Raw genomic sequence first — 288,358 nt, forward strand, 5'->3', positions numbered from 1 at the left:
TTGATGCTGTTTAATTTCTAATTTTTGCTCATCAAAGCCAAATGAGGCAGCAGACATTGTTACTTTTCAGTTCAAACTAATACCGATGTCCTGCTCACAGCATGATTTATTTGTGCCATAAAACAAAGAATGCTTTCACTCTTCTATTTGAAAACTTCATTCCAGGTAAAGAGAAGCAAACAATTTGGCAGCTTTGTTTAATTATTATGTGTTTCCATAAAAGGCAATGAGTTTTATGAGCGTAGACCCGGATACGAGTAAAACAAGTGTGAAAGTTCATGGTAAAGTCTGTTGGTACTGGAGAAATTTGAACTTGATATCCAAACACATGGTGAAATGAGAGAGAAGTAAACACAATAGAACAAAAATGACTATTTCAAAAATAATATGCCTCCTGATAATCACAGAACAAACAACAAGGTGTATTACTTGCCTAGTCACTTACTACTTACCTTCAAAGTATTTGCTAATAAGTTAGATCTCACCTAAAATTCCACTCTAAGTAGTTTCTGGAGTGGCACAGATCTACTAATCCAGAATTTTTTTAAAAATGCAATAACTTAGAAGAAAAAGTTAAGAGAGTTTTCTAAATTCACATTTAAAATATCTTGAAGAAACAAATCCTTTAAGGGAAGCAGCTTTTATATATGAGGGAATATGATCATTTCATTTTCAAGTTAAAATACAGACACCTACCTTACATTTCCATAAAAGAATCAAGGAGCCATTTGCTAAGCCACCTACATAAATGCTATACACTGAAATATACCCAGAGGAAAAAGAATTGCAGAAGTTATAAAGTCAGATATTTTTCTTTTCCATCATTTCTGCCATCAGCAATAGCTTAGGGAGAAAGCCTTTAACTAGGATTAAAAATATCAAATGTTCTATTAGGTGACATTAAGTGTAATGGAATCTCAAGGTTGAATTAATTTTGTAGCTTTCCTTATCACTCCAAAGATTACTATCTCAATAACTGGCATCAACAGTCAACACAAGAAGACTTGAATAATTGGTGATCAATCATGACAATTGGGTGACCTCATCCTTCCCAAACCTTAAAACCTTCGAGATCTTGTTTAGGAAAAGGAAATCGAAAAACACAGCTATAGTTAGGTATGAGTTTAATTCGCCTGTTTGAAAGTACAGTCTAACCTTGCATTTCAAATTTTCATTATACTATGCTAATAAGCGCATGAGAATTTTATGGGTTTGGTAGTTACTCATTTAGGAATGTTTCATATCACTGAAAGTAATACATTTAACTACTAGTCAAACAACCTCATAAAATTCTCAGAGATAAGATTTCATAAAACTTGGACAGCAGTAAGGGATGAAAAAAATTTCATCATAATGAAATTCCAAGACAGGCATCATATTTCTACGTGAAATAGTTCCACACAGAAGACACTTTACATCAAAGAATCTAAATTAGGGTGAGTACATCTTGGAGCAGAAGCCCACCATCGAGAGGGGTTTCAACAAATTCTCTTCTCAAGACCAGCCCTCTATGAAAATAAAAATATTTACATATCTATTTAGTCAGTGACAAACAGAGAGGAAACCATCTGGCCATTTGAATCAGTGCAAATTGCCCAACCACTCTTGTGAAAAGAGGAAGCTAGTCAAATTAAATGCTTATTTTGTTTTTGGAGCTAAACAATTGTCCTAAACTGTAATCATAAAATCCACATTTGCAGTATCAAATAAACAAAAGCAAATCAGGGAAGAAAACTTGTTTTTGTGTCGTAATTGGCAGGAGGATTAGCATTTCAGTGGATCCGATTTCCTAAACCTCCTCTTTCCTGATAACAGCTTCAGCGGTGAGGTGACACACCAAAAAGCATAAATTATCTAAAGCTGGAGATAAGCAGAGGCCATTTGGGGGTTCTGAGTGCAATATAAATAGATACAAAACAGTGGGAGAAGCAGCCCATCCAAAACCTCGGAAGGATTAGCCGTGTGAGCTCTGACTCCTTTGCCGTTGTTAGCTGTGATTTATCATCAGACAGTAACGGAGACTCGGCCTTATCTGTGATAATTCGATGGCTTAATGGCAGTACCTTTATCTGGAGGTCATAATTAAGCTTGTTTGATCAGGCTGAGAACAAGCACCTATGCTGTGCTTTCGCCCCAACCATGCTTTTGGTGTCAGGGGTATAGCATAATAAGAACATCATTGGAGATGCCATTAGTAATTTTGTTCGAGTGCTGTGGCAAGTTATTACTTACCAATAAGACGGAATCCCCAAATTGGGAGGAAGGACAGTGCGTTCCAAATTTAGAAACGTCTGTATAATTTAGGGTTTAGGAATACTAAATAAACATTTTTTTTTAAAAGAAGAGAATACTGGCTAGCTTTGGTCTCAGGTGCTTGGACTTAAAACCAATTGGAGTATAAAACTACAAATGAAGAAATACTGTAGCATTATCTTCAGTTAATAAAAGCAATGCTTATTAAAAAGAAAATGAACATTTATCGCATCTGCAACTGAAACATCGTAACAAATTCCCGTATCTCTTCAAAGGTAATGGTAATTATAGGCATTGATTCAACAGACATAATAAAACTTCATTAACCTGAAATTACTGGATGGAAGTTTCATTTGATGTTGAGAAATATCTGAACTATTAAATATTTTAAATGAACTATATTTTATTACTTTAAAGTACTTAACATAATTTCAGCTGTTATATATTTCTAAAAAGAGATCATGTCAGGTCTAAATTTAATAAGATGCACTGAATTTAGCTGTGCCATTTGGACGCAGATAATGAGTATGTTAAAACATACAGTGAGAGTTTAGTCTTTATCTTTGGTACATATCACTGATGGTAATTTTGTAAACAATGGTCTTTTCTGAAAAGCACGCACAGGTAAATTTTAGGTAGCTTAGGTATAATTAATTACAAGTTCTGAATTAAACTATTATAAATCGATGATGTCTTTCAGCATTTGATTTCAGGTTTAGGTGACTGCCAATATATTTTATAAGTATTTTATTAATGAGAATTTTATAAAAATTAAATAAAAACGCCTTTATAAAGTATTTTCACATAAAACTGAATTGGTTTAATGGATACTGGGTCCTGTTTCTATATGTAATGTGGGATTTGTAAAAAGTCCTCTCCTTCCAATATTTAACAAGTTCCTATGGACCAATATGTCCCCGGCAAAGTCAGATGCATCATGTTCAAGTCACAGCTCTGCCACACGCTGTGCGACCTGTGAAAATAATTTAATCCCTTGAAGTTTCATTTCATTCCTCTGTAAAAGGAAGAGTGTGGTAACACCCCAGGGAGACATGAGGCTCCAGTAAAACAATCCCTGTGAAGTATTTTGCACAAAGCCCACCACACCCTAATCACACCTAATGCTAACTCTCCAGTTAGTGCTCCTTATCTTCACCTAGCCACTTGAGGCTCATTTGTTTAAAAAGGAGGATAAGAAATGAGGATACTAGAAAACTTAGGAAATCTAGATATTAAGAGTGATCAAATAGGCAAGAAAGTCAAGACAATAATCTAAGTAACAAATCAACTCAATTTCACTGTCCATTCTACTGATTAATAACCTCTTTCAAAAGCTTGAGGACTTTTCATTTGGTAGTAACAGACACTTTATTTTCTTTCTCCTGCCCATAATTATATTTATAACCTCCTGGAGTAAATTGTCAGAAGGAAATGTGTATGTATAGTGTATTATACATATGGTAATATACATGCATAAATGTGGATTAAGTGTGACCTGGTTTTTTTTTTACCAAATATAAGGAATTTTTCGTCTCCTTAGTAAGAATAAAACACTATTTATATAATAATTGATATGTCAGACAAAGGGGTTGTTTGAATGGTAATATATGATTATTTGCCTTGGAAACTCTATTCTTATCAGACCCCAAGTAAAAGTTTCAGTATATGGGATCGGAGAATTTAGTCACCTTTGTTTTTAGTAAGCAATTGCAGCATAGAAATTGGGGCTTTTTTAGCTCCATATTGCTAAACCTCAGGTTCTGTATAAGGACATGCTCCAATGTTCCAGAGCCTGTGAACGGCGAAGTGATCACCACAAACCTGATCACTGAAGCAACAGCCCTTAAAATCCACAAAGGTGAAGAAAAATCCCCATTCCCTTCCAAGGTGGGAATGCATTTGTTAAATGCCTTGTGAGAGGTGTGAGATTCCTATTCTCCATCTTACTCCCTAATAAGAGAGCCAAAACCAAAAACAGAACCCCTGTAAGAGCAAGAGTTGAGAATATACAGCCATCTTCTGGGTTATGCACCGCCCCCCCCCAACCCCCCCACCAACCCGGGAAAAAAGCTTGAGTCAGGAATTCTTGGAGGCAAAAAAGAAAAAAAAATAAAAGGTGGAAAGACAGATTCAGGTTAGATTATTACCAGCTTTTCTAGTATCACATATTTCCAGGTCATTTTAAGGTCATCTCCTCCATCTACCAACTATCTATGCCAACATGTGCTTGAAGACACCCACTGCTAGACAGCTTTTCTTCTCACAAAGCACATCCTCCTTTCTTTGGAAACTATTGCTGAAAGTTACTTTCATGTTGTTCTGCTACTTCCATTTATTAGTACTTGTTCTTATTAGATTCACATCAGACAACTTTATCTTTGATGGGATATCCTTTAGAATATTTGCAATTATATAGCACATCCCACATGATATTTCTCTATATAAGTCTAAACCATAGGCTTGGTTTTGAAAATCCATATCAAGTAAATCAAAATATCAGACTTAACATCCTGATAGTATTTACTTGTAATACTCTCTAGGTCTAGGACTACTTGAAGAGAATATCTGTTTATTACATTCTTATTTCTATTGGTTATTGATCTATTCATATTTGTCATCTTTTCTCACACCAATTTGGGCATTTTTCTTGTTTCCCAAAAATTTACCTGTATTTTCAAGTTTATTGGCATGTAACTGTACACAACATTCTTTATTTTGTGTATCTATTTTACTTAAGGTTATTTCTCCCTTTTATTCAATATTTGGTCTATTAAGTCTGTTTTATGAGGTGCTTAGCATATTAACTCTGCTTCATGGGGCATTCCATGGGATTTTTAATGTCTTTTTCATGATATTGACCTTCTTTGTGAGGGTGATGATTCTTGGTTATGGGCTAATGTTCTGCAACAGCATTATCTTATCCTGGCCTTTGGCCAACACATAAATGGCATACCCATTTTCTAGGCTCCTAGAGTTCTTAGCTCTGACAGATAGTTTTTAGGAACCCTGAAAAAAGTGCTATTATCTGGTTTCTTACGTGCCTCTAGAGTACCAGGCAGGAACTTGACTTAAGATGCCATTCTGCCCTATCCGGCATGCACTGGGGTGCTGCTTATCAAATAACCTTAGCTTGGAGTCATCAACTTGTAGACACAAGCTGTTATGTTTCCCCTCCCTCCTTTAATGGCTACAAGAGTGAGAAGAAGTTGGGGATGGAAGTCCTTGTATGTCATCAGGGAAAACTTGGGAACAGAATGTCAAAACTGTTAGAAATCAAGAGAACCAGATTATCTGGTATAGGCATATAGCCTCTGGACCACAGTTTCTAGCCCATAAGAATGTAGGCACCGTATTCATTTTTGTCTTTAACCAGAGTTCTGGTACATTTTTTTACCTTTTTTCTCAACAGTGATTTTGTTTCTGATATGCTCAAAATCATCTTAAGTTGGTAAGCTATTCATCCACAGGCACTAACTTGTTACCTATTTTATGAGTCCATTCACTAAGTCTGTAGCACTCAGGTCATATTCCAATACATGGGACAAATTTTCATATTTGCTTTGCTGCAGCATCTCTAAAATGCTTACTAACTCCCAGATATCTCTTTCTTATGGTAAGAGTTTCACTTTCAGAATACAGACTCTATTTCCAAATTATATAGATATGTTTCCAAAAGTTAATCATTTCCATTATAATATTAGCCTATCTGAACCATTAGCTCAGAGGGAAGCCTCAGAGTCTGTGTCCAGACAATAGGGATATTTATGTTTCATAGAACTCTGGCAACATTATCATGTAACACTCCAGAGTTCCAGTATATCTTTTAAGAGGAATTTTAAGGGGTGCCCGGGTGGTTCCGTCAGTTAAGCATCCAACTCTCAATTTTGGCTCAGGTCATAATCTCACAGTTCATGTGATGGAGCCCACGTCAGGCTCTGCACTGACAGTGAGGAGCCTGTTTGGGATTCTCTCTCTCCCTCTCTCTCTGCCCCTCCTTCCTTGTGGACTCTCTCTCTCTCTCTCAAAATAAATAAATACACATTAAGAAAAAAACTTTAATAGGAATTTTGATTCTGAACTATGGGCCTTACATGGCTTTCCATGTCATTCCTTTTTGGCTGTGTTTCAGGAACAAAGAAAGGTTGTTGATAATTATAAAGAGTCTCTATTCAGTCATATACTTACCTCACGGTATATGCTCAAGTGTTTTAAGGCATTTTGTGCCCTTTCATTTCATGTCTATACTCATTAGAATCACTATATTTCTAAAATCTGTAATTAGTTCTGACAATCCACAGTTATCTTGGCCCTGTGAGTCTTAGGACAAGCAGGGCCACTGTCCAGAGATAATAATTGGACATTAGCAAAAATATGCAGTCAAGGAGGATTGTTAGCAAACCCCAAGCAGTTCCAACATATAGCAGGTTGATCCTCAATCCACATTCATAGGTGTGCACTCGAGTGTATGCTCCATCAGGCCAAAGACAGGCCTGTTCTTCCTTCATCTCTGTTCCCAGCCACTAGGACAGTGCTTGAGTGAATACAGTACTTGTTGAGTGAATAAAGCATCACTTTATCTTCTGTGACTCCACCTAAATTCTGATTTCAAATGACATGCCTGAAAATGTAGACTCAGCCATGCTTAGAACTTCCTGTTCCCCGAATTTGTGTCAGAGGGCTGGAATCCAGGCAGATTCAAGGCAGATCTATGCTGAGCCAAGGAATGGTATTTGTTTGTTTGTTTGTTTTGCTGAACAAATATAAGAAAATGATTTAGGCATGCACATGTTCACAATGAAACTCAATTAAAGATGCATACTCGGTGAGCTCAAAACCAGATCTGTCCTTCCTCTCTACTTTTGTGTTCATGGAAAGAGTGCTGCAAACAGATTAAGAACATTGGTGGAGCCTGCATGAATGGGGTGTTGAAAACAGAGAAGTCTTGCTCCCATCCCCATGAAATGGGATACAGAAGCCATCTCCCTGCAGCTCGGCGTGGATGCTACATGGTTATTGTACCAGGAGTTTACTCACCACACAAATAGTTACATATGTTTGTTTGTTCATTTTTAATTTGTCTGTTTCTTTATAATAGGCCAGGCAAAGAACTCTGTGTGGTAGTAACTCTTTCCTGAAGCAAAAGGATACAGTCCCGACCCAGAGAAAGTCAAAGAAGGTGATTTATGACAGCTCTTTTTCTTCATGGCAAAATTTAGAAAGGAATAAGAACAAAGTGCTCTGACACCTCTGAGAGAATAAAACACCCGCAATTTACAAAATAAGTGCTTTAAGTGACCTATGACCAAACTGACAGCCTCTTTAAAAGCAGATATAACTTGCCAAGAGAGACAGAAAAGTTATGACCTGTTCAGAAGGATACAGGTCTCTAGCAGGAGGGGATGACATTTTTGACACCAGCAATATCAAAGGCATTGCCCTACGAAAAGACCAATTAGTTCTCTGGAACATATCTAAATTCAAGTGGGATGATTGATTGGTGTTGGAACTTTTATTTTATACCCAGCAGTCTCTGAAGTTGTATGGGTCAAAATGGAAAAAGGAAAGGTCAGAATATGTGGTTGAGGTACTGCTGGGGACACTGAGCTTGAAGATGGTCTCTCCAAAGATTCCTTGAGAAAGATGTTTAGAAATGGTTTCATTGATGTTGATTCAGTTAATATAGGTAACAGGAAATTCCACTTGTTGTGTTCTGATCTGGCAGCTAAATGAACAAAGAGGTGCCATTTGAAGAAGAAAGGATAGAAAGAGAAACTGGAGGAAGTGGAGGAAGAGAAAGAGACGGAGGAGAAGAAAGGAAACAAGAAAGGAAACAGGAAGTGGAGGAGAAAAACACCATGATCACGATTAGTGTTTGAGCTTGAATCCCTTTTGTGAACATCAAAAGTGGAAAACGAGCTCTTACTCCATTTGGGGGTCAATGTAGACAAATTAATTAAAATGAAAATATAAAATAAAATCTAGTTAATGAAGCTCCCTCTTATGCTGTTGGTTTAGATCTTTTCATGTAATGATTGGAAAAAAGAAAGTATGGTAATTATATTTGCTCTTATTGTTTAAAGAAGACTAATTGCAAATGGTAAAATTGCTTCTTTGTATGGGCAAATTAGACTTCTAACAAAAAATTTAATCATGAGGATATTATTTCATTTTTCTATTTAAACAAATAAATCACAGTTTGGATTTTAGTCCTTAATGTTTCTCTTAGTTACCACTGTGCTCTTTGAGAGCATAGCTTAAAGAATTCTTTTCATGACCAATAATTCTGAATGTTTGTCAATATTTTGCTTGAAATTAAAAAATATGCACGCATGGATTTTGTTTAAAAGACCTGATCAAGGGGTGTCTGGTGAGGTCAGTTGGAGGAACATGTAAATCTTGATCTCAGGGTTGTGAGTTCAAAACCCACATCAGGTATAAAGAGTACTTAAAAATAAAATCTTTTAAAAAAATTTAAAAAATAAGGGCACCTGGATGGTTCAGTCGATTAATCATCCATTTTGGCTGAGGTCATGATCTCACGGTTCATCAGATCAAGTCCCACCTCAGGTTCTGCACTGATGGTGCTGAAGCACACTTGGGATTCTCTCTGTGCCTCTCTCTCTCTTTTTCTCTCTCTCTTTCTCCTCAGAATAAATGAACATTAAAAAAATCAAAAAATAAAAATAAAAGACTTGACCAATGTAGAAGTAACAAGAACAAAATATGAATATTCCATTCACTTTTCCATTTTTCCTGTACTGATTCTCTTTTCCTTCATCAGAGGTAACCACTATCAAAGGCTAAGTATCATCTTTTAGGCCCTATTCCTATTCATTCAAACCACACACACACACACACACACACACACACACACATCCTTTGTCCTTTTACTAGTTATATTATTGGAAATACAGTAACACCTTGGATTGCAAGTAACTTGTTCTGTGAATGTTCCACAAGACAAGCAAACATTTCTAATAAATTTTAACTTGATAAATGAGCGATATCTTGCAATATGAATAGCACGTGACGCTGAATGTCACATGATCATACCTGGGACAATGGTTCTTCTCTCTCTCTCTCTCCTGCTACAGGATTGTGGGTGATCCTCAATGCAATGTCGCATTTCCACAGAATCCTCAAAAGGAGGCAAAAGCAAGTCTCATTGGATAGATTCCTTGTTAAATTTGCACAAAAAGAAAAGGATTCCCATTGAATCCATAGATGGCCTTGATTCCATTAGTGATAATGAAAGTCATCCTACACAATAACCTTCCCCTCTCTTCTCTTCCTCACACCAGCCACAAAAGTTTTCAAAGGTAAGTGGAGGTTGGGGCGCCTGGGTGGCGCAGTCGGTTAAGCGTCCGACTTCAGCCAGGTCACGATCTCGCGGTCCGTGAGTTCGAGCCCCGCGTCAGGCTCTGGGCTGATGGCTCAGAGCTTGGAGCCTGTTTCCGATTCTGTGTCTCCCTCTCTCTCTGCCCCTCCCCCGTTCATGCTCTGTCTCTCTCTGTCCCAAAAATAAACGTTGAAAAAAAAATTTAAAAAAAAAGGTAAGTGGAGGTTATTTTGTTTACTTTTCTTTATATTTGTATTTTCTTTATTATTTTGTATTATATTTATATGAATATTTTGGGGTTGTGGAATGAATCACCTGAATTTCCATTATTTCTTATGAGGAAATTGTCTTTGATATACAAGTGCTTTGGATTACAAACATGTTTCCAGAATGAATTACGCTCACAAACCAAGGTTTTACTGCATAACATGCTGTTCTAAGATTTCATTTTTTCCTTAGTTTTCTTAAGGACTTGCCATGTCATTATTTATAGGTCCACCTCCTTATCATTTACTGTTGCATATAATTCCATTGTATAGTTGTACTATGACTTACATGACCACTCTCCTAAAGGCACAATTTTATTTTTCCAATTTCAAGTAATGCTGCAAAGAGCATGCTTGTACTTTTATCTTTATGAGGCTATCATTCAGCTGTTAACATTCACAGTAAAAACAAACCAAGGACGTATATTATGATGTGAACATGGTTAAGTATGCTTTCCATTTTTGCTTTATGAGAAAATGTAGGTATTTAAAAGGATGAATTTTTATACATTTTAGCTCTTATTAAAAAGCAGAATTAATTATTAAATATTAGTAAGTTATTTAAGTTTATAGCCAACATTTAAATGTAAACACTTGTTTGAATCATAGTATGCACATGTTTTATTTTAGTAATGGTGATATTTAAGCATATCTTCAGAACAGGATGAAAAGTAAATTTTATGTTTTGAGCCAAGGAGCAAGGGGTCAGAGTGATATTTAGAGATCCTATTATGTGGCAACCACATGAAGTCATAATCGTCATATCAGTTTTATGAGGCAGATGTTTTTCTTTCACTTTTTACCTATGCCTATGGTTGACAATTATTCTTTGTATTTTTTAGGTCAAGTCTCTGTTATATTAGAGGAGAGCATATGTATATCGGCTGAAATTTTAAATCTCTTTCCAACTTGGTATCAATCCATTGAATTTAGATTCTCTCAGAGAGTGTTTATTCAGTCAGTCCATACCTTTCTAACCAATCCCCTAAGTGATATAGAGCTGCTATGAAATGTTCTGCTGCAATCAAGTTGCGCTGTGCACGTAGAGCTCTGCCTCACCTGTCTAATAACAATCACAAAGCAAAGCAAGGCTGTTTACATGACTTAGCATAATCGGGCATGTGGTAGTTCCTTTTTCTTGTGTTAGGGATTCAAATCCATGCTGTAATTTTACCCAAGGTTGTCACTGGCATAGAGTTTCTGAATTCTGCTTCTGCCATTTCTTTTGAATATTAAGAAGGAATTAGGCATCCCCTGACATCTGGCAGTTTCCCATTCCCTACGACATTTCAAAGAGTGGAGGTAACACCTTTGCAGTCACAATTACAAATAAAAGCACTCCGAGGACAAGATCTGTATCTGCTTTATTCCCTGCTGTATGAGCATAGACTTAGAACAGTACTGGCACTTGGTAGGCACTCAATAAATATTTACTGAATCAATGAATGAATTGTTACACTGAACTGGGTTTTCATTTGTTTCTGCCTAAAGACGTGAATTTAAAATATTTAAGTGCCATCTTACCATCATGCATAATATTCTCTTTTTCCTGTTCTGAATTTAAATTTACTCTTAACACTGTCTGTTTTACTGTTTCCAGTTTGGTGATTCTCTTTTGTAGAAAAGACTTGACACATATATTAAGACAAAATGAAACCACGCGAAAGCGCTTTCAGGATGACAACCCTGTTTGCCTTCCCTAGTGTTCCTCTCAGGAAAGTTTCTCAGCTCCACAGCCACATGTGATTGCTCATTTGAAGTAGGCTTTTATGCCTTCTAAGGTCAGTGTCAGAGACCAGGTCAGGGCCATTTATTTCATGGACTGTCAGGAAAGTGCAAAGTTAAATTTCCCTTGCTGACTCTTGGCCTTACCTTTAACCCAGAGGACTATGGTGGCCATAAACACAGGTGCACCTTTCCCAGGTAAGCTGATCCTACGGACAAATATTCAGTGGTCCTTCAGGATCCCTGACTTCCTGTCATGCCACACATGGATACTTTCTGTCACTCCAGGACTTCAGTCACCTAAAAATGCCTTCAGAACCACACAGAAGGATTGGAAGTCATCCAATCCAGGAGGAGTCATAAATTTTTTAAAGCTGGAAAAGATCCTAACAATCAGGAAATGAGGAACAGACAGAAATATTATTTGTCTAATTACAAGAGTGATTAATTAAGCCTATTACTTTTCTAAGCTTAAGGTATGTGACAAATACAAAAGAAAAATTAGACGATGTATGTTCATAACCCTTCTTTCACACACAAAGACCCAAACACAGACCACTTTGTCAGGAGATTTCTGCTTTCACCTCTTTTGAAGTCAAGTCTTTTTAATCTATAACGTGGGTAGAGAATTTGAAACAAGACTGGATAGTCTGTATTCATTTAAATTAGAAAGGCAGGTACAAGAAACAATGTAAGTGGGCAGGAAAAAGAGAAACTCCTACGCAGGCTTGGTCTGGGAAGGATTCCTGGGCAGAACTAGTGCTGAACGGCTGGGGTCTGGCTGAGCTGAAGAAGGGGGATTCTGGGAGAATAGAATGAATGGATTTTTGTCTGGTACCTCCCATGACTCTCTGTAGAATGCTCAGAATGGTTTTAAATTGTTTTATAAACACTGGATAATATTTAGGTTTATATTTGTTTGCTTTCTTAATCTAAAACAGATAAATGACACTTCCCCTAAATTGGATAGAGGTGGGTGTTGTATTCTAAATACAAAAGAAAAAGCTAAAGTTTCCACTTCCAACAAAAATGGAACAACAGAGAACAAATTTACATTTCTATTGAAGCAAACAAAATAAATGAAGAAATATATATGAAGCAATAGACTTCAAGACTCTAGACGTCAGGCCATAAAGAACAGTAATTTCTGAGAAATGCGAAGATGGGAAGCCTATCAGGTGAAACTATAATTACTCCAGCTCTCCTCTTTAAAAAGTTTCCAGGTTGCAGTTCAGGAAGGAGGACCCAGACAGAGTATTGTAGACTCTCTGAGTTGAAGAGACAAAGCTGAGAGTCTGGGGAGATCAAGGTGCTAGACTTAGTAGAACAGAGTACTAAATAAATGAATGCTGCACAGGGAGAGAATTCTGACAATCTAAAGAGAGTAGTCTTGATTATTCAGCATAGTGTCGCTTAGCATATCTGAAGATGGAAACTGCCCAATACCAGAGGAAAATAAAAACAATCAAAAAGGTTACAGAGAATTGTAACCAGTTGTTATGCATACAGGAAAAATGTCTGCCCCTATCAATCAGACTGGAAATCTTCATAATTCATAGGGCATTGGGTACAGTGCTCAAAAAAGTTATTCTTCATTAATAGGAAAAATTTAGACCTAGATCAAATGCAGACCCAGTCCCTCTTATCAAAACTTAAAAACAGTGTCTGAAAGAAATGGACTATTTCCAAGTAACTTATTGTGTCCCAGAAGAAAGCTCAAAAATATTTACAAAAATACAAAAATATTAAATTAGAAACAATATCAACAAAATGGTAGAATAGGAGTTTTCTACAACTTCTTGTCAAAAAACATAGATTTTGCTAACACTCACAGACAAGAATATCTTGTTCAGGAGAGCAGAAAAGTAATTCCAACTACTTTGAAAAAATAGGAGATTGGAAGCAATGAAGACAGTAAAAAAGTTTCATTTTACCTACCTCACCTCTTCCCCAAGGCAGCAGCACACCTCAGTACCCAGAGAGACTGTCTCAGCGTGTGATCTCTCCCACAGAGTAGGTGAGATTACATGAGTGAGTGCTTGACTTCCCCAGCTTTGAGAGATGCTGCCAAAGAGGCCCACTTTTATCTCATCTCATCCAGAATATTGAGGCGTGCTGCTGAACTTGGGATATGGAAAGGTTGGGAAAACAGTAGCCAGGGCTGTCAGAAAGCATCAGAGGGACCCAGATTCGACTGTCTGCTCTGTAGACTCCATCAGGAAGCTCACCCTAGAGCCACTTGGGACATCTCACCTGATATCAACCTAAGATAGGTTGTTAGCAATATAAGTTGTTGTATGTAAACCTCATGATAACCAAAGCAAAAACCTATGAAGAGAAAGGAATATAAGTACACTGTGAGAGAAAGTCATGAAATCACAAAGGAAGAGAGCAAGAGAAGAAAGGAACTGAGGGGAAGCACAATAACAGAAAATAATCAACAAAATGGCAATATGCACATACCTATCAAGAATTACTTTAAATGTAAATGGACTAAATTCCCTAATCAAAAGACATAGAGTGGCTGAGTGGATAAAAAACAAACAAACAAAAACAACCCAAGACTCATGTATATGCTGCCCTCAAAAGACTCACTTTAGTTGTAATGAAATACACATGAGTACAGTGAAGATGATGGAAAATGATGTTTCATGCAAATGGAAACCAAAAGAAATTTGGAGATAAAACAGACTTACAATGAAGACTGTAATAAAAGACAAAGAATATTGTTACACAATAATAAAGGAATCAATCCGACAAGAAGATACAACATTTGTAAATATTTATGAACCAAACACAGGATTGTGTAAACAAATATAGCAAGTATTAACAGCCCTGAAGGTAGACATAGATAGCAATATAATAATAGTAGCAGTGGACATCAATGGGTAGGACAGACAGACAGACAGAAAATTAATAAGAAAATATTGTCCTTAAATGACACATTAGACTAATGGACTGAACAGATATTTATAGAACATTTCATTCAAAAGCAACAGAATACACATTCTTCTCAAGTGTGCATGGAATATTTTCCAAGATAGATCATATTTTAGGCTACAAAGCAAGTCAATAAATTTAAGAGGATGGAAATAATATCAAACATGTTTTCTAACCACAATGGAAAACAGAATTTAACACTGGGGCAAGTATAAATGAATCTTAATCAATGGACAAAAGACAAATGCTTAAACACATTTCGTTTAATTCTTTGGTTCTATAAAATGTTATCAAAATATTATAATTGAAACAGAAGGAAGTGTTAGTTTATTTGTGTCCATTTCATCGTAACATCTTCTTTAAACTCAAAGTTGTGTTTTATTTCTATGGCAAGTTTACATCATTGTTTAAAGAAATTATTTTTAAAGTCTCAAGTTGAGAAAAAATTAAAAACCATGATGTGAAGTTACAATAAAATATGTAGATGTATGCTGAACACTGTGCATTTCACAGATTACTTGGCAATCTTCTGGTTGTTAAAGTTTCTTCAGAAATAAATGCAGATGGCCAAATTTTATCAAAGAATTTGTGCATTTCTCTTTTCATGCAGAAGTTTGTAAATATTGTTTTAAATTTCACAATAACACTGTATACATCTGAGGCCTAGGGAAGACCTGAATTCATCTCATTTTACCTGACAATCCTTGTACTTTCCTAACGTTTCATCACATTTGGGAGGAATTACAGATAATCAAGTAATTGATGGAGCACAGAGCCTCCTTTTAACATCTAAATTCATTCTTAAAGTTCTAAGTACAATAAAATGTCAATTTGACATTAGAAACCAATTTTCATGTTCATTGAGGTAAGATAGCATCAATTTTTCAGTATGGCAGACAGGTGGGAGGATATGGACATGAGGTCTATGGAGTGAAAGCTTTGGCTAAAACACCAGAGTGGCAGACTATAGGTTCACAGATGCTCACAACTCCAATGCCTGACCCACATGCACTTCTGCAATGACACTGACATTCCCCATCAAAAACTAGAATTTATTTCTCCACTTCATAGAACTTGGTGGCCCCCCGTGACTGCTTTGGGAAATAGAAATAACTGCAGAAATAATACTGTGCTAGTTCCAGGTGCTGATTTTATCTGGTTTGAGAGCTTGGCTTTCTTCCTCTTGGAAGCCAGATGCTATGTAATAAGTGGCTCTACCAAAGATCACCATGCTATCAAAAGCCCAAGTCAGGTGGTAAGGCCCTGAAGGATGAGAAACCATGTGGAGAGGGAGAAAGAATCCAATGACCATTGAGATGCCAGACATGTGAGTGAAGAAGCCATTTTGGAAGTGCATCTTTAATCCCAGCTGCTCCAGATGATATCACATGGGTCAGAGACAAACCTCTGAACCAAATCCTTCCCAAGTTCCTGACACACAAAATTGTGCAAAGTAACAATGTTGCTATAAGTCACTAAACCTTGTAGCAGTGTTTGTTTGTTTGTTTCCCAACATTAAATAACTGGGAGAGAAATTATATCTTGAGATTAGACCCTGCTGTAACAAAAACCTGAAACAAAAAGCATTTGCTTTGGGGGTAGAAAGAACATGCAAGAGCCTTGGGAAGACCATTAGTGAAGATTGAGGATATTGTTATCAGGGCTAAAAAAATACCTTCTGTTACATTACAAAGGAAAGTTTGTCAACACTGTCACCTGTGATTACATGGAAAAAAGAATGTACCTACCTGGTACATTTCACTATGGAGACTTCCAGATTTCCAGGCAGAATGATGAAAGTGACAACTGTCTTTAGTATGATGGTAAAAAGAGAGAAATAAGTTTAAAATGGAATTATAGAGGGTCTGAGACAATCTTTCCAGCCAGGGAAAAGTTTCTCAAAGTAAGAAATGGTCTCAGGGTAAAGATTAAGTCAAGGATACAATGCTGAGATCCTTTGTTGACAACTCAGAAAGATATAAGGGTATGATCAAAGATTCTCTAAGAAAAAAAGAATAGACTTCCAAGAACCTTGAACTTATGACATTTAGATACTTGGCTACATGAAAGAATTTGTATGGATCCTAAGGGTGTTGTCCCACAGCACCTTGACTCGCAGGGTAGAAAACCTGGACCTAAGAGATGGGCATTTCTAGCTTTTGCCTAATAGAGTGAACCCTGGTGTGATTTATAAGAAACTCACAAAGTTTGTAAGAAAATTTTACTTGCTAGCTTGGATTGAAAAAGACAGAGCTAGTTCAAAATGAAAAAAAAAAGTCCTCTGGGTCCTCAATTTTCGGGGGCTGGAGGCAGGCTGGGAAAGCTCCACAACCATCAGAAGTCAAAGCCCAGAAATCGGAGCCTAGAATCATGGACAATCACTCCCAAGGGAGCAGAACCAGTGCCTGTTTCAAGGAAAAGGCAACATGTGCCTGGCCACATTTCAGAAGTGCTTTAGATCAGTGACTGTTACATATATCCCAATTCACTCTCCCTGCTCCTGGCACTGGACAATTTATTACACTACCCAAGGCTTGCATCAGCATTGTCTGCTGGATGTCTGGGAGACAGACAATTTGTCTCCTTCATTCACAGGTCTCAGATTGAGAGCAACTCTACTTGAGAAACCTCCGCCACACCTGGACCTTGTTTAGATAATGAGCTTCTGGACTTTGAGCTAATGTCATACTGAGATGAGAACAGGCGGGCCTTGCATGGCGATGAGTGTATGTTGCATGAGGGAGAGTTGTCAATTGTAATGGCCAGAGGCAGACTGGCAAATAGTCTTGCTCTCTAAACACATTCAGCTTCTCATACTAAGAAGTGGAATATAATGCTCTTCATTTTGAACATGATAGAGGGATCCCAGTGGCTTAATTGACTCATAGAATATAGTGGAAATGGCAGTCTGGGACTCCTGAGGCTGAATCATAAGAAGCTTCTTCAGTTCTAACTGGAGTCTCTTGGAATACACCCCATGTGACATCACATGGATTAGACACAAACCTCCCAACTGAGTTCTTTCCAGATTCCCCACATACAAAGTTGTGAGCAAAGTAATATGGTTATTTTAACATATTGTATAATATATAAAATATAATAATATAATATATAATGTATTAATAATATATAATTATAATATATGTATACTACATATTTAATTATATTGATGTAATATATTGTGTATCATATATTTTATATATATGACATATAATGGTTATTATGGTCCCTCTCAAAACCTAGAAGCCATGCTATTGAAAGCCCAACAGCCACATCCAAAGTCTACCTGTGTATGTTCTAGTCAACAACCATAGAGGAGATCTCAGCCAACAGCCAGTCATGTGAATGAGTCATCTTGGATATTCAGCCCAATCTGAACTTCACCTGATTCCAGCTTCAGTCACCATCTGCCTCCAACATGAAAGATGTTGAGTGAGAGATGAGAATAAATTATTGTTCTAAATTATTAAGTTTGGGATAGTTTGTTCCACAAAAGTAGATAACCTATACAAAAGACCTGTATTTAGTCAGAAGAAAGTGTTACTTTAGAGATGTTACTTAAGGAGTGCCTGGGTGGTGCAGTTGGTTGGGGGTCTGACTTTGGCTCAGGTCATGATCTCATGGTTCGTGAGTTCAAACCCCACACAGAGCTCTGTGGTGACAGCTCAGAGCCTGGAGACTGCTTTGGAATCTGTGTCTCCTCTCTCTGCCCCTCCCCTGCTCGCTCTCTCTCTCTCTCTCTCAAAATAAATAAATAAATACATAAATAAGTAAATAAATAACAGTAAAAAAACATTAAAAATAATTTAAAGATATTACTTCAGTTGAAACATGTGCATATGTCAAATTGTAACAGACCCTAGAGACCACCCTTCATTCCTCTACTCCCTTTGCTAAACATCGTTGATTAAGGAGCCAATTCCTTTGCAGTGTGGAAGATAACACTCTCTCCAGTAGCCAAAAAAGAAAAAAAAGAAAAATTTTAAATTATTCACATGACTTGTGGTCTGGGTTGTGCAAATATTTGTACACTCAATATTTCTAAAAATAACAATAATATATTTTAAGGTCACCTTCCCTGGCTTTATTTTAAAGTGAGATATGTATGGAAAACACATGGGGGAAACGTTTTTAGTATAATTTTTGGAAGGGCAAATATTTTAATGCACACATTTTAAAAGAAACACTTTCCATTATCTCTTTTTGAAATATGATAGATAAAAGGTTTTAGAATCTGTCCCACTGGATGTTTCCAGCTTATGAAAACTCTCCCACGATGATTGCACTTCTTTAGGAGTGAACCAAACCAGCCTGAGGTAAAGCATTTATTTTTGGTCTTTGGGGTTCTTAGCAATCCTCTTGCTCCTAAAACTCCTGCTATATCAGCAGTGCTCATATGCACCTTGCATCCCATTATCATTCTCTGTATTAGTCTTATAGGCCCAACTACAACGTTCTTCCTGCAGGCCATTGAATGGTGAGGAATCTGCTTTTTTGTATTCCTACCAGAACCTGGCCTGGTGATATGCTGAAAATAGCTGCTCAGAGAGCTGCTGAATGAGAGCATATCTTCAAAGTACAGGGAATGGAAAGCCACACTGCATTTCATTTCTACCTTGGGCAAGGGTTCTTTAGCTGTCCTTACCAGATTCTCTGTTCCTAGAGAAGCATTTCACATTAGCAAGCATCATTACTTTCAAAGAAAATCCCCAGTGTTCATGACATAGTCCCACCTAAAGAGCATAAATGAAGGTTAGTGAAGGAGAGGTGACAGGAAGGTGATTATTTGAAAGATTGGTTTCATCACTGAGCTTTAAAGACACAACTTGTCGTGAAAAGGCCTGGGAGGCTCTGGAAAGTGAAGATAATGGGAACAGAGTTTGGATTGTTGAGGAACAGGCTGGATTGAGAGGTTAGCGAAAGCAAGATGCCAGAGCCCAGAGAGTCAGCCATATCTAGAAGACACATAGATAGTAACAGTGGGTAAACAAGGAGAAACCAGCAGGGAACCAGCCAGGTGGGCCATGAAAGCCAGGTCAGTGGTAAAGAACCTAAGTGGATCCGCAGAAGTTTCTTGGTATGTCTGGAGATAGTTTATCAGGTGGGCAGCACCAATCAAGTAGCCAATCCAAAGAGAAAGTTTTGCTTTCATCCTATCTTTTCATAAAATCAGTACTTAGCAACTGCCTGTGATGAACTCCATGCCAGGGTGCTGGGGACATATTGAGACAGACCCAGTAGTTCCTTTCAGAGCACTTAAATTCTAGAGCAGAAGTACTGAACTAAATGCATATCACCAGCCGTATATGGGTCACACAGATCCTTGAGGGTGAGCACGTTCTTCTGAGTCAGGGATGTATTCCACCCTCCACCCTCCCCAGTTCAAGGGGCCATCCCACCTGCCTTTGTCCTATCCGGAGATGATCACCCAGCAGTTTCCAAATAGGTGGCACTGAAATCCTCACCGTGGCAGGGATAAACTGAGCAGCCAGTGTATTCCAACCAAGGAACGTTGTTCCACGAGAGCTCTCACTGACTAGCATTGGGAAGTCACATATGTCTCAGCACAATAGGGTCCTCAACACCTGGTGGGGAGTGACGGCTGCCCTGGGTTCTGCCAACTAATGAATGCTGAATCGGTTGTAGATGGCTGCTCTTATTAGGGTGTCAAAGCAGAACCTGCCCCAGGAATTTTTGAACATGGAGCAGGAACATGAACATGGCAATGCTGAGTAATTTTGTCAAGAACAAAGAGAGCAAAGCTTGTTGCCCTCTGTGAAAGGTCAACTATGCCCCCACCTGATTCAGAGGCTCATTCTGTGGACCTGGCATGCTTCCTAAATCTCTTTTAAGCTCTCCGCTGTGGTTCCAACCCACCCAGACACTACCATTGCTCTCGGCATGTTACCATGCAGGCAGAGGCTGCTTCTAAATGATTCCCTTGTTTAAAAAAAAAAAAGACAATGAAAGAAAAGAAAGAAAAGCCTATGAGCAACCAGCATTGACTGGCATTTCTCATAAGCTCGGTTTATAATGACAGTCTTGCCTCCTTCATGTGCATTGTTTGGTACTTCCTTTCATTGTCACTGGAATACTAATGAGAAACCTGTTCTCAATATCACAGCAAAAGAGAGTTTTTGAAATATAAATAGGGCATAGAAAGGGTAGCTGCCCATAAGAAGCAAGATCTAAAGTAATGGGGTAGAAAAAATATCACAAAGCAAAGAAAAATAAACATGTATATCCTCACATCTTATATACAGAGCAAAAGTGATACTCTTCTTTCTAATTTTTTAAACAGTGTTTTAATGAACCAGGTAAGTTCTCATTCTGAGAAGTAATTACTGTTTAGAATTTGGAATTTGGAATCAGACCTTGATTTGAATCTCAGCTCTGCCACATTCCAGCTGTGTGATTTTGAGTGAAATATTTAATCACTTATTATGTCTCAATTTTACCATCTGCAAAATAGAGGAAATAACCTTATTACTCTTCAGGCAAAAAAAAAAAAAAAAAAAAAGATAAGTCTCTTGACACATATTAAGCCCTCAAAAAAATGGTAGTTACAGTGCCATATGAAGAGCTACCTGGGCTAGTGTTAAAAGTAGCTATGCAGACTGGACTGTGTGGATTGCCCCTGATTCCAGCACTCAGCAGGTGCAGTAAGCAAAGCCCCTCACAGAATCTTTCTTCCAGAAGACCTGTAGACCTGTTCATGCCCTTATGCATCTCCTGGATGTTCATAGATGTCATGGATGTCATAGATTGTTTTCACTCTCCAAAAGGGCACCAGGAGGAAACAGAATTGCCAGCTGTCTGTGTGTCTTCGTAAATAAGACAAAGATAAAGAAATGAGTTTCCACTAATATCAATAGAGACCTGAACTGGCATCACCACTCCACTAGTTAGTGTGGGACCACCACATGAGATGGAGATTCTTTGAGAAAGGGGTAAGGTGTGATGGGACCCTAACGGTTCCATTACCTTTTAACAATTTGTAGTATTTGCAGTTTACTGTGGCTAAGCGCACAGATCTTTTAATTTAACAAAATCAACACTCACAAAATAGACAGGGGCTCAAAAAAAAAAAAAAGATTTCTACCAAGTGAGTGTGACGATAAAACTAATAATGCCAGCCCAAGAGAACAGGTATAATGAGGATGAAACCTCTAATATTTGTTCCCTAACCAGGCATCCACATTGTGGCTTCTTCTGTGAGAGTGGCAGGCACGGGGTGCCCCTCTCCCATCTCCCTTTGAGGAAAAGCTTGCTGGGGGTGATGCTGACAGCTAGCTGACCGCCTCTGGGCATTCATGCTGCATAAGCTGCCTCTGCTGCACCCCGGCACCCCCAGTAATGACTGAGCCTTGGGGGAGGGGAGAGCCTGGCCATTTTTGCCCAATGTAGGACACCTCCTGGGGCCATGTTTGCTCTACAGCTCCCAGTTGGGATGGTGGAGACATTTTAGGTCAGAGGCTCTCCCTGTCAAGTCCTGCCTCTCCTCACTTCTGCCTTCCTTGCTCTGCCCTCCTTTCATACATGTCAGCCCTGCTGCCTTGCAGTATGAAGGCTTTCTTTGCCGTCTTGCTTCATTCTTATTCTACCCAACAAAACTCTTGGGCTAGCATCTCAGCCTCACTTCCCAGAGAACCTAATCAGAAAATGTTTAATAACTGAAACTTGGGACCTGGGAAGTGGGTTCCCACAGAAAGTGAATTAACATGGTATCATTTCCCTTTACTTTCGCTTATTAAGTCATCCACTTTGTTTCCTTGTACCTTTAATAATCAACATTTCACTCATAGTTTCCAGGATGTTTCTCATTGCTTATATTGGATGTGCTCTCACATCATTGTGCACGTGGAATCTCGGCAGATTTGTTGTGAAAACACATTTGTCCGCTGCATTTTTACAATGCTTCCCTAACTTACCACCAAACTAATTTTTCAAAAGGTAAGTAATTTAAACCTAAATTAATAAAAAGATGTATTGAATTTTTACTCTGTACCAGGCACTGCTGAAGTAGTGAGGTATCTGCAGCTAGTCTGACAGCCAAGGTTTTCTGCATTTGTGGCATTTATATTGTCCTGAGGGAAAGAGACAGGCAACAAAAAATCCAATCTCCTGTCTGCAGCACTGCTCAAATCTACCCAAGGTTTTGTCCCTCACTATTCTGGTCTCTGCTCTAATGAAGCAAAAGAAGACTGTCTATAGAAACTTTCTATGGACATTTCAACTCAAACAGCATTTTCCCTTTATCTTGCTATTTCTTCCTTGCCCTTATTACTTTAGAGACTACATTTATTTGTTCATTGCTTTATCTATATTCCTCCCTAGAAGGTAATCCTCTTGAAGCCAGGGAAACCCCATGAACCCAGGGACTTTGACCCGATCTCCAATTATCAGACCTCCCTTCTCCAACTACACTAAGAGGCAAAAACAATGACAATTCAACTGAAAGTTGTTCCCCCTAAAATGGAATAAACAAGGAAAATTATTTGAATTGTAAAATTATGTTCATTGTAGATATGACAGACCTCTTCAATGCATATTGCTCCTTGAGAAATTAGATAATAGTATGAAGCTATGGCAAAAAGAAAACTTTTTTTTTTTAAGAAAACTTTTAATATATTTCATCTTCAGGTAATTCTTTTTTTTTTTAATTTTTTTTCCAACGTTTTTATTTTTATTTTTGGGACAGAGAGAGACAGAGCATGAACGGGGGAGGGGCAGAGAGAGAGGGAGACACAGAATCAGAAACAGGCTCCAGGCTCTGAGCCATCAGCCCAGAGCCTGACGCGGGGCTCGAACTCCTCGACAGCGAGATCGTGACCTGGCTGAAGTCGGACGCTTAACCGACTGCGCCACCCAGGCGCCCCATCTTCAGGTAATTCTTTAGATTGTCCATATTTGTGTATGTTTAGATGTCCCAATTTATAAATAAAGGTATAAATATTGTGGGTAAACACTAAATATATTTGTAAATAGGATACACACTCAAATATAGTTGATAACCACTGCTCTATGCATGAGTTTTAAATTGTTTAATATGATAGAAAATGTTATAGCTAACTTGTGACCCACCCTCTCAAATTCTTATGCTGAATTCTTGACCCCAATACTTAAGAATGTGACTATATTTGGAGAATATATGCAGTCTTTAAGGAGGCAATTAAGCTGGGGGCACGTACATGGTTCAGTTAGGCATCCGACCTCAACTCAGGTCATGATCTCACCATTCGTGGGTTTGAGCTCCACGCCCTGTGTTGGGCTCTGTGCTGACAGCTCAGAGCATGGAGCCTGCTTCGGATTCTTTGTCTCCCTCTCTCTCTGCCCCTCCCCTGCTTGTACTCTGTTTCTGTCTCTCTGTCACTCTTGCAAAAATAAATGAAAATAAATAAACATTAAAAAATAAAGAGGCAATTAAGTTAATATCAGGTCATTAATGTGGACCCAATCCACTATGACTGGTGCCCTTATAAAAAGAAAGAAACTTGGACACAGAGAAAAAACCATCTGAAGACACAGGATATATGGCCATCGATAAGCCAAAGAGAGAGACTGAAGAAACCAACACTGCCAACACCTCGATCTTGGACTTCTAGCTTCCAGGACTGTGAGGAAATCAATTTCTGTCATGTAAGCCACCACTGTGGTATTGGTTTTAGCAGCCCTAGAAAACTAATACAAGAGATGATACAGATTTCGTAAGTCTACATAAATTTGTCCTTACTCTTTCCAATCAATGATTTCTTTTATATATATATATATATATATATATATATATATATATACTTGTTATAGATATTTAAAGTCTGATATTTTCAAATTTTCATACCATATGAGTGATGCATCCATTTAAATTGCCTGCACCTAAAAATCCCCAGAAATAAATAACAAAGTAACAGAGTTATCATATAGGTTGAGATCACTATACACACACACACACACACACACACACACACACACACATATATATACACATATACATTTATATATATTTAGCTATCTGTTTTAAAATTCTTCTAATTTATGTAATTACAAGTTTGTCTATTCTTACTAATTACTATAAATGGAAAAATAATGCTCAAATGAAGCAGTTTAGGAAAAAAATATTCTTACCCAAATTGCAGGGGATTTGTGTATGTTATTGAAATACATCTGTTTGTACTGAAGCTGAATACATCTGTTTGTACTGTAGATTGCTAGGAACACGTTGATAAAGAGAGCCTACCTCTTCTGGTCTGTCTGATGATACACTGAGCTCAGGATTAGGAACGTGTATTATCAAAAATGCCCCACAATGTCTCAACCTCAGCCATGACCCAACATCAGGCATCTAATAGGTGCTGTTGAAATACTAGCATTGCCAAAGGAAACTGATATCCCAGAAACAAAGAAAAAGATTGAGTTTTGTTCTACTTTCTGTGAGAAACCAGTCACAAAATCTGTAAAACAATACAACTCCAGAACTGATGGAATCTAGCCAGGATTTAATAAGAAATACATATATACATATCCAACTAAATTATTTGCAAATTCTTGGGTAAAAAGCAATTCACTACAGATGTTGAGATGAGCCAAACTGTACTAATACTAAAGAAAAATAAACCAGCTAAGGAATGTTCTTCTTTACCCACTAATATCTCTAGGATCCAGTCCAAGGTTCTGGATGACATTTTGGCTCACAGAATAGAAGGTTATTTAATGGTGTGAATCAAAGAGTAGATTCTCATTCAAAATGATAACATTATTAATAATTTTATTGCATGCCATACATCTCAATCATCACAGTGGACAAAAGGAACAGATGTTTTATTAGATGTTAAGAAGGAATTTATTAAATTAATTGCCATATAAGTTTTACATTTAGTAAAATGTCTAATAGCAAGTAAATCTTTCCACAAGATTAAGATATAAACTCCAAGGGGAAAGCCTAACATCAATACTCTCTATCTTCAATTTCTCTTCTCTCATTCTCCCTTGAAACGACTCCAGTAAATATTTCACCTCACCACTCTGCAAACATGGCTGTTGTAAAGGTCACCCTTGGTCAGTATCCAGTCCTCATTTTATTTGACTCATCTGTGACATTTGACAGAGTTGATCACTCCTTCCTGCATGAAGCCCTCTTACTCCTCTCTCCTAGGATAACACTCTTTTCTGGGTCTTCTTCCTTTCTTCTTCCCCTCCATTGGTGCCTCCTCTTTCCCTCTTTGGCCTCGGGAGTGTCCCAGGTTTGTCCTTGGCCCACTTCTCTATCTATACTCATTCCTGATGATCTCATCCAGTTTCATGGTTTAACTTGCCATCTACATGCTAATGCCTTTTGAAGGTATATCTCAGCTTCAGTGTCTACCCTAAACTCAGACCCACTTGTCACACTAATGCTCGTCACCTCCACTTATTTATTCAATAGCCCCTGTTTCAAATCAGCATCTCTGAAAACACAACAACTTCTACCTAGCTTCACACAGACTTTTCTTCTAGGACCTCCATCTGCTAACAATAGGACCTTTCTCTTTTTCCTTTGTTTAGTCTTTCAAGTCACCCTTCACTGCTCTGCTTCTTTAGCCCACACCCTACCTCCAATCAATTTGCCTCTACCCTCACAATAGATCCACAAGCTAATTTTTCTTACCACCTCCCCCACTGTCACCAGCTCCAAGCTACTGTCATCCCTTTCCAGAATATTGCTTCATTAGGTGGTCAGGCTGTGTCACAGGATAGAATATAACATGGATGAAATCAAGGTCAAAAGGCAGATAAGTATCATACAGGGAGGAGACCAGAGAATAGCTTAAGGTCATAGAGAACAAATAGCATGCACCCCAGGCTCAAGTGGTACAGCAAGAGGAAAGAGAGATAGTACACAAGATCCAGTCACTTGCAATGTGTCAGTCCCCCATGGTCAATGGATCCATTCCCAGCTGGGGTGGGCGTGCTCTCCACTTTAGAGTAGAAGAACCTCAACCCTGAACCAGTGAGGTCTGAAACAGAAATCTGGGGGGCATGTCTGAGGGCCATTGACACAGGAAGAGCCAAACAGTCCCAAGGAAAGTTTATATGTGTCTGATTTGTGGGAATAGGGACGTCCTGACTGTGCTCTGAGCTCTGTGCATACAGAGTAATTGTGAGCTTGCCAGCTTAACCTTGTATGGAGCACAAGGTTCTTCTTGGGAACCCAAGGAAAGCATCAGCTGTGCTGGGATCCTTCCCTCACAATATTCTTGGTGGGCTCCTCCCCCAATCTCATTCTACACAAAGTAACTGGAATAATCCTAAAACTATATCAGAGCATAGCACTTCTCTATTCAACATTAGAGGGCCCCCTCCCCCCCTCCGGCCACCGCAGTGCCTCCTTATGTCCTCAAAATAAAAGCTGAAACTGGTCCAATGGTCCGAAAGTTTCTACATAATCTCTGCCCCCTATTACCTTTCGGATTTGCTATTAGTCTCCCCTTACTTGTTTTTTACTGTTCCTCAAACTTCTCCAACTTGCTCTCAGCCCATAGCTTTGTACTTGCTCTTCTTGGAATTTCTCTGCCTTGAATGTTCTGGCCTCTTCACCCACATTAACAGTTTGCTTAAATAATGCCGTCTTCCTGAGGTCTTACCCAGACATTCTCTTTAAGGTGCATACACAGACCTATGCCTTCAACAGAGCCTATGGCCCTTTGCCCATTTTGAGTATATTTTTCTTCATACCATTATCAACATCTAACAAATAGTATATTTTTCCTCATTTTTTTTGTTATCTTTTTAGAAACTAGAATGTGAAGCATTTAAGTTTCTGTGGACTTTCATTCACTGCTGTGACCCAGCCTAGAATGGTGCTTTCTTGTATAAAGTAGGCTTTCAGAAAGTAGTTTTTGAATAAATGCAAACAGTGACTATAACTATTATTGTAATCAATTCTACAGATGGAAACATGGATTATACCAGAAACATTTTATAATAATCGTTTGAAGGAAAGAATTAAATTTTAGACGTATTGATCACTATATGTGTTCCAAGCACATTCTAAGTTATTTATATAAATTAACTTATTTCATTCTTGCAAAAGCCCATGGAGACAGGTACCATTATTATCCCATTTTAGAAATGAGAAGGAGACAAAGAAACAGATAAATTGAGTGTGCAAAATTTCAGAACTAGTAAATGACATATATAGGATATCCAAATAATCTAGTTTTAGGGTTTATACTCTTAAACACCAGGACATATTACCATTCCACAGTAGGAGATTAAACCTGAGGTTGAAGACTGAGAACTTCACTTTCTAATAACATAAATCTAAGCCAAATTAGTTTATAAATCAAGAAGATTTTCTTGTCATATTTTACCAGAATAGAATTGGTCTCAGTGACTCATGGGACTCGAATTTTATCTTTAGGATTTTCCTTCTCCCAATGTAATCTCTGCTTTTCTGAACATGTTTCCTTTCTTTTTTTTTTCCAGATAGCTTTTCTTCATAAGACAGCAGGTACAAGGAGATTGGCAACAGTTCATGGGTCTTAAAATCCTAGGTTTGCAAATCCTGAGGAAGGAGAAGGTCACCATCTCTCAGCATTAGTGTGCAACATTCTGATTGTCTCTCTTGGTGAGATGTCCATCCTTGGTCCACTCACAGAAGCCAGGTGGTGGTTTGCCCGGATTAATTGGGCTTGGACAACATACCCATCCTGTGGCTAGTTCAGGTCTTTGTACTGGCAGACCACCAGAATCATATGAAGCAGGCCAAGGTAGCTCCCCAAAGAAGGGGTGTGGGCAGCGAGAAAAGAAAAGCTGTTTGTCCACTCTCACCTATATTTTCATATGGTCAGAGTGTAATGCCTATATTTATTTCACCTTTAACAAAATCAGTACAAGTAATAATGATCAATATTATCACAATCTCATAGTTAGACCTTTGAGATGTTGGGCCCATGGGTTCTTGTTATAATGTTAAACTCACTATTTAACTAACTAAATAAATACATAGAAGTGGGCCAGGTTTGGGCCAGTGGAATAAGTGCATCAAAATCCAAGGATCATTAATCTGAACTGAATACCTAAAGTTCAAATAACCAAATTAAATTAAAAAGTTTAATTAAATAGGGCCTTACTCTTGGATACAGAGTTGCAGGAGAATGAAGCAATGAATGATGGGAAGAGAAATGAGGAATACTCACCATGGCAGGATTCCTCACAAGTGAAGGCATTTATGGCCAAAACCTGAAGCGTGTTGATATTGGACATTTGCAGCTCCTTGTTTCAAAGGTGCCTATACTGTGTCACCATGCTTTCACCCTGTGCCATCTCTCTGTGAAAAGCTGTTCAGGAGAAGGCTCTCATACTGAGCCATAATGTGTTGTGCTTATTAACTCAATGTTTTACCTTCCCCAAAGTGCTTAGAATCATAACCTTGTTTAAAGTCATAGATTGAGTGTCTATACTCTCTTACATTAAATGTAAGAATGTTCATGAAAGTATGAGAGGGGGAGTTTTTTAGGTGTGGATTTTTTTCTCAGCACAGTAAAAATTACCAAAAAAAAAAATGTATGTGCACAAACATGTATGTATGTACTCCTTTTCTTTTGATATATATTGTTGACTAAAACATATGGCAATTCTCTAGTCCAGTCTAGACATTAAGAGGAATCTGAAAAAAAGTTTTAAATTAGAAGATTCACTCCATTTACAACTAACGTTTTCTATGACAACCTTTATAGAGGCACCCAGGTGGCTTGGTCGGTTGAACAACCGACTCCCGATTTCAGTTCAGGTGATGATCCCAGGGTCATGGGATGGGGTGTTGCGTTGGGTTCCCCCTGAGGGTGGAGCCTGCTTAAGATTCTCTCTCTCTCTCTCTCTCTCTCTCTCTCTTCCTCTCTTCCTCTGCCTTTCTCCCCCACTCACATGCCTCTCTCTAAAACAATAGATAGTAGACAGATGATAGATAGATAGATAGATGATAGATAGATAGATAGATAGGGAATAGATAAACTACTCTGACAACCTTCAGTGTGCCTTCAGCGTGGAGCCCGTCTCAGGGCTCCATCTCACAAACCGTGAGATCATGACCTGAGCCAAAATCAAGAGTCTGACGCCCAACTGACTGAGTCACTCAGGCACCCCTACAGTGTTTTTAAAAAACAACAACAACAAAAACCTATTGTGCACTGTGCAGATACTTTATAAACCTTAATTTCAATTGTTATCTCTCTCAACAACTTTGTGAAGCAGTTACTATTATTTCATGTTTTAGATGAGAAAACTTTGACTTGGGGTACTAAATAATTTCCCAAAGTCATAGCTGATTCGTGGCAGAGTTGATATTTGAACTGTCCAGCTACAAAAACATCATTTAAATGCTTGTAAGAGAAGAACAAAATGGAACAGGGTATCCACAGGAGGAAGAGGGATGTCCAGCTAAGAGGCAGGAAGCACTTTTGCAGGACCAGAGTGTGTAGGATGTCTGTGACAAACACTGAGGGAAAGGGAGCATTCTAGTCCAAGGACCCTTTGCCAGAAAACATGGTTGGCTAAAGCATGGGCTGTACATAAAAGTGATTATAGAGGTTTTTCATCACAAACGAGTTTATATACCTAATTTGATAATCATGGTAACTTATTGAACATTTGCTCTATGGCAGGCAATTAGTGTTTTTACTCATGTGATGATAATCTAATGGGAGTATAATCTGACGCTCAGCAACATGAGTAGAACCACCATTAGTCTTGGCTCTTTGCTATTTGTGCCTCCATACTCAGATCAGAACCTACTGGTAATTGAGGAATATTTAGAGACCTACATGCCTGCTCTTTCAGACTTTGCCTCAGTGTCTGAAATGACCAGAAATCATACAATTCTTACTTTCATGTTTCATTATTTGTATAGCATTATTATAATCGGGAATTATACCAAATACCCCAGAGCAGACAATTTATGGCAAAGTCCAGATGAAAAACCTCAGATACCAAACAGTCATTACTCAGGAACCAGGATAGAGTTCAGGAATGTCAAGTCCAGTACAAGAGCAACATGAAGACTGGTTGGGTGAACAAAGCTTTCTTACTCTCTGATTTTCTGAGTGGTTGGCACACCTCACCGTTCAGCCCCACTGGCTTGGCCAGCCCAGGGTTCAAGACCAGACCAGTGAAGGTCTCACAGCTACCTCAGGATGTTAGGAGCTGAAAAAAAAAAAAAAAAGACTCTTGCCCTGATAAGTAGGTATCTTAAATTATACCTGTGATTTTCATGTAGAGAAGACATGGTCTAAATCCAGACACCAATCATTTGTGTGGCTTGAGTATAAAAGGGGTGAAAGGCAATGTAGTCGTTTCATATCAGCCTCTATGCATAGAAAAACTAATCTGGATCTGCTGTAAGGAAACTTACCAAAGGATCCTGAGCGCCAGAGCTGTTGTGAGAGAATAACCCCGTTGGTATCTAAGTCTGCCGTGGCATTCTTCCTTGTGCTTTTTTGCAGACAATTATTTGCTAAGTATTGCAGTAAGAGCTGGGTGGCAGGAGAGTGCCTGAGATATCAGGCAACTATATAACCTTGTCCCAGCCTCATGACTGCTAGCGAGCTCCTGTTGAATTTGTCTCTTTGAAAGAAAGGGAAAAAAAGCATTATGGAACTGATATTTATACCCAGAACTCATATCAAAGCTGACACATCAGATACACATTCAAACTACTATGCTTGGCTGTGATAATAATTATTCTGACTGTTGGTATCATTGTGTTCACACTATTACCCAGAAAAATTGCACCTTGAGATTGTTGTGTTGATTCAGATTTGAATCTATTCATGTCTAGAGCATATAGAGATACCAAAATAATTTCAAAATCTTTCTTCAGTGGAAGATACAATATCAGACACATCTCTAAAGTAAGATTGAACCAAAGTATAATTTAGTGACCCAGCAGAAAAAAACCAAACCCAAACCAGACAAAAAACCCCACAAAACTTGAGTTAAAAAACTTGGATATAGGGGCGCCTGGGTGGCTCAGTCGGTTAAGCGGCCGACTTCGGCTCAGGTCATGATCTCACAGTCTGTGAGTTCAAGCCCCGCATCGGGCTCTGTGCTGACAGCTCAGAGCCTGGAGCCTGTTTCAGATTCTGTATCTCCCTCTCTCTGACCCTCCCCCGTTCATGCTCTGTCTCTCTCTGTCTCAAAAATAAATAAACGTTAAAAAAAATTAAAAAAAAAAAAAAAAACTTGGATATATATATGTGTATATATATATATGTATATATATATATGTGTGTGTGTGTGTGTGTGTATATATATACATATATATACATATATATAATATTCAGCACAAGAGCAATATATATATATATATGCGTGTGTGTATATATATATATATATATACACTAGCAAGCTTCTGAGGAAGTTAATCTTTCTGTCCTCATGTCTGTTAATGTTAATAACAAGAACAACAGAAAAGAGACAATTGGTTAGGTAGAGTATAAGCATCCTTCTTCTAAAAAGGTGCCAGAAAATACTGATGCCTGTCTATAAGTGTCCAATATAAGGATATGGTTATTCTATTATTTGTGTAATAAAGATGTGAAAAGGCAGGTATTACTGTATTGTTGGAGGAAAACTTGGGGAAATAATTTGAAACCTTCACATGGAAATATCAGAATGATAGACATAATAGACACCTTAGATGGCATATAATTCAATGGTTCTCAAAGTGTGTTCCTTAGGCCAGCAGCATCAGTATCATTTAGGAACTTGTTAGATATGTAAATTCCCCACCTGACCTCAAAAAGGTCAAAGAATCTGAAACTCTGGTAGATTCCAGTGGTCTGTTTAACAAGCCCTCCTGGTGATTATGATGCCCATTGGAGTTTGAGAGCCACTGATCCAATTCAAAGTCCACTCGACACTGGAGGAAACTAAGGCTCACCAGATTCATTATTTGGAGCAAAGTGAGATTAGAAACCAAGCTTCCTTTGCTGGTGCTATTTATTCTTTTCACACCCAAGTATTTGCTTTAATTTTGAACATGAGTTATGAATTAAGTAATACATTTCTTTAAAGAATATCAGTGAGAACTTAGAGCTATATGTCTGCAGGGTAGAAGCAAAGAGGCAGAACCACAGTTGTAAGATCATATGTTTCTTGAGGATTTCAGTCTTGAATTATTATCAGAGTCCCAACATTCTGCTACAACTTTAGGGCACTAATAAAATTAATTTTAGGTGTTTGTAATTAATGACTATAAAAATTGCTATAGTGTTTGCTGCTGTTTAAAGTTTTAAGTCGCCTGGAATTTTTCTCATATTTTATGCCATTTATGCTCTTTTTTCCCCCCAAATAGCATAAATCATCATGCCTTCCAGCACCTGAGAGACTAGATCTAAGTTTTTACAGCAAGTACCGGGAAGATGGAGTCATTTGTATTGATTATTCACTTTTCAAAATGTTTTCATGTTGCCTATTGAAGTTTATTAAAGTATTGCTTTCAATATTTTAAAATCATACTTCTAATTTGGGAACTGCAAGTTATCAAACTTTATTTAGGTTTCTCATTAGAACTTAGTTGAAAGACTAAAACTGTCACTGACATGCCTGAAATAAAGATCATTCTCAGTGAGAGTACTTCTTAATTTACATTTTTGATCATTTAATGGGGGAATGTAAGATATTCATACTTTATGGTTCTGGAATCTTTTATGACAAAATTCCAGAGATATACACCTGTGTTTCTCCCCTGCTCAGGCAAAAGCCCATTTAGAATCAGGAAAGCAGGCAAAAACAAATAAGTTACTGTGGTACACAGGGAAGAGCATGGTGTTTCAGATCAAATATAGCTATCAAGTCTATAAGATCCTGGGTATGTTAGTTAACTGCTCTAGAACTTGGCTTTCCCACTTGTGGACTGCGAATGATGATAGTATCTGTCTCACAGAATTATGATAGATAAAAAGAGACCAACGTACTGAGTCTAGCAGTGTGCTCCCCTATAGATGGTTAGGATGTAATGATGTCAGCCATAAATATCCATCAACCTTTAATTATTATATTTCCATGCTTCTTTATTGTCTCATAAAAAGACTACATCATCCTACATGTTCCTCATGTTTCTAACATGTCTGAATGTGTGTGTGTGTGTGTGTGTGTGTGTGTGTTTATCTTCAGTGGCCTCAACTATCCCAGAATCTTCTCTGAATTAAGGACATTTTCTATTCTTGTAATTCTGTTATGTTTATCACTACTTCTGATATGGTTTTTCAATCTGTATCCAAAATGTAGTGAATTCCTTTTTAATTTTTTTTTTTTTCAACGTTTATTTATTTTTGGGACAGAGAGAGACAGAGCATGAACGGGGGAGGGGCAGAGAGAGAGAGGGAGACACAGAATCGGAAACAGGCTCCAGGCTCCGAGCCGTCAGCCCAGAGCCCGACGCGGGGCTCGAACTCACGGACCGCGAGATCGTGACCTGGCTGAAGTCGGACGCTTAACCGACTGCGCCACCCAGGCGCCCCTGTGAATTCCTTTTTAAATGTTAACTCTTCTTTTTAGAATTTATAGACAATTAGCTTATTAGACATTCCATCTAAAAAGTATGCCAATTGCTATCTGTAATTATGGAATGATAATAATTTACAAGAGGAATGGTTGAATTCTAGGCATTGTCTTAGTATGTCAGAATACATATCATCTTGTGAATATAGCTACAAGAAAAAACGAATTTGCTTGGGTTTTGTGTTGCAAGTCCTTGAAAGGAACCAGTTATGGGTTAAGCTGTTTGAGTTTGATGTTCTAAAGATCCTGGTCCCTAATGCTCATGTGATTGTCAGCTAACAGAAGGGTAAGGGAGGGATGTGAGGTTTACACTCTAAATGGGCAATAAATATTCTTCTATTTAATATATTAGCTCATATTTCTTAAGAGCCTCACTAAATGCATAAACAGATGGTAATAATTTAAATAGCATTTAAAATATGTGTATGTATTTATTCTGAAAAAAACCTTTTGGATTTTGTTAATGATTATATGTAAAAACAAAAACTGCACATAAGTGCTACCGAATATTTGGTTATGAATGAAATAAAATAAAATCCATACGCATTCATGTTTGTAAATGTCTGAACAACACATCATATTGGCCAATAAATAGTGACTGGCCTTTAAGCTTTCTTTCGGGATGTTTAGATGTTACACATTTAGTTAAGCTCTTGGGTTCATTTTATTATGCTACAGTGAGCATGGATTCAGGAGATCGGTTTTGGTTCACTCTGTGTGTAATTAGGGAAAATCACTTAATCTTCCAATCCTATTTCCACATCTAGGAAATGGGGATAACAAAAATTTTTGCCTTACTGAATTTTAGAAGACATTATTGAAGTAATTCACGTACCATGTTTCTGACAAAATGTAAACTACCATTATTATCAACAGAACTTTAGCCATTATTATTTTTATCATTGAATATTTAAATATATTGAAGTATACTTAGTTAATACTAATTAAGAAAAGAAGGAAAGCAGATGAGTCCTAGAGTTCCTGAGGTAGTCAATGCAGTAAATTCACCAGAGGGAAGGAGAGTGAGGGGTGGGCAAAATGGGTGAAGGGGGAGGCTTCCAGTTCAGGAATGAATAAGACAGGAATAAAAGGCACAGCATAAGGAGTAGTCAATGATGTTATAATAGTGTTGTATGGGGACACATGGTAGTTACACTCATCCTGAGCCTAGAGTAATACAGAGAGATTTTGAATCCCTATATTGTACACCTGAAACTAATGTAACATCGTGCGTCAACTACACTGAGATAAACAAAGAAAATAAAAGTTTCAGAGACTGTGACAAAAAATCTGCACTATATGATTATATACATATATATCTAAGAAGATTTCTAATATTTAAAATATCAGAAATCACAAGCCAATTTCAGTACTATGAAATCTCTGGAAATACCTCTTGTCTCATTTTTAACCCATGTCAAATTGTTTCAAAGGCAATTTACCTCACAAGTGTATAATAAAAATCAAACTTGAGAAGCGTTTCTGCATTTCGTCTCATAAAGATGTTACAAAGCCTTACTGTTGCGTGTCTGAAAATTACCATTTATTTGAAAATCCTACTGAAGAGAGAGTCGAAAATACTTTCGATGACGAGACAAAATCATGGTGACCACTATAGAGTTAACTTGATGTACACATACAGAATCATTTAGAATTCTGAAATAATAACATTGGGAAATCTTTTTTTAAAAAGTCGTAGCCTTTGGTATTCTACATGGTTTAGAGTGACCCACAGGGAAATATAGTGCTATTTCATGAATCTGAAGGATTGTATTCAAATTGCCCCCAAACAGTTTTGTGGCAGTGATAAACATATTTCTGTTGATCCAGAGGGATGATCTCCACTTCCCATTTCTTGGCTAAGGAGGATTAACATAATTAAGATGAATATCCTTCCTGGTACATTCCCCCATTGTAGACACGTCTAAAGCTTTATGAAAAATCATGAGACACAGGCAACTGTTTCATTTTCCCTGAGGTTATGAGGGGTGGGAGTGGAAAGGAAACTTGCAAACAATCATCATTTATAAAACTTCTTTTAAGTGAGGAAAGAGCTGGGAGAACGTTATTCTGGTCCATCCCAAAGCCTGTAAATCCACATTCCACATCAGTGGCTCCCAAACTGCTGCGTAAAAGAGTCACCTGCATTTCAAAAAAAATAAAAGTCTCTACTTGCAGATTGCAAACCCAACACATTATCTCAAAATGCTGCGGGTGGGAGCAAGGCGTCAGTATTTTTAAAAGACCCCCAGTGGACTCATCTGTGTGTCCAAGTTTGGGAATCACTAGTTTCAATATGAGCTTGGAGATCTCAGTCCTAGGCTCTGCTCTGTTTTCTTAAACGTAACATCAGTTCACAAACTAAAGTTTTTCACACTTCAGCAAACCTGTAGGCAAAATTATGTGGGGTCGGTTCCTTTCTATGAATTGTAGCTTTTGTATGAAGTTATATCCCAGCGGGTTTAAAAGAAATTGAGGTATTTCTCTCTGGCAAGATTTCAAACTTCGTGAGCAACAAAATCAGGGCTGCTTGCAGAGGGCATATGCGGTGTTAGCGGTCTTGGCACTGCGCTTAGGCAATCACTTAAGGCATTTAATGTAGAGCTTACTCAGCAGCGGGAACTCTGATTCCTGAAATAAACAAGAAGGCTATTCTCCTTCACTTTTTGGAAGTAAAATTATTATTTGTTTTTTTAATTCCCGGTCCCTCGAGGTTTTTGACAAATGACTCCCAATCTGGTGACGGTGTCAGTAGTGCTAGTTGTCAGAGGAGTTTTGATCAGTTGCGGCCTCTCCTCATTTCTAAAGACAGTTAAGCAATTTGCAAATGATTCCTGATCGTGCTTTGAAAATCACATGAGGTAAACATGGAAACTGTACTTCTGTCAAGATGATCTTGGGTGACCTAATACTATGTAAGGTATTTGCTTATGAGATTATTTTTATTTATCTAAAAATAAGGCCAACTCTTCTTTCTTTTTCTTAAGATTCCTACAAATAAATTCGCATGGCTTTGCTCTTAAAAATAGTTAAGATATTCAAAGTTAAAAAAAAAAAATAAACCCAAGTAAGCCCCAACTACTTCCCTCCGAATGGAACAAAGGAATTAGAAAACATTCAACACTGAAAGCTTGATAAATAAGAGGAAATGCTTCAAAAGACACAGCGGGGGGCACCTGGGTGGCTCAGTCAGTTACGTGTCCAACTTCAGCTCAGGTCATGATCTCACGGTTGGTGACTTTGAGCCCTGCGTGGGGCTCTGAGCTGTCAGCACAGAGCCTGGAGCCTGCTTCAGATTCTGTGTCTCCCTCTCTCTCTACCCCTCCCCCACTTGTGCTCTGTCTCTGTCTCTGTCTCTCTCTCAAAATAAATGAACATTACAAAAAGTTATAAAAACACAAGAACTCACCTTCAGAATTATATAATATAGAAGTCATGACAATACTTTGTTTTATATTTTTTTAGGAAAAGCAGAGATGTCCAACTACTGGAAGCTTTTTTTTTTTAGCTTTTCCCAATAGTTCAAATGTGGATTTTGTGCAGCACAACATTAGCCTGGCCAGAATTTTAAGTCTGATGACCACCCGCTATCCAACCAGAAGTTGACATGCTCCCGTTTTAAAACATTCATAGAAGGGTGAGGTGTAGATACTTTCTTGACTTGCATTTTATTGCTTAGCTGAAGCTCTTTGCATAGTTATTCAAATAGATTACCTTTTCTATGCTGAACTGTGCATGAAGGCAAGATATTATTTTTCCTACCGGTGACACAATATAGAACACATATCAAGATAAAGTAGAGGAAGATTGTGTTTTTCTATAATTTTCATGATTCTGCCTACAGCTATTTAGGAAATAGGAAAGAAATGGGTTTTGTAAACCTATGCAGTTTTAGAAAGGCAGGCTATTGCTATACTTTCTTGAAAATTAACTTTCTATAGGTAATAGTAGTAAAAGGAAAGGGAATTTGAGCAAAAGGGGAAATTAAATTATAAAAATAATAATTAGGCATTTCTCTTTCTTTGCCTTACATTTCATCACTATTAGTATCACCTAGTTCTGGTAGAGAGTTACACTATTATCCACAATACTAGTGGTATTAGACTGAATTATACACACCAGTTTATCGTATGTACTCACAAACACCCCGTTCAATGAGCTTATTTCGTGTGTGTGTGTGTGTGTTTGTGTGTGTGTGTGTGTGCGTGCACACGTACTCCATCAATATACCTCTGCCTCAACAAATAATTGGCTTTTAATCTCTTTCACCTTGACTTCTTTTCCCTTTTTTTCTACTACGATTCTGTGTGTTTGTGATGTCAGCTGAATTTTAGAATATACTAAGTGCTAATTCAGAGTAATTCAAATATTCTTGCTACATCTTTCAAAATTTGGCATTCTGATTATATTTGGATATGGGAGTTACTGGTGCAGACTGGACGTTTCATTTTTGCTTCCCTCCAGAAATACTTTTGCTAATCATAACAAAAACTAGGTGTGGTGATAATAAGGGATTAGGTTGTATCACATCTTGATTGCTCCTTACTAGGAGGATAATTTTGGGTGGAGATAAACCAGAAAAATATGCTTCCTCTGCTTCCTTGGGAAAAAGAGATTAGCCAGGGTAGACTTTTTTTTTTTTTAAGTTTATTTATTTTGAGAGAGAGAGAGAGAGAGAGGAAGAAAGAGAATCCCAAGGAGGCTCCCTACTGTCAGCACTGAGTCTGACTTGAAGCTCAATCTCAAGAACCGTGAGATCATGACCTAAGCTGAAATTAAGAGTCAGAGGCTTGACCAACTGAGCCACCCAGGCACCCCTAGCCAGGGTATATTGAGGATACACGGTCACTGCTACACCTGTTCGGGTACAGCATTTCTATCTCTGTGGACAGAGCCTGATAGACCAGGGAAAAGGCACACGCTACCTCAGTGTGGCCTGTTGAGTCCTTGGTGGAGTCAAGGGGAGAAAAGTAAACATTATATTAGGGTACGGTATGCTATGTTCTCTCTCTCTTTCTCTCTTTCCTGAAAGCCACACTTGAAGCAGATATCTTTAAATTTTTCTTTTAATGCTTTTATTTATCTTTGAGACAGAGAGAGACCGAGCATGAGGAAGGGAAGGGCAGAGAGAGAGGGAGACACAGAATCTGAAACAGGCTCCAGGCTCTGAGCTGGCAGCACAGAGCCCCACGCAGGGCTCGAACTCACGGACTGCGAGATCGTGACCCCAGCTGAAGTCGGACACTTAACCGACTGAGCCACCCAGGCACCCCGAAGCAGATATCTTAGCCTCACTTACTCAGTGATGAAACAGGTTCAAATAATTTGAGAGGATTTCTCAAAATCACAATGAGTGGCCAAGTCTGTGCCATAAACCAACTGTGTCTCGCTCCAATATCGGTGCAATTATCTCATCTGCAGCTGATGAGGAAGGAGTTTCAGAAATCCACAGTTCACATTTGTATCCCAAGGCAGAGCCTAAGCAGGTTTTCTCCCAAAAGTTTATGCTTTACTCCAGAAACCTACACATTCAGGTAAAGATCCTTCTTTCAAAAGTTCTCTGCTGCCATTTTCTGGGATCTCTATGTCTTTTATCATGAATTCTTCCATGATCATAGGGTCTGAGGCCTAACAACAGGCTTGATATTTACGTTGCTTTCAGAGAATCTTTCTAGCTATTTAAAATGAGGCAAACTCTGATGGGTTCCTGTCTCTTAACTTAAAAATACTGAAGGGTCTGTAGCCACGAAGCTTAATCATTAAAATAGTAACAGCCAGGCATGCTTCTAAGATCTTTACCTACATTAACTTCTTTAATTTTAAAAGTAACTTTATGAAACGGGTACTATTTATCATTTTCATTTTAACAAAATAGACAAGGAGCCAAATAGCGGTTATGTAACTCGCCCAAGGTCACATCACTAGTAGTAGATAGACCCTGGGTTTGAAAGAAGGAAGAAAAGAGGTTCTTACCTTCTTCAGCTGCAAACAGCACTACCCTCTTCCTCCAGCCAAATGCATGTATGTGCATATGCCTAACTTGCTCAAACTTGTTAGGTTTGCCTGAGAACAGGAGAGACTTAATCGTCATATCTTGGAATCCCACGGAGGTAACAACTTCACACATCTACTTCTGAAATGAAAACAGGCACTACTGGCACCTTTTGCCATCAGAGTTTGAAAAGTTAACTTGAGAAAAATGCTGCCAAGTTGATCATCAAAGGGGTGAGTTTTGAGAAAGAATTGCAGGTGATTTTTAGGAAACTGCAAAATGCAAATCAAGACATAATATGCCCTATATTGTAAAAAATTATATGGATCTGCACATGATAGTAATTATAATTTTATAGCCAAAGATGGAGAAGCTACCAACTAAATCAGAGTTTATTTCAGTGGCTCTTTGAAATGTACTTCTGTAGCACTTATGGATTAACTTATCTGGTCACAATAGTTTTGAAATGGTGAGCTTGAAAACATTGTTATTTATACATAATGCATACACATTTCTACCTGTCTGCAATATATTAAAAAAACAACAACAAAGAAAACAGTAATGCAGTCTACTTTATTTTAAATGGAACGAGCCATTTGAAAACCCAGAGTAACCAGAAACAGAACACAACAAAAAATGATTCCCCCAAATGCCAGGCAACCTCCTCACCTGAGTTGGAAATCATCTGAAACACGGTGAGAAGGGTCAGAAAAGGCCTGGCATGGTTGAGCCTGATGTGAATATTTACATCCAACTTATAAATCTCTAAAATTATACAGAGCCTGGAAGCGATGTTGACCCAACCTTAGTCATGTTGTTTCAACTTTCGATGTTCTGCGCTGGTCCTGTGACTGACATTTCAAGATGAGCAAACTCTCGATAATAACATTACCTAACATTCTCCACATAGTGCTAAACCAACAAGCATAATTACACATGCGTCCCAACAAGACTAAAATAGAGAACTCAAAATTTACTATACCCCGGAGCACAACCGAACAAGCAAATATCATTTATTCGTGCAGAAGTTACAGTTGTTAAATTTAGGCAGTTTATATGTTTGCTGAGTAACACTCGTCTCCCATAACCTAGGGGCCAATACACAGTATTCACGATGACCAAGAAACTCCAGGTGGGCTGTAAGAACAGATAAATGGTATATAGTTTGGAGAGTAGGGGATGTGATTTAGAGTTTATGGGATTAAGAGACCTTGCAGGTCACAGGCTGCAAGATTGCAGGAAGCTTCAGAAGCTAACCCCTCCCCCCCAAGAAAAAAAAAAATCTCCAAAACCCTTGAATTTGAGCCTTTGCTTGACTGGAAGCCATTGAAATGAAAGCAAAGCAGAGGAATTCTTAGATTATATAACATCCAAATCAGGAAGCTTGAAAAGCCACAATGGAATTAGGAAATACCAACCCAGATCAGAAGAAAATATACCCAAATCATTAATAAATAAGAAACCATCAGTGTCTTTTCCTACACACATACATTTAGAATTTTTCAGGCTAACTGGAAACTACACAAAAGCAATTGGCAAGAAGGTAGCATCTCAGATTCAATTCAGAAAATAAAATCATCGTAATTTTAATTTAAAACTTGCTCCGTGTTATTTAAAGTTCATTTGTCTGCTTTATTTTATATGTTCTTCATAAAATTGCTCTTTAAAAACAAAGGAAGGCAGACACATCCAATCCAATAAAGAAGAAAACTGAGCTTCATAGATATGAATTGTTCTGCCAAGGTCAAGGAATCAGTAAACGGTGAAACCAGGACTAATACTTCTACAACTGAGACTTTCTAAATTTTCCCTCTAACTTGGTTCTTGCTTAACCTCCCTAAGTGTGAAGATTCTCCATTGATATTAAATTTATATGGAGTTACACATGATGGTAGTTAAAACTTAGTAGTCAGGGTGGCATTTGGGGAACTTCTGTGACATTGAAGTAAGACACTCTTTAGTAGGATGAGAGTGATTAAGACGCTCAGTTCTGGAGAATGATCTTCATGCTTTAGGTTGGGACCTACCGCTGAAGTGTCAGAGTCCCTGGCTTGAGGGTCACGTGACTCTCAATCACTCAAAACACACCTCTTAAGAATCTGCAAGGTGTCGGGCACTGTACCAGTCTTTGAAATAGAAATGTGAGCTGGACGCAAGACTTCCACTTCCTGTCTGTGAGGCAACATAATTGACAGATACAGAAACAATATAAAATGCTATATAATATAAGTGGGTAAAGAAAAGTTAGAGAATGTTTTCCCACTTCCTGACAAGACGGTAGAATAAAGCCATGCAGAAATCTCCACACCGCTTCTCCAATAAAAAGCAATCAAACACAAAATTTAAAATATACGTTTAGATGAAAGAAAATGTAAATTAGCATGTACACATAGAGATATAATTCTGTACTATAACTCAGAATGCAATGTTTATTAACCAAATGATGTGTTTTGTCTCTTAATTGCCAAAAGTGTATTCAAGTCGTCGTTGAAGGAGATGCATAAAAAGTGGAAAAAATGACATTGTAATATCAATTATTAATTGAGGGAGATTATGTGTTTTTCCTCAAACTTAATATTTGTCTTAAAGTTAATTACATATTCTTGCTTTGAGGTATAGAAACTATTTCCAACATTTAAATCTGTGTTGGGCTCAATAGGAGTAAAATACATTCCTTTGCCCCCCTCAGGAAACTCATAATGACAAGGGTCTGTGAAAAAATTTTGTATGCCAAAGACACAAATTGTGCAGTCCAGCAGGAGGTGATAATGGTGAAGATCACACGGGCAGCATCCCAATTGATAATGCTATGTTACATAATTGGATGTAATTCTCTGATTAGCGAGGGCCCATTAGAGTTTTTTAAACTGAGGGAAAACACGATCAGTCGGACATGGGTTACAGAAATAACTCTGAAAGTTGTAATTAGAAAGGATGAGAGAAAGAGAAACAGATTGGAGGATGTGACATTCATCTAAGTGAGAGGTGATGAAAACCTAATTCAGGGCAGTGGCACTGAGAATGGTGGTAGATTCCAGAGGCATCAAAGAGGTAAAATCAGTTGGACACAGTGAACGATTGTTCATGGCCGGATGAGTGAAGTTTGACTCTTTGGGTCCTGACTTGAGAGATATGATTAATGTTGATTAAAAAAACAAGAACAAAAACAAAACTGAGAAAAGAATAAGGGCGAAATAGGGACAAAAATAAATTTAGAGTCTAAAATTCATTTGCGTGTTGGGTCAGAATTCACAGCAGTGTGTTTATGAATGTTTGTTAACTAGATAATTAGAAATGTAAACAAAAATATTTCCCAAAGAAATAAGAGCTAGCATGTATCGAGTACTTATTGTTAAAAGTACTTTCCAAGTATCAATTGACAAATTCGACAACTCTTAGAGTGGGTACTATTTATGTTTATTTTTCAGGTAAGATAGGAAGACGGGAACAGAAATTAAGTCATTTGCCCCACGTTACCCATGTAGTGATAGGCATTAGTCTCACATGGTCGGTCTTCAAACCCTCTGCCATGACCCACCACTGTCTCTTCAAATGGAAATAAATGGTAAGTAGACTTACAGTCTGGCCCATGAGAAAGTCAACTTTATTATTGTAAATTTACTTAACTATAGAGTTCCTGACACTGTCTTGAGCTTGAGAGCTGGAGGGAGTGGTGTTTTCATTGTAGAAGAAGAAAACCACTCTTGTCCCTTGTCTAAGCCTGATTTTAAATTAATCACAATCGCATCTCATTTATTTTTGCAGAATACTCTTCCTTAAAAAACATTTTTGGTCTACCTTTGCCTCATCACACCAGATATTGGTAAATAGCCCTTCATTGTCTCTCTCATCAAGTCCAATTTCTTCTGCTTGATTTCAAGTTCCTCTTTCATCTTGCTCTGTTATTTACAACCAGTGATGCCTCCTCCCTTCCAACATCTGCAAGATACTGCATTTGGGGCGTCCTGGTCTTGCTTACTAATCAGCTCTTTCTGCCTCCCTCACTCACACGGTCCACGTCTCTGTGCTCCTCTTCTGGGTCCCTTGGGGTGTCCCTGCTGCCCCAACCTATCACAGGAGCAGCCAACCGTGCTCTGAAATTAGTTTTCTCCCTCAACACCCGGTTCACTACCACCTTCACTGAACCCCGTTCATCCTTCAGAGCACCTGATCCTCACTACCTTTTAAGAAGAAAACAATTTGAATTAATTTGCACTTCAAGGATTCTAAAATATTTATAGAGTGTCTACTGAGTGCCAGAAACTGCTAAGTCCCAAAGGACGTAAAACAAAGATTTCCATTTGGCTTCTGCCCTCCAAGAGTTTTTGATCCAGTGCGAGAGACACACATACAAATAATCTGACACAGCGAAGCAGCTTAAGCAAAGCCCAGGAAAGAAAATTCTGGCTGCGGGGTGGCAGAAAGTGAACACTTGGAGGAGGTAACTTCTGAGATGTGTCTTGAAGAGAGTGATTTCCCCCATTTAGAAAAGTGAGAGGGAATGCGAAAATGGAGAGTGAAGGTATGGAAGCACAGAGTACATTCTATGGCGCTGGTCCAAAAATGAAGAGTAATTAATTCATAATCCAGGCAACATTGCCGGACTGCAGTCCTTGAAACTTCTTTCCCACCACATCCTTTTCCTGGTCAGAATAGCCAATAGCTCTTCATTGCCTCTCTCTTTAAAGTTGGCTTCTCCCTTCCGGCTCTCTAGATTTCCTGTAATTTATCCCTGCCTTTTATATACATTTCAAAATCTGAAAGATGGTATTATTTGGTGTTTTCTGGCTTTGTTGTTTAAGTAGATCAGAGGAGATTTAGTGACTCCTTGTTTTGCTGGCTCTCCACCACACCTGACCTAACAGGTAACACTTCTTTCTTTTTTTTTTTTTTAAATGTTTATTTTTGAGACAGAGACAGAGCATGAGTCGGGGAAGGGCAGAGAGAGAGAGGGAGACACAGAATCGGAAGCAGACTCTAGGCTCTAGCTGTCAGCACAGAGCCCAATGTGGGGCTCAAACACAGGAACCACGAGATCATGACCTGAGCAGAAGTCAGATGCTTAACAGACTGAGCCACCTAGGCGTCCCAGGTAGCTCTTCTTTGTGATGAGTGCAGCCATTGAACTAGCAGCAACAACCCATGCTTTCACTTTCCTCCATTTTTCAGGTCAAGCTAGGCAGGCCTATTTGTGGCATCAGGTTCCTGTTCTTTCCCAATTAAGTTGGGTTCTGGTGAATACAGACGGAGCATGGTGTGCAAATGGGGAAGATCTAGTGAAAACCTAAATTTACCATGATGCATGGCCAATAGATCCCACCCCCTCATCCCGCAGTAGATCCGTGAAAATACTTTGCAAGTGTCAGAGCTGAAGAAATGTGTGGGTCTCTTCCCTCTGGAAAAAGCACATTTTAGCCTCATATTCTGTTCAGTTTTTTTTATGTTAACAGTGTATGTATCTCTAGCAAATTGACAGAGGGATATCAGGTTAAACTTACAAATTTCTCTTTTAATTTGCTGCAGAGTCTATCCTATCAGTCTATCCTAGTGTAGAAAGTGTCTGCAAATTTACATCACTTTTTCAAAGCATTCTTGAGTTGTCTGCCTCATTTGTATGCATTGCAAAATATCTTTAAAAGCATGTGATTTATATGAACACTCGTTCTATATGTATCGTTTCCTTTTCTCTACCTGTTTTACTAGAGTTTGTTGTCCAGTCATTGTCTTTAATTAGTTTTGGTTACACAGCGAAATGGCGAGATTTGAACAGCATATGTTTATTCATTACTAAATTAGACCCAACATTACTTAAAACAAATGTGTTCATGAACATCTTTTATTAAGATCTAAGATTAACCACTCGTTTAAAAATATATGGTGCATTCTTTAATTATGTATAAAATCCACCAGTATACTTAATTAAAGGCTGCGGATTTCCAAAGGAAAACAAGAATAGTTTTCAGCAGTAGCAACCTGGGATATTTGAAATAATGATGTACATATTGCAGGTTATATCTGATTGAGCTCTATTTGCTACTTCTGGAAGTTTGGAATAGACGACACCTCACTTGTTACCATCTCCAAAGCATCAGATGCTGGGAATTTAGAAATCCCTACTATTGTCACGTACTTAAAGAATTCCTAGTGCTGTTGCATACCTACAGAACACTTGAGCTACTTATTGCTACTTACCAAACTTTGTGCAATTGGTCCAATTAAATTAGATCAATTAATTAAATTTATTTTAACCTCAAGGTCAATCAGAAGAGGTCTTTTATTGTTTAATTATAGATTTAATTACATTCAATCATTGAACTTGAAAAAAATATCCCCTTACAGCACTTAACTCTAATGAGGCTCACAGAAGCAGTCCTGTTGAAATATTATATTCTCCTGCCCATATTTTTCAAGCTGAGACGTACTAGACAGAGCAGGATGAGCAGCGAGGTAACGGGTACTGAGGGGACACTGACACTAAGGCAAGAGGATGGTGTTTCCTTCAGAGCAGCTGGACCCTTTGCTAGTCCCCATGCACTGTCTCTTATCATCTGTTAGTATCAGTAGTTACGATCTTTTGCATTCAGGAATTAGATTACCTTTTGGCTTCATGTGTCTTCCTTTTCAGCAGCTTTGCTCAAAATTGATACTGAATTTTCAGTGCAGCTAGTAATGTAAAACAAAAGGTAAAAATAGGAGTTAAAAGTGCTTCAACGGGGGTGCCTGGGTGGCTCGGTCCATTGAGCAACCGATTCTTGATTGGGGTTCAGGTCATGATCTCACAGTTCATGGGATTGAGCCGCACACCCAGCTCTGTGCTGACAGTGCAGAGCCTGCTTGAGATCCGCGATCCCTTTCTCTCTGCCCCTTCCTTCACTTATGCGCATGCTCTCTCTCTCTCTCAAAATAAATAGACATTTAAAAAATAAAAGTGCTTTAATAAAAGTTGTTACTGATGATCACCACGAGTTTAAAAAATCTATCTTTTCCCTAGTGAGAGAACTTGTATATCCTTGATGGTTTTATAATTCTGTAGGGAAATGAGTGCTGGTAGGATAACATATCTTGGTTCTACTTGTGAGTCCAGGCTTTAAGGGATCGTATGACTGCCCATCAGTGTTTCAGGCTGTATAATTATTATTCTGTGAAGTTAATGAGTGCCTTGCCTATAGAATAGTGAGGGATAGCTAAGACTTCAAGATGAAACTCTGCATTTCAGTCCAAACTAGCCTGAGCCTCAGCAGCACAAATGGTAAGCAGTGATAGCACCTCATCGGGTGTTAGTCTATTCTCATTGTTGAAAACATTTTTAGATAGTTGTTATGAATTTGTTAAGCTTAAAGTGGTGATACTGTAGCATAAAGAGTGCTTAGTTTTCTTCATTTCAGGGGCAAGCTGGAATGATCACCGAGTCGGTGTCAATGCTCCATGGGAAACATCCTGGCCAGTCAGCCAGATTTATCACCTTTTCCGTTTGCTCTGGATCCTATGTTTGCATCCTGCAGCATCTTAAATGCAAAAACTCCCCAAGCTGCCATTGCATATCAAATTTCTAAAATATGTGTCAGGATCTAATGACAAAATATTTCCTTTCACAGGCAAATATTCTTGTTAGTCCCATGTAGTTGTAGTTTCGAAAAAAGAAGAAAAAAGGTCTTAACTAAAATGTTTGATAGTATGGTTCTTTGAAGACATAGTCTTAACTTGTTATTCTGTCATAATTAGAGTGGAAGTAAGTCACTGTGAAAAAGAATGAAGGGAAGCAGTGGGTATTAATTTTCTTCCTATTCTTATTGGTCCACTGAAATATTTCAATGAAACCTTTACTCAAGACATCTCCTTTCATGATATCGTGTAAGAAAATAAATGAGTAAGGGACATAAAGGAACCCGCCAATGATTGGAGACAGGATTTTCTTTACATTGTCTAATAGACTCGTTTATTATTTTAAGCTGGTAAAAAGAGACTTATGATTCGTGTTGAAGAAAGAGTTATTTGTGCTTGATACATTAAAGACACTGTTCAAAAGCAGTTTGTCCTTATAAAAGGATGACCCCTGTAGTAATTCTTAGGCAAGGAGGGACAAATTCAACCAACAAAAAGCACATCTCGCCCCAAGTTCCCCATGATTTCTCCACATAGAGCAAAAAAATACACATCAGTAATTTATTTGAACATGCACATCAGTGAGCAGCACCGTTGTGGCTACTCAGGAAACAAAAGGGAGAATATCAGCATTACCTAAATTAAAAAAAAAAAAAAAAAGAGGTGAAATACACCATTTTAATTGTCTTAAAAACACGGATAAGAGGAGCAATTAAAATATAGTCCTAAATAGTACTAGCTAATGTAGATTACATAAGTATACAATGTGATTCAACTAATAGTGCTCTGACAAGCATAAACCACCAGTCCCAGTAAACAAGGCCGATCAATTGCTGAGAAAATGTTAGATTCGGATGTAATAAAAGTTACTTTTATTTCAGTACTGAATGCAAAACACAAGTCGAGTGTGAAGACAGCGTTCTAAAAAAGGTGGCTCTATTAAAGCAAGGAGGCCATTTCCTTTTGCATTTTTATAAGTTTTGAATTCAATTTTTGACGTTTGCTTTCTCTACCTTTCCTCCCCTGAGCACTAATTTATCAAAAAAAAAAAAAAAAAAAGATTTCAAGGTGCAAGTTGTACATTCTTATCGTTATACCATTTCATCTCTTTCTGGAAGAGAGTATTACAATCAGCATTACAATGTTAATTCTTTTTCTCTGAATATTCGTTTCACATACATGTATTTCTAAATCAATGTTGGTCCGGAAAAGAAACCTACGAACGAGAGAGTGATGTATTCATACACTTCCTATTGTGCTGTGTGTCTTTCCCATCCCTTCTCCCCTTTCCCTGTAAAGAGCTGTAAAAAATTTAAGGCAGATGAGGTATATTGCTGAAGAAAAAAGTTATTTTTGAAAAAAAACTCAAAAAAACTTTTATTCTGCCCTTCTACGCAAGAAAGACTACTCAACTATAAATCTAGTGCTAGAAAAAAGCAGGAAAGACACCGTTTGCATGTACCATACTATGTCTTCTATTTCTAGAATGGCTTTTTGTTAATTTAATTTTAATAGAAAAAATAAGCACCTTAAGCTATGAACAGGAAAAGAACTTCATTATTAGTGAGTTTAGAATCCAAACGGAATTAGGAACACTCACTCAACCTCTTTCACTCATTCTCTCAAAGGCCAATGCTACTGATTAGAATTGTAAAGTGCTGTACTCAGTATAAACACTTGTATACACTGCAGACACTGAAAAATAACCCTCAAGCACATTGTGTTATAGTTCCAAAAATATATTTACAGTCTATTACAAAGATTACAAATGGAAGTGTCTAGGTGACTGTATTATGCTAATTAAAATTATTTTACAGATTATTTTGTTCCTTAGGGACAAAAAACATTTTAGTGAAATTAAAATGATTTTTCTCGTCAATTGAAAAATAAATTAAAATACCAAATAACACTGTACAGTGATTTAAAAGAAAAAAAAAAGGGTGGGGAGGGGTTTGGGAAGCAATCCATTTGAGTTTTTCTATAGCCATCTTTGGTCCTAAATGTGGGAAAACACATTATGTAGCACTGAAAATACCTGTTCTTTTGTGATGCTCTGCAAGTAAAATAGAAAAATATAGTGCATTTTCAATGTATTCAGAGCCCACTACAGAGAAATGTGTGTACAAAACAAGACAGTATAAATAAAATTTACAAGTTTTACAAAGGAACATTTACAGGTTTTTGTTTCTGTTATTTGTTTGTTTGTGGATGCCCACATTATCAAACAAGACCAATTATGACCGATCCCTGGGATCTTTCTCTATTAAAATCATTATAAACAGCCCAATTCTCTTTGGAAGTACAACAGTTCAATTCTGGGGTAGTTCATGATTTTCATAACTTTGAAAGCATTACTCACAATATGTATACATTCCTGAAATATCTATAAAGACACATTTAATTATTGCTTATGAAATTCTAACACAGTAATCAAATAATATGGTTTAATAAATAAAGCTTAAAAAAAAAAGCCAGATCCTTCACCTCTTCCTTACACGGTAAAAAGAGTTCTTTCATTTAATAAGTTTCTTACATCAGCGTTCACAAATAAAAGACTTTTTTAAAAACTGCAGTGATGATATTCTGTGCAGCAAATCTGTTTTTAAAAGGTGAAAATGTGAACTGCCCCTTTTCTCATGCTTCCGAGTTCTAATATAAAACTTACTCCTTTCTTTTTGTGTTTGGACTGCATTAAACAGAATAGGATATAAAATATATGTCAACTATTTCTCCTAAATTTCCTAATGTCTCAACATTGAAAAAAATCTCGATGTGCTCAGATTAAATTTTAGATAACACTGGATAGTTCTTGCTCTCAGAGACTTGCCTTCACCCACACTCTTTAGATGAAGCGCCTCGTTTTTTTTTATAGCCATAAACCTACAATTTGAATGTTTTCATTAAATTCTGTCTAGTAAAATCACTCTATAAACAATCTGTTAAAAGTGCCTTATAGTATTTATGGATCATTATTGCTTTTTTCATTGAAAAGATAGTGTGTTGTCTGATCTTTACAAAAAAATTTCTTTTTAAAAAATACCAGAGCTCTTGGCAACTTGCGTTTTCTTGACTACCTGCCAATTAGCAAACGATATCAAAACAGCACTAATTAAACAAAATAAAATGGCACAAAAAAGGATACCAATGTTCTGACGGAGATAGATCTTCAATCATGCTATGGTTTTGTTTTGTTTTTGTTTTTGTTTTTAATTTTGGATTCTTTCAAAGGTACCCAGTGTAGCAATGTGTCATAGATTAACACTAAAAAGGTCCAAAGCTATAAACAACTTTCTAAAACAAAGTCCTTATGAAGAATAAACACAAATGATTTTAAAAAGGAATCGTCTGAAATCACATATTTAAGGAAAATATTTCATTGATTTTAACAATAAGATCATGAATTTATTTGACAAATATATTCTTTCTTAAATTCTTTATGTACATTTTAAAAAGTCTATAAGATAAAAAGGAGGTTAGAGAGCTCAAGGTGTTTGGATGTTTTCAGGTAGTACTTTGTTTATTGTCACTGCTGTTTTCCTGGCCACCAGGGGTGGATCCTAAATTCCCTTTTTATGTGTTCTGGTGGCACTTAGGAGTTCAAGTCTGTAGGTGCTTCTTAAATCTTCTCTTCACTGTAGGAAGGACCCAGGACATCAACTGTCTTCTAGCAGCATTTCTTATGCATATCCCGAAGGCCAGTACTGTTCTCTCGCAGTCCGTGATCTCCCTCGTAAGGGAGAAACGCTAATCACACTTGGATGCCAGTTCCATGTAAATGGAGCATTTGTGCTCTCATAGTCTGAATGCTGCTCATGATTTTCTTTTGATGGCCAACCAGTGTGATCCCTAAACTCATCACATCCCTGAAAAAGACAAATGCATTTTTTTATTAGGTACCTTTCACAGAGTGGATTTGGTACTAAACTGTCATCAGCTCTTTAATTAAAACATCTGTTTATCGTAGGCAAACAGATCTTATCTTAGTGGTCTTGGGTATTATGATCATATCCCCGCAGCGGGTCTGACTGGCAAACTTCATCGGCATGGTCCTTCCTAAGAACTTAACTTCTCCGGCTCTTGATTTGCCACAGGTTGTCTTTAAACTGATTTGAAACTTTGTACCAGAAATTATCACAGTCTTAAAATTATTATTAACTTAAGATTAGGTAATGTTATTTGAAATGTTGTATTCTTGAACCTGAGCGAAGTTCAAAATTTTTAATTGTTACAGTAGGATGGAGGATGAATGTAAACATTTTGGGGTCTAGTAAATCAAGAATCGTCAATGATCACAAAAGATTTATCTTGAGTTTAATTATCACGTGGCGATTCTGTGCATATTATTGATTGTATACTCAACTCCATTTCAGTTTAATCATTTGCCTACATTTTAGAAAAAAAATTATTTTCTAAAATGTGCAATATCTATGTTAAATAGTTTAAATTTGACATATACTGTGTCTGTGTATGTACTTTTACCTTTCCTAATAGCCAGAAGGACTGAGCTTAGTTAGGTATTTGCAAGCAGCTAAAATATAGCAACAGTACAATACTCCAGTATTTCATAGTAGGGGTCCAAGAAAACTTTGAGAAACATCATTTTTCAGGGAAGTAGATTTCTTTGGAGAGAGAAGGTGCAATTATGCCAGCTCTACCCACATGGTGACTAGGAGTAAACCCAACAAGACAGCACGCGCATGCTTAAATTCACGTGGGTGCCACCTCCCGGCACGCCAGAAAAGAGTAGCTGATTGCTGGCCTTCTCATCTGAAAAACGTGAAACCCTTTGCACAGCAGTTCACAAACTGGATCCACTAACAGATCCTTGATAATTGCTTCCCATTTTCAAACACGTTGGCCGAGAGGAACCTCATTGCCCATAAGACTTACGCTGCAGCACATGAAGCTGAAGTTCAGAGACAGTAAGTGGATTTCCTAAGACCACATAATCAGTGTGGGAGCCAGAAAGGAAAATTTGTTCTTTTTACTTTCAGTTCATAGCAATTTTAAAAATTGCTTTATTGTCATTCTTTGGGTTAAAAAAATGGGGGCACCTGGGTGGCTCAGTTGGTTAAGCATCCAACTCTTGGTTTCAGCTCAGGTCATGATCTTATGGTTTCATGAGTTTGAGCTCCATGTCAGGCTCGGCGCTGGCAGTGTGGAGCCTGCTTGGAATTCTCTCTCTCTCCCTCTGCCCCTCTCCCACTCGTGCTCTCTGTCTCTTTCAAAATAAATAAATGAACTTAAAAAAATGAATCAATCACACACCTTCCAAAACATAGGTTAAATTCTTAGTTACAGTTAACTGAATTAAGCCTCCTTTGACCTCTTCAGAAAGTGATCATATTGGATGTCAAAGTGGATGCGGTATTGGGTATGAAGCTTTGAGTTTTTCATGTCATGCAAACATGGTGAAAGAAATCTTTTTTTGCAATGGAGGAAGTTTCCTCAGTGAACAGGCACCTAAATGATACATGGTTAAGGAAAGAGGCTCACTCTGTGGGGCTTAGAATACTGGCTATGGAGACAAATTAGCTACCACTTACTACTTGAGTCAGTTTAGGGACAATATTTAAATTCTCTGAGCCTGCACCTTGCTGTGTATAAAGCTATTGACATAATAAAATTATTGCTGTGAGAGTTTAAGAATACACTGTAAGTTCAAAGGTCTATTTAGCATAATACCTGGCACATAGTGGACACTTATTAAAGAGATGATTTTCTCTCTGATTTTGGGGTTTACAACCTCTGTACTTTATGGACAATGACCTGATGTATAAAGCTTGGAATGTACTTAATAAATGATTAAATAGAATTTTGAGAGTTTCAACTTACTCAATAGTCATCCTGGCCACAGATTCAAGGGAGTTGTAGCCAGCTGCCGTGAAGTTATCTTTATATCTTTCCATCTTAATAGCCTGTAGCCATTCTCCAACTGAACAAAAGGTAGTAAAGTCAGGAGTGTTTTGATCCAAAAGAGGGCTTATTGGCCTAGATAAGAATGAAACAGAAAAGCAAATTTTTTTCATGAACTACTAAAGGAAGAATGTCTTGGCTCATAAAAAAATAAGGGTAAAAGAATAAAATTACATATTCTAATTGATGTTGTAGTAAAAAATAAACAGATATGCTGACGAAAATCTAATGTGTAGGGGCATGTGGGTGGCTCAGTCAGTCGAGTGTGTGACTCCTGGTTTCGGCTTAGGCCACGATCTCATGGCTTGTGGGATCGAGTCCCATCTCAGGTTCTGCACTGACAGCGTGATGCCTGCTTGGGATTCTCTCTCTCTGCCCCTCCCCAGTTCGTTCCCTATCCCTCTCTTTCTCAAAATAAATAAATCAACATTAAAAAAATAAAAAAATCTAATGTGTAAACGTTGCCCAATAACTACAAAATCCACAATTTACATTTTGGTTGGGTTTGACGACCACCATTGCATCTTCCATGTACTTCTAAAAGTACAGCTAACAGTATTTGTAATCAGTACACATTTCTTTATTCATTTGTTTCTCCAAAAGTAACTGGGAGTAAAGGAAGCACATTTGGTTGTGGACTAACTTGTTCAGACCACGTGGTGTTATTGAGAACATTATGTGTTCTCCGTACTAATGGCACCCTTGTAGTGCCTAGTGAGCTCATATACCTCCACAAGGGCTTAATGACCAGTACAGACAAGAGCATCAGCATGACTCAGAAGCTAAAGCTTATTAATTTCTAATACACCTTCAATGGAGTAAGCCAAGCACAAAGAATGCATGGAGTGCTGCGGACTCTTTTTAATGAGTACACCTCTTTAATCATGTATTGAATTACTTTCATAAACCTTAACTTCATAGAATCATTTTACTAAATAGCTTAAAGCAAAACAAGAAAATATATTATGCAAAAAAGTAAAGCACTAGTAATAAAATCCCACATAATACTAATGATGATTTGAAAATGTGGAACACCACCTGATCATAAAATTCCAGTTTAGAAAGTCTTCTAAAATGATGGCCAACGATATCTACCATAACTTTTAAGAAAAACAAAAGGCAATAACAATAGGTCCCTTTAAACACTAGTTAATTAAGGTAAGCCAGATATCTGAAAAGAAAAAACAAAGACTTTGGTAAACACAATAAATTTAACATGGATATATAGTTTAACACAAGTGTCAATTTGCCATGGGGTTAGGACTGAGGAGACAGAAGGTTTAAGTGAGTATTTGAATGTCTCCCAGAGTCCATTCCCTTAGGTATTTCTTACCTACTACAAGTTCCCAGGGGTGTTTTCAGACTATTTGGGTTTCGAATCATTTTATCTAGAATTCCAACTATCTGTTCAAATTTTGGCCTTTCAGCACGTTCCTTTTGCCAACAATCCAGCATCAACTGGTGAAGGCCAGCTGGGCAGTCCATGGGTGCTGGTAAACGATAACCTTCTTCTATTGCTTTTATAACCTAATAGCCAAAGGAACATTAAAAATATTACTAATTGAGGCTCAATGATAATAAAATGAATTGTTCAGTAGGCAAAGCGATTTATCCAAATAAGATTGAAGCACATCTTGAAGCATTGCAAAAGACATATTTTTCCCCAAACATCTATGAACCTTAAATATGTTATCAAGGGGTGCATGAAGAGCACGATATCATGACACTACCTAGTTAATTCTGCAATAGGGAGCAATAATTAAAGTCACTCAGGGTGCAATAGATGGAAAACTACTAATGTCATCCCAGAGGTTTTGAAAGCGGAATATGTTATGAAACCATTTTACTTGTATATAGCTGTACATGTACATATTTGTCTATTAATCTATGAATTCTTCAAGTTGTAAGAGGAAGGTCTCAGTTACCCCGAATTTAACCCCCAAAAGTGTCACTTTTTGCAGAGTTCAAATGACACTTTCAAACAAGATATCAAAATGCAGAATGTACTATGATAGAAAATATTACCAAGCACACTATCACTTTAAATATCATGGAGCCTATATACTTATGAAATATATAGTGTTATATAGTGGTGTGCTGGAGCGAATAGCATACAGTGGTTCATAAAGGTGACTGCATCACTTTCAAACTCCAAGTTTAGTGACCTCACACTGGAAGACTGAAATCAGCTTTGGGGAAGAGGATGGGAGAAGGGTTACACCAGGAAATCGGGGAAGGCTACAAGTTAGTGCTTTCCCAGAGTGCTGGTTGTTAAACTTTTACTAGCACATCACTGTATGTGATAGTGCTAATACACTAATAACAGCCTAAACACTATAACAAGCTTTGAATGTTCATGAAAAATAAGTCTCCATAAACATTGGTACATGGCAATCAAAAAGTCTAAAAGTTTATTATTCAGACTTATTGTTTGTTTATATGGAAAGCAAGATTTGACGCTAAAAGCCAGAAACTGTTACAAATCTCAGTAGCACAAGAAAATAATTACCAAGGTAAACAACACAAGTAAGAGGGCCTTGTAAAACATTAGAATAATATCAAGGGGAATTAACAAATCATTTTTCATACTGACTGATATAATAGCAGTAGAAATGTAAGAAAAAAGTGACTCTGGAAAAAACAAAGAGGAAACCTTGGGTTTCTGAAGAAACTAAAGGCAAAAGTAGGCAGACAAAAGCTGGCTTTAAGAAATGTTGATTAACATGGGTGCCTGAGGGGCTCAGTCGGTTAGGCTTCCGACTCTTGGTTTCAGCTCAGGTCATGATCCAGCGGTTGGTGGGTTCGAGCCCTGCATAGGGCTCTGCGATGACACTGTAGAGCCTGCTTGAGATTCTCTGTCTACCTCTCTCTGCCCCTCCCATGCTCGCACTCTCTCTCTCTCTCTCTCTCTCAAAATAAGTAAATAAACTTAAAAAAAAAGAAATATTGATTAACAATATTTGTAGGGAAACATATCCCTAAGATGCTTGTTGACATTCCAGAATAACACATTAAAATGTAAAAGGTTGCAGATGGAATGAATAAAGTAGCTGGCATCAACAAGTTCTACAGAAAATCCTTTGTATAGGAAAAAAAAAGTACACTTTAAGAAAAATCTCTATGTGCAAATTGATCAAATTTAAAAGGTAAATAGATTAACCTAATAATAGCAATTTTTGAAAAATATCATAAGGTACAATTCTTAGTTGAAATTCTCCCCTGAATACTATGTTATATATCCTATACATCAGTTTACTAGATGTCTTCAACTGAATTTTCTATAAGCATCTCATACTCTATTTATAATTGAATTTCTCGCCTTCCCTAAAACCTTTTACTAATCAATTAATGGCCTTTCCAGTCATCACACCCAGAAAGCTGACATGAGAACAGTTGTAGATTCCTTCTATGTACAGCAAATTAGTCACCACTTTCTGATGATGCTCCTTCTTAAATGCATACATGTTCAAATAAGAGAAGTACTTTAGTTTGAATAACAATGATGGAGAAAAAATCCTTATACTTAAATGACCTTAATCAGTGTTGGTATTGAATGCCAATGAAGGACAAAGGACAGAATTTTAAGTGTCCTTGTTTATGATCCCATTGCTACAAAGATTGTGTATCTTGTAAGCAGTCCTCTAAAATACCCCAAACTTCAGAAAGCTTTACATCACACAAACAAACACAATCGTAACTCTGTAAAGATCACAAATATATAATTATAGGAGAAATTAAATTAAAAAAAAACTGTATTAAATGCAAAGAATTTTCCATGGCTTTGTATAATATTCCAGCGACAGCCCTATACTTGGATTCAATGGGGCTCTATGTTACAAAACTTAAATGCAAGTAAAAATAATGTACTTTGGAAAGCTCCGTTAAGTTATTTAAATAGTGACTTAAATTGTGAATAAATAAATAAACAACTTCTAATATTTAATGTATTCAAAATGACTAAATAATACAATTGAGAGGCATTTTTTAATTGGGAAAAGAGTGGCTTTACTTATATTTGAGGTTGCTTATATTTGAACAGAAGCAGTATCTTTCTGATTTGGCAGGACAAGTTCCCATGCTCATAACATTAGTGCAATCCTTATTATTTTCCATCACCTTCTAACAATATCCCTGCTTGTAATTTGTCTTCAGATGTCTAGAAAGTAACAATGCACATAGAGTGATCTTTCCTTTGTTCTTTCCCTCTAAATACTCTTTTAAGATGCAAATCTAGGGGCACCTGGCTGGCTCAGCCATGGAGCATGCAACTCTTGATCTTGGGGTTGTAAGTTCGAGCCCCAGATTGGATGTAGAGGTTACTTAAAAATAAAATTAAAACATAAAATAAAGTATAAATCTAAATCTGGTCACAATCCTCCTGATGTTAATATTCCTCAGCAGCTCTCCAAGCCTTCATAAAAACATTTAGAATTCTTCATCTCTGAGCACAATATGTATTTAAGTCTTTGTGCCAATGAACATAATACCATTAAATGACTCTTACAGGAATGAGTTAATGAACCTCTACAGTTGTCCTTTTGCATTATACTCTATTATTATGGCAGGAAAACATTTATTTCAGCATAAAATGAAACATCTGGCTTTCAAAGATAGATACAGTGGTGGATACATTTTTAAAGGAATAGCAGCTAAGGATAGAATTTAAAATAAGAGATGTTCTCGATTGGGAATGGACTTTGGGAACCTAATGTTCCCATTAACATTCATGCACCTACCTATGGGAGCACTAATGATAATTGCTGGGAACCTTCTACAGAGCATAGGCTGGCATAATCCAAGCATACATACCCTTTGAGGGTAAACCTGCTGATGAGGGGTGATTCAGGCACACACTGAATCTAGAAATTCTGCAGTTTGTATTTGGTTAGCTGCATTTTACTTCCAATTGGGAAAGCAAGAAGTACTTTCTGCAAATAGTTATTCATTTTTGGAAACAACAAGGCACATGGGTAAAATGGTTAAACTTACACTTCTTAGAGCATTATGTTATTATTCACGGAATTCATTTAGAAGATCTTTTTGTGAAATTTCTAGAAACCCGTTGGACAGGGATTTACCTGTCCAGATCTAGCCTTAATATTCTAATAAAAGAAAAAAGAAAAACATTAAGCAATTTCTAATTCTAGATAGGCCCTGGATTCATAGGAAGTGATGGGTATAAAAGACCACTGGGATATAATAGGAAGCATGGCTTTAGTATATACTGTAAAGAAATACTTGGAAATAAAGACAAAAGTTGCTTGCTGCGAAGTGTTTCAGTATTATCAGGGTATGACCATTGTAATTAGAGGAAAAAGAACACAGAATGACCCCATGATAATGGGCTGGTAATAACTCAAAATGGGATCTAACATGAAGGACTTCTGCTCTTTGCTCATGCTCATCTCCATTCCATTAACCTCACAATAATGTATGACCCACAGTTCATGCAATTAAATATTTTGGACCCCAAGTATGGGATTATGGCAAAGTTTTACCAAAACAATCACAATTTTGTTTCTATTGTAACACAAAAAATACAAAGTCATAAATTAGTATTGACTTTCAAAAGGGAAAGTTGAAGGCTCACAATTTAACTGAGAGCAAATTTAGTTAAAGTGTATTATTATATTTTTGAAGCTCTTAAATGTCTTTCAATGACCCACTTTAAGAATTTATCTTTATGTCCAATATCTTTATGGAAACTTAATTTTTCTTTACCATCTTTATGAATACCTACTAGTTAAACTAACAATGCATTAGCTTAGCTTAAAGTGAAAAGAAATGACTTTGTTTAGTACTATAAACAGAAAAAATGTAATCTACCTAAAGAACGTCAAAATATGAGGGTAACTATTTGAACTAATTAAGACATACATTTAATTAAAACACAGCTGTTGTGAATGCCAAAGAAGAATATTTTCAATTTCTGTAATATTTATTATGTTTGACTGAATGTATATATATAAAGAACTTTCTTTGAAAAGCCATTATGGAAAGGGCTAAACATCTGCAGATTTTTAAGAATGAAAATTAGAAATTTCTTTGGGACATTCACTCTCAATTGTAATAGCAAATAACTAAATTCTAACTGCTTCCATTGCAGTGAAAATTCAAGAAAGCTGTAAGTATGTCAAAATACAGTAAGAATCCATTCAAGTGTTAATCAAGTGATACCCTGTTTGGATATGGGTATCATCATACACATACATACTATCTTTTCCCAAGTTTTTCTTGCTCATTGCCCTGTCTAGGATGCAGATAAAGCCTTCTGGAAACTATCTACCTCACTGACTTCTATAATACCCTTGTCTGTTCAGAGTGATCATAGACACTTCCCTTTATTCAGCATTCAGCCTGGAATTTGGGGGATTTGTTTATAAATGTAACCATCAATTTACATTTTGTTCTTGCGATGTCTTATGAAAAGTCTTCTAAAATCCAAGGCATTTGAAATTCGAAGGTTTTCTAAAATCCCTGACAAATTACTAGGAACTAAGTTTGAACAATGTAAAGTTAATTAATTCACTTAATACATGAATCTAAACTAATTAAAAAATTAATATCTAGGAAGATCTGTTGAAAGCAAACTTCCCACTATCTATTCACACATTTACAGGATTTTCATACGTGTCAGGGGATTGTCAGAACTCCTCAGTCTTTCCATGAACTCCTACCAGAGATTTCAAGTAAAAAAGCTTTTATCTAGGGAATTTTTTGCTAGAATGAAATTCATTATTTTGAATTATTCATTTTTTTCAACATTTGCATTTTGAAATGTATACATATAATTGCTCAAATAGCACTTTAACAACATTAAGTATAAAATAACGAATATTATCCTATAAGAAGAATAGTAACATAAATTTCACTATAAAACTGAGATGTATAGGTAATCCCTTACTATTATACAAACTGGTGTATGATTTATAATTCAGACCTTCAAAATTACAAAAAAGAAGAAACTTGGTGTTAAATGTTCTAGGTTGGAAGTAAATGTCACTGTAGACATAATAATTTAATTTGATCAGTACAAATATTTATTATTTCTTGTTCTACTAATTATATATTTTCACATTTCATTTTCAGGAAAGACAAACAATATTTAAGGAATTCTAAAAATTAACATTGAAGATTTTCTTTTCTTCTTCACCCTTTCTATTACTTGTTTTCAGAAGTTAAGTGAACTTTGAATTTAAGTCATCTTATATTCCTGTCATTCCCTTTATGTTTGAATCTAGTACAGAAGGAAGGTGTCAAAAGAAATGAAACTCCACTGAGTGTCTGGGGAATGTAAATATTTCTCTTTCTCTGCCCCAAGGATTTGTTTGCCCACATTTTGACAGTCCATGAAATCTTTGACACTGAGTCCTGTCAAATATTAACAACTTTGCCTCTGCCAAACAGGCTCATCATTTAGACTTTTATCTTTGGAAAACCAAAACCAAAACCAAAAAAACAAAAAAGTTTCATGACATCCCTCAGTTCAAAACACCAAAAGATTTAAATGACTTAAAAATGTCACCTCGTCAGGCTGTGAACTTTGAAGTTCATTCAGAAATTTTGGGGAAGATTTACTGAAAACAACCTCACCAACAAACAATCTGATTTCAGGTGTCAAAAAATAACTATCTACAAGTTTTAAGACCATAGGAGTTTGATATGGTAAATTCTAAAATCTAAACCCAAAATGCTGATTTTATGTGACAATGTTCATGACCTATTTTTGAAAAATAACTCGATTTTAATTTTAGTCACCTTCTATTGCTGTCCATGTTTACAGTACTTCGAGAACTGACTATTCCAGTTTGCTGGTCACATCCGTCTTTTAATGGCGATACAGACTTTCCTCAAGCACCACGTATTTCTTTACTCTTCATGAACATGCATTTGTACCATTTCTAAACTCCTTCATAAAAGCCTTTCATCAATTTGCCCCAACTTAATCTGCGTATCAAATCACTACCAGTGTGCACGGCTCTGTTCTAGGACCGGGAATCTATTTGGTTGGTCTCCACACACTTGGCTAAGTTTTAGCTTCTGGACCATCCAATATGCCTCTTTGGAAAATTCTCTCACTAGCTATGGCCAAAGTCTTCTCCAGATTGCTAGCTCAAATCCAGGGTACCTTCCTAGATTTTATACTTGCTCTACTTTCATCTAGATTTCACTTACATTTTCAGTAGGTTGGACCATATGAATCTGCCGGTATTTAAAAGTTTCTGACATGTAAAAATGCCTGTTTCATCAAATTCAACCTAATAGAAGCCAATATTCACTTGCATTTATGCTGTATTGTTTTGTAAGTGGTCTCTTGGTGTGACATGTATACCCCCAAGAACTGCTATCTCCTTTTTACTCAATGCATCACAGCATGTTTTATGCCTTAGTATGCAACAGGATACATATTTAACAAGTACGAAGTTTTTAGCAATTTCCAAAAGTACTCCCATTGTGATTAGATTCTAAAATATCACCATGGAACACCTACCAGCGTTGAGCATAAGATTTAGTTTGTCTCATGAAATTAAAATTTAATCAAATCAACCAACAGTAGACATGTTAAACAGATTTTCTGAGAACATTAAAAGAAAAAGAAAGCCAAGCTTCAAAGACAAAATAAAACACAGGCTTCCTTCCTCCCCTCTGGAAATGACTCCTTTACTCAGGTGACTTTCCCACTACAGTTCTACAAGTACAGCATCATTATCATTATTCAGGAAAAAGATAGTGGACATATCCTTTGTATCTACTGAGAGGATATTTTCAAAAAAAGGAAAGACGATCTTCAAAGTGAAGTTAATTGAACCACTAATTTATGGTAATTTTTGTGGGAATAATTGTGAAAACTCAGCAGTCATATTTTTATAATTCTATAAAACTTTCTTCTTATGAGCCATTCGTTACCAACATGTTCCAATAACAATGGATATTAATGTATGAAATCCTTTTGGTTTAAATAGTGTAACACCTACATCTTGATTTGACATGTCCCAATAAGGTCTCTCTCCATAAGACATAACTTCCCACATAACTATTCCATAGCTCCATACATCACTGGCTGATGTGAATTTCCGGTACTGGATGGCTTCAGGTGCTGTCCACCTTACTGGAATTTTTCCACCCTGTTATAAAAGAAATTGAAATTTTAAATATGCATAATAACTTATAAATCATTTATAGCAGAGCTATAAAGCTACAGTTAAACATTTGTATATTTGGTTAGCAATTCAGCAGTATCACATCTATCCTTCTTGAATCTCTCTAAGTGTATTTAAAGTTACTAATCTGTTTTTAAAATGTCATCACAAGTTTTCATTTTTAAGGCGACTCAATTTAATGGGCCCTTAGGTGGTCTTAGGCCATGAGTCTAGTCAAAAGACAATGACAAATTAGGCAACATAACTATTAAAATGGAATGAAATATGGGGACTTCAACTAAATACTCATGTATTTTCCTTTCTGCTAATTTCACAAAAGTTGTAAGAATTAGCATAGTTAATATTCTGTTAAAATCTATTTATTTAAAATGGGACTATATTTCTCGCTACAATTATGAGAGCTAGCAACTAGATGTTATTGTATAAAAGCGAATGTTATGTATATGAACATCCTGCTATAAGAGAAGCATGTTGCCATTCTTATCTCACTTCTTCTCAGTCTGTATGTAGAGTGGAAACATAACGACAGTTCCTCCAAAAGGAAAAAAGAAAACCAGCAACAACAAAAAGCTGAGATCTATTTGCGTCTTTTCCACTGTGTAGCTTTGTATTATTAAGTCCTGCTTTCTTGGTAGGAAAATCTCGGGAATATGAAGAGGTGCAGTAAGGGACTTTTCCTTACAGTCGTTGTATAGACAGCTTCTGGATCATCCTCTATAACCCGGGACAGGCCGAAATCTGACACTTTGCAAACAAGATTGCTGTTGACAAGAATATTGCGAGCTGCAAGGTCTCTGTGAACATATCCCATATCGGCCAAATATCTCATTCCAGCAGCAATTCCTCTCAGCATTCCTACTAACTGAATGACTGTAAATTGCCCGTCGTGTTTCTACAGGAAGACAAGAATGAGCATCCTTTAACTCTACTTTCAAAGGGAAAAATTACCATTAAAAATGTCTGCACGCTGGTAATTTACTATAGTATAAGAATTATTATATTATCTATAGAATATAGACATGTGTGAAATATAGACATTTGTAAAAAAAAAAAAAACAAGTGTTGATTCAACAGACAGCCAAATAATACAAAATAGACTTTTGATAATTGTTTAGTTATTTACATTGATATGTTATTTTTATTGCTTGAAAATAGCATCAGGTTACGCAGATCCAAAAGTATGCACTGATTTTTCAAGCGAAGGTAGAGAATGGAATATCCAAAAATACTATCTTTGATAACTAAGTGTTTTTCCACTTGCTAAAATATTATATAAGTAATCTAGAAATGTATAAGGGGATGAACATATGTATTAAGATTTATTTTCTCCAAGTGATAAAAAAGAGAAAGGAGATATTTTTTGATTAAAGGTGAAGAGAAACTAAGAAGTAGGAAATGATGATGCTGGCTGACTTTGTTTGCTTTTTATATTTTTCCCTGTTTTGTTATCGGTAGGAATATTACTTGCAACAAAGATTCTCTAAAACAGATGTGCCAGCAAATGGGATCGAGAGCTCTTTGCAACCAGACTGGCAACCATATATTTCTAACCCATTTTTAACTCACAGATTTCTCCAACTGAATTATAAATACAGTGCATGAGGATATTGATTTGAGTTGATAACCTTTCCAGGTGATGCTTTATTCCCAAGAGTTGATAGTTATACATAAATAAAAATTTCTCTAAATCTTCTGATTTCTTATAAATTTGAGTTGAGTGTATCACTGCAGATTATGTATGATCACATTCCATGTCCTCTTATTCTTTAGATTACTTTCTCCTTGTCATTTCGAAAACTGTTAACGTGTTTATATCCTTAGGTGAAAAGTCTCAGAGCAAAAAATATGTATGCTTATGTATTTAAAATTATCACAAAAATAGTCACACATTATTAATTTTAAAAATGTTAGTAATTCTATTTTACACTCAGTGTTCACACAGCGATATAACAGAAATGGTTCCACAGGGCAGAATTGGGATCATCATGCCAATTACTGAACGGTTATCTCACTTTTTAGTCTTCTCTGTATTACTTTTGTATTTAATTTATAATTGTACTGAAAAGTAAAATGTTACTCTACACCATGTATTCAGAGTAAAGGGTTTCGGGTTCAAACTACACTTTATCACTTATGTGCTCAAAAAGTTCTAGTTCAATCCAGACCAGGATTCTGATCTTTAATTTAATCTGCTTTTTTAAAGGCAATTTTCTGATCTGTTAAAGTTTACAATGTTTATGGTTTATGCTGTGCACAATAGTCAACATGATAGTTGTAACATGGATAATGCATTTAATGGTAGGATAATTTTTTTGTTACTTACCCTGAGAAATGCATCTAGGGCTCCATTTTCCATGAATTCTATTACTATCATGACTGGTTTCCCTAAAATAAAAAAAAAAATATATATATATATATGTATCAAAAAAAGTGTATCTTAAGGAGCCATAACCTAAACTTCAGGCTTATTCCCATTCTCACCCTCAATAAAATACACGGTGCTCTTCTGAAAGGCTGAATGGGTGAGCTGTGAGTGTTTCTAATGTCCCAGTGCTGCTGCTAAGCTCAGTTATTAAATATCTGTTTGGAAGATGGTTATGATTAACGAAATTAAAGAACAAAGTCAGTATGTTCTTCTGACTCCTACTTTGTGAACAAAACTCAGAGAAAATGACACTTTATATAAAATGTACAAACTTAGAGTGCATCACTTTTATGGCCATTGAAGCTAAATGAAAATATCAGTCAATCTGTCTGTTTATCAGATTTATTCTTTAACTCTAATCCTGCCTTCACTTATCCTGATTTCTTCAGAGGTAGTAACATAAATGAAAAATTTAGTCCATTATATACCAAGAAAAAAAACCCTTCATTTAGAATATGCAACAGGTTCATAATTTGAGTTTTTAATTAGGTACAAAATAACACTAATTTCTGACAGTCCACTTGATAAATGAAAGGTATCAATATCTACCTCGTGTAACCACCCCTTCCAAATGGACGACATTTGGGTGGTCAAACTGCCCCATGATGCTTGCTTCACATAAAAAGTCTCTCCTTTGTTTTTCTGTGTAACCAACTTTGAGGGTTTTTATGGCTACTGCAACATCTCTTTTCCCTGGAAGTTTCAGACGACCACTGCAGACTTCTCCAAATTCTCCTGAAGTAATAGAACAGGCAGGTGTATGTTAATCTCAAAAATATTTCTTCGTTCATAATAAATGCATAATACTAAAAACACTTCTAAGCTTTGCTAAACTATCTGTTACACAAACTACAATTTTTTAACTGGATTAACAAAAACGTTTTTAGAAACAACCTTTAGATTTGAATACAGGATACAATGTACACTGGCGGCTAAAGCCTAAGGATGCATTTGCAAATTCTAAGCATTGCTATTGCTTTTACGGTTTGAAAAGCAAGTATTTTTTAGATTTCAAAGTCTGAAATTTGTATGCACTAGGACTGCTAAATCTAAGAGAGTTGAATCCAAAGTGTATAATTACTATGAAAATATATTGTATACAGGGGTCCCTGGGTGGCTCAGTTGGTTAAGCATCCGACTCTTGATCTCGGCCCAGGTCATGATTTCACGGTTTATGAGTTCAAGCCCAGTATAGGGCTCTGAGCTGAAAGTATGGAGCCTGTTTGGGATTCTCTCTCTCCCTCCCTCTCTGCCCCTCCCCCACTCATGCTCTGTCTCTCTCAAAAAATAAATAAATTCACATGTAAAAAATATATATTGTATATGTAGAAAATAATATTCTTTTTATATAAGTCACACATCTTAATTTTCTGCATGGAATTAAATGGCTGACTAATACCTACAAATGCATGAAAAAAAAAAAGGTTAAAAAAAAAAGGATCAAAAAAGGTGAAAGCCTGGCAGGAAGATGGCAAATCAAGTAAGAGGAAATGTAGATTCCAACAAAATTCAGGAACATTCTCATTTAAAAAAAAAAAAATACTAAGTCATTTCTTAAACAGCAGGCCAGAACTATTGTGAAGTAGCTTATTGTAGAGCAATATCTTAAAAATCCAACAGAAGACAAAAGATATACAGATTTTCTGTGCCACATGCTTCTTTTTCATTTTTTTTTCTTGAGATCTCATAAACAAGTACAGCCTCATTGCTTCCAACAGTTCAGGTGAATGCAAAAGTTCTATACTTGAGGTATAATTATTTGCCTGTCATTATGATGTATGACTTTCGATCCTGGCTAAATGGAACAGCTGAACAAGGAAGCTACAACAGCCTTACCTGCACCAATCACACGCTCAATTTTAATACAGGAGGCATCTAGCTCCTTGGCGAATTGATGGACAGCTCTATTTGGGTCCTCATAGGTTTCAGGGTCAATGTAGGTTTTGGTGCCTGGAAATTTAACTGTAATGATGTAAGAAAGCATGACTGTGATGAAGCAAAGCACTTATTGTGCAGTCAGCCCAGGAATTTCATTATGCAGAGTGCTCCTTGGAACAGTGAACTTGCTTCCACATCACCTGATTCACAGCAGTTTTAACAGACTACTTCGGTCTGTTGGCGTATAGGTATTATCTGCAAGCTTCTATAGGTAACATAGGATCCAGCTCATAGGTTACTAACTGAATTGCTTTTCCAGTAAATCAACAAAAGACATCACCAAAATTCTCTGACATGACTCTTATCAGACTGGAGGTTTAATTAAATTCGCTGCTATCATGGCATAGTTCAAGCCATATTGAGGTTTGTAATGGACTTGGAAACACATTTGTAAATCTATCAGTCAGTCAATCAATCAAATTAATACACTGGGAAAAGAAGACATTTCATTTACAGGTAGCCTACTACACTGACAGCAATATTAAAAAACATTTAGACATCTTACTTATTCTTTTGATTTATTTTTGTAAAGACCAACCACCGTTGACATATACATAAAATTAGTACAAGATGTGAGGGACCACTATCACAGAATCAGAGAGAAATCTACTAAAGACACAGTTTCATCTTCACCTTGAAGGGCAATAGAGGCCAGATGTACAAAATGCAGAGTAAAGTTAGAAAATTTACAATATTCCTGGGATCTGCTAACCGTGGATGACAGCAATTTGAAAGAGGAATGGTTTCTATGAACTTTCAAATATAAGGCTCTGGAAGGAGGTAGCCAATATGCCTCAGAAAAGGTAGTCAAAATTCAAACAACATAGAATCATCTTAAAAGTTAAAATCTTCTTAAAATGCACCCAGAAGCATGCAGGTAACAGATAATGCTATGTCAACTTTAAATCAAATTCAGTTACAATAATGTATTCCAAATCTAATCATTTGGTTAAAGACAAAGATAAGATAGATAGGCATATATTTGGTTATATTAATGCAATAAAAAGAATTACACTATATCCTCAAAAAAACTTTATTGTTTTAACAAAGCCACTGAACAATCTTTTCATTAAATCTTACTATTTTGAGAACAATATATTTATGTATTACACTGCAGCCTAACTGTGCTTATGTCATCACATTATATTAAAACTATATTTAAAAAATAAACACATAACAAACAAAAAGAAGCAGAATGTATAAAGGAAAATGGGATTTAAAAATCTTGATTTATTCTGCTGTAGTTGATTGTTTATCCAAAATTGATTGTCTTAAACAATTATTGTTGCAGTTTATAAAACTGACAGATGCTCATTTGTTACTAAAGCTGAACATGAAAAAAAAAAACACAAGAAGAAAAGAGAGAGGGGATAGAAAGAGAAAAGAGAGAAGAAGGAGTACAGGGAAGAGGGGGGGAAGAGAAAAAGAGAGAAGGGAAGAAAACAATAGGTTAACCTCCTAGATTGGCAGGCAGATGGAGAATGAGCCATCTTCTCCCTTTCCATTCTTTCTTTCTTTTTTCTTTCTTTCTTTGTTTTGTTTTGTTTTGTTTTGTTTTTGTTTTGTGATAAGGGAGCTAGATTGGAGGTAACCTTCTGCATCTCAAATGGGTCTCTGATGGTTCTTTATTCAAGCTGTCATAAAACATTTTGACAGGCCAGAGCAATTTTGGCATAAAAACATGAAATACTGCCCAGCTTGGATTCAAAGACATTGTTAGAAGAAATGGTAGGAGGAAACAAAATGTAAATTGGAATTGCTTCACTAAACTTCTCCATTGTGTTTATATCTTTAAATGTAGCACTCGGGGCCATGGAGAGTCGAGGGCGCCTGATACAAATGACTGGACATTCTATTAAATTCAGTGCTCTAAAAGCTAGTTAAATGGTTGCTTTCATGTTTCTGTAAAAATTCAATCTGGTGTCTTAGCACCTAAGAAAATTGTCTGTATACTAAAGAAATAAAAGGACACCAACTTGTAAACAGCTGGTGACCATAGAGTCGTACTTTACGTATTTTAGATACAGCTATAAAATCAAATCAAGTGCCTGGTCATCAGATGACAAGAAAAGATACCTTTGTAAAGAAGGTGATTCAAAAATATCAAGGATTTACTAGGGTAGGATATTGCTAAGTGCACTTTAATTTTTCATTATTCATCTAAAACGGATGTTTTAAAATAAGGAAAACGTTGACATATTTCTGAATATTCTGGTTTCTTGTTTCTCTCAATTTAAGAGAATGAGCTTTTTTGTGTGTTAATATCTCATTGACATTTCTCATGAGTGTTAAATAACTTAAAACCACCATTGATATTTTGCTCTAGAGGTGAAAACGGTTTGTTTATATATATATATATATATATATATATATATATATATATATATCAGGCTTATCTTGTCTATGTCAGCAAGTAAACATGCAGCTCTATTTTTTCTAATTACAAACTCGATGTCAAATGTAAAAAAAGCAAATGGCATCAAAATATTAAAACTGAGTGATGACAATTTAGCATACGGCTATACAACATGTTTCAGGTAAGTCACATTTCAGTTTACCTTCTGCATAACCTAAAAGTTAAAGGCAAAGAAACTAAAACGTATTTGATAATTTGGGGATGTCTCAGATGTATGCAGTAAAGGAAAGAAAAGTGACAAACTGTTGAAGGTAAAATTAAATGATTCTGTCATCAAATTGTTCACAAATGGGTAGAATAGGGGATTTTAGGAACTATATGTTACTCTTCTACATACATTTAAAACTAGTTGTAAAAGTTTAGGCATTCAAGTTTCAACTCGCTCTTTTCTGTTGGGGAAGTGTTAAAGATATTGTCTCCTGTTGTAAAAGAGAAAAAAATGTACCCTCCGTTTTTTTCTGTGTATCTCTATAAACTGCCTGTGGCACTCTCATCACTGAGAATCACAGTAACGATAATAATAGTGCTCCCAATTTGTGTCTTTAAACCATGCATTTTCTTGATTGATGTTTATACATTTTTTGTGATGTTAGGATGGGTACATGACAATATCTTCTTAGATACTAGCATAATAATTTGATAAATAACATAATAATAGATGTAACTCATGGGCAAATTAGAACATTTTTTTCTCCAAGAGCAATCTTAGTAAAGATTATGCTACCAAGAAAAATAATAAGTGAAATTGTTTTTTAATATTTCCAAGGATTAAAAATAAAAATGATGCACTTGGATATGAACATCATTAATCATTAGAACTAAAACCATATGATTGTGAGGTTTTTTCCTTGGCTAGAGGAAGGAATAACATTTATTTGCATAGCTCTCATTTTTTCACTTGCCATCCACATTGCAATAGGAATAAAATTAATGCAGACGGGCATCTATTTTCTTTGGTTTCCCAAGGTCTCTTCTGAATGTGATTTCCAAAATGAATGTTTAAGAATCAGGGAACCAAAATCCACAGAAAAAACTGGAGGAGCAATCCTATTATTCAATTTATATCTGGGGAAACATCTATCAGACAATGTATAGATAGTGGCTGAAGAGAAGAAGGCTCCTTAGCTTAGGCTGTCATGGTAGCATCACTCATTGGGTGGGACAAAGGGTCTATCCTTCTAAATGAATTCCTTCACTAGAATATGGGCCATGCAACATTTAATGGATTGTTGTTAGAATGGTATGAAACGCTTGGGCAAAGTTTGCAAAAGGAAAAACTGTGACATAAAAGCAGCTAAATATCCTGCAGTTATACTAAAATTTCTTACGAGAGATTAAATTTCTGAATATATTTTGTTTTTAAAATTCACATCATATGATTTTCATTCTAAATATCTCGTTCAAATGCTTTAAAGCAACATTTTGAGTTCATTAGGTACTTTCAAGCATGATACATTAGGGATTTATTCATGCCAATACTAACAACCAGGTCTCTGTATTAACTGGGGTACAAATAATAAAAAAAAAAAAGCCAAACACTTACAATGAAAGTAAAGTTCTTCATCCCCTTCTTGGTCAGCTTTGCTATAACCACAGTGCCTAGGAAAAAAAATCAAATTTGTGATGATCTCAAACAATGATCTTACTTTATATATTTAAAATTCAGTACAATATACCTTAATTCCTTAACTACTTGCTAGTTAGAGCAATAAACAACATGCAGAAACTTCTTGCCCATAGTTATGAACTCATTAATAATATAGTAACTAATATGATTAAAAAACATACAGAATATAAAGTCTTGGTGTGAGACAATGTAGAAGGAACATACTTCACAGATTTAGATTTATCAATGAGTGAATAATTGTACTTTCTTCTGAAAAACAACGACAACAGCAGATTTTAAATGGTTTCCACAAACCATTAACTAAAAGAGTGAATTTCTCCCTAGGTATCTACTGTATTTATAATGAAAACCTAGCTGAATATAACCAATAAAAATACACCCAATAGCACTTACAGTACTCATTGCTCTTAAACTAAAGGCAATGAATGATTAAGCTCACACTGTATTTGACCTTGAGAGAATGGAAATTTATTAACCTTTAGTATCTCATCCCAAAGAATGTTTGCATTTAGTATCTAACATTCTAATGCACTAAATAGTAAGTAATAGGCTGACATAATTCTAAAAAATCAATACATTCTGTGTTAAAGATTAGAACAAATCTGTGTTCTACCTTCTCCCAATAATGAAGCCAAAGACCATGAACACCAGAATGATGGTCCCTGCCACTGCAACCACAGCAATGATAATAACGGGATTCTGTTCACTGGAGACCGCTGTTGCTGTAAACGGAGAAAAAGAGGCTCAGAAACACTCAATACCATGTAAGAACTTGAGAGGGTAAACAAAATCTTATGAATAAGAGGTATCTATGCTATTTAATTTACCTCTAATCTTAAATAAATGCATTACATTGTAATGATATAGATTTCAATAAATGTTTATTTTTTGCATTTTAAGGGCATGGTAAGGACAAACTTCCATCTGTTTTATATTCCTCAGTTATAAAAGACACCCACAAAATGCCTTATTGAATGGCTATCCCCTGTTTAGTTGTTGAAAACTTAGTTATAACTCAACAGAGAGAGATCTTTGATGTACAGTTGTATTAAATCTCCATTTTTTCCCCAGCAAAGTATTTGATCTCTGTGTGTCTTTTTCTCATATGTAAAAAGGAAACAAAACATATACTCTGCATTTTCCAAAGCAGAAAAGTGCTTTATCTCTCATATCATCAATATAAAATAAAAATCATCATGGAATCATAGTAAATCATCATGGATTTATAATCTATCATAATTTAGGAAAAAGATGAGCAGAATCATTTGTTCTAATTTGACAAAGTATGCAATATACACATTTGAGAATTTAAGATTACAGAGGAGGTAGGCTATTTATGAAAGAGCAAACATTGCACGAGTACTTTAAAAAAACAGTTTAGTATTATCTAATTGCAAAAACCTCCTGTGCAATGCTGTGATTCTTGTATGCCTCTTAAGGCAAGCCCAGCCGGACCTTTCTGAGAGTCTCTTTGGGGACAGTGTGTGTTTCCATGTCCTTCAAAACAGACTGATTCCGATTCTTCAAGTCACAAGGCCTTCTCACTTCCATTTTTCCAAATTAGTAAAGTTTTACTTATATGAGAATTCGTAATTGTCATATTTTCCCCAGAGTATTATATTTCTAATACTATTACAGACTTGATAAAACAAAGGAATACAAAAACAACAAAATGTATATTCCAATGAATGATCCAGTTGCAAAATGCCATTTAACATATAATGTCAGGATAATATAGTTTGCTTATTGCTGAAACAGTCAACAGCTGCAATCTTTAATATGAGGTAGGACGGAAAATACTCCTCTTTCTTGGTGGTGGCAAGGGACTGAGTCTCCAGAGCGGTAAATCATACGTAGGCAGAGTAGGTTTTGCCACAATAGGCTGCGTAAAGTTTTTTCTGATTGGCTTTTCTCTGTTTTATCTATATTTTCCCTTTGACAACTCATTTCTTAATTTTGTATACCTATGCTAACTGTACATAGATATTAGATTGAAAAACAGCGAGGTAGCTCTGGTGTAATGGTTTCCAAACAAAGGTGTATACAGACTTCCTAACTCAGCACCTGCTGATTTACTCCCTGAGGGAATTAAACAAAGTGGGGGCGGGAGGAAGAAGAAAAAGAAAACAACTTTTAGACTTTGATTTCTGAATTGCAGCCTATTATTATTCAACAAAGAAAAGATTTGAAGTATTGTTTTTCATTTGGGTTTTAAAAAAAACAATTTTATCTTTCTCTCTCCTCTCTCTCTCTCTCTCTCTCTCTCTCTCTCTCTCTCTATATATATATATATATATAGTAGTTCTGTTCATGAGGGAGGAAAAAATTATACACGTATGTGTAGAAATTGTTTCCATCCAATCCATGTGCCCCTGGGTCTAATTCTTTGCTTGTCTTAGGCTCAGCTCTGCCTTAGCTTCAGAAAGAAAACTCCAATGAGAAAACTGAATGATGATTAGAATTTGTGAATATTTATACGTTTTTCTAGATAGTCAGGGTCACACTTTAATCTTTCCACAGTCAACATTTATGGTTAATATTTTCATCTATTTCATGGGTAATAAAAATTTAAAGTAATTTGTAAGTGTCACAATCACCACACCATGGTTTCAAAATTGTAAAAACATCAGTATTGACTCTGAATAGACAGGGATTTTAGGATATATATGCAATAGAATAATCTCTTTAATTTCTCTATTCAAACACTGCTCCAGTGACCTCTTTGACGGCATCTCTTTTGCCCTCCTTCCAAGCATAGTGAATCACTGTTTCCTAGCACTCTGATAGGATTGAGCCATGCATTCCACCAGTGCTGAACTGTATGGCAGTATTTGCATATAAGTTTCTGTCTTTCACTAAACTTTAAACAGAGCATTACTGTGTCATATATCTCTGTGCATCCTTAATTCATACCTCAGCACCTTGTGCCAAATCAGCAGTTCTCAAAGGATGGTCTGTACACCTAAGAGTGCCTCAAGAGTTTGATTTGCAGGGTCAAAACTATTTAATGTGATACGATGTTATTTGCCTTTTTCACTCTCATGTGCTCACAGGTGCACAGCTGAGTTTTGCAGAAGTTACATGACATGTGACAAAAACATTACTCTGATGGCTAATGAAATGTGTGTTTGTGTGTTTTATTAAAAATTTCTGTTTTAATTTCTAATGGTGAATATCGATAGATATAATCCAAATAATCAAAATGTCTTTGGAGATCCTCAATATATATCTGTGTGTGTGTGTGTGTGTGTGTGTGTGTATTTTTTTTTTTAAGTAGGCTTCATGCCCAGAGTGGAGGGAGCCCAACGCAGGGCTTGAACTCACGAACCTGAGATCAAGACCTGAGCCAAGATCGAGTTGGATGCTTACCTATCTGAGCCATCCATGCACCCTTCAATATGTTTTTTAATAGAACAAAAGCTGGAGAATGGCTGTGCTAAATAAATAAAAACTGACTTGAGACTTTCTGTGTGTACTCTGTATACATTAACTTGGGTAATATTCATAAAACCCTATGAGTTAGGTGCTACTATCCCAGAATTAGGGTCTGGGAAGGTGCTCATGCAAAGTCTTACAACTGGCCATGGAAGAACTAAGATGAGAAACCAGGCATGTGTCTACGAGCACTGACGGATAGTGATAATCTGTTCTATGCTGATGACCACAAGGTATTCATTCCTTGCTTATTTGCTGAGTGCCTTCTATGTGTCAAGCACTAATGATAGACACTGGCAAGACAATAGTAAGGAAAAGAGATATGGATAACTCTTTCATCAACTTTACATTCTAGTGGGAGAAAATATTCTGATGATAAAAATTGCAAATTCTCTCAAACACAAAAATCCAGTTTTAACATTCATTTCATATGATCATTCAGGTTCTACTACTTCATCGTATTTACTTCATTTTTTAAATAATGAAAATAATATCTATGAACCTCAGCACTCAATATAAAATAGTTTGTCCCAAGATTTTCCTATTATGAAGTCAGCACAATGCACGTATTCATTTTGAGCTTTCAAAATGAGAGGTTTAACTGATAAAGAATGATTAGGTGGATGTGAGATAACAAATTAATATTTCTAATTTAAGATTAAACTATTCATAAATAGTGTTTTATTATATTAGAAATTACAAAGTGGGGCGCCTGGGTGGCTCAGTCGGTTAAGCGGCCGACTTCAGCTCAGGTCATGATATCGCGGTCCGTGAGTTCGAGCCCCGCGTCGGGCTCTGTGCTGACCGCTCAGAGCCTGGAGCCTGTTTCTGATTCTGTGTCTCCCTCTCTGACCCTCCCCCATTCATGCTCTGTCTCTCTCTGTCTCAAAAATAAATAAACGTTAAAAAAAATTTAAAAAAAATTAAAAAAAAAGAAATTACAAAGTAATATCATGAAATCAGTCTAAGTTGAAAACTACTAGAACATTTAGTACAAGACCACTTATATGTTTAAATGTTGAAATCTTAAAATGCTTTGAGGTTTTGTGGCCGTTGAATTTAGATATTCTCATTTTTAATCTTAGATACTCCATTTTAAAAAGGTAATAAAGAATAATGGCATTAAGCTTGTCACACAAAATTATATGACATTTTCCCAACTGATACTTTTGTATCTATAATTCTATATAAATGATTTGTATTTCAAATTTATTATAATGTATGTTTCATTATTTGAGGTTCTGAGAGTTACTGGTTAATTTAAAAATATAACAAAATATTTTGGAAAAAGAATACTGTTAGCAAACCTAACAAACATTCATTAATCAAAGAATATTTGTCAATTTGCCTTTTAAAAGCTGTTTAAAAATATTTTCCTGAAGTCAAAATAATTGATCGAAATTGTACTGATTTAATTTACTTAAAAACTTTTTATTAGAAATTGAGGAAAGAAAAATCACATAATGTTTTTTAGCTCATCGTTGTTTAGAATATTGTGAGAGGGGCACCTGGGCAGCTCATCCAGTCAAGCATCTGACTCTTGATTTTGGCTCAGGTCATGACCTCACGGTTGATTCGTGCCCTGTGTTGGGCTCTGTGCTGACAGTGCGGAGCCTGTTTGGGATTCTTTCCCTCTCTCTCTGGCCCTCCTACAAGTGCACGTGCATTCTCTCTGTCTCTCTCTCAAAATAAATAAGTAGACTTTTAAAAAATAGAGAGAGAGAGATCCTTGTGGGAACACTACACCGGCAAGGAGATGAGAAGGTAACAGTTGGGGGAACCCTGTGCCTGAACAGTAACATCGGGAGAAATCAAGAACTCCAAAAGACAGAAACACACTCCAAGATCTCAGCTAAGTGAGAAACAACCAGACCAGTACTCGAGCTGTTCTGAACTTGCACTCTGGACATGCATTTCAACATACATCTGCCTACACATGCATTTTTGTTATCTTCTGCTGAATTATAAAGCAAAACAATGATAATTCAAGATACTGGTGATGTTGTGTTTTTAAGATCAGTGGTTGATACAGAGATATTCATTTTAATTATTAATATTTCGCATATAGTTTGAATATATTCTTTAGTATGCTTGAAGCATTTATAAGAGATGAAAAGAGATGATAAAAATAATAATAAATACAGTTTCTAAGATCTTCTTTCTCAACTGCAATTTTTGAAATCATTGCTAACAGGCAAGGAGCTTAAATTAACACGGATTTTTATAGATGCATCTTTCTCTGGCCCATCCTGTGTATATCCTGGCTTCATTTGGGGGTTTCTGTGAAGGAGCACCTTTGACTGACACAACCAGAATAATACTGCTTTGGATTCTACAAAAACAGCTTGTGTCAATACCCAATTGAACAAGTGCTGTTTCTATTTCTAACGTCATCTTTTCCAAATAAACCCAGTATGTATTAAAGAGACTAATATAAATTACAAAATTCTAACACTGAGAAACAAAACATTGAATTTTCAATCATTATTCTGTCTAACCTTTACAAAGGACATATTTATGCACATATATTCACCTTTAAATATAAAAATAATCTTGAACCAAATCATCACCCTCAATATTGGAAAAAATATGACAGAGGTATAGAGAGTAAGAATCCAAACCAAAGGTGGTAATTACCTTCAAACATTTTACCTGTAGCTTCCTCTAGTGTAGCAACATCAAGTCTGGGGCTGTAATTTCCATAACCAGCAGCAGTAAAAGCCCGAATCTGGAAAACATACACTGTTCCTGGCTTCAGGTTATTAATGGAAGCTGAAGTGGACTTGGTTTTTACTGTCGAATAGGTCCGTTCCCTTTGATCCTAGAAACAATATATTCAGGGAATATTTAATTGTAATTGCAACCAGGCAATTTGACAGGCAATTCTTGCAATTTATTTCAATTTACTGCATTGTTTTTATAAAGGCTACATTGTGCCCTGTGGAATATTGTAACATTGAGTTGTTTCTGAGATAATATAAAATGTAAATGTGAACACATGCCTTTGTTCTATAAGTTTCAAAGAGAAATAATTTTGTTAGACCATTTATATGTTTTTGAGCTTTTACTTTGTTGGTAGAGGGCACAGTGGCAAGAACTATTTAGCCATAAATATAATCAAAAGTCCTATTGACCAAAACCTGGGTACACTTATAAAATCTATGGGTTAGTAGAGGTCTTCCCTTCATAATGTAGTTCTTTTAATATTTTTCCTGAATGTTATTTAGCAAGCAAAAGGCCATGTGTGAAAAATGAAGAAAGCTATTAACTCAAGAAATTTAATGCATACCACCACCATACTGACATATCAATTGCTTTCATTAAAAACTACATTTCTCACTGAATAAAACTTTTACAAAATAGTACTTAATGGAATATTTTAAATTAAAACTATCAGTATAAAAGTTAAAGTATTATAAAATTTATGGTTTGATAATATTTTAAACATCTCTCAGTTCAAGTTCCTCATTTTCCAGATATGAAAACTGAGGCTTGCAGAGTTTAAAAATGTCTTTACATACTATATATGATAAGTTAAGAATGAAAGGAGTATAAAAATTCAAGAATATAAAAAACTCCATCAAAACTTTCATCAAATGAAAAAAAATTAAAGCTTAATTGATATGACTCTAATGGGCTTTTTATTTAAAAAGCTATAAAAACTAGCCATCAAAATATACAATTTTAGACAGTTTCTTATTTGTTCTATAATAAATAGTTGTTTACAATAAAACTATTCATTGAAATCTGAAAATGTCAGTCTGGTTGTTTGATTTGCCTTTACACTGATATTTGCAAAAGTATAAATAAATGTACACTATATTCAGTGAGGCTGATTTGTGATTGTCTTAATTATAATCATTTATAAAAATGACTGTTGGTATTATAAATATATATTTATATCAAATAGAAGAACTAGGCATAACTGATATTAGATGACACAATGACATATAGAGATCACATGCTTACATACGTTACAATGCAATACTATTATTCTGTTGTAATAATTGCCTAATATGTAAGTTCAGCAAATGTAGATACAGTCCGTTTTTGTCATGAAAAATAGAAGAGAAACTATTTGAACAAATTTGCCCCCAAGGAAGGATTTGCAAAATATTTTGTCGCATTGTGAGAAACTTTACTTTCATTTACCACCTAACATATTTTTAAAATGTACTTTACTGCTTTTGAAATCTGATGAAATTTCAGGAGAGAATACAACTGTTAGTGTTTACTGGAAAACAGATATAACAAAACGAACGTTAAAAACAATGATTCCTTCAGAAACACATTTGATGGGGTAAAAAATGTATTCCCTGGTACAAAAATAAGGTATTTAAAATGTCAGTTTGGCCATGGAAGTCATGAATGCATAATGAAAATAATAAGCAAAAATACTGTAAACTTAATCTGAACATTGAAACTAATCTTAAGCTATATTTTCTTCAAAGGGAAAAATATATCTATTGCCAATGCACTGTATGCATTTAAATTATTCAATAAAGTCAGTTCAGCCCCCAAGTTTTTCCAAAGCCTTTAGGATCCTATTTTGGAATTCTGTCTAAATGGCTAAAACGGTTATGCGTACCATGGCATTTTAGCCAACTTATTTAAGTCAGTAAGTAACACTGAATTAATAGTATATTGATATTACTAATAATTGCTAATATTAATAATTATTAATTACTAATAGTAATATTAGTAACAATAATAGTTTCTGTGCTTCAAACCTTGAACCAGGTCTTTCTATGAGGTGGAGCCTAGGTAATAATTTGTGAAAAGGGTGCCCAGCCCCCTTCAGATGGGTCAGAAATAGATCCACTCATACCACTCAGTTAGATCGCTACTAAAACTCAGCCATTTTGGAGAGATTAAAGGGCAGTGCTTGGGTTTCAGCCATCCTATTTTTCATGGAGAAGGGAGTGCGAAGAAGTGGTTGACATGATTAGTATAACACATGTGGAATAAATTCCAGGAGGAATTAAAGGGAGTGGAATATCATCATTTGGTTCTGCAGTTTGGAGAAACTACATTATTTATTACAGAAAATATTTGTATGTTTTCAAATTACTAAATTACTTGAGGCCACCATCATTATCACTGAAACCATGTACTTAAGAAATCCATAGACATAAGAAATCATTAAGGGCCTAGAGATCCTAAAAGAACTGTTTTTTGAAAAAAAAAATGCATTGGGCTGTGTGGTTTCTGTGGTACTAAAACATCCTGCAGCTAATTATGTATCAAAAATTGAACAAATATACTGCCAGTGGAATATTTTCCTTTGTGTAACACAGGTACTTAATACACAGAAATCGTCATTATAATGATGAACCCTAGATGCAGGAAGATGGTCATTAAAAATGGCTAAAATTCACTACAAATTTCCAAATAGCTCCAAACAGTTGGCATAATGACCAAGTTTAGTCTACACTGCAGTAGGACGACACGAGACACATTGGCTGCACATTTCAGCTGCTCTTAGCACTTACTTTCTCGTAATACTTGATTTCATATTCTGTGATGACTCCATTGGGATGCTCGGGCTCTTGCCAGGAAAGTTCCACACTCCGCTGCAGCACCCTTTCCTTCATCACTCCGCTCACTTGCGAGGGAGCTGTTTGGACAAGACATGTCAATAAACAATGAGAAAATTCACTGGATGCCTCAAATCAAATGTCACAACCGATCAGTCCCATGCTGTGCCAGTTTCATTAAGGTAAAAGAAAGCACCTTTTCATAGCTCACAATTCAGAAGCTAATGAATATTCAAATAGGACCTTATTACTGTTCATAAACCTTAATAGAAATTTAAATTAAAGTGCAAACAGCAGAAGATAGCATTGTTCAAGTTAGTGAAAAATGGAAATGATGGGGCTGAGAATGACAATTAAGCAAATGAATGCTAATTAAGGCTACAAAATATGATTTCAGATTAATCTCCAGTGATAAACTAAGTCCAAATATTTACTTCACATGCAATGGCAATACACTTTTTAAAAGAAAAAAGTACTTTAATATTGTGGAATACAAATGGCTACTTCAGTGTTCAATTAAAGGGACAGCAGCTTTTAGAAATGTTTTTATGTTTTAACTGTGTGTGTGTGTGTGTGTGTGTGCGTGTGTGTGTGTGTGTGTGTATTCCCAAAGAATTCCAATTAACCTTGGGAAAAATTTTTTACACTTCATTAGGTCAAGATGCAGGAGAACGCTAAAGCTGCCGCCACTTCAATACGTGGGTGAACATACACACACGCAGACGCTTGCACATGTAATTTCTACGTACGTAACCTAGGTTTCAAGCTTTGATAGAAGTAATTCAAACCATGGTTTTGCTCTCTCTTTCTATATAGATAATAATATGCTTAGAGCCCTTTCATTCTAATTAGTGGCATATACTCTTTTTGGTAGCTAACACTGTGGAATGTAGCAAACTAATTTGCTCTGTCTAATTTGCTCGGTGATGATTAACTAGTTGTCTCCTCTGTCTAAATGAGTAGCTGCACTGGCTTGGCTGAATTTCAGTGGGGTCATTATGTTTCATGTATCATGCTCTATCTCATTCTGTAAAATATTTTCAGGCTGTTAATTTAATTTTCAGATGTCTAAAATTGTTAATAATCTTGCTGACAGAAAAGCAATTATACGGGGCCAGGGCTGTTTAAGCAGGCTTCTGATGTTTATCCCTTTGACTTCATTTTGTTTCTTCTACTTCTTAATATTTTCTTGTATCAATGTCTAGGAAACACATTTTTCACTTCTTTCCGGCTTGGCGATTTTGAGGGAAGCACATGGATGATGCATGATTCCCATTTCCTCTCAGATTACTAACAGAAGCATAACTAGGGCAGATTAAGTGGAACAACTCTCCCTTTAGGGCGATGCAGCTGAAGTACTCAACAGACTGTGTTTACAGACTAAATGCGTTTCTGATATGTTTCCAATGAAACAAATTTCTAATAAGAACTCTTATTTTTGCCATGACTTTTAAAACCTGAATATATGCAGTAAAGAAGAATTTGTTTCTAAAGTGATTTGTCTATCTATCCAGAACATGCTTAGCATATTTTCAGCCGCCTGGGATGTTCGAGAGGCTGCTTCCGCAAGCTATAGCCCGGGGAAACACAAACCCCAACGAATATTGAGGTGCAAATCTACTTAGCAAAAAATTTCCAATAACCTAATTTACTTAAGATCATTCCGAAAAATCTGTATGTAAACTTTAGTATAAAATAGAATGGAGCACAGGTAAGAATACTACAATAGTCAGTAACACGGAATTAGTCAGTAAGGCTGCCAGCCTCTGATCAGGGTTTAGGATATGACGTGTGCCATTTGGAAATACATGTAGTGGAAAACAGGTACAGAGCTAGGAGATGCCATCTAGGTCCTTTTCAAACAACACAGATAGCTGAATGTGATTTTCAATGTCAAGCAAACTGTAGCACATTTTGCTTAGTTTGTATCCTAAATAGTAAGGCGAAGAGACACCGAATTCCTCAAGGAATGGAGGAGACATGGGGGATATAGATGTGCCTCATTTAGTTTCTGACATGTCACAGCAATATCTAAGTATAGAATGAGATTTGATTTCTGCAGGTTACACATTAAAATTATATTCATTATTTCATCCTGGAAAAGAACTTTTACCAATAAATTTATGGTAACTGAGGATGGGGGGGAGATGTCAAAAATACATTTGTAATATATAGTATTTTTATCACAGCATTAAAAGCAACTGTACTACAATGTATTTTCCGTCTTTTGTGCATGGAGTCATCTGTGAATGACTATACTCCTGATTTTCTGTACATTTCCTTTTTAAAAATGTGTCCCTTGCTGATACTATATCGAGTCACACATTTAAGAGGGTCAGAGCTAGAAGTATTAGCACATGGCCCTTGAGAATAGATAAATTGCATGATAGGAAATATCTTTGTCTGTCTTACGTCCTTCAAGTACAACATTTTGGTACAGGAGAATTGATAATATTTTCCCTTGAGTTTCAATATTTTAGGCATAAAGATTTACAGCTCATAAACAAAACCATCTCTAAGCTAGTCAGATTCTAACAGGATCACTATTTTCAGACAAAGTTATATGTAAAAGTAAAATTGAAATGACATCAGGCTCTTTAATCTTAAGACACAATGATTACTAGGATTACTATGTTTGATCTAAATTAATCACATTGTAACAATTTCACTAATACACTCACTCTTACACCAAAATATCCAATTAACTACAGTCTGAAGTTCATTTTGGAAAGAAATGTATGCAACTAAATTATATACATACTTAAGACCCAATTAGGTGTGATGACATTTAAATTATATTTTTGTAATTAGCAAAGTGAAACAAAATCTATTGTAATTGGAATTGATGAGAAGCTAATAAATAGTAACCAACAATAGTAAATTTATTAAATTGGAAAATATGGGCAAACAAATACTACAAAGAAGGGAGCTTCTACATATGAATTGTTAATAGGGTTTCTAACAAATGATTAACAGATTCATATCTCACCTAAGTTTCTAGCAATTCTAAAATATAAAAATTAATTTCAACTGAAGAAACTTTTCTTTGCCCCTAAAAAGTCTCAGGACTTACGGGGGACACATATGGAGTCCGTACAATTGACAGTGAAAGACAATCTTAGGAAATTCAGAAAATGCTTTCTGAGGTTCAAATGGAAAATCTCAACAACAGAAGAACAAAGTTGATAAAGATGCAAAAGGAAATCAAAAGTCTAATAACAGGCCAAAAGGCAAAATCTGTGGGCTGCAGTTATTAGTGTAAGGCTTTGAATTTATTATTTATTTATTTATTTTTTTTTTAATGTTTATTTATTTTTGAGGAAGAGAGAGAGAGAGACAGAGACACAGAGTGAATGAGAGAGGGGCAGAGAGAGAGGGAGACACCAAATCTGAAGCAGGCTCCAGGCTCTGAGCTGTCAGCATAGAGCCCGATGCAGGGCTTGAAATCACAAACTGTGAGATCATGACCTGAGCCGAAGTTGGACGTCCAGCCGACTGAGTCACCCAGGTGCCCAAAGGCTTTGAATTTAAAAATAATCAGTAAGAATGGTAGGTTTATGTACAGACGTGAACCAATCAACATTTTACAGATTTTGAGCTTCATGCCCTTGTGCATGATTTTTGATCTTAATCAATGCCTAATTAAAATTCAAGTACAACAAACATAGTTAAATTACAAGGGGAAAAATATTCATAAGGGCTCCATTTTTTCCACTAAAATATTAAATTTACCTATATGCATGGAAAATTTTTCCAGCATGAAAGGGGGGAAAAGACAATTTAAAAACATTGTATAATAGGCAAATGGCACTCTAAAGATGTCCATATTCTAATTTCTGGAACATGTGAATATGCAATTACATGGCAAAAGGGACACTGCAGATGTAATTAAGGTTACAGACCTCACGATAAAGATATTATTCTGGATCCTTGCCAGGGGGCCTAATCTAATCACATCAGCCCTTAGGAGCAGAGGAATTTCTCCAGCCAGGGTCAGAGAGATGCCGCAGAAGGAGGAGTCAGAGAGATTTGAAACATGAAAGAAAATCAACTTCCCATTGCTGGAGGAGCCACAGGAGAAATATGAGAAAATATGGAGGCAGACTTATGGATCAAAGACTGACCCTGGTTCACATAGGAAGGGAAATGGAGGCCACAATTCCACCAGTTCAAAAGCTCTGAATTCTGATAACAACATGGATGAACTTGGAAGTGGATCTTCCCTGGAACTCCAGATAAGAGTACAGCCCAGCTAATGACCTGATTTCAGCCAGGGAAGCTGGCAATCGAGAACCCAGCTGAGCCCCATTGCACCCAGACTTCTGACCCACAGAACTAGAAAATAATGAATGGGTGTTGCTTGAAGGTTTTTTGTGGTAGTTTTTATAGTAGCCATAGAAAACTAATACACATATTAAAAATATATAAATAGACTTACTAGAATTTTAATGAAGTCTATGAATAAAGGTTAGTGGTAGGATAGTTTAATAATGTGATCTATCAGACTTTATGTTGAAATAGCATAGAGTCAAGGAATTTTTATCTTAATTAGGACTCAAAATGCAATGTCTTATAGAAAAAAAAAACTCCAATATACATTTGGAAGAAACGTGTGTGTGTGTGTGTGTGTGTGTGTGTGTGTGGTAGGACTTCAATGAAGCTAGTGAATTTGATTTTGAATTTAAAAAGTAATTTATTTGTACTAAAAATTATTTTTACTATAGTTAAATGTTCTCAATGAATTTCAATAAAGAAGGGTGGGTGAAATTGGGGCGCCTGGGTGGCTCAGTCAGTTGAGTATCTGACATCAGCTCAGGTCATGATCCTGCAGTTTGTGGGTTCGATCCCTGTATCGGGCTCTGTGCTGACAGTTCAGAGTCTGGAGTCTGCTTCGGATTCTGTGTCTCCCTCTTTCTCTGCCCCTCTCCCACTCACGCTCTCAATCTCTCTCTCAGAAATAAATAAACATCAAAAAAAAGAAAAAGAAAAACTTTAAGAAGGGTGGGTGAAAAAATAATATTTGTATTTCTAAACAATACAATGAGGTAGGATGGGTCAATAAGCATGAAATGACCTTTTACCATTCATCTCAAGTTGTTAAATCTACTTACTTTTGTTAGATTTCCATTAGGTAAATACAAAAAGTGAAAATGAAGATATTTTTAGAACACAGTCAAATGCATATCTGACAATAGAATAATAGTCTTTACTTAATGCTTTGTTGCTATCCAGTATGGAATTCATTCTTAACAATCCCTTGAAATAACAAATATGTGTATTATTAGGAGCTTAGTATTTTATAACACAACTTTTAGCTTTTTCACTCTTCCTCACAGATGTTTCATTTTTACACTGTAGGACAAACATATAAAAATATAGAGAAATTTATTTCAATAACAAACACTAGGCCACAAGTATATATGATTCTGTGGAGTATCATGTAACGTATCAATTCCACTTTTAGGGTATGTTAGAATACATAAAAAATTCTAACATGTGATTTCACTAAACTTCAATTTCTTCCTGGCTCAGAAAAAAAATAGAGTCACTAATAATATTGTGAGCAGTAAATATAAAATTTTATGTGAAAGAAAAAGCACAGGGACTAGGGGCAATTGAGTCTGCAGCAATTACAAACAATCCATTTGCAATAGATGTCTGTCAAATTACTTTTGGTTGGATAGAAGCATGATCTATGACTAAAACAAACATAAAGTCTGTAAGTAGTTGAAAAAAATAAGCTAATCTTTTTCAAAATTAAATTACATAAATTGCATTGCTATCTTATTCAACACACCAATTAGGATGGTGATGTTTTATTTGAAATGTAAAATATACAATATCACAAATAAAAGATACATCATAGAATGGATTTCTAAACATATTTCAAAACAATTATTAAAAAGACAACTTGACTAAGAGCTAAAAATAAGATCTAAAAGTTCTGCGAATAAGTGAATTTGATGTTGAATTGACAGCACAGGAAAAGAAAGCATCTGGATTGGTATCCAAGTCAAGTAGATCTGTAAGTCAAGTCAATACATTTTTAGTAGGATGATAAAGCGCATAACAGGAACAACAAAAGTCACTACTCCACTATTTGAACAACTAAAAATGGCCTTGTTTTTTGAAGCAAGAGTCACAGCATCTTTGTAAAAATGATCTGACAAAAAATCTTGCTGAGAATAAAATTTTTTCTCTGTTATCATCAGATGATTAACAACCAATTGTTTGCATGTTTAATTAATTACCATGGGAATTAGCACTTCTTGGCAAAATCTCTATGTAAAATGCTTTAAGGGAAACGGCTGTGTAGAAAGCTACTGTGGCTATTGGTCCTAAACACATATTGGGACTCCTGCAAACCTCTAAAATGTTAACTGATGAAGGGTTAATTTGTAATTCCTGGTGCATTTGAATTTTCATATAATTACAGTGGAATTGTAATTCTTCATATAAATAAAATAAAATATTATATAAACAGTAGGTATATATTAGGCAGCTTCCCAGAACTAGCTGTATCATTCAGACCAGTCACACCTACAAAGGAGTAAGTAAATGATGACCTAATATAACAATTCAGAAAGGTTAAAGAGTCCTTGATATTGAGTCAGACATTTTATCCATCTAACTTGAAAATATTGTAAGTTGAAAATGCACTAAATACACGTAACCTACCAAACATCATAGCTTAGCTCACCCTACCTTAAATGTGCTCAGAACACTTGTACTAGCCTACACTTGAGCAAAATCATCTAACACAAAGCCTAGCCTATAATCAACTACTGAGTATCTCATATAATTTAGTTAACACTATACTGAAAGTGAAAAACAGAATGGTTGTAAGCATAGCAGTTGTTCACCCTTGTGGTCGCATGACTGAATGGGAGCTTCAGCGGGGGGCCGCTGACCAGTATCACAAGAGAGGAAAAGATCAAAATTCAAAAATTGGAGTACAGTTTCTAGTAAGTATGTCTCACTTTTGTACCTCTGTAAAGTTAAAAAAAAGGGAAGTCAAAACATTGTAAGTCAAACCATTGTAAATAGGGACCGCCTGTAGTTCAGTTCTATTCAACACATATTTGTTTGCCATTTACTATCTGCAGGGCATTGTGGCATTTCTACAAATCCTTACAGTTTGCAGTGGTCACATAAATAATCTTCCTTATATAATAATATATGTGTATAACCTTCTTTCTTCCCTACCAAAACTCTGTGAACTAGGTAGGTTCTATTTCATTCGTGAAGAAGCTGGGTTTCAGAAATTAAATAGAATGCAATCAGGAAGGGGCAGATTTTAGATTGAATCTCATGCTTTTAAGTTGTAATTCTCATCTGTTTTCAACTACAGAACAATCATTCCAGGTGGGAGTGAGTAGATGCTAGAAGGAGGAAAGCTGAGCATTCATTCATTTAAATTTGCTAAGATTCCACGATGTGACATAATGATGAAGAGGCCCTTAGGGACCTGCTCCACAGGCAATAGTCCTAGAACCTGCAGATACCAGAAGTGATCAAACTGAGTAGAGGTTTGTTTAATTACTATTTTTGTAAAAAAGAGCGAATTCATGTATATCCTACAAAATTCAAAAAGTATAATAGTGTATAGCAAAAAGAAAGACTCCCTCCCAGTCTGATCCCATGACACAGTTACCCTCCCCTAAAGCAACCATGTTTAGCAGTCTTTGACACCCTTCCAGAAGCAGCCTAGGTATGTACAAGTATATGCATTTTTTACATGAATGGCATTCTAATGGCACAGTTCAAAACCTTGATGTTTTCATTTATACTTCATTTTAAAAATTGTATTATTGAACACATGCAGCTCTGCACAGCTCTTTCAATTGTGTCGTGTTCCATTATACAGATGTACTAGGATGTATCTGACCAGACCCTTGTCAATAAGCATGGGTCTTTCCCATCTGTTTCTCTTATAAATTATGCTGCAATGAAACTGCTGGTAAGCCAGTATTTAATATGAATCCTCTAAGGAGAATAAAATATTTCAGAGCAGACTAGTGCCTGCAGGTGAAAAACAGGTAGATGAGGTTACATGGGCTGAATTGGCTAAATGTCTTCATTGTTAAAACTCACTTGGAGTCATTGCTTCATAAAAGGAAATGAGTACTAAATAAATTTATTATAACTTAAATATTTAAGATAGTGACATGCGAAGTGCAGACTGGCTATTGCAAGGCCAAGTGCAGCCACAAGTCAGTGGCCTATGAGGAGCGTAGGAGTTTGTGTCAGATGTACAACTACGACAGCCGGGACATTTTTGTTGTTGTTGCTCAGCTGACATCTTTTTTTCTGAGCAAAACTTTCTTGATGAAAGAAGCATTTCTTTTTCTTTGCAGTCTCCTTGATGGTTTTCTTTCTGGGACAAGCTACTTATCATATATTAGCATTCTGAGTAGCAATGTCTTTTAAAAGTATTCTAGGATTAGTCTTAAGTACCCTTCACTATTATACTAAAATGTCCAATAGGTAAGATCACTCTAACAACATTGTCATTGATTTCTGATGAGAGTTTCATTCATTTATAAATTCAACATAAAAATTTTCATGACTGAATAGAGTATAAACAAAGAATTGTTCAGATTGCAAAGATTATGAGGCTCAAGTTCTCACTTTCAAGGAGATTTTAATATAGAAAATGAGTTAAAATGTGAATATGCACATTCTGAATACACAAGTAAGTACAATAGCCTACATAAGATATGAAGCATGTGCTAGTAAGTTCTTGGGAGGCAGTAAAGAGTAAACCATACAAAAACTATCACTGCTTAAAAAAAAATCAGTTCTAATTCAGTGTTTGACTGGTATAACTACATATTTAAACTAATTATCAGGAATATTGTCATCAAGTCTATAATCTGCAAGAGAGAACTTTATATCAACTAAATAACAACAGAGCCAGGTTCAAGACTGGGCCGATGACTTCTCTCTAATGGCCTCCACCAGTAAGTGACAACTTACTGAATCATTCTTCCTCTGTTTCAGCTAATACAGAATTATTACTTTTTTTCCCTAAAATACTAGTTCCCTTGTTGACAGTACTACACGACATAACATTTAGTTATTTTATAGTTTTTTAAACGTCTCCTCTGGTACTCTGATGCTCCTTGAAGGCAGGAAATTTAGAGAAGTGGCAGTGTAGGAGTGAAGGGCACAGTCCCAGTGAACTCGTCTACTGGATTTGCTCATGAGTTTCATTGTTTATTTGAAAACTGTGCAACCTTGAGCAAGGAACTGAACTTCCCTGTGCCTCAGCTTTCTCAACTTTAAAATAACTATAATCTTGGGGCACCTGGGTGGCTCAGTCTGTTGAGCATCTGACTACGGCTCAGGCCATGATCTCACAGTTTGTGAGTTTGAGCCCTGCATCGGGCTTGCTGCTGTCAGCACAGAGCCCACTTCAGATTCTCTGTCCCTCTCTCTCTCTCTCTCTCTCTCTCTCTCTCTCTCTCTCAAAAATAAATAAACATTAAAATATAAAACAAAATAGCTATAATCAGATTGGATACTTTATAAATAGAATTGTTCTAGAAATTTTATATATAAATACATATTAAATACTGAAAACCATTCCTGGTACATGGTAAGATCTCAAAACAATATATTATGTATTATTATCCTATAATTTTTTGTCTGTATTAGATTTACTGATGCCTGGGACTCACTTAAGAATACTCTAACGTCGGAGTCAGGCATCAGTATGTTTCAAATGCTTCTCAGATGAAGCTAACATACAGCTGAGTTTGAGAACAATTTCTTTGCAGCTTTGGGGGGAACATAAATTGCCATTTCAAGGTGAAATTCCAGTGCTCTCCATAATAAATGCTGATATATATTATATTGAGAGTTTTTATTCAATTTCTATAATTTAGAAATGACCAATTTCTATAATTTATATTATTTTATATGTACCAGCTAGACAGAAAGACATTAATTTAAGCCATTTAGAAGAAACATACTACTGTAAAAACTGAAAAAAAAACCTATCCAAATGGGAAGGGGACCAACAATACATTTCTTTTTCAAAATATCATAATATATATTGAATTGAGAGCAAAATACAGATGAAGCAATGTCTCTATTTTGGGTGGTAAAAAACCAAATATTTTGAATGATATTTTTTAAAGCCATCATCACACATGGTCTATCAGGTAATCTGGTTCTATCACTAATTTTTCATGAATCCATAGCAAAAGACTAGCTTATTTACAAGGCCAACAATGTGACTATGGCCCACAACTAGATCTTTTTAAGAATGAAAATGAACCTTTAAATAGAATACATACAGAATACCTACATTTCCATATTTATATACACACATTGGCTAATGACAAAAACCTCCCATACATGTCATCAAAGCAACATTTCAGTTGTGTATATTTTCTTTGGTATTGGAATATGTTTTATTATAAATAGAGAATTGTGTTGTATTTCAATCAGAACAATACTGTAATACCAGCTGACAATTTTTGAAATGTTAACTTAGTCCAAATGCTTATGTTATAAATATGTTTAATTATAATTTTCATAGCTATCTAACTTCTTTACAACATGAATACTATTTCTATTAATTTATTTTAAACAAAGACTGTCTAAATTATTTTGTTTGATATTTATGTTTGATTACTGTAACTATATTTTCTTACAATATGTGTATGAGTATAATCTCTTGTTTAGATAAATAAGTTTAGTTTATATACTATTGCATAATATCATGACATCATGTGACTGTTCTTAAATTATATAATAAAATATACTAATATTTATATAAATTCACATATATGATTATGTGCAAAGCAAGCTCATTAGTTCCTCTCCTAAATATCTACACAATATTTAAATTATTCAGTATATTATAATAATATTCTGGAAGTCCACACTTGGTTTACTCTTCAGGAGCAGTAGAGCATGTATTTAAACATGTTGGTTGTTTACTAAGAGGAACATTGTCGATAAGAAGCATATTAAAGAAAGAAGTGACATCAGTTTTGCCTGATAGCAGTGTGTTAGTTATACACATTCAAAAGAAACCCTATTTTCCATTAGAATAAAACTTGCATTACTGACTGCCGCTGTGTGCTTACTGTGAGACCTCACTGCATTTAGAGCTTCCAAATCTTTTTCCAGTATACTGCCATTTTTCATCATTGTAAAATCAATATAATGTATTGCTACCAAAGTTTCTTAAAATTAATGAAAGAGAATAAAAATTGAGTGTTCTTTGTATGTGATGATACAGTTTCATAAAATGTTTCACATGTGAGTGTTCGTGTATGAATGTACCAAAGTAAACATATACAATATGCTTCTGTGGATTAGTATTAATAAATTGAAATTTTTTTGAAAGCCACTTCATTATACGATATATAATTGAGGGTATATCCATTTATAGAATGATATATACATATGCTTAAAGTCATACAACGCAAAACCCAATGCAGCAAACATAAGATTGATAATTTCATAGGGCACCATTCTTTTATTCTATCTCAAAGTTCTCGATAATGATTGAAGAGAATAGCCAAGTCCATTATATCTGACTGCTATCAACTTCATGCTTTCCTACTTTACAACTTCTTTTTATTCTCTCTCCTCTTTGTATCTTTTTAAAAGAATTTTTTAAAAATCATTATTTATTTTTGAGAGAGAGAGCATGAGCAGGGGTGGAACAGAGAGAGGAGATACAGAATCCAAAGCAGGCTCCAGGCTCTGAGCTGTCAGCACAGAGCCCGACATGGGGCTCAAACCCATGAGCTGTGAGATCATGACCTGAGCTGAAGTTGGATGCTTAACCGACTGAACCACCCAGGAGCCCCCTCCCTCCTCTTTGCATCTTCTACTCTGGTATGAATTGTTTTTGACTCTATTTTTCTCCAGGCCTAAGCTCTCATGTATTCAAACCATCCTACTTTCTAAAATGTTATCTAAAATTATTATTTTTTCCAAAAAGTGTTCCCCATTTGTGGTTTTGTCCATTTTATTTTTTACTTTTTTTCCCCAAATCATCATTCCGGTAGTGTTCCTCACAATTAATTTTGATTTTAATCCCATTCTATTATAAGTTGAACTATTCCAGAAGGGAAAAAAGAAAGAAGGGAAGGGGAAGGAAGGAAGAATGGGATAAAGAAGTGGAGAAGAAAAATAAGACCTGAAGTATCTCACTAAATTTATTCATTTAAAATGTTTAAGTGTTAAATGTACCTCACTGTGGAGAAAATATATCTGCTCCAGGTATTCTGAATATATTTTCTCTCACAGTGCATAAACTTAACAAATTTGTATTGCTTAATAATAAGTTCTCAATATCAGTCATCAGTTATTAGTTTACTTCAATCAAGATCTTACTACAAACTAAGCACTTAGTTTAATACAATCTGCTAAATAATTTCAGCTAACATTGCAGCTTGTATTTTAAAGTTGCTGCTTCACAATGTATAAGCTACTGCCTAGGAAGTTAGGCACAAATGAAAACTACATTGAATTCCCTAAACCTGTGTGATGCCAATGGTGCAATGTGGCATTAATTCACCAAATAATATTTTAGTTCCAAGAGAAAATTAATGCAGTTTACTATGGTGGCCAATTAATACCCAAGGAGTCACTTTTATGCACTGGGAAAATCTAGCTTAGAATGAATAGTTATATGCAGGGAGAGTTATCAATTCATGAATATTTGGTTCCAAAAGTTAATTTGAGGTTTAGTTGTTTGTAATTTGGGCTTCATTTCTCATAGAAACAATATCACAAATAGCACTGTGATTGCCAGGTTAGCACACAAACATGTAATTGACCCAAAATATTGTACATGGGTACAGAGAAGGAGTTAAATAATCCTGTTTTAATACTAGCAACTAGGCAAAACAGAAAAACCAACACAATGCGTACAATGTATTTGTAATTACTACTGAATATGGTGCTCAATGAAAAATTTAAGATCTTCCCAAATACTCCTAAAATTCTGTTGTCTCCTAGCCAGAGACGGAAACTGATCAGCTTTTGCTTGCCTTCTGCTTCTCCCCTCCTCTTGCCATATATGAAGTTTTTACTTTATTTCATAGTATCCAGCCACCTAGAAATAACCATGTCAGTAACTAACTAGAACATAAATACAATTAGGATAACATTTTACCTTTTATCAGTTAGAGTAGGGGTCAATGGTCATGGGCCAAATCTGGCTAGTCAACTGTTTTCATGAATAAAGTTTAAATAGAACATAGCTGCATCTGATTACAGATGGTCTATGGCTGCTATTGTGCTAAATATCAAAGGTGAGGAATTGCAACAGAGAAAATATGGCCTGTAATGTGTGAAATACTTATTGTCTAGTACTTTTCAGAAAAAGTTTGTGTCCCCCTGAGTTGGAGTCTGTTTGGCTGCAAGTAGGAAAAAAAAACAAAAAACAAATAAACAGTGGTTTAAGGTTTTTGTTTTTGCTTTCCTCATGCAAAAAAAAAAAAAAAAGAATAAGAAAAGAAAAAAGAAAAAAAAAGTACTCTGCAGATGGGCAGTTGCTATACTTTGTTCATTGGCTCCAGGATTTACAGATGATGCCCCCGGCCTTTCCCTCGTGGTTGCAAGATGCTGCTGTTGCTGCTACTACAGCCCTCACATCCACGTTGCTGGCATGCAACAAAAAGGCAATGTGGAATGCTCACGATCTAAATAAGGAAAGCCAACTCTTACAGCAAGCTCTAGCAATCTTCTGTTTACATCTCATTCATCTCATTCCCTACACTGGAAATGGAGTTTTAAATTTTAAGCGGGGTGTACCGCTGTCCTAAAAAATGATAATAAAAAAAAGAAGAAGGAACTTGTTATTAAAGAGGAAACCAGCACTGTCTGCCACCCTCATCTTCCCAACAGCAGTGGAGACGGCGACCATTCACTTAACTTGATTCCCACCCCATCCCCAACCTGCTCAATTTCTTTTCTGAATATAGAAGAGTAAGGACCAAGGGAAGTGATTCAGATTCCTAAATGAAGGCACTAGATCATGAACAAAAGTACTTTTATGTAAGTTAGGACTTGAAGAGATATTAATGGCACCACTAAGTCCTTTTCTGTCACTTTCAAGAGTAAGGTGGGAAAAAACGTTTTCCTTGTTTGGCTATATCGGGGAGTTATTTCAGATAAGGCTTTTCCCTGTAGGACCAGAAAGCTGTAGGACACGAGCAGAGCAACAGCAGGCCTGAAAAGGTTAGAGCAAGTGATTTAAACATATTTTTGGTTAAAGAAGACATTTACTAGACAGCATGAACAATATGTCAACCAACATAAATACAGAACTTTTTATAAGAACACTTTTCATTGACATTATTTCATTTAATCATTTTATACTCAAGAAATTCCTATGTGAAAAAGAGGGTCTCAAATTGATTCACAGTTCTAACAAGAAATATTCCACTATGCATATTTTAGGCATCTCATATGTGCTAAATAAATGGATAAATTCATTATACTACAAATTACCCATTTCTTTCTCTTTTTAGGTTCATTTATTTATTTTTGAGAGAAAGAGAGGGGATGAGAGCGGGGCAGAGCCTGACATGGGGCTTGAACTCACAAACCATGAGATTATGACCTGAGCTGAAATCAAGAGTCAGATGCTTAACCAACTGAGCACCCCATGCATTCTTTTTTATATAACCAGTGTCTTCCTCTCTATTAGATTTTTCCTAACAGATTTTAAATAACTCAACTTTCTCCCATGAAAATAAAATTATATGTCAAGCCTATATTCTTTTCCACCTGGTGAGGAATCTCTCTTCTTCCCATTGTCAATGGGAAGAATATGTCAAATATTTGACAAATATGTCAAAACAAAGTTGTCTAGATTCTTTTAATCCATTTCCTCAACTTCCACTCATGCTCCAACCTTCCCCAGTCTGGTTTCAGTCCACCTCATTCTATCCAGTAAGTTATGGATACAGCCACCAATGCCCTCACCTAGACACATGAAGGTACTGTTCGCAGTCCTCATCTTTCTTGGATTCTCGGTAACATTGTTAATCTTTCTCTCCTTTTCTCCTTAGCTTCCATGACACACTCTCCTGGCTTTCTGTGTGGCTAATTCTTTTAATTGTCCTTTGCAAGCCCCTTCTCCTCAACAAAAAGTCAAATTTCCTCAAGGTTGCATAAAAGGATGTTCATTTTCATTAGTCATTAAGGAAATACAAATTAAAGCCACATTATGATAACACTTGACACCTGTCAGAATGGCTATAATCAAAAAGACAGGTGATATCAAGTGTTGACAAGGATGTGGAAAAATGAACTCTTATACATTGTTGGTAGAGATGTAAAATGGAATAGCTACTTTGGAAAAGCAGTTTGGCAATTTTTAACGAGTTAAATATAAAGTTACCACATGACCCAATAGCTCCACTCTTAGTTGTCTCACCAGGAGAAAACATAGGTCTACATGAATTCTCAAACCTGGATGTTCAGAATAGCATTATTCATGCAGAAAAAAAAAAAAAAGAAACACCTAAAGGTCCATCAACTGATGAACACATAAAATGGAATACTTACAAGGGGACAGTATTAACCTGTAAAAATGGATGGGCCAACAAGTATGAACCTCAAAAAACCTTATGATAGGGGCACATGGGTGGCTCAGTCAGTTGACTTTGGCTCAGGTCATGATCTCATGGTTTATGAGTTTGAGCCCCACATAAGGCCTGCTGCTGTCAGCACAGAGCCCACTTGGAATCCTCTGCCCACCCCCGCCTCAGCCCCTCCACCGCTCACACTCTCTCAGACATAAACATTAAAAAAAAAAAAAACCAAAACATTATGCTAAGTGAAAAATTCCAGATGCATAGGACCCACATTGTATGAATCTATTTATATAAAATATTTAGAAAGACAATCCTATATGATCCTATATAGACACAAAATAGCTTAGTATTTGGCTAGGTGTAGGGGTAGGAATGGAGAGTGACTGTAACTGGACATGGCGGATCTCATTGGGGTAAGAAAATGTTTTAATACTGAATTATGGTGATGGTTACAAAACTCTGTAAACTTACTAAAAATCACTGAATTATACACTTGAAATATGTGAATTTTATTGTATGCAAATTATATCTAATGAAAGCTGTTAAAAATAGGCTTTTGATGACTCTTAGAATAAGAACCAAAATTCTTAACATGACTTACTGTCTGACCTCCATCTATCTTTCCAGTCTCACCACATTCAATCTCCATTACTCTGTGTATCTGGTACTCCATTTTATTCCTCAGCTGTGTTAAACTCCTTTCACACTGAGTTAAAACATCATTGTGACTGTTTCTCTTAGTGTATCTTTTCCAACTTCTCTTCTCCTCTCTGATACAATCCAACCTATTAAGTGTTCTCCTGGATTTAGGAAATCCCTCTTGACAGCACTTCAGAGCTGGAAATTGACATGTGTTTATAAAATTATTTGATGAATGCCTATTTCCCCCACTAGACTGTAAGTTCTATAAGGTTGGGAGGTCATGTTTGGTTTTGCTAACCAATATGTCCCCACTATTTTTCCCAGTCTCTAGGTATCCATTAAATTCTGGATTAATGAACAAATATAACAACCCTCAATTATCTAAAATTTTCCTCTAGGAAGCAACTTTGCTTCTTTACTTCTAGTTTAGTTCTCTCAAATTACAGTGCTAAAATATCTCATAGAACTTTGTAATGTAGTTTATATACCTTAAGATGACACTTCATTTTTTTTACTACTGCTTGCAATGTATATTGCAGTTCTTCGAGGGAGAAATCATAAATCTCCAAATGATTTAAAATAAGAAACAACTTAGGGATACCAATCTGTTAATTAGGATAACGCAAAAGTCAGCAATGAATTTTTGGTAATTTTCAGTCATCACTTAGATAAATTTTGATACCAATGAATTCAAACTATTAATTCAAATCGTTTTTAAACTAACAGCTTTTTTTTTAAACTAACAGCTTTTAAAAGTACCTAGAATAATATTGGTTATAGTATTCTGGGGCTTTATTTTATTAAAAAATTTTTTCCACACACAAATTCTTTCATCTTATATTATTCTATGTGCCTGCACAGGACTTTGGAGATCAAGTAGAACATGTAAAATCATTGGTTATATACACTTGTTAGTAAAATAAAGCCTATCAAAATGAAACTAATGCGACATTGTATTTTAACTATGGCAATTAAAAAAATTACTAATAAGGAAAAAAAGTTGGTTTCAATTCCCTGAATTTGTATTTAAATGGTTATTATAATGGTGGATTTTAGTTTATACCTATTTTCTTATTATTTGTCTGAAATGATGTATATACTTACAGTGGTAAAAGTTACCTTTTAAATATTTATTCTAAGTAACTATCCATGTAATAAAATACTTACAGTCTTTTATTTATAGCATCTAAAATGTAAAGTCACAAAAATGACTTTTAAACATGTCATATATAAGACTACGTACATATATATATATACACATACACATATGATATTTATATAAAAACATCTTCATATTTGTAACTAGCAATTTATGATCAACATATTTTGCTAATTCTATGGCTAGTAATTTCCCTCATGTGGTAACTACAGAAAGGTATTGTGAAATAAAATATTTATATATTCTCAAAGATATTTCTCATTTGTGGAAGGCAGTCTCAGAAATTTTATTGGCTGATATCTTCTAAAAATAAATTCAGTATTTAATAAAGGTATGGGATTGATAACACTTCGACACCCTGTTCAAACAACAATCCATACATGAGAAATAGCATTAGATGTTTGCTCAACTCTGTGGGTCAACTTGCCAGGTTTAATTTTAAGGGACTATTGTCACTATAGTTCGTTTTTGTTACAAAATTCTGATTGAAAATTTTCCTCTGGAATAGAAAGGATTTCTTTCCCCCTCCTCCTCTTCTTCGTCTTCTTCTCCTTCTTCTCCTTCTCTCTCTCTCTCTCCTCTCTTAGTTTTTTTTTTTTTTAGTTTTACATTACTTATTCAGTGTAGAGGTCTTTCACCTTAAATCAGCAAACTCTCCACAAACTACTACCAAGACTCAGCAACTTTTGTTTCTTGAGAAGTGAAGAGATGAGGGGTTATGCGCACCTTCCATTATATAACAATTTTAGCTCAGTGATCCCCAAGCTCCTCAGGATCCCCACTGTCCAGGAATTTTAAGATTAGAGTCCTGGCAGAAAGTCACACGAATGATTCATTAAAGGCAATTCTACTTCCTGGTTAATACAAATATCATTCATCATCACCATAAAACAAAACAATACAAAATATGCAACTACAGGTAACCAACACAACAATGAAACATATCCCAATTGTCTGTGTTGCAAACAGTACCCTGCTGATGTTCACTTAATATTTCTCTGGAATACTTCTCTGGAAAACTTCTCTGGAATTTCTTCTGGAAAGAAGAGCTTCTCTGGAAAACTCCATCATATTTCTAGACACATTACTTATTTTTGTTCTAAATTGCTTGGGATAGTAAACAGAAAGGATTGTGTAACATATTTTGTGCTACATATCAATGAAAAGTGGAAGGCATATTCTACATGGTTTGTACTTACGAAGAATTTACTTTGAATAGAAGTTTTCTTCCAAAGTATTTTAAAATAAGAACTTTTGGTTGACTCTCTCTTTAAGAAACAGACTCCTAAGAACAAACTGATGGTTACCAGAGGAGAGGTGGGTGGAAGAATGGGAGAGACACTGCTGTGATGATCACTGGTGTTGTATGAAGTGTTGAAACACTATATTGTAAATGTGAAACTAACATTACACTGTATACTGACTAATTGGATTTTAAGTAAAACTTAAAAAAAATACAAATAAAATAAGAATTTGTGAATTTAACAGAAGTCCAGTGTTTTTATGGTTTTGAGATTTTTTAGTCAAATACAAAAGAAAGAATTATCATTAAGCATCTAGCCATACAAACCGAATAAAATATTTGATAAAGGTTGCAAAATAGATTAATATTCTATCATTAAATAACAGACAAGGGATAATTTTCTGGTAGTAGATTACCGGGATTACATGTTCAAGAAACAAGAACCATTAGTTAGCGGCTGCCCTCTATCCATTTGGAAAACTGTACATTATTCCTTCGATAAGGTGCAAAAGGTCATTTGACTGTGAGACACTTGGTGTGAGAACACACACACACACACACACACACACACACACACGTGCCCATGCATGCAAAAACTGTAACTCCATTATGGCCCAGAGTTAGAAGAAAAACTACTTACAATTCTAGGTTAAATGCTTGAAATTAACTACCACCACCACAACATATGATTGGTTATCATTTTATATGCATATATGGGTAATTATAGTAAACAGAAAGATAGTGCATTGCCAAGGACGCCACCCCCAACTTCACAAGCTTTGAAGTCACAGAAAAGCTTCCATCCCAGCTCTGCCACTGATTAGTTTTGTCATCTTGCTCAAGTTGCTAAACTGCTCTGAGTCATCTGCAAAATGGGAATAAAATGAGAATAAAATGGGAATAAAATGGGAATAAAAGGAGTGTTGCAAGGATTTAGAAAGACAATGAATGTAAATCACTTAGCACAATACTTAGCAATTAGCAATCTTTCAATACATGTTAGCATTATTAAGAAAGAAATTAAAGAAGTAAACGTGCCAAATGACTTTACAAAGCAATACATCAAGAAATATTTCTATTCAGTTCATTTACATTTATTTGCATTTTTTAATGTAAACTGGCATTTTAAAATTTAACAAATATTTTAAATATGATATATTTGGAGTCCATGGGGATATCCTATACTTAGGCACTTGCTGAGGTGCAGAGAGGAACTGTCTTATTCAATTATTATGTCCTACATAATTTATTTTTATTTTGAACATTACTTGGTAAATGCTGTACAAAATTTGAAATCATCCATACAAATTCTAATGTAAGGATGACATTTACTATATAAAGCATTATATGTTAAACCTCCTGATATTAATTATAAACTGTAATATTTTCTGATTATAGGGAATTTTCTTTGCTAATATGTTGGTTTGTTAACTTAATTGATTTATGACCTTAACACTTCTTTATAATGCTATTGTAAAATTTTATTTACTTACTATTATTATTTTTTAATCCTTTTTTAAATCTATTTTTGAGAGAGAGGGTGTGTGTGTGCAAGCAGGAAAGGGAAAGAGAGAGATGGGGGGGGTGGGAACAGAGGATCCAAAGTAGGCTCTGTGCTGGTAACAGTGAGCCTGATCCAATGCTCAAACTCATGAACCATGAGATCATGACCTGAGCCAAAGTCTGACACTTATCCGACTGAGCTACCCAGGCACCCCAACAATGTTATTATAACCTTTCAAAACACATTTTAATCATGTTATTCTGATACTTTAAAGTGTTTTTAATAAACCCAATTTGAAGTCAGGTACCCAATTAAGAGTCAGAGTGTTGGGTACCTTAAGAGGTGTTACTGCGGACATACTTCCTTTCATTCTGCCTCAGTTTTCTCACCTCTCAAATGAAGATAATATCGAGTTTTAAGATAATACTGAGCTGTTGAAAGTATAAAATGAGAAAAGACAGGAAGTTCTTAGCATACTAAGTACAGAATGGAGAGGAAGTGTCATGATATTAGCACAGCATACAAGGTCTGTTGTGACTGGCCTCTGTTTACTCCTCCAGTACCAATTACCCATCATTTCCTTCTCATATCTTTATGTCAGGGTTGCAAAATGCCGTCAAGATTCTTTAACAGGAAAATCTCTCTTTTTTTGAACAGTTCATGCTATTTCATTACTCCATGGTTATGGCTGCTCGATTTCCTCTATTTGGAAATCCTTATACCCCAGCCTGCTGGCAACCTGCTCATAACTTCAAGACAACCAAAAGCTCAGCTTGTCCTTACTTGGTGTATACTTCATGCAGAGTTCCTCCCTAACAGAATATGATGAGCTCCACTGGGGTAAGGACTATATATTTCCTCATGGTTATATCCAGATACTGTACTGTACCAGACACAAAGGGAGCACTCCATACATGGTTGTGGGACAAACTGAAAGGTTTTTTGACATTTGGACAAAAAATGCATCTGCTTACAGAAGCTTTAAAACAATTTGTCATGTGAATACAATATTCACATGTCTACTTTCCATGCTGGCTGATATTGCTCATATCACCTGAGTATTCTAAATATATGTGTCCAGACTGATGATACTCCTTAGATAACAAGAGCCGATATATTTGTTATTAAAAACTGCTGATTTAAGCAAAAGCAGGTAAAAATGTAACACTCTTACTTGTATTGAAAGATTTTTCTTTGTTCTTCAGTTAAGTTGCCAGATGACAAAGCTGACCTTGATAAAGGGTTATGGAATACCACCATATTATGCTATAAATGCCTATTGCTTTAGATCAATATCCAAGAAATTCCCTGCTGTGTTTACAAGCCCAGCATACTAAAGTGGGCATAAATAAATCATTTGTTTTACGCTAACAATAACCTACAGAGGAGCAAGTTAACTTCCTTGGACAAACTTTCATTTTGTAGCATAAAAATAACAGAATGCTTACAACTTCTGTAAATGCTACGTAGGTAGGCAAACAACCCGTGGAATCCCAGGTGACAGGCATATAGAGGTATTTAAGTTAAATCTACGCTCTTGCCAAAGCTCCATTTCTAATAGTCTGCTCCCATTCTAATTTGCTTCATAATTTGCTCATCTGTGGGAGCAAAGAGAGTGTTGAAGGTGTTAACCTATTGGTTAGAACTATTTGTAAGTCATATGGATGAAAGAAATAATTCTCGATCTTGCAAAATTGAAAAGGAATGCTAAGTTCTTATTTCCTAATAAGTCGAAGATGATTAAAATATTGATAAAAGTTATGCACTTGAGAATTAAATTATCAAAAAAACAAGTAATATGAAGAAAACACTATTCAAAGCCATACATGATGCATACACAATGATTTTTGTTATTCATAATTTAGCTTGTAAAGAATTTGTTCTGTCATTTGAATTTATTTGCACATATGGTTATATTTTGTATTTAAAACAATGAAAATTTTGGAGATATTTTAAGAATGATTTTTTTTTAGAATTCTCAGGCATTTCAGTATCAAGAGATTATTAAATTCTGAAACATTTTTCTTGTTTTAAAGTACGCATGTCTCACAATGTGAGATAAGCTTCAGAAAGAAATATAAAATTAAATGAGTCATTTAGGGAAATTAGATATGAAGGTTTATCTGTCATGTGTTTATGGTTAGTGCTTGCTCCCAAGATCATCTTTATGAAATCCCTTGTTCCTTTCTTTGACATTTGAAAGAAAACATCGTCATTCTTATGTCTTTTTAAAACCAATCTGTCGACACTGGTATTAAACAACTTTGAACTGATGTTGAGTTGTGTAACAAGTGACAATATCAACTCCCAAGACAGCCAAAATGCTTGCTTCATGAATGCATTTGACAGGTCAGACACCAACCTGATACTTACAAATGTGCAGCAGCAATAAGAAAGCTTCAAAAATAGCAAAGTAAAGCTTCTATTTCTTTGGAAGACATGTTTATATTCTCCAGAAAATATTATACATTAATTATCACTAGATTGTCTGGTGTTTGTTGTGATTCAACTCAGGCACTGTATTTTTCAATAGCAAAATGTTTGCCACCTGCTTGTGGATAAAAACTCTGGCCCTAGGTACTGCTGTTTGTAAATGACTCCCAAAGGCAACAAGACATCATTTTCCCAGGTGGGCTGCTCATTTACTTTCTGTTTTCTTTCTCCCCCTATTCATCTATGGTGACAAGTGTCAATTATGGACAGGAGATTTATGGGATGGGAAAGATAAAGCCCAATTTACAAATCATTTCCTCCGCAAGCAGACAGGTGCAATGACAGAGCCGGCTTGCTGTAATTGAATTTCTTGCTGCTATCTACTCAGTCACAAGAAGATGTCAACCTCAAGGATGTTAGCTGTGGAAAAAGTCTTAATACACTATGATTTTGAATGTGGAGATGACAACATAGCCTAGGTTCTAACCCTGGACTCTGAATAGAATATACCAAAGCACTTTTTTCCCCTGTAATAATAAGGATTTTCCTTACCCTTTAAACAAGCAGTGCATTGGGGACAATGTGTCAAGGTAGTCTAACCTTAAATAAAGTCAATGGCAAACATGCTTACGAACATAAATTCCATTCTGATGTATCAAAAGTTGATTTATATGTAACTACTAACATACTAAAATGGAAGAATATGTGTTGGAGAAATGCACATTTTTTGATGGGTGACGAGTTTGACCCTTGTTAATGTGAATATTCCCCAATATACACAAAAATAAGATTACAGCGTTACAAATTCATTAAGCATTGTTTTAACGTGTGTTAAAAAAACATTTGTCAAGTGTTGTTTTGTATCAAAGAACATATAAATATATCATCATAGGAAACTATAGTTACATTAATTGCAGTTTACCAGCTCTCAAAAACTTCTATACCTCTCTTAATTATTATTTTTTCATGATGAATTTAAATCCAACTTTTTCAATGCATCTGTTAATAGGTAAGGATTCACATAGGGCAGTGACAATAAGTCATAGTCTTGGAAGTCTACAGAGGGTAGAATTAATTTTGTTTTGTTTACACACATTTTACCGAGTTCACCTGAAACATGTGACATTTCTATTTTAAAATAGATTGACTTGTTTGGTAGTCATCTTCTCAAAGCTTCATATGTAACAGTTTTGAATTAATTTTTTTCTGAAAAGATCTTCCAAATCCTCCAAAGTGATTACTTTTTGAAATCGAAAGACAGGGAGAGCGAGAGAAGAAGAGAAAAAGGAGAAGTGAGGCTACGGAGGGAACTTTGGACAGAATTAGGTGAAGAATTTTTTTTAAATCCTACATATTATATAAATAGAAAGATAATTGTTATCCAGCATTGTCTTAATAGACATTTAAGTTAATGTCTATTTTTATTTGTAAGTAAGTGATTACAGAAAATACAGTGAACCACTGTGACTGTGTGTCTACTACGATTTCATTAGTAATATTCTTTTCAGTTTAATAGATATTGCTACATTACTCTAAGCAGTTTTATAAGTTTTTAGTTGATTAGAAATTTATGAAATTTTCCATTTTTATGCATTCTAGACAACACTTGATATTCTGTTATATTTTTAATTAACATTTTACTTTCATATATTAAGTGGTTTTTCATTGCTGTTCATTTTTGAATTTCCCTGTTTATTGATTTATTACCCATTCATTCCCGTTTCTTTAGTTTCATATATCAGGTTTTCTTTTTCTTAGTATTTTGTATGTTTTTAGTATAAATACTGGATTCTATTCATTTCTCATCTATATAACATAATATGTATATATTACATATGTTATACTCATATGTACATATATACATATTATACATGCAGATTAACATTTTACATATATGTTATATAAAACATATAACATTATATATATGTTATATAAAACACATATATATGTTATATATATGTTATATATATATGTTATATATATGTTATATATATGTTATATAAATATATATATATATGTTATATAAAACATATAACATTTCCTGCTCATCGTGTAGCTTATATTTTCACTTCTGCGTCAATTTTATCAATCTTTTCTTTACAGACTGTGTTTCCAGGAAATTTCTTCTCTTATAAAATGCCATAAAGAAAGCCTTCTATATTTTCTTTAAAATTGTTGAAGTTATGTTTCTCTCCTCACAATGTCTCATTCTATGGATAGTGATTTATTATGTGCAGTACAGTAAATAGTATTGTATTACTATTTATTTAATTATGCCACTTCCATCATAGATCCTATTTCCAAATATGATTGAGATATTTGTCTTTTTGCATTAGGGTACTTACTGTCTTTTGCTATTATGGTATTCTTAATTGCATAGCTTTATACTACATTTCCTGCCTTTTTCTTCAAAATTGTTGTACCATCCCTAGCCATTTCCCCGTTTCAGTCAATTTAGGAATGAAGTTTTACACATATGCAAACACTGTATTAGAAATCTGATTTTAATCACATTGAATATATAAACCCATTTAAAAATTTTGATATATTTAGGGTATGAAGATTTCCAAGCAATAAATATTGTCGAGCTTTCTATTATTTTGAGGTCTTTATGTCATCTGAGAATGTTTGTAGTTTTCTATATAAAACCATGTGTATAACATTGCCCCTTATAGACTTTTGTCTGTTTACTTTTACAATTGTCAATAGCATTAAAAAAAATTATCTCTTCTCTATGGACACCATTCATTTTGCAACACTGTGGAAGATGCCCTATATAAGCACCTAATTTAATCATCAAAATAGTTTTGGAGGAGACATTTTCATAATTTTACTGACAGGAAACAGATTACAAGAACTATAATTTTCCCAAGGTCACTAAACCTATAGCACCAAGTGGTGACAACCACAAGGTAGATTCTGTAGTAGGCCCAGTTTACTTTTGAGGAAAATAAGTTTAATTATTTGCAAGTTATTGCATATGAATCTTAAGAAAAACTTTTTTTTTTTTTTAACCAAAGTTCTCTTTGTTCAATGTGTCCATAAAGGCCCCAGACCACATTTCGTAAGAATAAATTTTGGTGCTGTCTCTACTCAAAGTCCCCTTTTCTTTGTCTTCCATTTAGTCCTGTGTTAATAACTGGTTTAGGATGACTATTCCAGGGGTGGCTGCAATTCTGTGTAGCCATTCTGAACTAAAGAAGGATTTCGAGAAATGCAAGGTTCTTTATAAGTGCAAGTTGCCACTAGTTATTAAAATAAAAGCTTTCTCATATACAACCTTGTCAGCAATAGCACTTAGTGACCTACAGGGCAGCTATTTACTCAAAACAGGAACTCGGTAATTGAGGTTCCTATATACTGTATCTGCAAGCTTGCACCAAAACATACTACAAAGGCTTGAGCTAAATGCATTTTAAGCCACTGAAGTTTCTACTTCAGCATATGTCTCTGCCCAAAATACCCAGGTCACCACTATTTCTATTATGATATTTCATATGTAATTCTCCATTGATTAGAGTTGGAATTATCCTTAGCTTGGATGGGAACAAAATTAGCCTTCAGCTAAACAAGGTCTACCTTAAATACATGACATTTCAGAGATTACCTTTCCAGGAGGTGTTTGGGAGATCCTGTTCAACAGAGAAGCTCCTTCTTATCCCTCCTCTATTTTTGACCTGTTGTGATCTTTAGGTTGACCTCAGCCTAATGTAATTTATGAGTGAAGAAAAGTTCCAATTTTAGGAATATATCACAGGGGATGTTGAACAGGGATAAAATTAACATTTATTGAGCACAGTCTTTTTTAAGAGATTATATTATTATAGTCTTTGTACACATGAGCATTTTGAAGTTCAGAAAGGGAAAGGAAAAGAAGCATGTCCACAGACATGCAGACACTGGCCAAACTGAATACTACATGATACTTTAATCTGAGCTTTTGATTTTGGTCACAGTCACCAATTTACTGTGTTTGGATTCCAGTGACTTTAATAACTTTCTTGATTATAACTTAAGGTTTAGTTCTCCCCCACACTTCATCACAATTTGCAATAGACACAGAGAATGTTAGAACCAGAATAGTTCTTGGTGCACTGGAATCTGATTCCCATGACGACAGGGACTTTGCCTTATTCACTGCCATATATTAGGAACGCAGGGAGAACACAGTGAATAAACTAAAATATCTTTCCAATTCAGTATCTTGAATTTTAGAGCTAGGACACTGAGACTCCAAAAAGTGAAGTGAGGTAAATGTTTAGTTAGTAGGAGACTGGATTAGAATTCAGTTTTACTTGTTTTATGGTCAGTGGGTTTTCTGGTATTTCAAATTGCCCCTAACTGGACAGCTACATGGCAATACTTTTCTGATCCATACAGTAGAAGTACAAAGACCAGAAACAAAAAACATTTCCATTTATAAATGTCTTTTTGTTACAGAGTTTAAAGGGTTGGACCACGGAGCATGGTGTGAAGCACTTTCAAGAAATTCTCAGTTGAGTAAACTGGCTGAGAAAGAGTACGTGATCAATTATTTATAGTGTACTATTTTATGGCCTTTAAAATATAGCACATATTTGTAAATTTTATGAATTGAAAAGGTTTTCTTACTATATAGACTTACAGCTCTGCAAGTCAACAGCTATTTTATTTTCCTTAGATGTAAAAACTCTTTAAGAATGATCACCTAGGAATAAACCTAAGAAATCAACAGGACTTCTATAAAAAAAATAATAATTTTATTCAGCTACAGAGAGACATATGTATTTAAAAAGGGTATAGAATGTTTTCTGAGATAGGAAGACTCAATGCTGGACAGATAACTACTGTATTCAAATATTATATAAATTAAAAAATATTACAATTCAATGAGAACTTCAAGAGACTTTTTTAAATCAAAAAGATACTATAATTTAGCTGGAGAAGTAAATAGAAGAATTAATAAAATTAAGAATAATTACAATTAAGTGGTGCAAATTATAAAATATAAAATATAAACCTATAATAAGTTGAACATATCATATTAGGCAAAAAATAAAGAATGAATAATTAAGATTAAAAAGTTCAGAAACAGTCTCCAGTCTCTATATGGCCTTGGTAGACAATTTAAGCATTTTAAAATAGTGTGAGAAGGATAGCTTTACAGTAAGTAATACCAAAGCAACTGAAAAGATTAGTGAAAAGCAGAAACACCTTCACACTGTATATGAAATATATTCCTGATAATTCAAAAATTTAACATAAGATCTAATCCATTTAATAGAAGAACATATGAATAGGTATTTTTATAACTTTGTTATGGATAACGTTTTTTTCAAATCATGATACTATTCTCATAAACCATTAAGCAAATGATAGGAAAAAAATTTAAAGTTCTCTGGGTCATGGGGTAGCATATATACAATTAAAACACAACAAACTAGAAACATCTGTGTATATATATATATATATATATATATGAAATATATCATGTTTGTTTCCTTCATTTGATTAACAAATATTTATTTAGGGCCTAACATATCATTATTTTAAGTTCTGAGTACTGAATAATGTATAATATAGATTTAAAAATATACATCTGATTCTTAGGAACCTTCATCTAAATAGGGGTAGGAAAGAGATACCTAGGAAGTAACATGAATAAGTAGAATATATACTATGCTAACAGTGAGAAGCACTAACGAGGAAAAACGGCAGAAGAGAGAGATGGGAAATATTGTTGATGGCTGCAATTTTAGATAGACCGCACAGATTACTTTCAGTAGTACAACATTACCATATATTCCTTTCTGAGACATAAAATGGAAATAAATGGAGACAAAAGCAATGCACATGATCAGCATAGTAGCTACTCTGCATTTTTAAATTAAATTAAATAGGCTTTTACAGGAGATTTTTAATTTTGTAATTTCATCAGTAGACAGGTGATTTACGATTCTGTAAAAATGGAGGTGCAGTTGTGTTTCTGAAGTATAAAAAGCAAGGCAAAGGACCACTCTTTGTATTCTAAATGTCCACAGGAACTTCACCTCTCTTCTCTCAGTCCCCGTTTTCCATGAAGTGTTCCTCCTGATTTTCTTTGATTGAATTGTCGAGCATTATCTGTGGAAACCTTTCTACTATTACCTAACTGCCTCTTAATATGCTTCTCACATGCTGCAAGACATAAATGTCTGAGAAATGAATAGGAGAGAGATGATTTTACATCTGTTAAAGACAGCCGTCACTGCACTCTAACGGAGAGAACATTGGAAAATTTCCTGGTTAAAGTATAAAGGACCTAGGCATTCTAGGACACAGGGAACTTTAATGTTTAAGTTCTAAAGTTTGGATACTTGCTCAAACTACATGTTTTGGAAGGCAATAAAAAGGCATCCTGAGGGTTTGTGATTTATTCGTGGTTCTAGATTGAAAACAGAAAAGCAGTTTCCATTGGCCTGCTTGTATTTACAAGGTAAACTAATGAATCTGTGTAGAAAAGATTTCTGGGATTGCTAATGCTGGTAGCAATGCTTACTTTATCTGTTCAGCTCCAGCCTCCCAAACCAAATCAATGATTATTTACTGAATGCCACTACACCACCTACTTTATTTTCGATGCTCCAGGGATATAAAATGATTGATTATACCTTATGTCTTGACTTAAAGGAGGATGTAATCAGGTTAAGAAAGTAAGATCCAAGTGCAGAAAATAAGACATATGCTTTAAAGAATGCTGTGGATTTCGATTTACAGGAGGAGTCTTTAAAACCCTGAGTCAGATTATGTTGCTCTTCTGCTGAAATTCTCCACTGCCTTCCCAAGTACCTCAGTTAAAAAGCCCAAGCCCTCAGGGTGACTACCTTACTTCATTTTAGTGAAAGTCTTGCCTTCTTACCACAATTCACCAGGCAGTCCAACCTAATGGCTTCACATACAGTATTTCATCTGTCTGGAACATTCTTCCCTTAGATATGCACATGGTTACTCTCTTCATGATACTAATGTCACCCTTTTACTCTTATTTAAAATTGCCAATCAGTCCCTACCTTGCTACTCCATTCCTACTACCAATTTCTGTTTATTGCCTTCTAAAATAACCCATAGTTTATTAATTTATCTTGTTGCTTATCTCCTTTATCTCTCTAAAGTTTATTTTAAAAATAAACTCTAAAATTTCATCTTAAAATTTATTTTAAAATTTATTTATTTATTTGTTTATTTTTTTAACGTTTATTCATTTTTGAGAGACAGAGAGAGACAGACCATGAGCAGTAGAGGGACAGAGGGAGGGAGACACAGAATCCAAAGCAGGCTCCGGCCTCTGAGCTGTCAGCACAGAGCCTGACGCAGGGCTCAAACTGACAAACTGTGAGATCATGACCTGAGCTGAAGTCAGATGCTTAACTGACTGAGCCACCCAGGCACCCATAAAATTTATTTAAAAGAATAAGTTGCATCTCTAATGAGGGTTGCATTTTTTGATGTGTGTGTGTGTGTGTGTGTGTGTGTGTGTGTGTGTGTGTTTCCTCACAAAACTTTTGATGGCTTCTCTATTACCTCCTGGTACAAAATACATGTATATAGAATCAATGAACAACTCAGCGAGTTCACAGAAGAAAAACATGAGTTGAACCTGAAATAAGGGGGGAAATTTTGGTTAAACAGGGAAAAGGCAAAGTACAAGGTGATGATAGTGAAAAGCAATTAGGCAAATAAAAGCTTGCAGAATCATATGAAAGGCTGAAGCAGTTCTGCTATACAGAATGCAGTGGATTAAAATTTCCAAATAATCCCTAGATGCCCTATACTGTTGACAAATTCAGTTTTTTTTAAGGAATCTTTCCTCCTACATTTTCATTATAACCTTTAAAATCCACATGGGCAATTCCAACCTAAAATGACCACATAAGAGCGAAATACTTCTCTGGTAACAAAAAAAAACCACAATACATATATAATTAAACAATTCAGTGACCAATAAATAGTGATTCTGAAAGTGGCTGTCCTGCTAAATCTTTATACATATTAATGCTAATTTATACTTGTTAGACATATTTAGGTTACTGTGAAAAATAATGTAGGCTGTATACGGTCAAGCACATGAAAATCACAGTCATTAATGTATTCAATAACCTATGGAAACAGACACGAGGGACTGTTTTTCTGCTGTCAATCCCTCCCTTAGTGCCACATTTGCAAACTTGTGGAAAGATTTAAAAAAAAAATTTGTTCCAATATACTCTGAACGCTCACACAGATATAATGGTATTTAATACAGTCATCAGTACTTATTTACAGATATTCAGTTACTACCCAGACCTTTTTTCTTTGAAACAAATCAATCTGCATAATGCGCGCCACAATAAAATATCAGAATAAACTCTATTTTAGTCTAAGAAGTGGAAGTACTTGCTAATACTTTTACATTAAAGAAAAACTAGTGTGAAAGTCACTATTTATGCTAGAATCATACTTACTTGAAATAAATAACTCCAACCATGTCTCTAACTTTAAAAGAACTGTTTTAAAAATATGATTTGACTGGAGAATTGGGGAAGCAGCCTACAATTTCTTCTGACTTCTCTCATAAAGCTTCCCAGTAATCCCAGTTGATTGACTCTTTATTTGGCTGATGTGCCAGAGATTATATTGAGAACTTTCCACTTTATCTCATTTAATGGGATAAGAGAACCATAATGTTAGCTTCTGTGGGAATGAAAATATAAAGAACACCCTCAGGGAGTTTGCCAAGTACCGGGTTCCTACAAAGTACCAAAAAGTTTTAGGAATTTATTTCTCAACTACTTAAATGGGTTTGATTAAATAGTAATTTCTACTGATATAACCAACCCCCTAAATGCACCCATGACACAGTACTATGGACTTGAACATTCTAAAATTTGGGGGCTCCTGGGTGGCTCAGTTAAGCATCCAACTTCGGCTCAGGTCATGATCTTGTGGTTCGCAGGTTCGAGCCCAGCATCGGGCTCTGTGCTGACAGCTCGGAGCCTCTAGCCTGCTTCGGATGCTGTGTCTCCCTCTCTCTCTGCTCCTCACCTGTTCACACTCTGTCTCTCTCTCAAAAATAAATAAACATTAAAATTAAAAAAAATCTAAAATCTGAAGAATTAAGGGAAAGTAAAGACCTAAAGCCAGATAGTATTTCACGTGGCCTGTTACACTGAACTAAATACAGGCTTTTTTAGAAATGTGAAATGAGCTCCCATGTTGAACAAAACTCATGTTAATAGGTTGTTTTTTCTTTCCCTAACCTCGAAGCGAAATTCCATATGCAACACAAATTAATTTATGTATTTATAAAATATGTAAATAATATAGACCCTTAACAGATAACCCATCTCAATTTTCTAAGGCACGACACCACCAGTCCTCAGTTTATTTCCAACTAGGCTACAATTTGAACTGAATCCTGTAACCCACGGTGGAAACACTAGCTTTTGGTTTATCAGGTGAGAGAAATCAACTACTTCTTGAAAGAAAGAAATCTCTCTATGAAGATAAACCAAGTAACATAGTTGTTTAGTGGAAATTATTTATTTTAACAGAAAATATCATAGGGCTAGACACACTTAGAATTATTCATATCTCAATTTAATCTTAATAGAATACTATTGTATAAAAGAAGTATGATTATGAATATTCTAGTCTACGGCCATACCACCCTGAACGCGCCCGATCTCGTCTGATTATGAATATTCTATTTGAAGACATCACTGCAAATAAAATGAAATCAGACTGTAAATTATCAAGCTTATCTAAATTGCATCTGTTTACAAAGGAAATGCTTAATGTTGTCATCACTGTATCAATATTGTATCAATGTTTGGTTGGTTTCCTGACACAGAAAAGACAGAGAACCTGTGTGACAGTATGTGGCACAAATAATTTCACTATGATGACAAGCATAAAATTCTAATTGAGAAGATATTATATATACCATATAGCAGAAATAAATCAAAGATAGCAAACCTTTAAATTTTTTCAGCCCATGAACTGAGTTGTTTTGACTCTGATAACACAATTTGAATGACTTTTTTTGCTATAATATTCAGATTTCTCTGGATTAAATTACACCCACAATACCTCAGCAATAGGTATCATGGAAAGAAGATTATTTAACTTCACCCCTTTTTTCCTCCTAACAGAAAACTTCCAGAGAGCTGAATGTATTTCATTAAAGCTATACATTCAATTCAGTATCTATTCAATAAAATACATTTTTATCGTATTTTAAATTTTATACTATAGAGTATACAATTTTCAAGGCAAGTTTATATTCCCCTTAGTCTGAATTTCATGGCATTCAGATGAAGCCATTAGCAGACAGCGGATAAATAACAACAATTCTGTTAAAATATGTACACGCTTATGATATATAGTAATATAGATCAATTGTCATGACTGTGTTCTTTATCCCCTGACAACTGTGTGATCATATCCTGTCCTTTTTATTCTGGGGAATCCACTCATCCATGCTTTGAACCTGGATGAAACCAGGAAGATTTACTAATAACAAAAGTACCTTGTATGGTTACCTGAAACTAGTGTTAGTAGTAAACAGTCTTTACTTAGTTCTCATCTATCAATACTTTACAATGAATATGAATGTAGGCATTTTTGTTCAGATGTCACCACTGTCAGCATAAAGGAAGAATGTTATCCTGACTTCTGTTTGCAGCGTTCCTGGTGAAAGGTGCAGCGTGGGAGAGATGTGGGTGAACAGACGAAGCCAGCAGTAGCAGACTAACAGTATCAGAGTCACAGAAATCTGACACTATCCAAACAGAAAGCATATTCTTTGTTATCTCATTAAATGCTGGCTGTTTTTAATCTTTTGAGGTTTAATCACTATTGAGTGATATGCTATACGATAACTTAAACTCTGTCTCAGGCTCTAACCATCTCCTTTCCTCCTTGCTCAGGATACTAGAACCTTTTCTCTGTGGCTCACTGAGCTGAGCACACAGGCCCTTAAACACCTGCTCTGGCTGCCATGCAACAGATTACTACACAAAAGGAAAGAATATTCTATTATTGTAGCTGTTATAATTAGTAGAATCAATGCACTATGAATTCTGATAATAGCTAAAATTTTATGGTTGAATATTTGTACGTAGATTTAGTATGACAACTTTTATAAGTAATTCAAATACCTTTCAATAAATAAATTGCAGAGATCTTTTCCCCTTGAAAGGGTATATACAAAATAACCTTGCTTTTTTTTTGAAATTCTTCATGACATGATAGCTATTTTAAAAATGTTCTGTATTAAATACTTCACCACATAAAATGCTGATAGTAAAAAATCATTATAGTTACCAAAGTTCTACATTTTTTTCAAGTCACAACTTTTTTCCAACATTTTCAGCATCTCTCACAATAATACTTCAATTGAAAAGCCAATCTTGATCTCAATGGCTTATAAAGAAGTTATCACCTGTATTTAAACAATGCAAAAAATCCTTGGTGCCCAATATAGCTAATCAAAGATATCAAAATGAAATCTATTTTGCAAATTTCATAAATTTCATAGATTTCTAATAATTTTCATAAATTTCATAATTTTCATAAATTTCATAAATCCTAATCTCATATAAGTTATATAATTGAACATAAGTATATTAAAAATAAATACATACCTACACAAATATTATAAAATTACTAAAATATTTTATCATAAGACACTTTATTCTTCAGTCCAATGTCAGTAATGAACAAAATAAATGTTCATGTGGAGACTAGCAATTAACATAGCTTCTCATATTAGTGGATGTGAGTACTTGCCCAATTAAATGAACAATGTAGATAAATGCTCTGTTAACTTATGTAAAAAAATAACACTTTCCTGTTTTTACTTTTTAAAAGGCAAACCAGAAAAGTGAGATCAGAGGTGTGGAGAACAAATCTTTAAGAGGTGGACTATAACCACTTCAGTCACTTTCTGTTTGGCTCACAGTCCTGAATTCCTTGACAGCTTTATTACTGTATCAGGCATCTAACAAGTGCATTTAAAAAGACTAAAAGGGGGTATGTTTCAATAAAGATGAATTATAATTCATTTACATTTTCATGGTGCTGAGTTTTGGAATAGATTACTTGGCCTATGACATGAGTCAAGTTCATATAAATTTTGGTTACAGCCTCAGTGGAGAAAGTTGTAACCCTCAACCCCCACGTAATTTTTCAGTTTCATCATGGGGAGACATTGAAAACTGAATGAAAATCAGCAACGGAAAATACCCTAAATAGATGACATCAATTTTTTTCAGTATTTCACTTTATAGTATTCTAAAAGTTCAAAACACAACAAAACTCCAGCAAGTTTTCTCCTAAAGTGTTAGATACAGCATACCCTGAAATAATCCCTTTGTAAAGCAATTTAACGATAAGCACCAAGTCTCTGGGTAATTCTATTTCTGTAAATGTATCCCAAATAGATTCAACAAGATGTATCATTAGAGGAATAGGAAGGGATTAGCAATAATGGCAGAGAGTTGAAAACAATCCAAATATATAAAACCACTGAAAGTGATGTCAGTAACATTCTCAAGAAATACATCACTCATAAGAAAATGATACTACATGATATTGAGGAAAAGGTAGAATCAAATATATGTTATTAATAAAAATTTGGGAAGATTTTAACAGCTATCTTCTTTCTTATTCTGTACATTGTGCATATCTGCATTTCCTATTTTCTCTAGCATGTTATTTATTTTATAGCTAAAAACAATAAATGTTGTAAAAGGCCCTCACACAGTAAAATATTCTTATTTCATGTTCTCACTCCCATCATCTCTTTTGTCTCTTTTCAATTCTTCTGCTTCTGTCTTATGGTTTATACTTTGTTCCCTATTATTTTTCTGTTGCTTCAACTGCCTTATCCCTCTATTTATCCACTTATTCCACTGTCTGGTTTCTATAAGATGCTAGTTCCATTTAGCAATGGTGGTCTCAGCATGCATGGTACCAGCTATTTAGAATGGTTTGAAAAATAGTCATATTGAAACAATCATATTGTGTTCACATTTTTCCCCTTGTGGCTAAACAAGCAAATTCCATAGGAAATATTTCTTTTCATTCAGGAAAATATCTAAAGTAATTTGTTTTATAAAATACAGTATGTCAAAATAAATTACATCAGAAAATAAATTCTGAGCAGTTTCATTTTGGCTAAATTGCTCTTTTCAAAAGAAGTGTTACATGAAAAGAAAAGAAAAAAACAAACAACAAACCCTACGTAATATACCCATTACCACCACTCACATTTTCTAATATTAATTACCTATTTAACTGGCACAGTAATCATCCTAATAACTATTATTGTGATTCCAACTTCGTAGATAAAGAATTTTAGACTTGGATAAGCATTTAACAATGTAGCAGAAGGATATTCTCAGACTTGCTCAAGTCCCCACATATCTCCTAACCTGCCTCACCACCATTAATCAGAATATTCATCTACTGAGTATTGGCAGAGACCTTAGTTCCACCAACAGAGTAGCAAGTCTACCTTATGCCTTATGTACGTGACCCCAAACCATGACAACCATCAGAGACACAGCCTGAAAACCGTGTTAATGGGCACTGTTCTGAAGAACACACATGCCAATCTTCGAACTCTAACATAAACACCTCTGCTATCTGTTGACCTTTCCTCGTGTAGGTTCTTACTTATGGTGTACCATGCTTTTGCCTTACCAATATCATGGTCTGTGAAGCTGTTTAAGCTTTTCACAATTTGTTCGTTTACTTATGATTCCAGTGCTAATAATCTAATCTCAGTTATTGATCCTCTCCTTAGAGAAACAGTTTATGTTTTATAAGAAACATACCGCAGGACTAGGCCTCCTGCAATGGGTACCCTAAAATATATCTTTAGTGGTTTATGAAAAAGTCGATTTCCTCGGTGCTGTGGTAGAACTTAAAGTTTGTCAGAGTCGAAGAAGAAATGGCTAAACCAAGTTCCTATCTTCTTTGAAAATGGTTAGAGGGCACAATGAGAGCACAAGATTTAAAAGGAAGCATGTGGTTTATTTATGCTCTCATAGGAAGGTTCTGCACTGCCATAGTTATGGTAATACTAGAGTAAAGCCAACAGATAATTAGATGGGTCTACTTGCTCTCTCAAACCACAACTGGTAAGGCAGGCAGGAATTGATTTCTAAAATTGTGTTCTATTTAACAATGAATAGGTAGCAGATTATCTATGTTTAAGAATGAGAGCATAACATTCCCTTTCCACCTTCTAAATAATTGAATGTTTGAAAACTGAATCCTTAAAAAGTGTTTCATTTGCCAAACTGAACATATCAAGCAGCCTATAACATTAAGATTTACTCTTACAGAATCAACCTGAAAATACTTAAGGTTTCTTCCTCTGGAGCTACAGATATGTTTTGAGACCTTGAAAGCTATTGTTTGGATATAGTTCATATTTGATTACATACCACACTTATAAAATTTCTAGGTTGTGTACAATACAACTTCATTGAAAACATCTACACACAGTTTTTAAGCAATTTCTGTCCTTTTAAATTACTACCTACCAGGTATCACGTTGCTTATTTGATATGCAATTAATCATTTACACATAAATATCAATGGAATAAAGTATTTACTTTCTATACCAGTTGGTAAAAACGACTAAGTAAACCTATCGCATACATTTTTATTATATCTGATTAGATTAGAGAAGAATGATATATTTTCAAGAAGTTCCTGTTGATTATTGAGTTGCTATATTACATAAATTAATGGTGTCCATTTCAAGATTCTCTGGATGTATTTCCCATATGTATGGCTCCTAAATGTATAAGTGATGGAGCTATAAAAACAAATATTAAAAACACTTAGAAGTTGGATGGAAAATAACAATTAGCCTTGACAAGAGAAAACTGAACCAAAGCCTGAAGATGGAATGTAGTAATTTCATATTGCACATTTAGTAAAGCTACCTGCTGTGTTTACCAGGGTCATTCCTCCCCAGCTGCTCTTTGCCAGACAAATAATAACACACTGGACACTTTGGATTTCCTCCCTCCTCTCCGCTAGGATGAAAGCAAGCTTAAGGGCAGATGCTCTTGAGGGCTTTACTCTGTGCGTGTTGTATGTTTGCCTGGGTAGATATAAAACAGTGTTGCAGAAAACCCTGTAACCTTCCGGCTTCAGAATTTATCAGAGGAATTTTAAAGATTTACTATTTTAATTATGTTTCAAATAAACTAATGTGAAAATTAATTCACATGTTCCTGCATGATAGGTGGAGTTGTGTCCTAGGAATGCACAGTATGAACCACAATAGAAGCTAGGGCTGGAAACAAAGTTCAGAGAGGAAAGGTACTAATTTGGGAGACACATTTATAGAAGACCCAGTTTTGTGCTGCTTTTGATCCTTTATATGTGAATTATGGGCCATGATTGATTCTCAGACATTTTTCAGGGTATTCCATTTTAATACTAGCAAAGTCATTTATCCAACTATGAACTTTCTTTTAATAAGGCCTTGCCAAATGAAGATTTAGTCTTAAGCAGCATTTATACTTGACCCCAGAGTTATACATAATGACAAGTTTAAATATTAACTGCTTGGGCAGAACCAATTTTACCAGAATAAAAACCTAGCTCAGTTGTGTACTCCCCCCACATAAATCCTACCCATCCCCAATCCCATCAGCTGTTATAAAAGCAGAAATCCTTGACCTCGTCTAGCACCTACAATATGTGAAACTGGTTCCTGCTGCCATCACAGCTGGCTTAAGAATCCCTTGGAGAGTCATTAGCTACCGAGAGAGGTGAAACAGCTTATCTAATGAGGTTACAATAGGAGTTGGAACTCTTCAGCTCTCTTCAAGTCAGCCATCCAATAATCAGAGCATTCATTCCCACCTCCATACCTTCCTAATAATCATTTTCTGTATCTGGAAGGCTCTATCATTTCTTTGTGATCAAAACACTACACTGCATGAAGCTTGAAGAGCTAATCCAACTATGGCATTATCCTCAGAAGAAAAATGTTGTACTTGCGAGACATACTGTATTCCTATGTGTTAACATCTCTCTCTGGCTAATTCATGGGTTTCTTAAATGAAATAATATATACAAAAACACTAACACAGTGCTTGGTATATAATATGGCTCTCAAAAGTGTGAGTTTCTTTCTCTTGCTTTTATTTTGCCTACAAATTCTAGCACAGTTTTCAGTGCATGGCAGAATAAATTGGCCTGCATGCCTCCATAGCTTGCCACGATGCTGCCATCTGCTTGGTGAGAAAGTAAAAGAAATGCATGGAAAGAAACTACTTGGAATCCGGCATTTTGAAGCCAATGAGTTCACTAATTCATGGTATCTAAGTTCAGGTTTGTGGATTGGTGCGATTCCTTACTGCAGTTTTCACTAGAGAAGAGAAAAAGATAATGCTATAAATTAGGGCATATTTAATAAAAGAAAATGTATTTAATTTGGTAGATATCCTTAATCATGCAATTTTATTTTCTGCTCATACAGGTTTCAAACAATTGCTCTTATGAAACAGTGGAGATAAAAGTTTGCCATAATTTTGGGGTATTTTTGATTTTTTGCTTTGCTGGCAACATTAATACCCTTTTGGGGATATCATAATGGGATTAGTTGTTAAAACTTCATGTAGTTTTCCTCATTTTTTAGGCTTTCTTTCTTTTTTTGAATTTTAATTTAAAATTGCCTAATATTCTAGAACCAGAAAACTATTGCTGTGGAAATAAATGGTGGTCTTTTCTGATAAATATAACCAATTTTTCAGGTGTTTCAACTTTCCAATCTTTGTTGTTATTTAAATTTAATTTAAATTCTTAATTATACATAGTATGTATATAATAGTTAATTTTCCTAATATCACCATTCAACTCAATTTTACTAGTATTTCTTAAGGGTTTATTATGTTCACATTTCTCTTCTAGAATAAAATCAAAGTTCTAGAATAAAATCAAGGAATAGAAAGATCTCTATTCTAATGAAGCTTACATTCTCTGGAAGGAAGATAGACAATAAACCTAACAACTAAGAAAACTGTAGGTACGAAAAGTAAAAAGTGCTCTGGAAAAAAAGAAACAGTAGAGCAGGGTCAGGGTGTCAAAATGTTGAGAAGTTACAAGCTGCCATATTAAGTAGGCTGTCAGGAAGAGACCTAATTGAGAACAGTGGTTCTGAATGATGATTTGAAGGAGACGGGTTAGCCAAAGAGATATCTAGATGAAGACAATTCTAAGGTAGCAACATTAGCCAGAGCAAAAGCCCAAAGATAAGCACACTTCCAGTGTGTTTCAGGACCAGGGAAGAGACTGATGTGGTTAGAATAAATGAGTGCAGGGGGCAATGGCAGGAGAGGAGGCCAGAGGGGTTAAGAAGGTGAGGCAAGAAACAGAGCACTTAAGGCCTAGTGGACTTTTCCTCTGCTCTGAATGACAAGGGGGAGCCATTGCAGCTTTCTGAGTAAAGGAATAAAATGGTCTATACTTTAAAAAGGATCTAATTGCTGTGATGAGAACAGACTGTAACGGCCCAAGTGTAGGACAACAGAGACCTACACAAAAGTTTCACAGTCTTCCAGGTAAAAATATGCTGGTAGCCTGGAACAGTCAGACAGCCATGGAAGTGGAGTCAGATTCTCTCCATATATATTTTATAAATATATAAATATGTTGAAGGTGGAGTCAACAGAATTTCCTGAGAGACTGCGTATATTAACAATCAAGTATTATAGTAATCTTTATTTAGTAACCAACAACTGATAATTATAAACTCACATGGAAAATAATATCTGGAAATCAATGACAAAGTTAATTTTATAAGTGATTTTTTTCATTTCTGTGGAAAGCTGTAAAATAAATTTTCTATGCTGAAGATCCCTCTTACTAGGATATATTTACTAGATATATAGGCTGTATATTAAGTTGGGTAAAATGTTGCTATAAGAAAGTATGGTAGATAATGAAGGCTGTGACTCAGTGGCAAAATGTGTAGCAATTATCGTGTACTAGTATTAATGGGTTACTCCTTTAAGGAAAGAAATCACTGATCCATTTCATTGATTAATTAACCTCCTTCGGAAACTGTAGACATTTTACCCAATATTATATTTTCATGCCTGGTTTTATTTTACTCAGAAGTGCTTTAATAAATGCCGTATTTTAATACTAAGAAGCTTCAGCACGTTGGAATATTCTGCAGGTTTAACAAAAGCTTAGCAAAGCATTTTGATATATAAGTAAAATTCAAATAAAGATTCAGTATATTAGTTCTTTCATGCCAAAGAGAATTCTTTAAAATTAACATTATATTCCAGTGATAGGCAGAGTGATTAGACACTGAATATGCTTGGCTATTTTAAAAGAATACAATCATTAGCACAAAATGATTTGCAGTGCAATTTTACTTCACTTGAGAGGAAAACAATTCCCTTTCATATTTAGTAAATATATTTAAGAATGTAACTCTAAAAACAAGAAAAAGAATGTAGCTAGAAAAAACAGGTTCTGTAGAAGTTGAATGCTTACATCTCTCTTCCATTTTAAAAAGATGCCATTAGACACAGGTCAGATGTACAATTAAAACTGAGGAAAATAGATATAGTTTATAATAGAGAAATGTACTGGAGTTTTGACAATATATGAAATTTCATACTCATTAGTCAGAAAATATAATTTGGAAAATTATATTTAAAGCTTACACAGCTTTACAAGTATTTAATGCTTTAGAGACAAGATGGCCCAACACAATTAGCCAAATCCTGAGGCAGCATTAAAATGCTGAAATATGAGATTGTAGGAGCTTCTCAAGTCAGAAGTTTTCTATAATCATTTTGATTAGTTAAAATATAATTTCACTTATATAAGATGTCCCATGGTTTACTCAAGATTTTGTGTACTTTTATATATTTTGTTCTCATATACAACAGCTAAAAAAAAAATAGCAGTGGGTTTTACTTATTATAAGTACTATGAGGAAGGTTTAAAAAAAAAACTCTGCAATACACAATCCATAAGCTGAAGAAGATACGAAATTGTATTTTTATGTATCTCTTTTAAAACAGTATATTTCAAACTGATCCATAAACACCTGGAATTTTAAAATCATAAGAATCACCTGCATATATATAAGCAATGCACAGGACTAGACTCCACCCCAGTTACATACAGACTCAGGACTTCCTGAATGTGGGTCCTGCATTTGTATCTTCATTTGTAACATGCATCTAACATGTATTCTGGGGACATAAAATTTTGAGAATCAAAGAATAGGCAACAGTAATACATTATTAATTGGTGGCGTATATATCAATCACAGTGGCTAAGAGTACAGTATATAAGGATCAGTAGAAAAGGGGATACCGAAGCAGATATTTAAGGATGGACAGAATTTGAATGCACAGAGGTAGGAAGAAGGCGTTTCTGATGAGGGGACTGGATTATTAAAGAAGTTTTAGAAAACAGTTAGTAGGTAGTATGACTTAGGTGGTAAAAGCGATTTGGGCTAAAGTGTGGATAGCAGGCCACTGTACCACCCAAATCTCCTAGCACCTCTTTGGTATTAAGTTTTTTGGAGGTTGACAGCTTATGGTTGAATATTCCTTTGACAACTGTTCTAGGCTGATAAGAACAACCTGGCCCAAGTTCACACCCTCAGGTAGTGGCACAGCCAAGGACTACTTAATGGCAGAAGTTGGGATGGCATAAAGTCCTGGCTCCTTACCCCAATCAGGACAACTGTAGAGTGCCCTTCCAGCTCCAAAGCACTCGGTGGGATTGACTCAGGCCATTGTTGTGGATGCATCTTAGCTCCATGATTTCCTCTGCTCAAACCTGCTCCTTTTGCACCTGTGAGCAGTCCCTCATAAACTTCCTGTATACATCTGTCCCAGGGTCTGTTTAACCTTGGAATTCAACACACAGTCTGGTTATAGCTGAGCTTACAAATTAAGGCTCTTCTAGTTCCTTTCTATATATCTGTTTTGTTTGACACAATGAGGGTATTGTTTGCTTTAAAATTGAATTATTAGACAAAAATTGGATAATCTGAAGATTTTACTGAAAAATCTAGATTTCTGGCTTGCCTTCTGGAACTGACATGTCTGGCCCCACTGTATATGCATGCATGCATCCTCAGCAAAAACTAGACCACTGTTCCCTTGGGAAGAGTCATTCACACTCCATGTCCCCTTAGTCCACACAACTCCACCTTGACTCCAACATGAATAGGTCAACTGCTTAGGAATTTATTTAAATGAATTGGTCAGTTACTCAGGTACATATCTAAACTGCACCCTTTAAGACTTAAGCTTAGCTTTTAAAAGCACTAGAGAATTAGGAAAAGTCATTAGGCATAGTGATTAAGAGCATGATTTTGGGTTTGATTTCTGCCTCTGAACAGCCTTGGGCTACTCAAACTCTCTACACCATTATTTCATCTGTAAAATGGGGAAATTAACATCACTTACATTAGAGAGTATTGTGAGGATTCACTAAAATAATGAATGCAAAGAACCTGATACAGAACTCAGTATAAAGTAAATTAAGCAGTTTTTTACACCACACAGATGAATATACTCACACGTTTATATATATATATATATATATATATATGACATATATACACACATATATGTATATAATTTACACATCATGTAATTTATATATCTATGATACACTGGATATAATTTTATACTATAGGGAGGTGAAATAAGTAAATTTAGATGGATATTTGAAGAAAGAAAATATTTATTAGCATTGTTTTTAAAATTGAGGAAAAACATTTTAATAAAAAATTACATGGATACCAAAAGCAAGTATTATTTATAGTCTTTTCATAACAATTATTTTTTGCATTGTTTTATAAAACATGAAGCTCTATGGAGAAGGAAAATGATTTTTATTTCATAGAGGTATGCTTTTCCGATAAATGGAGTTTTGTAGATAGACCCTCTTCCTTACACAGTTTCTAAATTTGAACTCACTAGTTCATGCTCACTAAGAAACATGCTTTTTCCAGCCCAAATTTTTGGTAAAGGGATAAATCAGTGCAGTTAGTTCTGATTATACCAATGGCTAAATCAGGGAGGCATATTAGTGACTATCTTATCCTAACTTTATACCTGTAAACGTTAGGTCCCAAATTCATGAGGTCATTGGCTCAAATCAGAATAAAAAAATTATCTTTGGTTTCAGTGATTCACATAAATCTCTAAGACAAGTCTTCCTAAAGTCACCTAAAGATACTTTTTACTCACTATAATAAACAATTGCAAATACTTGGAGAATATTCCATCCTCCACGGTGTGTGTGTGTGTGTGTGTGTGTGTGTGTGTGTGTGTGTGTGTAGAGAGAGAGAGAGAGAGAGAGAGAGAGGGAGAGTGAGGGGGGGGGCATTTTAACAGCTACATGAATAAATATATCAATTAATTCTCTTTGGGGTTCATATAAAACATTGGTAAAATTGGTTATTTTCAGTGAAATGAATTTATGATTTTGAATTCAGGCTTTACGAACACAGTATCTAAAGGGGAAGCCAAACAAAAAACTATAATGTGAAAAATTTTATGAACTGCAATCATAGGTTTTGCTCATTGCTGTCAATCCAAACAATTCAAATAAATGTGTAATACAGAACTTTTTGAATATATGTATTTAGTATTTTGACAGTTTATTTCTGAATATCCATCTCTTTAGTAAAGAAATGAGTGAGTGAGCAGACTATATTAATCGTCAAATTTATGTACTTTAAAACGTGGAGCTAAACATATTATTCTTTCTTCCTAAGTGGGCCTTTTACCCACCACGGTGTGGGCTTTAAATACTAGCATCCAATAAGCTAAAATGTCTTCACATATATTTGGGACTCCTGTCATTCTTCCCCAAAAAGCACTCCTTTCTCTCACAATTCCACTCATTATCCCCTGCCATTTCTTACACTTCAGCTCATGAAACCAAACTAATGATTTAAAGTATACAGAGTATAAAGTTCTGGGAAATGTGCATGATTTTGTGGCCTTAGAGATATACACTATTCATCAGGTACTAGATTCAATACACAAAGTAGCAGTTGTTTCCTGGTCTACTGTAATCAAGATTTTGGAAAGGCAGCTGTTTGACAATTTTATTTATATTTTCTAAGATTTTATTTTTGAAATTGAAAATTCCGTCTGGATTAAAATATATTCCTACAAGGTTAGAAAATCAGAAATGCAAGAACGCTACCCCTAACTGATCCTACTGGCTTTCACACAGTGCTGCTCCTTAACGTCTTTCAGCTTGATATCATTTTTGGATGTAGCTAAATGCCAGATACCCCGACAAACATACACTCTACCAGCTGGATCTCCATCTGCTCAACTAAACATTTTCACACCAAATCTGTATAAAAAGCTATGTTTTCAAAGACAGTTATCTACAACTGAAATATTAAAATCTTAACTCCAGGAGTCCTTCCACTTACATATTTCACATGCATTTAAGCACGAATACAAACTACTTTCAAGTATTATCAGTGGTGTGCTTGCTCTCTGTTGTCAAAAGTTGTCTTAACCTATCCACGAAGGGGCAGACAGACTTTTTTTGAGCAAATGAAATTTTTTTCAAAAAGTATTTGCTAGCATCTTTTGATGTGTTTGCTTAGAAAAAAAAAACCTGCTAAATTAATGTCAATGAACAGGATGATTTCATAGACATATGCATTAAGTTTGCCTTAAGATAATTTTCTTGGCCTACATGTGAATTTGTTACCAATAAATATGTTTATAATTAATTCCTTATAATGGTTCTCAGTGTCTTTTTAATTATACCCAGTGGCCAATAAAATCGCAATTATACAAAGTGGCCAATAAAATCTCAGGTAATTTTTAAAAGTTTCTACCTGAAAATCACCAAACTAGATCAAGATGGTTCTAAACAATACTCCATAAATCCCAGTAGCAATTCGATTTTCTAGCTTGGGGAGGAATCATCTATAAAGCATTATTAGATTTCAGGAACCCCAAGAGCAGATGAAAAGCATGAAGTACAAAAATACAGCAATATTGCCATTGAGGCAAAAATGGGGTCACAGAACTCATACAACATATTACTGAATAATAGGAAAAGTTTGGAAACAGGAAACTATATACTTTCAGAACTGTATATATTGTCTTTAGATAATGATGGTCATGCTTTAAAAAATATGTGTGCAAGTATGTTGGGACAACTAAGAGAAGTCCATTGTTTCAGATTAAAAGAACATAGTCAAGAAAACAAAGTATTAATGATGATTTCAAGATTTACATAGAGAAACACAAATCTGCATTTCTTAGCACCTTGGCAAAGAAACATGAAGCATTCGGAACTTTGCAATTTATTACAAATCAAGTCCTTGTCCAGGAAGCAGAGGAAAATGTTTGTGTGTTCGTATCAAGAGCAGAAGAAGGAAAGGTTCGTTTTCTAAGAGGGAGAAGGGGTGTGTGCAAGCTCTCAGAGGGAGAAAGGGTGTGTGCATGTCCCTTATCCACAGGTTTTCCATTCACTATACTATTCTCTACTTTTTTTAAAAGTCTATTTATTTATTTTTGGAAGAGACATAGAGCACAAGTGGGGGAGGATCAAAGAAAGAGAAGGAGAGACAGAATCCCAAGCAGACGCCAGGCCCTGAGTTGTCAGCACAGAGACATATGTGGGCTCAACCTCACGAACCACAAGATCAATGACCCAAGCTGAAGTTGGACACTTAACCAACTGAGCCATCCAGGCACCCCTATTCTCTACTTTTTAATAACAATCCAGAAAAAAAGCATTATTTCAGGTAAAAATACCTTTTCCAGGATGAAGGTTATATAGGATAAAAATGGGTGTGGATGGGAGAAGAGTGGTTTGAGAGGAAGCGAATACATGTAGAGAGAGGTTTTGTTCACGTCAGTATCTTACAAGAAAAAAACTTTTAGCCTCCAATTCTGTACTTACCCTAGGGAGACAAAGAAAAGATCCAAATCACAATGCACAAAAACACCTATGGTGGAGACCAAAATTTCTTTTAAGAGTCTACCAGCAGAAAAAATTATAAATGCCAATAATAACATATGTACATAGGGAAATACTTGCAAAAATATAGCTCAATTCTAGTGCTAAATTCAAAGCAAGAGACCAATGGAATTTAGATTTAGTTCTAAATGGTTTTCATTTCATGGAAATCTCAACATTACCTCACTTCTATATTCTTTTAATAATCAAAACTCTTGAAAAACACTTTTCACCTTACCCTTCTGAAAAAGATAAATGGCCCTTTATCAAAACAAATGTCAGGCCTTTTTAGCTGCATCAGAACACAGGTCAAAACAGAGATGGGTAACTGACTCAAAACAAATGTCTGCTAGGATCAATTGTCTAAAATTTCCCATAATTGCAGGCTTTGTTTAAAATGGTAAAAGTTAGGATATATCACACCTTACTATACTATACTGCTTCCCACCCTCCACATCTACTCCTGATCTTGCCAAAATATATCTACCTCGGGCACCTAGGTAAAAAATAAGAGATAAAATAAGAAAGAGGATTTAAAAACTATTCCAACAAAATAACTACCACTTTTCTTAATATTGAAAACAGGTGTACACTTAACCAACAGTGATTGCAGTAAAAAAAAATTGTTCTGAACACAGTGGTATGCTTAATATTTTATATTTACTCAGACACGCTATGCAGAAACTGAATATATTTAATTGGCTGAAAAAAAAGGACTTTGAATCATAGAAATATCAATGAAGAAAACTTGCTTAATTCAAGCATTTGCCAAGAAAAAATGGTTATCATCAAACACGAGATTAAATAATTATCTGTTTTCTTTGCTGGCTCAAGATAGATGTAGTGCTGATGCCTATGCTTACTGAAAAAAAAAATGACATAACATCCTGTCTTTGCCATCAATGAGATCCATCAAAGATTCAAGAACAATAATTACATATTTATATACTGTCTGATGTCTTCAACAAACATTAGCCATATAACAGATGATGTCATCCATAGGCTAATGTTCTTTCATGAAAATCTCATAAGAATGCTCAAGAATTAAGACCATAGTGATAGTGGAAGCAAAAAGAAAAGAGATTGACACTGATGTTCCCCGATAATCTAGGTTCCATGAGGCACTATGACCATTTCACCACTGAATCCCTCAGCCCTCAGCAAAATTATGAGTGTTAAATATCTACTGAATAGTATAACTAGAACTTACTTAGAAGAAAGGCTGGCATGCCTATAATTTAAAATCCTTTCTATGTGATGATTTCCAATAATTCACTGAAAATTAGAAGCAGAAAAAAGCATAGAAAGCAATTTTTAAAACAGAAATTATTTGTCCCTCGAATTTTTAAGGTAAAATTATACTCCTTCTTTCCTCTTCATCACTTATAGCGAGTGAGTTTCCTGCTAATGTGGGAATATCCAGATACCTGGGATCTCATCATGGCATATCACGGTTTTGGACTAAAATTCTTCAGACAATGTACTCCATAAACAGAAATCTTGTCTTCCTTGCATACTACTTGATCTCCAGTGGCTAGCAGAGTGTTTGACAAATCCTAGGCACTTAATATTTATTGAATAAATGAGTGAATGGGCAGAAACAACTTAGAAAAATCGTAAATAAAGGTAACAAAGAACTTTCTAAGACATAAAGCTTCATAGTTTTTTGAAGATTACTGTCATATCTTCCCCAGTTTTCCCCAAGTTAGCCAAAACCATTCTTTGAACTGGGACTTATATTACATGATTGTGAGTCACTTCATAATTGGACACAATACTCCCAGTTGGAGGTGACAAGTGTACAGGAGAGTGGAATGTCAGCCACCCTTGGTCTGCAGATTAGTGCAATCTAAGACATGTAAGATGTTCTGATGGCCATTAGACTCATACGGAGTTGTTTCATCTAAAGTTCACTTTTTACTCCTTACTTTGCAGGGCTATTAACATTTGACACAGATCACTGCCTCCTCCTTGAAATACGTTCTTTGCACTTCAGGGCATTCAACTCTGCATTTACCTCCTATCTCACGGGCCATTCATTCTCTGTCACTTTTTTCTAGTTGTTCTTTATCATCCACTGCCCTGGCATGCAGATCTGAGCTGTCTTTTTTAAAATGTTATTGATATGCACTGTCTAGATTATCATGTTTAGTTTCATTACTTTAAATTCCATATCTATGCTGATTAACTCCACATTTATATCACACACCAAAACCCCATACATAAACTCCAGATTTGTATATCCAACTAGAAGTCAACTATAGGTATCTTAAATTTGGCATGTCCAAAACTTCAAAGTTGTCCCTTTCATAATCTCCTGCATCTGAGATACTAGCAGCAGCATCTATTCAGTTACTCTAAAATATGCAGTCACCCTTGTTCTCTTTCACTCTCTCATACCCCACATTCTAATGGCCAGTTAATCTTGTTGACTCTATGTTCAAAATGTATCCAGACTGACTACCACTCTTTACCATTCCATTGCTAAATGTCTAGGCCAAGCCAACTTCATTTTTCTTCTAGATTATTGCAACAGCCTCCCAAACTAATCTCCTGCTTCTACCCTTGAGCCCCTCTTGTCTATTTTTAACAGAGCAGCCAAATAAAATTGTTAAGATGGACGTAAGTTGATGTCTCTCTTCTGTTCAAACCCCTCAATGGTTTTCTATTTCCATCTAAAGCCAGTGGTTACACAGCAGTCCGTCTTATCTGTGGGGGTAACACTGTAAGACTCCCAGTGGATGTCTGAAACTTCAAACAGTACCAAACTCTATATATACTATATTTTTTATATTCATATCTGTAATAAAGGTTAATTTATAAATTAAATACAGTAAGAGGTTAACAATAATAATAATAAAATAGAAAAATATACTGTAATAAGAGTTATATGAATGTGATCTCTCTCTCAAAATATCTTGATGTACTGTATTCACCATTCTTCTTATGATGATATGAGATGATACAATGCCTGTGTGATGAGAGGATGTGAGGTGAATGACATAGGCACTGTGATGGAGCATTAGGCTACTATTGACCTTCTGGTGATATGTCAAAGGAAAATCACCTACTTTCAGACCACAGCTGAACTGAAACCATGGATAAGGGGGGTGGGGGAACTGTTTATGACCTGCAAGGACCAACACAATATCCTCCAACCCCATTAATGTTCTGACATTCACTCCTGCTCTCCTCTATCTTTCCACACCAGCTACACCCACATCCATGTTGAACATGCCAAGCATGCTTTTGCTCAGGACTGTGCACAGACTGTTCTCTCGGACTGGAACATTTTTCTTTCTTTTGGGTTTGCTTTCCTACCTCACTCAGGCTCTTATTCAAATGTCCTCTTCTCTATGAAGTCTTTCCTGACAGCCTTTTAAAATCCCCAACCCTTCTGCAACTCTGTTCATGCCTTTCTATTTACATGGACATCATCTAACGTTTAAATATCTCCCACATTTAATATGCTTTCGTCTGTTGCACCCCACACCTCACTCCTACTAGAAGGTTCTTAAGGGTAGATTTGTTTGTGGGTGTCTACTGTTTTTTCCAGTATCTAGAACAATGTGTGAAAGTTACCATACGCTGAATAAAGATTTTTGAATGATAAAAGAATGAATGGTAGTTTCAAGGAAAAACATTTCACTAGTGAATTTTCAAGTATCAGCCTGCTAGGAAGGGTTTTGGTGTGATGGAACCAGGAAGTGCACCATATGTCACACTATTGAATTTTCTTTCCCACTCAAAATAGAGGTAAGCTGGTCTTATACCACTTTATTATCCTTGGATACCAAGGTTTCTCTTAGGACATTGGTTCCTGATTACAGCAATTTTGAAGAATAATATGATTACTATTCACTCTGGGAAATTATACATTCTCATTAAAGAATTCCCATGGAAGCTCTACATAATCAACATGACCCTTCAAAGAACACAACTTAAATAACAGGAGAAAGATTTAATGGGGAAAACATAGGGGAAGAATGGCACAGTCTCCTTAAGCAAACTCCATACAACCATGGTCAAAATAATACTTTGACCGAAGAATAAAATAAACAAAATAGGCAAAGTACTAAGTTCCTAATTTCAAGGTAACAAACTTAAGAAAGAAAGAAAAGAAAGGGCACAATTTGTAGAATAAATTAACCAAAACTGTATTATAAAAATCCATGGCCGTCTTTCATGATCAAAACCAACTTGCGATGATGACACTATAATTGTGAAAGTCTCATCATTTTAACAGACACAATTAACTAACTCCTCGTGGAACTTCCATTAATGAAGTAATGCAGTTTTTTTTTTTATTACCATTAACTTTTAACTATTGTCTCCTTTAGAAATTTTATATTTTAGCATCAGTTAGACTGAATGAATCTTTTTTCTTCAGATCTGTATTGTAATGATATAAGTAAATAGGCCTAACATAAATGACTTCAGAGCATGGCCCTCAAGCTCTGAATGAGATACTGGCCACCAAACATTCATCTATCTTTTAAGCAGAAATAACTAAAATTTTAATTGCTGATCATCTGCAGTTCTTATGGTAAACATAAAAGTTTGAAAGCTTTGGTCAATTAATATCTAAGCCAGACCAATATCTAAGCAATATTAATACAAATATGGAAATAAAATTGTAAATTTTAGACATACAACATAGCAACAGTATGTGGTCCAAGAGCTCTTCTAAGAATTTTGCCCCACATTAATAAAAAATGTAAGTGCATTACCATGAACTATTAATCCTGATATATTTGATTTTTTAAGTATGTTTCCAACACAGCTGTTCTTTGTATACTTTTGAAAATAAGGGGACACCCATTAGAAAGTATGGTCGAGATCAATAAATTTAAGACATCCTGAATCTTCTCAAATATTCTTTCCATATTCTAGAATATTTTTGATAATGTTATGTACAAAATAATGTTTTTCTATGCATAGTCTACTTCAAACAATAATAATGCAGCAGAAGTAGGAAGTAAAACCACATCTTTCTTGCTCAAGGGCGCATCGTCTTTCCACTATACTAAACAGTTAAAGTGAAACCAGAAACAAAGAAAGACCCAGGCTTGAACGGAAGATACTGAACAAGGATATTGACAATGAAATTGTTAGCAATGTAAACTCTCACCTAAAGTATAACCAGATCTATTATTTTACGCTGGTTAAGATAAACTACATTTTTGGGGGAATGAAGAAAACAATAATAGTCGGTGGGGTGAGGGGAGAACATGGCTACAGGAAATTGGAATAATCCTTATTATACAATGTTAAACATAGTAACTAAATTCTTTTTCAAACATTGCATAAAGTGGTAGCCATAGGCTGAAGGTGACTCTGAAGAAATCGACAGCATTTTCTCTGAGAACAAAAAATGCGTTGTTCTCTCTCTTCATTGCCAGCCAAGAAGACATCTCAAAAAGTGCTAAGCATTTGTCTGAACCCTTACTCTGGAACTGAGCTTAGGACTTTGTTTCCTAAAGAACACACACGGTTAACAACAATCTTGAATCTTAACATTTCTTAAGTGGCTTTACATCAGAAGATCTTCTGATCAAGTTCACATTTGAGAGTGGGCATATAGATCAAACATTTTAATAAAGCAATGGCTATTTGAAGGAAAGGTATTGCAAATGTTGGAATATAAATTAGCAACACAGAAATGCAATAAAACTATGAGTTTAGGTATAACTTTTGGCAAAGAATATATGTCAGAATACTACAAATAAGGTGTATCATTGTACTTTAGGAAAAGGAGTAAAGAAGATATGGCTACTAGTTTTTCTCTAGTTTTATTATATTGCACATAATATGGCCACATTACTATAATGAAACCATTTTCCAAAGTCTCCATTTGTATTCTTCTAGCTAATTCCAAATGTATTCTCTCATTTTCTTCACCCATAACCCCTTTCCAAACCTCTAATTTTTTAATACACACATGCCTTCCTGAAATATGCAGATTACATCTTTAGCAGAAAACAAATATAAAAAGCATGTTCTGGAGCTCCCTCAAATCAAACATAGACATAGTTTTTTTTTTCCTTTTACAACCCAGAAAAAGAGATTCCTTCTAGGATGTATACTAGATTTATTTGTGAAAACACATAACATTTTTCAAAGACATTATCATGGAGAGTTGAAGAAATAATCTGCATAACTGAGGACAAAAATTTTTTTCACTTGAAATACGCAAGCAATTGACATAATGATGCTTTCTCACCCAATGAGTCTCTAGTGCAATCTGTGTGTATGGTAAACAGCAACAACTACATTATATGTTGTTTGATTTAGCAATGATTTCTTTAAAGGTATGTATTTTTCACTTTTCAGCTGCTAGTGTAAATCATTATGTCATTTTATCTGTTCTATAGTATCCACAAGTCAATTTTTAATGAATAGGCTTTCATTGTATCAACTCTGCCCTAAGGGGAACACAGACAGACATCTATAAGTCACATTTAATCACATATTCATTTCAGTGGAAATAATGTATTAACCTATTTTCTCAAAAATATGTATTATGCACCTGCTATGTACCTGACATTTTGAGGTGTTTTGCTTTAGAAAACCTGTTTAATAAAAGCACTTATTTAAGAATATTCTCAGAGAACTGGATTCAAAGTATGTTTACAGTAGAGCTCAGCAAACCTAGTGGGAGTTGAGAAGTGGGACTGAATCAAGCAAAAAATTAAAATAAATAAATAGTCTTCTTGGAAAATTAATAAATGAATAATAATATTAATAAAATAAAATCAATACACGAACGGAAATTATAACTCCTCTTACCTTCATTTTGGCAAGTTACACTTCTGCTATCTATGACTCTAAAGAGAATACACTATAAACAACAAATAGTTACTTACAGAATGTGGGCTTTGTATATTTGGCATCTTTGATCTGATGCAAACTTTTATAAAAATTACAAATTCCATTTCTCTCTGCTAAGTGACTTATAATATTTTTACGTGCAGTTGCTACATAGGAACTCAATCATAATTTAATAAAGTTTAATTTTTGTGCTACACTGTAATATATTTGTCCATGGCAAAAGTAAGTTTGTATGAACATTAGTATTGATTTTGGGCACAGCTTATTAGTACACCTTAAATTCTGAAGGCAAAAGCAAGAGATGTGTTAGAAAAATGCCTTAAATTTTCTACAAAATTAAGCAAAAAATATTTAGAATATTTTTGAATTTAAAATTTTCAAATAAACTAATATGATCAACAATGTGATCTGGCAAGATTTAAAGCAATTAAACTGTGCAAAGTGTTAATTTAAATGTGAAAAATCCTGGTTCAAAATCATCAAAATAATAGAAACTAATTTTATATTTCTAGAGATAGCTTTTTAACCTGCATATACAATGCCTGCAATTTGAAATACTTTCCAATTACTAGAGAGAAAATTTAACCTATAATGTTAAAAAAAATGTCCAAAGAAGCATGTTAGATGTTACCATGGCTGCTACTCTGGAAATCTACGTCCTTATGGGTTTTTCCATGCATTTATAACTAGGATGTATTCTGAATCAAATCCACAAATATCAAGGTTAAATGTGTGATGCAAGTCCATTTAATTCCCTGATAACCGTGAATATATTTGCATATTTCACTTTTACACTTAATCCAAAAGTAGTATAGGTTGTGATGTGTAAACTGTATTTAGAAATTTTCCAGTATGAGTATGAGTTTGCATCACATGTTTATTAGAATTGACATTTTCTCCAGAAATAGGACAACACAACTAAAAACTCAAGAGCAGAAAGAGATAATATAACCTAGGGAATAAGACCATTGGTCACAGGGCCTGTCTGACGTCACTGGTCATTTCACTCAGCCACTTTACAGCCTTATCACCTTGGGCAATTTGTGAACTTCTTCCTGCATTCTGAATAATAACACATTCTTCATAAAATGGTTGAGAATTTGATACCTAGGGAGGCAATAAAGTGTTAACAGACAGGACTGAATCCCTAAATATCTTTTATGTAACTTCAGTCTTACTTTTTCTGCTTCCAAATAGTATGGCGGGGGAGGGGGGAAGCTCAAGAAATATTATGAAAATTCTCCAGACTTCTGTTTTTAGTATTAGAATGAAATGAGACTTTTCATCCAATGTAAGGCATAATCATCTACATATGTGTTATATTATCTGTCTAGGGTTGTAATATAAGCTTTTTGCCCTGATGAAACCTGGGACATGAATTCTATTTAAAATTTTACAACTTCATTGGTATTTACATTATAATTCCAAAGGATTAGTTAAAGTTCTGGGTGTCATTACAGACATAAGGAATTACTTTAAAAAAAAAGCAGTGAAATAATTATATTTTAAAAAAGCACCTGCATTTTGTGAGTAAGACCACCAAAAAAGATGTAGAGTGTAAAAAAAAAAACGAAAGAGACAAGAGGGAAAAACCAATCAGACCCTAAGTTAACCTGTAATTTGGTAACACTGCAATAATAATCTATAGTTTTGTTTTTAGTTTATAAATCCCATTCTATCTATACCAATTAAAATGGAGACCTGGAATCTAGGTATAGTTTCTGAATTCTCTTGACAATAATTTCTTACTAGCCTATGAATAACTGTAAATTGCATCATTTTCCTTTGCATTTGGTAAAAACTTAAACAGAGAGATAGGAACAATTTAGCAATATAATAATGAAAAAAGGATTATTAAGATTCAAATCATGGTGCGCCTGGGTGGCTCAGTTGGCGAACTCAGGATTTCAGCTCGGGTCATAATCTCACGGTTCATGAAATCGAGCCCCATGTTGGACTCCGCACTGACAGTATGGAGCCTGCTTGGGATTTTCTCTTTCCCTCTCTGTCTGCCCCACCCCTCCCCCACTCACATTCTCCCTCTCCCTCTCTCTCTCTCTCCCAAAATAAATAAATAAACATTTAAAAACAAGATTCAAATCACTCATGGGGAAACTCTTCTCCTGATACTCAGCAGAAACAGTGGGATAGAGATCTGAAGACCTATCCAGGATATGAGAGATGGATAATGCAACTTTCTCTCTATAACCTAGAAAAGAGGCACAGATATTATTATCCTTGTTACCCAATACAAATTGGATAATGTTTAACTATAATTTATAAATTTTAAAAAGCGCATGTAAAGTGGTATCATAAAACGGAAAAAGTTAAATAGTTCATGTAGTATATTGAGTACTAAAGACTTTCGAGCCTTTCAACTACTATGGATTTTTGATACAAAAGAGAAAAATAATATACAAGCATTGCATAACTTTATCTATAACATTGCTATTGATTTTTAAGATTACCCAGAGGGATATCTTTGCACTCTCTTAAATGAGTTTACCATCATAAAACCATGCAAATGCATGGCATACATGAAAGTGAATTTCAGATTCTATTCATATGTTGTCATATGTTACAGACTACTTTGATACAGTGTGCCCATCACTTTGAAAGGCTAGTGGGCAGTCACACGTGCCACTGTACATAGCCTTTTATACAACTTTCAAGAACAGAAACAGTTCTTCCCCAACACCAACTCCAATCGCAGCTAGTACTCAAGCAGCCAAGAGTAACCTCTTTGCTTCCAATGGCATCTTCCTTCCAATTTAACAATTATGCCATACATTGGAAGAATGTTTGGAGTGATATAAATTGGATACCCTTCATAAAGCACTACAGAAGAGAGAGAAAGAAAACACAAAGAGGCTTATAGCAGCCAACTTGTTCCTTTGTTTGGCATCTATAGGAATGGGGGTTGGGAGTCGTTAGGAAAAAAGGCAAAGTGAAGTATAAACGGGTAATTAAAAGTGATTGATGGTGTTTTAGGGTATTTGGCAAAGGCACATTCACTACAGTGAGAATCTTTACAGAAAGTACGTTAAACAACAGAAGAGTGTATTGCTGCTTTGTTTTCATATCCACAATTCAAAAGCTCACTTTTCTCCCATGGGAGACTGACCCAGAACACTAGAGAGAGATCCTTATGGATAAGGTTGCTCAATAATGTCAAAGATTACCAGTGATCAAAAGCAAGGTTCCAGTGACCGCACAACACTTCCAAAAGGTCAGAATCACAAGATCTTGTAGTAAGTGAACGTATTTACACACTGGTCGAGTAAGACTGTAACAAAAAACTCCATTTTTATTCTTTGGAATACAGATTAGAAGTGAGACCTACTTTTCTGTGGGAAGTTCTTTGACAAATTCTACCCTTTAGAAAAAGCTGCTCTTACAAATATAAAATCAGTTTGTTCATAATGCTGCTTTTTATTTAGTTGAGTTTTTAAGTATCTGAGGGAAAGAAAATCTGTTTCAAAGGGCCTCAAACAACTACTTAAAAAAAAAAACTCATTCTGATTTGTATAAATGTATTCAGTAGAAATTGAGAGATTTATCTCATAGAAAGCTAGCAGAAAAAGAAAATATTCCAATATTTTTCCATATCAAACAGTACACTATCACAGACAAGTCTGTTGTTACTCTCACTACTGATCTCAAACCTGCAGCTCTCAAGTTCAACGTACCTCAGAAAGAGAAGTAAATATTACAGGATGTAAAAAGCAGCAGCATCCTGGCGGCAAAGAAATGAATTCTTAGAGAACAACTTGTTCTTTGTTTGCCACTTATATGACTCTTGTGACATTGGAACAGTGGTTTCATATCTTTGCATGCTTTTTCCTGTACCTAGGTGCTCACCACCAAAACAAATAGGAGAGAAAGTAAGGCAGGAAGAAGAGAAAAACAGAGATGAAGGAGTGAGAGGAGCAGGGAACAAATCTGAAAAAAAAAAAAAGAAAAAATGGAAGGAAGGAAGGAAGGAAGGAAGGAGGGAAGGAAGGAAGGAAAGGAGCAGGACTGGGGGGAAGAAGAAAGAAAGAAGAAAGAGAAAAAGAAAGAGCTAGAGATGACATATCAAACAGTATAAAGGTCTAGAAAAGGAAATCCAATATTGTCATGTTTCCAATAATGCCCATCGACAGTCCCTGGGGATAGAAATGTAAAGGCGAAGAAAACAACTCTGTGAGGTAACGGTCGGTATGGAACTGTTGCCAATATTATTCCATCCAAAATTAGAATGAAAGTGCAAAATCACGTTCTCCCCTCTTGCTCTTATTTTTAAGGTCTCCTTCACATCTTTTGGCTCTTAATTCTTGGGCACCCCCCTCCTCCCTGCCCCACCAACAGTTTGAAGTAATCTATATGGGATATGTGTGCAAGAATGTGTATTCAAGGGCTCATTTTCTAGCCAACAGAGAAAGAACCAACGGAAAAGTAGAAAGCAATCAAACATATTAAACGAGAGAACACTTGTCAGGTATCAGTAAGCCCTTACAGAGTTACAAAAGAGTGACCCTATACCACATCTGAAACATAAAAACTCAACTTTCTCTCTCCATTGGTATTTCAATAAATCACATTTCTCCTGCTCTCAGTTTGCCAAAAGTAGGCTTATGTTTCAAATATAGATGTTCCCAAACATTTAAGATTTCATCAAAGTTATACATCTGAATATTAAATAATAATCAAAAGAAAGTCATTTAAAAGTTTTTCTTATGAGGTAACAGAGACAGATAGCAAATTATCTTTTAAAAATTTAACTGAAAATTATTGATCTTCAGAATTTTTTCAATTTGTTGCTATAAAATCATTTTCTTCTAACTTTATTCTAATTTACCCTTCAAAATATAATATAAATCAAGTCCAATAGAAGAGGTTCTGTATTCTGATAGATCAGTAAAGAAAAATATATATAGTTATGAGATCTATCTATATGCCTAGAGAATTTATGTTAAATTAAAATTAAGTAAATATTAGTCTTTATATAATACATATACTTACACACATAGTACCACAAGGTGCCAAATATCTGACAACACTAAATTTAAAAAATAGGGATAAAATATAACATTAATACTTAGCATCATTTTCTAAAAGTATAACAATATGAAAACTGGCAATAGAAATAGTTTCTAAATTTCGTGTGACTTTCTTAAGAATTCAAGGTTCATTTAAAAAAATTGATTATACCTAATACACCTCTTATGACTTCCTGGAATTCTCTGAATTATGATGATTTTTCCCAGAAATGTTTTTAGAAATGTGTTCACTTTTGTAGTCTTGTCTATTGAGAGGGCTACATATTGTGAGAATGAAGTCAACATTAATTTGTATTATCATCAGCAGGATTTTGTTAATTTTGCCAAGACTGTGCTTTGCCACAGCTAAATTTATAGCACAGCTGTTCAAAATTGCATTCTAGTATATCAACACCACCAACAGTCAACCACAAAGTGTTTTTATTTTATAAAACGCTTTTTTGTGTATTGCCTCATGTGATACTAAGATTAACTAGTAAGATATAAAGACTGTATTAATTGCCCAAGGTCAAAAAGCAAGTTGTTTCAACTTAGACTCAAACATTCTTATTATAAATCCAGTGTTCTAGGTCCAACTTGTCTGATATATTTAAGTCTATCTTTCTACACATGCATTATTATATAGACACTGATTTCATTTTGATATAGGTAAATAATCTGCTCAGCTCAGTATGTTTATTGATTATGCAAAGAGCTTAAGCAATACATATTTTTGGCAAGTCAATACACTGAATAAAATCTACATCTAAGAATATATCAGAGAAAAGCAAAATAACTCAAATGGAATGTTTCTGGTTAGCAAACCAGTTGCCCCTATTGGTTCACTACATGATGCTAAACAAATAGTCTCTTTTGTTTAAGTTTCAATTTCTTGATCTGTAAACATTAAATTAATTATATTTCTTATACTCATAATTCAAAATGATGTTACAGGAAACAATAACAATTACTGAAAAATATAAACTCTCATGATTCAGAAATGCCAAAAAGAAACTAAATGTAGAAATAGATATTAAAAAGCCATAAACTGTTTGGCTATTAATATTTAAGAGGAAATATATCTATGTAAGAAATAAATATACCTAATTATTACAGACAGTATATGTTAATAATATAGTCACAAATCAAATAACTCCTTTAAAAATGTCTGATTTGAATTTATTCATACAACATAATATATACATATCTGGGTGTGCATGCACCCATACATATGTGTTAGCACGCACAATTTACTGAGGAATTCACAACAGTAAACCATTTAGTAATGAATATTTATGGACAATTTAAATTCTGAGTGAAGCTATATGATAGCTTATAAGCAATTATTATGAACATATTTAATCAAAAAGTATTAGATTAAATTATTGCATCTTCATTTGAGAAATATTATGGATGGTAAATTATTTTTTAAGTAGGCTTCATCCCAGTGTGGAGCCCATTCTGGGGCTTGAACTCATGGCCCTGAGATCAAGACCTGAGCTGAGATGAAGAGTCAGACCCTTAACTGATTGAGCCACCCAAACATCCCTGGATGGTAAAACATTTCTGTATATCTTGCAATTAAACTACTGTGGGAAAAAAAAAATATGAAAAGAGAAACCAATACTCAGATAAAGAAATACAAGGCGATTTTTACAAAGTGATGTCAAACGTATTAGGGATCCATTTTTCATACATATTACATTAATATGTGTTCAATTATTTGCCTTAAAACAAAGAGTCAAATTAAAGTTACATGTTGAGAAATTTTGTTAAAGTAAAGCTAGATTTTATTTGTGTAGAGTTTAGTTGATAATGAAATACTTATAAAATCAATCATAGCCTATAATCTTGTAAAAATACAAGGCAGGAATTTGGGAGTGAGGTCAGGGCTAATTTGGGAGTGAGGTCAAGGCTAGCAGAGACTTATGGAGTTAACTGTATAGAGGTGATAGCAGAAGCTGGAGAAGTATCCTCAGTGTCATCAGTCCAAATTTTCCAAAATATCTTACCTTGTAAATGTTTTAACCTATTCAGACTACTAAAGATTGGACACCTTCTCTTCTGTTACTCAGGCAATCTCTGGTTTAAAATATTGTCAGATATTTAGATCACTTTCAAACAGACAGCTAATCGATTTACACTGTATTTCAACTTGATTTTCAAGGAGCTGCCAGAGTTTTTTTAAATGCCTTCAGAGTAGAGAAATAAAACTACATATACATACATATATAGTAGTAGTTTTATAATTAGTTATAAATATATAGTTATATTATAATACATTATAAATATATAGCTATAATTATATATAGTTAATTGTATGTATAGTATATATAATTAACATATTTTCCAAATTAGAAAATCATAAAACACTTAATGTGTTTTTGCACTAGATTATTAAACAAGACTGTAACAAAAGGACAAATTATGTATTTCAGGATAATTGGATGTGTATGTGTATAAACTAAGTTGGTAAGATCATTGAACTTTGGCATTAATCGGTATAATGAAGGAATGAGAATCATCAAAATCAAAACACAGGTAAAACATAAAAGGCAAGCTGTCTATTAACTCAGAATAAATAAAATTGTAGAAAATAGAGTATATGATTGAATATAAAGCAGGATAATTTTGATTCTAATTTTGTAACCATCTTTTAACCCAAATATTCTCCTAAATTGATACAAATCCTTCAAATCCTTTATTGTTTATTTTTATTTATTTATTTATTTATTTATTTATTTATTTATTTATTGCTTAAGTTTAGGTTATAACTGTGTCAAATTTATATTAGCAGATTGATACAGATGTTAGCTACAGTTAACAATTTAATACATACATCCCACAAACAAAATGACAGGCAGATTGGCTATACCTCAAAGGGAAGGCTTTCATTATTACAATAATCTATAGGCTTCATTGACTATGGAAGTGTACTTGTGATGCCAAATATAATTTAATCACAGTATCTAAGAAAAAAGCTTCTGAGACACGGTTCTAGGATTTGGAAGGCCCCAGACCTTTTTCAGGGTCTGCCTGGTTAAAAAGACCCAAGACCCATTCAAGCACACATAATTCAGGAGGCCTGCCTGCCAGCAATAAAGGCCGAAATTGGATACTTGGTGAGATTAATTACCTAGATAGGGCTTGATAATGCAAGTCAAATGGGAATGTAATTAAAGTGCACCTTCCATGAAAATTATTCATTGCTGATGGATCAGGTGACAGATAAATCAAAAGGCATTTTAAAAAAGACTACAGGTTAACTTGAAGCAGGTCTTTCCTCTTTATGAAACTCTGCAATTGCAGGTGTGGAATTCACTCTTGCTGTCTTATCCTCACCATGATACCATAAGACAAAAAAGCAGATTGTAATGCAACCTATTAGAAACAGAAGCCAATAGAAAAACCATTAGGATCGCAGTTACAAACAAAAGGTCAGCTAGACTGGAACCAGTTGGCTGGCAGATTTCAGAAGAGAGTATCACTCTATGTTCATACTATAATGGGGATTGCAACCATAAAAGAACAAGTGATGAATTAATAAGTTGACTAGTCCCCAGGGCGCAATTCTTACAGATGAAAGGCATGCTGGGGTAATCAAACAGAGCTATAAATTAGATAAATCGAATGGCATAAGAAGTATTTTACATCATCATTATTAAATAAAGTCTTCCTGGATGTGTTGTTAATTCTTTACTGTCAATACATTTATTTACAGTCTAAGAACAATAAAAAACAGTGTTTTATAACAACGGCAGGGTAATTTCAGTTACCCAGAGGGATACTAAATCTAATTTCTCTGTTGAGTTCTTTTAGATGTGTTTATTATTATACACCTAAGAGAAGATAGGTGAAACAAAATGTCCAATTAAATGTTAGTTATTGGAAAATATGGCTTTATATGTTACTCATTTGCTTGCTGAAACTAATGAACATACCTTGCTTTTATTGACCTGTTTAAAGAAACTGCGCAAAAGTGTTCTTGTATGCAAGAATAAACTTAATGCTGAACAGGAATACTATGTCATCTAGTAGATGGCTTACGAAATTCACAAAAAAAAGACAATCAATGTCAGAAAAAAATAACATCAAAAAACTTGAACAACCTTTGCCTATGGAAATCTTTAATAATAATGTAGATATTGATCTATTACTACACACCTTCAAATAACTATGTAACTTTTCCAAAAATTCCCACTTTATATGTTTTTTTAACTTGCAAAAAGACAAAATTTGAGTTGAAATTCCCCTCAATAATCTATCCATCTCAATAGCACATAAATATCCTTCAAATTAAAAGACAACCAAAAATAATGAAAAACTATTGTGCACTATTACCTATAGGCAATTAAGAGGCTCATCACAAATACTCTAACCTAATTATAATAAAGTAGTTATTTCTAAACTTGTTTTCAATAAAAATAAATTTTATATAGCAGGTCTCTCCACATGGTGAAAACTCAGAAGTAAGAAAATTCATGGGCAAACACACAATAAAATTTTAGGTATGTAAATTTGATACACAGGACCTGTTTGTGTTTGAAGTGCCATAGGTTAATGTATAAAAACATACATCTGTCAAAGAATTATCTGTTTATAGTCCTCCATTCCTAAAGGTTACTGATTAAAATTGAAAATAGGCATGGCAAATACCCAAACATTTTATCAGAAGACACTGCTTTTTACGTTTCCTGCAGATGCCAGTAAGTAACTTAATCCCAACCCAACTATAAAGTAAACTGTTCATGATTTGTCAGATTATCTGATGCTTGTCCAGAAAAATAGCCTGAAAAAAGAGTCACCAGGACACTATAATTAAGATCCATTCATCCATTTCATCCTGGAATTGAAGAAAATAACAAAACATCAAAGTCATCAGACAGCAATCTAAAGAAGGTCAGTTAATATCTTTTCAAACATAACACCAGGATTTAATGCACCAGGTGCACTAGAAGTAACTTGCAAATCATAATAATATCCAAGGTTGGCTGAAGTAGCATTATGGCTTCCTGGTCTTTGTTTACGTCATTCTTAAATATAAAGGATGTATGATTAAAAAAGTCTTAGTATTAATATACTGAAGATAGCAAGAATAATGTTTCCAAACTTTTAGGTGGATCTTCTACTTTTCTATAGCTGACTCCATGATAGGGGGCATAATTTAAAATGTCTGGGAGGAGGAAACTAGGAAGAGAAAGAAATGTGAAAACAAAAGCATAACATAAAATATAACTATATATATATACTATATATACTATATATACTATATATATATGCTATATATATAACTATATATATAACTATATATATACTATATATATATACTATATATACATAAATATAACTATATATATATATACATATATATACACATATATAAAACTATATATACTATATACATACAACATGTACACAGTAAGCGACACAGTCTTTATGAGATGTGTGTAGTCATTTGACTTTATAACAATATTTCATATTAAGAATGACAATAAAGATATTACAAGAGGCAGTGTTATAAACGCATAGTTTACGGAATTAACATCTTTCCTTTAATGACCTCTACTGAGATTATCAGGTTCTCAACAATGACATTTATGTGAGGCTAAATTTGGGTTCTTAGTGATGTCAGAGATGTGCGAAAATAGGATGAGATGTCAGAACAAGGAGAAAACAAGGTTATGATAATGTATTAGAACAGAACAAAGGCAGTAATTTTTTTTCCAAACAAAATCCAGGCTCATAATCTATCTTAGACTCTTTACCAGTCTGATAAATGTTGTATGAAATCAGCATAAAAAGTATCTATTACAATTCAATTCAGCCAACATTGAGCACTTACAGCACATATGCCATAGTGTTACGCTTTGTTTTGAACCATGACAAATATGATTATGAAATTTTCTACTCCAAGTTGTCTATCAAAATTGTTTCTCATGGCTCAAAATTGTCAAATCCAATGGACTTTCTTCTGTCTTCATTGTATTGACCTCCTGTGACATTTGATTCTATGATTAACTGACTTGGAAAATATCCCTTCCTTTGGTTACTGTGACAGCCCTCCTATCCAACTGGCCTGGGTAAAAAGGTTTTTGGTCTTCATCCCATTGTTTTGATATTCTGCCAGCTCCTGTTGATATTCTCAAAACTTCTCTCTCAAACTGTTTATATTATAGCTTTACCTCCTCTGCCCTGAAATAGGCCATTCATTAACTTGCCCTCTATAGGTTTATGATTGCCAAATCTATAACATTTAGGCTCCCCTACCATTTCAACACTCTTAGGAATATATATATGTTCATAAAATGTACAAAGTTAACAAGTATATACAGTTAAAACCGTCTATATACATGTCTATACCCATAAATACGTCACATTACGTGATACAGCTTGATGTAACAGGAGCTAAAGGTGTTAGGTTTAAGTGTATTAGTAACATTTGAATAAACTCGTCATTAGTGATATGGTTTAACCAGTATCTCTGAATTTTATTACTATATATGATTGCCATTATGAATGCTATGCTCAGACAATGTTCCACATCTTTCTATATGCTGAAGTTAATGATCAAATATTATTTAAAATTGGTACACTAATTATCTGATGTCAACATGCTATGGATAATTAAGAACTGTGTGCATTTAAGCTATGATAATTGTTTTTCACAGCTCTTTTCTAGCCCCTGTGTTTTAAACAAGCCAAGCAGCTACAGGAATGCAAGTACATCTCCTGCCCGTACTTTGTCATAGGACAGACATCATCTACTCTGCCTTCTCCCTGATTAATTTTGTGGAGTTGTGGCAATTATCTCTCCTGTGTGACAGACCTCTTTGTAAATGAAATGTAAGAAATTTGGATAATTTTTTCCTGGTTTTTACCCCTTGATTGATCCTTGTTTCTTGCTTACAATGTATAAAGGGAACTGAAGTCATAAAGCAGTTGGAACGAAAACAAGTACCAAATGGGCTTCTGCAGTGGTAATCAACACATCTGAAAACAAGACCTTGGTGGTGTTCTTTCTTTTACCCTATTACTTAGATCACTTGGTTAAAACTGTTAATGATCCTCTTGGATCAATGTCTTTTGCTTGTAGCTCTAATTTACTGCATCGGATGATTAGTACAGATGTTTTTGTGGATGGCTCTGCATCATTCCACCAGATTGCTTGTCTGAATCAAATTTGCTTCAATTCATCACCAATGAAGCAAGGAATAAAATAATCAACATTTACTTTCTCTTAACACTGGTACCAAAAATAGAACAACTAAACGCTTGTCAATTTAAAGACTATCTCTTACCTTTTACAAAGCTATGTCCCTTAGCTTATCCAGGGCATAAAATGGTATATATGGTTGGGGGTGGCAGAGTGTAGGAAATGGAAGTGCAGGGAACCAAAACCTGTACTTCAAATTAATGAGCCCAGGTTTATTTTTTTAATTGAGGTCAATTGACATACAACATTATATTAGTTTGATCACCAAATTTTTATCATCATCATCATAATCCTCTTCCTCATCATCACCAATGCACATTATGTGTATTCACCTATATATGAATAATGTATAAAATTACCAGCCACTGGCTTTTCATTCTCTGAAATGCAGCTTATTGATTTCTTGCTCATATATATATATATATATATATATATATATGTATATATTTTTTTTTTGAAACTGTCTTCACAGTGCTATTCCTTTAATAACACTTCGGGGAAATGATTGAGATAGTATGCTCCATAAGAACTAAGCAAACAACTCGCAGATCAAAACCTTTTTGTACGGTGGAACAATACCAGGTAAATAAGGTAACCAGTTCTGAGAATTAATTAAAAATCACTTCCTGATTCAATACATGTAAAAAATCCTTTACAAATGTGTTGATTTGTGTTCTTAGCATAGTAATCCTCCTATATACATATATTTTGCTGTTTTATTATTTATAATTATATAATACCTCCAGAAAAAGAGATTGAATTCAATATATATTGACCTGGGGTTGTACTTTGTAAAAAATTTTGCATGTTTTACTTCAGTCTCTTGTGTTAACTTGTTTTTTGTATTTTTTTCCTGCTAAAATTAAAGAGTAGGTGGTCTGGTTAGTCACATTTCAGTCAAAACAGATTTTCTATATCTCACTTGAACAAACTTCTTGACTTTAAAAGTAAAGTACTATTTCTCTATAAATATAGTCTAGTGAATGCATTTTCAATTCACTACAATCTCCACTCAATAAACTAACAGTAGCAAAATAAAGGACCTCCTTTTAAGGGCAAGACATATAATAAGAATTACTTTACATAATTCCATCATTATCTACTATTCCAGGACAATGATCCTAATGGGAAGTCATATATTTTGTTGAAGAGTCTATTTAGAGAAGCTTAAATTTAACAAGTTACAAATTTTAATCTCTAAAATATGGTGATAAAAACCTTTTCACTAGAAAATCTTGAAACAGCACTCACTTCTTAATCATGTAGAAATTGCTAGTTTAAAATTGCCAAGAATTTGGCAAACTTGTTCAAGCTTGAAAATCCAGGGACAAACCACATGACTTACTTTATATAGAATGTTCTGCTACCATGAAAGTAGCACCTTCTATAATTTATAAAATAATGAATTGGCTCTGTTTAAAAAAAAAAAAAAAACTGTCCAAGATGTCAGGAGCAAAATATTACTATTGGTCTTTCTGGCACTTACCAATGCACTGCACTAAATAAGTTTTAGTGCCTATTTGAGGGGGGCGGGGAATCACAGAAATGAATAAAATTCCTACAACTCCCATTCCTTGCCCCAACCACAAAAGTATGCATGCCCGTCCTCATGCACATGGAAAATAAATACTTTCCTTCAACATAATAGGATAGAACTAAATTATGTCAGGGATGGATATTTGTGTTAGCCTGTTCAGACTGCTGTAACACCAAAGACTGGGTGTCTTAAAACAAAACAAAACAAAACAAAACAAAAACAAAAACAAATTTATAAAACAAACAAAACAAAAATAAATTTATTATCTCATAATTCTGGAGGTGGAGAGCCCCAGATCAAAGTCCAGCAAGATTCAGATTCTGATGAGACCTCTCCTCCTCACTTGCAGATGGCCACCTTCTCACTAGGTCCTCACGTGGTCTTTCCTCAGTGAATGTCAATGGGGAGAGAGCAAGCTCACTGGTGTCTCTTCTTATAAGGACACTAACCCTATCAGGATCAGGGCCCCAACCATAGGACTTCATGTACCCTTAATTAACTCCCTATAGTCCCTGTCTTCAAATACAGTTATACTAGGGGTCAGAGCTTCCACACATGCATTTAGAGGTGGACACAATTCAATCCATAACAGTGTTATAACCAGTTATCACACAAATTAACTCGTTCTTCTCAGATGCTTAAATATCATTATCCACAACAGCAAAACTGAGATCAAAGAATTTAAGAAACGATTAAGCTATATTAAATTGAAAATATGAAAGGCTACTTAACAATTAAGCTATATTAAATTGACAATATGAAAGGCTACTTAAACTTTGTATTAGGTTTCTTTCATATGTTTACAAAGAATCCTTCCATTCAAGAGCCTGCAGATCAAACTTGTTAACCTCAACCTAACATCAACGTAAGCAAAACAGTTCATTACAAATATTTATAAAATCAGAAAAGGGTGGATTTGATAACTCCTACAGACACTGGGACAGAAAGCATGGAGGTGGTGAGAAGGTGAAGATGTGGGATTGAGAACACAGGTTGTTTAGGGACATTTCCTTACATATATTTTAACTGAGAAAATTCATAGAATAGCTATGTCACATAGTCTCAAAATGTCACAAAACTACAAAAAGGAGAAGATATTAACATAAGTTCTGAAAGCTTGTGTTGTGTACTAAGCAGTCCTAAGCACTAACAAAAAAGATCTCAAATCTTGGTCTCTGCCTGTGCTTCAAGGTTATGTTGAAAGAAAAAAAAATAATTATATTTTCAGGAGATTTTCTAAACATGAAGAATTACAAAAGTTTTCAAATATAAAGGTTAATTATAGCTTAATATTTTAAAATAAGACTACTTTAAGCTTTTGTTCTAAATCTCTACTTAAATATCAAGTTTGTGGCTGTGAAGTCATTTTAAGATTTTATTTTATTTTTAAAAATGCTTAATGTTTATTTATTTAAAAAAAATTTTTTTTAATGTCTATTTATTTTTGAGACAGAATAAGACAGAGCATGAACGGGGGAGGGTCAGAGAGAGAGGGAGACACAGAATCTGAAGCAGGCTTCAGGCTCTAGGCTGTCAGCACAGAGCCTGATGTGGGGCTCGAACTCATGGACTGTGATATCATGACCTGAGCTTAAGTCGGACGCTTAACCGACTGAGCCACCTAGGCGCCCCAATGTTTATTTATTTTTGAGAGAGAGAGAAAGATGGAGTGAGAGCAGGAAAGGGGCAGAGAGAGAGGGAGACATAGAATCTGAAGCAGTCTCCAGGCTCTGAGCTGTCAGCACAGAGCCTGACTCAGGGCTTGAACCCATGAACTGCAAGATCATGACCCAAGCTGAAGTCAGACGTTTAGCCAGCTAAGCCACCCTTATTTTAAGATTTTAAATAAATCTAGAGTTTTTTTAAAAAAAATTTTTTTTTCAACGTTTATTTATTTTTGGGACAGAGAGAGACAGAGCATGAACGGGGCAGGGGCAGAGAGAGAGGGAGACACAGAATCAGAAACAGGCTCCAGGCTCCAGGCTCTGAGCCATCAGTCCAGAGCCTGACGCGGGGCTCGAACTCACGGACCGCGAGATCGTGACCTGGCTGAAGTCGGACGCTTAACCGACTGTGCCACCCAGGCGCCCCAAATAAATCTAGAGTTTTAAGACCAAATCACAAAAATTTTGTATTTGAAATCATGACCTTATATATTCAGTGGATAATTTAAATAAAATTACATTGAATTTCAATTTAACTCTTTAGATATTTATCTTGATAATCTTAGAAAGTATCTTCTCACATTATGATATGCAAAGAATTTAAGTATTTAATTCAACATATTTACTAAGCATGTATCCTGGGCCCAACTGGTTACAGGAGCTACAGAATAAGACCAAAGATGTTACTATTTCCTTACACTGTGAAGTCTAACGGGAAAGACAAACATTTCATGGATAATATGTGAAAAATATGATGAAAAAAATGCATGAAATAGTCACTGTAAGACCATATCACAGAAAGATGTAATTCTCACCTAAATTTTCAATGTAAGTTTGGGATGTGAAGATCCTGTATAGGCATATGAGTCTTTACATGTAAAGTGGTCACCACATACTAAGTACTCAAGAAGTCCTAGTTCAGTATCAATGCCAATGTGGTTGCCAATTTTATTAAAATAGTATCCAAAAAAATATCTCTTTATTTATATGTTTTAATTATTGATAGCCACTAAGAAAGACTGTAAATGTATCTACATGTATATTTTTAAGTTAATGGTGTCAAAAATATTTAAACTTTAAAGAATTAAATTTCAATATAGTCTAAGATTCCTACCTGCATGATTCTAAAATATCATGGCCTAAGGCATGAATTAGCATGACTGAATTGTTTTCTGGTTTTTGGACACATCAAGTTTATAAAATAACTAGAAACAAGGGTCCCTGGGTGGCTCAGTTGGTTAAGTCAAGGATCCCTGGGTGGCTCAGTTTGGCTCAGGTCACGATCTCATGGTTTATGAGTTCAAGCCCCATATTGATCTCCGTGCTGACTGCTCAGAGTTTGCTTCTGATTCTGTGTCCCTCTGTGTCTGCCCCTCCCTAACTCACTCTCTCTCTCTCTCTCTCTCAGAAATAAATAAAAAAAACTTAAAAAAATTTGTTTAAATAACTGGAAACATTATAGAAATGTGTATTTTGAGTGATTTACTATTAAATCTTATTCAGTTGATTTTTCTCCTACAGTGTACATAAGCATGTGTGTGTATGTTTTAACAAAATTAACACTATTTCTACAAAATGTTTTGTGGGTAGTGGCAGTGTTTTTTTGTCTGTGTTTTATCTCATCTCACTGGATGGAGACTGCTGCATTTCATATTACTCAATATTATAATCAGTATATTCTCTCAAACAATGAAATATATTCTCTTAACATCTTTTTCCCTTAAAATACAAACTTAGCTTATGAATTTCAAAGAAATATCAGAGTGTATAAACTTAATAGGAGTAATTTATTTTTACTTAAAGGACACATAACTTGATGGCTTACCATTTTAAATCATTGAGAATAGATGATCTGAGTTAATTTATGAGGAAAATAGTCATAGTTGAGTCACATTAATAAATGTAAGTGAAGATATTTCTGACAAATACAGGAAATGACTTTTGATACTGTCTCTTTTTTGTATAATTTTGCTTATTATAATGTTATATCATATAACTCTATGGTTATATTTCATTTTGGACATTATATAAACATTACAAATCTAAATAAAGAGAATACCAAAGCCAATGTTAATTTTGACAGAGATAAAAGATCTGGGCATTTGAAAACATAAGAGAAATTAGTCACATTAAGATATGCAGGGATATTTTTTAAGTTTCTTAAAGAAGGGAAATAAAATCATAGCCAGAAGGCAAGTGTTACAGTAACCAATGTTGTATTTGTTACTAAGAGACTATATTTGTTAATAATATCCTCAGGAAATAACACTTCTTAGTAGGTTCCTTTTTCATTGAAGAGTAATTTATCACCACACCGTTAAAATAATTTGCAAATTCCCAGGTAAAGGATTGTAGTAGTCCATGATAAGATTACATAACACTTAATAATTCTCGGTAAGCAGTGTATTTGACTGCAATAATCTGGGATGCTCTGATGGGCTGCCTACATCCTCCTCAGTGAAGGACTGAAGAATTTATTTGCTCAGATGCTGAGATGGCTGCTAAAAACCAGACCTCAGTTCCCTGCTCTACTTTACAATTGCCTTGTCTGAAAAATGACACCTTGCTCCTTTGTAGGCTCCTTCCCATAGTCATGTTGGGACGACAACGAGGTATAAAGGCCTGCCACTCTTTCTTCAGCTCTGGACAATATGAAGGTCCCTTATGGGTGGAGAGCTCCCCATGGAGTTGGCTGAGGAGTTCCACTGAGACTGCATCAAAGCTCAGCTTCCCCTCTGCTCCAGTCTTGCTCCCTTCCTGTCTCTTCCTAAGGCAGTGATCCCAATTGCATGCCCTCATACATACAATTCCTGCACAGTAGTCCCTGTCTAAGTGTCTGCTTCCTGGTGAGCCCAACATGGGAAATTATATCCTCTTTCAAGAGGTGACAATTTGCATCTTTAATTCCTACCCAGTGTTTTCTACAGCATTCTAACAATTATCAATCCCGTTAAAATTACAGTACCTGTATACGTAATACTCAGCTATGAATTACTCCATAATTTCAATCAACAACGTACTGCACAATGTATAGTATGTATTGAATTTAGACAGTCCATTTAGTGATGGGCATAAGATGGGCTGTTAGAGGCCTTATGTCCCAAACCTCTCTTTACTTAGTACAATTCCATGAGTTCAAAGAAGTGATTCAGTTTTAACACTCTTTTCATGTGCATTTTATATGTGAAAAGTGCCATAAACATAATAAGTGTTCAGTAATGAGTCACTCTTAATATTAGTTCTATGATTATAATCGTTATAGTACCATAACACACGTTTTTATTTTAAAAATATAACTGATAATAAGCTAAAGGCTCAATTTTTATCACATGAGGAGTCAAATAGCATGATACTGTTTCAGGAGAAAATTCAATTTCAAAGAGCTGAAATAACTCATCTAAAATTCAGTAATTATGTCATTGAATATCAAATCCTATTCCTTTTCCATTCATGTCTCGATGCTTTCATTCTTGTAAAATCATTTAACTTTTCTTATGTACGACTGGTTTCCTCATCAGAATTAAGTGCACAACATCCATTGTACAGCTGGCATACAGAAAGAATTGTGTTACATGGTAAAGGTACAGATGAACACAGCATAATCACTTGCTTGAAGAATAATTGCAGAGTTCCTTAAATCTCTTTGGGGGGTAAGATCACATATATTATAATTTTGTATTGCTTTGAAAATGGTCTAATTGTTTAAGTGCTCCCACAGTGAACTGAGGTATTATAAAAAGAGAAAATAATTTTAGGGTGACCTATTTTTATGAACTTTCATACTTTTGCAGACCATTTTTGTATTAATGTACTTGGTCTGTAGAAGAAATGTAGTGGCACTGATTATGTTTTAATCGGGGAGGTCCTCTTGAGGGCTTAGAAAATGATTCACTTGTCCTCCTGGTAAAATCATATCTGCCCCAAGTTCTAGACTGACTAACTTATTTTCTGTGAGGACTCCCCCTCTCTGCAGATAGAATGGATTATTCCTTCATTGAGGTTTCAGTGTTTTGTTCCTAATATTCTACAGCAGGCATCACATTATATTCAAGTGTTCTGTCATATTAGATATGTAACTAAACATATCTGCTACAATATGGGCTCCTCATAAGGACAGGACCAATCTTTACCTACACTGTTTGATACACACTACTTAGTAGAGTTGGCTGAGTTAATATTTAAAAAGTAGCATTTAAATAGTCAGCTCTTAAGAACACTGATGTAATTATTAAGACCATTTTTGTTTAAGAGAACCTTCCAATGTAAGGAAGAATAAGGATCATAAGACCATAGATGAAATGCATGTGCTTTCCCCCTCACTTAGAGATTTTTAACATATCTCTGACATACATAAGTCTGACATGTGAGACTTCACCCTTAATAAGTAATACCATTCCTAACAAAATAAAACAACAATGAAAAGCTCCTGGAGGGTGGCTCAATCGGTTAAGTGTCCTATTCTTGATTTTGGCTCAGGTCATCATCTCAAGATTCATGAGTTGGATCCCGCCATTGGGCTCCAGACTGACAGCACAGAGCTTGCTTGGGATTCTCTCTCTCCCTCTGTCTCTGCTCCTCCCCTGCTCACCCATGCTCTTGCTCGCTCTCTCTCTCTCTCTCTCTCTCTCTCTCTCTCTCTCTCATTCTCTCCCTCTTTCTCTCTTAAAATAAATGTAAAACAAAAAAAGAAAAATATATATATCAGCCAGTTTCTGGAGGTCATTATGTTCCTGATAAATACAAAAATGATCTATATATAAATATCATATATTATTCTCTATGCATTTCTCATCTTAAAGCTAATTATCGGTTTAAAGTAGAATCTCAGTCTTAAGATAACTTATGACTAGATAATAGTCACATATTACACAGACAAAACAAAATTAATCTCTTCTTCCTCCAATGTTATAAAACATAAATGCCAATTCTGAGCCTCCAATAATTCCCCCCATACTGCAATAGATACAGAGTTTACTGTGCTTTGCCTTGACAGGTTCACAAAGATTTGTATAAAAAGAGGGTCAATTCAGCATCCATTTTGCTACAATATATTACGCTACAATAAAAAGTACTACAAAAAAAACCCCTACTACAATGCGCTAAAGTAATATTTTTATGACACTGAAGAGTTTTTAAGTTTTCTCTAATATTATCTAACAGGATAAGACAGGGGGGTAGGTATTCTTTTATCCCCATTTCAGTCATGTGGAACTTTAGTGATCTACCCAAGAGCATGTAACTCCTAAGTGGCAGGGGAGGGGCTGGAGCACAGATCTTTTAACACCAAACCTCCGACTCCTACCCTGAACAAAGCATAAGGGGACTTCAATGTACTCTCATTTCCACAAACACTGATAGGGGGTGTGGGGGAAACTTATGCTCCAGACTCCAAACTTAACAGAAAAGAAACTACAAAGTATACACACTACCTTTCACACACTGGCTAATAATTTTCCATTTTCACTCTATTCTTACCCAGACACAAGCAGATTCTCCTACTACATCTTTTTATACTTGGTAGCAGTGGGTTGCTGATGAGGGGGATGACTGACCAGAGATCTAGATTTAAATTCATTATTGAAATGACTGCAGCATAAACCAGGTGGGAGGTGGTGCTGTTTAGTTAATAGAGAATGAGAATTTCAAGGATCACTGCAGGTTTCCATGTGTAGTAATGAACAGGGGAAAAATTTCAAATCATTCTCCCCTTAGAAAGAACAAAAATATTAGCGATGGGGAACAGCGGGAAGTGGGTGTGCAAATTCAGTAGAGCAACAGTCACTAATATATTCTAAATTTCCTCTGTTAAAAAATACAGGAAACCTTCTACAATTACCATAGATTGTCTTGTTTAGATGCATTTCTTTTTGAAAAAAAATAGCTTTTTAATAAAAAAAAATAGCATAGCTTTTTAAAAAAAAGCTAACTTTAAATTCATGAGGTTTTAGCATTTCAGATGTAGGAGAGACTAGGTAATTATGAATGAATATGTTAATATAAAAGTATGAACATAGTTTGCTTTTTAACTTTTTATATTTATTTCTTTAAAAAAAATTAAATAGCTTTATTGAGATATAATTTACGTACCAGAAGGTTTACTCATTTTAAGTGTACAATTCAGTATTTTTTTAGCATTTGTACAGAGCTCTGCAATTATTACTATCTAAATTTTGCAATCTAATCTAATCTAAATTACCTTCCCCCATCACACAAACAAACAAACCTAGTTTGCCCTTAGCCAGAAGAGAATCAACACCCAAAGCCATTTTACCTAACAACTGTGAGATATTTGATTCAAGAATTTATGGGAAAATCTATGACCGATTTAGCCCATGCAGTATTAACCTGAAAAATTAAACAGTAGGTATTTAAAGAGCAAAAATACAGACCCCAAAAGCAGACTATTTGGCGAACTTTATTTGTGGGATAAGCTCGACAACTTTGGGTAATATTCAAAAATAAATAAAAATGTCCCTTCTATACTTGATATCAGCAGGAATAAAAGAACTATTCTAGTTCAGCAGGCCTAAGAGTTGCTCTTAGTGGTTCCAAAGATAGCTCTAGTGTCACAATCATGAACCTAAAATGTTTCAAACCCACTCACTGTAAAGCTATGATGACAAATTTCAATATAAAGCAACACAAGCAAAAATATCTGACAAAAGGATTTTGAAAGAATAGCAAATAGAGTCAGGGTAAATAAAAATGAATCAAAGAAAATCAGTTAAATTAGTTATTTCTTTTGTCTAGTTTTTGGAAATTTCAAATTTTCTAGGTCGTCTTTCTTCCAGATTGCTGCTTTTACACAGGAGATCAGATTTGCAATAGCCTTTTAAATAAACATCAAAATGAAACTTTTAGAATAAGAACTCATTAATCTGTTCAAAATGGTAAGCATAAAACCAGATGCCTAGTTTTCATTCTGCAGATATAATTTAAATAGGTAACATTTTGTTAAATTTGGCATAGAAGTGAAGAATAGATTAATCTATGTCCAGGAATTTGGGATAATACTGGTTTTGAAAGCCAGCCAAAGATCAGGAAGACTCCGTTATAAGCTTATTATGATGCTCTCACAACTCAGTACTCCAGTGCAGGTCCCATTTTATTAATAACAATGACATAGTACTTGGCTACATCTACCACATAGGATCTTCTTTCACCAGCAAGAATTTTTAAAAGGTTGAGAAAGCCCTCAATTTCTGAAACTTCTTTCAGTAATAAGATTTTCCTGAAGGTTTAGAAAGTCTCCAATTTCTGAAACTTCCTCTCCAACTTATATTTTCCAAAACATACCACGACAAAGCATGACTGAGTAGGGCACCTCAAATGCCATGAAGAAAAGTGAAAATTGCTCCTAGGCTAAGCTACAAGTTCATGGTCTTCATGGTCATTACTTCCTAATTCACTTCTTTTGAAATTCTCACGAGATCTCCCAAGTACGTGCTTTAATATGACAAACGGTAATATGATCACAAACCTACTGATGAACTTAAAATTCCCTCATGCCCATTTTAACGCAGACTTGCCATATATGACAAATGTCACATCGTATATGGTAAAACACTGGCTAATACTTTGTGAGACAGTGCACTCCACTGTTTCATCACCCTGATTATCATGCAGACTTTGATCATGCACATATGCCACACAAAAGAGTACAACTGCAAGAAGTAGCCACCATCTCATTTTGTCCAATGTTTTCACTCTCTTCTAGATCTTTCAGTGGAGCTTCTTGTCTTAGAACAGTCTTAACTGGTTGACAATTTATCCCTTTTTAGTTCTCCTGCCAGAATCTCTGGAGGAGATGTTAATGAGTCTAGCAATGGTTAATAGTCAACAGGAGGAATAACAAAGAAAAGTTAGAGGTGTGAATCATCAAGGAGCTGGAATAATCTAGTTCTGTGTAGCCAAGTTAACTAAATATTCATGCGAGAGAGACACCTCCCTTATGTAGTCGCATTATTCACTCAGTGAAGACAAACAGAAAAACATACCTGCTTGACCAGTGGTGATACTGACAGCCGCAAAGAGCCTCTGGGATCTGCTTAAGTCAGAAACTCCATTTACAGCTTCAACTTCAAAAGTATAATTAGCGTGGGCTAGCAGGTCCATGACAGTGACATAGTTATCCTCTAATCCGGTCTGCTGGGGCATGTAGCCAATGTTACTCCCACAGGGAACGCACTCGCCCTGCTCCCAACTGCACCGCTTACACAATACTCTGTAGGTCACATCATTTCTTCCCCCATTGTCGGCTGGAGGACTCCATTCCAAACTTACTGTGGTTTGGTTGATGTTGAAAATGAGGTTCTGTGGTGCAGATGGAGGCCCTTTGGAAACCAAAAATAAATAAACAAATAAACAAAAAAAGAAAAAAAACAACCCCAAAAAAACAAAAAATGAAGGAAAGGATCTGTGTGGGCCACTAAGCTAGTGGCTCAATTACCATACAGAAAACTAGTTGAAATGCTTTCTTTTACATAAACATTTCATTACCTTTCCTAAAGAAGCTGTATAAAAGCCTCCTTGAATTCACTTGGCAAGAGGCTCTATTTATTTTCCATTTAATATGTCAAAATGAAAACAGGATAACAACTGTCTTTGTGCTTTTGCCACAGTCTTTAGCTATTTTTCTTCTAAGCAATTACAAAGAACAGTTAATGCACCTAAAAAAAACAGTTGTGCAGTTGTTTAAAAATAGTTTTCCTTTTAACCATATAACAGAGAATACATCTATTCATTCCTAATGTGCTCAAGAATGATTTACAGTAAGTCTGGGATTGGCTTTGGATTTGGGTCTCTCGAACATTCATTAATTGAAGCACCAAGATGTGAGATTTGCTCTATTTAGTGATGGAATTTTAAGTCAGAAACCATTACTTTTTAATCACATTTCATAACCATGTAAGACTCAAATAACTTTTGCATTTTATTTATGATTTTTATTAGATACATGAGAAAAATATTCTTAAAATGCATCTTATCAGTTCATGGAAAATTGGGGCATCTGGGTGGCTCAAATGGTTAAGCATCCAAATTCCGCTCAGGTCGTGATCTCAAGGCGTTATGAGCCCAAGCCCCATGTCGGGCTCTGTGCCGACAGTTCAGAGCTTGGAGCCTGCTTCGGACTCTGTGTCTCCCTCCCTCTCTGCCCCATTCACATTCACACTCTGTCTCCCTCTTTCTCACTGTCTCTGTTTCTCTCTCTTTCAAAAATAAATAAACAGTAAAATTAAAAAAAAAAAGAAAGAAAAATGGCCTTATCAGTTCATGAAAAAAAAATTCAATACTTAATAACAATTAAGAATTCATTCACAAATCCAAAGCCCATCTCAATGATGTCACAATAGTACAACCAACCAGTGTAAGGAATCTGAAAGTCCTTTCCTACGTTACGATTCTGAACTTACTTGTGCAGGCCACATACGGTGGATCAGATGGAGCCCTGTAATACCCATCCTCACATTCACATCTGGAGGAGCCTTCTTTATCGGAAAAACTGTGAGTGGGACAACGAGAGCACTGGAGATCTTGAGAGGAAGATTTGTAGAACCCACGGCCACAGGCTGGGGATGCAAAAGAAAGTGAAAATAGAAACGTGAGAGCAGATAGATTTTTTTTTAATTTTAGTAATAGCAAAGAATAAAATATGAAATTTAATTTGTGAAAAACAAGCTCTTTATGATAAAATAAAGTGTATTCAGTGTAAACCAATTTGTAGAATGTAGAATGTAGAATACTACATTTTAAAGTAAAACAATAAAAACCAAATAATACAGTAAACTTGCGCCAATAGGTGGCATTGGTCTGAACCTAGAGCCCAAAACTGCACAAAAGCATAATTTAATACGACAAAATCTTAGGATATTTAATTCAGGGTAACTTCACTTACAATATAATTAACTTGTTGAAACATACGAAAATACTTCAAAGCTATGTTTTCTTAATATAAAATAGCTGTAAATTAACTTTTTATGTGTTAATTTGGTTGATACTGAAAAATACTAAAATAATTTTAATTACCTGATGAGGAAGAATAATGATATAAAAAATTTCATCTGAAAATGATAGAAATGTATTCCCTCAAGTTTTCAGAAAACTTCAAGATACTATTTCAACCAATTTAAGTTATAAGGCAGGGTACCTTGCACTAAGTGAACTTTCTTGTTACTAAAAATAACAAAAGCCTATAAATAGGAGAAACCTATTCCACCACAAATAAGGAGAAAACCTTCAACTGTAAACAGATGATGACTGTTTATCCTCTCCTGAGAGAAGTTAACAATACCGTCACACTAACACAGCAACTGCTCTCAGCAATGAATAGACAAGTACAAAGAAGGTCCCTAGCACCTCTCAGTAAAGTTGCTCTTACTCACTTAGACCCTATTTGCTATTAAGTCAGGAAACCTTGAACCGTTTTCTATCACTGATTATTTTATACATTTGTCTTTAAAATTTAGCAAATTAAATTTACATTATTTCAAATTTTTTATTAATTAATGGCATGATACATTGACTATATTAAGTAAGTTTAATTTACCCTTCATATTTATCAAATGAATATATGTTTAAGTTTTAGTGACCTTCAAATTGAATAAAAATTAATCATATCTATAAAGAAAGATTAGTGAATATTTAACATAAATTCAAGTATAGCTTTTAACTTATTATATTCACATTTATTTAATGTCCTTAACTTGAGCATCCCTCAGGAACATAATCTACATTTTCACTCTTAGGTAAGTTAAACAATCCTATCTTATCAAGATGGTATACTGAGTCATTCTCTATTTTTGCTCACATGCTCAATACTTAATGCATAATTCTGAAACAATGGAGAGCTCAAAATCATCTTTTGAGCTTCAAGAAAATAAGGCTATATTACACAAGCAAGATAGGTATTCCAGATAACTTAGAAACTTAATTTAAATATGTGTTATATTGCAATCGATAAGTGATAGATGTATACACAGAACTACAAGCATCTCCTTACAAATAGATGATGCACTACTGCCCTCAGAAGCCAATCTGCTTTTGGTTGGTTTCCTTAATTCATACAAAAGGAAAGCATTCACAAACATCTTAGGCAAAGACACTTCTTCACATGTTCTCAGTAGCAATTATACAAGTCTAAGGCACAGAGAGAGCAATGAGATTGACTATAAAACAATACAACTAAAATATAACACCTTGAAATGTTTCTGAAAACATGATCCTGCCACATAAAAAATGGTTAACTGGTAGGATGAAGGATTTGGCCTGCGTTTCTCAAGATAGAAATTCCTCTCTTTAAGTATTCACCCTATCTTGCTTTATGTTCCATCTATAATTCAGTGATCACATATGACATCCATAAAATAGAGAAGACAATGCTTTACTTACAACCTGCAGCTTGATAGCATCAAGGTCCAGAGAATTAAAACCAGAAAAAGAAGGAGAAAGAAGAGGTATGTGCTGACAGTCTTTAAGGACATGTGTGTATTAGTTATTACAAGGAGGAGAGGTTAGGGAACCCGGAGATGGATAACACAATGGCAACATAATTTACCATCCATTAGGAAAGGCTTCCAGAATTAGAAGGCAGCACACTGCCTGGTGGAATCCAGGAGAATCCTCATGCTCCCATTGCAAATAAAAGCTTGTAATAAAGGCTTATTCCTATTTTTCTTATGAATAAGGAGGGACATTTCTTGCTCAACTCGCATAGTTTGTAGAATATATATGGTACCTAATGTAGAGAAATGCAAAACCCTTATCACTCAACTTTCAAATTACATTAAATTCTGTTACCACTTTAACAGATGGGAAAGCAGATTTGAAGCAAAAGTAACCTGAGTTCTTCAAATAATTCTGTTTGTCTAGGTTAAAACTGGATTTAGAACACAGGACTACTGATACTCAACCATATGCTATTCCACCAGCCTTGACTGCTCAATGAGCCAAAGTCTGGCACTCATTCAATGGGTCCCCAGGGCTAATTTTAGGGTTGCTAAAGCAACCCTAAAAATTAATTTTCTCTGGGTCCCTGTTGTCTTTTAAGATATCATTTCACTAATTTAAAGCTATTATTTTAATTCAGAAAACTATGAAATAATAGTCTAGCACACCTTCCAGAAGAGATACTAAATAGGTATTCTCAATTTCACTGTGAATTTTGGCACCAAAGATGCCAGCAAAATTGAGGAGTACATGGATGGCTATCATTAAATAGATAATGATAGAGGCAATGCCGGAAAAATGTGGTCATCAAAGTCTTAACATTTTTTCTTTGAAGTAATATTCTGTTTCAGTTCAGTTAATATTGAAAATAATAAGTGGTAACAAGACAGTTTTCACTTAATCTCTAGGAAGACTATTAATTTAGAGTTATTAAAAATAAGTACAAAATCTTTGGAGCTATGGTGTTAAGAGTAAAGCCAAGAACATGCAGAGACATAAGCTGCATCTCTCAGGATAATAGTGAGCAACTGGGTGGTAAAAAGTTTGGGTAGGAAGTAGCAGATGCTCGTAAAATTAAAAATTTAGATGAGATATCTATAAGAAATAACCTGAGTAAAATACTCAGGGAAAGAAACTGGGGCGAAGTAGCATATCTGAGAGCCACATAAGATCTACATGGGCTCTCCAATTGCCCCCAAAAAGGCTATCTGGAAACAAGGCCATTTCTCCCCTACAGGAATGCAACTGGTTTTCTAAAAGGTACCAGTAAGAAAGTTTTTAGAGGTAAATGCCTTCTGAAACCTCAAAGATAAATTCCTTTATACATAACTGTAAAGTATCTAGGAATAACTTTCTAGGAATTGTGCAAACGCAGCTTTAAAACTTTTCTTTCTTTGCTTTAGTTCTCAAATTGCTCAATAGTATTTGAACTCAAAGCAAACTTTAATTAATATAGTATGTGTAGGGTGCCTGGGTGGCTCAGGTGGTTAAGTGTCTGACTTCGGCTCAGGTCATGATCTCAAAGTTCATGAGTTCGAGCCCCGTGTCGGGCTCTGTGCTGACGACTCAGAGTCTGGAGCCTGCTTCGGATTCTGTGTTTCCCTCTCTCTCTGCCCCTCACCCCTTCACGCTCTCTCTCTCTCTCTCTCTCTCAAAATTAACATTAATTTTTTTTTAAATATAGTATGTACACTATGGTAAAGTTAGTTACAAAAAGAAACATACAATTTTAATTTCTTACATTTTGATGTTTTTGCTTTTTTAATTGAACATTATTTGAAGGTAATATTCACTATATTGATGAAGATTGGGAATATGTACAAAATTTGTTTTCAATATTTAATTAATTTTGTAAAAATAATCTATCCTATTATTTTACTAACAGTTTATTTTTTCAGTGTTATCACAAAGGCCTGGGATTGATTCTTTCGACTGTTTTATCAAGTCCTTTGGGGCCCTAATGAATAAAATAACATAAGTTCATTATCCTAGCGCCGAGAACCACAATCTTGTCAGATTTCATACACCAAGCAAGTTTCCACTTAGTCCGTTCTTCAATGAAAAACCGTCAAAGAAAAACGGAATCTAGGAAGCACATGAAACTTCTGTTTCCCAGGCAGTAACAATATACTATAATACATCCACTAAACCATGATACAATATAGTATATTACAAGATCTGTTATAATATCTACTGTGATGAAATAAATGAAATTTATTATGTTTAACTTCAACTATCTTTAAATAAGAATAGTGTCCCTATGAAACTAAAGTGGCTTAAATAATATTTGAGATTTTAATTCTTTTAAAAAAGAACAAAAAAGGAAATAGGGTTTCCTATTTATAAATGACTTACTTAAAAGTACTAATACTGCAACAAATCCTGAACACGAAGACATTTAAATATATGAGAATGGATACTAAAGCCTTGTATTCTGATTTCTCAGTTAAACTCTAACAATCAGATTCCATAGTTGTCTTCAATGGATGTCGACAGGGTGCCAGGACTTTGAATATCTATTCGCATGATGCAGATTATGGAACAATCAGGGTACTGGTATAACAAATCCGTGTTCTCAGTGAACAATCTTAATTTTTTTTTTCATATTTATTTATTTATTTTTTTGAGAGACATAGCAAGACAGACAGAGAGTGGGGGAGGGGCGGGGGGGGGTGGCAGACACAGAATCTGAAGCAGGCTCCAAGCTCCGAGCTGTCAGCACAGAGCCCAACACGGGGCTCTAAATCATGGACCATGAGATCATGACCTGAGCCGAAGTCGGATGCTTAACCGACGGAGCCACCCAGGTGTCCCAACAGTGAACAATCTTAAAGGTCATCCTAAAAGCCACAGACAAATTTCTGTGTAGCCTGGAAAATTAGTTGAAATGGAATATCTCTTCCTTCTGAATGAGGATGCAGATACTCAGACTTGCTCTGGTTCTTTAGGTTTATGACCTATAAGGGTAAGCTTGGGGGATATCCTACCTGACTATATTTTGATTGACCCTTTCCCACAAACTGGTTATCCCAGAAAACCCACATACTTCTAGAGTTCTTCTACAGATGGGAAAGATTTCCTGGTCCTTCATGGACTCATTTTCTGGAAATCTTAAGCTCCACTTTTAATATCAGACACACTTGACACGACCCTGGACCTTAAAGCACTGATAATTTATATCTTAGCTGTCCACTATGACTACACATTAGGGACACTTTGAAAAAACACTAATGACTTGACCTTATCAAAATCACTGAATCATCATTAAGGTCTGGACATTTCTATATTCTGAAGGTTTTCCAGTTGTTTAGAACCATCATCCTGCAGGTTCTGGGTCTTGTCTCAGACTATCAAAGTTTCTAAAGAATACATCACAAGATATATCCACCCTAAAATCAATGAAGGAGGTAAAATGAGATATTATTAAGAAATCTAATAAATTAGAAATTTAAGAAAACTTTTAGTTTTCTTAAAACTAATGAAATGAAAAATGGAAATGAAAGATTAGTTCTTAAAACTAATGAAAATGAAAAAATGAAAATTCACTAATAAGCTAATCAAAAATAGGCAGAGAATCTGAACAGATATTTCTATATGGAGGACACACAAACGGCCAATGAACACATATAAAAATGATCAACACCATTAGCCATCAGAGAAGTGCACATCAAAACCACAATGAGATACTACTTATCCCCAGTAGGATAGATATAAGAAAAAAAGACAGATAAAACAAGTGTTGGTAAGAATATGGTGAAATTAGAAGTCTCATGCCTTGTTGTGTTAGGAATGTAAAATGGTGTAGCCACTTTGAAAAAAAAGACTAGCAATTCTCAAAAAGTTAAACATAGTTACCAGATTACCTCACAACACCTCACAACTCCACTCCTAGGTGTATACCCGAGAGAAATAAAAATGTATATTGATACAAAACTTGCACATAATGTTCACAACTAAATTATTCATAATCGCCATAAAGGTAGAGACAACCCAAATGTCCATCAACTAGCAAACAAATAAACACAAAGGAATATTATTCAGCAATCAAATACGGATGAACTCTGAAAATATCAGGCTATATGAAAAGATCCAGTCACAAAAATATATTTCCATTATGTGAAACGTCCAGAATACTCACACCATTAGACACAAAAATAAATTACTGGTTGCTAAGGGCTGGAGCAGGGAGAAGAAATGGTGAGTGACTATTATTGGGTGCAGGGTTTCTTTTTGGGGTGATTAAACTGCTCTAAATTTGATTTATAGTGATGGTTGTTGTACAACTCGTATAACTATACTGAAAAACCATTGAATTGTTCACTTTAATGGGTGAATTGTATGGTATGTGAATTATATTTCAGTAAAGCTGGTATATATAATGAAACCCATTAATAATACAACTTCAAATTGAACATAGAAGTAAGCAAATATTAAGAAAAATGTCAAATTAAGCTTTCAATAATATATTAGTTTGCCTTTCTAATACATATACTCTATATTCATCTATTGTTATAAAGCTGTATTTAGGTATAAAAATTAGCTATGAATTATTTAAAGAATTGGAAATTTTTAAATCTATGATCTAGATTATAACCTATCATCAATATATTCCTTTTACCCATTTGTTAATTTTAGAGTTTCATAAATAATAATTTATCTTTAATCTCAGGAGTAGCAATTTTATCTGAATAATTTTATAACAAAAGAAATAGATTCTTATAAAAACCAGCTTATAGTCAGGGGAGGTTTTTAATGATACAAAGTTAGTTTTGGGTGAATACCTGAATAGACCTTAAACATTGTTTTATTTTACCCATATCTCTTTGCCAAACAAGGGAAGCCCCAGTCCCCTCCTTCTCCTACCATAAGCTAACTGAATACAGCTAGATTCAGCTTCCTCAGGTCTTACTCTGTTTCCAGACCTGTGATTTTAAGCACAATTGAACTTTTTCTGAAGGAATTATGTGTATGTGTCTGTGTGTAAAATATGAGGTTTTGCAGATGTTTCCGGCCACAGTTATGCAGCTGCAAAGAGTTTATTAATTATGAACTATAAGTGGATTGTTCTGTAATTGAAACTTTCTGGGCTTTAATATTATTGTAGAATCTACATAAATACATAGTTAGGGATCCTAATGAATGTTATTTTATTTATTGCAGATGGACATTTTGCTTAATTCAGAGCCTAATTCAGAGCAAAGCCAGTCCGTTTCCATAGGAGCTCTCAAATATTTGTGTCATATTAATGTCCATGCTCTACAATGCAAAGGGGAAAGCACAGCTTGTAGAAATAGTACTCCCACTGCTCAAAGTGCTGACCTCATCTGGGGTGGACAGATCCAGAATCTGTTTTTTAATCCTATTGACAGTGCCTCAGTGGGAATAATCACAAAAGTCCACCTGAACGCCAGACCTCCTGTCACTGATATGCTATGATTTTTCACATTGAGAATGAACAGCGGGCAGAGAGGATAAAAACAACATGATGTAACGAGCATCTTACAGTTTGTGAGGCACAATCCACATCACCCTAGAACTAACTTGTGAGAGTTTAGAAAAGAAATGGTGCAGAATATAAAGCATGTGATAACAGGTATCACGTGCTGAAAATATTTGGGGATTTTTAAAAATAAAAAAGAAAAATTAATTTCAGGGCATTATAAGTATATATATTATTTAGTTTTGTTATTTAATTGAGTACTTAATGTTCACTAATACCATATAGTGGAAAAGAAACATGTAAAATGAGAACCTTTTTAAAGTTTTATTTTAAAACTTTTTAAAAGACTGTAAAAGAAAACAAAGCATTATATAAACACAGTTTTTTTGTCCTTTATTAAATTATAGGTTTGGAATATGCCAGGAATTTTTCTGGGGTCTGGCATTAAGGTACTCTTCATTTTACCAAAATATCACTGTAATTCTGATGTCATTACCAAAATGGTAAAAAAAAAAAAAAAAAAAAAAAAGAGGAAAAATGTCAAGTTAGAACATTCATATCTTTTTTGTCTTCCTATTCTACTTTATAAAAATTAGGCTATGCTAAAGAAGTAATGTGATACGGCAAACAAGAACTGGATTTTAACTAAAAAAAATCTGTTCAAATCTACTCCATGATTTACTGGCATGTAATTTGGACAAAGCCACTTCACATTCCTGGGCTTCAATGTCTTTGTTTTCCTTGTTATCAATTATTAAGTGCTATAGACACACGCATGTTTGTGTGTGTATGTGTGTGCGTGCGTGCGTGTGTGTATTTCCAGTTACAAAAACTTGTCTTAACAATAATACAGTAATCAGTTAATCAGTTCTCTAACTGTTAAACTCCCATACAATTGTTTTCATCGAAATGCTATCTTTAAAAAATGTGTATGTCAACCACCATCACCATACCTCCAAAACCCCACATACAAACTCACACCCACTTAGTCTGTCAGTGGTGCCTCAGCGAGAGTGTGAAAGACCAGCTCTAAAGGATTGTCCTGCCTCTGCACGCCATCCGTGATAGGCAGTGGCGGGCACAGTGTCAGCGATGCATCTGCCTAACAGTTCACCTCTAGCTCTCACTGTGCCATTGTTGTCAAACCCTATCTGTGTTGCCAGAGACGGGCACATTCATTTTGGTTCATGCAGATAAGAATCCAGCAGTGGAATTTTTAAATTAGGTAAATAACTTAAACATCAACTGTCATAAAAGAAAGGATGAAAAATGAAATCAGACCCTTCTGGATCTCACTCAAGATTGTCCTCATAGGTCCATTCTGAGGGATCAACCTACAGATAAAAAAACTGAATTACTTATGCAATTCAGTATGTTCCAATATGTTGCCTATGTTCTAGCAATAACCCCACGGGAAAAGCACTAACACAGAATAATTTTAACCCTAATACAAGCCTATAGCAAAATGGTATAATTATTGGGTTCCCATGGTCTAAAACACTTCTGCTAGGGGAAGCTAGCTAACCAAACTCAAACATTACTTACCTGTAGTGACTTTAAAAAGTGCCTTGCTTATGATACAGTATTATTTTATTTTACTAACAGATCTCCTTGAGGGCATTGTCATTATCAACAAGAGGCTGTAATGGGGAGAGCTCTTAAATAGCGATTGGTGTTAGAAAGATTTCAGGCAGGGACACAATTTACCATAGCATCTAGGCCACTGTCAAGTTCTTTTTTTCTTTTATTTTTTAATTTCAAGTTTTTATTTAAATTCTTGTATGTCAAGTCTATTTTTTAATATTTCTCTTATATTTATTATAATACCATAGGTTTTATAATTTCAATGTTATTATTCATTCTCATTATACTAAACCATTCCTCATAGTTTTGAAAACATACCAAGAAAACTTAGACAATGTAGGTTTTACATACAAAAAAAGTAAAATATATGAATGAGGGTTCCTCTTTTGAACGACCAAAACTCTAGCTTTAACATAATCATTTTTAAAACAACACTTCTTAAAAGACGAAATTCATGTTCCGAATGACATTGTTAATTTCACCACAGAAAGTCTCACTTCAACAAGCCTGTAAAAGCAATACAACTTGGCCTTTATATAAATGACGACACCGGCTTCCCCTCTAGCGTGTACTAACTGTGTAACCTTTGCAAATCTGCTTAAGTTCTCTGAGCCCAGTTTGTCCATATCTAAAACAGCGACGCCTAATAATAAGACTGTATCATCAGACTATTGTGAATTAAAGTGTATAATTCCTGTGAAAAGTCTAGCACAGTGCCTGATGGAGAATAAGCACTCAATAAATAACTATATGATTATTTCACGATATCAGTTTCCATGCTGAGTTTTTATTTCACTCTAGTTTCTACCTCTAATAAACAATGAGCCACTTCTGCATTATCAGATGTGTAAACAAACAAGAAAAACAAATTAATTATTAGGCAAATACAGTCAAATTACTCATTCTTTCCCCGACTACATAATTATTGTTTGTCTACTCTGCATTATGCTAGGCAACGGACCAAAGTTCTGTCCACTAAAAAAACAAATATGATGATCTCTAAATACATATTACTTTTGTCCTGGTATCAAATGGTGTGAATAATCAGTTGCTTATGTGCTTAAGCCAATTAAAATTCTGGTATTTCATAATAAAGTGTTCTATAAGCTATAAATATTGTGCCTTAATCTGTATCTTTTACAATGTGCTTAATTATCTCCTATTTCAGTGGTGAATACAGACTCTAAAGTCACCTTTCCTGCCAGAGCTGTAGCACTTCATCAACATGAAGAGAGAAAACTACTCAGCGCAGGTAGACATGCAGGAAATGTGGGTAGAGACTTATTATTGACCAATTATATTTAAACTGGAGAGTTATTTGTGGCAGTTATTGGTTTGTCTTTCAGCGATGCTAATAGTGTGGATCTGGCAACATCAAAATGGTTCATAAAATCAGGTTACTTCAAGTTCAAAAAACTTTAGTGAGGCAAGAAATATGTATATCAATACACATATTTGAAATGCAATCATATTTAATAAAGTGAACATTTTTAGCACAATTCAAAGAATTACAATTAAACTATTTTATGAGTGATTCATCAATATTTGTTTTTTCTCCTACAAAAGACTTAAATCTACCTATCTGTAGAAAAAGTTTGCGAGACCCATAACCATAATGAAAAGAAATAATTCCATCTTAATTTCTTAAAGCAAAGGGCAGTCCTTCCATTTCAAGCAGTCTGAAGTGTGGGCTTTTCACCATGTTTTCAGCAAAACTTTCAAAATGATTAAAACACAATCATCAGTTAAAACAATCTTTCTAGCTATTTTGTGAAGACTACTTTTTTCCTTATTTAGTCAGTTATAAAATGTGGATCACTACTAAGTCTTGTGAAGCAAATAACCCTAGAGCAGTTTAAGGCAGTTTGAACATGTGGGAAGATAAATAATCATTTCTGTTATGTCAGTGGAAAATTTTTTGAAGATCATAAAGAAATCAGTTTGCCCTGAAGCATGACATTTTAAAAAGATGCATCAGGACAATGAGGATATTCACTCAATCCTTAATTCTTAGAAATAAAAGAAAGTAACAGGCAGAATATATCCTCGCAGCAAATGATATTGTTGAGCTCATTCTTTTTTTCAAAAAAGGGAGCTCACCACACACACACACACACACACACATTTATACATACATGTACACATACGTGTATATATAGTGGTAAGACAAACTGAATTTCTAGAAATTAAACAGTAAGATTTTGTAACTGCATCCCCATACTTTCTACTCCTTAAAAATAGAAAACAAGTTAATTTTTAATTTTTATCTCCACACCAAGTAAATAATCCAACAGAACTCTATCAGTATCCTATCCACTTTGCATTCACAGCATTTTGCAGAAAGATACTGTAGGTACTACTAGAATATTGTTTAATATTTTTTTTAATAAAAACTTTTTAAAAAGGGTAGCTATGTTCAATATTTAAAAAAAAATCTAGTTTAGCTCCTGCTTTTAAGGAATAACTAATTCATCCTTCATGAAGCAGTTAAAAATTTCCCTTCTCCTAAAGCTACTGAAGACAATCCAAACTGATCTGTATGACATACCACAATTATAGCATTAACACTGTCGTAATTATTTCCCCAGGTGTGTCTCTTCTAGCTCACTGTGAGACCCTCAAGGGCAGAAATTATGTATCTGTAAATTCCAGAGCCTAGCACAATGCCTAGCATATAGCAGGAAGTTAACCCGCATTTACTGAATGCATTTATTGAATTCATCCTGCAATATTAAGCACCAGGCAGTAACTATCCCACTTACCAAAGACTAATTCACCAACACAACTAAGTAAACTTTTTATTGTAATCAGATCAATGGGAAGAGTATAGCATATACCTAAGTAGAATGCAGTAGAGTCCTGACTATATCTGTTAAGGAAAGACACTTCATGGGCTCTCACTCTTAAGGAGTTCCCTTTATGCTGTCCAGGGAGAAAACTGCATAGCCATGTTTAGATTAGTGCTTTAGATAATTTGCAACACAATTCTATGAGCATCTTTAACACAGTAATATGAATAAGTATATGAATGAGATGTGAAATATTTTATAACCATATAATTAGAGCATTTTTCTTTGAACAAGGGAAAGAAAAGTTCCAAGAGAGGGAAACTACCAGTTGTGAATTATAAATCATAATAAAACTGTCAGTGTAGGGCTCTTTTCTAAGACAAAAAGATAAAGAGTGATAGTCCCTCATTCTTAAAACAGACCATTCTTCTTTAAATATATGAGTTATCCAAACTCAAAAACAAGAATATTCTAGTTGTAGATAATCCAGAATTGCCATATTCTAGAAAGTACACATATACTTTCATTTCTGTTAGTAATTTGGAACTAGACAGGCCACTATTAAAATAAATTCTTGTAATTAACATTTCTATTGGAAAACACAGAAATATCACTGATGCCTTACATTATGAAAAATGATTTCAATTTATTTCTTACTGGCTCTCTTTTAAATTTTAAAAACAATTATTATAAACAAAAAAAGTAATTTAAATACAATGGGCCATTACATCTTTTCTCTTATTATAAGGATAAACACATATATATCCACATACCCTTCTGTACCTTTGTGTTTTGCATTCAATTTCATATGTCTCTAAAATAAATTAATTCATTTTGCATATGGCCTATGCAGGGGCATGACAAAACCAAGGGTTAAAGCCTATTTATATGTACATGTAATATTTTACTTTTTTCAAGTTAAAACTGAAACCTTAAGACAGGAAAACTGGATAAGAACATAAAGTACTTTATCATAAGGAATTAGCTCAGAAAAAGTAATGTAAGTACTACAAAGTATATTTAAATCTGAAATAAATGAAAACTGTACAAGTGAAATACTGTTTTCTTATGGTAAAGGATAATAATGTAAATGTGTACATTTCCAAATGAAAAATGTGTTGAAATTTCTTACAAAGAAAAGGCTAAACTAGAATATAATGATCCATTCTATTTCTACACTAATGGTGCCGTACAGTACGGTATTATGTACAGAGAGCTGATAGGGAATTAAATATTCCTAGTTAATTAGAATTAAGTCGTCTCAAAGCCTACATAAAGGTTTGGAAATTTTAATTTATACTAACCAGAATATAGATAATAAAGAAGGAAAAAAGCAGTTCAAAGATTGCACCCAAAACTAATGGTAAAGAACATACAGAAGAAAAGCAGAGGACAGATTGTGAAGACATATTGTCACAGATGGAAACCAGGTGGAATGGGTCAGACAATACTTTTAGAGTAATTATTTTCAACATTTAAGTTGAATTACTTTTTTGTAAGTGTTCAACAAAAGACAGATAAGAATACTAGCTGTCTATATGCCTAAATAAACATAATGTCTAAAAGCCAAGGTGTGATCAATCAAGGAATAATCAAGCATTGTATAAGAATTTGTGTAACACCTTTGTGACTGGATATATACCAATGAAAAACTGAGGCATCTGCATCTGATGCTTGAAATTTTTCAAATGCTTTTATTTTATTTCATCATAATGAAACAGTAAACCGTACCTAAGGCATGACAAGACCAATGGTGAACCTTGCCAAATGTCAACAATGATAAGAGGAAAGAGTCCCAACCTTGTAAGAATATGACTTTTGCCATACCTTTCCATCTGCCATTTTTCAGTAACATTATTTTGTAGTTTAAATCAGCAGTCCTTGGGGTGCCTGGGTGGCTCAGTTGGTTAAGCATATGACTTGGGCTCAGGTCATGATCTCTCAGTTCGTGAGTTCAGGCCCCACAGTGGGCTCTGTGCTGACAGCTTGGAACAGCTCGGAGCCTGCAGCCTACTTCGAATTCTGTCCTCACTCTCTCTCTGCCCCTCCCCCGCTCACACTCTTGTCTCTCAAAAATAAACATTTAAAAAATTAAAAATAAATACATAAATAAATAAATAATCAGTAAAGTCTAAAAGGTGAATCTTTGCAAGCTACAGATGTTAAAAGAGTATGACTAGTCAGTGTCAGTAAAGATTTTGCAGTTCTTAGATTTTCCCAAAATGAAATCCTTCTTTTATCATACAAATAGACAAACATTGAATGCTATAAAATATTTTGCAAAATTAGAATTTGGAGGAAACCATCTTTTATCAAGATAAGGTGCACTGCTCTTTACCTGTTATCCTCATTATAACTTTGCTTTATTATATTTTCCATCTATGTTGCATCACCAAATGGTATGCAGTTTGTCCAAACCTTTAAATAGTTAATTTTCTGCTCATGAAATGTTTGAATACCTCATTGCAAAGTGCAATGTGTGTAGCTCTAACAACCTAAGTGCTATTTAATATGGTTAGTTAAACATTCTACTTTTCACATGGAAAATATGATAGTTGAGTAGGTTTATATATTGTTATTGCCTTAATGTCTATTTCACAAATTCATTAATTTTTTATTAAATTAATTCTTCTATTACTCTTTAAAAAAGGTTACATTGCAAGGGAATAGAGAATTCTCAAAATAAACTACTCTCTGCCAAGTTTTTATATACAGACTTATGATTTAGAGTGTATATTTCTTAAAAGAATTGTCACAATGGCTAAGAGTTTATATATTTTTCTATTCAAATATTTGTGATACATAATAATACAATAAAGATATCTGTGTATTTTGACCTAATCAAAGCTTACAATAATTTATATTTGGAATGAACCAATAGATACCACATTTTCTCTGCAGTTTATATTACATTAAATTTTATCAACATACCCTAAAATTCTTTGTTGTTTTAACATCAAAGTCAAAAATAAAATTAACAGAAAACTATATGAGCAAAAATTCTCATCTTCTCTTAAAATCCAGATGTACCATATAACTAGTTATTAAAGAATCTGGTCAATTGAGGGGCACCTGGGTAGCTCAGTCAGTTAAGCATCTGACTTCGGCTCAGGTAATGATCTCATGGTTCATGAGTTCAAGCCCAGCGTCAGACTCTATGCTGACAACTCAGAACCTGGAGCCTGTTTCCAATTCTGTGTCTCTCTCTCCCTCTGCCTCTCCACCTCCACTCTCAAAAACAAATAAACATTAAAAAAGAATTTGGTCAAGTGAAAAACAGATTTGTATCAAGTATAAAGCATAAGCCCTGACTTTTTAGAAATAGAGAATGCTATAGTTAAATTTTTTCAACCAATACTTTGTGCAGGAAACCCAGAAAAGTACTTTAGAATCATATTTCCTTTGTTCACTATAATTTCTGGAAATACTATGGAACAGTTTCTCAATCTTGCTATCAGTATATATTCTTGATTCTCTGGAATTTGATACATCACTGACTTGCCAGCTGCTTACCACATAGGATTATCAACAGTGTTATGCAGATAATTTAATTAGTGAGTTTGAGGATAGTATCAAAATTAGAGGTATTTTTCACATTCAGGATTCATCAACATCTCCACAGTTATATCTCTAGAATGGCAAAAGTTTATGCTATATTTGTTGCTCTACATTTCCTTGAATGCAATTCCTTCTGAATAATCACGAGCATAACATGAGCATGCCATTTACTAATGGATAAATATATTGCATGCTTTCTTGCAAAAGAAAAAAAAATGTACTCCAAATCCCATTTTACATATTTGATTAACATATGAAAGAATAAATCCTTTCATACTACACCTCAGTGTTTCATAAATATTCCTATTATTAACTTTCAGAGAGAAATGGCATAACAATAGATAAAGAAGATTTTATCAAATGTCAGAAGAAATAATAAGTAGGTAGTAGAATATTGACTTTCCAACCAACAGAAAGCACTAAAACGACATAGAGTCTCACAAAAGGTATATAACCAGAGCATTTTCTTTTTTTCTTTTAGAGTCAGGTTCGAATTTAGAGCTATTTATATCAAGAAGTAAACTATGTGGCACTAAACTTTTGGAAGAAGATTCATTACAAATGCATTTGCTACAATTCTAAATCGCATCTCCTCGTAAAGCCATATCTGACCTCTGGTTTAAGCAACTGAGTCCCTCCTCTCTCTTCCCGTTCCTAAAATTAATCACTTTAGCTCAGATTTACATTTCTATCTTCAGCTATCTATCACCTATCTATCATCTATCTATCTATCTATCTATCTATCTATCTATCTATCTATCATCTATCATCTCATGCAGGGTCATTATACTCTCACTACAGTCTTGCAAGACAGTTCTCATATTCCTCCAATTAAATGTAAAGATGTTAGTCATATTTCCTTTATATTTCACAAGAGTTTGGTCCTTTGAAGTCTTCATTCTATTGTTAATGCCTCACTAATCAAGTCTTTAATACTGCCCAAGATGTTAGTGTTTTATATATAGTTACATAGACTGAAATTCTATTTGTCAAAATAGAAGAAACTTGCATATTGGATACATATTGATGGGTAAGAAAAAGTTTATAGATCAGTAGAGGACAGTCTGTAAGAATGCAAGCTACAGAGCCAAACACTTTGAGTTCAAACCCTAGGTTTAAATGCTTGACCTACTACTATACCACTGGATAGGAAACGGCCTAGGAAAAGTAATTTTTTTTTTCTTAATAGGACTGTTATGTGGACAAAATAACTTATAACAATCCCTAGCACATACTAAGTACTTTATACATGTCAATTAATATTATAATTCTTTATTATGTTATATTGTAAAGAACAGGTTTGTTTCTGTTTTTTTTTTTTTTTTTTTTTAATTAAGAAAATTTTGCTTCACCAAAATGTAAAAACAGCTTCTGGAATATTCTCCAACATTTTTGTAAGCAGTCTTTTTAACTGCATAATTATATAAATTATGTAGCTAAATGTCTATAAGTTTCAATTTAGGAATTCATTTAATAGTTTTGACAGCTGAAGAAATCGTGTATAAAGGATTCTTTAAAATAACGTCATTTAAAAATCCATTTGAAATTTAACCCAGTTTTCCTTCTGTTGCTTTGGTCTATACAAATTTACTTTGTTTAGTAGGTTATTTAGATAGAGGTACAACTTTGCCCTATAATCTCCAATGAAAGAAAATATGCCAAACACACGTTTCAATCTGTGTAACTTGCCATGTAATACCAAAATAAAACAACATAAGATAGACTGATAAAAACCCAAGGATTTGAAAGGGTCAAGAAAAGCTCCAGTACACTGCAGGCAGCTATTACAGATAAAACGTTCACTGAAAAGATGGAGAGCGAGAAAGAGCGAAAAAAGGAAAAGTAATGAAAAAAGAACAGAATTCTACAATAATACAACTTATTTTCAAGTCAGTTCATGCTTTTCCTTTGCTGCCCTTAACAGTGATGTAAGCATCCATACACAATTTGATATCAATCTGCTTTCTATCCATATCTGCAAAGTATGACATTTTTTTTAAAGACAACTAAGAAAAGTGAACGCTACCATTCTCTTTCTTCATGACAACTAAAGAAGAAAAATCACAGTATGTTAGGACTTCTGTCATTATTTCTCTTAGCAAGTATGCCCACAAAACCTCCATTATAAGAGATTTATGGTCTATAGATATGGGAGAAGTTAGGCAGAAGAAGGTGGGGCCTTCTCATAATTAATAACTCTGAGGATCATAAACAAGAAGGAAAGGGATCACGCTCCAGAAAGTATGCCATACTGTCACCAGCAGTGACCAAGTGACAAACTGTGGTTTCATTTTCACCTACTAATACAACACTGGTAGTCCACAGCCAAACAACTGGCATGATAACAGCTGACCATAACGTATGAGAACAGAAGGCCAAAGACATGTCTCCTACCTACAGGAATATACGCAGCTCATTTTCTGGAAAATTGTAGCCACCCGTTATAAGAAACACTCACTGTCTTCCATTCAAGTGCATTTGAACAAAAATAAAGACTATATACAGAAGTGCATACCCCATAACTGAAGCCCATCTTTGGGGGAAATGTAAGGCTTCTTCAATTCTTCAACCCTGGGTCCCAAGCAAGTCAAAGGTTCAGGCAGACTCATGTATTCTCTCTTCACACCTTTGAGGCAGATCCTCAAGACACAAATTAACTCTCCTTTCTTATCTTACATTTTACCACCCATTCTATTCCTTTGATGTCTTTGTTTTCTGAGACAAGTAGTCCAGAGTCCTCACCACTTTCACATTCCACACAAAATCTGAAACTGGTCACATTTTGCTAATAATCACCAAATACAGGGCTAGAAACAATTTACATGGGAATTACAAAGGCTCCAAAATATTATAAAGTTTTCCCATCCATACAGCATGAGGATATAACTTTTAATTTTCCAGTGCAATATTTCTCAAGTGGGGGCGATTTTGCCCACAGGGAACATCTTACCATACCTGCAGACATTTTTGGTTATTTGAACTGGGGTGATGTTACTGGCATCTGGTAGGTGAACATCAGAGATGTTGCTACACAACCTACAGGACTCACCACAACAGAAATTACGTGGCATGAATGTCAGTAGGGCTAGTGTTGAGAAACCCTGCTATACTACAAACAGGCTGTCAATTTTACTCCTGAGTCCTAGGTATCTCCTTTAATGAAGCCCTGTCCTAACTAGCAGGGGAAAAAAAAAAGATTACAGCTAGATTTTTTTTCATAGTCATACAAAATAGAACATAACTTTGTTACCAAGTTTAGTTTTAGCTTCCATAAACTTACTTTTTCTTCAAGTTTCTCCAGCTAAAGTTCTAGATGTTTGCTTAGAAATTAACCTCTTTGGGGTGCCTAAGTGTCTCAGTGGGTTAAGCATTTGACTCCACTCTGGATTTCAGATCGGGTTATGATCTCACAGGTTTGTGGGATTGAGCCCTGTGTCGGGCTCTGTGCTGACAGTGGAGAGCCCACTTGGGATTCTCTCTCTCTCTCTCTCTCTCTCTCTCTCTCTCTGCACTTTCCCCTACTCACTTCATCTCTTCCTCAAAATAAATAAATAAACACTGAAAGAAGAAATTAACCTCACTTGAAATTTTTGTTAAAGAAAAGGTTTGAAAAATGGAAAAAGTGCTATATACGTTGAATTTGATAGGACTGTTCTTATTACCACCCTCTCTTCTCTCAGATCAGAGTCACTATTTCAAACTTCTATCTACATAAAAGGTATGTCTCCACTTACAAGGTAAGTCTCAACCTAGAATTCAAAAACAAAAAACAAAAACTAAAGTTGTTATTCCTTCACTAGTAGGAAACTTGAAATTTCTACTTCCCTCTACCTCTCATATCAAGTTAATTCTTGTCCATTATTCTTTGGACACTCACAATACAGTAACCTTCTGACAAATGTTTATCACAGCTCATCTTATGTACCGTGCGGTCTTCCTGTACAGTTATTCACTTATTTATCATCCAACAAATATTATGAATGCTTCTTATGTACTCACTATGCAAAGACCTATAGACGTTGTGGGAAGAAAGACAGACACAGTCCTTGTCCTCACAGAGCTCTGTCTAGTAGAAGGCCAATAATTAAACAAGCAATTCTAAAAAGCATGATATGTCATGAATGCGAATCAGTGCAGGAACACGGATTCAGTGGCATCTCTTCTGGTATACGTGAAACCTGCAGAATAAGTAAGAAGTACTCAAGAGAGTGGAAAGAAGATTATTCACAGACAAAGAAAGAGCAGAGAGGAAAAAGATCATGGCAATTTGAGGCAGTGCAGGATGTTACTGTGATGGAATGTAGGATACAAATGACAGAGGAGCAAGTGATGACTCTAGAATAAGGCAGAGGCAAGAGTTAAGTTTTTATTTCCTTCTAAGAGGAGTAGTAAGCCAGTGAAGGATTTTTAGAAGACAATGGTAAGATATGACTCACATTTAGAAGCATCACTGTAGGGGCGCTGCTGTGGCTCAGTTGGTTGAGCATCCGCCACTTGATTTTGGCTTAGGTCATGATCTCAGTGTTCGTGAGATCAAGCCCCGTGTTGGGCTCTATGCCTCCATGCCGACAGTCCAGAGCCTGCCTGGAATTGTCTCTCTCTCTATCTCTGTCTCTCTCTCTGTCCCTCCCCTGCTCACTCTCTCTCTCTCTCTCAAAAATAAATAAGTAAACTTAAAAAAAAAATCACTGTAGATGCATTGGATAAGCACAAGGCAGAAAAGGAAAACAAAGAAAAAGTGGGGCAGTGATACAGGTGGAAGATGATGGTGGACTGGAACAGGACACACGTGGTTGTTTGTAGAGAACTGGACATTCAGGACATCTCTGGAGGGTAGAGTTAAGAGATTTTTGTCGTCGTTAGATATTTCCTAGACTCTACTCTTACATTTTCCAATTATCCAGATCGTGCCAGAAGTTTTGGTTTTAAAGTATTAAAAATTAAAATGCAGGTTGATTTTTAAGAGTGTCCTCTCAGCAGCATATGAGTTAGGCAAGCAAGCAAATACCCCTCATTCAATAGATAATCAGAGTGGAGGCTCAGAGACATTAGTGACACTAATTTATAATGTTAATGTTACAGGGTAGTGAAAATGGGCTTAGAACCCAGCCATCAGTTTCTGACTCCAGTTCAGTTTCCAGTGGTGTGTTTCTTCTGGATCCAGACCTCTGCCACGTCCTGTGCCGTTTGGTGTATACTATATACTCTTGTACCTGAATACTGTGATGTATAATTTTCTAATCATTTCATGAATGTGTATATACATTCAGTAACCATTCCACAAAGAAATGGAAAAAAAAAAACATAAACTCTGATTATACTGAATATAACTGAATGAATAAAATCCTAAATAGACATTTATATTAATGTAAGTAATACAGGAAGAAAAGATCTATTAGCATTGTCCAGGCTAAAATTCTTTTTCACACGGATTAGTTGGCAATATGATCAGAATATAAATATTTAATGAATTATGAAAATCAAATTTGCCTTCATGCAAGTTCACTCTAAATGCACATTAGTTCCAGAGAAGCAAAAACGTTGAATTGCCTCTTCTTCCAAAACATAATTTTTCTTTCCATCTAATTTCATTTGACACATAATCCTATAAGGTGCTTTACCTTTCAGCTCTAAATTTGACTCCAAAAAAAAAAAAAAAACCCTATAATTAGTTTGCCATCATGAAATATGAATAGCTGAGTCACAGTTTAATAACTTAACTTTAGGGTATAATAATTACTTTTGTTAGTGTATACAACTACCAGTTACACATACATAAATTTTATTTTGGATAATGCTAACAACTTTATATTTAAAAAAGCTAAAACACACTAGAGTACAATTTAAAAACTGATTACTTTGGAAATGTATAAAATGTGTGGTAAGAGGAGACCAAATGCTTTACATGGAAGGTAACTATATAATTCATCATCCCAGGCTGGACCCTTTCAAGAGTGAGAGGAGGGCCATTAATAACAACAGAATGAGTGTCACCTTAATCACTAGAACGAGATCACAACAAAGGGAAATGGCTTTTTCTAAGAGCTCCTGAAATGCCGATGATGAGCCCCCTAAATAAAATTCACTTTGGTACACAACTTAAATAACTAAATAACCTGGACATATATACAAAAATTCTGAAGTTTGAAGATTTTGGAAATTTTGCCTGCCAGCTCCTCTACCAATGTTTTTAGAAGTAAGTTAAAATCAATACACTTCACAATAACAGCTAGATTAAAACTGAGTTTAACAATGTGGGAAGCTTTTGTTGTTTGCTTTTAACCTTCCTCGACCCTAAAGTACACTGTTTAGTCCTAGAACCTGCATTCCTTGCCGCAGTTACAAACCAAATGTCAACCTCCAATAGCATTTTAAAATTCTGTAATTATTTCCATGTAACTCTATTAGATCTATAAGAACAATATCCAATTATCTTTGAAAAGTAAAGCATAAACACCAAACAAATCAAATCCTATTATTGCTCTCATAATTCTTGCATATCAGTTCTAAACTCTCACAGGACAAAGTCAATATTTTTCTAAGGGGCCAGGAAAAATACTTTTAACTCAAAACTATTACAGTGTGAACTATGACAATAACCACTGACAATATGTAACACGAAAGCAATATGCTGCCACAGAAAGCATTCGTCCACAGAGCCCAGACATTTTAATCCATTTTTGTAATGAAAGAATAGGAGGAACTGAAGAGTTGAAACAGAAACGGAACTTTTTAAGATGCCTGGAGAAAGAAACATCCATTAGTAAGTGGCATTCTCACTGGGATTGCATTTCTTGAATATTCTCCATCAAGGAGATGAGAATATCAGTTTTTACACGTGACTCCGAGAAAGTAATAGTCTGAAATGAGAGCTGCCAAAAACAGGCAGGTACTGTGAAATTCAAGGAAATGCTGCATCAAGTAGCAAAAGGAATGAAAAAAGGATAAAATTCTCTTTATCCTTACAAAATTGGCACATTATTCCAAGTGAGGTAACAGGCAGAACCTCACAGCAGATTAAAAGGAATTTGAGGACAAATGTTTCATTCAGTAGGCCTTTCTATATAGCAGATAACTTTCCACCCAGTAAAGAAAAGCCTTGTCTTTTGTTAACTCCATTTGAAGGTTTGTGTTACTATATAAAACCCCTCTTTTTCACATATTCATGAATGTATTGGCAAGTACCTCTACATCATTCATACTTATAAAACTCAACATGGCAGGTGGTCCTTAATTTTTCACTGTAACTATTAAAAGCTCTGTAGAAGGTGACTGCCTTGTTTCCATTCGCTTTTCATTTGCTTCACTTAACCATTAAAAAAAGTGCCTCCTGCACATTTTCAAAGAGCATCTTCTTTAAAAATAATGAAGTCTTTAGAAAAAAATACAGAGCAGACTCTTCTGAAAATTTTTACTGTTCTAGAATCCGGGATGTTCATTTCAAAGGATCGCATTTGCTATTTACAAATTCATCTACTTTCAGTGCTCCCTGCACATATGTCCTTGAAAACACAATTACAAACAGAGAAAATCCTAAGGTGATAAATTTTAAGTTAAAAGGAAAATAAGCAATAAAAGCAAGTCATTATTTTAAGTTATTGGCTAGGTAAGTGATAGATATCTCATTTTCATAAATTGAGAACTGAAGAGAAATGGTGGGGAACACAAGTTAAGGTCTAATGTGATATGCCTTTAAAAGATCATACTGTGTTTTACTACCTTCCCTGAAACAAAGTAAAGATTTCTATTTAACACAGAAATCCTTTTTATTTCAAAACATGTCCTTAAAAAACAGAAGCTTTCTGTCTGATTTATTCTGTAGGGCAAAGAAGCTGCTTCTTTTGATACTGTGATTATTAACACATGTAGTTAGCAATTCTAACAACTGGATAATTAATAAACATTAGCAAATTAATCACAAATTAAGTTAAATTAATCACAAATTATTTCACAAATTGAAAAGCTTAAAAGCTGTATCAAAGGTTGTTGGAACCAATGAGCTAATAAGTTAGGAGAAAAGATCATTATAGTCTGGAATTCTAGGAGAGTCCTCTCTTCCCCCATCCCCCTTTTTCTTATACCCTGTGATCCTCTCATCCCAATTCTTTAGCTTCATCTTTTGCAGAGATAAATTGATAGCATCTCCATCTGTCAACAAGCCCAGCCATACTTAAGCCATCATCATCAATCAGAATTTTTTTCATTTTCCAGTCACAAACTGAAATTCCTCACTTTGATCTCATTCTTGAATCTTGTTCCTTTTCCACTGTAATCCTTTCTCTGCCCTTCTCCTTCAAGGACCCTAGACCAATTATGTTCGCAAACACTGCTCCAAATATTACTGAGAATTACATAAAAAGGATTTATCTTAAAGTCGACTATGCACATTCTATCAGTCAAATAAGTTCAGCAAACTCTGGACAGAAAAAGTCTTTAATACAGTCTTTCAATGCTTTCTTCTATTATGAACTCTCCAAAAGGGAACAGATCCCATTGTATGTGGACCATTCAAAGAATTAAGCTCTTAACCACTCTGCTAACAAGTTGACTGCTATTGCCCTCCTTTCTTCATAACAACTATTTATTTTCATCCCAGCCATTTTCTCACTTTACTATTCACTCTTGGTTCAGGTGAATTTGGTTTCTGCCCTCACCACTGTCTACATGATGGAATAAGACCCTACTTAAGCCCATATAGTTCTCCCTGAAAAACTCTCCCACCAAGATTTAATCTAACTTGTCTTCCAAGCTTTCCCTCGTATTTTTACTACTACTATTTTCACAGGTATCTCTGACAAGCCACCATCTATACACAACCACCATCTACAGCCACATTCATTTTTAATTTTTTAAATGTTTGTTTTTGAGAGAGACAGGGCACAAGTAGGGGAGGGGTGGAGTGAGAGAGGGAGACACAGAATCTGAAACAGGTTCCAGGCTCTGAGCTGTCAGCACAGAGCCCAATGCAGGGCTTGAAATCAGAAATGGCAAAACCATGACCTACGCAGAAGTCAGAGGCTTATCCAACTGAGCTACCCAGGCACCCCACGCCACATTGGTTTTAAAGGGAGAAGCTAACCCTGTCGGGTTTTCCAATGGAAGGTGAGACTAACAAATGCGGGTATTTGAAACTACTCTTCCCTTCTTGGTCCAATGTACCTAATCAAAGTCTTTATTGTATTTTAAGAATCGGTCATTAAGAGTTCAGTTTGACTGACCCATCATCATTTGATAGGAGGGTCTCATTCCCCATTGCCTTAAATCTTCTAGGTAACATACGTTCTCTCACAAACTACCTAAAGAGTTAAACTAATATTTACCAAGCACTTATCTTGTTCTTGGGATGTCACTTAGTAATACATACGCATTATATAATTTAATGTTAATAATAGTATCAGATATCACTACATAGATTCTATCATGATACTCAGTTTAAAATGCAGAATCTGAGATTATATTAGATTAGATAATTTGCCTAAGGTCACAGTAAACAGAATACAAATTTGACTCCAAAGTTATTGTTCTTCACAATGAAAACGTAGTATCTTAGGAAAAAACTTTTCATAAGAAATATACAAATCCAATATTCTGGGACTTCTACAAGAAAGATCAATTTTGACCTTATCAGAGGGAGCTTTTGAAGAACACACAATATACAAATATTTCATGAGAATATGGAAGAAAAGCCATGTCAGGAAAGTGAAACAAGCACAATAGAAAATACTCAAACCAAAAAGTTAGGGCTACATTTAGAAATACTGGCAAACCAAATTAGTCTGACTGAAGTGAAATAGGCTGAAAAAGGACAGTAGTAAAAGAGAAGCTCAAAATTCTCATGTCACGTGTCACCCTTTATATCTTGTTTTGCTAAGCATTAGTTCTACCTTCATAATGTGTGCTTAACACATCCCTCCCTTCCCATTCTCCATAATAGGGTCTTAGTTCATGGTCTTTGCCTAGAGTCCCTTCAAAAGGAGTTGCTGCTTTCAGCTTCTCCCACCTCTAATCCAGTCTCCAACTTCCTTTTCAGTTATCCCCACAGCACAACTTTGATCATATGCCCTTCTTAAGAGTTCTTGATGATTTCCTCATAACTACAAAAGGTACTAACTACAAATTCCATAATACAACATAGACAGCCACCTACCCCCAGGATGAAATCCAATTTATCTTCTATTTTTCTAGCTTTACCACTATAATCCTCTTCACATGAACCCCAGCTATCTGATCACCAAATGTGACCCACAATTTCATACATCCCTCATCTTTGCTCATAATATTCACTGGGCCCAGAAGTACCTTTGTATGATCTCACATCTGTCTATTAAAACTCAATGTGTGTGCCATCTCCTGCAAGCCTTTATTTCTCTGCAGTTGAAATTTATTTCCTCACTTAATCAGAACTCATATGCAATTTACCATTGTCTGGCTTATGTTGTAACTAGTTATTTAAACATTTACTCTTTGATGAAAATACAAAGTCTACTTAAGGTACACAGAATAGATGCACAATACAGTTGTGTTTCATTCTTCTAGTTTGTTTGTTTTTCAACTAATGGATGGGAAGATAAACTCGGGAAGAAAGTAGCAGCAGGACCAAAAGTTTTCCTGATGCTCATCTTAAACTGGGCAACAGCTGTTGCACAGGGAAAACATGAGCGTGGGCAGCCTTTCCATCCACTTTACTAATCACAAGTTCCCTGGTGATGAAGAAACTTCTGTGATTGAGATACTAAATTGATATCTATCTTCTGAACATCTGAGTAGAGAAAGCTGATCTACCAAAAATTATATAAGATGAAGCAGGGCTAGAGGCCATAAGTCTATATATTTTTTTAAAAATCTTATTAATGTATACTCTATCACATGATTCACAGATAATGTAGCTCCCTAAAATATTTTCTGTAGTCTAATATGAAAGTGGGTGTTAATTCTTTAAAAGAAACCTACTGAATGGCATGAAAGTTAAAAACTATATTTTTGATAGAACCAAGAAGCCCAAAGAATTTGGATATGCTATATCAGACAAAAAAAAAAATTACTTGTGTTAAAAATACAAATGTATATGCAACATATAGAATATAGCAAGACTCAATATGTGTCAAAGTAAATTGTTACAATACATTCACTTCCTTTTAGTAGTTTGTATTAATTTGGTTTCATTTTTAGAGTTAATATGCAATTATATACCAATTTCTTCCCTACAAAAAAGACACATTTACCTTTGGGGAATTAATATATAAAAGCCATTAGAACTTACACTACCCATTTGCAGCTTATTCTATAAGTGATATTCATTGCCACAAAACAATGCAATTGACTGCAAATGTATAATGGCTTATTAGTAAGAACAAGAGCTTGAGGACGAGCAATCTATAAGAGTTTTAAAGTATGTGTGTATGTACACATGTCATGAGAGAGACATTTTGATATATTTTATATATTACAATGTGTTTAAATAATCTAGTCTGTGTCATTCAGCAATCAGAAAGGAATCATAAAAATCAAAACACTTCATAACTTTTTAAACTCTACAAAGTCCGTATTTTCCTGCCATGTTTATAACGATGCAGTCATTAAATTGGTCGAGACTGTATTTTAAATTAATGATAAAATATTCCTGAAAATAAGTTTATCAGTTAACTAGAATGGTAGCCAATATTTTTAAATAACCAAAAAAAGTACTTGCACCCCGCATGTTAATGAAAATGAAAAACAAGGCAAGGGTGGGTTAATATTGTCATGTTCTATTTCTATGTTCCTTTTTTTCTTCATAAAATTAGGGATAGATGAGATAGATAGATAGATAGATAGATAGATAGATAGATAGATAGATGATAGACAGATGTGTGTGTGTGTGTGTGTGTGTGTGTGTGTGTGTGTGTATGAATGCATATACACACATAGAGTAATACATGATCAATGCAGAAAACATAAAGATTCGGGAATAACCCAAAGAAAACTAAATACAAATCTGTATGCCACTGACCACAGATGACTCACAACAGTTTCATATGTTTTTCCACTCTTCTAAAAATTATATGATACTACTTTGTGAACTGCTTTCTCATTTGGCCTAATATTATGAACATTTTTCCATGTAAACATATATAATTTAATGGCATGATTTGAAAGTCTATATGATGTCTCATGGATATTCACAATAGTCTTAATCTCCTTTTCTTGGACATCGAGGGTGCTACCTCCCTTTCAAGAGTCAAAGGTCTTTTGCTTGCTGTAGAAGAGAATCCCAATTATCATCATAATTATCATCATCAGAATGATTTGTTGGCACTTAACTGAACATTGGCAATTTATAATCTTTGTGTCCTGTTTTATAGGAGTTAACAAAATAATTTCATCTACATGATTAATCATTCTTCTTCTGTTTATTGAGTAGGGAGGGTAAGGTATGTAGGGTGCTAGTTGAGAAGGATATAAAGAAATGCCATTACTCTGTAGTAACCTATAATCTAATGGAGCTTATTATAATAAAGCTGATGCACATTGGAAATCTGCCTGACCAGCATGGCTGTGGCCTTGTGGGAAAAGGGGCAGGCAGGGCATAGGAGGGGAGAATGATGAGGTTAGAAAAGTCTTCCAAAAAGAGATGGAAATTTAGACAGAAAATTGTAAATATATGAAAATCATAGGGGGAAATTAAGCAGTGAGGATACTTCAAATTATTCAGTACGGTTGAGTAATGGGCAAAAGATAAGGAGAGGCAAGTTAGAAAGGATTTTAAATAAGATGTTAAAAAATACCTTGGAAGCTAGGTGAAGAAATGATATATATATATATATATATATTTTAATGTTTTATTTATTTTTGACAGAGAGAGAGAGAGAGACAGAGCATGAGCGGGGGAGGGTCAGAGAGAGAGGGAGACACAGGATCCGAAGCAGGCTCCAGGCTCTGAACTGTCAGCACAGAGCCCGACGCGGGGCTCGAACTCACAGACCACGAGATCATGACTTGAGACGAAGTCGGACGCTCAACCGACTGAGCCACCCAGATGCCCCAAGAAATTATATATTTTAAAGAAAGTCATAGCATAACCAAATTTACATTTTAAAAAATGACTCTAGAGGGTGATAGAAAAAAATACTGAAAGGGAATAATACCAAATGAGAAAAAAAATTGAGAGGTCTGTCTGTTGAGCAGCCAATTCTTGGTTTCAGCTCAGGTCATGATCTCACAATTGTGGGATCGAGCCCCATGTTGGGCTCTGCGCTGAGCATGGAGCTTGCTTAAGATTCTCTCTCCCTCTGCCACCTCACCCCTAAAAAACAAAAATAAAATAAAAAATAAATTGGAAGACTGCTGATGTTCTCTAAGACAGATAGGACAACAACTTAAACCAAGATAGCGTCAATAGAATGGGGAAAATGAATCAGATATGTTGGAGAGATTTGATGGAAGTACAATCAATAAGATTTTTGGATTTTTTCCAGCCACATTTACCAAAATAGAAACACAGAGAGCAATTCTTAGAATAACAATTGTAGCTAACATTTATTGATTACTTACCATGTGTTAGACGATATGCTAAATGTTTTATAAGCACCATCTCATTTTTATGCATATTATCCACTCCATGTGCAAGTGATTTCTGTATATTAGATCATTTGGTCCGTACACAACCTCTGGAATTAGATACTGTTAATATCTCCCACTTTGAATGTAAGAGACCACGGCCTAGAAAGATTAAGTAGCTTGTCTGTGCACACAGATAATTGATGGTATGTATATCTCGTCAGAAGAGATATTTTTAATCATTATTTAATTGCTTTAACATGGTGATGCTTCCAATCTGAAATATGTCTCAAAAAGTCTCCTGAAAATAAAATACTTATTCACTCATTACAAAGGATACATAACAACTAAGACGTATTAAACTTCTCTTCACAGATTTTTAAAAAAGCAAAAAATAGTAAAACAAAGGCTAGAAGATGTGGGCTAGAATATCATTCCTAAAAATTATAACCTGACATCAAGGTAAATATAATTAATATTCAATTTCATTCTTTTTTAAGCTGAAATTACTCTTTAAGTAAAAACTCAGTAGATATGAGGTTGTTTTTTTTTTAATACTGTTTTATTAGAATCTTAGCTTATAGCACTATTCAAAAAACTTGGGACTAGTGAAAGAAAACTCTTTCTTACAGAATAAAACTAATAAATGTAGGAGTAAGAAATTTAAAAATCAACACTTTGCAACTACCAAAGGTGATAAATGATTCCACGTGACATCATCAATGGATGATAAAACACTGGGGAAAGACTGTCAGGGAATTGGAAAATTACAGTGTCTCCAAGTATCATGACAAATATACTAATTAATTACTAAGATTTACAATATTGTAAATTTACAATAGAAGAATCTGGTATACGTAACCTTAACCAAGTCATCAAACCTGGCATCACAAATAAGGGGACAAAGTGACATGATAGGATGCAATAGAAAGTAAATCACATTAACTATGTTGTATCACTGCCAAAAATTTAACTTGAATCCAATAATAAGGAAATAGCCAGGCAAATACAAAATGTGGCATTATTCTAAGAGGTCTGGTCTAGATTCCTTAAAAAAAAAATCAGTAAAACAAAACTAATAGTTAAAAGGAAGTTCTAGATTAAAAAAGAAGAAATATGACAACCAAACAAATATATGATCCTAATTGGATCATGAATTTAAAAATATCAATGATAAGGGAGCCTGGATGGATCAGTCGGTTAAGCGTCTGACTTTGGCTCAGGTCATGATCTCGCGGTCTGTGAGTTCGAGCCCCGCGTCGGGCTCTGTGCTGACGGCTCAGAGTCTGGAGCCTGTTTCGGATTCTGTGTCTCCCTTTCGCTCTGACCCTCCCCCGTTCATGCTCTGTCTCTCTCTGTCTTAAAAATAAATAAACATTAAAAAATGTTTTAAAAATATCAACCATAAAAACAGCTAGAGGCAACTGAAAAACTGACATATGTATTACTTATTAGATAAGCTTATTAATGAACATTAAATTTCTTGGGTATTATGTGCATGTAGCAAAATGTCTTTGGGGGAAATATTCTAGAGTAATTTAGTAGGAGTTAAGTGTACTGATGTCAGCAATTTACTTCCAAATGGCTCAGCCAGGAAAAAAAAAATTATACAAACACACACACACACACACACACACACACACACAGACATACACACACACACACACACACACACACAAAGGTAAAAGGGTGGAGACAGGTAAACAAACACAAATGTGGCAATATTTAAAAAATCAGACAGTCTGAAGACCACTAGGGTATTTATTGTGCTATTTTTTTTTTGTACTTTTCTGTTGGTTAAACATTTTAAAAGGAAAAAAAATACTAGGTAAAAATTTCTCAAATGGATTTAAAAACTCATCACTGGATTGGATTGTTAATGTTATCAATTTAAGTGTTTTTGGCAATCTACAAACTCATATAATTTTATCTCTCCCTGACAAATTTATCATAGTTATCTATAAACAAAAAGCACTCAAGAAATGTTTGTTGAACTAAATTGGTTTTATATCCCAAACATCTTTTTCCGTAAGTCTTTTTAGTACTGAATTCTTGTTAACTCCAATATTTTTGTCTTGTTTGATCTTTTGCTCTCCACGCAGCACTGAAGAATCCTTAATCCCCCTGTATATTATATTCCTGTCAGTTTCATAATTTTCTCTCAGTAAAATGCATTAAATTTTGGCAATAATTAAAATTGTCAACAAATATTTAAATCTAGCTTAATATGTAGCCTTGCTATAAGTATACTCTAATGAGAGAAATCCCTTCAGAATTTTATACCAGATACGAACCCTCCAGAGGTTCATACAGATTCCAAAACACACATCTCTGCCTTGAGGGCAAAAAGGGTAATTACCGGTCTAAAAGTGTAAATGGAAACTTTAGTGTCACGTTCACTGGTAAAACTACTGATATCACTATTCAAGAAAAACAAAAACAGACAACTGGCAATAGAGGAAAAGAAAACTAGAAAACACTTCATAGTATACAAATGATGAAGCATAATTATATGGTTTTACCAAGAACAAAATAGAGTGTCTTGACCTCCTAAGGTTGATGTGTATGCCCTGGTGAAACAGGACACAGAAGGACCTAAGGGAAGTTACATGAATAGGGCAAAACTCAAGGGACGATTTCCTCATCACAAAGGAAAAGATGCAGACAAGAAAGGATATTGCTGCAAAAGCCTGTAGACCTCAGAAAACTTATAAGTTTTCTATCTATATATTGTTCTGAACTATCTATATTATATTTACAAATATAAATAATAACAGAAGGAAAGGAAGACGGATGGGAGGCAGAAATGGAGGAAGGGGATGCTGGTTGGCTATTCAGTTAATTAGCTAACAGATAAAGGGAACAGAACAAAATAATTCACTTTCTAACCTATTACTTCTTCATTTAACTTCTAGCTATTTAAAATTAGAATAAAAGTTAACATTTTCACTGTGTAGGAGAAAGAAAATCTAAAACTGAAAACTTAATACCTGAATTATAGTTGGATGTCATCTCATAATGTGTATCCTTTGGAGTAGTCTATCAGTCAGCACTAGGCATGATTTCCTTAAATATGGAATGGCACAACCAACAATTTAAAAAATATATGGTAAAATCTAAAATTTGAAAACTTATATATACAGTAGTCTCCTGCTTTACAGAAGAAAGTATTTTTTTATCTTCAATTCCTTCCATCTTCAAATTCTTTTACAACTGTCAAAAAAAAAAAAAAAAGCCACAGCTATGCTGACAAAGCAATGTGGAGTAAACTCCAATCTGCACATAACTTCAGAGACCTGCAGGTGTAGAAAGTGAAAATCACCCACTTTTCCTGACAGCAAACATAGGTCATGTTTCTCTAGAAATCCTTGACCCCTACAGCACAGTAAGAATCAGAAGTGAAATCCACCATGCCCTCAGAGGGATGGTTACCTTTTCAGCGGCGGTGTGTACCTTTGCCTGGCTGCCTCAATAGGAAAAGATGGCAAATGTCAGACCAGGTATTGGAACGGCCAGTTTATTTTTCCTTCCAGACTGACACAGAGGAATAAACAACTTTCATGGCTCTCAGAGATATCACTATTCACCTGATGATTCTCCTCCACTGATTAGATTGCATATAACCTGTCCTGTTTTTTTCTTTACACTTTCAAACAGGAAAAGCAAAAAAAAGAGCATTTAAAACTAAATAAGATTCTCCATTTACCTGATTCTTCCATAAATTGCTCCTTGAAGATATAAAAGTAACATTTAGTGTATTTTAACTCAGTATGTAAAGTTACTACCAAGGAAAAGGCTGACTTTTAAGGGAGGGGCATAGATGCATAATAATTTCCTTCATATTTAAAAATGTAAGCACAAGGGGCACATGGGTGGCTCAAAGTGTTCGGCTATTGATTTCGACTCAGGTCATGATCCCACAGTTTTGTGAGTTCAAGTCCCACTGTCAGTGCGGAGCCTGCTTAGGATTCTCCCTTTTTCTCTACCCCTCTCCTGCTCGTACTGTCTCTCTCAAAATAAATAAATAAGCTTTAAAATTATATATATATATATATATATGCATGTGAACCTATCCTATACACAATAAAATACCATTTATTATCTTTTTTTTAAATTTTTTTTTAACGTTTATTTATTTTTGAGACAGAGACAGAGACAGAGCATGAACGGGGGAGGGTCAGAGAGAGGGAGACACAGAATCGGAAACAGGCTCCAGGCTCTGAGCCATCAGCCCAGAGCCTGACGCGGGGCTCGAACTCATGGGCCGCGAGATCGTGACCTGGCTGAAGTCGGATGCTTAACCGACTGCGCCACCCAGGCGCCCCGATTATCTTAAAAGCAATAAGCATAATGCTTATTTCGATATCTTTATTTCCCAGGCAAGATCTTAAAAATGAAGCATAAAATACAAAATTAGGAATTTGACTTCAGGGGCATCTGGGTGGCTCAGTTGGTTGAGTGTTCAACTTCGGCTCAAGTCATGATCTCGGGGTTCTGTTCATGGGTTCCAGCCCCACTTTGGGATCGCTGCTGTCAGTGCAGAGCCTGCTTCAGATCCTATGTCCCCCTCTCTCTCTGCCCTTCCCCTGCTCTCGTGCCCATGCTCTCTCTCTCTCAAAAATAAATAAACATTAAAAAAAGAAAGAATTTTTCTTGAAATGTTTTGATTGTTTTAAATAAATAGAAACAAATTTTTGTTGGGAATAAGTGTTTAACATTTATTTGAACTTATTAAATAAATTGTAGCAATTTCTTACTTTAGAGAATATCACTAGTTAGGACAAAACATCTCATTTCATTTAATAATAATATATAGCAATAATTACAATAAACTCTGAAAAAGGATGCTTTGATCCTACAGACTGATTGAATGTAAACTCAGAAACTCACTTTATGACCTGTTATAGCAAATCGCAATTCATTCGGAAGTGCCACGATTTGTTTAGGCATCGCTAATAGCCATCTACTGGTATCTTTTCTCAAACCATAGCCCTCAGCTATTATGTCTTTCTGACCAAAATCTAGGAACCCCAATTATTTCGGGCATTGTTTGGCACCTAAAAATCTGAAACATAAATCAATCTTGTATGTGAATATAGTACCTGGTAAAATGTTGAGTGAGGTAGTAGCTTAATGAGTGATTGTTAAATTAATCCATGAAAAATGTTCAGTACCTTCCTAGTCTCAAAATTTCTAATCCAAACAATGCCTCTAAGAAAGAGCCAAGAAGTCCTGTGACATGACACCTCTGGTTCAAATCATTTAAAAAGGAATGATTTTGGAAAGTTACCAGAAACCTTTATGACATCCTAATACACGGATTCGCATATAAAACACTCTCTGCTGAGCTAGCAGACCTGAACCGGGCTGCACTCTGTAAGCTCTCAGGGCAAAGGGGCTGATACTTAACAGCAGCACAAAATGACACTGGTTTCCAAACTTCAGTGTTACTAATCTAAACTGACTTCTGCAGATCATAAAGTACAATTGGCCTTTTCAATTTAGATTCAAACACCTGGCTAAATCCATTAGGCAGGGATTCCATGAAGCAAAATCTACTGCCTTTTTACCAGTTCTTCCTTATTTGTGTCTATTTTGGAAACTCATTGAATGACATATCCGAAGAAATCAAGAAAATATACAACAAACATAAAAAATTAATCACAATTATATCGGTACTTCAGACAGCCTTTCACAAATTTTTATGGAAGAGTTGAGAACAGATTGCATAGGTCATTAGGAACAAACTTATATCCAGAATAAGAGGCTCCTGTCATTTCTGGAGTGTGTTTGTATGTACTTGTGTCACTGGGTTTATCTCAAAGACCATTCATACAAACTCATGTAATTCAAAATATGTGAAAATCAGCTCAGTTTAGCCCACCACCCTCACCACCAACAACAACCACAATTACATAACTTAGGAAGTTACTCTTTGTCAGAGTACTGCTTGGGAAATAATTGGGTCACTGAATTTAACATCTATGTGTGCAGATATAGCATATAATTCATAAACAAAGCTACAAACTTAATGCTTGCATTTTATATGTAGTTCATTATTACATCTTGCAAAAGATAACTAAGGAGAGAGAGCTGTCAGAACTCAGTGAAGACACTATCAACACAATAACTTCTCTTTGGTCTTTGAGCTTCACTTTACTTAGAAGGGTGCTTAGCTTCAGACAAATGTGAGGCCAAATAAGAATTGACAAAACACATGTTTAGTGTCTTTGTATGATTAGGTTCAGGAACACTGCCAGGAGAAAACTTTGTGTATGATCTCATCTGATCTTAGTTTCTTGTCAAAAAAAAAAAAAAGAAGAAGAAGAAGAAAATATCTTACTCATCAGACGCTGTCTTTCTAAGTTTGGTGGAACAAAAAACATGCCCATTCCTTTAATAAGTACAAATAAACAAGACTGATGAGGTGAACAAAAATCAATACACAGATTCCAAAAATTTTACAACTGTTTATTTTCAGTTCAAACATGATTGATGTCAATTAGATGCAGATCTGTCCTGGTGATTCTCATGAACCCACCATGTCAGACAATCACCTTCAATGGAACTCTTTGAAAATTCAGTGCTGTGCTTTAACTTATCTTTCCTCTAAATCTTTAAATTCCACACATTCTTTAAAATTATTGTTTTGTATTTTTAGCAAGCTGCTTTTCCAATTTTTTGCCAGTGGTAATGTTTTACTTACACATTACACAGTACAGAGGCTACTTAATATTGTTGATGTCATGGCCATTTACGATCACATGTACATGTTAACCCTCAGTTTTACGAGAATTTTAAGTAGTATGAAAAATCCTTTAGAGTGAAAAATGCACACTGTAATACAATTTAAAGTGTAATCCTCAGTAAGCAAAATATATGAAAACCTTGATTTACAGATGAGGAAAGATTATCAAGTTGTAACATACATTACTAACTGGAAAGAAAAGGTGCTTTTTAGGCAATGCTGTAAAAATGATAAGTAAAATGTAGCCTTTCTAACTTTGTGTTTAATGAGACCATTCCACTTTTTATAATCATAAAGAAATATATTGTTTCATTATGTTTTGAATGTAAACTAGTAACTCAGAATTTTCTTGAAATTTACATCTTTTATTAGCAAAAATTTAATCTCCCCTTCCTGTGACGAGGCACTGTTATAAAGATTAACAGAAGCCAAATAAGAGCTTGTTTTACAGCGCAGTCAGGCTCAGCATGTAAAATGCCATGCCATGTAAATGAAAATAATATGAAGTTAAATTGGTGTCTAAATGGTAGGTCCGTGGCTATTGTGAAAATCAACCAAAAATATGGAGTGGCTAAAGGATGTATATTTGCTTACTTCACACACACACACACACACACACACACACACACACACACACATTCTGTCCATCATTCACTTTTCGAAGTGTCAGAAAACATTATTTCTCAAATGACACACAGGGCTTCATTTGCTATGCATAAGGTCAGTGAATATTAGCTTCATTTACACTTGGTTGAGAATCAGTTGGTGTCAACAGTAGAGGCTTAGTTCCTCGACTGAGCAGGGTTAGAATCTGACAGAAAGCTGCCACTGAAGAAGACAGATGATCTTCTTTGCTGACCCTGCTCCCCTAAAGTGTCATAGTTTGGGTCTCTTTCTATCTCCACAACAAAAGACCCTCTCTGAGCCTCCCAGTGGCCTTCAGCTTCATTGGTGCTAACAGGTCCAGACATTTTCATCGATTGGATTCTCTACCTTTTAAACACAAGAGCTTGCCCTTTTTGGCTAGCTAAACCTTGGCACAGATGTCTTTTTTTGTAATTGCATCTCTGCTGTCTATTGGAAAGGATGCAGTCAGACAGGCAAACATCATGTGAGTACAGAAAATGTTGAACTATTTATCTCAGTTTCCCAATGTCATTTCATTGAAAGTGATATGTCATTTGTCTGTAAAAATTAACCCTTAGATAATCTCAAAGTATTCTTCTAAACGGAAAATCAAAACCTCCTATGTATTTGATGGCTAACATACGTAAAATATGTCATGCAGAAGAAAGAACTTCTCAGTCATTTTATATAAGCAGTTACCAATAATCATGTTTTAAAACAAATGTACATGAAAATATTCTATATAATTTTCAGAACTCCATTTTGCTTTCTACTAGTGGCTGGCACTGAAATATGGTGCTTTCTATGTAAAAAAAAAAACACACATAAAAATATTTAATAATAACAAAGATGCTGTAACAATGTAATAAATTACATGTTGCTTTCCGATCCTGGCTGCGAGCTATTTTAATATGTTGGAGATTTGTTATTGATATTTGAAAAATCCGAAAGAAATTACCTAACCTCAAATTCAAATGTTCAAAAACGCATACACTAAAATGATGAAAAGTTCTTACAGATTTACATGTAACACATTTTATGAAAAATTACTATTTTGAGTATGTATGGATTCTAACTCAGAAGCTCTAAAATATTATAATATGTAACTGTCAACATTATTCCATGCAAAATATAATTTAACATACTGGCATATCTGGAATGGCAGAGTTAGCTAATAAATATATATGTATGTAAAATATAGTTATCTCAGCACTAAAAGAACTAAAAATAAAAATAAATTTCATAAAACTGAAGATATAAAGATATGCCATTTCTAACTCAGGTTAACCCTTTTGTTAAATTGTAGACAAAATATAATGGGATAATTTTCCTGTACTCTGAAATAAAACCATTAAGCCTCTATGAAAAGGTTCTGAAATTCTGTATATTACTTTTTAGTGTTAATGTTTTCATCCATGTTGAGAAAACTAGCAAATTATAGTTGAAAATAACTATTAATTAAAATCTCTGTAGCCAAACATTTTGTTCTAGATACAGTAGTAACAACTCTCATTAAAATATGTACAATTATTAGGGTTAAGGAATCCATTTAAAAATACAGTGAGACAATTCAAGGAAAAAATTCAAGAACAAGTTCACTTTTCTTTTAATATCATATAGACTGTATATCAATGCCTTTAACTTTTAGGCTCTAAATTAAATAGTATTTCCTTCAATACAATGCCAATAATTTCAAGTATGTGTATACAAAGCAACTCTCAACCTTTACTTTTTTATTTATTTCTCTTTCTAGAAGACAGAGTGAACAAAATCAAAATTGTCTCTAGGAAGTGAGCCAGAAACATCAGGAACCTAATTTTTTGTTTTAAATCAAGTCAGTTACTACTTTTATTTAATAATTATGGCACTAAAGATCTAAAATTAATCTTAAGATTAAATGAGTTCTTACGTCTATGCAATTTTTTTTTAAATAAAAATACCAATAAGATTCCTCATGCACAATCTGGGTCTGAGATGGTTTTATGTGTTCAACTGACCTACGCAGTCCGCATATGCAGATTCTCAGGAGCATGTCCGTCAATCAATGTCAGCATTCTGTCAGATTCCACTCTGACTGCAAGTGACAGTCAGTTATCCATTGACATTAATGAATAATAAATAAGCATACCCTTTAGGTTTATAATACTACAACGTATATTATTGTCAGTATAGATTAGCCTATATGCAAAAGCAGATTTGTTTCAGGGAGGTTTTGTTTGTTTGTTTTTCATCTCATACATTAGGAAATGGTTAAAAAAAAATACAAAAGCAAAAACAAAACCAAGTGGCTGCAATGAAAGATGTGCTTAATGCAAACTCTGGTATACATTAGTGTTCTGCTTTTCAACAAGTCAACCTTGTCTCAGCTTGTATCATATAAGCTTAAATGAGCTGTATTCACAGGCCCCTGAATATTTATGCTGTCTTTTACAGACCTAACACGTAGTTTGTTGTCTCCTCAATAGAGTACATAATGACAGAAAATCCTTAAAAAACTAAAGATCAGAAGAAGTTGTGGCAGTTTCCTAACCTTGTTCCTTTTTGTATTTTCCCTAAGTCTTCCTTCCTGGTGGAAAAAAAAAGACCCAAACCTATTTAAATTATTACTATACTCCCCTGTGTTGTTAAGTCCCATCTCTCTTTCTCAGATTTAAACATGCCAAACAAAACTGTTACAGCTCTTTCAAAAAACAAGCATTAAGAACTTTAACTAATTAGGTATTCATATATGCATCTTGACTAAGTTCCTTTATGATACTGACTGACAGTGGTAATTCTAGAACTGTATAGTCACAGTCCAGACGTTACAATTGGAACTGTAACTGTCAGCATGGTTCCAAGTATGGCTTATTTTCTTAGCTCAATAAAAACAAGTTAGAATTCAAATTATGAAAGTCTTGCTACATATTATGAGTTGTGATTTTTATTTATAAATTTACCTTCCCATTATGAAACTTTCTTCTAAATTTAATATTAAAAGTTTAGTTTTATAAATGTTTGTAAGTAATGAACATGATCAACAATATGAAGAGGTAAAAATTATTTTGTTGTTATACCTAATTAAAACTTCTGCTAAGGATGGAGAGTAGTTCAAAACAGAAAGATACACCATCATTAGATCAAAATTTTGCAATAATAATGAGCAATAGCTATTAATAAGGTTTAATCTTTTTTAATTGATATGCACAGCACTGAATTATAATACATAAAATTACTGTCAGGTAAGGAAGGCGAAAGGCAAAATGTTGCCAACTATCTGCCTAGATTTCAATAAATAAAAACCCAGAGTGGGTAAGGAAGATGTACTTTCAATATTTGAATCCAGTTAGTAGATGGGAAGGTATGTTCTGATAAGTTTCAAACCAGGGAATAGCATGAAATTTTCTGAAAAGCAAATGAAAACCTATTGCCAAAGTCTATGACACTATAAAAAAAGATGCAGGAGGATAAAGGAGAAATCAGAGGGAGCAGGGATGGAAAGAACATCCACTTTCCCACATTGAAGGATAAAGGATGTCAGAAAGAAGGGTGATTACACATAGAGTGATGGGCTGGAAAATAATCCTGAAAATCAGCGAGAGAGCCATTTGAAATTTGAAGTGAGTAGCAATGTTGTTATATTGGAAAAAGTTAAAAAGTGGTAAAATGATCAAACCATTAGGTTCAACTTTGAAAAACAGTACTCTCGTACATCATGTTTGTGCAGAATAAACATCAGAAACAGCAAGAAGCATGGCTGAAATAGCAAACTTTTAAAAGTTCCTATCAGGTTTCCTTTGCAAACTAAAATACTGTCTCAACGTATTAAACTTGGAACCACATGTTTTCCCAGCTCCAGCTCACAACCCGAATGTCTAAGCTTAGCATGTGTTTAAAGGTCAGTCTGAGAAATAGACTTTGCAGAAGCCTGACTGTCCCTCTGACCTTGCAAGGACCGAGGGGCTAAGGTCTGAAGGTTTCTCAGAGGAGATCCACTTAGAAACCACAAGGTTATATGTCAGAGTTTCTGCCCTCTCCCAAATTCTAGATTTCAGATAATGTAGGAGGTGTTCACTATTCTCATTTTAAAGCACATTTACATACAATTGTCAACAATACTCACAACATGCAATTGCTAAAATTCACCATCCTACGATCTGCTAAAATACTACAAGAATTGAAATTCTACTTAAAAAAAGAAAAAAATTTTGACTTTATCATATGGCATAGGAAAACTAAACAATCTACTTGAAAATAAAGGAGTAAAAGTTAGTTTATAATGTTTTTCTTTGTGAAGGAAAATTTAATGACATTACTAAGGTAGCTTTATTTGTTTTTTTTTCCTTTTTAAATATGCAATCATCCAAGAATATCCTGTAAGAGTTTTCCACCTCCTTGTAAAAGTCAATTGAGATTTCCACAGAGAGAGAAATCTTAATTATTCAGCACTTACAAATTAAAATATTAGTGCAGAGCAATTTAGAAATCTAAAAATGGGTCAAGGAAAAAATAAACTTAATTTTTTGTTCCATTATGTTGACTATGTTTTTTTACCCCTGGGGCAGGTAGGAGTGGGCAGTCAATGTATGTATGGGGGTCAGGTAATTGTGCATGCATGCATGCATATATATGCATGTGGATATATATATATAGACACATATGTGCGTATGTATGTATTGTGTGTGTGTAATGTCAAAATGGAAAAAAAATGGAAAGAGTAAGTTCTGATTTAACTTTGGGATATGTCATGAATGAACTGTTACAACTATAAATTGGGTCTTTAGTTGTCCCATTTTTATTAAAAAAGAGATCAAGACAAAAAAAACCTCTCATTTATTTTTTATAATCTTTAAGGTACACTCAAACTCCAAGAATTTATGATTCTAATTGTCTTGGAAGGGATTATACCCTCAAGGAGTTTAAGAATGTCGATAGAACAATTGTGTTATAAGAAATGTATATATTTGATTCAGTAAGGTACCTGTCCTATCTCACACCTCTTTTCAAGTATAAAACTACTTCACAGGAAAAGGTCAACTGAAATAGAAACACTACGTAGTATAAGCTATTTTGTCTGTTAAAAGTTGTAGATATGAAAAAATTCTTTTAAAATCAATCAAGTTTATTTATTTAAGCCATCCACTCGTTTAAATTAATGTCATTAATTAATGTCATTAGGTAAGTTAATGCCATTAGATGTCATTGTCTACATGGGAACTAGTTTAGCCAATAAAAACAAACTACTAAATAAACATAGAACATATAAATCCACTGGAAAATACAGAGTAGTATAGTAAAGTCACCAATATTCAGTTTATTTTTCTCAGAATAAACTTTTATTATATCTGGTGATTTAGATATATCCTATCCCTCCACACCTAAGCCATCCCCACCCTTAATCCCTCTTTTGCAGAAAGAATATTCTTAAAAAGTAGAGTACGTAACACTAACAACAGATTGTTAAACAATTTTGATAAATGATAAATGCAAGATATGTAGGTAATTATTATATCTGATTGATATTCTATTTTATTAATAAAAGTATCATGGAGCTCCCTTCTCCAAATCTCGGTTTTCTATAAAAGGCTGTAATTTAGTGTTAATGGCCTCAGTGAAGGTCAGAGGCTAATATCACCACAGGTGAGAAGCTAAACTAGGTATTAGTTGGGTAAAACATGAAACAAAATATAAAACACAGTATGTGTCCTTTCAAAGCCTCCTGATTTTCTATTAGAAGCAGGAGATAATATCATCATCAAAAGTAATTTTTTCATTTGAAATGTAAATGCTCAAAATCCACAGCACAAAAAAAAAAAAATGTAACCATGAAAAAAAATTCTAACCTCCTATATTCCAGAATGCATTTTCTCTGGTTTTCTATGTTATTCATTGACCCCAGACTAAACAAAGTAAACTAAATAATAAACCTTCTGTAAGACCACAGAATTTGAGAGAAATAATACACATTTATTTCAACTGAGGTATGCATTATTCTGTGTTCTCATGAAATGCTGTTTTATGGAAAAAATACCATGACGTATATATTCTATAGCACAGATTCTATAGCTTTTAACAAAGTTGACATCACAGATAGAAAGCAAAAAGTAATGTGCATAATTAATTAACTTGATCTAAACTAAAAGCTTTGCTTTTGCTACCAAATTTTTTAAAACCTCAAATTATATATGCATGTAACCTTCTATTTTCACATAACATTGCATGAATACCCTAATAAAGACATGCTTCCATAAACTAAATTTGTAGCATGTTTTGCAGAGGATGGGATAGCTTAAATTCTCTTCAATGTGAGGAAAATTAGAATAAAGAGACTTTCTAAGATTTTCCTCTCTGATCCATGCATCAGGTTTTTATACACATAGAGGAAAACATCAAATATACAGCTAGGTCAAATTTCTCCCATGAAAATAATATTGTTAGTTGCACAAAATAATATTGTGAATATGCACAATATCATCATAAATAAGACAGTTTGTAGATTATAATTATAGTGACAATAATCTTAGAGGAAATGGCTAGAAATTGGATACATAAATAAAATCAAATTCAAAATTTTCAGGTATCATTGATTTGTATTATGATACTGCCTGCCAGAAATTAATGCCAATTATTTAAGCTTCCACTGGAAATATAAAAGATTAACCATATACTTGCCAAAGTTAGGACAATTAGAAATGTTCTGAAGTCATATCAATCATAACAAGATAAATCCTGTACATTAATTTCAGATTTCCTTCCTTCCTTATTTTTTCCTCACTTCACATCTTCCTTCTGCCTGTCCTTTATTTATTGAATACTTACCATGTTCAATGCACAGTGGGCACGTACAAAGATGACTGAAGACGAGTAAAAAGCGGTATAATTTTAAGTGAAGTCTACAAAGTCCTAGTAAGAAATTGCAATATGACTCTAATTTAACTACGATAATGATATTTTTCCATATCTTTAAAGAATTATGAGCAAATATCTCTGTAAAGGACGGAAGAAACTAGTAACAGTAGCTACTCTATAAAAAGGCCCTGTGGGAGAGGAGCAAAGAGATGGCATTCATTCCAGATCTATGCACGTTAACCTATTCAAAAAATGCCTTAAACAAGCAGTACAAGCTTCTGACAGTGAATAATTGAAGAGTATAAAAAAACTGTAATGTAGTTATAACTCAAATAGAAATCTATTTGGATATGACACTGAATTTATGTAATTTCTGATTTATAGAATACAGTATAATACTAGCTTAAGGATGGATGTCTCAGGTTTCTATTATTTGGTTTGGTTTTGTAATGTAAGATAATATTTAAATATATAATTTGGAAGAAAAATAATCTTATAACAAAAGTCACTTTCCCATATAAGATAAACATAAATATACTTCAAGACCTTCTTATTTTAGGGGCACCTGGGTGGCTCAGTCGGTTGAGCATCCGACTTCGGCTCAGGTCATGATCTCACAGTTCGTGGGTTCGAGCCCCGCGTCAGGCTCTGTGCTGACAGATCAGAGCCCGGAGCCTGCTTCCCATTCTGCGTCTCCCTCTCCCTCTGCCCCTCCCCCACTCATACTCTGTCTCTCTCTCCTTCAAAAATAAGTAAAAACATTTAAAAAAAAATACCTTACTTTATTTTTTTAAAGACTATTTATTTTTTTTAGTAATCTCTACAGCAAATGTGGGGCTTGAACTCACAACTCCAAGATCATGAGTTGCACACTCTTCCACTGAGCCAGCCAGGCACCCCAAGACCTTCTTACTTTAGAAAATGTTACCAGGCTCATAGAATTCTCTCTTTCTCAAGACATAGATATTAGTAACAAGGGTGAAATGGCTTTCATTTCATTAGAGGAGGGAAACAAAGAAACTGAAAGACACACAAAGTGACAAAGAGAGAATGGGAATAGGACAATGAATAAATGTAAATAGTTATATATTATTTTCAGAGAAATAAATTCCATATCTGGAGCAGACTTCTGTTCAGGTTTTCTAATTATTAGCATATCATCTTGCTATATGCTATGAGAACAAAATATAACAAAGAGTCCTCCATACTCATATGATTTAAGGCTAATCATAGGGGCTAGCCATATACAACAAGAAATTAAATAGTGACATGAATATGAAATAAACAACAACAACTATATGCCTTGGCAGTGGGCAGTGTATGATTAAGTCTTTAAGAAAGGTGACAGACATTTATTGGAAGACTAAGGTGATACAAGAACTGAGCTAGTTGGGTACTATGGTCAGTAGTAGAAAACGCTAAGTAAGTTTTGGTTGTTAAGAAGCTCAGAAGCTGTAAAAGGAATTTCAAATAAGGATTAAAATCAGATTGCTTATGATGATTCCCATAGGGAAAGGGCAAAGTACTTATAAGTATCCACAAGAAGAGATGATCAAACAGGGAATAAGTCATTTAATTTGCAATTGTAAGGAGAGGCAAAATTTCAAGGAGCTGAGACAGGAAGGTGGCACTGCAGGTAGAAGAAGGAAGTCAAGGTAAGTCCCAGGAGAGTGTCACTACCAGTAACTCTATCAGAATTTGGGAGACAGAGGTCATTGAAGAAGTCGGGAATGTGCAGGATTGAGATACAATAGGTAATTGTGAGAGGCCATGATAGTTTACTTTTTTTCCTGTTTATTTGGGGCCAAATGTTAAAATAATAGGGCATCATAAAAATATCTGTAGAATGACAGACCAGTTCCAGGCAGGGGAATAGGGGCTTTAAGTACAATAAATATGAGAGAAAATGTTAAAAAAGAAGATTAGGGTCAAGTTGGAGGACTTAAATGCCAGGATAGGAAACAGGGAATTTTTTATTGGTAATAAGAAGCCTGAAATTTTCTGATTAATAAAGTAACACTATCTATGTTGTGCTTGACAAACGTGCATCCTGTCTGCCACATAAAAAAAAAAAAAAAAAAAAGAACCGGGATACAAAAGATATTGGCAAAGCAGATGATATATTTAGTGTACTGGGAAAGACAGAGATATTAAATATTTTGAAATTATAAACAAAAGAAAATGTTCAGACTTGTAGCACCTTTCAATACACTGGAAGAATGTTTATTTTTATAAAAAGACTTTGTGATAGATTAACTGCCCATCTGTAAAGAGGTAGGGACTATATTGGTGAGGGGCAAGGATTCCAGAACCAGACCACCTTGGTCAACAGCAGGCTACAACTCTGAGGTTATGGATACTTACAGCACTTCTCCCTGTGCTTTGGTTTCCTTACATAAAAGTGTGTGTGTGTGTGTGTGTGTGTGTGTTTGCATGTATATATCATATGTATATGTAACCGTACATATATGTATCTTGTATATATATGCATCTTATATATATAATTTAGCGTAGGTATATAATGTAATACTTCAGTAGGAGTATTTTTTGTCCTTTAAACAGGGTGATAACAGTGCCTACCTACTGGATTAAATAAGCTAGTAAATCTTTCTCTGAAACTAAATGGATTAATACATGTGAAACACTTGAAACAAGCTCTTGCCATCTATTAACTAGAAAGCAAACAAAATCTATTACCTGTTTTTATTGAATGCCTTGAATGCCTTTAAATTATTTAAACTATGTCTTCTATTTACTACTGCTCTATCACCTGAGCCCTGTATTTTACACAGATGCTAATTTAATTTAAAAACCCATATATTCGGGGCGCCTGGGTGGCTCAGTCGGTTAAGCGTCCGACTTCAGCTCAGGTCACGATCTCACGGTCCGTGAGTTCGAGCCCTGCGTCGGGCTCTGGGCTGATGGCTCAGAGCCTGGAGCCTGCTTCTGATTCTGTGTCTCCCTCTCTCTCTGTCCCTCCCCCATTCATGCTCTGTCTCTCTCTGTCTCAAAAATAAATAAACATTAAAAAAAAAAAAACCATATATTCAAGACACAATTCAAAGTATTGTTGTATGAAATACCAGGTTACACATAACTTAAAACTGTTAAAAAAAAAAAAAGTTAATGTGCCAAATGATTTAAAAATGCAGAAAACAAAAGATCACCCAGGAGCCTACCAATCTGACACATTGATTATGCTATTTATGCTTGTATCTATTTTTTACCCTATGCATATCTTGCATATTCTAAATGTCAGTGTCTACAAAATTTTACTCTTTATTTTTCATTCAAAATTATTAATAGAGAGTAATTTAAAATTCCTACATCACATTGCTGATATTTTAAGAACTAAGTTCAATCAAGGTGATGCACTTAACTTTGGACATTTAGGTTATTTCTAATTTCAAATCATATACACGGCTGGAGGAAGAAGAGGTTATGTAAAAGATTCTTTTCTTTCACTGAAATATCTCCTTCAGTAATTTACCAGGCATGAGATTACTGGCTTAAAGGATATTTAACTACTTGTGGCCTGTGAGATCTATTCTCATTCACTCATTGCCATGAGATTTCTTTACTTAGCAAACACCTTGTTGCATTATTAATAACAAGATAATAGCAAGCATTCATTGATTATTTGCTGTGTCCCAGATACTATTCTTAGGGTTTTTACGTGCATTATTTCATTCAATTCTAACAAGAACTCTATGCAAGAGGAACTATTTTTATTAGCCCCATTTTATACTTAAGGAAATTAAGGCTTACAGAGGTTGTCCTAGTTTACACACCTGGTATGTTGTAGAGCAAGAATTTGAAAACTCTGTGACTCTACATCTGAGCTATTAACCCTGTAGTGTATCTCACTTTTCTGTATATATTTGATGATAAACACGATATATTACAAAGCCTCATTTGTTATCATGAAAAGGGATGGCACAAATTACATGCTACTATTCTGTGGAAAAAACACATGGATTTCAAAAATATAATCAACACACACAGATTTTAATATTACCAATGCTTTCAAATTGAATAAATGTTTTAATTTATTCAATGATATGTTATATGCCAATAAATTATACATTCATAAAATAATGACACACCTATCAACGTATTAATATAAAATACCAAGAAGTAACTATGAGGGAAATTCCCTATAATAAAAATTAGAAATCTACAATTATTTGAATTCCCCTTTCCATTAGAATCATTAAAGGCAGTGCTTAAATTTTTGGGTTAATTTAGAAAATCAAAATTAAGCAATATAAAAATAATGCAGTAGATTACATCTCTATGATCTGATATAGGTGCCTGTAAACTGCATTACATCCATTGATTTTTTACAATTAGGGTGACCGTGTAGTTTATCAGAGTTTATCATTTCATCACACTTTTGAAAGCAAAAGAGAAGCAGTGTTAATAGAACAATCATCCCGGGCAAACTAGACATATGGTCACCTTACTTAGAATAGTTCTACCATTTCTTTAGTAACTAAAATCCACTGGCTTAATCCCAGGACAAATTTTTAGTATGCAGCATGGTATAGCGGAAAAAAAAAGCCTTGAACTGATAAACAGGTTACTGGATTGTTACCCAATTTTCTCACATAGTAATATCCCTGAATTTCAGTTCCTTCATATGTTAAAAGAGAGAAAAACTAATACTTTCCACCACTCAGTAATGTGATAAGAGCTAAACAGTAAAATGAACATGATTGTTCATTGTAAACTGCCCATCGCCCATACAAATCCAAGTTATAATACTACACTCCACACTTTGACAAATACTGTTCTACTTTTTAAATGAAATCAAATTATACAAAAGTTCCAAAAATTTCAAAATATGTTTCAGAATGTAATTTATTAGTCTTCTGAATATATTTATATATGTAAAATATAATATAATCTTCTAGTTTGCATAGAGGTTGTGACAAGTCATGGTAAATTTCTTTTAAATGATTTTTTGACAATAAAAGCTTGCTGACCAACTGAAGAGATGTCTTCATAATAACATTATCACGAAGAATTAGAAGTTTTCCATATATTAGTATGATTGAGAAACTAGTGGTTCCCAAAATAGAGTTCTTTTTTTCAAAATCATGAAGAAGAAGAAAAAGCTCTACATCAACAGATCCAAACTGTGATCAGTTTTCACAGTTGTTCGTACTGCAAATTATACTCTAACAAATATCACCATGGACTTCCACTCTACCAAGTGCCTTGATAAACTCGCCTTTAAGTGGCTAACTACCCTCATTTGGCTAGGGACCCACTAGCATCCTCTCCCAAACACTTCAGTTTTTCTCAATATGGAACTGGAATTTGTTTCCAAACTCTTAACAGGATCACTGAAAGGAAACAGGAGAAATACTATAAAGGCAGGCCTGGATTGAGTCCAGCGGCAAGTACTCTCACAGCAATGCACTGGAATTATGCCAAGAAGGGAAGTGTTTTTGCAAATGAACATAGTGGCATAGTTAAGTATAAGGTCTTTAATTCCTTTGTCAACATCACCAAGGTTAAAAATTAAGAAAGCTATGTGGTAAACAATTTACTTGACTCACAACGGTGCGCACATACACTTTCAACTGAACCATAAGGAGGCATCTTAACTAATCACATTTTTTTTAATGAACTCTTCATTTTAATACCTAATTCCACCTATTCCAATGCACGATTAATGTAGATGACAGTGAAGTAATTTTACTTTATTTCAATTACCTTAGTGTGGTTTGCAGGTGACAATGATTTTGGTACTCAAATGTGGCTCCAATTCTTGAAACCAAAATAAATAAATATGAATAATTTTAATAGTACCACATTTAATGATATTATTTTGCCGATTTGGAAGAAATTGGAAGTGTTTTCATCATGGTAAATGTCTTTATTGGAGTTAAAGACTCCTTTTCTTACTAAATCCTATATTCTTAAGTATAGAAATCAAACAGTTCCTGTTTGTTTTTCACAAATAAATGCATGCAGAAATCATTTGAGTTAAATTACACAAAATGATTCAAAAAATACAATAATTTTCTCTAAAAATCTTTAAGCCTTAAAAGAGCAGAACTATAATGTTGTTTCCTAGATTTTTCCTAGACAAATTTAATTGGGCATTTATACATATATTCCTGTTCTATTATGTTTCCCATTTTTAATTGCGCAAAAGTTTATATTCCACTTTCACATCCATCATAATCTGTATAACTACTCAAAGTGGCTGCTTTTACAGCTAAACTACAATAATCTTAAATTTTCTTATTAAAGTTATTTTTAAGTAATTGTTGTTAACTTCCAGTCGATAAGAACACTGCCTTTCACTGAAATGATTAGTTTACTAGGAATATTTCTATAATTTCCCAGTGGTTAGCATTCCACCTACTAGTACTGACGAATCCTCATCAGTTTTTGATTCCCACATGTATGGAACCTGTAGAATGATCTCCTCAATAAGAAATTCTACCAGTGTAAGGGATAGGGAAAGAGGACAGATCATAAGACACTTTTGACTCCTTCAGGAGGGTATCAAAGGAAGTTGCTAAACTGGTCTATAGGACCTGAACCTATAGCATCTGTTTGTTTTGCCTTGAGTTCACCTCACAATATCAGCTAGATCATGGATGATAATTGAGTGCTGGGGACCTCGGTGTTTTACATGCTAGCGATTAAGTATTTAACTCTTCAATCAGGATAGAAAAATATATTTGCTCAGTTAGTCCATCTAAATATTGTGTCCAAAGGAAATATAATGCGAACTACGTATGAATTTTTTTAATTTCTAGTAGTCACATTAAAAAAAGGAAAAAAGAAACAATTAAAATTAATTTTAATATTGCACTTTATTTAACCCAGTATATCTAAAGTATGATTCTTTTAATATGTAAGCAACATAAAAAATTACTAATGATATGTTACATTCTTTTTATTTTTTTTATACTAAGCCTGTGAAAGCCAGGGTGCACTTTATACTTATAGCACATTTCAATTTAGAATAGCCATTTTTTAGACCCTGAAAGTCATGTGTGGCTGTAATGGACAACACAGATCTAAATATTTTTTTAAACTATATTTCCTTAATTATTCTATTAGCATGAGAATTTTATGGGGAAATAATATAATTTATATACCAAATTATTAAGAGCAAGACATCTGAGTTCAGCAATGAAACAGAATATTTGCGAGGATTCTCCTTGGTTTGTGTTAGAAGCCAGGTCAATATTGTTGCTAAAAGCTTAGGCTCTGGAATCAGAATGCCTTGAATTTGATTCTAAGCTAAGACAGATACTACCTCCTAAAGTATCTAACAAACAAGCAATTTACCCTTGATAGTGCCATTTTGTTTTTCTGTAAAACAGACATGATAATGAAATCTATCTCATTAAATGAACTAGTGTATACAAAGCACATGGAAGAGTGCCTGCACATAGCAAGTTACTACTGTTAGATCCAGTCCCCTCTAAATTAACTAGGATTTTCAATTATTAAAATTATGTTGTTGGCTTTGAAGTACAAAGAATATATAGAAAGTTATTTCTGGGTATGCACTATGTTTTCTAATTTATAAATTAAAAGATACATAAATAATATAACATTTCTATAGAATATATTTAGGATATCCACAAACGGAAAAGTATCTGTCAATTTTGAAGGTCCATGTGACATAGTTTTAAGTAGAAAAATACTGGCCAATTATGATGACTACAAAATACTAAAGAAGAGAAAATCCAGTTTTACAAAACAAAGGAAAAGGTTCACTAATTTGTATGCTGTCATTGTTTCAAAACATAGAAAACGTCCAACTGAGGTATTACAATAACTACAGCTTTACTTTGGCCCACTTCCACAAAAATGTGGTCCACTATAACATGACTTATCAGGAAACTACTCGCTTTATTATTTAGTCCAAAAAAGAAACACGGCTTTGGCAGAAGTAACCTCGGAGATTCATCAAGTGAAATTTGATGATTTTTGTATCAAAATTTTAGTATTTATAAAAAAAATATTCTGAAAGTTTAGAAATGTATTTGTAGGTGCCCTGCCAGTAGAGGTCTTGTCAGCAGCCCCCTTAACGTCCTTTCTTCTGCTACTCACAAGTTCGGACAATACAGATTTCAAAATAGGAGCAATACCCTATCACTGAATCCTGATTAATATCACACCTCATTCTGCTCAGTCTCCTCTCTTAAATCTCATAGACCAACGTGCAACTGTTGATTTCTAGGTCAAGCATAGGGCAAATTAAATCTTAGCAACAAATGCTATTATTGCCAATATTTATTGCATACCATTAGTGCAACTATCACTGTGGGGAAATCACTGATAGTTCAGTAGTGACTTTGCTTAAGATCTGCTGAATCGGAAGGCTGGTGTGGCGCAAACTCACTTGTTTAAATAACTATTATCACTCACAAGCTCTGATATTGAAATAGAACAAAAGGCAAAGTGGAATTTTAATAACACATATTACTTACGTTCACAAGTGTCCCCTTTCTGCTGGTAGCCTGCTTTGCAGATACACTTTCCAATGGGCACTAACCATTCTCCTTCTGCACTGCAGTGCATCCTGGGGGAGTTTTCCGCCTCTTCCTCTGCACTGCTGACACATGTCCCTCGAACCTCGACTAAAGAGGAAAATTCTGAACCAGTCACTGTATCTGGAAAGATAGCTAAATTCTCAATAATGGACCAGCACTTCTTGTAGTATACTTTGACAGAAACCAAAGCTATGCAAGCCCCTACATCCTGAAAGGCAAGATAGAATCCCTTTTTGGACAAAGGTCCAATCTCTCTCACCTCAGTGTTAAGCTTCATCTTTCTTTCACCAAGGTCACCCTGGGTAAAACTTTCATCTGCAGCAATGGTGTCTATTTTTACATAGAGGTTTTCTCTTATATTCCTGCCAGTGTCGTAGTCTGTTTCATAATAGTACAAATTAAAGGTTTCCTTGCAAGTTCCCAGTACTCCAGGAAGACTGTTACAATCCCTCAGGGTAAATTTCAATTCTACAAAAATCCTTTGTGCATTGCCTTTCGAAATCCAGTTAGTCCGCAGCCAGTTGTTTTGGTTGGGCTCCATGACCTGGCACACCTGGTACGTTCGGATCGGGGTATAGTTCTCGTCCAAACCGCTGATTTCCTCCCACTGTAAAATGCATTTAAAAGGTTATCAGTCATTCAGCAAATAATAATAATAATAAAAATAGCATGTTTATTTTGACAGTAAACCAGGAACCTTTAGCACAGCACAAATGGTGGTCTTTGAAAGAGTTAGGTAGATTCTTGCCCTGGCAAACACTGTAACCTGAGAATACAGGACTCTCCGCTCAGCTTCATCCGGTGGCTGAACATCGTTCAGGGTGCTTGCGTTGTTTGCACATACAATAAATATTTCATTTTGTTTAATATCTGCTTGCTGGTGCATTAGTGTTTCTTTTTCACGTGTTTGCTTATGTCTATAGTCTCCATTGAGATTATAATTTTTATAGACTAAGCGCACAACACAATTACTTAAATTACCATTTAATGCATATGCATATGGATACATGGCAGAATTTTTGAGAACTCAGTTGACATTTTAAGTGTTGATGTTAAACTTAGAGTACCTAAAAACACAGGGAAGAAAATGCCAAGAGTGCTCTGCAATGTAAAAGCATTCCACAACATGTTGATATTCATAATGTGAAATCTTCTACAATCTTTTCAAAATGAGATATAAGGCAGTAACATTTACATAGCTATTTATTTATTGCAGCGTTATATATAATATTGTACATATGCCACCCAACTATAAATAAGTAGTTAAAAAAGCATGATTCATCTTTATAAATAAATTGCTTTCAATAGACAATCAAATGTACATGGCAAATCAGCATGCTGGATCATACTTCAGTAATAGGCTTTATGACAGGAAAAATAGCACATTTAAAAATGTCCATTCATCTGCTGATGTAATATATACTACAGAAAATATATATTTTCATGAAAAGGGAAAATAATAAGTTTAGAAGAGTTTGCAACAATTTAAAGATTAGTAAGCCATGTATGATACTATCTATTTGCTCGTTAGCAAATAAATTCATTGCACTTAAAACAGTCTTAATAGTCTAAAATGACCGTTTTATTATGTCCTTTCTTACCATTATTACAAAACTTACCACTTTATATTTAGGCTACCATAATAGTGAAATCATCATCTACCTGTTATCATTTCCCCACTATACAATGCTAAATATGAAAATATGTTAGTATTCAAATCCAAAGTCACACAGCAATACACTTTTTAACCCATCGTTTCAAGTAAAGCAGATAGGAAAACAAACTAATAAGCATGCAGCAATGAATTTTATTTGTAAAACTTGATCAGAGAATCAATTTATTAAAATACTCTAAAATATTAATATCTACTGTTAAAACTGTTTTTCAGAAAACTATGACTGACAACAAAATACTGGAATTCAGAAATTTCTTATATGACATTATATATTTGCTACATTCTTATTATACGTATCAAAGCTCCTCAAATGCAGCAAAGAACCCACTATCACATGCAGGTTTTACTCAACACAACTTGAGTTTCTGACTATTAATGATTGCATGTTTCCCTTTGTTTCAGTTAGCTGCTTATAATCTGTCTAAATGGCACTTAGCCAAATATACCTAAATTCATCCATTTGGATGGGTAGATTTTAGTCTCTTAGTTAGATCGAAATTATTAAAAGAAGTCACGCTAATAGTGATACCTACCAAGAAATCAAAAGCTCCAAAGATAAATGTGCTCTTTTTAACAATTCCCCGGCTTGAAGAAACCAAGGCTAATTATTATAAAAGTATATATGTCTCAACGTTTCTTGTTTCTAACTTCAAGAACAATCATATTACTTTGTTGTATGTACGAAAAATCAATTTCACGACCTATGAAACCAAGTTAATTTTAATTTTTATTTAAAAATGTATTCCAGAGGGGAAAATTTCAGGACAACTATTGTATATATAGCAAATAGTGAGACTACACAAATGCATTTAACACAACTCCTGTTTTATTCTTTCTCTTTTCTAAGAGACTACAATCATTTCTACAAATGACACCACTGGGAAAGAAGTCTTAGTTCAGATAGTGTAATTTTATGGTATACTCATGAAAGTATTTTCTAGAAACATACTTTAATAACACTATTTCCTGTTAGATATTTAATCACATGCAAGCCAATCCATTTCATATATAAAACACATCGTCAATCATCATTCCCTAATATTATTTATTGATTCCTACAGATATGTAGGGTTAACTGTTAAGATACTTTGGACTGATAAAATGCCCATTTGAGTCAAAGAGAACACAGACAGTCATAATTTTTCATTTTGTATATTACATTGATGAAATACTATAATCACTACAATCCTACATCAGTTTACTTCTCCTTAGAGATAAAAACCATCTTCTATCTCTATTTGTTTTAATTGATGGATGGTAGAAAATGTGCTACATCTGTCATTGGTAAGAAAGGTGTTTCTTTTTTATTGTGAATGTCTTCCTATAATGTGTATTATTTTACTCATGGAAACTATTCCAGTTACAAGAAAAGTATGACATTCCTACCTTAAAGTCAGTGCACTTTTTATATTTAATCTGTAAAATGTGTCACTTTTCATACTTTAATCTGACCAATACAGATAACTGCAATATGATCTTAAACAATCTCTCAAATATTAATTGCTGAAAAATCTGAATATTTTAAGAATGGCAGTGTTCACATTTTGCATTCTTAAACTGACTTCCAGTTCATGACATGTTGATTTTATGTTCTTCTTATACTCAAAAATCCCTTTTAGACTTTCATTCTTCTCTTTGCAAAATCTGTTACACTTTTTATATCCTCACTTATACTTCATGCTCTTTGACTCCAGATTTCTTACTGTACCAAAGACCAACTTAAGTAACAATGAGCTACATACTCTCATTTCTCAGAGCCTCTTCCTTCAATAAGGGATGAAGTATGTGTTCTCTCTCACAATTAAAATAAGACCTAAAGACAAAGACGTTGAGCTAAATTTAAGGAAGTAATATACCTTTCCAGATATGTGAAATGCAACGGTAAGAATATTTTTAGGGTTTACTTATATTTTCATAGATTTTTATTGTACACCTTTTCCTCATATTTGTTATAGCAGATTTTTACTACAATATGTACACGCTCTGCCATCACTTCAGATTAATAACAGCAGAGAGCACATGATAAAAATTTGGATTTTTACACCAAATTCCAACATAAAATATTGAGCACATAACAGTAGTTATCTTTTAAGGTATATTTTGAATGATGCTAAAACTATTTAAAAGAAGAAACAGATCACATACTGTTTTAAAGAACTACATACAACCTACCTAGTGATTATACTAAGAAGTATAAAGCAACTAAAGAGATTTAAGTGAGTTTGTGAAAGAAACGTTCCCTGTAATTAGTTAGCATTTATAGCATGGAAACTGAGATATAATTCCTCTCACAATAAGAACTCAAAAGATTATGGGTATAAGATTTTTTTTTTAAGCCATTTCTCCAAGTACTAAGTAGACCTTCCCTACTGAAAGGACTCAATGTCTCATTGTAATACCACAAAATTTTGAACAAGATACTTGGAATTAAAACCGTGTAAATATGAAGAACATGAATATTTCCATTCAGGGGGAGAAGGGGAAGGTTGTGTTTCTTGCTAAAATAAATGGTGATATGTATTCTGTGAGGAGATGCACTTACCCCATTGGGTGGAGAAGAAATCCATTCCAACTCTGTTTGTTGTGCTTTAGAATCCAGCAGTAGTACTGAAAAAGAAAGTTTTATTTCCAAATGTTACATGAAAATTTAAACAAATTTGTAAGAGTTATTAAAGTGAATCTAATTTTTATATAATTATCACTTATGATCTAAGATTTATAATGTTATCTATAATGTTATCTAAATAACATTATTTATAATGCTATCTATGTGAATGAATGATAACCTGAATACCCACCTGATACCAGTATATCCCCCTTTCTTAGGGAGAAAGGATGTTACAACACCATTTTACGTTTGGGGTTTTTCAATTAAAATATTACAACAAATCTAAAAACTGAAAAGGAGCATGAAAGTAAGAATAAAAAAATGATATGAGGTATATTGATTTCATAGTAATTACATATTATAAAGAATTTTATAAACCATTGAGCACTCCATATTTTGTCAAGTATATTGACATGGACATAATAAAATGTAATTCCTTATTAGCCCTCAGTCAGTCACTAATTTGTGATATTTGCCCAAAGTTTTTCCTCGTGCCTTGGAGAATTGGAGTTTATTTTTCAAAAACTTTTCCACACACAGTGTCTTCTCTTAAGCCAAAATTAATATAACAGGAAACTGTATCAAGCAATGTCATCATGAGGAAAATAAATCGCCCATTATTCACAAGATATATTTCTGGGTTAGTCAAACATCTGTTTTCAATATTTCTATTTTTTTTAATTTCCAAATATTTCAAAGCATTAGCTAATTCTCAAAATGGTATATTTAAACTCTGACTTGACTTTATTCCTGACTTGACTTTTAAAAACAGTTGTATTCCACTTTCATATCATCAAAAAGCATAAACAATTCATTTAAATTTATATGTGTGAAACAAATGCTCCTGGTAGTATCAACATAAAGTAATGTATTAAAATGTTATATATATATATATATATGTATATATATATATATATATCATACTTCCAATTCAATATGGTTTATTGCTTTTTAAGACAATTACCCTCCTAACGCATTCACTCTTTGCTCAAACTGATTCAGAGTTATGAGTTTTTACTCTTTAAAAATATTCCTGACTACAGCATTTTAACAAATGTATCAATTTGTTCAGAAATAATACTGAATATATTTCCAGGTTTGTAAATGTGCTTAACATCAACCTCAGCAAAATGTTAAAACTTAGAATTAAATAAAATACATGCTTATATGAACTTTTAAATAATCACTAGAGGGGGAAAAAAGTATATTTCAAAGGTAATGGAAATTTGCTACGCTAAGAAAACAAAGGAACACATTGACTATGTGCTCAACTCCTTCACTCTAGTCAAGGTTATTCTCTGCAACTGAAAACCGAAAGATACAGAGATACTTTTTTGCAAAAATGTTTCACACTTAAGACTCTTGGGAAGACCATGAAAGCACAAACGTCGGTCACAAACACTTGACTCTCTTTCAGATAAGGGGGGAAAAAACACACTTTCAAAATACCCAGTTGTATTTCGCACTTGGAACATCAATAAATCGTTGGACTAGTAAATTTATATAAAGTAATTTTTAAAGTTTATTTTGTTTTTATCCTCAGCAACAGAGACGAAGCACAACCAAACATGGGCTCCGGGTTCCTTTTGAGATGATTTATTATCACTATTATTTTTGTCTTCTGCACTGACAAGAGACAAGTGGATTTTAAACCCAGGTGACCTTCGAGAGTCATTCTGGAGAGTGAAACAAGCAATGTGATGATTGTTTACTGCGGTTCTGTTACCCCTCAGCACAGCCTGCGGTGGGGACCGGGGACTACGGAGGGATGGTGGCCGCAAACAAGTTAAGAGGGAAACAAACTAACAAATAAAAACAAAACCGAATCCAGCCCCTGAGCGCTTAATCAGAAGCAGCTCTAAAGTGATCAGTGTGTCGGCGTCGTCCGCTCTCTGGACAAACTCGCAAGTGCGCGCTTTTGCCTTCCAGCTCGGAGCACAGAGAGCCATCCTCCCCTCACGCCCACGGAGGCGTCGCCGGGCTGCTGACCCGGACGTGGGGCGCCCAGGCTCGGGGACTCCGCGCCCTGCCGCGCGGGGGGTAAAAGCAAGGGGCAAGACGCAGGGCGCGCCCGGGCCGAGCCAGCCACCGGTCGCGCGGGCAGCGGCAGCGGCGGCGGCGGCCGGGGCGGGGCCCCCGGCGGGGTGGGGCGGGGCAGGGGCTGCCAGACCGGCGCGCCCGCCGCGCCGAGCATCCATTACGCCTCCGCCAGACCTGGACACTCTAGGGAGCCGGTGGCGCCCTAGCTCCAGAAGGAGCCGGGAGGAGGAGAGAGGCTTTCGGGAAGCGTCTCCTCTGAGAGAGAGACGGCGGCGGCGGCATTAACGAAGAGGAAAAACAGCAGCTGCACTTCGCCTCCAAGCGTCAGACTCTGACTTATACATGCGCTCCCAGTAGCGGGAACTGACCTCCCCAGAGAGTATGTTTGAGGAAAGTGGAGGAAGGAGGTCCCTCATCTTCCTCCAGCCACCCTCAGGCACCCCTGGGGAGGCCTGGCACCTGCGCGACGCGGCTCCTAGCGCTCGCCCCTGGGTGCCGCGGCGCCCCTCGGGGCTTGCTCGCTCCCACAACCGCAGCTCTCGATCGCCGCTGCGTGCTGGGAGCGTCACCACTGAGAAGCGGGGCGCACTCGCCCTCCCGCCCACCTTTTAAACCTCTCGCTTCTGCATTTAAAGAATTCAGCCTCCTAGAATCAGAATCCTCTTCACGTATCTTGCACCCAGAAGAGAAAAGCAAGCGAGCGAGACATTCTGGCTGCAGGAACCTCTCCCCCTAGTGATGCAGTTATTTATAGCTCAAACTCCTGCCGGGTCTGCGTGAGCTTGCGCGCCCGGCTTCGCCGCGGCGGTGCAAACTTTTCCTCAGGTCCCGCTATTCCGGAGCAATCAGTACAAGGTTCCAGGACTGAATGTTCCTAATCGCTAATGTCGTGCAAATAGAAACGTGCGTTTTGGTGTGTGTATGGGTGGGTGTTTCTGGCCGACGTCGCTTCCTAGGCTAACGCGTAACCGACAGCCAGAGTCACGGTTTTTTTCTGAAAATTTCTGTGAATGGGTTCAGCGTCAACACTGGTTGCAGATGTGGAAACTGGGGTCAGAAGGTCAGGCTGTCTCAAGAAGTAGGACAAGGCGTTGGGGGGGGTGTGGTTTAAGTGAAGGAAGAGGGGTGAGCGAAAAGAATGAAAAAAAAGGCAGCACTGAATCACTAAGTTTTCAGGGACAGACGAAGCAAGAACCAGTATCTAACACAAACCCCTCCCCCACCCCCCACCCCCCGCATCGCCACGATGACCTAAATCTGATAACGGATTCCTCCATTCTCCATACTTCGGGGACAAGTAATTATTAGTATTCTGCTTTTAAATATCGGGAAATCAACCTTAGATTTACAGTCTGGAAGACCAGGGAAGGAGGGGGGGGGGGAGGGAGATTGTGACATTGCTCAAGAAGCAAGACATTTCCATTGAGAGGATTTATTTTTCCCCAGCTCCAACTACAGGCACCGAAAGGTATTTTACCTTGTCAGTGGTTCAAAGGAGAAGATAAATAAATAAATAAATAAATAAATAAATAACCATATACAGGCGTATCTGGCCGCCCAAATGAAACCTGCTCTCTTCATCCAGAGCTAGCCTTCAGGGTCCAGGTCCTTCGCAAGGTGTGACCGCTCCGACTCAACTGCCTGGCAAATGCTGGGGACTTCTAGTCGCCCAGGCGGCATCTTGTTAGTTGCACAGCCCCAGCCCGTCCCCTGCCTCCCCGGCCCGGCCGAGCCAGATGGGCTCCGGCTGTCCGCGCGGCCGCCAGGATCCGCGCGCCGCGCGCGCTGAATGGAGACGTCCCCGCCGCGGGGCGCGCACCGCTCTCTCGCTTCACCTCCGCGGCGTTATTGTTCCGCGCCGGCGGCCGAGCGCCAACCGCAGGCCCGCGCCTCCTCCTCCGACGCAGTGAGCACTTCATTAGTAACCCGAGCGTTCGGAGCACACACAAGTCACGGCCCCTCTGGGAAGGCTCGGGACACCAGCCGCTCGCCGCCGGGCTGTCCAGGACGCTAGAAGCTGCACTCCCCAGTCCCCGACTAACTCCGGCCGCAGCTTACCCCACCGGAGGCGAGCACCGAGAGGAGGAAGAGCAGAGCTCTAGAGGAAGAGATCTGACCCGCCTGGGATCCTAGAGGATGAGCTCGCTGGTCATCCCCCCCCACCACCCCACTCCACCCCGCCGCTCTGCGTTGCTGCTCACGCCCTCCGGACTGCCTGCGCCAGAAATCCCACTCCCGTCGGGCGGACGGCCCCGGGCGAGGGGCTGAAGGCGGTTCGGAGTGGCCCCGCTTGCCGCTCGCCGGCCGGGAGCAGCCGGAGCGGTGAGGGGGCGGGGAGCTGGCGGGGGAGGGTCGCCCCGCGCCGGAGGCGCGGCCGGCAGCCCCGCGGACGAGCCGGCTCATGCAGGTAGACAGCTAAATAAATAAGTCAGAACAAACTTTGCTTTCCCATCACCTTACCTTCCTTTGCAGCCTGCGCTTCCCCGGTATGTGCAAAGCGGAGCAGCCAGATGTAGCATAAAATAATCCATGAAGGGTGCCGAGTTTGAAAAACCATGGTGCATGAGCAGGTTTTATTTTAGGTTTCAGTTGAGTCGTAGCTTTTTAAATGCTGTTTGCTCCGAAGTGGGTTCTTTTTTATTGCGCTTTTCGCATCGATTCTCCTGCTCGATCTCCGGCCGGCTGCTCCACGTTTAGCTTTTTTTTTTAATTTTTTCCCCCTCCCGTTCGTTCGCACCGTGTTTGCTGCCTGCAAGTCTCCGACTGCAGACCGGCCGCTTGCTCCACACTCCAATAATATCAATTAGGGGGGAGGGGGCGGAGCTCCGAGCAGAGAGCCTCCGCCACTCGGGCTGACTGGCAGGCACAGCCGGCCTGCCAGGCGGCGATTCCCAGGGCCGAGGGGCGGGTCCTGGTGCAAAGGCCGCCCCGGCCGCGGGGGCGGGCTTCGGGGCGCGGGCCAATCGGCAGCGAGCGGAGTCAGGTTGCTGGTCCAGGATTCCCTCCAGGTTCTGAGCTCCCAGCTTTCTCTGGATGCTCTGAAAGGGAGGACGCGAAAGGCAGCCGAGGTGCGTGCTGCTGTGGGCACTCGGCTTTTAGCAATCACTGCTTTCGTGGAGCAGAATCAATCCGAGAATAACGCTCCCAACTTAGAGCCCTGTAACGTATAGCGGTACTCCTTGTGGTCTTTTAGAAACCGGAGGCAATGCAAGCCATCTCTCAGCTACCAAGCACGGAGCCAGGAAAGTGAAATAAGCTGTGCCTTTAAGTAAAGTGCCTTTTACTTTTTTGTTACTCAAAACCTTCTCGGGTCGGGTAACTTTGTTCTTTTCATTTCTTGAAGGGTTTATACGTCTCTTTTTCTGTTACTCAACAGCAGTCAGCTCTAGGCACCACCCGGCACAGTCCCTGGAAGAATAAAAGTATCCAAATGTATTATGTTCAAACAATGTTTCCAAGAGTTTGCAACAAGCTCTGGCAAAAGAAACAGAGGAAAAGGGAGTGGAGAAAGGAAGTCTTTTGTTTTAGGTGCCCTCCTCACCCCCGCCCATTCATCTCACAATAGTTTGTTTGGTGAAGTAGGACACTAAGAACCTTTGGAAGGTTCCGTATCACTTTTCTTATATGTTTTATCATTTTCTAAGGTTTTATTTGGATTGCCCCATTTTGATCGTTTCCCATTTCGCTGCATAAATTACACTTAAATTTGAAGAATGTTGCCACGTATTAAATTAATAAAGCAAGACCTCTTTCGCAAATTGGTACTTTCCAATAATTATTCAATTTTATGGTTATTATTATTCAATCTTTCAAGGGAAACTGCTTTCAAGGGAAAGTGAGAATAAAAAGTACAACCAACATCCCCAGTTGAATTCATCCAACTAAAATAGCAAGGACGACATCGTAGAGAAATCCGTTCACCGTTAGGCAGTTTCTCAGACACTTTGCAATTCAAGGGGTGGGTGATATAAGAGGAAGAACTTTAAAAACTTAACTGCCAAATCATCAATTTCAAATGTCACGACAGAGTAACCTGATCACATGTTTAAGATGAGTTCAGTGTTCTTCTTGTCCTTTTAATCCTTTTTTAAAAATCTGTCATTCATGATTTGCCTTTATTTATGATAGGCACAAAGTTTGATCTCGCCTAAGACTCCAAACTTTTCCTATTCTTTCTATACAGAAATATAAAGTAAATTGAGCTGTTTCTGGTATTACAGCAAAGAATTCTCAGAGATGACACATCCCCAGATTTTTAAGTTTTATTTTTTGGTAAATTGTCTCCTGTAGTTTTAACTTGCCTAATGCAATTACAGAGAAGAAAGAAATGAAATTTCCTTCTCTAACTTCTCTTTGTTTCTGTAGTTTATTTCTTAAATGTTACTTGTTCCTAGCCATTATGCCTATTACATATTTTAGAAATCATATCTAAAAGCATCTTAAGTGCCCTTTAAAGGATGCATAGAAAATGTAAACTGCTTAATATATTAACCTTGAAAAGAGACCAAAATAAAAAAAAAAAATGTAGAGTGCACTTGTTACAGAGAAGATCAAATGGTATTTACACAAACATATGCTTTAGAGTAAAAATTGTAAGGTAAAACAATTAAAAACATAAATCTGTACACATACACTATAAAACTATTAATTTCAGAACCACAAAGCCACAAATATTAATCCACTTCTAATAACTAAAATAATTTTACAAGATCTCAGCACTTTCTCCAGGGTCTCATCCCCACTTCTTACAGTGACACCAAGGTAGCCTTTAAAGTTTAAAATATTCCTTTCATCTATTGAATGACTAATACTCAGTGATGTGAATACAAATAACTTTCCATTAAACCAGGAAACTAAAGAAGTAACATCCTTCACTCTGATGAGTGTAGGTGGTATAGGGAGTCCCCTTGTTGTGTCCCTTCTGTCTGTCAGACATAGGGGTATGTGCAGCCTTGCTTTTATTTTTAGAGACAAGAGGCTTCACATTAAATGCACATGTGCCAGGCTGCTGACAGTTTTCCCTGCAGAATTGCACAGTGATACTCATTTTTAGGTTTACCAGCCTTCTTTCTTTTGTAGTTAGGTATATTGGTAAAGAAGTCATAACATTTAAATAAAAGTAAATAACTTAGTCAACAAAAGAATGTTCATTATGCAGTATTATACAGCATTTATTTTAGTATTTAAGTTGTTAATAGACTCTATTTGGCTAACAGCAAAGCACATAAACCTATTTGTACATGAAACCATTGAAATAAAAAATAATCAGTTCGCAAAACTTTCCTATTTTAAAATAACACTAAATAGTGAATTTCGTTCTATCACTTTAAAAATGGTTTATTTTAGCTTCATATCTGTGATTTTTCATATTATTTCTACAACATTTTTTAGGAAAGTATATGGATGTGTGTATGTAAAATGAATTAGAAAACAAATCATTTTTCTGGGCAATACCAAATGATGTGTACAATCAATACATGTGAGCCAAAGCAGAAATTCTGAAAACTATTTTTTTTATTTTTGTGTATTCATTGTGTAATGTAGTTGATAGAGTAGCCTACATATATTTAGCTAATTTGAAATAAAAGGGGAAAAAAGGAAATAATTTCCATTTATATCTCCTCTTTTGAAACAGCTATTATAAATGTATAGTAGAAAGGTGAAAAATACCTCTTTTCAGATGCAAAGAAGATATACCCAATTTTTATGCACCATATTTTTATCCAACTAATAATAATCACACATAAATGTACATATATGAAAATAAATGTACAAATTCAAGATACACATTCCAAATGAGGGTACAGCTCTTATCTCTTTTTTAACATGCTTCAATACTAATATTCATGTCACTTTTTATCTCTGGGAGGTATTCTATGATGTTAATAGAGAAATAGTAACTTAAGAGTAAATTATAATGACTTCAGGGAATAAGTTCCATGAATTTTCAAATAAAAAGCCATTTTGTGCGTGTGTGCGTGCACATGCTCACATGCGTATGGTAAACATGCCTTTAGAGGATAAAGTATAATCTGAGACTTCGGTATGTTACAAATCCAAGGCTGCCAAACTAAATAGTTAACAACAACAATGAAATCAAAGGGCTGTTTCTGAACCTACTACTTTTGCACTTACTGTCTAAATGCATTCACAGCTGGTAAATGTGAAAATGCAAGTTCATCACAGAAAAAGGGGTAATTTAAACTGAATTAGAAAAGGTACTGTGCAGAAGAAACTGATTATAAACAGAAAAGAAACATTATGTCTCAGTTAATAGATATTACAGAAAATTGGGTTCTCTATTTGTGATTTCAGTCAAAATGTAAACAATCTTTCCACTGTGCAGGAAAATCATTTACATATTTACATTAGCATGATTTATGTAGTGAATATAAAATATTTACTTGCAGTCCAATGTAAAAAATGTACATAAACCAGGCTCATAGGCTCATAAAACACATACTCATAGTTTCACCTATTCTTGTAAGCCTCAGATTTAGCCAACAGTATAGGAAGTCAGAGGTCAGGAATCAAATTACAAGTCAAGTCTACATTTTGAGCCTTTATAAAAAGTTCATTCATTTTTGCAAGGTCAGATACATTGATACTGTCATGGAAAACAACAAATATAATTCTTTAACTGCGATGAGTGAGTTAATTTAAGACAGATTAACAAATTTAAAAAATTATATCAAAATTATAAGAGTCCGGTTGAATACTGCCAAGGTGTCACTCGGAAATTTCCTAACCATTTATAATATTCAAAGTGTTGAATCAAATAACTTCTATTATTTGACCAATATTAAAGGAACTAGTGAATATATCAGAGGAATGTGTCACATTATACTCACAATCACTTAACACATGTCCATTACTCTTCAGATGAATTTATTTTTTTTTTAATTTGATTTTGCCTGAAGAGGTTCTTCCTTTCTTTTAGTTATATTTTATTTTGCCATAAGTCAAATGCACTGATAGATAGAACTAGCGTAAATTATTCAAATTACTTCTACATGCTTTCGTAGTTTCTCATCTTGCAATTTATTAGCTCTTTAAAACCCTTGTATTTTAGGTGTCAAGGAAATCTGTGACAATTCAGTGACCACCAGGGGGCACCAGGATCTCTGGGTGTTCTGGCCAATCAAGTCCACACTGAATAAGGACAAGGTAATTATGAAATTAAATATATAATTATATGTATTTATATCTATATAGTTTTATATAGATACAATTAATATATATTTGCCCCACTGGCATTTTTGAGTTTCTTATTCTGTTTGTACCTATGCCAGCAGACTGAAAGCCTTCATAAAAATTTGTGAGATGTTCTGTGACCTCTTTCAGTCTATAGAGACCAAGTTAACGGAAGGGGCTCCAAAAGTACCATAGAAGGTGAATTGTATTGCACAAAATCTAACTCCAGTTTTTTAAAACTTAACATCTGAGGAACTCTGAGTCTCCAGATAGACCTCCACTATTCTCTTTCTTATTCTCCACCCACTTAGCTCCCAAAAAGTCTTTTTCTTGGGAAACAGGGCCAGACTGGGATTGAGTGTTTTCTTGGACTTGATAGTCTGAGTTTTAAGGGTCCCGTAAGTTCTTAGAACTCTTTAGTTCGAGGAGCATTTTAGAGACCATTTCTCACCCTAGCCTTCTGCCATGGTTGATACTACAAATGAAAGTCCCTCAAAATTTGCCTGGCTACTCTCAAGGAGGTCTAATAAAAGGTCTGAACAGTAGGAGTTTCTATGTATCGAAGTAATTTAGAAATAGAGTTTCTATGTTGAGAGAGAAAAAAAATACATGAACAGTATCCCCAACCTATAAAATTATAAAACTGGGTATTCTCTGCACTGACTAAGGGTGAAATTGTGTATACTGATGAAGAGGGCACCTTATACTAACCCCTTGATGTGCAGTGTTGTTCTCTGTGTGGAAAGAGGGAAAATTTGTATGAAACAACTATCCTCCTGAGAGGAGAGATATCATAAGTCTCCAATCCAATCCCATTTGAGTTTCAACAAAATTAGAAGCTCTGAAATGTTAGGATGGTTCTAACTAAGGGGGAAATGATCTGGAGTACACAAAAGAAGTGCTCATTGTGAGGAAAAGAAAATTCTAGTCTCGTATATGCTAGGTGAAGACACATGCCTGACTCTCAAAAGCCCTCTGAACCCAGCATCCCAGATGTGGTGTTTGTACTAATTATGTAAGTATGGACAAAAAGATCATACCATTGTAACTCAAATATGGAATAACATAACTGAGAAGGTTCTGTAAAGTAAGGCATCATTACCTATTCTCTGTAAAGCCAGATTTTAAAAGTTATATAGTATAGCAATAATGAAAATAAATTAGACTGAACATACTACCCATTTGGAAAAAATCTCATCCCTTTGGACTGAATTTCTAGGAGTTCTTATTTATGGAGAAGAGAAAGCCTCAAGAAGGAGATGCTAGATTTCCTTTCAAGTTGGAAAAGCCAACTTAAAAGAGATAAGTGAGTACATTACTCCTTAATTATGTGGATTGAATTGATTACAGATTCATAATCTAAATAGCATAATATTTCAGAGAGGGAATGCTGACAGATACCTCAATTAAAAAATAGGATATTCAGGGTGCCTGGTTGGCTCCTTCGGTAGAGCATGCGACTCTTGATCTTGGGGTTATGAGTTTAACCCCACATTGGGCCTACAGCTTACTTTAAAAAACAGGATTTTCATGTATATATTAAATATTTAGAAATGCACAGGGAGGGCATATACAGGTGAATAAAGCATAACCCAATACTCAAGAGACCTAATATCATCAACAGGATTCCTTTATGACTCAAGTTTCCTTTTACACATAAGGAGATCATATGTTTAGAGATATAGGTAACTAGCTAGTCATTCTCAGTGTTGATTTCAACCATGTCAACAGTGATGATGTCTTCATAATCACACTATTGACCATACACTGCAAGATGATTCAGTGTGCATGATGATTTTAACATCTAACTTATCCGAAGTTGTTTCATTTTCCCCCCTCTGCACTTAGATCAGATAGAAAGTTTTCATGACAATTTATACTCCATCTCAGATTCTATGGGACTATTATTATCATTGTTTGGTTTTATAGATGCATTGCTTTAGCTAAAGCTGTAGCGTTCACCTGACACACTCTTTAGTTGATTTTAGATTGATGAAATGACTGAGGTCAATCTCAGATTAATTAAGTATTTTAATATCTGATAGTCACTCTCTTCCGAGTCTTTTAACAAGCAAGCTCTGGTAGCAAAGTCTGTAAAACTAAATATGTAAAAAACATGGCAGAAGGTTGACTCATTTAAGGATAGATGATAACCATAAAAGACCTACTTTATCTACCTCACAAGCACAGGGACTGAATAAAGTATCCTGCATTCCAGTAAAGAAGGACAGTACCCTTTGTGAGATCTCAGCTTGGATCTAGTATTTCTATACTATCACATCTCTGTATTCATTTTAACAATTTATGTCTACATATACCTTGAGCTAAACTTTTGAGGAAACAATTACCTTCTACATTTGAATAAAGACACTATAATAATGGGCATGTCCTCAGGTACTTTTGGGAAACTGCTCAGTAGACTATCAATTTTTTTTTTTAATTTTATTTATTTATTTTGAGAGAGAGGGACAGAGAGAGAGAGAGCTAGCATGGGTGGGGAAGGGGCAGAAAGAGAGGGAAAGAGAATATCCCAAGCAGTCTCCGCACTGTCAGTGCAGAGCCCCACGCAGGGCTTGATCTCATGAACCCTGCAATCATGACCTGACCCGAGATCAAGAGCCAGATGCTTGTATGGGGCGCCTGGGTGGCGCAGTCGGTTAAGCGTCCAACTTCAGCCAGGTCACGATCTCGCGGTCCGTGAGTTCGAGCCCCGCATCAGGCTCTGGGCTGATGGCTCAGGGCCTGGAGCCTGTTTCCGATTCTGTGTCTCCCTCTCTCTCTGCCTCTCCCCCGTTCATGCTCTGTCTCTCTCTGTCCCAAAAATATATAAAAAACGTTGAAAAAAAAATTAAAAAAAAAAAAAAAAAGAGCCAGATGCTTGTGATGCCTGGGTAGCTCAGTCAGTTGAAATTCCAACTCTTGATTTCAGCTTAAGTTATGATCTCACGGTTTGTGGGTTTGAGCCCTGCATCGGGGATCACACTAACTCAGTGTAGAGCCTGCTTGAGATATTCTCTCACTCTCTCTCTCGTCCCCTTCCCTGCTCACCTGCATTCTCTAAGTAAATTAATAAGTAAATAAGAAAATAAATAAATAAATAAATAAATAAATAAATAAATAAAATGAGTCAGATGCTTAAGCCTCTTAAGTGACTGAGCCACCCAGGTGCCCCATCACATTTCGAATAAAACGTAATTGTATCCATTTTACAGAATAACAGCTGTGACTCAACTGGTTGTACTTGTTCCCAAGGCTATACAACATGATGGTAAAGATACTGAATGAAAAAGAAAAAAAAAATGCAGTTACAAGCTTAGGATTGATGTTAGAGTTCTATGTATTCCAATATCTCAAAATATAATGAATATTTTTAAAAATATACTCTGTATTCACCCATTTAAATGTCTTTTATAAAGTTTAAGGCTAAAAAACAAAGATCCATTTTTGACTCATTAATAAAAGTATAAATTTTATATAAATTTTAAAGTTTATTTTCTTTTTATTTTTTGAGAGAGAGAGAGTTTGTGAGCGGGAAGGAGAGAGACAGTGGGAGAGAGAGAGACTCTCAAGCAGGCACCCCACTGGCAGCACAGAGCCCAATGCAGGGCTCAAACTCAAGAACCATTAGATCATGACCAGAGTTTCAACTCTGACCAAGAGTCTGACACTTAACCAACTGAGCCTCCCAGGAGCCCCAAATTCATAAAATTTTAGTGTTAGAGATATGTGTATAAAGATCTTTAAAGTTATATATGAAATTTGAATATGGTAGTATATATTTTTGTACAACTGTGAAAAATAATTGATTTTCTCATATTTTATAGTTTAGCACGAAATATATTCTCCAGCAATATGTTATTCAAAATTAAAATGTTTTCAAAGCCTCTTACTGTAAGGCATATATCCCAATGTTAAAAGTAAATGTCACATTTACTTGCCACATTTATTTATTTAAAGATATCTGATTGGAATAGTAAACACAGATCCGGAAATATTCACCTATTCAGACCCACATATAATGTATAATTTCTAAGATCTACTTGACTCAGAGACTTTGTATATTTCTCTTCACCCAGTAAAAACAAGTTGGCTTTTACTTAGTCTCTATCCAAACTAAGACTAACCGTAGGAAGGCAGAATTCAAGGAGAATGAGTTATATACTCAGAGAACCAGTGTTTCATTCTTGAGTCACGGTCTATATCTGGTTTGCTAAATCTGGTATTCAAATCCCTATCTTGGCCCATAAGTATGAGTCCCTTAAGTAAACTTCCCACTACCTCATCCCTTTAATGGGATTCCTGTCTTAGAGCCTAGCCCTTTGCCTTAACCTCTTAGGCTTTTCAACTTACTGATACAGCGTCTTGATGTGGATTGCCTGCCATCTGCCTCTCTACTGACTGCACTTGAGTGCCGTTTTTTGCCTGTCACCTACTACACTTTTCTGAATCTGTCTGATCCCAAGTATTTATATGTAGTACCATTTTTCCTATCAAATATTTATTGATTGTCCAATAAATACCACCTGCCTTCTTAGACCCCTTCATCCCCTGTGGATCTAGGTATTTCCCTTAGCAAACCTTAGCAAACCTTTATTCCAGCCCTGACCCCTTCTATTATTTTCTTCTATGTTTAGCCTGCAATGTCTTTGCCACATCAGGAGATACCATGGAATGTGCTATCCCTCAGATTATAAAACCCCATGTTGTAATCACTATACTTAGTAGAGTAAGACCTGGTTTTAGAGTTACCTCTTCCTTTTGTCGTTGTTTCTTACTCCTTCCTTTACTCCCTCTTTCATTTCTTCCTTCTCTTCATTCATCACACTTTACAAAGCACATTCTATCATTTAGCCTTAGGCTAGGTACTTGTATGCAAAAATAAATAATGGTCTTCCTCATGGTATATGACAGAAATATACACAATTAACACACAATGCCTTTTAAATGACAGAAGTGCTCTGTTAGATATATTCAGAGCAGTAAATCAGACTGGGGAGAGCATTCTAGAAGGGTTGGCAATTTAGATTGACTTGGGGGTTGCACAGAAGACCTGGGCATATAAACAAAGGTGAAAGGGGAAAGGAAATTTCACACAGAAGAGATAATATGTGAAGACCAGGGAGTGTATAAGTTACAGTTTACTGAGGAAACAGAAACTACCCTAGACATTTCAAGCTGAAGAAATTTAAATGATCTTGAAAGTAGACTTATGAGGCTTAAAAACAGTCTTATGTGTGAGTTAGGAAGCATATTCTCTCTGAGTTGAGCCTTGAATGACCATAGTCCCAACTGAAACCTTGACTGCGGCCCGTGGGACGCCCTGAGCCACAGGACCCAAATAAATGACACTGGACTCCTGACCCACAGGAACTGGAATAATAAATCCTGGTTTTGTTAAGAAGATGAATTTTGGGCTAATTTGGCATGCAATTATATAAAACTAACATAAAAACTTTCACCAGTTGTTGTGGGCATCTAATTTCCAAATTAAATCTCTTCAACTTAAAATGCCTGGGGTAGTTTCTCTTTCTTCAGTGCATTTATCAGATCACCTAGGTATGAGGGTTCAGTTGCTCCTTATACTAACCAACATTTAATATTTCCCATATTTTTATTTTAGCCACTCTATGTGGTGGTATCGTACTGTGGTTTTAATATTCATGTATCTAATGACAAGTAAGGTTGAATATACATTTATGTGTTTACTGGACATCAGAATATCACCATTTGTGAAGGGTCTGTTAAAATTGTCCTTTTATTCTGAGTTGTCTTTTTGTTAGAGATTTTAGGAGTTTTTAATATATATAGATATCCATCCTTTGTCAGATATATATGTCTTGCCATACTTTGTGGTTTGCCTTCCAAACTTTTCATGACATCTTTTGATAAAAAGTTGTTTTTATTTTTTTATTTTATTTTATTTTATTTTATTTTATTTTATTTTATTTTATTTTATTTTACTTTACTTTATTTTATGTCAACTTTATACCCAACAGCGGGCTTGAACTCATGACCCCAAAACAAGAGTCACATACTCTACTGACTGAGCCAGCCAGGTACCCCAAAAAGTTCTTCATTTTAATATGGTCCAGTTAATCATTATTTTCTACTATGATTAGTAATTTTAGCATTCTGTTCAAGAAATCTTTACCTAATCCAAGGCCACAAAGCTATTTCTTTATGTTTTCCTTTAAAATAAGTATTGTTTTACCTTTTATATTTGGATCTTCAATCCATCTGGAATTGATTTTGTTTATGGGAGAAGGTAGGGGTCAAGATGCATTTTTCACCATAGAGTATCCACTGAACCCAGCATTGTTTTGGGAAAGACCCACTTTTCTGCACTGCATTGCAATAGATCCTTGGTCATAAATCCAGTGGGTGACTGTAAGTATAGAAGATCCTACTAAGTTTTTAAGGGAATTCTATTGTCAAAGAAACGATGCTAATTAGAAATCTGGCATATTTATCTGCTTTGATATAACATGGGAAAGTGCTATTTAAAATCCTATGCCATCACATAGCTTTATAAAGATCCCAATTTTGTTAATAAGGCTTTGAAAATCTTACTCTGTGTTTTGAGACAATGTCTAGTCATTATCCATTTTTTTACCCTGATCCTTGGAAAATACACTGCTTACTTTAGACACCCCACAAGTGTTTCATCTGCCCAAACTCTTCTTTCTGTTTCACTGGATAGGAGGTAGCAAGCACTGCCATGAATGATATCATGAATCATGGCAAGGATAGAAAGGCTTTTAAAGGCATGTCCCTCAACTCTCTCCAAAAGAAAGAGAAAAGGATCCAGAAGCCATGCATTCCTGCTGCTTCCTCTTCTTCCCCTTCCTGCTTTATCCAACCTGGAACACAGCACAGGCTGACGGTGATTATAAATGAAGTGATTAAAGCAACTCTGAAATTTAGGTATAAAATATAGAATTTAAGTTTAAAATACATGACCTATCTCCTATAATTTTGCATTATTCTGTTAACTGGGCTCTGTGCTTCTGGCATTGCTCATACCTTCAGTCCATTCACTGAAGGACCGCCTGCCAGCGGGATCCTATGTATGTATGCATGTATGTATGTATGTATTCATTCATTCATTCATTCATTCATGCAGGGTCACATCTCTTTGATGATATGAATGAAAGGCTCCTGTTTATATTTGGGGGGATAGGTAGAGCTAACACAGTCCCCCAAACCCTGCCACTCTCCTTGGGATTTCACCCTTTAAGGCAGATTCTTGGAGGGCAGAGAGAGGTCAAGAAAAACTCAAGGAGGTGGGACCAGGGCTGTTTCTGGTGGGTAAGTAATCCATCCACTGTCCCCAAACTGTTTGTGCGATCCTTTTAAGAACACTTATTAGAACACACCAGTCCTCCACTGGAAACTCGCCACTGGCTCCCATCTCACTTAGTGGTGAAAGTCAAGCTCATTAATCGTCTAAACAATTCCACCAAACTGTGACCTATGCGACCCCCTCTCTTGTCCCTTTCCCCACTTCTCACTTTTCCCATCACACTGACTTCTTGCTTTTCTAATAGTCCAGGCAAGCTCCAACATCTGGGCATTCAAATTCCCTGTGTCCAAGGGGTGCCTGGGTGGCTCAGTTGTTAAGTGTCTGACTTCAGCTCAGGTCATGATCTCACGGTTCGTGAGTTTGAGCCCCACATCAGGCTCTGTGCTGACAGCTCAGAGCCTGGAGCCTGCTTCAGATTCTGTGTCTCCCTCTCTCTCTGCGCCTCCCCTGCTTACGCTCTGTCTCTCAAAAATGAATACACATTAAAATTTTTTTTTAAAAATTCCCTCTGTCCTCTGCCTGGAATATGATTCCTCTAGACATTTACATAAATCATTCCTTCACCTCCTACAGTTTTACTCAATTGTTTCTTCTCATAAAAGTTTCCCTTGGGCTTCTCTATCCTCTCTGTTTTTTTCCACAGCTTTTATCACGTCAGACTATATCATATCTCTACATACCTTGTACATTGCCTTTCTCTCCAAACTAGAATGTGGGACTCATGAGGACAAGGAATTTTTAAATTCTCTTTCCCTGATGCCTAGAACAAGGCCCACACACATGTACTAGATACTTAATTGCTAAATAAATGAATGATTTTCAATTAGTTTGACCATGAGTTTCATAGTTAGTTTTATAAATCTATTTCTAGAGCAATGTTTTATGAAGACATTTCTTGAAGTTTAGTCAAGATTTTTGGAGGCAAGATTTTTGGCAATGCCATTAGTAATAACAATTCAAATATTTGAAGAAAATGAGAGTAGCAAATAAATAAATTCAAAAGAAGGAGCAACATACCGAGATTATATATATATTTTTAAAGAAAGCTGTAACTATTAAAATATAGCATATAGGAGCATCTGGGTGGCTCAGTTAGTTGAGTGTCTGACCCTTGATTTCAGCTCAGGTCATGATCCCAGGGTCATGGGATGAAGCCCCATGTCTGGCTCCATGCTGAGCTTGGAGCCTGCTTGAGGTTCTCTCTTTCCCTCTACCCCTTTCCCCCACTCGTGTACGCACTCTCTCTCTCTCTCCCTCTAAAATAAAAATTTAAAAATAGCAAATAATTATTAGGGAAATAATGCAGAATTAAGCAAGATAAGTTCTCTTTATACATGGCCAGTATATAAAAAAATCACCTCTGATAGTTCAGAAAGATCTAGACAGAGAGCTCACCCTAACTCCAGTTTACCTACTTAGAAATGAAATGTGATAACAAAGGACATGAAGAAGTATTATTCTCTAAAACACAAATTTCTTAAAAGTAAATATATAAAAACCAAAGAGCAGGAGTTCTTTATATAATGATTAGAAATACCTTGGAAATGGAAGCAAATCATGTGTGAATGTGCATTTTCTTGGGGCAGGGAGGGGCAGAGATAGTTTCTCAGATCTAATTGTTGGAGGAATCCAAGCTGAAAAAAATCCAAAGCCACCTTTAGATCAGTGATTTTCACACCTGGCAACACATTAAAATCATCCGGGAAGATTTCTTAAAATCATCAACACCAGGGCCATTATAAGCAATTTGATTTAATCTGGTGTAAGGTATAGGCACTAATTTTTATTTTTTTGTTTTTGTTTTTTGTTTGTTTTTAAAGCTGCTTGGATTGGTGGTTCTATTGTATACTCAGAGCTGAAGTAACTGTTCTAGAGCAGCACTGTTGAATAGAATATGTAATTTAAAATTTTGTAGTAGCCACATTAAAAATATTAAAAAGAAATAGGTCAGGGAAGATGTTATCCAGAAGGTAACAAATTTCCATTTATAAGATGAGGATGTTCTGTGGATCTAATGTTAAGAATACTGTATTGTGCACTTGGAAGTTATCAGGAGAGTAGACCTTAAGTGATCTCAATACAAAATGAAAGAATTGTAATTTTGTGAAGTGATGGGTATGTTAATTAAACATATTATGATAATCATTTTATAATAAGTACTTGTGTGTATCTTATCATACTGTACATTTTAAACTTACACAATGTTATATGTCAAGTATATCTCAATATATCTGAAAAAAATTTTTAAATAAGTGGTAAAATTCATTTTACTAATACATTTTATTTAATATATCAAAAATATTATCATTTCAACATGTGTCACCAGCCACATTTCAAGTGCTTAATAGCTACATGTGGCTAGTGACTATCCTATTGGATATAGTATAACTCAGAATGAGCTAGAAGGTTTATTAAAATAGCTTGATCAGGGTTTCTGAACCAGTAGGTCTAGTCTGGAATCTGAGAATTTTGTTTTCAAGTGATACTTTGCTTCTGATTTTGGGATCACACCATGAAAGCCACTGGTTTTTAATGTTGGCTGTTTATTGGAATCCCTTAGGAAGTTTTTTATCATACTACTACCTAGATTTCACACTTAGCGATTCTGACCTAATTAATCTGAGATGAGGTCTGGGCTTGGGTTTTAAAAAGATTCTCAGGTGATTTTTTTTAAACTTTTCATTTTTAAAGAACTATAGCTTCGCAGATACTACAAAAAGGACCCAGTGCGGGACTATATACCATCCACCCAGTTTCCTTTAATACTAACATCTTGTACAACTATTGTACAATATTAAAACCGTGAAGTTGACACCGGTACAATACATGGAACGTATTCAGGCATCATTAATGTATTCATTCAGGCTATGAATGTTCATGTATAGGTTTTTGTATGAGATCATAAGTTTCCATTTCTCTAAATAAATGTCCATATGGTAAGCACAAGTAAGTAAGTTTTCGTAAGAAACTGAAACTGCTATAATCTTTTTCAGAGTAGCTGTCTCATTGTACATTCCAATCAGCATGTACAAGAGATCACTTTTACTGCATCATTGCCAGCATTTGGTGTTATTACTTTTTGAAAAAAAAAATTAGTCACTTACTCAGATATGTAGTGATAGCTCATTAAGGTTTAATTTACATTTCACTAATGGCTAATGGCACTGAACATTTTCCCATGTGCTTTTTTGCCATCTGTATATCCTCTTTTATCCTCTTTGGTAAAATGAATCTTTATATCTTTCGCCTGTTTCACAATTATATTGTTTTTTGTTGTTGTTTGTTTTTGAACTATTGAGATTTTGAGAGTTTTTTTTTCTTTTATATTCTAGATGCAGGACCTTTTATGGAGTGGTTTATAAATACTACCTCTCTGTCTGTAGCTTGATTTTTATCCCCTTTAAGAGGGAAAAATACTTTAATTTTGGTGAGGTACAATTTATCTATTTTTTTCATTTACGAATTGTGTATTTGTTGCCAAGTCTACAAATGTCTTTTCTTGCTCTAGTGACTTAAGACTTTCTCCTATGTGTTTTTTACTATAAGTTTGATAGTTTTACATATTACATTTTAAACTGTGATTCTTTCGACTTGATTCTAAGGTATAAGATTTAGGCAAAGCTTTATTTGGGGGGCCTATGCTCTCATTGTTCCAGTGCCAATAGTTGAGAACATTTCCCCAGCAAAGTTTGAAAACCATTGCAAACTGGCGGATTAATACCCTTGTATTTACCCACCCTTTTGGTACATTCTAGAAGTTATTTAGAAGTATGTTTCAAGTGCCTTGGATTCCAAACTTACTAATACATCTGGAGTTTGGCTAATTCAAGTATGCTAAGTTGAGGTTCAGATTTATAAATACATTTCTTCACTTTCTTCTCCACCTCCCTTCCTTCCCTCTTATATTCTTCTCTTCCTCCTCACCTTCCTCTTACTCCCCTTCCATGTCTCCTCTTCATGCTCATTCTCAGAGCAAGATTAGGTTGCAGGTTCTGGGGATGTAGCAATGAAAAAATCATACTTGTTTTCATGGAACTTATACTCCGCATGAGGGAGACATAATGTGAACCACTAAATGTAATACCAGTTCAGAGAGTAGTAAATGTTTAGAGACTAGCAAATATTAGTAATATAATGAAGTTTATTAGAAGAAAAGGCTACTGTCGATAAAGATAGAAGCAAAATCTTTTTTTCGGGAAGTGATATTTAAGCTGAATCCTGAATTAATGAGATGGAAGGATACAGGTGGACTAAAATCTGGGGGAAAGGTGTTTCATGTTGAAGGAATTGCTGGAACAAAGGCTTTAAATTGTCACTGAGATCAGTCCTTCTTGAAGAAGACACAGAAGGTCACTGTGGCTCAAGCTGGAGAGGATAGTTTGATTCTGTTTTGGCAGAGGCCAGATTATAGGCATTCTTATAGACTCAGGTGAGAAGTTTTTATTTTACTGTCATTCTATGGGACAATGTTGGTAGGTTCTAAACAGGGGAATAATGTGATCCACATTTTAAAGTGGTCATTTGACTAATATGTGGCAAAAGTCATATGTGGGGAAAAAAAACCAAAAAACAACAGGTCAACTAGTTAGAGGACTCTCGGGCCAACAGGATTTGTACATGTAGTAGATATATGGCGTAAGCATAAGGGAAGAATCAAAGATAAATACAGTGATGTGAGACATTTTATGAATAATATTATAATTTACTGAGATGGGTAAAACTAGGGGAAAATCAATTTGGGAGGTGTTAAGTATCCAGTGTCTGTTTCGTACTTGGTTAACTTTGAGATGCTTGCAGTATATCCAAGTTGAGATGTTAGGTAGTCAAATGGAGATTCGAATCTGGAGATCAAGTGAAAGGTCAGATACAAACACACACATTTGTCATATGGTAATTAAAGCCTCAGATCTTGATGAAATCACATAGAATGAGAATGTAGATAGAGAAGAGGACATACAAGCATCCCAACATGAAGAAGTTGTCAAGGAGTAGAAGAGAAAGTGAGGAATGTTAAGGGATTGTTGAGCACGATGGTCAAGAAAGAATTCCTTTCTTTTTTTAATGTTTATTTATTTTGAGAAAGAGAGAGCAAGCAGGGGAGGGGCAGATAGAGAAGGAGAGAGAGAATTGCAAGCAGGCTCTATGCTGTTAGCACAGAGCCCAAAATGGGGTTCAAACACAAACTGTGAGATCATGATCTATGCCAAAACCAAGAGTAGGATGCTTAATTGACTGAGCCACCCAGGGGCCCCCTTGAGATGTTTTACCATGCAACTTAGTAGGTTTATTTAAGTAGCACGGGGGCAGGACCCATGGGCAGAAAGACCTGTGTTTTTGCTGTATGAAGCTGGTAGCTATGTGGTTAGTGCTCAAGGGGGAGGAGACATGCAGGGAGTATCAGATCATAAATGTTTTCTTCCAATTTGTACTCGTAAAACTGCTTTCACAAGATTTCTCTGGTGCTTATCATTCAGTTCGATGTTAACAATTGGTGACATTTACAGGCAGTCCTGAGACCCTTTAAGAACATAGCAACCAGCATTTGTTTGATCCTTATTGAAACTATGCAGACTGTAGGTCAGCCTTCTGAGCTAAAGGTGGACTTTTTTCTGTTTCTATCCCTCCTCAGGGAAGGTAAAGGAAAGTGTGTAACCTAGAACACAACGTGGAAATGTCTTCCAAAGAGTGGTCAGCTCCGCCAAATGCTGACAAGAGGTCAAGCATAATGAAGATTTGAGTAAGATAGAGAAGCAGTCATGGACTTTATGCACATGCCCTTTATGATGATGGAAATATGATGGTAGAATTTTGTTTCTCTGGTTGTATAGGCTGAAGGAATGAGAGAAGCAAAATTTGAGAAGTTGAATTCATGATAAGTTTTGCCATATTGTGACACATACAGGATTGAAAAGTGATAGTAAAATTACTTAAACTAGCTGAAAACTTATCGACTCATACAAGGAGTTGAAGAGTTCGGACTGCTTCTAGGACTAACCGAAGCCAGGGAATCAATAATTTCCCAGGCTCTCTTTCTGCTTATGTCTTTAATTCCAACCCTGCCTCCACACTGGCTTTGTTAGCTGAACTTGTTTCTGAGAGTGGTACATTCTCTGGAGGGTCTAGAACATAGGTAAGGAGAAGACCTTGCAGGGAGGCAGGGGCTCTGTAGGAGTAGATGAGGAGAATAACCAGGGTCATGTGAGTTGCACTTAATCCAACAAACACATATTTTCAACTGTTTCCCCCTTCCATCTAGGGAAAAGTCTATTGAGGAGTTGACTATATCCTCATCATGTACCTAAAAATGTTTATATGTGTGTTCACATATTATGTGTGACATATTAATATGTATGTGTATATATGTACATATATATATGCATGTGTGTGTGCATGCACATGTGTGTATATATACATGCACACACAAATGAATGTCTTATAATAGGATTTTCATTTTGGGGTGTTTTATTTTAATTGAAATACAGTGTTTCTGAAAAGCAAGTAGTAGTGTAGTGTTGTTCTTGTAGGTTCCTGAACCTCTGAAAAGGACTGGGCAATGATTTCTTCTAATATAAAGCAATCACGGGAACATATTCAAGGCCGTAATCTGGGACCTGTTTAAAGAAAGTGTGTATCTTTGTTATATAAATCTATCTTTACTCTTTAATGCTCAAACTATTCCTCATAATAGACTGTATTATGTATGGCATGTACTTGATCACTATTTTCCATATAGTAGTAGAACAAATTAAAAAACAAAAGAGGCCAAAAAATAATCCACTAAAAGAAAAGTAGATTAAAAAGGGAAAACATATTTTTGCTTTAACTTGCCTTAAGCCCAACTTCTAGGTCCTAATTAAGCCCTTCTTGAGATATAAAATGATCAAATGCCACTGACACACTCCCTTTGCAACTGCTGTGACAAGGAGGAAGCTCCTCGTAAGGAAAACATCTTAAAAGGAAGAATATGAGGCTGAGGTTCCCAACAGACTTCTCTGTCAGAGCTTGATGGAGTAAGATCCTTTTAGCTTACTACAGAGACTTACGCCTTGACAGAAGTCATATATATGTATGTATGTATACAAGTATGTATGTATGTATATCTGCATTGGACAGAGAAACACATTCCCCATGGCTGTAACAGGTTAACTTGTTCTTTATACCCAGAGGGCTACCCATAAACAAATTCTCTCTACATGTTGCAGATCCCATCATTTATGAGTCATTTATAATAACCTTGTCTGAACTCAGTAGGGCAAGTGAATATAGTTGCAAAATGCTATCCATATATCATTGTCTTTCAAAGACAAAATACTTGAGAGAAAACAAATTGTTAAAGCAACTCATGATCTACCATGTGTGCTATGTATGGACCGACTGGGGAAACAAGTATGTTGTCAGTGTAAAGTTCGTGGTACAATATGTGATGGTTTTCTCAATTCAAGGAAGGTTTCCATGTAACGGCTCTCGTTTTGTCTCTTCTTCAGGTAGAAGTTCTAGCATCACATAAGCTCGGATACTGCTCATTAAATTTTCTGAGCTCCTGCTCTATTCCCTGTGTTTCCATCATACAAAAGTTGATAATGAATTCTCTATTCCATCTCACCATTTGCTTTCATCCATTTTTCTCAAAGGTTTTCAGTAACTATAGCTTCAATAACTCAGACCTGACTAAGTTCTAAGACCACACTGTTAGAAAAATTGTATGAAAGGAAAAGAATTGATGGTGCCTATTCACTAATTGAATGTGATTTTTGTAGTAAGTCCAGCTCTTAGTTCCAGACATATATCTTGGAAATAAATACTATTCAGGGAGCACTATCAAAAAGGTTATTACAGTCTTACTCTGGGGTACATTGTTAAATGATACATAATGATACACACATGCACATCTAGGGTCAAATCCCAGTCCCTATTCTTATTTTCTTTGTGATTTAGGGCAAGTGTCTCTAGCTGTTGAGTATCAGTTTTCTCATCTGTCTAATAGAGATGAAAATATATATCTCCCAGAGTAATTGTAACAACTCAAACTTATGAATATAACTGACTTAACACAGGACTATGCAGTCAAATTTTACAAAAGTTCTCTTTTAGCAAAAAGACTAAGTCATTAGTTTTTGAAACATTATATCTATATCACTTATTGTGGACTACTTAGCAGCCTGATTGATAATGGAGAATATTTGCCAAATGGTTCCTGGTTCCTTTGCCCAGTTTCTGACTCCATCCCAACATTCCTACTGAGTGTTTTATCCTCTCCAGTCTTCTCTGTCTCTTACTTGGGACAAGTTATAGACCTCTGCCATGCTGAGGCCCTCATGTATCTGGGGTAGGTTTGAGGAGGCCCAATCCCTGAATTCTTCTTCAGAATTGACACTGTGTTGATCTGTGCCACTCTGTCCCAAATTCCTGGCAACCTGGTAGTACAAAGTTATCTAAATGTTGTTAGTGCCCAGAGTGGTAAACATATTTTGCATTCCACCTCCTGGCCTGGGCTTAAAGAGTGCTTCCCTCCTTCTTGCCAGTACACATTTCTAGTGACTTTTCTTCAGTCTCCCATCTTCTACTGTCCTACTTCTTAAGCCACCTTCTATTTCAGAATGTTTTGCCTTGTATTATTTTACTGTAAATGTCTTTCTAAATATGATAAAAAAGACATGAGCTCCTTACAGCCAGTTAAATAATGTCAGGATCTATTTTAAAAAGTTGATCATCTCCCACTACCCTCTCTCCATTGTATCTGGTCCTCCAAAGTGATCCCATATAAACATGTTAATATTTTGGTGTGTATTCAACGTGGCTTCATCCATCCTTTTACCATCATATGGTCACCTTTCCTGAGGTTTACAAAATTGTTTTAACAAAAATCATAACATCTGAATCCTCAACTTGTTTTTTGCGCTTAATACATTAAGGGAATCTCTTCATTTCCATAAATAAGAATTACTCTTCTAAAAATCTCTTATAAAATTTTATTTTTCCATTTAAACACTAAATCCATTTCAAAATCAAGTTGACATATGATGAGACATTGGGCTCCATCTTTATTTTTCTTGAGTGTCTAACTGCCCCCTAGTGTTGTGAGTCATCATTTATACTTGATGTAGTTTTAAATTTTTGTCCATTCACTGATTTATTTTTTTCTTCCTATACCAAAATCTCATTTTTATGACAAATGTTTTATAGCAAGCATTTTTGGTATTTGGGAAAAGCTAGTGTTTTAAAATAATTAGTTTAATACTCATTATTCTTTTTCTTAATTTTGTTGTGTCTTCCTTGGCTATGTATTATCTCATGTGAGTGTTAAAAGTTTGTCACACTGAAACTGTTGGAATTCTGATTGGGTTTGCACTAAATTAATAAAAATAATATAAAGCATTCTTATCCAAAGAAAGAATCTATTTCTGCGATTGTTCAGGTCTTGCCTTGTTTCTTTAATACTTTTTAAAAATAATTTACTCGTATTTTGTAATTTTTTTGGTTGCTGGGACATCTATTTTTTAGTCTTTTTTTGAACTTGTCATTGGAAATTATCTATGGAATTTTGTGTATTTTTCAGGTATCCATCCAACTTACTAAATTCTATTTTTAATTCTAGTGTTTAGAATTTCTTGGATTTTTCCAGCTATATATCATATATTATGTGAATAGATATGTTTTTATTCCTCCAATATTTAAAATTGTTTTCTACTTTTAGTTCAAACTGCATTAACTAAACCTCCAAAATAATTTTCAATTGCAGTAGTTGGCACAAACATTCTTGTCTTGTTCTTGACTTTTGTGTTATGATTAAAACATTTCAGCATTCAGTATAATGATCAGTTTTTGGTAAACATCTGTTACTGATGTTTGTCAAAGTTAAATTGTTTCCTTCTGTTTCTGTTATGTTTAGAGTTTCAATTAGTATTGGCTGTGAAACTTTATTGGGCTTCATGTAATCCTATGAGTTTTCTACTTACATAGATATTCTGATTTGATCATTCTTTCTTGAATGAACCCCATTCAGCCGTCACTTATGTTTTTTTCCGTTTCTTTGTTTTTAATTTTATGGAAGTAAAATTCATATTATGCAAAATTGACCATTTTAAAGTCACTTCAGTGGTATTTCATACTTTTACAATATTGTGCAACTATCATCTGTATTTAGTTCTAAAACATTCTTAGCACCCAAAAGGAAACCACCCCACACACAGGTACTTCCCACTGTCATTCTCTCCTTCTGCCATAACCTGACAACCACCAAGCTGATCTCTGTCTGTATGGATGTCACTTATTCTGTATGCTTCAGTTAAATGGAACCATATAATATGTGGTGTTCTTGGCTGCCTTCTTTCACTTAGCATGATGTTTTCAAGGTTCATCCAAGTTGTAGCATATATCAACACTTCATTCCTTTTACAGCTAAGTAATATCCCATTGCATACCACAATCTGTCTATGAGTTCATCTTTGAATGGGCTGTTCTCACCTTTTAGCAATTGTGAACTGTGTTGCTATAAACATGTGTAAATATGGATTCCTTTGAGTACCTGCTTTCATTTCTTTTGGGTATATACTGAGTGAATTTGCTGGCTTCTATGGTATTATATATTTAATTTTTTGAGGAATTATTAAACTGTTTTCCATAGCAACTGAACCATTTTACATTCTGACTAACGATGTATGATGGTTCCAGTTGCTCCAGACATTCTAAGCTACACTCTCTTAAAGTTGAAAGTTTTAACACCCTCCTTATAAATTAACATGGAGAAAAAGCACTAAGTTACCTCCCACTTCTGCATGTGTAATTCTCCCTCTGCTTACTTGCCTCTTTCACCTGAAGGGAAAAGCTTTCTCCTCCACTAGGCTAGACTTGACTAGAAGAAGAGAGGATACCTCCATCCATATGTGGATACAGACAGAAGGCAATGCCACCCCTCAGGGCCTTTGAAAAATTCTAAGATTTACCCTTTCTCATCAGAAGAGTAATTTTCTTGCTAGACTTATTTTCATTCTGGTCAAGAAGTTACTGCAAAAATTTATTTTGCTTCAAATCCTTGTTCTTTGACTCTTCCCACTTCTAGCTCACTTTCATCCTATTTCTTAAAGGGATTTATATCTTGCAGAATTCACATCTTAAAAAACAGTTCAATAGAATATATATATATATATATATATATATATATGTGTGTGTGTGTGTGTGTGTGTGTGTGTGTGTGTAGTTTTAAATTGAGATATAGTTAACACACAATGTTACATAGTTTCAGGTGAACAACGTAGTGATCTGACAAGTCTGTATGCTATGCTATGTTCACGACAAGTGTAGCTACCATCTGAGAATATATAGAGATTTTAAGCACAATAATTTCTTAATTTTCTCATGTAATTTAAGAAAATGTTAAACATCTCATTCTTCTTATCCTTTTTCTTGAGAGCAGCATTGCATTTCTAATGCATATTTAGACTGCCCTCCCCTCACTCTCTCCCCATCGGTGGTAATTGAAGGAGCACTTACTGTATAACATGTGCCACTAGGTAAAGTTTGTATTTGAAAAACTGTATATGCCACGGAAGTTCCAAAGAAGGCTAGAGTTAAAACAAAAAATATTTATAAAATGAGTCTGAGTTAAACATTGTTCAGTGTTACTTTTGGGTGTGCTTGTGACTGATCTTTCCTTCACTGTCAGGTTTTGGTGATATTTATCATAATGTACGTGCGTTTGTAGCTTTCTCCTTTGAGTTACCTGAAAGTTTCAGATAGAATTCTACATAGTGAAAGCTGGTTTTGGAAAAGGAGGGCTAATCCAATTGTGCTTTGTTGAGCTGGAACAGGTTGCTCCTCTAAACATAATAATCCAATTAGTTGAAATCAAAGTTATACTACTTTTGGGTTAGGTAAAACTAACATATAATAAGAGTCAAATCAATGTAAACTTGCAAACAGTATAAGAGATGAGCTTTAGATGAACTATTTAATGCAGTCCAGAAAGGCAAATCCCAAACCATTATCAGACATGAAGAGAAATAAATGAAGGAAAACTGAATGATTAAATGCTTTCATCTGGAAATTTGATTTCAATATTCAGAAACTCTACAATTCTCCTAATTCATCATGGTCTTTGTTTATTACTAATAAATTAGTGTGCTGATGGAAGGAATTCATTACCCTTTCTGCACACTTCACTAGTTGCAGGTCATTTATTAATCTGTGTTATCTGGTGAGACTAAAACAGCTGTAATTACATTGTTAAACATTGATTAATAAGCAACTCTCATCACCAATAAAAGAAACATGCAAAATGTGTATTCTTTCAAGTATTTAGCTTAAAGTTTTACTCTCCTCTTGGGAATAGAGAATTTCAGAGTGCCATTAATATTCTTTCTGAGCCAACTTGATTTGCTCTTGCAGCTGCTTCCGGTCACACCTTTGAAACCTGATTACCAAAGAGAATTCAATCACACTGAGGAATTCATCTTGGCCACAAAATAATATTAATTTCCTAAAATTAACATTCAAAATTGAAGTCCATTTTTTATGATTTTCGATTTTTTTAATTTAACGTTAAAAGGCTAGTCAATCCAAACCGTGCTTTTACTTCCTCTATTTTGATTATGCTATCTAATACACATCCATTTGCAGTTTGGAAATCAAATATTTTACAGATTGGCAGTACTTCAACAGCCAGAAGCATATTAAAGCCCTCTGTAGTTACTGTTTATTAGGTTTCCAGGATAATCAGGTTGATTTAAGTGTTACCAGAACATTATCACATATCAGATATTTTGATTATCATTAACAGTAAACAAGCAGACTATCTATGACACATGAGCAAATTATATAATTTCCTTTCTGTCAATACCCTGGAAAATAAAATGGCAATTTAAGAAATGGTTTTCTAGTCGATGTTTTAAGAATAACCCAATCAAATTCATGACTTTTTAATGAAATGCCTCTTGTGCTGTCAAAATTTCATCTCAAAATTTGAGATGCTATAGAGTTTCTTGTACCTGTGTCACTAAACTGACTGCTGCCACTGATTTTCTCACACTCATATTTCAGTGTCAGGATCTTGAAAGAGGTAACTGCCATCTTTAGGCAGGGCACTAGTATGGGAACCAGAGCTGAGGGTGGGAGTCACAGGTCCCAAGCCTAGGTGTGCCACTAAATAGCAGTGACTTGGGAAATTACCTTTCTTACGGTAAGAATGAAAGAAGGTAATATTTTTAAATAGTACAGTGGGGTTGACTTACAAGAGACAGGTACAAAATGTTATTTTCCCTCTTTTCCTTGCATCCAATGTATTCTTAAGCAGAATAATCACATTCTAACTGCCGACATTTTTTGATACTCCCAGGATGATCCTCCTGTTTTCCAAATATCCCAACTAACAGCTGGCCTCTCACATCTGAAAATATGTTGTTTATCTTATCAAATTTCTGTCAGTTATACACACCTAAGTGTATTCAAATATTGGGCTTACAACATGCCCAAAGATTATATTGAGATTAAAAATAGGGCAATTTAAAAAGATGGGTAAAGAATGGAAGAGAAAGCCCCCAGATGAGGACAGAGTCAGCACGAAGAGAGGACTAGGTAAGACACTAAGAAGAGGACTGAGTGGCTGGAGAAGGAGGACAGGACAAATAAGGATTGGTCCAGGTTACAGATGCAAAGGAAAGACTCATTCCCATGGGGAAACCTGGTGTCAATCCAACTGGCAATTAATTCAACCCCGCAAACAGGAATCATACATGTTAAGATGCTCTTGAGTACTCATAACAGAAGCCGACAAGAGCATTTTTTGGGAAAAATTTTGGAGATGATATAATTGCAGAGAAGATGGGAGGCTTGGGTAGTGGAATGGATTGAACTAAGTGCTTCCCAGTAGTAAAAGTACAGAAGGTATTACAAATGTTTTCAGGAGGAATGACCTGGCTAGGCTGCTACTGGTGCTACTAAGGAAATGAGCAGAGCTTCCACTGCCTGGGATAAATCCTAATTCCTTAGGTAATATTTTTCACTTCCTCCAAATTTAGAATCTTGGGAGGATGCATCTCATTCAATGGTGTTAGCTCCAGAGACTAGCCTTAGTGAGCAGAGGGCAGCAAGAGGAAAGGTCTGTCTCTAGCTTTCATAGCCTAAGGCAGGAGCTCTTTTCTCCACTTGCCCACAGAGGCAAGAAACAGTGGCAAATTCCTTCAAAATAAGAAAGGGGATTGGATGTTGTTCCAAGCAAACAAACAAAGAAAACAAAAAGCACATTACAGTACCTGCCTTATGCGAGAGTCTTCCAGTGAAAGTAAAATGAAACATCACTACTGTTAGAATGGGGGTTCCACTTCATTTTTGCTTGAAAAAAATGATATAATACAGGGTCTTGGCAACTTGCTGAAAAAAACTCATTTATTTTCTTTCTGGAGGATGGGCTAGAGATTTTTTTTTCCCCACTTCTCTCTATATTCTGCTTTGTGCTAGGAAAGGTTGACTTTTATGACCACGTCAACTGGTCTCCCTTATCTTTTGATTGGGTTTAGAATGGGAGACAAAGCTGAACATTGGAGATCAGGAGGACAATGAGTTTGAGATATTCATTCCCCGAGGCTGCATTCAGGTTAGCTGTGCTATTGCTCTGTTGAAGGCCACAGCTCCTGTCCTGTTCCTGCAGTTTCCTGTTTACCTGGTTTCTAGTAAATATTATCTTCCTATTCAGGCCTAGGGCTGAGCCTTCTTCCCACTTTCATGAACATCTAAAGATGCTATACCATTCTTTATTGTTTGTCTTTCATTGTGTTTAAGCCTTTATAAAATAGTCCCTTCTGTGAATTCTCTTCAATAACGCACTCCTTTTGAGTATGTCTTGTTTCCTGTCATAACCCGGTTGATAAAGGTGGCTTATGGGACAGGTCATTGGCTGTGAGTGGACTTACTCTGTTTTGAAAATGTATTTGTTAGTATTGTGGTGAGAGGGTAATCTGTATAAATCTTGAGCATAATCATACTTTTGCTAATATTTCTTTCATTCCTCTAAAATAAAGATGAATCGGTATCAACTTCAATTCAAAAAATTCACCACAGCCTTGTCTTGAAGTCGAATTACTTCAAGTCCTCATCTATCCTTATAATCCAGCAATGTTCTAGAACAGGGTGGGAGTCGTTCTCTTTACCAATCCCAATTGTGATATGTATATCCTGAAGATAAATTTATTTAAATTCCAGTTTAAGAAAGGATTTATCATTTTTAATCTGTCTCACAAACTTTTAAGTATAAAATAATTCAAAAATTGTTTTAGAATGCATCCATGCTCTATCATATATATGAAACTTTTCATAGAACACACACACAAAAATCACTTACTAACAGACTGTTTTAGACTATTTGTATCTCTTCTCTCACTTTCTATTCCCCTAAAATGTACTGCAATCTGACCCCTATTGAAGCAACAATGATCTCCAAAAATCAAAATTCATTGAACCTCTTGACTGCATGGCATTTCTCATTTCTTTATTGGAAATCATTCCTCCCTTGGCTTTCATGACAGCACACTGTCAGTATTCTTATTTGCTGGACCATTCTTATAGTTGTCTTTTGGGCATGACTTTCTCCAAAATTTCAACTGTTTCTCAAGGAAAACATTCTTCTCCTTTCTTCCTTCCCCTTCTCCTCTCCTTTCATTGCCTCTCTCTTATCATCTATTTTTACTCTCCTCCTTTCTCCTATGAGTGATTTCACTAATGGTAAAGCTTTAGCTTTGACCTAGACCAGAGACTGCAAATGTAAACCTCATCAGGGTCTCACAGGTAATACAAATGAGTGAAGCAGGTGGAGGTAAGTGCATGTGCTTCCTTCATGCATAGTGGATTAAAGGAAATTACATACCTCTTCTAAGGGGGGAGCCTTTACTTAGTAAGTGGGTCATGTGGTAATGTAGCGTAGGGCTCCCTGAACTTGTATTATTTCAAGAACAGTTGAAATTAGCCTCCAGATGTTTACATGTTAGTTCAGAAACATATTTCAACATTGTGTAGTTCAGACAAACTCCTGTTATAGACTAGATTTGATTTCAGAGTGACCAATTTTTGATGTTAATCCCAGCCTTTATTTTTAGAACTCTAGACCTGATTTCATGTCATTCCTCTGGAAAGCTTTACTTAACTGTGTGGCTTCTTCTTGAAATTCCCTCAATATGTTCCTAAGCTGTGGTCAACTATGTTTATTCACAAACGTTCCTCACTTTATTTGTGATTTTTTAAAAATATCATCACGGTTAAGAGCAACTACCCAAGATAGAAACTTTGCCTCATTCTTTGTCTCTCAATTTTCCCAGACATGAGATCCTGCATTTCTTGAATCAATTCTCTTTTCTCCATTATCACTGTGTTATGACTCTGTACTTTTTCAACATCATTTACAGATCCATCCTAACATCAAAGTATTTCCTCTTCTGGTGACTTTTTATTATATATGCCTATAAAATTTATATATCTTATATAAATATACAGGTATGTAAATATAAAAATTATGTATAAATTTATATGCATACACACACACACACACACACACACACACATATGTATATAAACCTCTATTGCCTCTCCACTACCTCATGGATTTTTCAAATCTGCTTTTTAAATTCCTGGAGAAGATACTTTCTTAGATTATTAATAGGAGTTTTAGAAGCCTCAACTAACCATGGTTATGCCTACTGTAGTATCCATTTTATTCATTTGTAAGCAGGTCAGAATATCACTTTCATGTTATTGCAAACAAAGGAGTAAAACGCAAAATTCTCATTCTTTTCACAATAAAGTATGAGACTTAAATTTATTTTTGCCTGCAGCAGAATACTGTTGCAGATGTTGCCAACAGACCTGTGGGTGTATAAGTTCACTGTCTTCTCTCTGTATTATTATTATGGCAAAAAGTTTGAAAAGCATATCTTAAGGACAAAATTTAAGATTTTTCATGGCATATGAGCCCTTAATAATTTGATTCATCTTTTCGAATTCATCTCATCTGTATCTTTCACCCTCACTCACACTTTGTCCACATCATTCTGAAATTTTGTGGTTTCCCGAACATACCAGACCCTCTCACTTCATGCTTTTGCACAAGTTTAGGACTCCCTAAACCCTAACCTCTCTGTCTAGAGTAATGCTTTCTTCATGTTCCAGGTCAAAAGTGAGCTTTTTATGAAGGTTTCCCTGTTCTGAGGTCTTTAACCACTTTCCACTTATTGTCTTCTAATTATTACTAAATTTGTCTCACTGAACTGTATATTTCTGGAAAGCAAAGATCTCTTTTTAATCCCCAGTGCCTAGCAGAGTGTATGATAATATTGAAAGAATGGATGATGAATGTAGCTTTTGAAAATATTAAGAGTGTGCGTGTGTGTGTGTGTGTGTGTGTGTGAGAGAACAAAATCCCAGAAAGTATTTCCTCTTTCATTTAATAATGAGATTTGTGTGAGGCAGATTTGGAACTCTACCAATAACAGTAATAGAATTCAGAAGGAATTCAACCTTGGTTGTAATTATTAATATTGTTCAATGATTATTATAATTTAAACACCTTACATGTTAGTTTAGGAGAAAATATTTTGCTAAGGCTATGTATTTTGGGCTTTAATATTGTTGGTTTGCTCCTCCAGATTCTCTGTTCTCTTTTCTCCACCCTGTTCTCTGTCTGAAGAAACTGAACAATTCGGGCTACAGTCATAGGTATCTTGTGCTAAGAAGCTTCTAGTTGGGTTCAGCCTTTGGGAAGCCTGTGAAAGATCTGAAGGAGGGCAGAGAATGAATTCAGAAATTATTCTCATGGTTCTCTCTCTGTAGTGGTTCAGTACCCACTTCCTCTCTTGATCCTTGGGTCAAGCTTCAGCAGCTACTGTTACTGCTAAGCCCACGTTGCTGCCCCTGTACTTTTGGCTGGCCCGCACCCCCATCTCTTCAAATAGCCCCATATTTGGATGGTTTGTTAAGTCATCCTGATTTGAGTGTGACATTTGTTTCTTGTTGGGAACCTGACTGATAGAATTCTCTTCTATTTCCATAATTGCTTTTTCCATAAACAAAATTCAGAGTCAATGAGGATGGCTTTTTCTGTTTTGTGTTTCTTTGTTTTATTTTTTTACTACTTTATACAGCCATAAATTTTGTTCACCCTTAGGCAGCTGTGTGTGTGCAAGACTAACTTAAAAATGAACAATGGCATGTTCTAGCAAAATGTATCTTTATTACAGAACAATAATTCAAAATTATGTAGATTGAAGCTGAATAGCATGTGCATTTTAAGAAACTTTCCCATTAAGTGTAATTATTTATTTAAGAGCATAAATCAAATTAAAATACTTTAGAGTATTTCTCAGGGTAAATAAGGTTAAGAAAAGCTTTCATGAAAGTTTTGTGCTCAGAACAAATAAAACCCAATTTAATACTTTCTGTGGATAATAATTAAAATCAACAAACAATAAAGAAGACATTAATAACTTAAATATTTTTCTAACATTTTACATATATTTTAAAGGTGAAAATTAAAGATATCACCAAAAGTGACATAATTATAAGGTTTTAGTAAATTAATTTTTAAGATATGAAATAGGGAAGTTTTTAGCATTCTTGTCATAGATTCTTGGTACACTATGTTTTAATTTCTAAGCAAATTATAGTTTTTATTCCAAAGTGTTAAAATACAAACATATACAAAACTTTGCTAAAACACTGTACTCACAGTTCCTGTTGTGAGACTGCCTTTAGTGAAATCATTTAAAGATCCTCCTGGTATTTTAATAAATACCTCTCCTCCAGATGATGCCCAAATAGACTTGTTTCTTTTACAATGTGTCGTATAGTGAAGAACATTGCTTCTACAACATAGCCTCCACATAGAGCTATTTAAGGGTCAATCCTTCATATTTAAAGACACCTTTAAAATACATTTCAATAAGAAAAATTTTCTAACTTCAAAATACACCTTTCACCTCTCTATTTTGTATGAATATTTGTTCCTATGTTTCTGTAGCCTTATTCCTATTATTTTTCACATGTCATGTCTTTTTTTTTTTTCACAAATTGTCCTCCCCCTTCCCCTCTTTTTTTAACCTTCCCAAATGAGAGACCACATTCCATAATCAAGGTTGGCGACCCTGGCTTCTCATTTTTCAAAGTATGGCCTATAGGTGAAATTGATTGAACTGTTCATGAAGTCAGGTGTGCATTGTTTTGGGTTTTTTTGCTCTTGTAGGTGTGTGTGTGGCACTTTCATATACTACAGAAGTTCTGACAGTCCTGATGCTCATATGTTTTGGACAATACTTCAGACTTCCTAAGAATAACACAGTCATTGAAGAAACACTAACCCATGATCTGACATCCTGATGAATGTGATCTTGAAGTTCATCTATAAGGGGAAACACAGGTGACTATAAATCATTTGGTACAGTCTGGGAAGGGATATGAACAAGTAGAAAACCTGAAGACAACCAACATATTGAGTTAGTCACAACTAGAGAATCTCTTTGGCTGCTGGCCCCAAATTTCTGCCAGTCTCCTAGACTTGATGTTACTTTTTTTTTTTTTTTTACCTAAACCATTTTTTACCATGCTCTCGTTGACAGTGCCCACCTCTGTTCTCTTGACTCTATTGTTCCAGTGGACTCTTTTGACTCCACAAATAGGACCGAATCCTCCACTTCTTAAAAATCCACTTCTTAAAAAGAACCATTTTTTTAATGGCTATTTATTTTTGACAGAGAGAGAGAGAGAGAGAGAGAGAGAGAGAGAGAGACAGAGCATGAGCAGGGGAGGGGCAGAGAGAGAGCGAGACACAGAACCCAAAGCAGCCTCCAGGCTCTGAGCTGTCAGCACAGAGCCCTATTCAGAGCTCGAAGTCACTAACCATGAGATCATGACCTGAGCCGAAGTCTGACGCTTAACTGACTGAGCCACCCAGGCACCCTGGACTGAATTCACTTCTATACGTCCAGTACACCTTTGTATTCTCCAGTTCCTAGACCATCTGACTTAGGAAAGAACTATTGAACTGGTGAACAGCATAACACACCAATCTGAAGATATTTAGTGACTTAGTGACTCTTTTCGCCAAAGGCGCTGGAATGTAGACCTCAGAGTCACTCTCACTCTTAGCCCTAGGGGATCCAGTTCCCAGAAAAGGACTAATTGATAATTCAGTCCCTTTTAGCCAGTCTCCTTTTCTGCTCCCTTCTAGATGTACAAAAGTGTTGCTTATAAACACCCACCTACTAATTGGGCCCTTATTTTCCACCTACAGACCTGTTTCTGAATAGTGACCTTTTTTTTTTTTTTTCCTCACTAAATTTCCTGGGCCATCAACCAGATTATAGCTGTGCTCTGCCTTCCTGCTGGGATCTAACACCTGCTCTTGCAAACCTCTTTTTGACTTTTGTCTGAATCCAAATTGAGTTTATTACATTCTTTGTACATTGTTCGTGGCTCATACTACCTCCTACACCCCTTCCCCTTTCAACTGCACTTTGTAGTTAGTCTCACAATAAATCTAACTATTGAATCCTAAACATAATCTCCACACCTGTTCTGTCCCAGTGGATTTAGATTAAGGTCCAAATGGCTTCAGCCTTTCCACTCTCGTTTGCCTGATTCGAGCTCCACATCTCATACCCCAGAGCAGTGTATGACGTGTCCCAACACCCTATGTTTCCTCGTTCCCTCAACAAATTCCACAGCACATTCTATGTTATTCTGAACTTTCTGAGCTCTCTACTTCTTCAGCTAGCTTGTTTATCATTGTTTAAAAAGAGAAAAAAGCCCTAAGACTGCCAATATAATCAACTACAGATTCATTGTTACTCCTCAGATAAACTTTAATGGTAATTTCTGTATCCATTAGAAGCTGTTTTCCATGCAATCATTCACTTCCAGCTTCTAAGAACACTTCTCCCATCTCCATCCCTTCCCTACCCCACCCCTCCCTTACCACCTCTTACACTTACTCTGAGAAAATAAAAAACAACCCTCTTATCTCTGTGAAGAGAACCATGGACACTCTAGGGGTGCTCCCAACAATGTCTTTATTTGCTTCTAATATTTCTCACCATTAACTCTTTTCCACTTTTCTTTTGTCTAACAAAAAGATGTGCCTGCCACCATTCTTTAACACAGCTTCTTTAACATTCTCCACAATTCCACAATTCCATTTATTAACATAGTCCTCTCCTTTTCATGTTCAATCTACTTCATCTTGGACACCAGGAAAACCAAAGTATTTCTTCCTTTCTTTGCCCCTTGAACTTTTGTGGAATCTCCTTTCTTTATTTTACTGTGAGAGGGATTGTAATTTTCACTCATTCTCGTTCTGTGTACCTCTCAGTTGCTTAAAATATTTTACTTTTTATTCACAAACAGGTATATATAATTATTTAAAAGATAATACAGTGAGTACACATGTACCCATCCAGTTAAGAAATAGATCATTACTGGGGCTCCTGGATGGCTCAGTCGGTTAAGCAACCAGCTCTTGGTTTCGGTTTAGGTTATAATTTCACAGTTCCTGAGTTGGAGCCCCATTTCTGGCTCCATGCTGACAGCACTAAGCCTGCTTGGGATTCTCTCTCTCCCTCTCTCTCTGCCCCTCCCTTGCTTGCTCTGTCTGTCTCTCTCTCTTAAAATAAATAAATAAACTTTTTTAAAAAAGGGAATAGATCATTACTAATACAATTGAATAGGCTTCTGGTCATTGCCTACTTTCATTCCATCTTAGAGGTAATTGCTTTCTTAAATTTTGTGATAATCAAGTCTTTATTTTTCTTTATGGTTTTACGTGTGTGTATATCCCTGATTAATACATTTTGTGTATTAATGGAATATTCATCACCACTCTTTCCATCCAGCACATACCCCTCTGCTGTGGTTTCAGAGCTCTGTGCTTTCATCTGTCATAGCATTTATCACATTTATTTTCTGTCAGTCCTTAGACTATAAGCCCTTCGCACATTGTTTTTTTTAATTCCCAGAACTTAGTACCCAGAACATAGTAGGCATTCAATAAACATTATTTAAATAAATTAATAAAGGAAGAAATTGTGGGCACAACCTCTCTGTTGGTTCAGAGTTACTGTAATTTCATATTAAAACAAGTACATGAACACATTCTGGAGTAGAAAATTTTTCAATCACAAAGACTGAAACAAAAAGCGTGTTCTAGTTAAATCTCTGTTATAATCCCAGTTCTGTCACTAATTGACTGCCACCTTGGGCCATTTACTTAACCTCTTGGTCCTCTGTTGCCTAATCTATAAAATGAGGTTGGACTAAATGATCCCTAAGGTTCTTTCCAGCTGTGAAATTCTATGATTGTCATCGATGATTGTATAAATAAAAAATTCAATTAACAAGAACATCTTAATCCCTAAGCATTATAACTAAATTGAGATTTTACTTTTTCAAAGAGCAATTATTTTATATACACAGCAGGAAAAGAAAGTGTTCACATACCTTTGTTTCCAGCTACAACTCAACTTCATCAATAGAGTTTTTTTACATAATGTTCATAATGCTTCTCCTACTCAAGTATGGGGACTTCTCTTCCTTTGAAGGGGCATCACTGAGAGATCTCTTCTTTATTTAATCAGTAAACTCATTACCTACCTTAGAATAGCTATATCTCATCAAATGAAATATGCTAGACTCTCCAAGTCTAATTAGACACTTTAGACTATACCCGTTAGGTGAGTAGCCTGGGCAAATGTCTCATATCTTCAACTACTGACCTTGGCCTTCATGTGCTCCTGGACCCTTCTAAACCTATTTCCTCTCTCTAACCCATGTTCACCTTTCTTATTTCTCTGGTCTTTCATTCCTACTGTTTCTCTGTCTTCCCTCCTACGTGAAGATTCTATGGAGAGGCTTCTGGGTAATACTCCCTACCTAAAAGTCCCATGTGACTTCCCTCCATAAACCTTTCACTTGAGGGATATTCTTCACCCACTATGTTAGTGGCACAAGGTCAAGAATCTGGCCACAAAATGATGTAATCACAGAATAAAGAAAACAATTTAAATATAAAAGGGCATGGTCATTGTGAGCTTTTAATAGCTTTATTGTGGTATAAATGACATGCACTAAATTTTACATATATAAAATGTACATTTTGATAAGTTTTGGTGTATGTCTACACCTGTGAATCCACCAATAGGAATAAGATATGAATGCATCTTTCATTCCCTAATCTCAAAACCCTTTATAATTCCTGTTTTCCACCTTCCCCACACACCTCACACTCTCTCCCTCCCAGTCCCTAGTGCCTCTAATCTGTTTTCTCTGGATTATCTTGCATTTTCTGTAATTCTGTTCAAATGGAATCATAGAATATACAAGCTTTTTGTCTTTTTTTTTTCACCCAGCATACTATTTTGAATTTATCCATATTGTTGCATGTATCAGTAAGTACTTTATTCCTGCCTGTTGAAGAGTAGTATTCTATTATATAAAAGTATCACTATTTGTTTATCTATTGATCTATTGAAGACATTTTTGTTTTTTTCTCTCCAGTTTTGGGCTTTTATAAGTAAAGCTTCTATGAACATTTGTATTCAAGTCTTTGTTCAGACATATTCTTTTGCTTATTTTGGGTAAATACTAGGAGTGGTATGGCTGGATCATATGGTAAGTATTTTCAGAAATTCCCAAACTGGTTTTCCAAAATGGTTGTACCATTTTACCAGCAGCAGCGTATGAAAGCTCCAGTTTCTTCATAACCTTCCAATACTTGGTATAGTTAGTTCTTCTAATAGACAAAGAGTGGTACCACACTGTGTAACTATTATTTAAAAAATATATATATATAATATATAATAAAATATATTAAAATATAAATAAAATATATTATATAAATGTAATATTTATAAATTATATATTTATCTACACTATAAATTATATATATAAATTATGTATTATATAATATAGATAAATATAGGTGTATAATATATATTATATATAATTATATATAAATATAAATAAAATATATCATAAAAATATTATATATATATATAAAAAACATTCAAACTTTGCTAATAAAAAGACAACCCAATAAAAATGTGGAAAGAGTTTGAATAGACCCTTCGCTAAAGAAGATATACTGATGGCAAATAAGCACATGAAATGGTATGTTCAACATCATTAGTCATTAGGGAATTGCAAATTATTATGGATATTTTGATTCATATAAGAATCAATTAGCATGAACTACAATTTACAAAACTTACTACTATTTTCCTATCTGGTTGAACATAGTTAATATATTACTATGCAATGTAATCCTGTGTTTACTCTAATGCAGTGTAGAAGAAATTAGTGCATAACTATTATGTTTTAGATTATGCCCTTATTAGGCTTTGGATGACCAAGAATGAAATTATTGGGTATATCAATACATATTTTCATATTATTTCTCATAAACATTGTACTATAGACACAACTTCTATCAATGGATGAGATTTTCTTCTCTTCACAAATTTGTGAAATTATTAACTGTTAAAAAACCTTTGCATCAGTGCTCCTGTATCCCTTGGATAAATTCCTAGCAGTGCTATTGCTGGGTCATAGGGTAGGTCTATTTTTAATTTTCTGAGGAACCTCCACACTGCTTTCCAGAGCGGCTGCACCAATTTGCATTCCCACCAACAGTGCAAGAGGGTTCCCGTTTCTCCACATCCTCTCCAGCATCTATAGTCTCCTGATTTGTTCATTTTGGCCACTCTGACTGGCATGAGGTGATACCTGAGTGTGGTTTTGATTTGTATTTCCCTGATAAGGAGCGACGCTGAACATCTTTTCATGTGCCTGTTGGCCATCCGGATGTCTTCTTTAGAGAAGTGTCTATTCATGTTTTCTGCCCATTTCTTCACTGGATTCTTTGTTTTTCGGGTGTGGAGTTTGGTGAGCTCTTTATAGATTTTGGATACTAGCCCTTTGTCCGATACGTCATTTGCGAATGTCTTTTCCCATTCCGTTGGTTGCCTTTTAGTTTTGTTGGTTGTTTCCTTTGCTGTGCAGAAGCTTTTTATCTTCATAAGGTCCCAGTAATTCACTTTTGCTTTTAATTCCCTTCCCTTTGGGGATGTGTCGAGTAAGAGATTGCTACGGCTGAGGTCAGAGAGGTCTTTCCCTGCTTTCTCCTCTAAGGTTTTGATGGTTTCCTGTCTCACATTTAGGTCCTTTATCCATTTTGAGTTTATTTTTGTGAATGGTGTGAGAAAGTGGTCTAGTTTCAACCTTCTGCATGTTGCTGTCCAGTTCTCCCAGCACCATTTGTTAAAGAGGCTGTCTTTTTTCCATTGGATGTTCTTTCCTGCTTTGTCAAAGATGAGTTGGCCATACGTTTGTGGGTCTAGTTCTGGGGTTTCTATTCTATTCCATTGGTCTATGTGTCTGTTTTGGTGTCAATACCATGCTGTCTTGATGATGACAGCTTTGTAGTAGAGGCTAAAGTCTGGGATTGTGATGCCTCCTGCTTTGGTCTTCTTCTTCAAAATTCCTTTGGCTATTCGGGGCCTTTTGTGGTTCCATATGAATTTTAGGATGGCTTGTTCTAGTTTCGAGAAGAATGCTGGTGCAATTTTGATTGGGATTGCATTGAATGTGTAGATAGCTTTGGGTAGTATTGACATTTTGACAATATTTATTTTTCCAATCCATGAGCAGGGAATGTCTTTCCATTTCTTTAAGTCTTCTTCAATTTCCTTCATAAGCTTTCTATAGTTTTCAGCATACAGATCCTTTACATCTTTGGTTAGATTTATTCCTAGGTATTTTATGCTTCTTGGTGCAATTGTGAATGGGATCAGTTTCTTTATTTGTCTTTCTGTTGCTTCATTGTTAGTGTATAAGAATGCAACTGATTTCTGTACATTGATTTTGTATCCTGCAACTTTGCTGAATTCATGTATCAGTTCTAGCAGACTTTTGGTGGAGTCTATCGGATTTTCCATGTATAATATCATGTCATCTGCAAAAAGCGAAAGCTTGACTTCATCTTTGCCAATTTTGATGCCTTTGATTTCCTTTTGTTGTCTGATTGCTGATGCTAGAACTTCCAGCACTATGTTAAACAGCAGTGGTGACAGTGGGCATCCTTGTCGTGTTCCTGATCTCAGGGAAAAAGCTCTCAGTTTTTCCCCATTGAGGATGATGTTAGCTGTGGGCTTTTCATAAATGGCTTTTATGATCTTTAGGTATGTTCCTTCTATCCAAAAGCTATTTATTAAAGAAATGATTCTTATCTTTTTAAAATTTATTTATTTATTTTGAGAGAGAGAGAGTGGGGGGGATGGGCTGAGAGAGAGGGAGAGAGAGAATCCCAAGTAGGCTCCATGTTGTCAGTGCAGAGCCCCACATGGGGCTCTAACTTGAGAATCATGAGATCATGACTTGAGCTAAAATCGAGAGCCAGGGGGTGCCTGGGTGGCTCAGTCGGTTAAGCGGCCGACTTCAGCTCAGGTCATGATCTCGCGGTCTGTGAGTTCGAGCCCCACGTAGGGCTCTGTGCTGACTGCTCAGAGCCTGAAGCCTGTTTCAGATTCTGTGTCTCCCTCTCTCTGACCCTCCCCCGTTCATGCTCTGTCTCTCTCTGTCTCAAAAATAAAATAAACGTTAAAAAAATTAAAAAAAAAATCGAGAGCCAGTTGCTTAACCAATTGAGCCACCGAGGTGCCCCTTGAATCTATTTTTTTCTTAATTAACATGTCTTTCATTACTCTTGATGTTCAATGTCTTTTATACAGTTATACATTTTATACATTTACATGAAATTCCTTTTCAATTGTCTCTTTTATTCTTCCTTCATTTATCTATTTTCTCAATATTGTCTCAAACTTTGGTTTATATTTTAATAATGTTTATGATACTCTCATCATTCAATTTTATAGTTTCTTTTATTTGTTTATTTTTTAAGTTTATTCATTTATTTTGAGAGAGAGAAAGAGCGCATAGGGGAGGGGCAGAGAAACAGGGAGAGGGACAATCCCTAGCAGGCTTAGCGCTGTCAGTGCAGAGCCCAACATGGGGCTCCAATTCACTGACAGTGAGATCATGGCCTGAGCCAAAATCGAGAATTGGATGCTCAACCTGCTGAGCCACCCAAGTGCCCCCTTCAGTTTTATATTTTCATGTTGCCAATATATTAATTGTATCCTCCTTGGTTTCTTCCAATGACTAAACAAGTTTTAATCATATTTTTTTGTTTTATATGTGTTGATATCTTATATTTAAAATCTTTAATTAATCTATAATATATTTTCGCATGTTGTGTAAAAGATTTTAATTGATATTTTTCTATTACCTGACCATTTGTTCAAGACAATTGGTTGATTAATCTATTCCTCCCTAATTGTTTTCCATATTTTCTTTATCATGTATTATTTTATGCAAATGAATTCTTCATGTAAATTTCCAAACAAAAATTGTTTGATTTCTGCTTCTCTGTTCATGGATGTTGAATTTTTTTAAATTAAGGTAAGATCTCTAGAGTTTTGATTAAAATAGGATTACAATTTTAGGGGCACCTGAGTGGCTGAATCGGTTAAGCGTCCGATTCTTGATTTTAGCTCAGGTCATGATCCAGGGTCAGTGTGGAGCCTGCTAGGCATTTTCTCTCTCTCACTCCTTCTGCCCCTCCCCCTTCTGTGCACACATGCATGCTCTCTCTCTCAAAATAAATAAATAAACATTAAAACAATTTTAAAAAATAGTCTTACATGTTTAAAGTAGATTGGAAACAATTAGAGATTTATATATTTTGCATTCATATCCACAGATAACTCATGGTTTTTAATTTATTCAAATATTACTTTATGGCTTTCAGGAAATTTTTAGTTTATTTCATATAAATCTCATATATCTCTTTTGTTTTCTTACTGAGTACCTGATATTTAGTGCTAATATATGTTTTTGTAATTATACTTTCAATTATTTAATACAGATATACAGGAAAGCTATGTCATTTTGTTTGTTTATATTGTTTCCAACTACTTTATTGAATTTTCTTGTTAATTTTATAGTGTTTCTCTTCATTCTTTTTAATTTCCTGGTAAATAATATTATCCATAAAAATAATAATTTTGTTTCTTTCCCTGTTTTTTCACTTTTATTCTTTACTATTTAAAAAAAAATTAAGTTTTAATTTTAATTCCAGTTAGTTAACATGCAGTGTTATATTAATTTCAGGTGCATGATATAGTGACTCAAAAATTCCACATATCACCCAGTGCTCATCACAGCAGTGTACTTCTTAATCCCCATCACCTGTTACACTCATCCCCACTCATATGTCCCCTCTGGTAACCACTAGTGTGTTCTCTATAGTTGAGTCTGTTTCTTGGTATGTCTCTCTCTCTCTTTTTCCCTTTGCTTGTTTTGTTTATTAAACTCCACATGTGAATGAAATAAAATGGTATTTGTCTTTTTCTGACTGAATTTTAACTACTATTTTTGATTAGTTGTATTGGTTAGAACTTCCAAAGGCATTAAACATTATAGCAGTTTTATTTGAGCTTATCGTTATTGTTTATTAGCATTTTATATTTAGTATGAAGTTAGCTATGCTTGCTTTAGCTAACTTTTTTATTTTATATATTTTTTAAAGTTTATTTATTTGTTTTGAGAGAGAGAGAGAGAGAGAGAGAGAGAGAGCATGCAAGCAGTGGAGGGGAAGAGAAAAGGGGAGACAGAGAATCCCAAGCAGGCTCCGTGCTTGAGCCCAACGCAGGGCTCAATCCCATGAACCATGAGATCATGACCTGAGCCAAAATCAAGAGTTGGATGCTTAACCAACTGAGCCACCCAGATTACTCCTTTATTTTATATTTTAAAGGCAGTAATAAGGTTTACTCAAAATTGCCTCAAATATCAGAATTATTCATTTGATCAGATAGTGATTTTCTAACTACTGTGAGGATAAGAATAAGAATTACAGCATTTCAAAATATCAAATATGTTTGCCATATTACCATTACCTTCAGAAAATAAATTTTTATTTCTAATCAAGACTATAATATGATCAGAAAAATCAATAGATGGATATATTCAGTTAACACAAATTTTTCAATTTCCTCTCTAGTAGGCAGGATTTTGAGACCTACTCTGCTTTCAATTCTTAGAACATATATTAGAGAATGAAAATAAAATCTCAATATTTGAGCATTTCATGTTTGGTAACTCACTTTACCTCTCTGCATCAGTAGGTCTTTGAATATCACATATCTCTTTATTTAAAGTGCATGTGGGATTCTTAGCTGGCAATCAATACCTTTGTGAATTTGAGCAAATTAGTTCATTTCCCCCAGTTTTGTTACCTCATTTATTCATAATGGGTTTAAGATAGATTATCTCTACTGTCTTTTTCATTCACACATTCTGTCACTTTAAAACAATCTGTTAGATGGGGCGCCTGGGTGGCGCAGTTGGTTAAGCGCCCGACTTCAGCCAGGTCACGATCTCACGGTCCGTGAGTTCCAGCCCTCGTCGGGCTCTGGGCTGATGGCTCAGAGCCTGGAGCCTGTTTCCGATTCTGTGTCTCCCTCTCTCTCTGCCCCTCCCCCGTTCATGCTCTGTCTCTCTCTGTCCCAAAAATAAATGTTGAAAAAAAAAATTAAAACAATCTGTTAGAAATAAGGCATACAAATGTGGAAATCTATATAATAAAAAAAAACTCAAGAGTCAATGCAGTATAGTTGAAATATCAGAGGCTTTGGCTTAGATTAGTCTATATAAAAATTTTGGTGCTCCCTCAATATCTGTGTGATGTTAGGTAACTTGTTTAAACTCTACAAGCCCAAATTGCATTTGTGTCAATAGGAAATACTAAAATTCAACTGTAATGTTTGTGATGAAAACTAGGTAACAGTCTTGGGCATTTGGGTCTATATCAGTTAAGGTACCAATAGGAAACAGATGTCACACTTGCACTAGGTTAATTCTAGAATAATTTGTTTCTAGAGATACTAATTATGAATTGGTAGGTGTGTAGTCACCACAAAGTATATTACAATAATCTGGATCATATCAGCAAAGTATTACCACACTTAGATCCAGGGGGAATAGTGGAGGAAGAAGTTTTGGGGGACTGGAGGGACACAGTCATGTACAATCATGTCCTTGAGAGAAGCAATGACCCTTGGTGGAGGGATACAGTCAGCCTAAGACAGAAATAAACTTCATTCAGAAAGGTATAAACTTGGTTAACTGACTAATTTAATCAAATCTTGGCTCCAGAATTTCAACTCTAATAACAGTGTTGTTAGGTTTCTTCATATAAACAGATACTCAGAGAAGTCTCTTCATACTGGAACTTAATGAAGATAGTAACTTTATTCATCTAGAGTAACTGAGTCGATAAACCAAAGGAAGGCTTTACACAATTTACAGTATAATCAGGTAAGATTTATAATGGGCATAATGTAATCTCTGGTATTTCCAAAGTACCCTCACACAAGACTTGTAATGCTCACTTAACAACATGATATGATCCAATCTGGGTTCTGATCTCTGTCTCTCAACTTTCTCTTGCCCAAATCTGTCTGACCTAGCTCCTGCATCCTTAATACAAGATTCTGTCTTTTTCTATTTTTCTTCATCAAAGTATAATCTTTATCATTGGATCTTTACCAATTGATTTCTTCAGAAAGCTGTGCTTCACTTCAATATGTTCTGGAAACTACTGTCTGGGAGTAGTTTCCAGCTGCTCTCTGCCCTTCTATTTTGAGAGCACTGTGTCTACTGGCAGCTGTTTTCTCTTTGTAGAATTAGTATTCTTTTCTTTACTTTGGTGATGCAAGAGGGGTTTTTAGTTCCTTGTTTTTAAGGCTCACTTCTTGCTTGGAATCAGAACTAGATCTGCTGTTGCAAGGAAACATGGATGTCATGACACTTCCTTGGGTAGCAATAGCTCAAGGCACCATTCTTTAATTACTTCATGTCCTACCTGTCAGGAAATTAGCAGAGGTGGATGGTATGATGAAAAGCGTGCTGGGATAGAAATTTCAACCTTGGGCTATATTTGGTTTAAGTTGTCCATTTTCTAGCCATGCAATTTGGAAAAATTACTTAAATTTCTGATCCTCATCTTTCTTTTATCTTATTTGTAAAGATGAAATAATACACTGTTATACTTACCTTACATGATTGCTAATACAGCTCAGATGAATTAATGTATTTGATGTGACTTGTAAACTGTAAAGTGGAAGGGATTATTATTATCTGGAAAATGCATATTCTTAAGCCTTTAGACACAGTAACAGTATGTTATGTAAATTAGTATTGACTTTGTGTTCATATTTCCCACCTGGCTAGCCAAATGAAAAAGACATGTATTTCTCATGGAAATCTCAAGGGATATTAACCAATCTTCCTTCAGTGTATTTAATATAATTCTAAGAATTAATAGGCAACATTTAGAGTAATCACAGATACAAGACTGCACAAATCAAATCATAATCATGTTCATTTTACACTAATAAAATATCCAAGAGTAAAGAGTACCTTTGCTATTCATGGCTTACTTGAATAGTTTTCAAGCCTCCATATAGTTTTTCCTTGAGTTACAAAACCTCAAAATTATTATATTAACTTGAAGGAAATTGACCTTCATTAAAGGCAATGACTATTATTAATTTATTAATGCTAGAATTACTGTATACTGTTCACATGAATCAGCCTACTGCATGGTTGTTTGGATTTTTTAAATGTTTATGTGAGTTAAAATTTTATTAGGAGATGTTATTTTCCTTATATTTCTTCTTTTATAAACCAAATCATAATAATTGCATTATTATTGCTTAATATTATATCTTTATTATTAGTAATTATATTCCACACTATTTTTCAATGTGCAGCAAAGAGGATTTTAAGAAGATAAGGATATTAAATCAATACTTCAGAACGTTAACATTTCTTCCACTATTTTAGAATTTTAAAGTAATTATTTCACTTTGTTTTCTCTATTTCTGTCAGAACACTTAAGTATATTTGTGATCATTTGAGCATTTTCCCACAATCTTTACAAATTGTTATTGTTTTATTGCTGCCATCTGCTTTTCTGAAGTATTTAATGGCATTTATTGAGTACTTATCTGATAGTTGATGCCAGGTACTGTGGGAAGTCAAAAGAAATGATTTCTCTTTTGGGGATTACCTTTCAAAGAGCAGATATAAACATATCCCCAAATAGTTAAACAAGACACTTTTACATGGTAGTAAGTGCTATAATAATAAAACTAGAATATGGGATCAGGGGTGGCTGAGGTAGATAAGGAAGAGAGGGCTACTTTAAATGGGATGACCAAGGAAGATCTCTTTCAGGAGGTAACATTTGAGCTGAGACCTGAATGGGCCAATGTTTTAAAGGCAAGGACGTTTTGAGTAGAATATGAAAAGGCCCTGATGAAAGAATCAGCTTTTGAAACCATGTCTGTTTGTTTGGAGTGGTGGTTGGTTAGAAAGGTAGGCAGAGACTAAATCAAACAGTATATTGTAGGTGAAGACAATGGGGTTAGATTTTATTCTAATTTCAATGAGAAGCCGTTGGAGAGATTTGATCAGAGGAGTGATCTGATTTACAGTTTTAAAAGTTTGCCCTGTGGGGCGCCTGGGTGGCGCAGTCGGTTAAGCGTCCAACTTCAGCCAGGTCACGATCTCGCGGTCCGTGAGTTCGAGCCCCGCATCGGGCTCTGGGCTGATGGCTCAGAGCCTGGAGCCTGTTTCCGATTCTGTGTCTCCCTCTCTCTCTGCCCCTCCCCCGTTCATGCTCTGTCTCTCTCTGTCCCAAAAATAAATAAAAAACGTTGAAAAAAAAATTTAAAAGTTTGCCCTGATTAACATGTAAAAAATGAGCCATGTGAAAGCCAGTGATGGAAACTGGGAAACAGGTTAGGATGCTGTTACATTTTTCCAGGTTAGAGAAGATGGTAACAAACAAAGTGGTCAATGTTCAATGGAAATGGTCGGATTTGGGATATATGTAAGAAGTATAGTAACTGGATCTCTCTGGTGGTTTGTACATGGGAGGTGATGAAAGAAAGGAATCAATTTTACCTTTGGTATTTTCAGTGCAATCATCTAGGTACCATTGACTATGAATGAAGAGATCTAAAAGGAGAAGCAGATTTGGGGTAGGGTACTTGGGGCTAAAGTGGAGTCAAGAGTTTTGTTTTGCACTTGCTAATTTTGAGATGCCCATTGGGTACCCAAATAGAAATACTGAGTAGCCATTTAGGTATATCTTTCTAGAATATGGATTATTCATCTTAATGGAAGAGACCATTAAGTTTAACCAGTTAATCATTAGGAAGAGATTTAACATTTTTGAGCAACTGTTATAGACTAAGATCTTAGGTATAATAACTCAGAAAATCTTCACAACAATACTGTCAAGTGCTCATTATTTCTCAAAAATTTAAAGTGAGAGAAGACTGTCTCTTAGCTAACTTACGTAGTGATAAAGCATAAAGATTTAAATTCTGTTATATCAGAATTTCAATTTCTTGCTCTTTCCGGTAAACCCACTGACTTCCAGGTATTAGTATTATTGTCATTTATATTCTTACTATCTATTTAACAAAAATTGAAAATATTAAATAAAACCAGTTGGGTTTTTTGCATGGTGGATCTACTATACCATGATAAATCTACTCCTGCTACCATTTCCACAAATCAATTAATAGAATATTTTTAAGTTTCCTTACATGTTCTCTAGTTTTGTGTTTCACCATCAATTATGTCACATGGTAACTAGTATGGCTTGTTTCATGAAAAACATAGCTAACTTATGAACGCTTAAGTTTAAGTTTGAAGTATAGAATATAATGTTGAAAGGAATCTTAGAAGGTATTTGTTTTGGGGTGCCTTGGTGTCTCACTCAGTTAAGTGTCCGACTCTTAGTTTTGGCTCAGGTCACGATCTCATGGTTCATGAGTTCGAGTCCTGCATTGGGCTTCACGATGACAGCATGGAACTTGCTTGAGATTCTCTGTCTCCCTCTCTCTCTGCCCCTCCCCCACTCACACTGTCTCTGTCTCTCTCAAAATAAATAAATAAACTTAAAAAAAGAAGACAGCATTTGTTTTTCCCTTCACGTGTTTAAGAATTTGCTCTGTGGCATTATTCAGACATGAGATACAAGGACATTCTGCCATGTGTGACAATACGGATGGACCTTGAACATATGCTAAATGAGATGAGTCAGAGAAAGGACTGTATGATATCACTGTATGTAGAACCTAAACAAAAGCCAAACTCATAATAATAGAAAGTAAAATGGTACTTACCAGGGGATAAGGTTAAAGGTATAGGGTGGATGTTGTTTAAGAGTACAAACTTGCATGAGTAGTATATAAGCCCTGGAGATCTAGTGCACCATAAAATGAATGTAGGCAACAATATTGTATTATAATTATTAAACTTGCTGAGATACTAGAACTAATGATTCCAGCCACTGAAAAGAAAGGATCATTGTGTGATGTGATAGAGATGTTAACTGTCACTGCAATAGCATCATATTACAATATATAAATGTATCTACTTAACATGTTGTTCAACTTAGATTTTCACAATTCTATATATCAAATACATTTTGATTAAAAAGGAGTTTATTCTGTGGTATTTTTAATAAGTAAAGGAAACAGCTAAAAATTAGGACGTTGGACTACATATTTGTAAGATTTTTTAATCTTTAATGTTATTTGCCTAATCATTAGGTAGAAATTTTTTTTTAGAATGGGCTTCATCATGGCCAAAATTACAATTTTAATTGATTAATGATATATTTAATACATATCTTCATTATTAATCTAGAAACTTCATGTATGAACACCAGGACATTGTTTTGTTTTGGGGGGTGAGTTTGTGTTTCTTATGACAGTCTTTCTTACACTAGCAGAGTTCTTGGCATATTGTAGATTATCAATAAGTACTTGCTAAGTTAATAAAGTAATAAAATAATAATAAAAATAATTAAATTGATTCTGTCTGCCCTTTACTTAATGACCCATCTTCCATACTTTATCCTTTAAATAATTAATGCCTTGTATAAGGGACTGTTGTGGGCCTCCCAAAGACCTGTCCATTTCCTAATCCTAGGAACCTTTGAGTGTGAACTGATTTGGAAAAATAGTGTTTGTAGATGTAATTAAGCTAAGGATCAAGGTAAAAGTCATCTGGATTATCCAAGTAGGCATAAATCCCATGACAAGTGTCCTTATAACAAACAAAAAGGAGGGGTGCCTGTGTGGCTTAATTGGTTAAGCGTCTGACTTCGGCTCATGTCATGATCTCATGGTTTGTGAGTTCGAGCCCTGCATCAGACTCTGTGCTGACAGCTCAGAGCCTGGAGCCTGCTTTGGATTCTGTGTCTCCCTCCCTCTTTGCCCCCCACTCAAAAATAAATACAAAATTAAAAAACACACACAGGAGCAGACATAAGGAAAGAAGAGAAGGTTATGTGAAGACAGAGACAGAGATAAGATGCAGCCATAGGCTGAAGAATGTTTGGAGCCACAAATGTTTGGAGCTTCTTCCAGAAGCTGGAAGGAAGAATTGATTCTGCCTGAGAGCCTTCTATGGGAGTGTGACGCTTTGATTTTTGACTCCTGGTCTTCGGAACTGTGAGTGAATAAATTTCTGCGTTTAATCCACCCATCTGGTGTTATTTGTTATGGCAGTCTCAGAAAATTTTACAGTAGAGTGACCAAGCAGCAGTTCAAGGTTGGAAGGATTTAAGTTCTAAACCTGGCTTCATTTTTTTATTGGTTCTGTGATCTTGATCAAGTGATACAGACCAAGGAACATCAATTTCCTCATTTCTAGGAAAGGGGTAACAACACTTAACCTATGATATTTCCAAGTGTCAGTGAAATAAAGCATAGAAACAGGAAAACACTATAAAAATGTGTTTTTATGTCTCCTTATAGTCTCCTCTCAAATATAAATCTCTTTGGGAGCACCTGAGTGGCTCAGTTGGTTAAGTGTCCAACTGTTGGTTTTAGCTCAGGTCACGATCTCATGGTTCGTGGGTTCAAGCCCTGCATCAGGGATTCTCTTGCTTGGGATTCTCTTTCCCTCTCTCTCTACTCCTCCCTGGATCTCTCTCTCTCTCTCTCTCTCTCTCTCTCTCTCTCTCTCTCTTTCTCTCAAAATAAATAATCTATCTATTTATCTTTGAAACTTTTACCTCTTCTTCATATGGCATATGTTCCAAATTCTTCATCAAAAATGGTTATCTTCTCATGGAAGGATAAATTTGACTATTCTGAATATAGAAGGTTTATCTATTATCAGAATATAAATAAAATTAAAATAGAGAAAGAAAGAAGAGGAAGAATTAAGAGGAGGAGGAGAAAGAGGTGAAGAAAGATAAAAGGGGACAGGGAGAAGAAGAGAAAAGGAGAGAAGAGGAGAAGAGGTGAGGGAAAAAGTTATAGGAGGAGAAAGAAGTCTGAAATTTGAGCCAGTGTCATAAACTACATCAGAAAATAAACACAAATTTTATTATTATTCATAGGGTAGAAATTGAAAAAGAAAGTGAAAGCAACCCAAACTCTAATCAATGGGAGAAAGGAGGAAATAAATGATATTACATATATATAATAAAACGTTATTCAGAACTAAAACAAATGACTTCAATAGATATGTACCAAAGTGACTAAATTTCAAAAATATAACATCTGGCAAAAATGTTCAAGTTGCAGAATAATACCAAATGTATGATGTCATTTATGTGAAGTGTACAAATACATGGAACAATATAGAATAATGCTGTATCTTGTTTGTGAATACATACATGTGTAATAAAATAAAACATGAATAAGGCTAATTAATACACACTGAGTTCTGGATAGAGGCTACTACTGGGAAGGAGAGAAGGAAATGAGATTAGCCAATGTAGTAAATAGCCTTGAGATTAAATTATAATGTCTAATTAAGAAGAGAATAGAGGGAAGAAGGAAGGAAAACTATCTGAGGCAAATAGTACAGCAAACTGATAACTTAAATCTAGGTGGTAGGTTCCTGGGCTTTTTTTTATACTTTTTCATATTGTTGAAATATTTTGTCATGAATTCAGCATAATACAATTTAATATATCCTCTTTGGGGTTAAATCTTTTTTTCCAAAACACATAGAATGCCAAACAGTAGTAGAAATAGTGTCCTTAAAGTAACTCTAATTCAATAAATGAATTTATCTTTATTCTTATTTTTTAGAACTATGCCTTACTTTCAATTCTTCTTTGTAAATGTAATTACTTTTGTGGTTTGCCTGCTGCCTAACAGGGAACGTCTTTGAAGCCTAAGCATTTTATTTATTGCTATGTTTTAAAGAAGGATTGGTTCAGAAAGGGAGAGGACCGATCTGCTAGTTTATACTTTTCATTAATCTGGTAAATGATGGCAGATACATTTGCCTAATGGGAAGAAGGCCTTAGGGTTTGGTCAAACAAGAAGCAAATGGATATAATAAGACAGCAGAGGCAATAGTATTTCTGAAATATAATATTTTCAGATCATATTTAAATATAAGTGTTTAATTTTGTTCTAAATCCCCTAATAGTTGACATTTGTAATCGTCTTCTACTTATGTACATCCTTCTTACTATGGTGTTGTTTACTATGGATATGTAGCTGGGGTGACGTCATGAGTTTTGATGGTGCTCTGACTCCATTATACGAATCTGGTTGCTTTTCTTAAATGAACTATAACTTGGATCAATGTACAACTATGTTTAGGATACTGTTTTGTTTGGGAACGTTATAAAGTGATCCAAAATTGTATGGAGACCACATAATACCTATGTTAAATTTTATAAAATCTGGTTACCAAAAACAGTTATATAAAAAAAGCTTAATTAACTTTGTTGCAATTGTCCCTGTCAATGGAATAGAGCACCATTTCTTAGCAGAGTTATCATATGTGCTTTTTCGGTTAACTTGCATATTTTCTGCTGGAACTATATGTGCTTACCCTGTTGAGAGGAGGTAAAGAAGGGAAAGGGTAAGCTATAAAACAAGGGAGCTCTCTTCACTGGAGATGCATTTATTTTAAAACTAATACAGAATTGCACGAATTATTTTGACATTTTACTTGGAATCTGAAGTTTAAACTTCTTCTGCTCATCTAAACCATTATAGATTAAAACGTGTTCATTCTGTGTATTAAAAAAAATACACTATGTCAGCCAGCTGGAATTTAAACAAAAACATGAAAAAAAATAAAAATAAAAAATACATAAGTTTTATATAGGTGGTATATAAACTTGATATCAAACCTGTTGCAATTTAAAAAATAGTCATTTTTCTTGTTAATTTTATGTAATAAGCTCATAAATATTTATTTTATTGTTGAGATACCAAATACTATTGGTAAAGCAGTTTTAAAATGATTTATCATGTACATTAATACCTGTTAGTGTGATATATTTTTCTTTCATCCTACATTACCTTCTTTACATTTGTGAGAAAACCCAAAAGCAGCTCGTTGGCATTGAAGAGCAAAATGTCTAATTGTCATGCACAATGAAAGTTTTCTTAGCTTCCCCCTCTTTTTTTTTCTTTTCTGTATTTTTTTTTCTACCTTGAGTCTTGCATTGTTAATAAAATGTTGTTAACTCTTTTGTTTAGGGTCTCTTACCTTAAAGCAAGCTCATAGGAACCCCTTTTATATATAAATATATTTATGTATATATATTTTTTCCAGTAGATTCACTTGCTCAGTAAATATAGTTGATGAAAGAGTTCCTGGCAATCCATAAAAGAACAGGCTGTGGGGATCCTCATTAATCTTCTAATAGTCCTGCTGTCGTCCCTCTCTAAAGTTCCTTGCCTTGTAAAGTATTTGTGGTAGAGAAACAGCGCTTTTGCTTTCCACTAAGCAATGTCATCCAGCCAGATCCCAACAAAAGCCACATCGCCCTTTCAAATAGTTTCAGCCTTCAGCTGTATTATTGGCTGGGGTTCTGAGCCATGAAAGGGAGACACTATTTGTTTAACTGTGCTTCACAATACAAACAAGCAGAGAAAATACAACTCCTCTGGCCTTCTTTTGTGTCTCCTGATAGTAATATAGTTTTACTCTTAGTGACTGCAAGATTACTTTGCAAACAGATGTTAGCTTTTTTTTTAAGTTTGTAAGCATTTCTTTAAATACCGCATCTTAATAACATAGTTGTGTGTAGAGTTATCAGATAAAGGGAATATTGCATTTGTTCCATTAAAAACATATGAACAATCTGTAAATTGAATTCCGTATTAGGCCACAAATGTGAGTGACTGGAAACTAGAATTTAATAAGTTACTTACATTTCTGACCAACTTTTAATGTGTTTCCCTTTTATAATATTAGTGAATTTTTAATTTCAAAATTAGGTTTGTAGAGTAAACTTATTGAAAAGGGAAGGCATATCTAAGTAGCACCAAAAATTTGTTCTTCAAACCTGATAGGAATTGTGCTATGCAAAACTTTATATATACTATTCTAAGCCTGTTAAAAGAAGTGATTTTCTCTGTTAAAGAGAAAATAATGGGACCTATCTAACACAAGGCCTCGGTTACTTTATATGGTCTGTATATACTCTGGAAAGTTGCAGACAATAATTCTTTGTAACATTGTCTATTTAGAAAGATCAACTTGAAGCATATTACCATTTTCTTGATTTAAAAAATCCTTTCATTTATGCAAAACTGCCACCTAAAATTGGTGGTAATATAGGAAGGAAGATTTATATACATGAATATATCCCTTCACAAAATTTTACATTTTTAAAATTTATTTAGGATCTAAATACCCAGAAGAGAAGGATATTTAGGGCAATCATCTTTGAAAAAAGGGAGTTATGAAATTTAAATATATGTGTATACACACAAACACACACACACACACAACTAACTATAAAATATTAAATATTAGAATTAGCTCCAAGAGAACATTCAAAGTCATAAAAATCATATGCAAATCAAAATGGTTAATGCTTGGTTTTGAGACTCATGTCGCACACACTGAATATGATTCTCAAAGTGTGGTCTCTCAACTAGCAATATCAACATCACTTGGAACTTGTTAGAGATCAAATTCTTTAGCCCCATTCTAGGCCTAGTGAATCCAAAATTCTGGGATGGTGTTCCCAATAAACTGAATTTTAACAATGCTCCACGTGATTCCGATATCCTCTAATGTTTGAAAACCACTGCTTCATGTGACTTATAAGGTTGGCAAGAGCTAATTCTGATCCTAAATCAGTAGTCTTTCTAAACTGTAAATCCAGGGGAAATGCAAGTCAACACTTGGTCACTTGATAAAATGAAGATAGGGATCTCTTGTTTCATTATTCATCTTGTACTTCTCAAGCAAGCATGATCTTTTGGAATTCACATGAAGAAAATATTTACTATTCAAAGACAGGATGTTATTTTGAAATCTCTCTAAAAGGAAATGTGACTCAAGGACACCAAAGTATATTTCATTCAATCACTTTGATAGATTGGTGGTGAATTTTATTACAGCATCAGACCTGGATCATTGTTTTGTTACATAGCAACCCTCATCCCCAAGCAGTGTGCTCATACCAAGTCATTATCACTATAAAGATGCATCAGCCTCTCCCAAACTCTGCATTCTGTTTATTATTCTAGTAAAGTAGCTATGACATATGAAGCAGAATATCAAATTTTAAACACAATTCTAGTGTTTAGGGACATAGTTGAGGTACATTGAGCCAATTGGTATATTTGTAGAAAACTTACTCATTGCTATCTATATTTCTGGTAGACACAAACTATACTACAATCTAGTAGTAAATACATTCAACAATCAACTACGTTTTTACTCTGTAGGTATGCATTTAATTTTTCTTATTCTGCTATTAGTCCAATGTTACTATTGATTGCCATCTAACAGAGTATGTATTTATAAATCTTAGGAACATAAAACACTTAATTTCTTTATATTTCAGTTTTCTCATCTATGATTGGGGATAAATTTATGTCTAAAAATTTATTTGCTAAAATTGGGGTAATCTTGAGGAAACAGTGAGATTTAAAAATGTACAGCACTTAAAATAATGCCTGGCAAGTAAAAACTACTCACTTCATATTAACTATCATTATTATTATTTTTAGCTTAAAATTTGATAATTAATTTCTAAAATCAGGAATTTAAAAAATATCTCATTTATGGTACTAATCATTTTACATTACACACATATATTGAATCATTGTGTTCTACATTTGAAATTAATATAATGTTATATATTGATTATACCTCAACAAAAAATTTTTAATTAAAATTTTTAAAATATCCTATTATGGTGTGATACTGAGAGCTATAAAGATCCTTTTTAAATATTAGAGAATAGAGTTTTTATTTTAAAAAGAGACTCAAATATTAAAATTCCTTTATAGGTTATAAAATAATTCTTGTGGTGTGCATTTGCATCACCAGAGATAAATTTGCTTTATTTTTTATCTAAAATTGTCCCATTACAGTCTGAAACAGAGCTAGGAACAGCAATAGTTAAAGGAATACGGCACAAAGTAGTCATTTCTCAAGAGACACAATCCACACACCTACTGTACGTTTTTGGAATGTGCTTTAAGTCACTCTTTGAAAGTAGTATAATAAAGTGCACATCAGGAATGGGAATGAGTCCATTCTCACCATCTGTTCCTAATTTTTTTTTGAGTGGAAGACTCTGTATTATTAAACCACTGTGTAAAATGTTAAAATGGTATTAGAAATCTGAGTTAAATCCAGGAGACTTCAGAGAACTTGAGGTTATGTGAAAAAATATTGATAGCTGCATTACAGTGATGGGTAAAATAAAGCTAGCCCTTTATTCTCAGGTAACCCTCAACTTCACTTTCTAAACTTAACCACAAGTTTAAAGTTCTTCCAAGTACATTGTTAGCCAAATTGCATATATATTTAATTTCTGTATAAACATGTACAGTTTTGTACCCTGCTTCCTTTACCCTCACTTTAGCTAATAAGAATTTTAATATATCCTCTAGCCCCCAAATTACAAAATCTTAAGAGCTCACTTGGTCCCATGACAGAACTTGTGTGATTTTCTGAAGAACTCATAATTTCAGACTGTTTTCAACAGAAATGGTTAAGTGATTTGACTTACTGAGGAATGTGGACAGCAATGTTTACATTACTTCTTTGTGGCATCCTTGACAACTCCCAGAACCTTCTATAAAAACTGCCTGGGTTAAGAATGGCCCCAGGTATATACAGGTTTCCGATGGGATTTTAAAAGGTGCAAAAGTCTTCTTTGCTCCAAAATATCTCCATCCATAGTCCTGCCAATGTCCTAGAAAGTCCTCCATCAATCACTACTCTATACTGGGATTTAAAGATATGGTTAAAATGCAAATAAACTCTTTGTTAGATATAGTCAACATTTATTTGCATTTATACTGATTTAAGTGTTGTAGTAAATTGGTTTACATAAATGTAAATGCTTCGGCATGTAAGAGGGCCTACATTGTCTTTGCCCCAATCCAGTGTGTCAAACAGGCATTCCACTATGTGAGGGATGTCCTTTTCATTTTCTTAGGAGATAAAAGCCTAGTTAATTAATTTACTCATTAGGTGTTCTTGGAAATACCTCACTACCTGATTGGTGGCAACAGTCTGTCTCAAAAACTCTCCCTGGGAGATTAGGCTAATTACTTGATCCCATTCTTTTATGAGCTCATATCATATTGGTTCCTGGAGAATATTGATGTCTGACCCCCTTTTGACCGAGGTCATACTTTTCTCTAATTTATCTTGATTCATTTCCGATGGACAGAACCCTGAATACTTTTCTGCTCATAATCTCTTTCAATTTGCTGACGTGTCTCCTGGGATGACCTGAATTTCTTCTGATACGTTCACTGACTGCTGCTCTGCCACCACATTCCAGTCAGAAAGGAGCCATTTGTTCTTACACCCTTCCCTTTTCCAATCTTAGGAGCTTGGCTTGAAACTGTCTTAATGATCTGTGCCCATTTCTCAGGTCATCCTCCATGACGATCCCTCTGCCATCTTACTTTCCTACTTACTGATTCCACTTCTGTCCTGACACAATCCTCCTTTCTTGCTGTCTCACCACTTTACAGTCTGTGCATTTTTGACTTCCAGGCTGAAATCAAATACTGAACATATATGTCCCTATGACCCTATGTTTATGGATATGGGGCCTCCTCTTTCCTGTTAGTAAAATGCTTTTTGCATTTTCTGTGTTCTCCATTCATTTGCAAACTCCTATCCCAGTACAGAAAACATTGTCTTCTCTTCTTCCCATCTCACACATATCACACAATCCATCTGATGTTTTGTTCTGCCTTCGTATCACTCTTGGGTAGGACCAACAATAAAAGTTAAAAATAATGATAATAATAATGATTAACACCATTGAATTCTTACATGCACAATGTATTGTTTCTAGTGTTTTATTATCATGTTTAATTCTCACACAACTTTATAAAGTTGAAAATATTATCCCTATCATAAGAAAACTAAAGAACAACTTGTGAGGCAAGATTAATATTGATCTGGGTGAGAACAATGGAATGGGAAGAAAAGAAATAACTCTCTAAAGTCGATCTTCTATTAACCTTCTGCTACTACTTCTAGTAAGTGTAGCTGCTGTCTTCTCATCTTTCCCTCCCTCCTCTCTTCTGCACTTTATCCAGAGACTCTCTCATGCACTGACTCTTCTCCCTACGAGAGAAGAAATGCTCAGATATTCTCAGAATGATTTTTCTCTCAAAAGTGGATAGGACTTATATCTGCTGTTTGTGTACCTAAATCTACCACTAGCCCTTACGGAAGGATATTTTCTTGATTTTTATTTTTAACAGATTGCTTTTTAAGTATTCTCTTTTTAATGTTTATTCATTTTTGAGAGAGAGAGAGAGAGAGAGAGAGAGAGAGAGAGAGAGAGAGAGAGCGCACAAGCAGGGAAGGGCAGAGAGAGAAAGGGAGACAGAATCTGAAGCAGGCTCTAGGCTCCAAGCTATCAGCACAGAGTCCGATGCAGGGCTCGAACCCATCAACCGTGAGATTATGACCTGCACTGAAGTCGGACACTTAACGGACTGAGCCACCCAGGCACCCCCAACACTTAGGTTTCTTAAAAAACAAAAGCAAAAAAAATACAAGGAGAGAGAGAGAGACAGTGAGAGAAAGAGAGAGACAGAGAAAACAAGAGCTAGAGAGAGAGAGAGAGAGAGAGAGAGAGAGAGAGAACTGATGTAAAGGTATTCAAGTTTGAAAGTTATCCCCAAGGATATACACCAACAGGAAGTCCTGGCCTCTCTGTCAGTCCCTCAAGGACCAACACATTTGAACCAGTTTATGAAAATTGCAATGGGTGGCTCAGAATCAGCTTAGCTGAAAAGCTGTTTAGAGGAGACTTCTAAACATCTGAGTTTTCTTCTGCCTACTTTTCCCCACATACACAAAGTTGTACCAGTTGACTGGTTCCCACAGTACCATAACCTAATATACTAGAGCACATTAATGTTTTCTAGGCAGAGGTGGCTAACATTTACTGAGTACTTACTCTATATGCCCTTTACAAGCATGATTTTATGTAATCCACACATCAACATTTATAGGACAGGTGTTTTTTTTCCCTCTATAAATGGTGAAAAAACTTAGTTTAGAGAGTTTAAGTGATTTGTCTAAGGTCACATATAGGGTGCAGCAGAACAGGTCCCCCACATCTTCTTTTATTCAAAAACCTTTGCTCTTAGTGCCTATTTTAGTACCTCTCTTTCTCTCTGGTCATCACAGCACAGTTGTGAATCCTAGAATTTTTGATAGTACACTTGAATCAAGTGATTAAAAGGCTCAAAAGAACACTAAACAGGTTAGCAATAATTATAATGCAATCACTACCACAGCATAACAGTGTTTCACAGTATCTATAAAAAGATCCATGCTTCTGAGCACAGGCCACTGTTGGAGCTGGACTGTTTACTGCCCATTTAAACAAGCACTGCTATATACTCACCAGGGAGAGTTCTCACACGTCACCCTTAATCTGAGTTTGTTCTCTGTCACCCGCTTAACATTAAACTGTGCTTAACTCTTGCATGGAGCATCTTGTACCCAGCTCTAAACTGTAATAAAGGACTCTCTCATCTTGATGTTACCTCATTAGGCACTGTTTAATATTACGTATATTCTGTTTTAGCAAAAATTAAATAGTATACATTGATCAAAATATACTGGTGCATTAGAACCTCAAAGTACATTTCGTTCCAGTGGTAGACACAAACAAAGTGTGAATTCGCATAAGCAGAGAGAGAGGTCATGGATGACAGAAGCAGTGACCTCAGATCTGGGCCATAAAGAATAAGTAGGCTTTTAACAAATGAAGAAGGGAGGAAAGGCATTCCATATAAGATGAGCTGCTTTGATGAAGGGCCAGAAGAGACAAGCATAGGCGTTGTTTGGAATTGCTGAGTGGGTTGTACTGGGTAGAGCTAAAAGGATAGGTTAGAGAGTAGCAGGATAACAAATTGAAAAATTAGGTGTCATGTTGATCATAATGACATAAATGTTGATCATAAATGGTGACAATAAAATTTTTTTGAATTAGGATACTCTGAGAATAGAAGGGGGTGCTATAAATAATGACACACAACAATGAATATAAACTGGAACTTTCCTGGACAAAAATGGATAAATGGCCACCCTGGTCATAAAGAGCCTTGAATGTCATGCTAAGAAAGTAACTGAGATTTTTAATCAGAGGCACATTTTTAAGACAGATTATTTTGGTTGTAGAGTCTAAGACATATCAGCAAAGAATTGGAATGACACACCCATTAAAAGGTAATGTCAATGAAACAGGTAAGTACTAGGGACTTTATGTCTCTCAGTCTTCACCCAAAGTTCCATATCCTTCAGACAGCCTTCTTTGATCTCCTTGCTGATTCCTTGAAGAGGCTAGCCACTACCTAGACCTGTCTTCACTCAAGTTCTGAACCAAATTAAAGAAATAGGTGATAAACAGGAAGAGCCAAAATATTACCTTATATTACTGCTAAGGTCTGTGTTGGAAAATGTGGCTTATATCTGTAGGCAAGCATGCTTCCTAATACCAAACCCCAAACCACAGTCACCTCTGGGCTAGGGCAAGATCCCTCTACTCCCTGGGGCAGCACCTAATCTTGGGAGTGGAGGCCCACTCCATACAGCAGGTCGTTCCCAAAAGAGAAGAAGGGAAATGTTAAGTTCAAGTTTTTCAATGGGAAAGACATCGTATTCTCCTGAATTAAAGAGGACTAAAGAGGCAGAGGGAGGACAGGAGTGTTCCACTAATTTTATTTACTATGACATGAAAGGAAATATTCACGTGTGGGGGGGAAAGTCTATTATTACCTCCTAACAGTCCGTGTCTTGAAAACATTTTTCTGGACTCATTATTTACCATATAATGTCCACTCAGTTGTTAGACATATGTTATTTCATGTATTTATATATTCACTCCCTTGTTCTATAGTGATATCTACCATGTTTTTACACACTTGTTTATTTGCTTATTTTTTATCCCCAAATATAGTAAAGCTCTCTTACCCAGTTTCCACAACTGCTGGATTAACAGGCACTCAACTATCCCTCTGTAAATGACACCAACTGCTGCCCAAGGCACAGTGAATATTGGTTACTTGAAGACCACACTCCAGCATACCTGTGCACTTCTGTACATATAAATGTCACCAGATACTTATATGCGTATCAAAAGTAAGATGAATTTGGTTGTTTTAAAGGTGAATTTGTTTTCAAATTTTCTTATAACAGTTTAAATAAAATTGTAATTATTTAATGTAATTACATATTATAAAAGTAACAAAACATAAGTGTAGCAAGTGTCCAATCACTAGACATGTTTTTTTAAAGCTCTTATGTCAAAAAGGCTGGTGGATGAGTAGTCATGACTATATTTTAAGTTAAAATAGAATGTTTAATCTGTATATTATCATTATTTATAATCCTGATTTAACTATATTTCACTACTGTAGATGGACATTGACAGAAGGGATCATGTTAATAATCTTTTGTATCCTCACTAAGGTAATCTTGTGGTTTTAATAAACATTGCTAGAGATGTTGGTGATGGTGACGGTAATAGTGACAGTCATTGAATAACAGATTAACAGACTAGATTAGAAGAAGAGGAAGGAATCTTGGAAACTGTATCATTTAATACACTAATAACAGAAGAGTAAACTGAGACTCCAAAACAATTTGATCATTGTCACACACACAGGTGACAGCTGATGTTTAATAAAGGATGAAGGGTTGGATATTTCTGTTTCCAGTTGGTTTTAGAATTCAAATATGATCAGAAATATTATTCAAAATGAAAATATTCTTCTGTATCTTCGTCTCCCTTTCTCTAATATTAACCTGAATGCTCACTCTTTCTGCTATTCTGAACTCTCATAGTCCTTCATTCACATAGTTCCTATGCTCATTTTCACCATGATGAGAATTCTCCAACATTTCTTGCTCAATTATCACAAGGAATTAATTTTAAAAGGATAATATTCTGGCAAGATGCATGCTTACCTCTGAAAGAAAAAGTTCTCTTTCTCCAAACAGAAAAAACAAGAATATTACATAAGCCTTAAGAGCACATGCATGTTTACCTGGGATATTTTGCATTAAGTCACTGTATTTATTTGAGGGGAAAACAGTCATGCACCATTCATAGCACTCTGGAGAGGAGAAGCATTACCTATGATGATACATGGGATAGATGGCCAAGATACTTGTTGAAGTATAGTCGCAAATTTTCTCTGCCTTAAATTATTCACAGATGAGAATGACTGTGGAGGTAAGACACAGCCCTTTGTCCCAGTGATTAGAGAGTCTTTTCAAGTTAAATATGAAGGGGTGCCTGGATGACTCAGTCAGTTAAGTGTCCAACTCTTGATATCGGCCCAGGTCATGATCTCAGGGTCATGAGATGGAGCCCTGCATCCAGCCCAGGGTCTTGGGATTCTCTCTCTTTCCTGCTTGGGATTCTCTCTCTCTCTCCTTCCATTTTGCCCCTCCCCCCCTTGCATGCTCTCTCTCAAAATAAATAAATAAACTTAAAAAAAGTTAAATATGGAGATCTGGAAAGACCTGAATGTTGCTGTAATATGAGAAAAAAGATGCTACTGTATTCAACTACTTCCTTTAAAAAACACTTTATTAAGATACAATTTTTTAAAAAGATTCCTTTAAAGAAAAAGTAGAGAACTGTTTAACAGTATGTGATGATATTTAGGAGAAGAGTAAAAATAAAAGTGTGAAATTTTATACATGGGAAATGTGTATGTATAAGTCATGTACAAGCATATACATCAGTAATAAATATTGGAATTAAATAAGCCAAAGTACCCAAATAATTTTGTTTGAATAGGACCACCAGTGATTTTTCTTCACTCTGTTTCCTACTTTATTTTTTTTTTTTGGTTTTGTTTTATATTACTTTTACATTAAAAAAATATATATGCAGGGGTGCCTGGGTGGCTTAGTTAGTTAAGCATCTAACTTTGTCCTAGGTCATGATCCCACGGTTCCTAAGTTCCAGCCCTGAGATTGGCTCTGTGCTGGTAATTCAGACCCTGGAGTCTGCTTCGGAATCTCTGTCTCCCTCTCTCTCTGTCTCTCTCTCTCTCTCTCTTTCAAAAATAAATAAACATTTAAAAATTATGCAAACATTTTTCATCATCATGGGTGGAAAAAACTGCCAGCTTAAGCTATTTCCCCACATACCAGAGTGCTCTGTTAAACTTCATAGCTTTACACTGTCAGAATAACTTTTGGCATTAAGGACTAAGATTAACCAGTATTCTATTTGTGACCTATTATGTTCTTCTGCTCATTGTAGATACTGTGCTCTCCACAGGTTTGTGGAGTATTCATCATGGCGTTTCTGGTCTGGTTCCATCACTAACCAACCTTGTGGCCACATAACTCATAGTCTCTATTATTCACTTATAGAGTGATGCAAGTAGACTAGATTACCTAAAATCTATTCCAATGCCAATGTTACATAATTATATTCTTGGAAAATGGTTACTGTGGATTTGCAAATAGTATCAGCGTATTTCTCCAGAATATTCCTCATAGATGATTGTTAATTTTCAATTTGAACATCTCCAATGAGGGAAAAATTTGAGTTTTCTCATAACATATATTGGGTATTCAAATCCTCATAATACTGTTAATGAAAAACTTTATAATTTAAAAATATTCCTCCTTACTTTGAGCTTCAGAAATATGATCACCCATACTTTACATTGTGATACTCATTTCTCTTCCCTGGGGCTATGAAATTAGTAGATGATTTCTGATTACGATAGGTTTAAAGTTTATTTTTATTTAATTTGAGAAAGATACAGAAAGCAAGTGGGGCAGAGGGGAGGCAGAGAGAAAAGGAGACAGAATCACAAGCAGGCTCTGCACTGTCAGCTCAGAGCCCAATGCGGGACTTGGGGCTCGATCTCACAAACCTTGAGGTCCTGACCTGAGCCGCAATCAAGAGTTAGATGCTTGACAGACTGAGCCACCCAGGTGTCCCTATGATTATGATAAATTTAAAATATTTGAAAACTATTGTCACATATTTTCTTCCCTGTAACTCTTCTTATATCCAAGATATATATGTTTTTAGACTATCCTCATTCAGCCACTCTTCCCTGGGTACTTACTGGCTGGATTTTTATTGTCTGTTTTAAACTATATCACTCAGAATGGAAGAAAAAAACCCAGGAATATTCTCTTCAGTATGGGAATGTAGGAGACAGTGAATATTTTCAGTGCATACCAACTGCGGTCTTTTCCAGCTTCTGACCATGACTCTATTTCCAGTTTTATGCAAGGCCGAAGATGATTGATCCAAGGCAGATGATGCCTCAATCTGATCCTCTCTTTTGGGAATTGAAACCTCCCAGAATTTAAAAATCACTGGACTAAAACACTTTAATAGTAAAACCCCGGGGAAAGGTTTCCAGATTTCTGTAGTTCAGTTCTGACAACTGCTCAGTTTTCTGCTCTTCTCCAGAACTCTTTTGGTTCTGTACTGTACCTCTGCATCCTGCCTTTAACTTCTCCTACCCCTGTTTTTCTTTTGATTGAAGACTGAGCCTTATTTAGATCCACAAAAGGCAGACTGAGGGAGAGAAAAACCACCAGAGAAGAGGAGGGGAAATGATGTGTTACATAATGAAAGGCAGTTAAGGAGAAAATTGCAAGTAGGGAAAAGTGGTCAACAATGGAGACGTTGTTAAGGAATTGTGAAAAACTAGGGAAAGTGTACTGATTTGGGCAATTGGTCGATCATTATGCAACTTTGAAAATGAAGTTTCAAGGAAAAAGAGCTATGGTGTTAAAACTTAAGGAGTAATGTGAGTAGAGAAAAAAATAAAACCACTTTTGAGATGTTTGGTATAAAATAAATACAATTTTAGCTTGATGAGTTAACAAGTCGTGATGGGGTTCCTTGCTTAAGTTGCAGATATATAACCATGTTTGAGGGAGTTGAAGAGTGAACAAGTAAAATGACTATTTCTTAAGAACTAGGAGATCACAGAATTAATAATTCAACAATAAACTTTCCTTGGAAAAGGACAAGTGAATAAGAAATAAGGGATGATGGAGGCTATGTTATTTTGAAGTGATGAAGCAGGAGGACATAGAAGCTACTATAAGAGTATACCGAAAGCTCTGTTAGGACACAGAACCTGGTACATAATTTGGGTGGCCAAGTGAAAAATTAAGATGAGGTGCCCATGGTTCAAAAACTAGGAATTTCAGGACAGCAACACCATAGCATTAAGCCAAGCATGGGCCCTTCTGAGTTTAACATATTCCTAATTAATTAAGACTGGGATTTAGGAAGGGAGCTTAATATAATACATAAAGTATAAATGAGCTTCATAGTATTACAAATGAATAACATAATTGTACTGAAGGGATGAAGAATAAAAACTAAAATAAGTAACTTTGCAAAACAGTATTTTAATTATATGATTCAAGAACATAGACAAAAATAACTTTCATATATAATAACTATCATATTTCAGTAGGAGAGTGGGTTAGTAATTGGGAAACGACTTTATGTATATTCTCAATTGAACACATATGTAGATATTGTGGGTAATAAGTGCCAGGTTTCCTATTGTGGAGGAAAAGAATTGTAAGTCAGGAAAGATAGGAGACTAGAAGTTGTTGGAGTGAAATTAAAAAGTATCAATTAAAGGGAGCCTGGTCTCAATTGGTTAAGTGTCCAACTCAGTTTTGGCTCAGGTAATGATCTCAAAGTTCTGAGATCGAGCCCTGCATCGGGCTCTGTGCTGACAGCATGGAGCCTGCTTGGGGTTCTGTCTCTCTTTCTCTCTTTGCCCTTCCCCCACTCACACTGTCTCTGTCTCTCTTAAATAAATAAATAAATAAATAAATAAATAAATAAACTTTAAAAATCCATATGGGGCACCTGGGTGGCTCAGTCTGTTGAGCATCCAACTTCAGCTCAGGTCATGAACTCATAGCTCGTGAGTTCAAGCTCCACGTCAGGCTCTGTGCTAACATCTCAGAGCCTGGAGCCTACTTCAGATTCTGTATCTCCTCTCTCTCTCTTCCCCTTCCCTGCTTGCTCTGTCCCTTTCTTTCTCTCAAAAATCATAAACGTTAAGAAAATTTTAAAAATTCATATAAATTCATGATTTTTAATATAGACAGATATATACTTACCTACATACAGATAAAAAATAAATGTGTGTATATTAGTGTACATACATACATATATTTCCTAGTTTTGTCTACTAAAAGGGTCTAGAAACAATAAAACCAACCAGTAATCAACATGCCTAGTGCCTGGATCTTGGTTTCTTAATGCTACTCTCCAATAGATGTAACCATTTCCTTGGAGAAATGGCAGATTCTAGGGCAGAGAAAGTACATGATAAGACAGGAATATCTTGTGGTGCTAGAAAGTAAGAGAGTAGTTGAAAAATTATTGGGATATTTTCCAATGGCCAATCTGGTACAATTGGAGCAGGAAAATAAACAATAGTAATGGATTATAAAACACAAAAGGAAACAAATATCTGTGAGTCCATACTGACATATATATATGTCATATATATATATTGATATAACATAATATATACGTCATATATTTTATATATATATATAATTGAATAAATAAATAAATGGGAAAAGCCCCTTTTTAACAGCAAAATTCAAATTAATAATTGTAGAGGGATGGTGGAAAAAGAGAATTGCCATTTAGCATACACTGCAGTTATAACTGTTTTAGGCAAGAATTATCAATGCTAAAATTAGTAGGTGAAAGTTTCATGGGAAATAGGGTATTTACATAATCTCAAGTATCTTCCCAAAGATACTTATGGACTACAAAGGAATTAAAATGGTAGCTTCATGGTAGAACAACCTAGTAGATCCATCTCAGTGAACAAAGTTAATGTCACCAGGAATCAGACATATCAATAACTTGAGCTTCCTGATATGATGCACTAAGAAGGACACATGACTTCTGTGATATATGTGCCCAAAATGCATAACGTGAACTCTCAGAGCACCTTAAATTGAGGGACCTTCTAAAGGATAAGTGGCCAGCACTCTTCAAAAGATTCAAAATCATGAAAGATCAAAACCGAGGAATTGTTCCAGATTAAAGAGGTCCAAAGAAACATGATTATCTAAATGCTGTATGTGATCATGATTGAATCCTATACCAGAAAAAGATGTTAGTGGGACAATTGATGAAATTTCAGTGAGGTCTCTAGATTAGTACTAGTATTGTATCAATGTTAATTTACTAGTTTTGATAATCTTATTGTGTTTTGAAAGATGTTAACATTTGGAGAAGATGGGTGAAAAATACAAAATATTTTTATATGGGGGCACTTGGGTCGCTCAGTTGGTTAAGTGCCGACTTCAGTTCAGGTCATAATCTCACGGTTTGTGAATTCAAGTCCGTGTTGGGCTCTGTGGTGACAACTCAGAGCTTGGAGCCTACTTTGGGTTCTGTGTCTCCCTCTCTCTCTGCCCCACCCTTGCTCATGCTCTCTATCAAAAGTAAATAAACATTAAAAAACTAAAAACGAAATTAAAAACAAAATGTTTTTGTATATCTGGAATAATTTCAAAACAAAAAGTGAAAAAGATTGACTAATGGCACAGGGTATGTTTTCTTCATAATATACTGCTACCTGAAAAAGAAGCAGACCACAAATGAGTATGTACATTGCATTTCGTATGTGAACATTTTAAATATATATATGTGTGTATATATATATATATATATGTGTGTGTGTGTGTATATATGTGTATATATATATATATTATATATACACATATATATAATTTATATACCATTATATATATATATATATATATATATATACGTGTTAGAAATCGTGTACACCAAAATATTGAGAGAAATTACTTCTGAGATGTTGGATTATAGGTAATTTTTCTTTTCTTTATTTCTTTCTCTTTCTCTTGTCTTTTTCTTTCTTTTCTTCCCTCCCTCCCTCCTTCTTTCCTTCCTTCCCTCTTTCCTTTTCCTCTTCTTTCATTTCTTCCTCCCATCCTTTGTTTCTTTGTTTCTTTCTTTTTTCTTTTTACTCTACTGTGCTTTCCAAATTTTGTACAATTCCTATATGTTGTTTATAATCAAGAGAAATCATACAATATTTATAAAACTCACAAATTAAAACATGTTGCATAAGAAAAATTGAAAACCTTTATTTTTATTTTAGTGCCTGAGAGCAGAGATTGTCAAAATGATTTTTTTTAAATTTGTGATTATATTCTTTTCTATTGTCTTTATCTGAATAAAGTCACAGGTGGCTATTATGAATCCTTGGACCAAAGTAAGGTAAGGATGGCCCTGTGATGAATGTCTGCTCGAACTCTTCTTTATAGATTATCCTAATGATTTGTGCTTCTCTTCTTATGGTATTACTAAAATAGTAATACCATAAAAGTAAACTCAATTCAAGTTGGATAACACACACACATAATGGCAACATATTAAGGAATTCCTTTTCAGTTAAAAAAAAGTCCAAGTATTAGCTCTTCATGTGAAGTATAGATATTTAGGAATTAAAACATTAATATGTACTTAGGTGAAAAATACATAGATATGTTTCAGTTAATATTAATTATCCAAGGACTCCATGGTTCTTGTAATGTGGCTGCTTTAGACTTTGAGTATAGTTCTTAAAGTGTAGTGATTCTTAAAAGCCTAGAATGGAGTCAACTTACCTAATTTTAAATCCCAATTCCATAATTTAGTATCTGTGTCACCTTGAACAATTTACTTAAACTGTCTGTGTCTTAGTTTCTCATATGTAAGATGAAATAATGATATGTACTATCTCTTAGGGTCATTTTAGAAGGAGATGAGTAATTAAATGTATCCTGGGCACATGGTAGATAACCAGTAAGTGTGAGCTAATATTATTTCTACTATACAAACTGATATACTGCTAAGAGATGATCTAAAATGATAGAGAAACTCCGTCCTTACATCAATCAATGAAATGTTTTTACCTGCCTTTCTACATTAGAATGAGAATTAGCCACACTTACAGAATATCTTCATTCTAAAGTTGTCTTGGCATATTTAACAGATCTTACCTTTAAATATGTCTGATATTTATTTAGAACTTATAGTTGAGATAGAGTTTTTCCATAAATAACCTAATTTCAGTTTAAACTTCACACTTTGTTACATCCTAAATAATAGAGTCCCTCGCCTATAGGAGTGCTAATTACCTGAAAGAGTTCTGTACATTCAAACTCCAAGTTGCAGTTAATTAACTTAATTAATTTTTCATCATAATTTGATCCCTAAAGTCCCATTTTGGTTGTAATTTCTTGTAGTGTTCTGAGCTAACCAATGAAGCACACAAAATATAGCATAATATTCCAGCTGTGACTTATATCCTTGTGTAACAAGAGACAACCAAACAAAATTTATAGCTAATAGATAACAAGTTACATGAAGTGGGAAAAAAATGGGAAAAGGGGCTGGCTGATGTTGTGGATAAGTAAAGAGGAAAAGGCAAACCTCGGGAAAAGTAGAGAAGATAGAAGAAATCGAGAAATAAGGAAGTGATACAGGAATAGAAAATATATGGGATTAAAACAAAACAACAACCAAACAAGGATAGAGAGAAACAACTCTCAGTCAATAGAGCTACAAACTGAGGGAAGGTAGAGCATGGGTTCCAAGACACCTTATGTGAATGAGGATGAGGAAATGTTCCTTTAAAAATATGGACGGAGGGCTCCTGGGTGGCTCAGTCAGTTAAGTGTTGGATTCGTGATTTCCTGAGATTGAGCCCCATCCCACATCAGGCTCTGTGCTGGGCAGGGAGCCTGCTTGTGATTCTCTCTCCCTCTTCCTCTGCCCCCCTCCCCCCCCCCCCGCTTGTGCCCTCTCTCTCTGTACACACACACACACACACACACACACACACACACACACACACAGAAATGCTAGATTTAAAAAGTCAAATATCTGACATAAAAAATTAAAAGTGAATCCACATTTGCCTGAAATCAATTACAAAATCAATGCAAAAGTAATAGGTCGAAGTTGATACCCAGGTGACTGAGGGATTGGAGTTCTAGAAGGTCCTGGAGGAGCTGGAGAAGTGGGCTTTAAAATTTATGAAGGCATTCAAGAATGGACAACATGACCTCAGGGCTGCAAGAGGAAAGGACCTATAGAAAACTCAGCAATTCTCTCTCTACTCTCTCTTCCTGAAAAGCATAAGGGAATTTCTGGTCTCTATCTCTTGGGAGAAAATGTCGCTGAAGAGAAATTAAAATCCCAAGCCTACTTTAACATCCCAAGCCATGAACATACCCTCCATGGCTGAGGCATATATGGCAAATATTCAACATAAAAATTGGTCCAGGATCATTGAACTCCTTGAAACTCCCAGAATAAACAAGCCAAAACATCTTTGAAGTGACATACAGTTCCTCAACAACGTTAGGGCATCCAATAGAAAATAATAAATAAAATAGACTAAGTTTAAATTAAACAAAATTACTAATGCACAACAAATTACTAATGTGTAGCATTACTAATGAGAACTGACAGATACAATGGAGAAGAAAGACCAAACTAGAAAAGTCCTGAGATTGACTGAGTTTATCAATAAGTACTTCAACAACTGGTATTTAATTTCTCTGAACTATCTATCTCATGGCATTTGTATAAAGATTGAATGAGAAAATGCATATAAAATTCTTAGAAAATTGAGGTACTCAATACATATTAGTGTTTATCTTACCATTTATGAAAGAAAAGATTAGCAATTGAAGCTTGGTGAACCCTTTATTTGCAAATCTGTGCACTAAAATCTATTTGATGGACATACAATTTTGAAACACAGATTTCCTTCTTAGAAGCATTGTAAGAAATTAGTGTGGAATAAGGGACCTATCAAAGATAGGAAATTAACTTAAAATAGTCACATACTAATTTTCTGTCCACGTTTATATGTAACATCTTCTTCAGGAGGTGTAAAATATAGTCTAATGCTTCCCTCGATCATGGCCATCTCTAAGGAAGAGGGTACAAGGACAGCACCATCTATGTTTCCAGATATAGTTGAGAATTATTTTTGTCAAATTTAAAATACATCCTTTTGGGATATTGGTTAGATTCTCATTATATTTACAGATAATTTACAGATAATTTTTGAAAAATGGACACCTTTACAACATCTTATCTTTCTTTGTTTTTTAAAGTTTACTAACTTACATTGAGAGACAGAGAGGGAGGGAGGGAGGGAGAAAACACACACATTGGGGAGGGGCATAGAGAAGGAGACAGAATTGAAAGCAGGCTCTGTGCCATCAGTTCAGAGCCTGATGTGGGGCTCGAACTCACGAACTGTGAGATCTTGATCTGAGCTGGGATCAAGAGTCAGATGCTTAACTGACTGAGCCACCCAGGTGCCCCTAACATCCTATCTTTCATTCATAAATCTGGTATGTATCTCTCCTCTTATTTATCTTGTAAAATATTTTTTGTTCCTTAGTGAAGTTTTGTGATATTTTTCATAAACATATCTTTTACAATTAACTTACTGGTGTCATGGGAGCCTCCTGGGACATTGAGGATTGCCCAGAGCTGCAGGAGCTGGTAGGACTGGGGTGAGCTGGGGTTCTGGATTTGTGGGAGCCTGACAGGAGCCTGGTGCCACATATGCTGGGGACATAGGAGCTACCTGAGGGTGCGGTGCCAAGTGTAGGTCAGTGGCCTGGGTTTGTGGGAGCCTACAGGAACTATCTATGGCCACAGGAGTCCATCTAGTAAAAGGCAGGCCTTTTCTGGGGTCCTTGGTAAAGTCAAGTGCTCACTTCACTCTCCTTCTCCCATAGAGAGCATGTCCTTGTTTGCTGTGTGCTGCCCAGACCTGAGGAAGGGATGATGAG

The 288,358-nt window shown here is 35.2% G+C and overlaps 1 protein-coding gene across 4 annotated transcripts; it reads right to left on the minus strand.

The window, feature by feature from the left end:
- Window positions 1–51,083: 51,083 nt before the first annotated feature.
- On the minus strand, window positions 51,084–219,129 carry EPHA7 (EPH receptor A7). 4 transcript variants are annotated; one of them, XM_047860744.1, is made up of 17 exons: window positions 218,827–219,129; window positions 214,261–214,325; window positions 209,981–210,650; window positions 158,368–158,523; window positions 156,952–157,287; window positions 80,064–80,188; window positions 77,224–77,392; window positions 71,750–71,858; window positions 71,053–71,108; window positions 66,992–67,117; window positions 65,705–65,890; window positions 65,054–65,115; window positions 63,413–63,622; window positions 62,545–62,694; window positions 54,903–55,096; window positions 53,489–53,644; window positions 51,084–51,516 (listed from the first exon to the last, which is right to left on the minus strand). In XM_047860744.1, exons 1-17 carry the CDS (start codon window positions 218,921–218,923, stop codon window positions 51,402–51,404), a joined length of 2,982 nt encoding a protein of 993 aa, XP_047716700.1. In that variant the 5' UTR covers window positions 218,924–219,129; the 3' UTR covers window positions 51,084–51,401. The 4 variants fall into 4 exon arrangements, with proteins under 4 accessions (XP_047716700.1, XP_047716699.1, XP_047716703.1 ...); XM_047860743.1 differs by having other exon boundaries at window positions 77,209–77,392; XM_047860745.1 differs by lacking the exons at window positions 51,084–51,516; window positions 53,489–53,644; window positions 54,903–55,096; ... (3 more) ...; window positions 65,705–65,890; window positions 66,992–67,117 and adding an exon at window positions 68,290–68,420 and having other exon boundaries at window positions 77,209–77,392.
- Between the last annotated feature and the right edge of the window lie 69,229 nt (window positions 219,130–288,358).

This window comes from Prionailurus viverrinus, chromosome B2 (assembly GCF_022837055.1).
Source record: "Prionailurus viverrinus isolate Anna chromosome B2, UM_Priviv_1.0, whole genome shotgun sequence".
Taxonomy (NCBI): domain Eukaryota; kingdom Metazoa; phylum Chordata; class Mammalia; order Carnivora; family Felidae; genus Prionailurus; species Prionailurus viverrinus.

Excerpts from the sequence above, each read along its gene's own strand:
- EPHA7 (XM_047860743.1), bottom strand. The coding sequence starts at position 218,923 with ATGGTTTTTCAAACTCGGCACCCTTCATGGATTATTTTATGCTACATC. Across the intron at positions 67,118-71,052 it reads TGAAGAACTTTACTTTCATT|TTAAATTTCCAGGCACCAAA; the intron begins GTAAGTGTTTGG and ends ACATCATTACAG. Across the intron at positions 51,517-53,488 it reads GTGGCCAGGATGACTATTGA|GGATGTGATGAGTTTAGGGA; the intron begins GTAAGTTGAAAC and ends TGTCTTTTTCAG.